Genomic DNA, 288,358 nt, shown 5'->3' with positions numbered 1-288,358 from the left:
GACTGGGAAACGCCCCACTGTGTTAGGCTGTGATGCGTCGAAGGGCGCTTGCGCAGAGTGTGTCCGCACAGTCGCCAACCCAGAAGCGGAGCCGAGCCAAGCCTCGCAGAACACTGACCATAAGAACGGCGGCAAGAAAAGCAGTCGATCCAGGGATGCTCCAGTTGGGTCAAAACAGCTCGGCTTCGATGCAGCAACTGCAACATCAGAGTACGAGGGTTAGACGTGTTTCCGAATGTTGCAGCCACTGCCAAATGACCGCCGACTGGGAAACGCCCCACTATATTAGGCTGCGATGCGTCGAAGGGCGCTTCCGCAGAGTGTATCCGCACAGTCACCAACCCAGAAGCAGAGCCGAGCCTCGCAGAAACATTGATCCTAAGAACGGCCGCAAGAAAAGCAATAGATCCAGTGATGCTTCAGTTGGGTCAAAACAGCTCGGTTTCGATGCAGCAACTGCAACAGCACAGTACGAGGGTTAGACGTGTTTCCGGATTCTGCCGGCACTGCCAAATGACCGCCGACTGGGAAACACCCGACTACATTAGGCTGCTATGCGTCGAAGGGCGCTTGCGCAAAGTGTGTCCGCACAGTCACCAACCCAGATGCAGAACCGAGCCGAGCCTCGCAGAAACACTGATCATAAAAAAATTGCCGACGATTACGTTAGTTCCTAATGCGAAATTTGAGCGCAGCAAATAAGCTGTTTCACCTTTTCGATAGATTGAGGCAAAGAAATCGAGCAACACACGTATGCGCTATCACAGAATTTTTTTTTCACACGTATTCCTTTAACAAAGACTCCACTAACAGTTCTTGACAGTCATGAAGGAAGCTTTGTGGTCGGAAAAATAGACTGATATATGTTCGACTTGGTACACCAATGCTTGATTCTCAAAGACGAGATCTATACAAGTGCCTCGCGAGGTTGTCACAGCCGTGGGACGCTTTACGAGCGAGAGGAACGGGATGTTCTCCCGCATAAGTGTTAGGAAATTGCTGTTTGTCTTTATGTCAAGCCGCCACCGATCTGGCTATCTGATTGCCACCGCACAGGGCGAACGGCAGCGGCAATTTCGGCTCGGGCGGTGCACATATACAGATCCGCCGCCACCGATCTGGCTCTCTGATTGCCACCGCACAGGGGTTGCATTGGAGGAGGAGCGAAGAAAGGAATTAAGTTCGAGCCGGCGCTTTGACAACCGGAGACTCGCAGGAAGAGGGGGGAGGGGGGCGGCGTGTACACCCAGCGGCAAACGATGGGGGCAGAAGCGCGCGCAGCAAGCGGACAACACGATAAAGGGAGGAGGGAAGAGATAGCAGCGACTGACTGATGCCGCTGACGCCGATAGAGAGTCAACCCCAGCTGCGGAGTTGGTTTCAGGGACAACGAATAACCGGCGCGTCGGCAACTGAAGAGCACCCTATCCGCCACACAAGAACAGGGGGGGGGGACCCTTTCCTCCTCTTTCTGCATGGCGGCGACGGTGTTCTATGCAGTCACGTTATCTTGACTCTCTAGCGGCGTCAGCGGCATCCAGCGGTATCAGTCGGTCGCTGCTAGCGCTGGGGGGATGAAAGGGGGCGGAGCTGGTTACGAGGCCGACGACGACGCCGATGCGAAACGCCGGAACGGACGCCAAAGAGCTGCGCTCTAAAACAGCCACAAGAAAAGCAGTCGACCCAGGGATGATCCAGTTAAGTCAAATCAGCTCGGCTTCGATGCAGCAACTGCAACAGCACAGTACGAGGGTTAGACGTGTTTCCGGATGCTGCTGCCACTGCCAAATGACCGCCGACTGGGAAACGCCCCACTATATTAGGCTGCGATGCGTCGAACGGCGCTTGCGCAGAGTGTGTCCGCACAGTCGCCAACCCAGAAGCAGAGCCGAGCCGTCGTATTTCCTCGCAGAAACAGTGATGATAATAACGGCCGCAAGAAAAGCAGTTGATCCATGGATGCCCTAGTTGGGTCAAAACAGCTCGGCTTCGATGTAGCAACTGCAACAGCGCAGTACGAGGGTTAGACGTGTTTCCGGATGCTGCCGCCACTGGCAAATCACCGCCGAATGGGAAACGCCCCACTATATTAGGCTGCGATGCGTCGAACGGCGCTTGCGCAGAGTGTGTCCGCACAGTCACCAACCCAGAAGCAGAACCGAGCCGAGCCTGGCAGAAACACTGATCATAAAAACAGCCGCAAGAAAAGCAGTCGACCCAGGGATGCTCCAGTTAAGTCAAATCAGCTCGGCTTCGATGCAGCAACTGCAACAGCACAGTACGAGGGTTAGACGTGTTTCCGGATGCTGCTGCCACTGCCAAATGACCGCCGACTGGGAAACGCCCCACTATATTAGGCTGCGATGCGTCGAAGGGCGCTTGTGCAGAGTGTGTCCGCACAGTCGCCAGCCCAGAAGCAGTGCCGAGCCTCGCAGAAACATTGACCATAAGAACCGCCGCAAGAAAAGCAGTCGATCCAGGGATGCTCCAGTTAAGTCAAATAAGCTCGGCTTCGATGCAAAAGCTGCAACAGCACAGTGCGAGGGTTAGACGTGTTTCCGGATGCTGCTGCCACTGCCAAATGACCGCCGACAGGGAAACGCCCCACTATATTAGGCTGCGATGCGTCGAACGGCGCGTGCGCAGCGTGTGTCCGCAGAGTCGCCAACCCAGAAGCAGAGCCGAGCTGTCGTATTTCCTCGCAGAAACAGTGATGATAATAACGGCCGCAAGAAAAGCAGTTGATCCAGGGATGTCCCAGTTGGGTAAAAACAGCTCGGCTTCGATGCAGCAACTGCAACAGCGCAGTACGAGGGTTAGACGTGTTTCCGGATGCTGCAGCCACTGACAAATGACCGCCGACAGGGAAATGCCCCACTATATTAGGCTGCGATGCGTCGAACGGCGCGTGCGCAGCGTGTGTCCGCAGAGTCGCCAACCCAGAAGCAGAGCCGAGCTGTCGTATTTCCTCGCAGAAACAGTGATGATAATACCGGCCGCATGAAAAGCAGTTGATCCAGGGGTGCCCCTGTTGGGTCAAAATAGCTCGGCTTTGATTCAGCAACTGTAACAGCGCAGTACAAGGGTTGGACGTGTTTCCGGATGCTGCAGCCACTGCCAAATGACCGCCGACTGGGAAACGCCCCACTATATTAGGCTGCGATGCGTCGAAGGGCGCTTGTGCAGAGTGTGTCCGCACAGTCGCCAGCCCAGAAGCAGTGCCGAGCCTCGCAGAAACATTGATCATAAGAACGGCCGCAAGAAAAGCAGTCGATCCAGGGATGCTCCAGTTGGGTCAAAACAGCTCGGTTTCGATGCAGCAACTGCAACAGCACAGTACGAGGGTTAGACGTGTTTCCGGATGCTGCCGCCACTGCCAAATGACCGCCGACTGGGAAACACCCCACTACATTGGCTGCTATGCGTCGAAGGGCGCTTGCGCAGAGTGTGTCCGCACAGTCACCAACCCAGAAGCAGAACCGAGCCGAGCCTCGCAGAAACACTGATCATAAAAACAGCCGCAAGAAAAGCAGTCGACCCAGGTATCATCCAGTTAAGTCAAATCAGCTCGGCTTCGATGCAGCAACTGCAACGGCACAGTACGAGGGTTAGACGTGTTTCCGGATGCTGCTGCCACTGCCAAATGACCGCCGACTGGGAAAAGCCCCACTATATTAGGCTGCGATGCGTCGAAGGGCGCTTGCGCAGAGTGTGTCCGCAAAGTCGCCAACCCAGAAGCAGTGCCGAGCCTCGCAGAAACATTGATCATAAGAACGGCCGCAAGAAAAGCAGTCGATCCAGGGATGCTACAGTTGGGTCAAAACAGCTCGGCGTCGATGCAGCATCTGCAACAGCACAGTACGATGGTTAGAGGTGTTTCCGGATGCTGCCACCACTGGCAAATGACCGCCGAATGGGAAACGCCCCACTATATTAGGCTGCGATGCGTCCAACGGCGCTTGCGCAGAGTGTGTCCGCACAGTCACCAACCCAGAAGCAGAACCGAGCCGAGCCTGGCAGAAACACTGATCATAAAAACAGCCGCAAGAAAAACAGTCGACCCAGGGATGCTCCAGTTAAGTCAAATCAACTCGGCTTCGATGCAGCAACTGCAACAGCGCAGTACGAGGGTTAGACGTGTTTCCGGATGCTGGAGCCACTGCCAAATGACCGCCGACTGGGAAGCGCCCACTATATTAAGCTGGGATGCGTCGAAGGCCGCTTGCGTAGGGTGTGTCCGCAGAGTCGCCAATCCAGAAGCAGAGCCGAGCTGTCGTATTTCCTCGCAGAAACAGTGATGTTAATAACGGCCGCATGAAAAGCAGTTGATCCAGGGGTGCCCCTGTTGGGTCAAAACAGCTCGGCTTCGATTCAGCAACTGTAACAGCGTACTACGAGGGTTAGACGTGTTTCCGGATGCTGCAGCCACAGCCAAATGACCGCGTACTGGGAAACGCTTTACTATATTAGCCTGGGATGCGTCGAACGGCGCTTGCGCAGCGTGTGTCCGCACAGTCGCCAACCCAGAAGCAGAGCCGAGCCTCGCAGAAACATTGATCCTAAGAACGGCCGCAAGAAAAGCAGTCGATCCAGGGATGCTCCTGTTGGGTCAAAACAGCTCGGCTTCGATGCAGCAACTGCAACAGCACAGTACGAGGGTTAGACGTGTTTCCGGATGCTGCCGCCACTGCCAAATGACCACCGACTGGGAAACACCCCACTATATTAGGCTGTATGCGTCGAAGGGCGCTTGCGCAGAGTGTGTCCGCACAGTCACCAACCCAGAAGTAGAGCCGAGCCGAGCCTCGCAGAAACACTGATCATAAAAACAGCCGCAAGAAAAGCAGTCGACCCAGGGATGCTCCAGTTAAGTGAAATCAGCTCGGCTTCGATGCAGCAACTGCAACAGCACAGTACGAGGGTTAGACGTGTTTCCGGATGCTGCAGCCACTTCCAAATGACCGCCGACTGGGAAACGCCCCACTATATTAAGCTGGGATGCGTCGAACGGCGCTTGCGTAGAGTGTGTCCGCACAGTCGCCAACCCAGAAGCAGAGCCGAGCGTCGCAGAAGCATTGATCATAAGAACGGCCGCAAGAAAAGTAGTCGATCCAGGGATGCTCCAGTTGGGTCAAAACAGCTCGGCTTCGATGCAGCAACTGCAACAGCACAGTACGAGGGTTAGACGTGTTTCCGAATGTTGCCGCCAGTGCCAAATGACCGCCGACTGGGAAACGCCCCACTATATTAGGCTGCGATGCGTCGAAGGGGGCTTGCGCAGAGTGTGTCCGCACAGTCGCCAACCCAGAAGCAGAGCCGAGCCGTCGTATTTCCTTGCAGAAACACTGATGATAATAACGGCCGCATAAAAAACAGTAGATCCAGGTATGCTCCAGTTGGTTCAAAGCAGCTCGGCTTCGATGAAGCAACTGCAACAGCACAGTACGAGGGTTAGACGTGTTTCCGGATGCTGCTGCGACTGCCAAATGACCGCCGACTGGGAAACGCCCCACTATATTAGGCTGCGATGCGTCGAACGGCGCTTGCGCCGAGTGTGAGCACAGTCGCCAACCCAGAAGCAGAGCCGAGCCGTCGTATTTCCTCGCAGAAACACTGATGATAATAACGGCCGCAAGAAAAGCAGTTGATCCATGGATGCCCCAGTTGGGTCAAAACAGCTCGGCTTCGATGCACTAACTGCAACAGCGCAGTACGAGGGTTAGACGTGTTTCCGCATGCTGCTGCCACGGCCAAATGACCGCCGACTGGGAAACGCCCCTCTATATTAAGCTGGGATGCGTCGAAGGGCGCTTGCGTAGAGTGTGTTCGCACAGTCGCCAACCCAGAAGCAGAGCCGAGCCTCGCAGAAACATTGATCATAAGAACGGCCGCAAGAAAAGCAGTCGATCCAGGGATGCTCCAGTTAGCTGAAAAGAGCTCGACTTCGATGCAGCAACTGCAACAGCACAGTACGAGGGTTAGACGTGTTTCTGGGTACTGCAGCCACTGCCAAATGACCGCCGACTGGGAAACGCCCCACTATATTAAGCTGGGATGCGTCGAAGGGCGCTTGCGTAGAGTGTGTCCGCACAGTCGCCAACCCAGAAGCAGAGCCGAGCCGTCGCATTTCCTCACAGAATGAAATGATGATAATACGGGCCGCAAGAAAAGCAGTTGATCGAGGGATGCTCCAGTTGGGTCAAAATAGCTCGGCTTCGATGCAGCAACTGCAACAGCACAGTGCGAGGGTTAGACGTGTTTCTGAATGCTGCTGCCACTGCCAAATGACCACCGACTGGGAAACGCCCCACTATATTAGGCTGCGATGCGTCGAACGGCGCTTGCGCAGAGTGTGTCCGTAAAGTCGCCAACCAAGAAGCAGAGCCGAGCCGTCGTATTTCCTCGCAGAAACACTGATGATAATAACGGCCGCAAGAAAAGCAGTTGATCCAGGTATTCTCCAGTTGGGTCAAAAAAGCTCGGCTTCGATGCAGCAACTGCAACAGCACAGTACGAGGGTTAGACGTGTTTCCGGATGCTGCTGCCACTGCCAAATGACCGCCGAATGGGAAACGCCCCACTATATTAGGCTGCGATGCGTCGAACGGTGCTTGCGCAGAGTGTGTCCGTAAAGTCGCCAACCAAGAAGCAGAGCCGAGCCGTCGTATTTCCTCGCAGAAACACTGATGATAATAACGGCCGCAAGAAAAGCAGTTGATCCAGGTATTCTCCAGTTGGGTCAAAAAAGCTCGGCTTCGATGCAGCAACTGCAACAGCACAGTACGAGGGTTAGACGTGTTTCCGGATGCTGCTGGCACTGCCAAATGACCGCCGACTGGGAAACGCCCCACTATATTAGGCTGCGATGCGTCGAACGGCGCTTGCGCAGAGTGTGTCCGTAAAGTCGCCAACCAAGAAGCAGAGCCGAGCCGTCGTATTTCCTCGCAGAAACAGTGATGATAATAACGGCCGCAAGAAAAGCAGTTGATCCAGGGATGCCCCAATTGGGTCAAAACAGCTCGGCTTCGATGCAGCAACTACAACAGAGTAGTACGAGGGTTGGACGTGTTTCGGAATGTTGCCGCCACTGCCAAATGACCGCCGACTGGGAAACGCCCCACTATATTAGGCTGCGATGCGTCGAAGGGCGCTTGCGCAGAGTGTGTCCGCACAGTCGTCAACCCAGAAGCAGTGCCGAGCCTCGCAGAAAAATTGATCATAAGAACGGCCGCAAGAAAAGCAGTCGATCCAGGGATGCTCCAGTTCGGTCAAAACAGCTCGGCTTCGATGCAGCAAGTGCAACAGCACAGTACGAGGGTTAGAGGTGTTTCCGGATGTTGCCGCCACTGGCAAATGACCGCAGAATGGGAAACGCCCCCCTATATTAGGCTGCGATGCGTCGAACGGCGCTTGCGCAGAGTGTGTCCACACAGTCACCAACCCAGAAGCAGAACGGAGCCGAGCCTCGCAGAAACACTGATCATAAAAACAGCCGCAAGAAAAGCAGTCGACCCAGGGATGCTCCAGTTAAGTCAAATCAGCTCGGCTTCGATGCAGCAACTGCAACAGCACAGTACGAGGGTTAGACGTGTTTCCGGATGCTGGTGCCACTGCCAAATGACCGCCGACTGGGAAACGCCCCACTATATTAAGCTTGGATGCTTTGAAGGGCGCTTGCGTAGAGTGTGTCCGCACAGTCGCCAACCCAGAAGCAGAGCCGAGCCTCGCAGAAACATTGATCATAAGAACGGCCGCAAGAAAAGCAGTCGATCCAGGGATGCTCCAGTTGGGTCAAAACAGCTCGGCTTCGATGCAGCAACTGCAACGTCAGAGTACGAGGGTTAGACGTGTTTCCGAATGTTGCCGCCACTGCCAAATGACCGCCGACTGGGAAACGCCCCACTATATTAGGCTGCGATGCGTCGAACGGCGCGTGCGCAGCGTGTGTCCGCAGAGTCGCCAACCCAGAAGCACAGCCGAGCTGTCGTATTTCCTCGCAGAAACAGTGATGATAATACCGGCCGCATGAAAAGCAGTTGATCCAGGGGTGCCCCTGTTGGGTCAAAACAGCTCGGCTTCGATTCAGCAACTGTAATAGCGCAGTACGAGGGTTGGACGTGTTTTTGGATGCTGCAGCCACTGCCAAATGACCGCCGACTGGGAAACGCCCCACTATATTAGCCTGCGATGCGTCGAAGGGCGCTTGTGCAGAGTGTGCCCGCACAGTCGCCAGCCCAGAAGCAGTGCCGAGCCTCGCAGAAACATTGATCATAAGAACGGCCGCAAGAAAAGCAGTCGATCCAGGGATGCTCCAGTTGGGTGAAAACAGCTCGGTTTCGATGCAGCAACTGCAACAGCACAGTACGAGGGTTAGACGTGTATCCGGATGCTGCCGCCACTGCCAAATGACCGCCGACTGGGAAGCGCCCCACTATATTAGGCTGCAATGCGTCGAACGGCGCTTGCGCAGAGTGTGTCCGCACAGTCGCCAACCCAGAAGCAGAGCCGAGCCGTCGTATTTCCTCGCAGAAACAGTGATGATAACGGCCGCAAGAAAAGCAGTTGATCCAGGGATGCCCCAGTTGGGTCAAAACAGCTCAGCTTCGATCCAGCATCTGCAACAGCACAGTACGAGGGTTAGAGGTGTTTCCGGATGCTGCCGCCACTGGCAAATGACCGCCGAATGGGAAACGCCCCACTATATTAGGCTGCGATGCGTCCAACGGCGCTTGCGCAGAGTGTGTCCGCACAGTCACCAACCCAGAAGCAGAACCGAGCCGAGCCTCGCAGAAACACTGATCATAAAAGCAGCCGCAAGAAAAGCAGTCGACCCAGGTATGATCCAGTTAAGTCAAATCAGCTCGGCTTCGATGCAGCAACTGCAACAGCACAGTACGAGGGTTAGACGTGTATCCGGATGCTGCCGCCACTGCCAAATGACCGCCGACTGGGAAACGCCCCACTATATTAGGCTGCAATGCGTCGAACGGCGCTTGCGCAGAGTGTGTCCGCACAGTCGCCAACCCAGAAGCAGAGCCGAGCCGTCGTATTTCCTCGCAGAAACAGTGATGATAACGGCCGCAAGAAAAGCAGTTGATCCAGGGATGCCCCAGTTGGGTCAAAACAGCTCGGCTTCGATGCAGCATCTGCAACAGCACAGTACGAGGGTTAGAGGTGTTTCCGGATGCTGCCGCCACTGGCAAATGACCGCCGAATGGGAAACGCCCCACTATATTAGGCTGCGATGCGTCCAACGGCGCTTGCGCAGAGTGTGTCCGCACAGTCACCAACCCAGAAGCAGAACCGAGCCGAGCCTCGCAGAAACACTGATCATAAAAGCAGCCGCAAGAAAAGCAGTCGACCCAGGTATGATCCAGTTAAGTCAAATCAGCTCGGCTTCGATGCAGCAACTGCAACAGCACAGTACGAGGGTTAGACGTGTTTCCGGATGCTGCTGCCACTGCCAAATGACCGCCGACTGGGAAACGCCCCACTATATTAGGCTGCAATGCGTCGAACGGCGCTTGCGCAGAGTGTGTCCGCACAGTCGCCAACCCAGAAGCAGAGCCGAGCCGTCGTATTTCCTCGCAGAAACAGTGATGATAACGGCCGCAAGAAAAGCAGTTGATCCAGGGATGCCCCAGCTGGGTCAAAACAGCTCGGCTTCGATGCAGCATCTGCAACAGCACAGTACGAGGGTTAGAGGTGTTTCCGGATGCTGCCACCACTGGCAAATGACCGCCGAATGGGAAACGCCCCACTATATTAGGCTGCGATGCGTCCAACGGCGCTTGCGCAGAGTGTGTCCGCACAGTCACCAACCCAGAAGCAGAACCGAGCCGAGCCTGGCAGAAACACTGATCATAAAAACAGCCGCAAGAAAAACAGTCGACCCAGGGATGCTCCAGTTAAGTCAAATCAACTCGGCTTCGATGCAGCAACTGCAACAGCGCAGTACGAGGGTTAGACGTGTTTCCGGATGCTGGAGCCACTGCCAAATGACCGCCGACTGGGAAGCGCCCACTATATTAAGCTGGGATGCGTCGAAGGCCGCTTGCGTAGGGTGTGTCCGCAGAGTCGCCAATCCAGAAGCAGAGCCGAGCTGTCGTATTTCCTCGCAGAAACAGTGATGATAATAACGGCCGCATGAAAAGCAGTTGATCCAGGGGTGCCCCTGTTGGGTCAAAACAGCTCGGCTTCGATTCAGCAACTGTAACAGCGTACTACGAGGGTTAGACGTGTTTCCGGATGCTGCAGCCACAGCCAAATGACCGCGTACTGGGAAACGCTTTACTATATTAGCCTGGGATGCGTCGAACGGCGCTTGCGCAGCGTGTGTCCGCACAGTCGACAACCCAGAAGCAGAGCCGAGCCTCGCAGAAACATTGATCCTAAGAACGGCCGCAAGAAAAGCAGTCGATCCAGGGATGCTCCTGTTGGGTCAAAACAGCTCGGCTTCGATGCAGCAACTGCAACAGCACAGTACGAGGGTTAGACGTGTTTCCGGATGCTGCCGCCACTGCCAAATGACCACCGACTGGGAAACACCCCACTATATTAGGCTGTATGCGTCGAAGGGCGCTTGCGCAGAGTGTGTCCGCACAGTCACCAACCCAGAAGTAGAGCCGAGCCGAGCCTCGCAGAAACACTGATCATAAAAACAGCCGCAAGAAAAGCAGTCGACCCAGGGATGCTCCAGTTAAGTGAAATCAGCTCGGCTTCGATGCAGCAACTGCAACAGCACAGTACGAGGGTTAGACGTGTTTCCGGATGCTGCAGCCACTTCCAAATGACCGCCGACTGGGAAACGCCCCAATATATTAAGCTGGGATGCGTCGAACGGCGCTTGCGTAGAGTGTGTCCGCACAGTCGCCAACCCAGAAGCAGAGCCGAGCGTCGCAGAAGCATTGATCATAAGAACGGCCGCAAGAAAAGTAGTCGATCCAGGGATGCTCCAGTTGGGTCAAAACAGCTCGGCTTCGATGCAGCAACTGCAACAGCACAGTACGAGGGTTAGGCGTGTTTCCGAATGTTGCCGCCAGTGCCAAATGACCGCCGACTGGGAAACGCCCCACTATATTAGGCTGCGATGCGTCGAAGGGCGCTTGCGCAGAGTGTGTCCGCACAGTCGCCAACCCAGAAGCAGAGCCGAGCCGTCGTATTTCCTTGCAGAAACACTGATGATAATAACGGCCGCATAAAAAACAGTAGATCCAGGTATGCTCCAGTTGGTTCAAAACAGCTCGGCTTCTATCAAGCTACTGCAACAGCACAGTACGAGGGTTAGACGTGTTTCCGGATGCTGCTGCGACTGCCAAATGACCGCCGACTGGGAAACGCCCCAATATATTAGGCTGCGATGCGTCGAACGGCGCTTGCGCCGAGTGTGAGCACAGTCGCCAACCCAGAAGCAGAGCCGAGCCGTCGTATTTCCTCGCAGAAACACTGATGATAATAACGGCCGCAAGAAAAGCAGTTGATCCATGGATGCCCCTGTTGGGTCAAAACAGCTCGGCTTCGATGCACTAACTGCAACAGCGCAGTACGAGGGTTAGACGTGTTTCCGCATGCTGCTGCCACGGCCAAATGACCGCCGACTGGGAAACGCCCCTCTATATTAAGCTGGGATGCGTCGAAGGGCGCTTGCGTAGAGTGTGTTCGCACAGTCGCCAACCCAGAAGCAGAGCCGAGCCTCGCAGAAACATTGATCATAAGAACGGCCGCAAGAAAAGCAGTCGATCCAGGGATGCTCCAGTTAGCTGAAAAGAGCTCGACTTCGATGCAGCAACTGCAACAGCACAGTACGAGGGTTAGACGTGTTTCTGGGTACTGCAGCCACTGCCAAATGACCGCCGACTGGGAAACGCCCCACTATATTAAGCTGGGATGCGTCGAAGGGCGCTTGCGTAGAGTGTGTTCGCACAGTCGCCAACCCAGAAGCAGAGCCGAGCCTCGCAGAAACATTGATCATAAGAACGGCCGCAAGAAAAGCAGTCGATCCAGGGATGCTCCAGTTAGCTGAAAAGAGCTCGACTTCGATGCAGCAACTGCAACAGCACAGTACGAGGGTTAGACGTGTTTCTGGGTACTGCAGCCACTGCCAAATGACCGCCGACTGGGAAACGCCCCACTATATTAGGCTGCGATGCGTCGAACGGCGCTTGCGCCGAGTGTGAGCACAGTCGCCAACCCAGAAGCAGAGCCGAGCCGTCGTATTTCCTCGCAGAAACACTGATGATAATAACGGCCGCAAGAAAAGCAGTTGATCCATGGATGCCCCTGTTGGGTCAAAACAGCTCGGCTTCGATGCACTAACTGCAACAGCACAGTGCGAGGGTTAGACGTGTTTCTGAATGCTGCTGCCACTGCCAAATGACCACCGACTGGGAAACGCCCCACTATATTAGGCTGCGATGCGTCGAACGGCGCTTGCGAAGAGTGTGTCCGTAAAGTCGCCAACCAAGAAGCAGAGCCGAGCCGTCGTATTTCCTCGCAGAAACACTGATGATAATAACGGCCGCAAGAAAAGCAGTTGATCCAGGTATTCTCCAGTTGGGTCAAAAAAGCTCGGCTTCGATGCAGCAACTGCAACAGCACAGTACGAGGGTTAGACGTGTTTCCGGATGCTGCTGCCACTGCCAAATGACCGCCGACTGGGAAACGCCCCACTATATTAGGCTGCGATGCGTCGAACGGCGCTTGCGCAGAGTGTGTCCGCACAGTCGCCAACCCAGAAGCAGAGCCGAGCCGTCGTATTTCCTCGCAGAAACAGTGATGATAATAACGGCCGCAAGAAAAGCAGTTGATCCAGGGATGCCCCAGTTGGGTCAAAACAGCTCGGCTTCGATGCAGCAACTACAACAGAGTAGTACGAGGGTTAGACGTGTTTCGGAATGTTGCCGCCACTGCCAAATGACCGCCGACTGGGAAACGCCCCACTATATTAGGCTGCGATGCGTCGAACGGCGCTTGCGCAGAGTGTGTCCACACAGTCACCAACCCAGAAGCAGAACGGAGCCGAGCCTCGCAGAAACACTGATCATAAAAACAGCCGCAAGAAAAGCAGTCGACCCAGGGATGCTCCAGTTAAGTCAAATCAGCTCGGCTTCGATGCAGCAACTGCAACAGCACAGTACGAGGGTTAGACGTGTTTCCGGATGCTGGTGCCACTGCCAAATGACCGCCGACTGGGAAACGCCCCACTATATTAAGCTTGGATGCTTTGAAGGGCGCTTGCGTAGAGTGTGTTCGCACAGTCGCCAACCCAGAAGCAGAGCCGAGCCTCGCAGAAACATTGATCATAAGAACGGCCGCAAGAAAAGCAGTCGATCCAGGGATGCTCCAGTTGGGTCAAAACAGCTCGGCTTCGATGCAGCAACTGCAACGTCAGAGTACGAGGGTTAGACGTGTTTCCGAATGTTGCCGCCACTGCCAAATGACCGCCGACTGGGAAACGCCCCACTATATTAGGCTGCGATGCGTCGAACGGCGCGTGCGCAGCGTGTGTCCGCAGAGTCGCCAACCCAGAAGCACAGCCGAGCTGTCGTATTTCCTCGCAGAAACAGTGATGATAATACCGGCCGCATGAAAAGCAGTTGATCCAGGGGTGCCCCTGTTGGGTCAAAAGAGCTCGGCTTCGATTCAGCAACTGTAACAGCGCAGTACGAGGGTTGGACGTGTTTTTGGATGCTGCAGCCACTGCCAAATGACCGCCGACTGGGAAACGCCCCACTATATTAGGCTGCGATGCGTCGAAGGGCGCTTGTGCAGAGTGTGTCCGCACAGTCGCCAGCCCAGAAGCAGTGCCGAGCCTCGCAGAAACATTGATCATAAGAACGGCCGCAAGAAAAGCAGTCGATCCAGGGATGCTCCAGTTGGGTGAAAACAGCTCGGTTTCGATGCAGCAACTGCAACAGCACAGTACGAGGGTTAGACGTGTTTCCGGATGCTGCCGCCACTGCCAAATGACCGCCGACTGGGAAACGCCCCACTATATTAGGCTGCAATGCGTCGAACGGCGCTTGCGCAGAGTGTGTCCGCACAGTCGCCAACCCAGAAGCAGAGCCGAGCCGTCGTATTTCCTCGCAGAAACAGTGATGATAACGGCCGCAAGAATAGCAGTTGATCCAGGGATGCCCCAGTTGGGTCAAAACAGCTCGGCTTCGATGCAGCATCTGCAACAGCACAGTACGAGGGTTAGAGGTGTTTCCGGATGCTGCCGCCACTGGCAAATGACCGCCGAATGGGAAACGCCCAGTGGCGTAGCTAGGTCGTCTGGCACCCGGGGCTCTTAGCTCTTCTGTCACCCCCCCCCCCCGGGTGTAGTCGAGGAAGGCGAGGATATCGACAATTTTCGGGTGTCTTCAGACGTATATGACCCCCCCCCCCTTACTGGCCCCGTGCACCCGGGGCCCACGGCCCCCCGGCCCCCCCTGTTGCTACGCCACTGGAAACGCCCCACTATATTAGGCTGCGATGCGTCCAACGGCGCTTGCGCAGAGCGTGTCCGCACAGTCACCAACCCAGAAGCAGAACCGAGCCGAGCCTCGCAGAAACACTGATCATAAAAGCAGCCGCAAGAAAAGCAGTCGACCCAGGTATGATCCAGTTAAGTCAAATCAGCTCGGCTTCGATGCAGCAACTGCAACAGCACAGTACGAGGGTTAGACGTGTTTCCGGATGCTGCTGCCACTGCCAAATGACCGCCGACTGGGAAACGCCCCACTATATTAGGCTGCAATGCGTCGAACGGCGCTTGCGCAGAGTGTGTCCGCACAGTCGCCAACCCAGAAGCAGAGCCGAGCCGTCGCATTTCCTCGCAGAAACAGTGATGATAACGGCCGCAAGAAAAGCAGTTGATCCAGGGATGCCCCAGTTGGGTCAAAACAGCTCGGCTTCGATGCAGCATCTGCAACAGCACAGTACGAGGGTTAGAGGTGTTTCCGGATGCTGCCGCCACTGGCAAATGACCGCCGAATGGGAAACGCCCCACTATATTAGGCTGCGATGCGTCCAACGGCGCTTGCGCAGAGTGTGTCCGCACAGTCACCAACCCAGAAGCAGAACCGAGCCGAGCCTGGCAGAAACACTGATCATAAAAACAGCCGCAAAAAAAGCAGTCGACCCAGGGATGCTCCAGTTAAGTCAAATCAACTCGGCTTCGATGCAGCAACTGCAACAGCTCAGTGCGAGGGTTAGACGTGTTTCCGGATGCTGGAGCCACTGCCAAATGACCGCCGACTGGGAAGCGCCCACTATATTAAGCTGGGATGCGTCGAAGGCCGCTTGCGTAGGGTATGTCCGCAGAGTCGCCAATCCAGAAGCAGAGCCGAGCTGTCGTATTTCCTCGCAGAAACAGTGATGATAATAACGGCCGCATGAAAAGCAGTTGATTCAGGGGTGCCCCTGTTGGGTCAAAACAGCTCGGCTTCGATTCAGCAACTGTAACAGCGTACTACGAGGGTTAGACGTGTTTCCGGATGCTGCAGCCACTGCCAAATGACCGCGTACTGGGAAACGCTTTACTATATTAGCCTGGGATGCGTCGAACGGCGCTTGCGCAGCGTGTGTCCGCACAGTCGCCAACCCAGAAGCAGAACCGAGCCTCGCAGAAACATTGATCCTAAGAACGGCCGCAAGAAAAGCAGTCGATCCAGGGATGCTCCTGTTGGGTCAAAACAGCTCGGCTTCGATGCAGCAACTGCAACAGCACAGTATGAGGGTTAGACGTGTTTCCGGATGCTGCCGTCACTGCCAAATGACCACCGACTGGGAAACACCCCACTATATTAGGCTGCTATGCGTCGAAGGGCGCTTGCGCAGAGTGTGTCCGCACAGTCACCAACCCAGAAGTAGAGCCGAGCCGAGCCTCGCAGAAACACTGATCATAAAAACAGCCGCAAGAAAAGCAGTCGACCCAGGGATGCTCCAGTTAAGTGAAATCAGCTCGGCTTCGATGCAGCAACTGCAACAGCAGAGTACGAGGGTTAGACGTGTTTCCGGATGCTGCAGCCACTTCCAAATGACCGCCGACTGGGAAACGCCCCATTATATTAAGCTGGGATGCGTCGAACGGCGCTTGCGTAGAGTGTGTCCGCACAGTCGCCAACCCAGAAGCAGAGCCGAGCGTCGCAGAAGCATTGATCATAAGAACGGCCGCAAGAAAAGTAGTCGATCCAGGGATGCTCCAGTTGGGTCAAAACAGCTCGGCTTCGAAGCAGCAACTGCAACAGCACAGTACGAGGGTTAGACGTGTTTCCGAATGTTGCCGCCAGTGCCAAATGACCGCCGACTGGGAAACGCCCCACTATATTAGGCTGCGATGCGTCGAAGGGCGCTTGCGCAGAGTGTGTCCACACAGTCGCCAACCCAGAAGCAGAGCCGAGCCGTCGTATTTCCTTGCAGAAACACTGATGATAATAACGGCCGCATAAAAAACAGTAGATCCAGGTATGCTCCAGTTGGTTCAAAACAGCTCGGCTTCGATGAAGCAACTGCAACAGCACAGTACGAAGGTTAGACGTGTTTCCGGATGCTGCTGCAACTGCCAAATGACCGCCGACTGGGAAACGCCCCACTATATTAGGCTGCGATGCGTCGAACGGCGCTTGCGCCGAGTGTGAGCACAGTCGCCAACCCAGAAGCAGAGCCGAGCCGTCGTATTTCCTCGCAGAAACACTGATGATAATAACGGCCGCAAGAAAAGCAGTTGATCCATGGATGCCCCAGTTGGGTCAAAACAGCTCGGCTTCGATGCACTAACTGCAACAGCGCAGTACGAGGGTTAGACGTGTTTCCGCATGCTGCTGCCACGGCCAAATGACCGCCGACTGGGAAACGCCCCACTATATTAAGCTGGGATGCGTCGAAGGGCGCTTGCGTAGAGTGTGTCCGCACAGTCGCCAACCCAGAAGCAGAGTCGAGCCGTCGCATTTCCTCACAGAATGAAATGATGATAATACGGGCCGCAAGAAAAGCAGTTGATCGAGGGATGCTCCAGTTGGGTCAAAACAGCTCGGCTTCGATGCAGCAACTGCAACAGCACAGTGCGAGGGTTAGACGTGTTTCTGAATGCTGCTGCCACTGCCAAATGACCACCGACTGGGAAACGCCCCACTATATTAGGCTGCGATGCGTCGAACGGCGCTTGCGCAGAGTGTGTCCGTAAAGTCGCCAACCAAGAAGCAGAGCGGAGCCGTCGTATTTCCTCGCAGAAACACTGATGATAATAACGGCCGCAAGAAAAGCAGTTGATCCAGGGATGCCCCAGTTGGGTCAAAACAGCTCGGCTTCGATGCAGCAAGTACAACAGAGTAGTACGAGGGTTAGACGTGTTTCGGAATGTTGCCGCCACTACCAAATGACCGCCGACTGGGAAACGCCCCACTATATTAGGCTGCGATGCGTCGAAGGGCGCTTGCGCAGAGTGTGTCCGCACAGTCGCCAACCCAGAAGCAGTGCCGAGCCTCGCAGAAAAATTGATCATAAGAACGGCCGCAAGAAAAGCAGTCGATCCAGGGATGCTCCAGTTGGGTCAAAACAGCTCGGCTTCGATGCAGCAAGTGCAACAGCACAGTACGAGGGTTAGACCGGATGTTGCCGCCACTGGCAAATGACCGCCGAATGGGAAACGCCCCACTATATTAGGCTGCGATGCGTCGAACGGCGCTTGCGCAGAGTGTGTCCACACAGTCACCAACCCAGAAGCAGAACGGAGCCGAGCCTCGCAGAAACGCTGATCATAAAAACAGCCGCAAGAAAAGCAGTCGACCCAGGGATGCTCCAGTTAAGTCAAATCAGCTCGGCTTCGATGCAGCAACTGCAACAGCACAGTACGAGGGTTAGACGTGTTTCCGGATGCTGGTGCCACTGCCAAATGACCGCCGACTGGGAAACGCCCCACTATATTAAGCTTGGATGCTTTGAAGGGCGCTTGCGTAGAGTGTGTCCGCACAGTCGCCAACCCAGAAGCAGAGCCAAGCCTCGCAGAAACATTGATCATAAGAACGGCCGCAAGAAAAGCAGTCGATCCAGGGATGCTCCAGTTGGGTCAAAACAGCTCGGCTTCGATGCAGCAACTGCAACATCAGAGTACGAGGGTTAGACGTGTTTCCGAATGTTGCCGCCACTGCCAAATGACCGCCGACTGGGAAACGCCCCACTATATTAGGCTGCGATGCGTCGAACGCCGCGTGCGCATCGTGTGTCCGCACAGTCGCCAACCCAGAAGCAGAGCCGAGCTGTCGTATTTCCTCGCAGAAACAGTGATGATAATAACGGCCGCATGAAAAGCAGTTGATCCAGGGGTGCCCCTGTTGGGTCAAAACAGCTCGGCTTCGATTCAGCAACTGTAACAGCGCAGTACGAGGGTTAGACGTGTTTCCGGATGCTGCAGCCACTGCCAAATGACCGCGTACTGAGAAACGCTTCACTATATTAGCCTGGGATGCGTCGAAAGGCGCTTGCGCAGCGTGTGTCCGCACAGTCGCCAACCCAGAAGCAGAGCCGAGCCGTCGTATTTCCTCGCAGAAATACTGATGATAATAACGGCCGCAAAAAAAGCAGTTGATCAAGGTATTTTCCAGTTGGGTCAAAACAGCTCGGCTTCGATGCAGCAACTACAACAGCACCATACGGGGGTTAGACGTGTTTCCGGATGCTGCCGCCACTGCCAAATTACCGCCGACTGGGAAACACCCCACTTTATTAGGCTGCTATGCGCCGAAGGGCGCTTGCGCAGAGTGTGTCCGCACAGTCACCAACCCAGAAGCAGAACGGAGCCGAGCCTCGCAGAAACACTGATCATAAAAACAGCCGCAAGAAAAGCAGTCGACCCAGGGATGCTCCAGTTAAGTCAAATCAGCTCGGCTTCGATGCAGCAACTGCAACAGCACAGTACGAGGGTTAGACGTGTTTCCGGATGCTGGAGCCACTGCCAAATGACCGCCGACTGGGAAACGCCCCACTGGGATGCGTCGAAGGGCGCTTGCGCAGAGTGTGTCCGCACAGCCGCCAACCCAGAAGCAGAGCCGAGCCTCGCAGAAACATTGATCATAAGAAAGGCCGCAAGAAAAGCAGTCGAACCAGGGATGCTCCAGTCGGGTCAAAACAGCTCGGCTTCGATGCAGCAACTGCAACAGCACAGTACGAGGGATAGACGTGTTTCCGGATGTTGCCGCCACTGCCAAATGACCGCCGAATGGGAAACGCCCTACTATATTAGGCTGCGATGCGTCGAAGGGCGCTTGCGCAGAGTGTGTCCGCACAATCGCCAACCCAGAAGCAGAGCCGAGCCGTCGTATTCCCGCGCAGAAACACTGATCATAACAACGGCCGCAAGAAAAGCAGTCGATACAGGGATGCTCCAGTTAAGTGAAATCAGCTCGGCTTCGATGCAGCAACTGCAACAGCAGAGTACGAGGGTTAGACGTGTTTCCGGATGCTGCAGCCACTTCCAAATGACCGCCGACTGGGAAACGCCCCACTATATTAAGCTGGGATGCGTCGAACGGCGCTTGCGTAGAGTGTGTCCGCACAGTCGCCAACCCAGAAGCAGAGCCGAGCGTCGCAGAAGCATTGATCATAAGAACGGCCGCAAGAAAAGTAGTCGATCCAGGGATGCTCCAGTTGGGTCAAAACAGCTCGGCTTCGAAGCAGCAACTGCAACAGCACAGTACGAGGGTTAGACGTGTTTCCGGATGCTGCTGCCACTGCCAAATGACCGCATACTGGGAAACGCCCCACAATATGAGGCTACGATGCGTCGAAGAGCGCTTGCGCAGAGAGTCTCCGCACAGTCGCCAACCCAGAAGCAGAGCCGAGCCGTCGTATTTCCTCACAGAAACACTGATGATAAGAACGACCGCAAGAAAAGCAGTTGATCCAGGGATGCTCCAGTTGGGTCAAAACAACTCGGCTTCGATGCAGCGACTGCAACAGCACAGTACGAGGGTTAGACGTGTTTCCGAATGTTGCCGCCAGTGCCAAATGACCGCCGACTGGGAAACGCCCCACTATATTAGGCTGCGATGCGTCGAAGGGCGCTTGCGCAGAGTGTGTCCGCACAGTCGCCAACCCAGAAGCAGAGACGAGCCGTCGCATTTCCTCACAGAATGAAATGATGATAATACCGGCCGCAAGAAAAGCAGTTGATCCAGGGATGCTCCAGTTCGGTCAAAACAGCTCGGCTTCGATGCAGCAACTGCCACAGCCGAGTAAGGGTGTTAGACATGTTTCCTGATGCTGCCGCCACTGCCAAATGACCGCCGACTGGGAAACGCCCCACTATATTATTATGCGATGCGTCGACCGGCGCTTGCGCAGAGAGTATCCGCACAGTTGCCAACCCATAAGCAGAGCCGACCCGTCGCATTTCCCCACAGAAACACTTATGATAAGAACGGCCGCAAGAAAAGCAGTTGATCCAGGGATGCTCCAGTTGGGTCAAAGCAGCTCGGCTTCGATGCAGCGACTGCAACAGCACAGTACGAGGGTTAGACGTGTTTCCGGATGCTGGAGCCACTGCCAAATGACCGCCGACTGGGAAACGCCCCACTGGGATGCGTCGAAGGGCGCTTGCGCAGAGTGTGTCCGCACAGCCGCCAACCCAGAAGCAGAGCCGAGCCTCGCAGAAACATTGATCATAAGAAAGGCCGCAAGAAAAGCAGTCGAACCAGGGATGCTCCAGTCGGGTCAAAACAGCTCGGCTTCGATGCAGCAACTGCAACAGCACAGTACGAGGGATAGACGTGTTTCCGGATGTTGCCGCCACTGCCAAATGACCGCCGAATGGGAAACGCCCTACTATATTAGGCTGCGATGCGTCGAAGGGCGCTTGCGCAGAGTGTGTCCGCACAATCGCCAACCCAGAAGCAGAGCCGAGCCGTCGTATTCCCGCGCAGAAACACTGATCATAACAACGGCCGCAAGAAAAGCAGTCGATACAGGGATGCTCCAGTTAAGTGAAATCAGCTCGGCTTCGATGCAGCAACTGCAACAGCAGAGTACGAGGGTTAGACGTGTTTCCGGATGCTGCAGCCACTTCCAAATGACCGCCGACTGGGAAACGCCCCACTATATTAAGCTGGGATGCGTCGAACGGCGCTTGCGTAGAGTGTGTCCGCACAGTCGCCAACCCAGAAGCAGAGCCGAGCGTCGCAGAAGCATTGATCATAAGAACGGCCGCAAGAAAAGTAGTCGATCCAGGGATGCTCCAGTTGGGTCAAAACAGCTCGGCTTCGAAGCAGCAACTGCAACAGCACAGTACGAGGGTTAGACGTGTTTCCGGATGCTGCTGCCACTGCCAAATGACCGCATACTGGGAAACGCCCCACAATATGAGGCTACGATGCGTCGAAGAGCGCTTGCGCAGAGAGTCTCCGCACAGTCGCCAACCCAGAAGCAGAGCCGAGCCGTCGTATTTCCTCACAGAAACACTGATGATAAGAACGACCGCAAGAAAAGCAGTTGATCCAGGGATGCTCCAGTTGGGTCAAAACAACTCGGCTTCGATGCAGCGACTGCAACAGCACAGTACGAGGGTTAGACGTGTTTCCGAATGTTGCCGCCAGTGCCAAATGACCGCCGACTGGGAAACGCCCCACTATATTAGGCTGCGATGCGTCGAAGGGCGCTTGCGCAGAGTGTGTCCGCACAGTCGCCAACCCAGAAGCAGAGACGAGCCGTCGCATTTCCTCACAGAATGAAATGATGATAATACCGGCCGCAAGAAAAGCAGTTGATCCAGGGATGCTCCAGTTCGGTCAAAACAGCTCGGCTTCGATGCAGCAACTGCCACAGCCGAGTAAGGGTGTTAGACATGTTTCCTGATGCTGCCGCCACTGCCAAATGACCGCCGACTGGGAAACGCCCCACTATATTATTATGCGATGCGTCGACCGGCGCTTGCGCAGAGAGTATCCGCACAGTTGCCAACCCATAAGCAGAGCCGACCCGTCGCATTTCCCCACAGAAACACTTATGATAAGAACGGCCGCAAGAAAAGCAGTTGATCCAGGGATGCTCCAGTTGGGTCAAAGCAGCTCGGCTTCGATGCAGCGACTGCAACAGCACAGTACGAGGGTTAGACGTGTTTCCGGATGCTGCCGTCACTGTCAAATGACCGCCCACTGGGAAGCGCCCCACTATATTAGGCTGCGATGCGTCGAAGGGCGCTTGCGCAGAGTGTGTCCGCACAGTCGCCAACCCGGAAGCGGAGCCGAGCCAAGCCTCGCAGAACACTGACCATAAGAACGGCCGCAAGAAAAGCAGTCGATCCAGGGATGCTCCAGTTGGGTCAAAACAGCTCGGCTTCGATGCAGCAACTGCAACAGCACAGTAAGAGGGTTAGACGTGTTTCCGGATGCTGGAGCCACTGCCAAATGACCGCCGACTGGGAAACGCCCCACTATATTAAGCTTGGATGCGTCGAAGGGCGCTTGCGTAGAGTGTGTCCGCACAGTCGCCTACCCAGAAGCAGAGCCGAGCCTCGCAGAAACATTGATCATAAGAACGGCCGCAAGAAAAGCAGTCGATCCAGGGATGCTCCAGTTGGGTCAAAACAGCTCGGCTTCGATGCAGCAACTGCAACATCAGAGTACGAGGGTTAGACGTGTTTCCGAATGTTGCCGCCACTGCCAAATGACCGCCGACTGGGAAACGCCCCACTATATTAGGCTGCGATGCGTCGAACGGCGCTTGCGCAGAGTGTGTCCGCACAGTCGCCAGCCCAGAAGCAGAGCCGAGACGTCGTGTTTCCTCGCAGAAACACTGATGATAATGACGGCCGCAAGAAAAGCAGTTGATCCAGGTATGCTCCAGTTGTGTCAAAACAGGTCGGCTTCGATGCAGCAACTGCAACAGCACAATACGAGGGTTAGACGTGTTTCCGGATGCTGCTGCCACTGCCAAATGACCGCCGACTGGGAAACGCCCCACAATATTAGGCTACGATGCGTCGAAGAGCGCTTGCGCAGAGAGTCTCCGCACAGTCGCCAACCCAGAAGCAGAGCCGAGCCGTCGTATTTCCTCACAGAAACACTGATGATAAGAACGACCGCAAGAAAAGCAGTTGATCCAGGGATGCTCCAGTTGGGTCAAAACAACTCGGCTTCGATGCAGCGACTGCAACAGCAGAGTACGAGGGTTAGATGTGTTTCCGGATGCTGCCGCCACTGCCAAATGACCGCCGACTGGGAAGCGCCCCACTATATTAGGCTGCGATGCGTCGAAGGGCGCTTGCGCAGAGTGTGTCGGCACAGTTGCGAACCCAGAAGCAGAGCCGAGCCGTCGCATTTCCTCACAGAAACACTGATGATAAGAACGGCCGCAAGATAAGCAGTTAATCCAGGGATGCTCCAGTTGGGTCAAAACAGCTCGGCTTCGATGCAGCAACTGCAACAGCACAGTACGAGGGTTAGACGTGTTTCCGGATGCTGCCGCCACTGCCAAATGACCGCCGACTGGGAAACGCCCGACTATATTAGGCTGCGATGCGTCGAAGGGCGCTTGCGCGAGAGTGTGTCCGCACAGTCGCCAACCCAGAAGCAGAGCCGAGCCGTCGTATTTCCTCGCAGAAACACTGATGATAATAACGGCCGCAAGAAAAGCAGTTTATCCAGGGATGCTCCAGTTGGGTCAAAACAGCTCGTCTTCGATGCAGCGATTGTAACAGCAGAGTACGAGGGTTAGACCCCACATGAAAATGGGCTCTGGATTTCCAGCTGGAAATGGTCTTTCCAGCCAGGTTTCCAACTGGAATTAGCCCTTCCAGCTGGAAATTTTCCAGAGTCAGCTGGAAATAGCTGGAAATTGAACTTTCCAGCTGGAAGTGGAATCCACATCAGCTGGTCTTCCAGCTGGAAGCTGCACTTCCAGCTGGAAGTTTTCCAGCTCCAGCTGGAAACAACTGGATACAGCATTTTTCAGCTAGAAACAGCGCTTCCAGCTGGAAACAACTGGGTAGAGCATTTCCCAGCTGGAAGTAGAATCTACCGACTGGAAAGTGGCAGGCGTAGAATAGCGGGATGCTTCCCACTTGCATTAAGACATTTTTTATATCTGCAACATGCCCATATTTAGTCCTAGGTGGTGTTTGTATCGGAACGAAGAGCTTTTACTCTTGCAGCGGCAAAAGTTTTGTTTTTCTTCTTTTGTGTTGTGACAGCAATTGTAATTAATTGCATGAACTGCATGGAAATGCTCATCACTCAGGGTACCTTTGATCGCGATCGGGCCTGATCGGGATCGATTGAAATCGAAAGTGCCCTGTGTGATCAAGTTGCCAAAAAAAACATATCACCAGGAAAACCGCCACTTTTATTGAACCTTACTTGTAGAAGACAAAAGCGACGCGCTCCTGATCGACACTGTTATCTCGTGTTTCCGGATGCTGCCGCCACTGCCAAGTGACAGCCGACTGGGAAGCGCCCCACTGTATTAGGCTGCGATGCGTCGAACGGCGTTTGCGCAGAGTGTGTCCGTAAAGTCGCCAACCAAGAAGCAGAGCGGAGCCGTCGTATTTCCTCGCAGAAACACTGATGATAATAACGGCCGCAAGAAAAGCAGTTGATCCAGGGATGCCCCAGTTGGGTCAAAACAGCTCGGCTTCGATGCAGCAAGTACAACAGAGTAGTACGAGGGTTAGACGTGTTTCGGAATGTTGCCGCCACTACCAAATGACCGCCGACTGGGAAACGCCCCACTATATTAGGCTGCGATGCGTCGAAGGGCGCTTGTGCAGAGTGTGTCCGCACAGTCGCCAGCCCAGAAGCAGTGCCGAGCCTCGCAGAAACATTGATCATAAGAACGGCCGCAAGAAAAGCAGTCGATCCAGGGATGCTCCAGTTGGGTGAAAACAGCTCGGTTTCGATGCAGCAACTGCAACAGCACAGTACGAGGGTTAGACGTGTTTCCGGATGCTGCCGCCACTGCCAAATGACCGCCGACTGGGAAACGCCCCACTATATTAGGCTGCGATGCGTCGAACGGCGCTTGCGCAGAGTGTGTCCGTAAAGTCGCCAACCAAGAAGCAGAGCGGAGCCGTCGTATTTCCTCGCAGAAACACTGATGATAATAACGGCCGCAAGAAAAGCAGTTGATCCAGGGATGCCCCAGTTGGGTCAAAACAGCTCGGCTTCGATGCAGCAAGTACAACAGAGTAGTACGAGGGTTAGACGTGTTTCGGAATGTTGCCGCCACTACCAAATGACCGCCGACTGGGAAACGCCCAGTGGCGTAGCTAGGTCGTCTGGCACCCGGGGCTCTTAGCTCTTCTGTCACCCCCCCCCCGGGTGTAGTCGAGGAAGGCGAGGATATCGACAATTTTCGGGTGTCTTCAGACGTATATGACCCCCCCCCCCTTACTGGCCCCGTGCACCCGGGGCCCACGGCCCCCCGGCCCCCCCTGTTGCTACGCCACTGGAAACGCCCCACTATATTAGGCTGCGATGCGTCCAACGGCGCTTGCGCAGAGCGTGTCCGCACAGTCACCAACCCAGAAGCAGAACCGAGCCGAGCCTCGCAGAAACACTGATCATAAAAGCAGCCGCAAGAAAAGCAGTCGACCCAGGTATGATCCAGTTAAGTCAAATCAGCTCGGCTTCGATGCAGCAACTGCAACAGCACAGTACGAGGGTTAGACGTGTTTCCGGATGCTGCTGCCACTGCCAAATGACCGCCGACTGGGAAACGCCCCACTATATTAGGCTGCAATGCGTCGAACGGCGCTTGCGCAGAGTGTGTCCGCACAGTCGCCAACCCAGAAGCAGAGCCGAGCCGTCGCATTTCCTCGCAGAAACAGTGATGATAACGGCCGCAAGAAAAGCAGTTGATCCAGGGATGCCCCAGTTGGGTCAAAACAGCTCGGCTTCGATGCAGCATCTGCAACAGCACAGTACGAGGGTTAGAGGTGTTTCCGGATGCTGCCGCCACTGGCAAATGACCGCCGAATGGGAAACGCCCCACTATATTAGGCTGCGATGCGTCCAACGGCGCTTGCGCAGAGTGTGTCCGCACAGTCACCAACCCAGAAGCAGAACCGAGCCGAGCCTGGCAGAAACACTGATCATAAAAACAGCCGCAAAAAAAGCAGTCGACCCAGGGATGCTCCAGTTAAGTCAAATCAACTCGGCTTCGATGCAGCAACTGCAACAGCTCAGTGCGAGGGTTAGACGTGTTTCCGGATGCTGGAGCCACTGCCAAATGACCGCCGACTGGGAAGCGCCCACTATATTAAGCTGGGATGCGTCGAAGGCCGCTTGCGTAGGGTATGTCCGCAGAGTCGCCAATCCAGAAGCAGAGCCGAGCTGTCGTATTTCCTCGCAGAAACAGTGATGATAATAACGGCCGCATGAAAAGCAGTTGATTCAGGGGTGCCCCTGTTGGGTCAAAACAGCTCGGCTTCGATTCAGCAACTGTAACAGCGTACTACGAGGGTTAGACGTGTTTCCGGATGCTGCAGCCACTGCCAAATGACCGCGTACTGGGAAACGCTTTACTATATTAGCCTGGGATGCGTCGAACGGCGCTTGCGCAGCGTGTGTCCGCACAGTCGCCAACCCAGAAGCAGAACCGAGCCTCGCAGAAACATTGATCCTAAGAACGGCCGCAAGAAAAGCAGTCGATCCAGGGATGCTCCTGTTGGGTCAAAACAGCTCGGCTTCGATGCAGCAACTGCAACAGCACAGTATGAGGGTTAGACGTGTTTCCGGATGCTGCCGTCACTGCCAAATGACCACCGACTGGGAAACACCCCACTATATTAGGCTGCTATGCGTCGAAGGGCGCTTGCGCAGAGTGTGTCCGCACAGTCACCAACCCAGAAGTAGAGCCGAGCCGAGCCTCGCAGAAACACTGATCATAAAAACAGCCGCAAGAAAAGCAGTCGACCCAGGGATGCTCCAGTTAAGTGAAATCAGCTCGGCTTCGATGCAGCAACTGCAACAGCAGAGTACGAGGGTTAGACGTGTTTCCGGATGCTGCAGCCACTTCCAAATGACCGCCGACTGGGAAACGCCCCATTATATTAAGCTGGGATGCGTCGAACGGCGCTTGCGTAGAGTGTGTCCGCACAGTCGCCAACCCAGAAGCAGAGCCGAGCGTCGCAGAAGCATTGATCATAAGAACGGCCGCAAGAAAAGTAGTCGATCCAGGGATGCTCCAGTTGGGTCAAAACAGCTCGGCTTCGAAGCAGCAACTGCAACAGCACAGTACGAGGGTTAGACGTGTTTCCGAATGTTGCCGCCAGTGCCAAATGACCGCCGACTGGGAAACGCCCCACTATATTAGGCTGCGATGCGTCGAAGGGCGCTTGCGCAGAGTGTGTCCGCACAGTCGCCAACCCAGAAGCAGAGCCGAGCCGTCGTATTTCCTTGCAGAAACACTGATGATAATAACGGCCGCATAAAAAACAGTAGATCCAGGTATGCTCCAGTTGGTTCAAAACAGCTCGGCTTCGATGAAGCAACTGCAACAGCACAGTACGAGGGTTAGACGTGTTTCCGGATGCTGCTGCAACTGCCAAATGACCGCCGACTGGGAAACGCCCCACTATATTAGGCTGCGATGCGTCGAACGGCGCTTGCGCCGAGTGTGAGCACAGTCGCCAACCCAGAAGCAGAGCCGAGCCGTCGTATTTCCTCGCAGAAACACTGATGATAATAACGGCCGCAAGAAAAGCAGTTGATCCATGGATGCCCCAGTTGGGTCAAAACAGCTCGGCTTCGATGCACTAACTGCAACAGCGCAGTACGAGGGTTAGACGTGTTTCCGCATGCTGCTGCCACGGCCAAATGACCGCCGACTGGGAAACGCCCCACTATATTAAGCTGGGATGCGTCGAAGGGCGCTTGCGTAGAGTGTGTCCGCACAGTCGCCAACCCAGAAGCAGAGTCGAGCCGTCGCATTTCCTCACAGAATGAAATGATGATAATACGGGCCGCAAGAAAAGCAGTTGATCGAGGGATGCTCCAGTTGGGTCAAAACAGCTCGGCTTCGATGCAGCAACTGCAACAGCACAGTGCGAGGGTTAGACGTGTTTCTGAATGCTGCTGCCACTGCCAAATGACCACCGACTGGGAAACGCCCCACTATATTAGGCTGCGATGCGTCGAACGGCGCTTGCGCAGAGTGTGTCCGTAAAGTCGCCAACCAAGAAGCAGAGCGGAGCCGTCGTATTTCCTCGCAGAAACACTGATGATAATAACGGCCGCAAGAAAAGCAGTTGATCCAGGGATGCCCCAGTTGGGTCAAAACAGCTCGGCTTCGATGCAGCAAGTACAACAGAGTAGTACGAGGGTTAGACGTGTTTCGGAATGTTGCCGCCACTACCAAATGACCGCCGACTGGGAAACGCCCCACTATATTAGGCTGCGATGCGTCGAAGGGCGCTTGCGCAGAGTGTGTCCGCACAGTCGCCAACCCAGAAGCAGTGCCGAGCCTCGCAGAAAAATTGATCATAAGAACGGCCGCAAGAAAAGCAGTCGATCCAGGGATGCTCCAGTTGGGTCAAAACAGCTCGGCTTCGATGCAGCAAGTGCAACAGCACAGTACGAGGGTTAGACCGGATGTTGCCGCCTCTGGCAAATGACCGCCGAATGGGAAACGCCCCACTATATTAGGCTGCGATGCGTCGAACGGCGCTTGCGCAGAGTGTGTCCACACAGTCACCAACCCAGAAGCAGAACGGAGCCGAGCCTCGCAGAAACGCTGATCATAAAAACAGCCGCAAGAAAAGCAGTCGACCCAGGGATGCTCCAGTTAAGTCAAATCAGCTCGGCTTCGATGCAGCAACTGCAACAGCACAGTACGAGGGTTAGACGTGTTTCCGGATGCTGGTGCCACTGCCAAATGACCGCCGACTGGGAAACGCCCCACTATATTAAGCTTGGATGCTTTGAAGGGCGCTTGCGTAGAGTGTGTCCGCACAGTCGCCAACCCAGAAGCAGAGCCAAGCCTCGCAGAAACATTGATCATAAGAACGGCCGCAAGAAAAGCAGTCGATCCAGGGATGCTCCAGTTGGGTCAAAACAGCTCGGCTTCGATGCAGCAACTGCAACATCAGAGTACGAGGGTTAGACGTGTTTCCGGATGTTGCCGCCACTGCCAAATGACCGCCGAATGGGAAACGCCCTACTATATTAGGCTGCGATGCGTCGAAGGGCGCTTGCGCAGAGTGTGTCCGCACAATCGCCAACCCAGAAGCAGAGCCGAGCCGTCGTATTCCCGCGCAGAAACACTGATCATAACAACGGCCGCAAGAAAAGCAGTCGATACAGGGATGCTCCAGTTAAGTGAAATCAGCTCGGCTTCGATGCAGCAACTGCAACAGCAGAGTACGAGGGTTAGACGTGTTTCCGGATGCTGCAGCCACTTCCAAATGACCGCCGACTGGGAAACGCCCCACTATATTAAGCTGGGATGCGTCGAACGGCGCTTGCGTAGAGTGTGTCCGCACAGTCGCCAACCCAGAAGCAGAGCCGAGCGTCGCAGAAGCATTGATCATAAGAACGGCCGCAAGAAAAGTAGTCGATCCAGGGATGCTCCAGTTGGGTCAAAACAGCTCGGCTTCGAAGCAGCAACTGCAACAGCACAGTACGAGGGTTAGACGTGTTTCCGGATGCTGCTGCCACTGCCAAATGACCGCATACTGGGAAACGCCCCACAATATGAGGCTACGATGCGTCGAAGAGCGCTTGCGCAGAGAGTCTCCGCACAGTCGCCAACCCAGAAGCAGAGCCGAGCCGTCGTATTTCCTCACAGAAACACTGATGATAAGAACGACCGCAAGAAAAGCAGTTGATCCAGGGATGCTCCAGTTGGGTCAAAACAACTCGGCTTCGATGCAGCGACTGCAACAGCACAGTACGAGGGTTAGACGTGTTTCCGAATGTTGCCGCCAGTGCCAAATGACCGCCGACTGGGAAACGCCCCACTATATTAGGCTGCGATGCGTCGAAGGGCGCTTGCGCAGAGTGTGTCCGCACAGTCGCCAACCCAGAAGCAGAGACGAGCCGTCGCATTTCCTCACAGAATGAAATGATGATAATACCGGCCGCAAGAAAAGCAGTTGATCCAGGGATGCTCCAGTTCGGTCAAAACAGCTCGGCTTCGATGCAGCAACTGCCACAGCCGAGTAAGGGTGTTAGACATGTTTCCTGATGCTGCCGCCACTGCCAAATGACCGCCGACTGGGAAACGCCCCACTATATTATTATGCGATGCGTCGACCGGCGCTTGCGCAGAGAGTATCCGCACAGTTGCCAACCCATAAGCAGAGCCGACCCGTCGCATTTCCCCACAGAAACACTTATGATAAGAACGGCCGCAAGAAAAGCAGTTGATCCAGGGATGCTCCAGTTGGGTCAAAGCAGCTCGGCTTCGATGCAGCGACTGCAACAGCACAGTACGAGGGTTAGACGTGTTTCCGGATGCTGCCGTCACTGTCAAATGACCGCCCACTGGGAAGCGCCCCACTATATTAGGCTGCGATGCGTCGAAGGGCGCTTGCGCAGAGTGTGTCCGCACAGTCGCCAACCCGGAAGCGGAGCCGAGCCAAGCCTCGCAGAACACTGACCATAAGAACGGCCGCAAGAAAAGCAGTCGATCCAGGGATGCTCCAGTTGGGTCAAAACAGCTCGGCTTCGATGCAGCAACTGCAACAGCACAGTACGAGGGTTAGACGTGTTTCCGGATGCTGGAGCCACTGCCAAATGACCGCCGACTGGGAAACGCCCCACTATATTAAGCTTGGATGCGTCGAAGGGCGCTTGCGTAGAGTGTGTCCGCACAGTCGCCTACCCAGAAGCAGAGCCGAGCCTCGCAGAAACATTGATCATAAGAACGGCCGCAAGAAAAGCAGTCGATCCAGGGATGCTCCAGTTGGGTCAAAACAGCTCGGCTTCGATGCAGCAACTGCAACATCAGAGTACGAGGGTTAGACGTGTTTCCGAATGTTGCCGCCACTGCCAAATGACCGCCGACTGGGAAACGCCCCACTATATTAGGCTGCGATGCGTCGAACGGCGCTTGCGCAGAGTGTGTCCGCACAGTCGCCAGCCCAGAAGCAGAGCCGAGACGTCGTGTTTCCTCGCAGAAACACTGATGATAATGACGGCCGCAAGAAAAGCAGTTGATCCAGGTATGCTCCAGTTGTGTCAAAACAGGTCGGCTTCGATGCAGCAACTGCAACAGCACAATACGAGGGTTAGACGTGTTTCCGGATGCTGCTGCCACTGCCAAATGACCGCCGACTGGGAAACGCCCCACAATATTAGGCTACGATGCGTCGAAGAGCGCTTGCGCAGAGAGTCTCCGCACAGTCGCCAACCCAGAAGCAGAGCCGAGCCGTCGTATTTCCTCACAGAAACACTGATGATAAGAACGACCGCAAGAAAAGCAGTTGATCCAGGGATGCTCCAGTTGGGTCAAAACAACTCGGCTTCGATGCAGCGACTGCAACAGCAGAGTACGAGGGTTAGATGTGTTTCCGGATGCTGCCGCCACTGCCAAATGACCGCCGACTGGGAAGCGCCCCACTATATTAGGCTGCGATGCGTCGAAGGGCGCTTGCGCAGAGTGTGTCGGCACAGTTGCGAACCCAGAAGCAGAGCCGAGCCGTCGCATTTCCTCACAGAAACACTGATGATAAGAACGGCCGCAAGATAAGCAGTTAATCCAGGGATGCTCCAGTTGGGTCAAAACAGCTCGGCTTCGATGCAGCAACTGCAACAGCACAGTACGAGGGTTAGACGTGTTTCCGGATGCTGCCGCCACTGCCAAATGACCGCCGACTGGGAAACGCCCGACTATATTAGGCTGCGATGCGTCGAAGGGCGCTTGCGCGAGAGTGTGTCCGCACAGTCGCCAACCCAGAAGCAGAGCCGAGCCGTCGTATTTCCTCGCAGAAACACTGATGATAATAACGGCCGCAAGAAAAGCAGTTTATCCAGGGATGCTCCAGTTGGGTCAAAACAGCTCGTCTTCGATGCAGCGATTGTAACAGCAGAGTACGAGGGTTAGACCCCACATGAAAATGGGCTCTGGATTTCCAGCTGGAAATGGTCTTTCCAGCCAGGTTTCCAACTGGAATTAGCCCTTCCAGCTGGAAATTTTCCAGAGTCAGCTGGAAATAGCTGGAAATTGAACTTTCCAGCTGGAAGTGGAATCCACATCAGCTGGTCTTCCAGCTGGAAGCTGCACTTCCAGCTGGAAGTTTTCCAGCTCCAGCTGGAAACAACTGGATACAGCATTTTTCAGCTAGAAACAGCGCTTCCAGCTGGAAACAACTGGGTAGAGCATTTCCCAGCTGGAAGTAGAATCTACCGACTGGAAAGTGGCAGGCGTAGAATAGCGGGATGCTTCCCACTTGCATTAAGACATTTTTTATATCTGCAACATGCCCATATTTAGTCCTAGGTGGTGTTTGTATCGGAACGAAGAGCTTTTACTCTTGCAGCGGCAAAAGTTTTGTTTTTCTTCTTTTGTGTTGTGACAGCAATTGTAATTAATTGCATGAACTGCATGGAAATGCTCATCACTCAGGGTACCTTTGATCGCGATCGGGCCTGATCGGGATCGATTGAAATCGAAAGTGCCCTGTGTGATCAAGTTGCCAAAAAAAACATATCACCAGGAAAACCGCCACTTTTATTGAACCTTACTTGTAGAAGACAAAAGCGACGCGCTCCTGATCGACACTGTTATCTCGTGTTTCCGGATGCTGCCGCCACTGCCAAGTGACAGCCGACTGGGAAGCGCCCCACTGTATTAGGCTGCGATGCGTCGAACGGCGTTTGCGCATAGAGTATCCGCACAGTCGCCAACCCAGAAGCAGAGCCGAGCCTCGCAGAAACGTTGATCCTAAGAACGGCCGCAAGAAAAGCAGTCGATCCAGGGATGCTCCAGTTGGGTCAAAACAGCTCGGCTTCGATGCAGCGATTGCAACAGCAGAGTACGAGGGTTAGACGTGTTTCCCGATGCTGCCGCAACTGCCAAATGACCGCCGACTGTGAAACGCCCCACTATATTAGGCTGCGATGCGTCGAACGGCGTTTGCGCAGAGAGTATCCGCACAGTCGCCAACCCAGAAGCCGAGCCGAGACGTCGTATTTCCTCGCAGAAACACTGATGATAATAACGGCCGCAAGAAAAGCATTTTATCCAGGGATGGTCCAGTTGGGTCAAAACAGCTCGGCTTCGATGCAGCGATTGCAACAGCAGAGTACGAGGGTTTGACGTGTTTCCGGATGCTGCCGCCACTGCCAAATGACCGCCGACTGGGAAACGCCCCACTATATTAGGCTGCGATGCGTCGAACGGCGCTTGCGTAGAGTGTGTCCGCACAGTCGCCAGCCCAGAAGCAGAGCCGAGCCGTCGTATTTCCTCACAGAAACACTGATGAGGCAGTGGCAAGCAGTTCCTGGCTAATTTCAACACGGGTCTGTTTCTAATCGGCAGTCAGCAAACGCAGCATGAATTTCGCACTGTCACAAGTATCTCAAGTTTGTCACTCAAAATTTAATGGTAAAATTGTCCGCTGATGCCCACTTTGTCAGAAACTTCTCGAACAGTTAAACGACAGTTTCCACGAATCATAGCACGAACTTTCTTGACATGGTCATCGTCTGTTAATGTGTAAGGTTGTACAGGCTTGGAATCGTCACCGATCGACATTCCGCCATGTTCAAAACACTTAAACCACTCATTGCACTACGTGCGACTCGCACAGTCCTCCTCGTTTGCTTGGCTAAGGAATTGAAATCTCTCTCTGAAAGGTTTTCAGAGTTTTGTAGCAAAATTTCGCACACAAATATTGTTCTTCAAGCTCTTTCATTGTCACTTTGGCACTAATCTGACGAACAGCTTGCGCGCATGCTCACTTCAGCGGCTGTAGCTCACCAACTAACAGTCAGAGCGATACCACAGAACACCTATACTGGCGATACATGGTAAATGGCAGCTTGTTGTCTAAACCTGCCGTTGTGTGCGCTCAGTAGTAAAGCCCCCTCAGTAGCCGCAGCATGCTCCCTCTGGCGGTGGGCGTGCTATTTCAAAAGTTCAGTTTCTTTTTGAACACACCTATAGTCACCTGCAATTTCTTTGTGATCATTGTGACCTTTTTCGATCTTACATTGCCCCCTATTTTACAGTACTTTACCGAGTAGACGAATTGGCGTGATTTGTTCTCTTTGGGTCCCAGACCTCACTGTGACCCTTCCAACTTCTGAAAAAATTCAAGTATTCGAGTTACTGTTCCATATTCAAGCGTCAAGTACTCCACTACGAAGCACATATTTACTGACGGCTCCTCCACGCAATGTAGCTCTTCCTGTGGTACTTTCGTTCCTTCCACAGGCCAGACATTTTCATTGTGTTTAGAGCGAGTAACGTCATCAACATTGTTTGAGCTCTGAGCTCTACACGATGAAACAGGCGCTAAAATACATACTACAGCAGCTTTAACAACAATGGACAATCTTAGACTTGAAAGCAGCATTGCAAAGCCTTGCTTGAAAAGCACTAAATCATGCAATCACATTTTGGTCCAGGACCATTGCATACCTACACCACTCGGAATCTAACGCCGGACATGTGATAGCATTTCAGTGGCTTCCAGGACATTGTGGTATAACAGGTAATGAAAAAGTGGATGAGGCAGCCCGCAAAGGACATGATCACATAAAATCTATAAAAGTGTCAGCTATGATGAAGCGCTATGTGCTCAATGAACGGCGTAGAAGATGGTCGTCACCTTCAGGCAATTGAAAGTTTTTGTTCAACATCGACCCAGAACTACAATCAAGGCTACCAAAATGTCTACCACAGCATTTGGACACACTCTATCACCAGCTTTGACTGAACGTTGCACACATGAGCAATCCTCCTTTTCGCATTGATCAGTCCACAATCCATGTGACAACTGCTACTCCATGGAATCTCTAGAGCACATCTTGCTTGAGTGCCCAGCTTACAGAGACGAGCAACGTCGATATAAAATGAACATGGAAAAGCTTGACCAAGGCCCCTTGACATTGACATCGATGCTGAGTCCCTGGCCTTGCCCATCAAAACAGCGCAAAGCCAGGCGTTCGTGTTGTCCACTTCTCTACTCTTGTGTCCTGTCTGCACGCCTCACTTCTATTTTGCATATTGAATCCTTACCAACTAGCTCAGCTTTCTGTCGTTCAAAGCCCTAATGTTTTTATGTATTGAGTCAATTGGTTTGTTGTCTAAACTGTGACTCGCACGTGGTCTTATCAAGGCTATGAGTTTATTTTATTTTGCATTTACCATCTACTTTAATCGCATCGGATACTTACTGCTGGTAACATCACAAGACCTGCATTTTTTTCTCCTTTTTCTTCTGCCCACTTTCTTCTAGCACCTTTCTCCTTCATTCTATTACCTGTAGAGTAGCATATAGAAGTAAATACTCTGGCTAAATACTCTACCTGCTTTTTGAACAAAGAGCTTTCTCACTCTCTCCGTCTCTTGAGTGTGAATTCATTCGAAAGGGGCTGCATTTTACAAACTTCTACTTTTTGTTAGTTTCATCTTGGTTTCACTGACTGAAATGCGCAGCGATTTCAAATTACTTCCTTTTTTAACTATATTGGAATACGCGAGAACAATCTTTAGGTCAATCCTTCTAGTTAGCGTCCGTGTGTGTCCAGAACGCACGCGTGCGCGTGTTAGCTGCAAATCCATGCTGCAAGTGCGTGCACAAGAACAAATAATCCGATTTATTATATTTTTTTTATTTATTAAAAAGCTCGAAGATGTTATGCTGCATTTTTATTACGGTTTCAGTTTCTGCCTTGATGATGATGATGGCGTTGCGAAGCGCCACCTACAGTGAAGAACAAAAAACATGGCGGTTGTTTACATTTACATTTGTTCAAAGAGGCGTTGTTCAAATATGATATGAGTAGTCTCGAGCTCATGCTACGCGGTAAATAGCAGATCGAATTTGATTTCTTTTATGCAAGCGGTTAAACACCTAAGGTGCACACGGCGCAGCGCAAATTATGTGCCTGACTCTCGTCTCCCTGTAGACGTGAGAAATGCTGCGTTCTGCGCTTTCGACCTCGCGATACGATCATTTGTAACCGTTCTTTTAGGACTGGTTGGTAAATAAATAGTATTCAAAAGCGTGTGTAATAGTCGAACTGTCCTGCGAACAATCGAGCCATCCGTTTTAGTGAGTCCTGTTCTTTCTTTACGACGATATATGTCTTCGAAGACGCGAACACCGGGAGAGTTGACAACGATTTAGCGAACGTGCCGTGAAAATTCATGCCTACTGATGCAAATGCCCTGCGATACAAGTTGAAGCGTTCGAGCTTCGCAGCGCGGCAGTGTTAGAGGTTTGCGCATTTGATTATGCAGTCATTCCATCGAGGCGAATGAGCAGACGTTTTTGTGCGTTGACTTAGTGCATGTCCCCAAACATAGTCTACATATACTCTTGTGCACTGGATTTCTAAATCAACGTAATACATTTGCTCTATTTTACAATAAATCTGGGTGTTTTTATGAATGACTGTTAGCTTTCTGTGACGATTTGCGGAGCTATTCTTAACACTTCAATTTTAATGTTTATTGTTACCGTAATCATAGAGCATTCAGCATTTTTCAGTATTTCTTTACCTCGTAGCTTGTAGTTCAACAAATTCTGGTGCGAACTAAACGTGTTTCGTAGCGATGTTGCCCTTACAAGAGTGTAATCACACTGGGAAAACTGTGCTTGACATCACAAATCTGCATATATGACATTAAACAGGACATTTTGTTCCTTAAAGGGACACTAAAGGTTACTATTAAGTCAACGTGGACTGTTGAAATACCATCACAGAAACCTCGAAACGCTTGTTTCGTGCCAAGGAGAGACTTACTTTAAGAGAAAATGCGTTCTGAAGCGTCCGCGTACCTCTAGCGCAGTTCAAGTCGCCCGCCCTCCGATCGAGGAGTACTGACATCATGGTCTCATAGTGACGTTGCGCCATCGGTGAGTAGAACGGCGTCCGCAGACGGCGCTACGGCTTTTCTGCGCAAAACGCGAACGCACGGCCAGAAACAGAGCCAAGACAGAGCCGACAGCAGAGCGAAAGCGGGAGTATGGTGGCTAGCGGAAGGAGAAACGAATTACGTCCCACATTACGTCCCACGGCACACGGAGAGTCCGTTTTCGTTAAACTATAGGCTGCGGCGAGCTTGCAGCGTGGTCGGCGTGGTCTATGAGAAGCGACGAGCCTTTTCGCACTCGCAACAGGGCATAAAAATGTGCGAATCGACGCAAAACTAGGCCTAGAAACGTGCTTCGCCACAGCCAGGGTAGGGTGGCTAGAAGGGGAGGTGTGAATACCGGCGGCGCAAACGTGACCCCACAGCGCACCGATGCCGCGGGGCGGCGCTGTTGACCAAGGCGGGGTAAAGCCCCTCAATTTTTCAAAAGTAGCGCCATTCTTAGATCTTTCCGCCACCCCGCTCACCCTGGCGCGTCCTCCCCACGCCTCCTGTCGCCCCAGCCTCCTCTGCTCCCCCATTGGCCAATCTGTGTCACGTGGAAGCAGGCGCCGCGCTTTAGTATATTTTTTCTTGCTACCGCGGAGCAGGCGCCGCGCTTTTGTATATTTTTTTCTTTCCAGCGCGCGCCGACCTCCATTGTTGGGCCTGCGCGACGAAAGTACGGCAGGCGCACTGACGGAATGCGTTAGCGTAATAGAATGTGTAGGGCCGAGAACTTAATTGCGATGCCATGCTGCTGCGCCTTCGGTTGCCGCAACAGACACAGCGAGGGCAAAAAGCTTTTTGCTTTGCCGTCCGGCGGGCGCAACGCAAAAAGAAGTGTGGATTCGCAGGATCGGGCGGGCTGACATCGAGGAAGTGGCAAAGAACGCACGGCTTGGTGAAGTAAGGGCCACGGCTACTCACAACCTCTTATTTTGAGCCTAGTTCACGCCTTCCGCTTCGAAAAAGTGTGTGTTCATGCTCTGCGTGGTTTTTAGCGCGGTGAATGACTTTTTTTTTTCGAATGTGCTCTCTTTGTTTCATGTAGTTTCGTCTTTTGGTGAAATGCACGCATCTGCAGCTGGCCTGTGACATTAGAGCGACTTTATTCAGGGTGCCTTTTGAGCTCCAGCACAATCTCTAGCACATTCTCGACGCTTTTGCAAGGCTCAATATGACTTAGGATGCAGTCTTTTAGCTTCGAATGTACGCCCGCCTGTATTGATTTGGTTTGTGGTGATTAACGTTTTTAACGTTCCGAAGCGACTAACGCTAGGGTGCAGGTCGTAGTGCATGGCTCCGGATAACTTTATCTAGCTCGCCTGGGGATGTTTAACGTGCACTTTGATCGTAGAGTCGTACGTGGGCCGGTAAATTCCTCGTTGGCGTTTCATAAGACTCGCGCGGGCGCGCTAGCGCTGCTTTAGAAGTTGGCACCTCGGCGCGATTGTATTTCTTCAATAAATTTTATGTACTAGTTGTAACACCTTGTCATTATTTCGTATTATTGACGGCGCCTCCTAGGCACCAAAGCGGGAACGGGAACACCAAAGCTAGAACCAGGGCTGGATGGGGCTCGCCGAAGCCTGTGCATGCCAAGGGGGTATAAGATCGCGGACAGCCAATTTTGTATGCGAACACTCCCTGCGACGCCTGCATTATTGTAATGCCACGTGCTCTTCAGAGGCCTCCGTTAGCCATTACATGTGCCCTCCTGGAGCAGAACTTGTAGAAAAAAAAAAAAGAAATCGTCACGATTACCAAAGCACCCCACAATGAAAAAAAACGGCCCTGCTGCCAGGCATTGCTGACCGCACACAGCCGGAATGGCTGTGTGCAGTCAGCAATCTCTCACGCGCCGGCCGAACAAAAGTATCCTGCAGGTACGTAAATGAACCTACGAAACCACGTACACATACTCTCACGCTGTCAACACCTGAAACTTTGGTAATTACGCGCGTGTTTGAGTACACCGCGTGCTTGCGTCGTGTTTCAGCAACACGAACTCTCAATGACGCGCGCTTTACGCCTTAAATACGCCTTGAATAATGGTCCTTTTCGCTATTTCTTCCGCATTTCCGACACGAAATTTTAAAGGCCAATTACCAACTGACGAAGAAAGATCTCGATTGAAAAAACTGCTCCGCAGGGCTCGAACGGACTTTTCTGCGGATTGCCTCCCGTAGAGTGTTAGCCGTCGTCTGCTACGGCAGGCCCACCACCGGCGGCGCCACCGTCGAGGCCGCGCCGAGCGGAGGAGGAGGGAAGTGAATGGCGCTACTTTGGGAGATTGAGGGGCTTTAAACATACTCCGGCGAAACATGTGACACGGTCTAACGTCAAACTGTGCTTCGCGAACAAGGTAGAACATTCAACAGTGGCCGCGCCGAGGAAATGTCCACGCTGTCCGCCAACTGCGAGCCGACTGTCCTTCGGTACACCGCTGGCGTCCGCCGGTCACAGCGGCAGCTCTGCAGACTCGGCGGCACGATTCCAGGCCAGGACTCCGGAAACGACGACGCAGTAGTCGGAACGAGCAAGCGTCGCCCGCGCCGACGCGCCCTGCTGGCGAGAGCCGCAGTAGCTGTCGGTGACCGCCGGCTCTTTTGTCCGCCGCCGTGGGTTGTGAGCTGGATACAGGAGGCCGCCGAAGTCGCTGCGCCGAACTGGCCACAGCATCACCATCGCCAGGGGTGACTCCATGCAATCGCGCTGCGTACACTCAACACACTCGGCAAACACTAAAGTAGTGCAAGGGAGAGGAATTATGCATGCGCATCGCCCACGTGGTACGATGTTCAACTCGGCCAGCAAAAGATCGGGCAGCTACTCAGATGCTAAGTTCACGTGAACGAAGCTCGCTTCCTTGAGTCGAACGAGTAATTTCAATTCGTGCGAGGCTAAATAGAATGAGGGAAGCAAATTGCAACACCTCAACGCCACGGTCCACCAGGTTGTGTCCCTCCACGTGCGACAGGCAGCTTCGTAAAGCCTTAGGCCTAAAGCGTCGCTACCCTGACAACAGGCATCCAAAAACAACACCCAAAATGAGCGCAAAACAGGCAGCCGCGAGGAGACGTCAGCTCTGTGAGGTGGTCCTACTCCGCTCGGTGCACACAACATCCGAATTGACGGCTCCCACCGTCCCAGACGGTGTCGGAGCGCCCGGTGCCAGGCCGCAATACCAGTCAGCCCGTAGTGGCACCCGTGGCCCGCGGCCACCCGGCTCCCAGAGCCGCGACTTCATCAGAGTCAGAGAGATAGAAGAAGCTATTTACATAAGAAATTCGGACCACCCACGAGGCTTCCGTACTCACAAGCTTCAGGCTTGCCACTGCTCCGCGGGCGCTATGCCTCGCTCTCCCAGGATGCAGACCACGTGGCTCTCGTACTGACGAATTTCATTAAAAAAAAAAACACTTGCGAAAAGGCTTAGCATGTTGACATGTTCAAGCACACTACAGCCACCATCACCTCGCTCAAGAAAGCACGCCGCCGACGCTAGCGATCAAAATTCACGCTAGGCCTACGCTTCGGTTCAAACAAAGGTCTCGAACGAAGCAAACTGTTAAATCGATCGTCCGATGTCCCAAGAGCCCCCGTTGGGCGCCAGATGTGGGGTTCTCCTCCGTGCTCTTGGGACAAAGGAACGACAACACAGTAGTGCAAACAATCACAAGGGCATTTATTGCACCTTTCATAGATCAATGCCTGCTAGCCGAGTTGCTATCCACAAAAAATGCCGATGGGCGCGCGACAAATCTAGAAGTCCGACTTACCGCGACCGCATAGCGAGCGAATATGTTCGCCCCATGCTGGATCCCAACGCCTGGTAGTTCGCGTGTACGGTCACGCCAACGGTGGCGCATTCCAAGGCGGCCACGCGAGACGGTCTCGCAGAAGCATGGGTCGGCGCACGCGCAGCACGGCACGACCGTCCCGCTTGCTTCCCGAACCCAAAGAGGGAGCGCCTTCCGCTCCCGCACCCAAGTAACCCCGCCGGTAGCAGCGCAACATTCGCGCCATCTCTCGCGCTGCGCTTCAACCACATCGACCGCCGCGGGCGCCGCGCAGGCCACGCGGCGAAGCGGGATTGCAGGAGATGGGGGAAAACAAGATATCTGGGGACGCGCGTGAGTCGCGCATCCCCACAGCATCAAACAAGCAGGTTGCACTAATTGGAGCAACTTTGATGGTATAACATGTTTGGGTCCATTGCACTGCTAAAAGCACTACAGCTCTCATGCTTTTTTTTTCTATGATAAACTTCTTTATAAAATGTAGAGTGTAGCACGTCGTGATTACAAAAACTCTTGTTAGTACCTTTCTAGTACATTTAATGTTTGGCAGCAAATGTAGGCAAATAAATGTTCAGACATTTGCTGCAGCGACTTTTCTTTTGCTCTGACACATTACTCTTTAAAAAAAAATTATGGGGTTTTACGAGCCAGAACCACCATCCGTTTATGAGGCACGCCGTAGAGGGGAACTCCGGAATAATTTGGACCACCTGGGGTTCTTTAACGTGCATCTAAATCTGATTACACGGGTGTTTTCGCATTCGCCTCCATCGAAATGCAGCCGCCGTACCCGGGATTCCATCCCGCGCACGTTGGCTTATTACGTGCGCTGGTACCGGACATCGTGGCAACGCCAGTTTATTTCAGTCACACACATTTTCAGGATGGTTAACTGTTTTAAGCCTGGCGACGTCTACGTAAAATCCTGTACACACTTTTTTTTTTTGTATTTGTGACAAGTTGCATGGAACTACATGCACACCAAATACTCGCGCACGCTCGAGCCATTACAGAAAATAGCACAGTGTCAAACAGGTTAGAGTAGGGGCGAAAGGACCACTTGTCAAACATTATGCCTTATGGCAAGTACAATCGAGCGAGGTTTCTTACCTTCATATGTGTCAAACGTCAATGTCTCCACTTCCACTTCGAAGTTATGCTCGTGATGCTGCCGCAAGTCGCGAAGCGTTGCAAAAATTTGGGGACACAAATCACATGCGAGGGTTCGTTTCTTACTGGGTATATTTGCCTCTTCCTGTACGAAATTCTGCAAAGCTGCTAGTGAAGGTTTCTTATGTGCTTTTTTAAATTACTGCGATTAGAAAAAGTCTTGTCGCAAAATTTGCAACAATGCATCACGACGTGCAAAGTAGGTAGACAAAGCGGTCCTAGGCATAGCGCTTTCACAGCTGTCCATCTCAGTGCTCAAGGCAAGAGTGACAGCGGCGCACGTGGGCGACAGCATGCGAAGCTCTAGGTACAGCGTACCCTAGGGAGGCATTGCCAAGGGCGGCTTTATTTTCCCTTTTTCTTGAAGCGGAGATTCCCTAGAAAATGGCGTTTCGAAGGCACTTTCAACCGACCAATGAAAACGAGGATCAGTCTCCTGTGGATACAGCCATAGAGTTTCCTACAAAACTCTATGGATACGGCCTCCAGAAAGGTGTCGCCATGCCCCACACACACGGTTCTTAACTGACCTTAGTTACCGTATCTATTCGAATCTAGGCCGATAGTTTTTTTTTCAAATAATCATATTCCAAACTCTAGGGTCGGCTTAGATTCGAGGATATTAAAAAAGGTGCCAGTTTTTCATTGAAACTGCTAAATATGGTGCATAGCTAGCGCCATCGAGAAAAGTCAGTATCGCAGCCGCTACTCGCCATGCCAGTAGCCACCGTACACGAGCGAGGTCGCCATTCTGACCCGTGTCGAAGTAAACAGGGCAGTGAGAAGTTGTGGTGGTTTTAAACGAGATGGGATCCACTTCAATTACAGGCTAGCACGAGAAGTGGGCTGGCGACTTGGGGGTCGCGCTGTTGCTTTTTTAGGGAGCCCACGGGCGCTCAGGAGGTCAGAGTAGGTAGTAATGAAGAAAGTCGCCTAGGGGAACATCAGAAGAGCATCGCCATCGATAACAGAAAAAGGAGGAAAGCAAGAACAAGAGCTCGCCATGCAATAAGCTACATAAACATGCAGGGCGGCAGAAGAAAGGAAAAGTGGGCAGAGATTGAGGAGCAGTTACATGGAGAACAAATAGGGGTGTATGCGGTTACAGAAACGCACCTTAGAGACTCAGAAGAGCCGCCAGTTATTGAGAATTATGTATGGGAAGGGTGCAACAGAACTAAGTCGGAAAGAAAGGGAGGGGAAGTCGGAATGCTCATCCATCAGGGAGCCAAATGAAAAAGATAAATTCACAATGTCAAGAGCATCTTTGGTTATCAGGTACAATGAGTGGGAAAGAAACTTGGCTGGGAGTTACGTATTTGTGGACCGGAAAAAATTGCACAGAGAAGAATAAAGAGTTAGCGGAATGCATAAGCGCTGATATTAAGGTTTTCGGGAATGGTGCTGAGATTGTCCTATTAGGTGACATGAATGCCCACATACAGGATTTAGATGGCTATACCGACAATAACAGGAAGTCAATGCTAGACCTTTGCGAGCGACATAACCTCATGATCGTGAATACAGGGCCTAAGTGTGAAGGACAGATCACGTGGGAAGTGGGAAACCGGCAATCGACCATTGATTACTGTCTGATGACAGAAGGAATTCATGATAAGTTGAGAGAAATGGTCATCGATGAGGAAGGGTTTAGCAGCATAGGGAGTGACCATAAAAGCACCATTTTGAAAATGGGATATGTAGTTGGGAAAGAGAGCAAGGAAAGCACAATGGCCAGTCCAAATTTGAACGCTGAACAAATAGCAAATATAGTCACTAGAGTTGAGGAAGAACTTGGCAAGTGACCAAGTAAGGAGTGGGAATATGGTGAGCTTTTAAGGGTAATAACGACAGAAATACGGAAAGAGAAACAACATGTTCGTTGGAATGGAAAAAAGAAACCGAAAAGCTGGTGGAGCAAGGAGATACGAAAAGCGATCGCCGAACGACAGAAAGCATCTCGAGAGCACAGGCAGGCAAAGAAGGTGCAGTTGCCACAGGATGAAGCAACCAGTAAATAGGAAATATACCGGGAGAGAAAGTCTATGGTTCAAATACTGGTGCAAGCAAAATTAAAAGGTGAAAGTGAACGTTGGTTGTCAGAAATATGTGAGAAAAAAAAGGCCGCACCTAGAATATTTTGGAATCACATAAAATTCACAGTAAAATGTTTTCGCGCGCACAATTGACAAGGACACAGTGAAGGGGGGACACACGAGCGCTTACTCACAACTATTTTATTTTCGGAAAGATATAGAACATATATACCCCAGCTATCAACGCTGAGCATGTGCTGAGCATGTCAGTAAATCTGTTTCTGTTTTACTGACATGCTCAGCACATGCTCAGCGTTGATAGCTGGGGTATATATGTTCTATATCTTTCCGAAAATAAAATAGTTGTGAGTAAGCGCTCGTGTGTCCCCCCTTCACTGTGTCCTTGTCAATTGTGCGCGCGAAAACATTTTACTATGAATTCGTACCAACTCGCCCAACTATCAGTTCTGCTGCAGTCACATAAAATTATTAGGCAGGAAGTCAACAACAATACAACAACATATCCTAGACGAAGTTGAAAACAGAAGCAGCAATAAATTGCATCCAAAGAGTAACAGCTGAATCTTTCCAAGGCAAGGACGAGGTTGTATTTGAAGAAAAAAAGATCATGAAAGAGACCCAAGTGGAAAAGGAGCTGGTGCTGACAAATTTAGACTGGAAGAAAGCGGAAGAGAAAATTCCTAAGCGCACAGCCACAGGGCTAGACGAGGTTCCCGTTAGGCTGATAAATGAACTGGGACCAAAAAGTAAGGAAGCTCTGGTGAACGCAGTGAAAAAAACATTAAAAGATAGACGAATACCAGACAGTTGGCGACAAAGTATAATGAATTTAATTTACAAAGGTAAGGGGGAGAAAGACAGAATTCACTCGTATAGACCGTTGACCATTACATCGGTAATATACAGGCTAGCAATGCAGGCAATCAAATTAAAGCTTCAAGCATGGGCAGAGAATAATGACATTTTGGGAGAGCTTCAGAATGGCTTTAGAATAGGTAGGTCTTTGGATGATAACTTGTTTGTTCTTACTCAGTGTATTGAAATATCAAAAGCCAAAAGCAGACCGTTGTATGTGGCCTTTTTGGACATTACAGGAGCCTACGACAACGTAGACCGCAACATTTTGTGGGATATTCTGGAAGGGACTGAGGAAGGGGTGCTCTTTATCCCCGCTGCTGTTTATGATGTACATGGTGAGGATGGAGAGGGCGCTAGAAGGAAGTCATATCGGGTTTAATCTCTCATACAAACAGGCAGGTACAGTAATAGAGCAGCAACTCCCAGGTTTATTCTATGCGGACGACATTGTGTTGCTCGCTAACAAGCAAAGTGATTTGCAACATCTGGCAAATATCTGTGGACAGGAAGACAACAATTTAGGTTTGAAATTTAGTGTTAGAAAATCAGGTGTTATGGTATTCAATGAAAACAGTGAACAGACAATGGAGATACAGGGCCAAGAAATACCTCGGGTAACAGAATATAAATACCTTGGTATATGGATAAACGAAGGCAATGGATGTATGGAAACACAGGAAAAAACCATAACAGTCAAGGGGAAGAGAAATGCAGCCATAATGAAGCACAGAGCGCTATGGGGATACAATAGGTACGAGGTCCTCCGAGGTATGTGGAAAGGGGTAATGGTTCTAGGATTTACTTTTGGAAATGCGGTTGTTTGCTTTAAATCAGGGGTACAATCAGGACTCGACGGGAACCAAAGGTCAGTGGGTCGTCTCGCATTGGGCGCTCACGGGAACACTACAGATGAAGCTGTGCAGGGTGATATGGGCTGGACTAGTTTTGAAGTGAGGGAAGCTCGCAGTAAAATTGAGAATGAAGAACGGTTGAGGAATATGGAAGAAAGTAAATGGGCTGGGAGAGTGTTCAGGTATCTGTACCAGAAAAACATTGATCCACAGTGGAGGTAAAGAACTAGGAAGCGTACCAGCAGGTATGCAGCCTGTAGGGTGGGCAACACAGCAACAAAGAAGGTCAAGCGGAAAGTCAGAGAGGCTGAATTATTCTCATGGGTCGCGGCAATGGAAAAAAAACCTGCCATGAGTAGCTACTTAAGAGGAAAAAACAACATCAGGAAAGGAACCATTTATGATAACTCAAAGGCAAGCTCATTACTTTTCGAAGTGAGATCGGGATGCCTTAGAACACGGACCTATAAAGCGAGTTATAAGAAGGAAGAAGAAGCATGCGCTTGCTGCGGTAAAGCTAGGGAAACGACGGAGCATACTTTATTAGCATGTGAAGACGTCTACCCAGCGGTCGATTTAGGCACCACTGGCCTCCTTCAAGCCCTTGGGTTCAGCGGGAGCAGTGGTAAAGCAAACAGGTCCGCAATAGACATTAGTAAGAAGCGATTGTAGGATTGGTGGAAGTAGGGAAACGACAAAAGACGGAGACGCACAAAAGCACAGTTCGCAATAGGGGATCAGAAAATTTGGATGTGGTATTCCATAGTGTTTTTTTTTTCTTTTTTCATTGGTTAACCTAGGTAGGATATTAGGCAGCATAGTAGCAAGAGCTTGGTGGCGCAACCCACCGCCCCGTTCCAAAGGGGACGCTCATAACATCCATCCATCCATCCAACGTCGCACTTCAATCTCCTAGAAGCTGCCAAGCGATTTCGAAGAAAAGCCGATAGCTTTTCAGCGCTACGTGCTGCGAAAGAGAGAAGCGGCAGGCATTACCTTGGGCAAATTGGCAACGTCGACCGTCGGCTGTGTATTTTGATATGCCAGTGGCGTACACCGTGAATGAAAAGGGTGCCAAGGAGGTGAAGGTGCACTCTGCGGGCTACGAGAAGCAGCATGCAACTGTGATGCTGTGCTGCACAGCTGATGGACATAAACTCCCTCCTTATATGACATTTAAAAGGAAGACACTGCCTACTCGAGAAACTTTCCCAAGAAATGTCATTGTGCGGGCAAATGAGAATGGGTGGATGACGGGTGTGATGGTGGAAGAGTGGGTTAAGATTGTGTGGCGACGGCGTCCAGGAGCCCTTTTGACAAAGAACTCGCTCCTTGTCGTCGACTCTTACCGTGGGCACTTGACTGACAACGTGAAGGCTGCACTCGCCCAAGCGAACACTGACCTCGCTGTCATACCGGCGGTATGACGGGCCAGTTGCAGCCACTTGATGTATGCATCAACAAACCTTTCAAGGATCGTCGGCGGAAATATTACACAAACTGGTTGGCTGACGAAGACCACATGCTAACGGCAACAGGCCGCATCAAACAACGTGCATCGCTATCACAGCTGGCAGGCTGGGTAGCTGCAGCCCAGTTACTTTGATCGTGCGCGCCTTTAAAAAGTGCAGCATATCTGATGCGCTTGACGGTACCAAAGATAGTAACACAGCGACAAGTCTAGCAGCGACGATGACGTTGAACTAAAGCCCCTCCATTCTCGCGCCACCACTGCACCTGGTCGGCGGAAACGTGTACGGAGGGGCTTTAGTTGAATGAGCTCTGCACGTTCAGATTCAATAAATGCTGTTTGCATTTTGTGAACGCTGTTCTCTCTTTTTTGTTCGGCCTACATTAGAGGTAATATATGTATATTTTTTTGTTGGCTTTGGACTTCAGGGGGTCGGCTTAGAATTGAGTAAATATGGTAATTATTTAAGTGGAATATGTATAAAAATATTATGAGGAAAGCCACACGACATCAAACCATATGTCCTTGGTTTTACCTAGCTGCGGTCAACCACTTTTTTTTTTAAGTCTCTGGTTCAAGTTACATGCAACACCCTGTACAACACCATAATGAAAGGTTAACTAATTTTAGAAAAAAATCTGCTTGCAATGGGTTGCCTCAGTGCTAAGATATGCTGGAAACAAGGATGTGTATGACAGAAACACTTGTGTGCATCTGCCCGATTGCGATGCAACGAACAGGCAGCTTTGCATGGAATTGACGACAACTCTGTCACTAAAAGACTGCAAGGCAGTGCAAGATCTAAGGCAGAGCCACTGAGGCATCAGTCAATAATTATAAACCACAGTTCAAAGTGTTGGTGCTCTCAGCAGCACTAAAACCGGCACACCCTTTGTTGTCAAGCTGGCCTTGCTGCTGAGCTTTTAGAGTTTCATGCGACAGCACTTAGCAAATGGCAGCGCATAATAAACACGCAATTCTGCCCGTTGCGGGAGCTAATACCTTAACTCTATTGTGAGAGAATGCCTAATGGTGCGTAGAGTACTACGTGCAAATCACCAGTGCAGAAAGAAACACTCACGTGCAGTGCTGAAGGACATGGAGGCTTCCCGTATGACGGTGACCAACGGAAGAAAATATGGGGTGGAATCTAAAGAATGCTTCCTATTAAAAGGCTGTTGCAAAACTTAATGGACGCCTGGTTTCGTCTCTCTTCTGTGTGTGCTCCACGTGCTAATAGAACATTTTTGCTAAAGAAAAAAGTCAGTTTTCCCTTTGCGCTGCCTCTTGCTATGTCATTGCTCTTAGACTTCATACGAAACATCACGCAGACAGCGGCAATTCACCTGGAGTGTCCATATAATTGCTATCACAAGAAAAGCTGTTTGCTCCTATGAAAGGAGCTAGAACCATCACCAATACCTGTGCTTTTCATGTTTCAGATTAGAATAAGTCCAAGTCCAAATATTTTCTTTTCGTACCAAAATAAATGTAAACGAATGTGCCTTTAATGTTGAAATAGAATTGTAATTATTGCTAGAACAAAACAAAAATGTGCATATAAGTACCTGGCTATGAGCCAATGTGGCAGAAATCGGCAGCAAGATATTTTAAGGTCAGTTCATAGTACATCTTGTTTGTCAGTGTACATGGCCTGTTGACAATGGTTACTAGAAAATATTTTAATCTCGTAAATAAAATTCTGTGAGGATACATGACCCTCAGACGCTGATGGGTGGGCAGAAGTTAACCATATTCACCACAGTCACTGCATTGCATACAGGTAGAGACAATATTAAAGAGCATCTGATATCTGTTCAAAGCCATTAAAAGTTCTTGCACTGTAACCTAGAAATTAGCACAGAGCACATCCTTCGACATGTGAGCTGCCTGGCAGAGCTGTTTGAGCTTTCACACATGCAGTTATTGTTGCTACAATGCAAACTGGTCGGTCGCTTCCATATGCCGCATTATTCCATGTATAACCCACCTCTGTATATAACTTGCACTCCATCAAAATTACAGAACCTCGGAAATTTACGCTGCCGAGGAGCCACACGTTAAGGTCAATTTGCACACTGCCCACACCCTGACATTGCTGTTAAGTTTTAAAAATGTTTAGTGTAGATTATACAGGCGAAAATAAGGTAGGTACTTCCCCCCCATACATGGCCTCTAAAGAAACATGAAGGCACACACCACCAAGCTTAGGTACTAGTCAATGTTTCGTTCTCTTTTCGTTTACACTTTCCAGTCGTCATCAATGGGTGGAGTAAGGGGCTGTAACAATTAGTGGCCACGCTTGGTCAGCGCAGGCTTCTCTTCTTGAAAGCGCACACATGTACACAGACAAGAGCTGTACATTTGTGATAAGAAGTTTACAGAAACAAATGCGCAACAACAACAAAATGTACACAACGATCGCAATGACAACGGTGCAGTTGATGGCCGAGAAGTCCATGAGATAATGCATCGAATCCCTTCATCACCTCCCACATGTACAACAACAGTACTTGCAAGTGTCCGTCCTTTGAGTGTGTAACCAAGTGGTGCGACACGAGGAACAGTGCATTATTCTCCACAAGGCTATGGTGACGTGTGCCCCGCTTGCAGGCTGACGCGAGTACCACAGTCATTAATAAGCACATGGAATCACCGGAAGCAATAGGAACTCTCTTTCCTTATGCTTAGCGCTACTGGATGGAGCACGTCTGTCTGCAAACGAGGCATGCATGTATACTGTTTGTCGCTCACTGCTTGGCAAGCAGCAAGGGAGGGCTGTGTATTGAGCTTACTAGTGGAGTCAGAGAATGAGATTATATGCTATATGAATTTGCTTCTCCAGGTCTGGTAAAATTCTGCAAGATGAAGCCAACAGCCAGGCACATTGCTATGTGTTTTCATAAATTAAACGTTGATAATCGAAATGGGCAAGCTTTCAGAGAGCTTCCTCATTGTCAAACATTTCTGCCATGATGACAACTACTGTAACTTGTGTCTGAAAACAAAACGCGCAGTTGATGCTACAGTCCAGTTAAAAGCAGACAGATTTCACACCATGGACACTGTCTAACCCAGCAAAAGTGTATGTGAACTTGATTTAAAGAACCAGATATAAAAGGGGTAAAGGAGCAAGCAAGCACTGCCTCAGAACTACCTTCACTGTTTGCCAAGAAACTGCCATGTGTAAACTGCACAGGGATATTCCGTATCACAACCACTTGTCATACATGTATCGAATGTTTGTAACGAGATGCCAGTCGGCAAGCTTGTCTTGCCACGGGGCCGTAAATTCCAGCCACGATGCCGCAGCCATTCCAAGTGCCAAAGCATTCGGTGGTCAATGTACAAGGAAGACAGGTTTCACTGGTCATCGTGGCATTTTCCAATCACATCGGTGCATAGTCGATCTGCACGTACAACTGTTTGACACCAGCCTGAAAAAACAAACAAAACGTTGAAAAAAAGAAAAGAAGAAAGAATAACATGTCTGCTTACTGCACAAGCACACATCAGCAACACCCTTTAATAGCTGGCAAAAAATATAAAAAAGTATTCAGGAAATGATTTTTTTTTTAATTGCTCATCTGGATAGCAATCTTTTCTTTTTTTTTGCAGATTCAAAATATACTGTATTTACTCGAATCTAACGTGCACATTTTTTCTGCTAATGGGTCCGAAAATTGCATGAGCACTAGAATTGAGTGCGATCCTAAATCCGCATTGCCATATCACCATCGGCATTTTAAAAATGACCGGTTCGTACGCTCGTCTGGCTCGTCTAGCCACGACATGTTAATTTGAGGGCTCGCCAGCCATTTATGCGCAGGCGCGAGTATGAGTGGGTGCGAGTGATAAAATCTGGAGGCTTTTTCTCCTCGAATATATGACTCTGCCTAGACACTACGGAGGAGGTTTCTTAGCGCGTGTTGTAGGCGTGCCGGCATTGCGGAGTGGGGTCAAGTTTGTTTACGCTCTGACACTGGCTGCTCGCGCGGTAAAATAGGTGAACCAGTGGGCACTGACGCCCGATCTGGCGACTGCCGTGTTGGAAGGAGTGTCTCGAACCTGTGGCGCTTGTGCTAAGTCAGTTGTGGTGGATCATAGCTTTCTCGCACCTTACGGCGATGTACCTTTTAAATAACATCACAGATGTTTCTGTGGGAGCAGTAGCGACCGTAGTAGAGCCCAGGCCGCATGTATTGAAAACTCTAGAAGGCAGAGTGCCGTAGCAACCATGGTTTATTGCAAGTGGCTGAAAGGCTGCCGGCGACGATGACTGACTCAGCGCTGCAGGTGCAAGAAAGTATGTCCAGCGTATACCTTCAGAGGCAAAGTTCTGACTGGTGTTGCAGAAGTCGCGGGGCGTGGTAGTGCTGAACTTAGCATTACAAGTTGGCGGCTGGACGTAATTATATTTATTTAATCATGTTTTTTACTAATTGTAACAACGTGTCATTATTTCGCATTATTGGCGGTGCTTCTAGGTCACCAAAGCGTCGATGGGGACACCAAACTAGAATCCGGACTGGTCCATGGGTTGGGGCTCGCAGAGGCCCCAATCCACTGGCCGTCCTGATTCCAGCTTTGATCCCCCCGTTACCCCTTGAGTGCCCTGGAGATCCTGTGCCGCCTGCTTTATTATAACCTGAGGTGCTCCCCTGAGGCCTCCGTTTGCCAGTTACATGTGCCTTCCTGGAGTAGTGCTTATGAAAAATCCAACCTATCGTCGCGACGCAAAAAGCGACCCGTGACTAATACAACACCAGTCAGAACCTTGCCCCTTCAGACACAGGGATCACCAAATGGGGTGTCCGTACCCGCTGCCTCACTGCCCAGGTAGCCAGCGGCGGAGCGTAAGCAAACTTGACCCCACTCCGCAATGCCGCCACGCCTAGGGACAAACGCCTACAAAACGCACTAAGTGGTACCCCCCCTTCGTAATGCCTAGGCAGAGTCATATATTCGAGGAGCAAAAGCCTCCAGATTTTCTCTCTCACGCCCGCTCTTACTCATGCCTGCGCATAAATGGCTGGCGATCCCGCAAATGAATGTCTCGTGATGACCACGGACTTGGTTGCTGACTGGATTGATAATGTTTGGTGGAAGAGACCTGGCGGCAGTTTGGGTCTGCGTGGGATGCTTGTGTTCGACTCATTCAGGTGCCACCTTGACCAGTACATCAAGGACAAGCTGGCTGCACGCAACACCGTCCTTGTTGTGATACCCAGTGGCATGACGTCACAGCTCCAGCCACTCAATGTTTGAACAAACCAGTGAAAGATAGAATTCGAGCGCTCTACACTGAATGGCTTGTCAGTGACTGTGAACGAAATTTTTTAAAAAGTTATATCGACATTTTCCTGGCCAGTATAAATATAACTCTGTTGGGAGTTTCAGATAAAGTAAAGAAAAATATGTGCCAATAGTATTTGTCTGATAAGTAATCAATAATATTAAATTTTTCAACACACTGCGGCAGCATGTACAGCTCATGCAGACACACGGGCATATAGAAAGGAACGCAGGCACGGTACACACCTGCGTGAATATGCTGTGCGTACAGCTGAGCAGGTAGCTGACGTCAGCACCCTTGGCAACTTCCAGCTTGAGCGTGCCAATATAGACGTCACTGCACAATGTCCAGAAGTGGGGCTCCTGCACACTGTACACACCTTCCAGTTGCATCACCTGCATCGCGCGCACCGAGTCGGTTACGGATAGGAAAGAGCAGCTGGTGCATAATACATAAATTACACATTAAAACAGAACACAGGCTCTTCATGCTGTTGGCCCCAAGGCAATCACACTGCCATGATTTTTTCATGAAATGAGTTTTGTAACCCTTGCAAACTGCTCCTGCACGATCATGGTGAAAGCAGTATCATACACGCTTCATAAGGAATAACATTATAGGCACTATATTTTTTAATATATTTCTTGTTATTCCTTCCTAATTTCATTTGTCAACTATTTTTGTTTCTTTCACATTGTATAAATATGATTGCCTTTCTTTCTTTTCTTCTAATAATTGTTTGAGCCATTTGCCTTGTAAGCATGTATTGTCCAAATGCCACACTCTTGAATGAGAGCAGCACTATAGAATATAAAAAAAATAAAATATTTCAAAGCTAAAGCATAGCACCTATAACACTCGTCTCGTTCAAGGCTCAGATATTCCACACTAGCATTTCGAAATTAAATTTGACCACATGGTTTTTCAGTGTACACCAAAGACATGATATGCAAGTGTTTTATTGCATGCCCCCAAAGAACAAAGCGTCTGTGGCTGAGAATCAAACCCACAACCTTGCACTGTGGGGATGCTCAACTCTCATACGTCCACTGATGTTGTTTTCCCCTCATGGCTCTCGCGTCTTTTTAATCCGGCTTGTCCCCGTAGCTAAGTGCTGGTGGCGGTCGGTGTGGTTATGGTATGTTACAAGATACAGCGCGAGTGTTGTGCTGCTAACGCCAACTAATGGCAGGGTTAGTCGGGAGCGGCAGGGAGTAGGCTCTTCGTCCTTGGCTTGGGGTCGGCGAGCGGCGTGGAACTTCGGCGCACATGCTGATCCGATTCGCGGGACTGTCTCAGGAAAGGCTTGGGAACAGCTAGGACACCGGAATGGACAAACCCGATCAATTGAACATGGCCCCATTCGCGTGACTGTACGCACAAACAATTAGGCATTGACGTATAGCATGCGGACGAACATATTTGCTTGTTATTCGGTTGCAGTGAGTCGGATTACCTTGATTTGTCACGTGCCCATCGGCATGTTCTGAGGATAGTAATTCAGCTAGCAGGCATTAGTGCACGAAAGGTGCAATAAGCGTCCTTGTGATTGTTTGCACTACTGTGTTGTTGTTCTGTTGTCTTAACGGCATATGTGAGACACCCCACATCCGGCTGCCCAACCTCTTGGAACATCCGACGATAGTTTGGACAATTTTGCTTGATTCGAGACAATCTTTGTTACGCTTGCTTTCTTGAGCGAGGTGATGGGTGCGGTAGCATGGTTCAACTTGCTAAACCATGCTAAACAAGTGTTTTTGAAGAACATTCATCAGTATGAGAGCCACGTGGTCTGCATCCTGGGAGAGCGAGGCCTAGTGCTTGCGGAGCATTGGAAAACCTGAAGTGAGTGAGGACGGAAGCCTTGTGGGTTTCTTATGTAAGTAGCTTGTTCTATCTCTTTGACTCTGGAAGTTGCGGCTCTGGGAGCTGGGTGGCCGCTGGCCATGGGTGCCGCTACGGGCTGTCTGGTATTTCGGCCTGGCACTGGGCGTTCCGACACCATCTCGGACGGCGGGCACCGTCAACTCGGATGCTTTCTGCAACAAGCAGGGTAGGACCACCTCACATAGCTGATGTCTTCTTGTGGCTGCCTGTTTCGCAGCCATTTAAGATGTTGTTTTTGGATGCCGGTTGTTGTCAAGGTAGTGGCGCATTAAGCTTAAGACTTTACGAAGCTGCCTGTCGCATGTGGAGGGACAAAACCTTGTGGACTGTGGCATTGAGGTGTCACATTTTGCTTCCCTCATCCTAGTTAGCCTCACATGAATTGAAATTACTCGTTCGACTCAAGAAATCGAGCTTTATTTACATGAACTTAGCATGTCAGTAGCCGTCTAATCCTTTGCTAGCCAAGTTAAACATTGTGCCTGCCACGTGGGCAAAGTGCATGCAGAATTGCTCTCTGTGTTGGTATGGCTGCAGCATGTTACAAGAGATGGCGGGAGTGCTGCACTGCTAACACCACCTAACGGCAGGGTTAGTAGGGCACGACAGGGAGTAGGCTTTTTTGTCCTTGGCTTGGGGTCGGCGAGTGATGCGGACCTCCCGTGCGTGCGCCGACCCGCTTCGCTGGACTGTCCTGGAAAAGGCTTGGGAGCACCTAGGACACCGGAATGGACGAACAACGATCATTCGAATACGTCATCGTTCGCGTGACCGTACAAGCAAACAATTTGCCGTTGATGTCTAGCATGCGGATGAACATATTTGCTCGCTATCCAGTTGCAGTGAGTCGGACTTCCTCGCTTTGTTGCATGCATCAGCATGTTCCGAGGATAATAATTTGGCTAACATGCATTAGTGCATGAAAGGTGCAATAAGTGTCCAGTGTGATTGTTTGCACTACTGTGTTCTCATTCCTTTGTCCAAAGGGCATTTACGAGACCCCCACAGTGCTGAGCAGCAGGAATGCCATAACCACTGAACCAGGGCAGTGGGTGACATATTCCAATTCTTTCGCATGAAACTTCCACGGGAGTGGTTTAGTATAAACAATAATGAAAACTACTAACTCTGTTCAATATGGTAGGTTCGATAGCGTGACCTTGCCTCTTGTTAATGCTTCGCAATCCATGACACTGCTTTATCAGGAAGTGTTCAAACATCCCGCTTGTCCCTGCTTATTAGTTGTTCTTGTCGTAGCTACCAGTTTGCAATAAGCACGGTATATTGCTATGGAACAGCTGCCACAGTGAGGCTGCACTGAGGAGGAAGAAGACGAATTCAACTGGAGACCGGCGCAGTGGAACACGTCAAGAATCGCTGAAAGACGGCCTAGGTGCGTGTCAAATGTGGGCGAATAAATGATGACGGTCGTCCAGATAGCACAAACAGGTGGACCACTTGAACCCCTGAAGCAAAGAGTCCACCATTCGTTCGAAGGTGGCGGGCACGTTACAGAGACCGAAAGGCATCACCTTGAACTGATAAAGGCCGTCAGGGGTAATAAATGCAGTCTTCTCTCGGTCCATGTCGTCGACGGATATCTGCCAGTAAGTCGATAGAAGAAAAATAGGTGGCACCGTACAAGCAGTCTAGAGCGCTTCCTTTTTTTGTGATTTTGTTCAGGTGGCGATAATCTACACAAAAACGCCACATTCCATCCTTCTTTTTGACAAGTACGACGAGAGAAGCCCAGGGACTACAGGAAGGCTCGATAATGTCCTTTGCAAGCATCTTTTTGACTTCCTGTTGGATAACAGCTCGTTCGGACGCAGAAACACGATATGGACGTCGGTGAATAGGGTTCGCATCGCCAGTGTTTATGCGATGGGTCACGATGGACGTTTGACCTAAGGGTTGATTGTCAAAGTAAAAAATGTTGTGATAGCCATCAAGAACACGGAAAAGGGCTTCAGCTTGAACAGGTGTAAGGTCAGAGGAAACCATCTCAATGTCGACGTCACTACCATGCGATGACGTCACGGTATGGGCTGAGCTGTGACGATCTTCCACTGTGAATGGCTTGATCTCATCATCCTGTAGAGCGCTGATTATAGCCAATGAAATCCCCTGAGGCAGAACTTGCGCGGTTAGCGCGAAATTGACAAGGGGAAGGCAGTTGCGGTTGCCAGTAATTGTCAGCACAGTAACACCATGTGTAAGTATAACTGCCGGAATTGGTGTGACCACGTAATTGCCGTCAGGTACAGTTGGTGGGAACAAGTCGACATGTGTCACAGATTGAGGGGGTAGGCGAATAAAATCCACGCAGCTCAAACGGCTTGGAGGCGGGTCCACAGGGTCGGCAAGAAGAGGCAAGTCAAGGCGAAGTGAGTCGGCCGAACAGTCAATGAGGGCCGAATGATTAGCAAGGAAATCCAGATCGAGAATGAGGTTGTGAGGGCAATGCTCGATGGCGGTGAAGAGTACGATGGTTTGTCTCTCAGCAATGGTGAGTCGGGCAGAGCACATGCCTACAATAGCGACTTGTCAACTCGGTTCGGGTCAGGCGTCAGAACTTTCTTGAGCCGACAGCGAAGAGCAGCACTCATAATGGACACATGAGCCTCGGTGTCAATCAACGCGCACACAGGGACATTGCCGACGAGAACGTCCAAAAGATTCTTGTTCGTGGGTAAGGTGAAGCGAGGATTTCATGCCAATGTCGTCTTTGCAGCTTCACCTCCAGAAGCTGCACTGTCTAGTTTTCCGGTCGGGGGTGCGGCGAGTAGGTCGGAGAAGGAGCACGGCGTGACGGGGGTGAACGAGATTGAAGAAGGGAGGGAGAAGGCGAGCGGGAGTAGCGGGGTCGTGTCAGAGGTGTCGCAGGGTCAGATGATGGAGCGGGCATAGAAGGGGCGAAGGAAAAGGACGCGCTAGAGGGGCGAGGGTGGTAATCAGGAGAATAGCGCATCGGAGAAGTCCAGCGGCTGCGGCAGTGGTGAGCGACATGTCCAATGCGTCGGCAATTAAAACAGATCGGTCTGTCGTCCACTGTTCGCCATTCGGAGGGGTTGCGCTGTCCGTAAGAGGAGTAAGAAGAGCGCGGTGGGGACGTGCAGGGAGAAAGAGCTTCCGAGCGTATGGAACGAATGGATTGCAGACCAACATTGGACAACTCTTGACGGACGACGGCCTGGCTCAAGGAGATTGTCACCGGAGAATGATCAGGTGACGAGAATGAAGGGGCCGCCGGTCGTGCCGCTTCGACCTCATGACGAATGATGCGGGTCAAGTTGTCACATGGCGACGGCTGGTGGAAAAGGTCGTCACAGGATGACGTAGCAGCTGTGTTGGGAAGTCGCATGATGTGCTGGGATACCCGGAGGCTTTTAGCATGCTCAAGACGGCGGCACTCCTTGAGGATCGCATCGATGCTGGCGACGTTCGTAAACACCAGTAAATTGAAGGCGTCGTCAGCAATGCCTTTGAGGACGTGATTAACCTTATCGTCCTCAGACATGGTCGGGTCAGCCTTGGCACAAAGCGCCAAGACATCGAGAATGTGTGACACGTAGGACTCGGTCGACGTCTGCACACGTGTGGCAAGGGCTTTCTTGGCATTGACTTGGTGACCGAACAGATTGCCAAAGAGGTCGCGGAGCTTCTCTTTGAAGAGATCCCAGCTCGAGATCTCCTCTTCGTGAGTCTGGAACCATGCAAGTGGAGCTCCGTCGAGGTAGAAAAGAACGTTCACAAGCATAATAGTCAGATCCCACCTGTGACTGGTGCTGACACGTTCGTATAAGCGGAGCCAGTCATCAACATCAGGACTGCCGACTCCGTTGAAAACACCAGGATCACGAGGGGGGAGACGGCAATGTAGGTCGGGGCTGCAGGCTGAGACGGTCGCGTAGATGAAGTGCCGCCGGCCGTTGCACTGTCGCCGTTGCGACCGCTGCGAAGCTCCATGACGGGTACAGGGAACGTCCACCTCCACCAAATTAATGTTACGTGTAGCTGGAGCCCAATACTATATACAATTTATTTACAGGGAAGCTACACGTAACAATATATATAAGTCACCCGAACCAAGACCCTATTGGCTCCTTTCTGCAGTTTGCTCAAAGGGGCCAATCGCGACAGAAATTCGATCCTGATCTGGCTCTATCATGATCAAAAATGCGCCACACGAAAACCATATTAGATATAAGCAGAGTTGTGCTAGTTCAGCTCTGCTTTTTTAGCTTTCATGGAATAGTCACTTTTATCGAATTACCACTTATATAGAATTTTTTTTGCCATCCCGTTCACTTCGTTATAATGAAGGTTTACTTCAAAATTCAAAATATAAGATATGCTTATCTGAACTTACCCAATAACTTGCACGTTAGGAACAGTATACTGAGGTGGTGAAAAGCGAGAACTTATGTACAGTGTAGATTGCTTATAACGTAAGTCGCAGGAGTTGTAAAAATCAGCACTATAAGTGGTACCACATTATTATAGTACCACCCACCTTTCAAACACAATTTATTACATATTTCACTCACACACACATGCAACACAATCGCAACGTAGCACAGAAACCAAGTTCTCCTGACAAGTGGGGCATCAGTGGAAGAATGCTGTTATTTTCGTCTGGAGATTTTTTTTTAACAGCGCTTCAAACAATTTCGTCCTCTACAAGGCTTAAGCACTGAAGCGCATTCTCACTCAAACTGTTCTTCGCACAGTACATCTTCACTTTGCTGAGGTATTCTAAAGTGTCCTTGCACGGGACATCTGGGTCTGGCGTCAGGTCAACATTGTTCTTGCAAACTCCGCGCACCGCTGCGACGATCGCATCATCTGTGCTTGATTCCACGCAGAGAAGAAGCTCCGACTCACTGGCATCGACATATTCTTGGAAGGCATGTCTGGCGGAAACAAACTTGCTTACAACGAGGCTGGACCACACGTCGTTGGTGTTGACCATCTCATCCGCAACATTGCACAGTTTTAGTTTAGCGTTTGCAACCGAACATAAAAGCATTACGTATATAAAGAAATAGCGTCATCTTCGTTGCACATGCTCGAAGCATTATTGGGTTTCTGCGGTTTACGTGTGCTCTGATAACGTACATTATTTGGCGAGTTTAATGTCCGTAACGTTTACGGACGCTAAGAAATAGCGTTGTCGAACATGGCGGCACCCATGGTTCCCACTTCAGCATGAATTCCTCTGATGGCTACGCTCTCACTCGCGTTGATCGCCAGTAACTGTTGAAATGAGGTTTCGCTTTCTCTAAGTTCACCTGAAAGGTTAATTATGAGTGCATAGCACGTCCATTTTCTGAGATTGTTCGGCGATTTTGGCACCCATACGCCTAATGAGACGCGTCCACATAGCAACAGCAGGATGGTTGCTAATGTTTTGTCTTGGCTTGGATACGTTTGGCACGAGGCACCAGACGGCGCCCTGTTTTATAATGTTTTCTTTACGTTTGTGTTTCCGTAAGGAAAACTAAAAGATTTGAAGGGACACGCAAGTAATGTCCCGCAAAGGTGCTTACGTTTAACGTACGTAAGGCGACAAACGTTATTCTAAAACTGTCTATTGTCCCTCAGCTCAAAGGCGTCAAGAGCCTCTACATTGTATATGTGTCTGTCCGTATACGTGGACAACATGGTTTCCAAATTTAAGCGAAGCAAGACTTCGATGGACTCGTCGCTGACATCACCGATTTCACCGCGCACCACTTTGCAGCTGATGCCATGCCGATCCTTGAATCGCTGGATCCAGTCATTAAGTTGGCTGAAGTCGTCGTGGCCTAAGAGAGCACCAAGGGACTTGGCTTTTTGTTGGAGCATGGGGCCACTCACTGGTATGCTCTGATCCGTAACTTCACGGAACCATCTGAAGAGCGCTGTGTCCATGTCTTCGTACTTCGACATGCTCTACCGTGACAGGGAAGACGAATCTTGGTGCAGTTGCTGCCACAATTTGTCCTCGTATATGGTCGACACAGTTGCGTTGGAAACGCTGTATTTGGCCGCCACCTTCTTCAGCCCACTTTCAATGTCTCTTATAACGCATTCCTTTGTCTCCAGCGATAAGACATGCCTCTTTCTCACACCGCTTGAAGACGCTGCCAACGCGATGGGGACAAAAGCCAGACAACACATGTGCACAGAGGACAACCATGACACGACGAGATCACGACGTGCACGGACCAAATGCAACAAAGAGACTGAAAAAAAAGGAGTGCGCTATCGCTTCTACCCCACACTTCGCGCAGCGAGCACCCTGATTGGACATTGCTATAGTGACGAAAACTCCAGCCTTCTTCTAAAGTCTCCCACCCTTCTCCTTCTTTTCGTTTCGCTTTTCGCTGCTGGTCTCCACGCGCGCACCCATGCTCCCCCTTCTCCGCGTTTGCACACCCGGCAACCGTGTGGCCTCGCAGGCCGTGCTCAATGCCTCCGAGAAAAGGCCGCGCTTCGTGCGCCGATTTCATGGTCGCACGCTTAAAAGAACTGCGCTATAACCGGTATTCTGCTTCGCACGCCTACGCAATAAATGATCCGGTTTGCTTCTTTTTCCCCACACAAATGTTGGAAGTCACTCATGCTGTGAAATGATCTGCAAACCCTAAAATCCCACGTCAGCCAGCCACAAAGCGCCTTACTGATGCTCCGCGTTTTTTTTTTTTTTTTTTCAGGATAGGGTAAGAAAGTGCTGTGGTGAACGCGGTTAAGTTAAGTTTCTCAAGTGACAGCACGGTTTTTCTTGCTTTGGGAAAGGACACTGACGTTGCTCGGTGCCATGAGCAACTACCGCATCTACAATTGCACCACAAGACAATACACAGGTGCTGCTTGTCGCGGCAGCAGCAGCGAGCGAATTGACCTTCATGAAGCACATCGCTTCATCACTAACTAAGCATCGAAAGCACAGTGCATACGAAGCTACCAGCACTTGGCACACTTTGTACACATCACAGATAGCTTTGAAGGTGACGCCCACGTGACCGTGCACTTTGTCCACATCTGTCCAGTTTGAACTTGGCTGAGCTTGAAGGTCAGATTTATGGAATTAGGCATTTTCTGGGGCTTGTACCTGGTGCAGTAGAGCTATTGCTCTAAAATGGATGTAGGTCGGATATGCATATGGGCTAAGTGGACATGCACCAGTGGCTTTCATGTGGCATGCACCAGTGAAAGTGGCTTTCAGCCTGCAGAACATCCAAGCCCATTTCCCCTTATGTGCAACCCTGCGAGCAGGAATGAAGTGCGTTCAGTGTGGACTGTGGGCCCGCGAATCTTCCGTGCTGGTGCCACGATAGTGTTTCTAAGAAGTGCGGATGTGTCGTGTGGTGGGTTTGATGAATTAAATCCAAAATTTAATGTAAGGATCTGTGCAAATTGGGGTCAGGGACACTCATTTTGGCCATTTCCGGAACCCTAAAATGCTGTTTGTGGAAACTCTATAAGACAAACATGGTGGCACAAGCATCTCCAATTTGGCATCTGTTATATCCTGTACATATTTTACTTGGTTTCAGTATCAGTGTTTAGGTGGGCAACACTGTGTCCCTGTGCTTGTACGTATTGGTGGAACGTTCATTAAAGTTGGTAAGTATTCAACATGCAGCCGGTGTGCTGCTAACGTCACTCCTCCACTACAATGGCGATGGGGATGTAGAACCACCAGTTCGTATGTAATTTACCAGACATCGCCAGCCACACTTACCTGATGTCTTTCGCCGGCATCGCTCCACCGGATCCGTTCCATCTGACACTGAGTTGGCCCATGCAGCCGTGATTGTGATGACACGACATGTTCGAGGCCTACCTGCTGGCATCCGGTGCTTCTGAGTTTTCCCCAGAGCGACGCAAGGCTCTTCTACTGGATACCTTGGGACCTGAAGGTCAACATATTTTCCACACCTTGTCTGTTTTGCAGGCAGCAGAGAAGACAGAGGAGGAGAAAAGGACGGCAGCTACGCCGGATGTGTACGACTCTGCGGTAGCGACACTGTCCAAGTATTTCAATCTGCAACCTGGTCGTTGAATGTCACCATTTTCACTGCCGATTTCAGTCCCTAGGCGAGTCTGTTCAACAATATGTGACCGTACTTCCAGAGCTCGCAAATATGTGCTTTTTTATATCGCAAGAAGAATCACTATGGGACCAGTCTGTTACCAGTGTGTCCTCGCATCATATTCGGGAATATCTTCTGTTGGAAGGGTCTTCACTTTCGTTCAACAAGGCAGATCTTGCAAGTCAAATCGAGCATGTAGCCGGGGAAATGAAGGAATTTTCCATTTGAGTGCAACCAGTATCTGCGTATACTTGCACACAAAGCTGTTCACAGCCACGTGCTTGCACTTTCGGTCAGCATGATAAGCCGAACAAGGCAGCTACACATGGGAACTGTCCCCACCTTGAGAGGGCTGTCCCTCGAATTTGCAGCAACAAACAAATTCTTCCCACTGCTTCGGATGTGGCTCTAACCGGCATCATGTTTCATGGTCATGCTGCCCAGCAAAAAGGAAAAAAATTTTTCTTTTGTGGCCGCATTCGGCATTTTCAAAATGTTTGTACCAGAGATGGTCACAAGCATCTGTCCACGAAGTTTAAGTTGATAGCTCATCGAAGGAGAAAACCGTCCAGGTTCTTGTGGTTCAATGGCCTCTACATCTGGAATTCACATTAACTTTCAAGTCAGGCAGGTCACTTTGCAATTGTTAGTCAATTCTAGCTCTTCCATTTCAATTCTGTCTGGGAAGGTGTTTGACCAGCATTTCCCTGGTATGTCGCTCCTTCCCGTTCCTCGAGTGACACTTCTGTATTGTAGTACGGCAGCTAGCTGGGCGAGTCGGTACAGTTACATTATTATTACTTATAGCGTGCACTAATAACAAGGATGAAGAAGAGTATTATTCCAAGAGACCAATTTTAGTTTGAGGTTGCTTCTTTTCTGAGGTCTCCAAAAATCGCAGTGCATCACTTTTGTTTTAGGTCATTGAACAGGGCACTTCTCTCATTGGCTTGGATGGTATTAAGGCACTGAAGCTGCGCATTGAGGGGTCCTGACTACGGCACGGTACAAACTGCCGAAATAGCTCTGGCATGTCCAGTCGAGCTGCCCACGCAGCTGCCACCAGCAGTTCAGCAGCAGTTTAGCTCGCCCTTCATAAATGAGCTGGGTCTTGCAAAAGGTTCAGTTCACAGAATTAAGACACATGAGAGTATTCAGCCAGTAGCATTAAAACTGCACCGCCTTCCTTCGATGTTACGACCACGCGTGTCTTCTGAGCTGCAGCACTTGGAAAGCTTAGACATCAGTGAACATATCAATGCATCAGAATGGGTGTGCCCTGTTGTCATAATTTAGAAGAAAGATGGAAGTATTAAGCTTTGTGTAGATATACGTGAACCTAACAAGGCGATTGTTCCAGACAACTTTCCACTGCCGCACACAAATGAGCTTCTTCATGCTTTGGTGGGGGCGATGCACTTTTCGAAACTTGGCTTGGCATCTGCTTATCACTAAGTTCTTCTGGATCCTGACAGTAGGGACATAATTGGATAAGCATCAGCAGCTGCAGCTTTCCAGGGAATGATGTCTCTAATACTTGGCAATTGTGCTGGTGTCCTCTTCTACATTGACAACATCATTCTTTTTGGTAAATCATCTGAGGAGCACCTAAAGAACGTGGAGACAGTATTACAGTGTATCAAAGACCCAGGTCTCAAGTTGAACAGTAAATGCGTGTTTGGGGTTCAGGAGCTTGAATTCTTGGGCCACAAGGTGGCACGAGAAGTGGCATACGTGGCGGTATTTTGCCACTATCAGGGAAAGTAGATGCAGAAGTGGAAACCCCAGTTCCCAACAATGTTGCTGAACTCCGTTCCTTTCTGCGTCTAGTAGAATACTATGCCAACAACTTTGTGCCACACTTAGCCGAGATGGTACAGCCAATGAAGGCTCTCCTTAGGAAAGACCAAGTGTTCACCTGGCCTCCTGAGGTGCACAATTGTTTCTGTCCGGTAAAGTCCTTATTATCCTCAAATCTTGTCTTGCACATGTTTGATCCTGTGCTTCCAATTATCATTTCCACTGATGCATCTGAATGTGGACTCGGAGCAGTCCTCCAGCAGCACGCCGGTCATACGCTACCTACTGTCGCTTTCGCATCACGCACGCTATCCCAGCCGGAACAAAGTATGTGGTAGGCAAAAGGGGAGCACTCGAATGCATTTGGGCATGCACACATTGGCATGCCTACCTTTGGGGAACGACCTTCATTCTCCGAACAGATCATCAGCCACTCGTTTCACTTCTGCCCTTGTGGGGCTCAGGCCGACGCCCACATCGCACGATGGCGCGTTTAGGTAATTTTACTGTGGAGTACCAGAAGGGTTCATCAAACAAACTAGCCGATGCTCTTTCATGGTTGCCCATCCATAATGCAGATACTGAGTTGATCTTTAGGAAGAAATTATTTGCATGGTCCAACCAACTTGCTTGACGAAAGAGCAGTTTGAACAAGCAGTTCTCGCTGATGCCACTCTTTGAAAGGTGAAGGCATACAAAAACGTGTCTTGGCCCTCACATAAGAGCTTGCCTGAAGGTCTTCAACCATATTTCAGAGTTTGAGGGGACTTGTTAGTGGTGGATGAATTTTTGTGTGTGGAGAGGCTTGTACTACCTTTATCCCTAGAGGCTCAGCTTGTTGAAACAGTGCATGAAACACACCAGGGCATTGGGCGCACAAATTCCAGGCTTAGGGAGAAGTCTTGGTGGCTTCGCATGGTCCGTCACGTGGAGGAAGCAGTCCACAAGTGTAGCATTTGTCAGGAAGCAGACAAATTGGCAAAGATGTTACCCACCCCTCTGCAACCTGTTGAGCTACCAGAGAGACTGTGGCAGGAACTTGCGATGGATATTGTTAGTCCCCTGGAGAGGGTGCCTCCAGATTGCAGGTTTGTCCTGACGCTCGTGGACTACTTCTCAAAGCGGCAAGAGGTGCAGTTCTGCAGGGAAGTTTCTACAAGAACTGTGAACGAGTTCCTGCTTAATATATTTGCAAGGAAAGGATATCCAGAGGAGATAGTCTGCGATAAAGAACCCCAGTTCACCTCAAAAGAATTTGTTGATTTTCTATAAGAACGAGGCGATCGATCTGTCACATTCATCTGCTTATTACCCACAGGCACATGGACAGATTGAACGGTTTAACCGCACGTTCAAGACATACTTCCAGATAGCACATCTGGAACAACATTCCTTGTGAACTTTTATATACGGGACTATCTTGCCTGCCTACCTGTGCACACCACACTCCACAACAGGAGTAGCCCCAGAGATACTGCTTCATGGCAGGCTGCCAAAAGCAAAACTCGACATCCTCGGCTTATCGCCTGAGTCATTCACAAAGGCACCCAACCAGGAACTGGCCAGGTTACGGAAGCATGTCAAGTGCAGCCAACAATACAGCAAAGCTTACACCGACAGGAGGCGAGCTGCAAAGCTGACAATGGTGGCAACAGGAGATATGGTGCAGGTGAAGAAACCATCAGTTTCATTCAAAGGTGACATTTCCTTCTCAAAACCTAGGGAAGTCATTGGGCAACGTGGTCCAGCATCCTTCGTCCTCGATGATGGCAGAACATGGAATGCAGCAAAGCTATGTAAGGTGCCTGCTAGCTGCATGGGTCACAAGTGCCTTCAGCAAGATGCCACATGGCATGACCCACCAAATCATGACGATCCTTTTGATGCATCACTCCTCGCTGCAAGCTGGCAGCCAACACCCGCCGAGGCAAGTATTCCCGCAGCGCAACCTGTGCATAGGGCAGGGTGCAATCCAACTTTGCCAACAAGGTCAGCCACAGAATGGGTTCCTACATCAGAAACTGTGCCACGCTCTCCCATGGGCAACACAGAAAGGGAACCACTTGTGTCGTGCCCCCGTTGCCATTGTATTCAGCTGCACTGAGGCCGACGGCCACCGGCCAGATATAGGGATGAGCTGTGAATGTGTACAGATCTTTTTCTTTTCTGCATACTCTGGTATTGGATTTCTTGATGTGTATATGTATTTCGGTGTGTATTTTTTATGTTCTTTTTGTTGTCATGTATAAACGAAGCACAATTTAGATACTAATGTACAAACACATTCACAAAAAAGGGGGGGGAGGTCAAGAATTTGCATCCTGTACATATTTTACATGGTTTCGGTTTCATTGTTTAGGTGGGCAACGCTGTGTCCCTGTTCTTGTATATATTTGTGGAACGTCTATTAAAGTTGGTCAGCATGAAATGTGCAGCTGGTGTGCTGGTCATGTCACTCCTCTACTGGAGCATCCAATGCCCGGAGCCACTCGGTATGAAGAGTGAGTGCCATGCACAATTTCTTGTGGAACGTGCTTATCGGACCGGAAGACCTCTTACATTCTCAAAGCAGAGTGGCATTTGCTCTTGCCAATAACAAACAGCCACAAGTAGTATGCTTCATTGCATGTCAATTAATTCTTTTTACTATCAGTGTGCTTCACCGCATTACACGGCTGTGTTGCGGCAAAGCTGACTAGACTAATTATGCTTGCATAATAAAACGCAAACAAAGCCCTTGCTCCACGAGCCATCTATATTTTGAGACACGCACCTCGGTCATTTTCCATCCACGGCAATCCTTCAGTTTCAATGCCTCGTTTGACAGTATATGCCAAAACAGTGCTGTTTCACCGCCATGAATATTTCTAATGACATGAGAAGTCATTCTGGCTCGTTAGCAGAAGCGCATTTACAGGGGCGCAGCATTCGATACATCAAATGCGGTGGTGAGCAGCAGTTCGATACACAATTCGTACTGTGCTACACTTTGGCATGGGATCTTTAAGGGAAGTTACAACTGTTCGATTTAGACAATAATTTGATGTGTCCAGGTTTGATATATCTGGGATCGACTGCCAAATATACAGGGTACAGTTCCAAGTATTGTACAGGGTACGTGTGCCTTATATGTATTAGTATTCAACACAGGGTACAATGCATACCCTGCATTGTATCTGTATGTATATTACAGGGTACAATACATTTGACGGCATACACCCCATTACCTTTGTTTCGAAGTGCCGGTATCACGAGTGCCAGCTACCCTGTTCCAGTTACAGTATGCATAACTACAACAAACTTGATTTTGGCCAGTGAAGCTACCCGTGGCACGCAATAGCAGCACACACTACCTAATGGCAGAGAAGCAGCTGGCAGTGCTAGTATGCATACCGGCCATGCAGTATGCCATACCACTTCAGCGACATGGATTCAGCCCTACACTGCCAAGTGTGGTACCCACCCTCTGGTAGCAAGTTGGCAGCACTGTGTCCAACTCCTTAGGTGTCCGTTGCATCAGCACATAGATGGAGTCCCGTATTAGAGGCAGCACACTGTGGAAGATGCATTTGATAAAGATCTTGTAGATTTCACATTAAAAAGACACAAAATGAAGTCAATGTGGGCCACAATATAGCATTCCAGAAACCTCACAGAACTTGTTTCGTGCCAAGGAAAGACTTACCGTATTTACTCGCATAATGATCACACTTGTTTGTCAAAAAAATTGACACAAATTCAGGAGTGCGATCATTACGTGAGTTAAATTTTCCACAAAAAGAAAACAATTTTTTTTTTCCATCCTGCATTTGCTGCAGGATGACAAGTCAACAAACAGGCGGCTGCCGCTGTAACAGTGCGGTACACCAAAATAAAAATGGTGGCCAGCGGATTTTTTTTCTTCTCATGAGTACATCATGTGCATTGAAACACTTTCTTCCGTATCAGTAACAGATAATATCGTTAATATTGGCAAGTCTGCGGCAATAACGTAGCCATGTCCACTTTGAGGAGACAGAAACAGAGATGGGCGCGTTTAGCTGCAAGTGACATAGAAACACATGGCGGGCATGCTGCGAAAACTGCGGCATTTGTCTTCACTACTATCCTAATACGGCCTGTTTCCGCTAAGGGTGGGCAAATAGCTGTGTTACAAGCGTCGTGTATGAATAGGGTACACTTCTAACGTATCAGTGTAAACGTGGCTACTATCGTTGCCGCTCGCAATTTGTTGCGCGTCCACGAGTGCAGATGAGAAGAATCAAAAGGCATCTTTTTTGTTGTTGTTGTTGACCACAACCATTATAAAGCCTACAAATAATAAAGCCAAGGCAAGCTTGCTTGTAGCTTTTCTTTTTTCATGGGACTGCGGAAAGTGATGAAAGGAATGAAATAGGGCATCTGCTTAAGAATGTTGGTCCATGCAGACTGCTTGATATGTCTTGAAGAGTCGTTCACGTTGCATTTGATAGATGGTAAGGGCGATCGTCATTAGCTAGACTTGGCACAAGACATATCGCTACGGCAAGTTCGGGCTGCAATGATTACACTGGAAAGGAAAGAAATCGAATTTTGATGACAAAATTCAGGGGTTCGATCATTACGTGAGTGTGATCATTATGCAAATACGGTAGTAAAAAAAAAATGGTGTCCGAAAGGTCCACATATTTTTCGTGCAATTCAAATCACCTGCCCCCAAGAGCAGAAACACTTACGTTGGATACACCATCACTGACTTTTACTGCCGTTGGTGAGTAAAACAGCACCCGAAAGACGGCACTACACTTTATTGTGTACAGTGTAGACCACTTATAACTTAAGTTGCGGAAGTTGTGAAAATCCGTGTAATAAGCAGTACCACATTATAACGAAAGCATGCTTTTTTAGGTTTTTGCCTACGCCAAACGGACCGCCCACCTTTCAAACACAATTTATCACATATTTCACTCACACACACATGCAACGTAATCGCAACGCAGCACAGAAACCAAGTTCTGCTGGCAAGTGCGGTATCAGCGGAAGAACGCTGTTATTTTCGTCTGGAGATATTTTTAACAGCACTTCGAATAATTTTGTCCTCTACAAGGCTTAAGCACTGAAGCGCTTTCTCACTCAAACTGTTCTTCGTGCAGTACGTATTTACTTTGCTGAGGTATTTCAAAGCGTCTTTGCACGGGACATCTGGGTATGGTGTCGGGTCGACATCGTCGTCCGACTCGTCTTCGGTTGCAAGCTCCACACTGCTGCGCACCGCTGTGACGATCGCATCATCCGAGCTCGCTTCCATGCAGACAGGAAGCTCTGACTCACCGGCATTGACATATTCTTGGGAGGTGTCTGTGGTGGAAACAAAGTTGCTTTCAACGAGGCCGGACCACACGTCATCAGTGTTGACCGTCTCATCGGCAACAATGTCGCTCAGCTCATCAGCGTCAAGAGCCTCTGCTCTGCATTGAGCATGAAGCCTGCTTTGTTGAAGCACTTGCTTATTGTAGTGGCTTTTACCTGCCACTACGAAGCAGAAACCATATTAATCGTACCCCTTAAATTCACTTTAAGAGGCTGCTGCTGCTGCATGCTCAGCAAAACTCTTTCGCAGATGCCTTTTTTGTAAAGTGGCTTTATGGTTGCGATGACATCCTGATCGAGTGGCTGACATTTTGCAGTCGTATTGGCAGGCAGAAACATTAATTTGACTGCAGTCAACTTTGGCTTGATGTTGTGGGCTGTGCAATTCTCGAGAACGAGCATGGCCTGTCGCTTCTCTGCCACCATGTCTTCATCAAACTTGCAAAGCCAGCTTGTGAACATGTCCTGCGTCATCCACGCCTTTTTGTTGGATTTGTATGTCACTGGCAGGCACTAGCTTTTTAAAGCAATGAGGCCTCGCTTATTTTCCGATGACAAACAGGTGGCGCTTGTCGCTTCCATCCATGTTTGTGCAGAACAACCCAGTTATGCGCCCTTTTGAGGCCTTGCGGCTAGAGCAGGCTTCGCTTCTCAGCGCAAGTGTGCCGTTGGGCAGAAGGTTATAAAATATGCCAGCTTCGTCGGCATTGTATACGTCTCTGTTCGTATACGTGAACAGCAAGGTTTCCAAATTTAAGCAAAGCCAGACTTCGATGAATCGTTGTTGACATTACTGCTTTCACCGCACACCACATTGCAGCTCAATTTCAGATCAAGCTACAGAACAGGTATTCGGCTTTAACTCAGGAAGAGGACCTCAGTGTTGAAGCAATAAACAACAATCTTGTGGGCATCATTACGGAGTGTGCAATGGAAGTCGGTGGTAACTCCGTTAGGCAGGATACCAGCAAACTATCGCAGGAGACTAAAGATCTGATCAAGAAACGACAATGTATGACAGCATCTAACCCTGCAGCTAGAATAGAACTGGCAGAACTTTCGAAGTTAATCAACAAGCATAAGACAGCTGACATAAGGAAGTTGAATATGGATAGAATTGAACATGCTCTCAGGAACGGAGGAAGCCTAAAAACAGTGAAGAAGAAACTAGGAATTGGCAAGAATCAGATGTATGCGTTAAGAGACAAAGCCGGCAATATCATTACTAATATGGATGTGATAGTTCTAGTGGCTGAGGTGTTCTATAGAGATTTATACAGTACAAGTGGCACCCACGACGATAATGGAAGAGAGAATAGTCTAGAGGAATTTGAAATCCCACAAGTGACGCCTGAAAAAGTAAAGAAAGCTTTGGGAGCTATGCTAAAGGGGAAGGCTACTGGGGAGGATCTGGTGACAGCAGATTTGTTGAAGGATGGTGGGCAGATTGTTCTAGAGAAACTGGCCACCCTGTATACGCAATGCCTCATGACCTCGAGCGTACCGGAATCTTGGAAGAACGCTAACATTATCCTAATCCATAAGAAAGGGGACGCCAAAGACTTGAAAAATCATAGACCGATCAGCTTACTGTCCGTTGCCTACAAACTATTTACTAAGGTTATCGCAAATAGAATCAGGAACACCCTAGACTTCTGTCAAGCAAAGGACCAGGCAGGATTCCGTAAAGGCTACTCAACAATAGATCATATTCACACTATCAATCAGGTGATAGAAAAATGTGCGGAATATAACCAACCTTTATATATAGCTTTCATTGATAACGAGAAAGTGTTTGATTCTGTCGAAACCTCAGCAGTCATGGAGGCATTACGGAATCAGGGTGTAGACAAGCCGTATGTAAAAATACTGAAAGATATATATCGCAGCTCCATAGCCACCGTAGTCCTCCATAAAGCAAGCAACAAAATCCCAATAAAGAAAGGCGTCAGGCAGGGACATACAATATCTCCGATGCTATTCACAGCGTGTCTACAGGAAGTATTCAGAGACCTGGATTGGGAAGAATTGGGGATAAAAGTTAATGGAGAATACCTTAGTAACTTGCGATTCGCTGATGATATTGCCTTGCTTAGTAACTCAGAGGACCAATTGCAATGCATGCTCACTGACCTGGAGAGGCAAAGCAGAAGAGTGGGTCTAAAAATTAATCTGCAGAAAACTAAAGTAATGCTTAACAGTCTCAGAAGAGAACAGCAATTTACAATAGGCAGCGAGGCACTGGAAGTCGTAAGGAAATACATCTACTTAGGGCAGGTAGTGACGGCGGATCTGGATCATGAGACGGAAATAATCAGAAGAATAAGAATGGGCTGGGGTGCGTTTGGCAGGCATTCTCAGATCATGAACAGCAGTTTGCCATTATCCCTCAAGACAAAAGTATATAACAGCTGTGTATTACCAGTACTCACCTACGGGGCAGAAACCTGGAGGCTTACAAAAAGGGTTCTACTCAAATTGAGGACGCAACGAGCTATGGAAAGAAGAATGATAAGTGTAACATTAAGGGATAAGAAAAGAGCAGATTGGGTGAGAGAACAAACGCGAGTAAATGACATCTTAGTTGAAATCAAGAAAAAGAAATGGGCATGGGCAGGACATGTAATGAGGAGGGAAGATAACCGATGGTCATTAAGGGTTACGGACTGGATCCCAAGGGAAGGGAAGCATAGCAGGGGGCGGCAGAAAGTTAGGTGGGCGGATGAGATTAAGAAATTTGCAGGCACAGCATGGCCACAATTAGTACATGACCGGGGTTGTTGGAGAAGTAAGGGAGAGGCCTTTGCCCTGCAGTGGGCGTAACCAGGCTGATGATGATGATGGTGACATTGCAGCTGGTGCCATGGCGATTCTTGAATCGCTGGATCCATCCATTAAGTGGGTTGAAGTTGTCGTGGCCTAAAAGAGCACCAAGGGACTTGGCTTTTAGTTGGAGCATGGGGCCACTCACTGGTATATTCTGAGCCCTAACTTCACGGAACCATCTGAAGAGCGCTGCGTCCACGTCTTCATACTTCGACGTACATATTCTCTTCTGTGACAGGGAAGATGAACCTTGCTGCAGTTGCTGCCGCGATTTGTCCTTGTTCCTGTATATGGTCGACAAGGTTGCGTCGGAAACGTCGTATTCGGTCGCCACCGACACCTTCTTGGACCCACTTTCTATGTCCCTTATAATGCATTCCTTCGTCTCTAGCGATAAGGCATGCCTCTTTCTCACACCGCTTAAAGATGCCGCCGATGCCATGGTGACAAAAGCCAGACAACACATGTGCACAGAGGACAACTATGACACGACGAGATCACAACGTGCACACATCAAATGCAACAAAGAGACTGAAAAAAAAGGAGTGCGCTATCGCTTCTATCCCGCACTTTGCAGTGAGCGCCCTGATTGAACGCTGCTATAGTGACGAAAAGACTCACCCTCCTTCCTCTAAAGTCTCCAGCCCTTCTCGTTTTCATTTCGCTTTTCGCCGTTGGTCTTCACGCGCGCGCCCATGCTCCCCCTTTTTCGCGTTTGCGCGCCCGGCAACCATGCGGCCTTGTGGCTGTGCTCAATGCCTCCGAGAAAAGGCTGTGCTCCGTGTGCCAATTTCATGGTCGCACACTTAAAGGAACCACGCTATAACCGTTATTCTGCTTCGCGCGCCTGCGCAATACACGATCCGCCTATACATTGAGTTCTATGCAAGATATATTGGTGGTAAAAAAAACCATGCTATAACCGGTCCCGCACTAAAAGCGATTACGGTACGAGTGGTTTGCACTGTAACACACAAGCGCGTGGCCATGGAGAAACCGAGCCAAGACAGAACATTTGTTTCGCCACTGCAGCTGCTTTTGGTCAAGCGTAATGGACAATTTGGGCATCCCGTGCAATTGCATGCACGTGGAATTCTCTGATACTTGCAGTTTGTGTGAGTTTCACGAGCCAGCAAAACCAGCGCAGCACTACGCAATAATTAACCTATTAACCTACTGAAATGCGAAAACAAACATTTCGACCGGCTGTGTCGTGGTCGAAGGTAACGTGAATGACTTCCTTTTTCTGAACATCCAGTAGAACTAGACAAGTACCATTTTCTTCCATCTTATAATGCAATGCAATGACCTTTTTGTTACAAGAGGTTGAATACTAGTGACAGAATTGCAATGACGAGTACCTATGTCACTGGGATAGTACTTGAATGTCCCGGGTGAGTTGCAAATTGTGTCCTGCATATTTACCTCAATTTCTTGATTACTAAAACTTTGTCTGGGATAATATTGATGCCTTAGATGTTCTCGAGTATTAATCTATCATTTTAGCTTTTCTTAATACTTGCCTTTAGTGTCCGTTTAAAGATCTTAAACTGTACATTGCCTGTACCATTAGAGATTCCCACAAAAATCTCTAGAGGGAACTCCGGCATTAGTGTCTATGGGGGCTGAAAGCATGGAAGCTCAGCCAGCATGGCCATATATTTGCATAAACATCGCTCTTCTGGCCTCAAACAGCTTTGCAACTTGATTGTGAAACAATTATTTTTAACGAAATATTGTGTCCTAATTGAAACAATTCACAATAATTGTGCGTGGGTGCAGAAATTTGCTGCCTTCATACATTTGGAAAAATAGGGTTTCTTAAATATTTTGAAAGATAAAGCATAATAACTAATGCCACAGGAACATCTAAAGCCACGTGCACAATCTTTAGACAAATCCACGAACCATTGTAGCTGACCGACTGCAGCACTACAGTGCTCTCTAGTCATCTTTGTACGAAACTCTATGCAAACAAAATGGGTGAATGGTGGAGTTTAGCATTTCATAACAAACCTGAGGCTATGAGACTCATTCTTGTGAAGTGCTCTTGATAGATTTCGACCACCTGGTGCTCCATAATATGTGCCCGATGTTTGGCACAGGAGCATTTTGTTACGCCCCCATCAAAATGTGGCACCTGCACTGGTGTAACAAACCCACAACCTTACCCACGAGCCACCGCAATGGACTAGTTGGCCAAACTCCAACTGACACTTCAGGTTCAACAAATGCAGCATGGCAGCAGAGTCCCACCTGACGCCGATGAGGGTGGCGATGAACATGGAACAGATGGGGTCAGCCACGAGCCAACCAAACTGGTTCATCAGGATAGCCGACACAATGACACCTACGCTCCCCAGTGTGTCAGCCAGGATGTGGAGGAACACGCCTGCACGCAGCAGAATCACGAGCGCATTCTGGCGTGCTTCAATAAAACTTTGGTTTGGGCTACTGGGTTATTTTCGAAAGTGTAGGCCAAGCAGTGCACAATATGCAGATTAAATAAACACAGACTCAGGAGATAAAACAGGACAGGCGCAGGCTTACAACTACTGCACATCAATGATGCAGAGCATCGTTCAAATCATTCGAGATATAGGTTGCAAGTGCAAGACTGGCTTGGCATTTCTGGTAGTAGATTTTTATATCTCTACTACCAGAAATGCCGAGCCAGTCCTTCACTGGGTGCGTGTGTGTGTGTATATATATATATATATATGCATGCACACAGTGAAGCAGACATGCATATGAAGTGATTTATTGATGTTTCGGCCAGGGTCTGGCGTTCATTGGAATACAATAAAAAAAAAGTATGGCGTAAGTGCAGTTCATATACATGTGCATATCAGCCGGAAGAAGATACGTTTACATGAAAAACGAGGAAAATGGGTAAACAAAATTTGTGTCAACTGTTCAAGAGAACAGCTCATACATGTATAAACAGATGGCGTTTGCGAACGCGTCATTTGAAGATACAAAGCAATGATACGCACAAAAATGAAGTTCGAAACGCAATGGTCAGGTGACAGTAGAATACATTACCAAGAAAAAACAAACAAATGAAGAAATCAAAATAAGACAGTACTATAGACGTGCTAGTAAAAAGAAAAAAATTGTGACATGCTAGTAAATAGAAGAGAAATGAGGGAAGATGTGACGGGCTATGAAGACAGGCAACTCAATTTTTTTTACACTTCCATTCAAACCAGATGCGACAGTATGAAACTTGTAGATAAAAAAGCATTCACGGGCTTCTCTATCATAATTTGACCGAAATCCAGATTCAAGCAATGTGATTTTCAGCTTATCAAATGAGTTCTTAGTAGCACATCAATATTTTTTTTTCTTTTTCTAATACGTCACAATTTTTTGTTTTTGTTTTTATTTCATTTTTTTGTTTTTGCTTGGTAACATAGCACCTATTTGGTACCGTTTTCTGCTGTCACTTGACAGTTTCCTTCCGAACTTCTTTTGTGTGTATCATTGCTTTATATCTTCAAATGATGTGTTTGCAAATGCCATCTGTTTATACATGTATCAGCTGTTCTTTAGAATGATTGGCGCGCATTCTGTTTGCCTATTTTCATTTTTCATGCAAACATACCTTCATCCGGTTGATATGCACATGTATATAAACTTCACTTATGCCATACATTGTATTCTGATGAAGGTTGGATTCCAGCCGAAATGTTAATAAATCGCTTCATACGCACGGACCCAGTACACTTCTTTCATATATGTATATACAGTGGAACCCCGATTATACGACTTCCTCGGGACCGCGAAAAAGCATCGTAAAATGTGGGTGTCATAAAATCCGAACATAAATTATGCCTATAAAAATACTACTTATTTCGTGCGACGAATTTACAAGAAACTTCAATCTAAACTACTAACATACTCTGCAGGGCTTGGAAAACCAAATTACCAAAAAAGTAAATGCGATAAGAATTAATGCTGCAGTACGAGTGCCAATCATGCTTTATTGAAACGAACCTTTACGGCACTGGTGTGAACTTTAAAAAGAGTCAATAAGTTTCTTTAGGACCTTGTTTAATTTGTGAACCAAAAGCTTTCGTTCGAGTTGGGCAATGTCCAAAAGGAGGTCCTCTGCGGCATCCAGCGGCTGCAGCCGGCTTGTGCAGTTGGGCGGAAAAAAAGAACATTTATGTTCCTCAGTCTGGACGTATCAGGTGGGTGGTACGGTGCATTGTCCACAAAAAGCAATATTTTCCTTGCCTTAGCACCCATTTTGTTATCTAGCTGCTGCAAAAAATTGCTGAAGAGCGAAGACATCATCCACACCTTTTTGTTGAAGTTGTAGCTGCACGGCAGCACCTTCAAGTTCTTAAACTGCCGTGGCTTTGCAAACTTTCCAACAACGAGCACGGGCAGCCTGTCGAAACCGTCCTCGTTAGCACAGTATAGTGCCGTCACATGCTCTTTACTACGCTTGCCACCATGACAGCTGTCACCCTTCAAAGCAAGGGTTTGCTCAGGCTGCATATGGTAAAAAATACCGCTCTCACCAGCGTTGAAAACATGGCAGGGCTTGTATGCAGCAATCATCTCCGGCAGCGACTCCATCCACTCGTTCACCGTCGAAACGTCCACGGAAGTGCTTTCTCCACAAGAGCGGCTGTACACCATCCTGTTTCGTTTTTTTAAAGTGATCCAGCCACCCGTTCGATGCCTGAAAGTCATCGATGCCCAGACGCAATGCCACAAGGTCTGCCTTTTCTTTCTTTTAGAATGGTGCTGTCAACATTGATTGCAGAGCTCCATGCTTGATGCAGCCCCTTGACGAGAACTTTTTCTAACTTCTCATGCTGTCCTTCTTTTGCCATTTTCCGCTTGAGCCCAAACTTGTTGGCATTCTGCAATATCACCACTTTGTTTGCCAAAATCGTCTTAAGCGAAGATTCAGGTATGTTAAGGTCCCGGGCAATGCTGGCTTTCGTGGCTCCATGCCACTTTTCCGCTTCCTCGATAATATTCAGCTTATGGCCAAGCTAAAGAACTGTCCGCTTTTGGGACATCGTGCGTCGCATTGCTCTACACAACTCAAGACCTCCGCTGAACGCTGGTTCGCTAGCATTACGACAAAGAACACGTGCGATAAACGTAGGCCTCTCCATGCTACCTTGTCGGCGATCTGCTGTTGGGAAACTGGAAGGAGAGAAACGCTTCCCCAACGCGACGGGAGGCGACGTCGCCGAGAAGAGAGGGAGAAAGTGATTTTGGAGAAGAAAAGGCGCTATTTCAGCACAGCGAGCGTCGCGGGCGGCTGCTGGTGGGGGAGAGAGAAACGAATGATGAGACGAGGCAAGGAAGAAAGCTGCGCTGGAGCGAACCAGTCGAACGGTGTCAAGCACTCCGCATGCGGAGAGACGGATCGAGGAAGGAGACCCATGGCACTTTTCTTTCGTCTGCCATTCCATCATGCCGCACTTTGCGAGGGTCGTCGTATAACGCGGGTCAGGCATAAAATTGCATTGGATAACCGAGGTATTTAATGCACTACTTTTATGGGGTTTTCGCCGGGACTGCACTAATCCGTCATAAAACCCAAGTCATCGCAAAACCGGGGGACGTATAACAGGGGTTCCACTGTATATATTTTATTTTTTTCTGGCGTCATCGAAGTGCCTCCTCATGTACGGGCAAATTCAGTGTTATATTTAAGCGAGTCTTCGCTGCTGCATGAGAAAGAAAAGTGTCACCTGGAATAGATGATTACGTTGATGAGCAAAGCAGCCTGCACATTACATTGGCGCATGTACTTGGTCATCTTTTCCCAGTGACCACGTTTCACTGGCTAACAAATGTTCAAAGCTATCGCTTGGTGCAAGACACACCTGCATGTATGTATCAGAACACTCTCGATTGTTATAGCCTATTGTATCTGTCGCCTATCTTGTCGCCAAGCCTTGTGCAATCAGATTGTGTGCACGACACAAATAGTGGTGTTTTCAAAACTTACACAAGCACCAGCGATTATGCTGGAAGGTTCATTGAGCCATGTATAAATAGTGGAAACGTCTGATCTGCAGATCATTTTTTTCAGATTGACAAGTGTGGTTGCCATTATCTTTGTGCTGAGTGTTACCTGTTCTGTCAGTCATAGGTTTGCCCAATAAACAGTTAGTTTCATGACTTGCATTGTGCCATTTAAGCTCTTCACCATCACAACAATGTGACAATATACCGTATTTACTCACATAATGATCACACTTTCTTGTCAGAAAAATTGACGCGAAATCAGAGGTGCGATCATTACGCGGGTTAAATTTCCCGCGAAAATAAAAAAAAATTTCGGCCCGCGTTTGCCGCGGGACACCAAAACAAGAATGGTGGCCGGCGGAGCAAGCCAAACGCACCGAATGTGATTTTTTTTTTTTCTCATGAGTACATTACGTGCATTGAAACAATTTCTTCCGTATCAGTAATGAATACTATCGTTAATATCGGCAAGTTTGCTGCAATAACGTAGCCATGTCCACTTTGAGGGGACAGAAACAAATGGGTGCACTTAGCTGCCAGTGACATAGAAACACCGGGCCGGCATGCTGTGGAAACTGCGGCATCTGTCTTCACTACTATGCTAACGCGGCACGTTTCCGCTAAGGGTGGGTGAATATCTTAGCTGTGTTACAAGCGTCAGCGTATTAATAGGGTACACTTTTAACGTATCAGTGTAAATGCGGCTACTATCGTTGCCTCTCACGATTTGTTGCGTGCCCACGAGTGCAGATGAGAAGAATCGAAAGGCGCCTTTTTTGTTGTTGTTGACGACAACCATTATAAAGCCTACACATAATAAAGGCAAGCTTGGTTGCAGCTTTTTTTAGTCGTGGAAGTGCGGAAAGTGATTAAAGTAATGAAACGAGGCATCTACTTAAGAATGTTTGGTGCATGCAGACCACTTCGTTTGTCTTGAAGAGTCGTTCGCGTAGCATTCGACAGATGGTAAGCGCGATCAATATTAGCTAGACTTGGCACACGACATATCGCTGCGGCAAGTTCGGGGTGCGATCATTACGCGAGTGCGATCATTATGCAAGTAAATACGGTATTTCTCATTTTAAGCAAGATCTGCAAATTAACACTGCGTTTTATTATGTAGCATAATGTAGCATAATATTTAGTGGAAAAGGAAGTAATTCACTGCACCCACATTAGCATGATCAATTTTCACAGGCCAATGCAAGACAGCACCTTATCCAAGGCAAACAGAGCAAAAATAGAAGTTTCCATTGCAAAAGGCATGGGGATGATTATAACACTCTGAAGCGCAGAGTAAAACTTAGATTCAATGCTATACTGAATACCATTTTACTTACTTTTAAGTACTGTTATCGAGGCTACACACATTGACAAAGTGAATTCACCAAATGCAATAATTGCTGGTGAGTGTGTCCTACGGCAAGTGCCACGAAACAGTTAATTTGTTATCAACTAACGGAGAAGTGCACTCGCTCAATGTGAAACTAAATTTGGGCATGCAACAGAGGCAATACAATTGCCACTGCTTCGTATTAGTGTAGATACGGTACCACCATACAATATGTTCCAGAAGTTTACCTTGCATGATTTGGCTCCTCGCAGCTGGCACTGCTTTGTCGCTGTCACAGTCAGCCTCGAGACCTGCAGGAAAGACTGAATTAGCCACATGCACTGAAACACACGAAACTTAAAGGAGAGAGACATCAGAAGCAAATAGTATTGTCACATGGTGCGGGAACGAGGCAACACCAAAGCAATTAACATGAATAGAGTAAAAAAAAAATCAGATTGGATGAACTTCAGCCCATAATGAAAGAAGACTAACTCAGCAGCCCCAATCGTGACAAGCACAGTAGCAAACAGTGAAACGGAACTGTAGTGGCTCTCGCTAGGCAGGTACCATAGTTATCCCCAATTCTAACATGCCCCCAAACTTATCGCATACCCAATTTCCGTAGGCTTAAATGTGAAAAGCCCCCAATTTATAAAAGAAAAGGATACCATGCCTCCAACATTCATTATCAGGAAAATCATGACGTACAGAATTTACCTTCACCGATGGGAACTTAAAATAAGTTCTTAATGTGCTTTCATAATGAAAGCGGCGGGTAGTCGCTAATCGCACTTCAATGTCCACAGATGCCATGCGCACAGGGGTGGTGGGTTTGGTGCTCTCGAGCAATCACTATAGGAGATCTCTCAAGATTTTATCACTTTTGCAAGATTTTCCCTGACTGAGCACTGGACTTGCCAAAGTAAGCTGCTGACAGCGTGCCCGGCACTGCGCGCACGCAGCAAGTTTGGCACAGCACCAGAAATTGGCCACATACGCCAATGCATCCAGTGTCAAGTTCAAAGTTCGAACACTTCCCACCAGGCCAACACTCACCACACATTAGCTTTAAGAGCAGCGCCACAACACACACCGTCCGAGACCTCAATGCTGCAGCACCACAGCACATCACACATTTCTTCATTCACTGCAGCGGGACTAATGACCTTAACCATGACACCGGTGACAACACAGTTGAGGCCATGAAAATGCTCATAAACGATTTGCACACCAACAGACCAAACGCAGAAATCACCTTGACAACAGTACTTCCCAGGATTGCAAACAAACACAGGCCAGTTATTCAACAGTCAGCGACACTCCTAGCTCACGCACTAGGGACACGTAAGCTCAATGATTTTCTTCTTGACATTGGAAACCAACACGAAAACGTCGATGTCACCCGCCATGCTGAAATACACCAGGACCCTGACATTCTGCTTGCCCGGGACGGACTTCACCCCAATTTTTTTGGCGTCAAGGTAATGGCTAACAACATCAAGTACAGGCTCAGGAACTCTTTTAAATCGATGCAACCTACAACACCAATAAATCCTGCATCCCAGTTAGCTTCAACACAGAAACACATGCCTCATATTTTCGACACCAGCTCGCACGCACGTTCCACCGAAGCTAGAACCCAAGAAGCATCTACACAGATGGTGGACGGGGAACCAACACCACCTTTACAACATCCGCGCATACGGAAGCCCACAACCACCCACGAAGCCTTCACGCAAACAGCTACATGCACTAACAAGCAAACCGATACGCAGACAGACACACATACAGACATCGGTGCAGGCCTCGACAAGAAAATTAAGCGTAAAAAGACACCAGCTGAAGATTTTTCGCCCCGGAGGTCTGCCCGAACCAAACAGAAATGACTACCACGCACTAGGGATACCACACGCAACAACAAATCTTGCCCTTCCCTCCAATCCCGCAAACTCGTCGCCAAACAAACAAATGACAGATTTCACCTAAAAACTTACACTAGCTGCATTAAACAGAGGAAAATCCCAAAAGGTCTCAGAATTAAGGTTAGATGCACCCTCGGTTCTCTACCCTCCAGGCTATTATTAAAGTGGAATGCTGTCCTAGAAAATGCATCGCTCTCCCTTATGGACATTCTCGAGGAACACTGCAAAGAACAACTTATGATAATCTCTGATCAACTCGACAGCACAAAGTTAACTGAAACGGAAAGAAGAGAACTTAAACAATTCGTCCAAACTAAGGAGGAAAAATTACTAGACAAATACCAGTGCAAGGATATTAAAACTGCAGATCCACCCAAAGAAACTAATGTAACCTCTGCAGCACGTAGCTCCACCGACAGTCCTACAGGCGAGCATCCAGAGCACTGCAGCAATGTAGTAGACATATCCCAGAGTCTAAGCCCCGAAGAAGTTGATCTCCTGAAACGTGGTCTAACGTTTTGTCCGACGAACAACGCCGTAAACGAATACGAACTCCACAAAGATATGACAGAGTTTTCACGACGCATGCGCATCAAGGAGTTCTTTTTCGGTAGACCAGATGTAGGAAAAGATGATAGAGACTCTCTTAGACCACCTAGCACGTGGACACCGGAAACCGAACAGTGCCCAGACCTCGATTTATACTTAAAACTGATATCAAAGGAAATTCTAGTGTCAACGCGGCATTGCCGGAAATGCAAAAATTTAACCCCCGCTCAACACCAAATCCTTAAAGAACTTGCGAAAAGGAATGATATTGTAATAAAACCAGCAGACAATGGCGGCAGTATCGTAATCTGGCCTATAGAAAAGTACAAGAATGAGGCCTCTAAACAACCGAGCAACCACACCCATTACAGACAACTCGACTCTAACCCAACTTCAGATTACAGCAATATTGTGATAAGCACAATAGCGGAGCTCCTGTCCAGGGAACTAATCACGCAATCTGAATATCGCTTCATGATGCCCAAGAACAAAACAGCAGGCCGCTTTTATGTTCTTCCTAAAATACATAAAGTTCCGGTCAAAGAAATATTTACAGCAGAAATCCCAGGTCGGCCTATTGTTAAAAATTTAATTATGGGGTTTTACGTGCCAAAACCACATTCTGATTATGAGGCATGCCGTAGTGGAGGGCTCCAGAAATTTCGACCACCTGCGGTTCTTTATCGTGCACCTAAATCTAAGTGCTGTACACGGGTGTTTTCGCATTTCGCCCCCATCGAAATGTGGCCGCCATGGCCGGGATTCGATCCCGCGACCTCGTGCTCAGCAGCCCAACACCATAGCCACTGATCAACCATGGCGGGTGTCGGCCTATTGTGTCTAATAACAACACACCTACTGAGTCACTATCTAAATTCTTAAATCACCACCTGTCAAACATACCCACCACCCTCCCATCTTTCGTTCAAGACACGCCGCACTTCCTTCGAATTATCAACGGCATCAACGCCAACCAAATCCTTTCCGACTGTGCTATTCTAGTCACTTTGGATGTTTCTGCTTTTTACACCAACATTCCCACGAGTGAAGGAATTGAAGCCGTTTCTAGATCCCTCGCAATCAATCCTCAAGCGCACGCTCCTGAAGTTTACTTATCGCTCCTTAGGTTAGTTCTCACGCTCAACAAGTCAGCCAACAGCATTCCCCCGTAATAAAAGCATGTTGTCGCCTTAGGTGCAAAACCTGCAGGCACCTTCAAAGTGATATTAAAATTAAAAGCACCGCAAATAGTTATACACATGAAGTCAAATCTAGCTTCACTTGCACAAGTTCGGATGTGATTTATATGCTTGAATGTCCCTTCTGTAAGAAACAATATATTGGTGAAACAGGACAATCAATGAACGTCAGATTAAATGGACATCGCGCGAACACAGCTAAAAAGCTTCCCAAAGCCGTTGCCGAGCATTTCAACCAACCAGGTCATAACTTTGATGAACTTAAACTCTACATCTTACAGTCAAATTTCCGTTCTGAACGAGAAAGAAAATACAGAGAATCATACCTTATTCATAAGTCCAAGACATTGCAACCAATAGGCATAAACGTTTCAAAGAGAGCTTTAGAATCTATTCGCTATGCTAAACTACAAGCTATAAGCAACAACACTTAGTTTGATTTCTGGGCGTATCTCCCCCCCCCCCCCTTTTTTTTCCAGCCGGCGTGTCAGACGCCCTTGACACGCCGACTAACATGCGTGCTTTGACAGACCGGAATGGGGGTGGGGGGGGGGGGGGTGCCCTGGCTTTGACCTTGTGCACAGAGTTCCTTTACTCTCAATTCGACACGCTGTGGTATACTGACATATACTGTGGTGAGGAAAGCGTACGTCGCCTTGAAGAAGACAAGTCCACTTGTCGAAACGTTGGCTCCTGCATTCACCTTGTTCATGTTTTGCTCATCATCTTGAATTTCCATCTCCCGCATTCCCCGTCTTTCCGCTGATTAAATAAGTAACATGTAGCACAAAAAAAGATAATGTCAAAAGTGCACGTGTAAATAAAAATTTTAATGGTGAAAACAAGCTGATAAGGTAGCAGTGGTAAAAAATTTGCTATGGGAACGCCATGTGCAAAAGTGTAGCTGTGCAGACAAGCAAACAACCAAAGAGAATAATTCACCACACATGATGATATAGGAAAATCAAGGGTTAACTGGTGATATGAGCAACAAGTGAGTACTGAGATTTCACTGGGCTAGCTTCTGCGACTATGCTATCGGGAAGGCTATTACATAGCTGTATGGCACATGGCAGCGCCAATGAGCTAAATGCGTCAGTATTACCGTAAATGCATGTGAAGCTTACGTTATTGCGTAGTCTATGTGAGGTATGCGGTGATGTTTCTATGCCTAAAAGATTTTGGCTAAACTGAGACATGTCTTTATGAAATAAGCACAAGAGGGCTATGTCACAGCGATTACTTAACTGTGGTCAAGAAAGAAATTTGCATTACGCTTGAGTGGTAATTATAATTTTAAAAAATGAAGCAAGCGGCTCTATTTTGAATAACTTGTAACATGGTATTTAAATAGCTTGTTAAGTACGTTCTTTATTTTGGGAAATCCTCGGCACACGCACACACACGCAGCCTGCATTCTGTCCCACCGCATAGCAGGCGGCTAGCTCTGCCGATTACTTCCCTCACTCAGTTTGTTGTCGCGCGCTTCCTGCATGCCGACCGCGCACACACGCCTTGCATGTTCTCCCTCCCTGCCACACATCGTTGCCTACCGTCCTGTGCCTGCTACTCTACACAGTTGCCTACCGTCTGTGCCTGCAACTCTACGCCACCTGGCGTCGGCCCGGTACCCTCACAAGCTTTAATGGGGGACTGGTTCGAAGAGGATAATTTGAGTTGTGGGCAAACAAACATTTGAAAAGCAAGCTTATGAATGAAAGAAGGCGAGTTTCGAAGGTTTCGACATAAATGCCCCAATGACCTTGTTGCTTTTGCACACACGTTAATAATATGGGTAGCCCAGGAGAGGTTTGGAGTGAGCGTGAGGCCTAGATGATACTTAAATGAAGAGACCTCAGATAATATGCTGCTTGTTATACTGTAGGAAAAGTTGGAATTTGAATGCTTTCTGTTAAAAGAAATTACTTTGCATTTAGCTGAGTTTATATTCATTAGCCATTTTTCACACCAATTGGTAATTAGGTTGAGGTCATCTTAAAGCGTCTGGTGGTCTGTAGAACTGGTAGTGGGTCGATATATAATGCAATCATCAGCAAATGCATGCATGCAGGATGATATGTTATTTTGCAGGTCGTTAATATATATAAGAAACAGCTGGGGACCAAGTACGCTCCCCTGTGGTACACCTGAGAAAACATTGGACAGGGACAAAGAGGAGTTGTTAACAACAGTGAATTGCTGCCTGTTAGAAAGAAAATTTCGAAGCCAAGATAGAGTCAGTGAATTCAGTTTTAATGCGGATAATTTTATAAAAAGGCAATAATGGGCTACACGGTCCAACTGCTTTTGAAAAATCAAGAAAGATGCAGTCAGTTTGTAAGTTTGAGTCCATCTAAAAGCGCAGATCTGTCGTTAATTCTAGTAGTCGCATCTCACATGACAAACCTTTCCGGAACCCATGCTGCTTTGTGAAAAAGAAAGTTATTAGATTCCAGGTGATGATAAACATGGAACGCAAAATGTGTTCCATCATTTTAGAACAAATGTACATTAGTGGTATGGGTAGATAGTTTTTCAACTAGGTTTCTACCACCATTTTTAAATATAGGTACTACTTTGGCAGTCTTCCAATAAGTAAGAATCTGACCAGTTGTTAGCGACTGTTGGAAAACATGAAATAGAATCTTGCTTGAAGCTGAAACTGTATGCTTTAGTATTTTGGAATTAATGTTGTTGATACCTGCTGAAGTGGATAGTTTGAGGTTATTAATTAGGTTCGCGATACCTTCAGTTGTCATGTCTGTGGGTGTCATATACTGGTCGTCCAGATCCGTAACCTCGGGCAGGTCATCTAAACCTTCCATCGTGAAAATGGACAAAAAGAAACTATTGAAAACTGAGGGACAGCCGTTTTCTGGAAGAGGAGCACGATTATCATTGTGCAAGGTGATGTGATCTTACAATAGAATAAGCGCCAAAATTGACGACACACAAGAAGGAATACGGACAGGACAAGGCGCTACTTGCAACTGTTTATTGAAATGACAAGAATGACAAGTGGCTGATTATATAGCCATGGGGAGAGGAGATGGAAAAAGAGGGACACTGAATAGGTGAATGTGCACGTGCGGGAACACTGAAGATATAGGGAATCACGCTTAATCTAAATATAAAACTTATCTAAAAACATGCTTTCATTCGTGTATATATTCAAAGACGGGGTACTGACACAGTTGTCCCCTCTTTTCTTAATCTCGTTGGCTTCCAATAATTCACGGGCAACAGAATCTTTACTTTTATACATGATTGTCGTATCATGAAGCCTCGCTTCACATACCCGTTCATCCTCATTTCCGCAGGCCTTGCAATGAAGCGGCAAGTTAGAACCATATCCATTTTTCAATGAAAGCTTATGCTCCCGCAGGCGTTCATTAATACATCGGCCAGTTTAGCCGATATACTCTTTTCCACACTTCAGTGGAATGTGGTATACTACCCCTTGTTCACACTTAACAAAAATTCCTGTGGTTTTTTCCGCGCCGCGAAAGCTTGCTACTTTGTGCCGCTTGATTGGTCCGGATGACTCTAAAGAAGTAGGGTGTTCTATTAAACATACGAACCCTTTTGTTAAGTGTGAACAAGGGGTAGTATACCACATTCCACTGAAGTGTGGAAAAGAGTATATAGGCCAAACTGGCCGATGTATTAATGAACGCCTGCGGGAGCATAAGCTTTCATTGAAAAATGGATATGCTTCTAACTTGCCGCTTCATTGCAAGGCCTGCGGAAATGAGGATGAACGGGTATGTGAAGCGAGGCTTCATGATACGACAATCATGTATAAAAGTAAAGATTCTGTTGCCCGTGAATTATTGGAAGCCAACGAGATTAAGAAAAGAGGGGACAACTGTGTCAGTACCCCGTCTTTGAATATATACACGAATGAAAGCATGTTTTTAGATAAGTTTTATATTTAGATTAAGCGTGATTCCTTATATCTTCAGTGTTCTCGCACGTGCGCATTCACCTATTCAGTGTCCCTCTTTTTCTATCTCCTCTCCCCATGGCTATATAATCAGCCACTTGTCATTTCAATAAACCGTTGCAAGTAGCGCCTTGTCCTGTCCGTATTCCTTCTTGTGTGTCGTCAATTTTGGCGCTTATTCTATTGTAAGTTATGCACCAACTAGCCCCACAACGTGTTTTACTGCAGTGATGTGATCATTCCGACTATAACGAGATAAAATTTGCCACAATTTTTTGGGTTTAGATTTGAGGAGCGAGGCAAGGTCTTAAGAAAAATACTTATCTTTTGCAGCAGAAAGAGCGTGACAGTATATTTCTGTGCAGTTATATTTTTCACAAGTTGACAGGTTGTGCAAATATTATATGGCTTTATATAAACGCTTTTTATTTTGCAGCTTACAAATACTTTTTGGTAAACCGTGGATTGTTTTTGTTTGCTGTTATTTTTATTAGAGGCATGTGTTGATAAACCAACATGCATACCTTGTCTCTGAACATTAACCAGTTAAAATAAATAGGCCCTTAAATAGGCCCTGTGTAGAACGAGAGAAAAAGTGTGCCGGTTACAGGAGGAATCATGTTCTCGGTTTATTTCAAGATACTTGCCCTTGTTATAATCGTGTATTGTCTTCGCTGTAACTCCTGGAAATTGTAATGGAACACTAATGGTTATTTGGAGTAAATTGTGATCACTAAAACCATCTAGATATGTAACCTCCCCTGCAGTCTCTAGGGCGTTCGTAAGAATTAGGTCTAACAGGTTAGTGCCTCAATCCGGGATAAATTATAGTCTATGGTTAGGTTGGGAACGAAACCTGTTGAGAAAGGGCATGATGAAGACAATTGTGGCCAATCAATTAGAGGAAGAATAAAGTCGCCAAGGAGGTAAGTGAATTTAATTGAATAAAGCTGTGTTGCTTTATCGATGCTAGGCTGGAGTTCATTAGTGAAGCGTTGACTGGAATCAGGAGTGTGGTAACAAATACCAATCAAGACCTTCACAGATTAGCTGAGACAAAGGGCCCATACAACTTCTAGATCAGAATTTGTGTTAGCCATGTGTGAAGTGACTGTTTTTTTAATTGCCAAAAGGAGACCGCCGCCTTCTTTATCAGTGCGGTCACAGCAATATACATTATAGCTGTCCGCTAAGGCAGCAATTTCATTGTCGGCAATATCAGGGTGCATCCAGGTTTCGGTAAGGGCAAGTATATAACAATCACAGCAGTCAAGATTGTGGCGACGAGCAACCACATAGACCGGTAAAGTCTCGGGCTCTCGCAGGAGAGGAAGAACCGACACTCCACCTCTTATCGTAGCATTCTTTTTAATAATCTCTTTCAGAACGCTAGCCCGTGCCGGAGCGTGCTAGCTGCTCGAGCTCCATGTAGACGCGAGCGTCTATGTCATCTCTTGTGTGACGCCGATGCTGCTGCAGCTACAGAGGGCTCCCCCTAGAGAGGAGGAAAGTTCACATGACACTGCATGTCTTGGCGTTGGTCTTGGGTGTCACGTGCGCAGGCGGCGGCGAAGGACGCAGCAGGGTCACATCGCATCCTGGTGGAGCTGATGGCGCGGGTGCTTCGATGTAGGCGGGTTTGAGACGTTCCAGGGCAATTCTGTCTGATCGGCCGTTGACATTCACAACAAACGTCGTCGGAGGACGCTCTAGAACACAATATGGCCCAGAGTAGTGTGGTTGCAAAGGCTTCCGCACGGCATAAATACGCATGAAAACGTGGGTAGCAGAGGTGAGTGCGGGAGAAACGTACGGGGACCTTGCTTCTTGTGAACGTGTAGAGAGAAAGAGAGAGAGAAAACATTTATTTGTCATCAGATTTGGCAACTTCCTCGCGGGGTGGAGCCCTTAGTTCAGGGCGTGTAGGCACGTTCACAAGCCTTCTTCAGCCAGGGGCGTACCTGGCTGAAGAAGGCTTGCAGTTCGGCAACATATTCGGCAGGTGATGGCATAGGCATTTTGGGGGTGGCGACAAAAATCGCACGGAAGGCGTAGGCGAGTGCCGTAAACTAGCTCAGCACAGGAGCAACCTAGGTCACTCTTGAGTGCGGCTCTGATGCCAAGTAAGACGAGGGGCAAATGCAGGACCCACTTCTCCGGTGATTCATGTGCCATAAGGGAGGCCTTGAGATGCTGGTAAAAACGTTCAACTAGTCCATTGGACTGCGGGTGGTAAGCAGTTGTGCGAAAACGTGTCGTTCCGAGTAGTTTGAGTAGCTCGTTGAGTGCTCAGTCAAACTGCCGACCGCGATCGGTGATTATTGTGGATGGGCAGCCGAACCTTGCGATCCACGTAGACACGAAAGCTGTTGCAACAGTTGGCACTGATATGTCAGATATAGGTGTAGCTTCTGGCCACCGTGTATAACGGTCGATGCATGTCAGTATGTAGCAGTAACCTTTCGAAGGTGGGAGGGGGCTGACGAGGTCCAGGTGTACAGTGGCAAAACAAGCATCCGGTGGAAGAAAAACATATTTAGCGCCAGCAAACAAGGACGGAAGGGAGACGCCCTTGTTTGCTGGTGCTAAATATGCTTTCAGTTCACCAACACGCCCAACAAATGGCAATGCTGGAAGAAAAGACTTGGCAGGTGGAATGGGGTGATGCTGGATCTTAGAGCGTTGACACGACAAACAGCAGCGAACCCAATCACGAACTTGCGCGTTTAGCCGAGGCCAAACGAAACGACTGGAAAGAAGCATCTGTGTCGCGCGTATGCCAGGGTGCGACAGGTTGTGGATGGTTTCGAATAGACGCCTTCGGAAGGATGGCAGAATGTATGGTCTAGGTTTGTCGGTAGAAGTGTCGCAGACGACGGACGTACCGTCTGGGGTCACAACAATGTCTTCCAATTTCAGGGACGTTGACGAATTCCGGAGTGTACGAAGTTCAGTGTCGTCACGCTGTTGACTGGCGAGTAAGTCGGCCTCGATGATGAAAGGTTCCGATGTCAACGTGGAAACGACATTGACACGACTCAGAATGTCGGCTGGAACGTTGTCGGTACCCTTGATGTGGCAGAACCTTGTTGTAAACTCGGAGATGAAGGAAAGGTGTCGAATCTCGCGGGGTGAGTAACAGTACGCCGAACGATTCATTGCGTGCACAAGGGGCTTGTGGTCAGTCAAGACAGTGAATGCACGGCCTTCGAGGAAATGGCGAAAATGTTTGATAGCCAGGTAAACAGCGAGTAATTCACGGCCGAACACGCTGTAGCGGGAATGCGCAGGCTTCAGTTTCTTGCAGAAAAAAAGCAAGTGGATGCTACGCATTGTCGATGAATTGCTGCAGAACGGCACCAACCGCGGTGTTTGAAGCGTCGGTCATGATGGCAGTGGGTGCGTCTGGCTTTGGGTGTCTGAGCAGCGTGGCGTCAGCGAGGGCAGACTTGACTCTTGTGAAAGCGTCGGTGGCCTCTTCAAGTCCACTGAAGCACTTGTTTGCGTTTGTTTACCAGGAGAGCGTCTAGCAGAGCCATAAGTCGTGCGCACTCGGGAATGAATCGGCGGTAGAAATTGACAAATCCGAGAAATTGGAGAAGCTTGGTGAGTGTGGTCGGTCGGGGAAGATTTTTGATGACGCGAATCTTGGACGGCAGTGGTCGAATGCCGTTAGCGTCAACGATATGACCGAGGAACTCGAGTTCGGGTTGACCGAATTCACTCTTGGCGGCATTGATGACAATTCCTTTACTGGCAAGGCGTGAAAACAACAAGCGCAAGTGGTGAAGATGTTCCTTTGCCGAAGAGCTTGCGACGAGAAGGTCGTCAATGTATGCAAAAACGAAAGGCAAACCTCGGACGGAATCGATGAAACGCTGAAAGGATTGGCCCACGTTCCGTAAACCGAAAGGCATGCAGAGAAATTCGAAAAGACCGAAGGGTGTGGTGATGGCAGTTTTGGGAATGTCTTCTTCAGCGACCGGTAGTTGATGGTAGGCGCGAACGAGATCGATCTTAGAAAAGACTGTTGCACCGTGCAACGCTACCGTGAAGTCCTGAATGTTCGGTAGAGGGTAGCAATCAGGAACTGTGACGTTGTTTAGTGCCCGGTAATCGCCACATGGGCGCCAGTCTCCCATCTTCTTAGGCACTATGTGAAGTGGTGATGCCCAGTTACTGGAGGAAGGGCGGATGATGCCAAGTTGCAGCATGTGTTCGAACTCCGCGCGAGCGATCTTGAGTTTCTCCAGGGACAAAATGCTGGGGTTGGAAATAGACCGGTGGGCCGGAGGTGATGATGTGATGGTGCACATCATGTTGTACCGGTTGCATCCAGTCCGGTAGGCGCGTCAAAGTGGGAAACTCGCGTAGGAGCACGGCGAAAGGTTCGTCCAACATGGCAGAAATAGGCGCTATGGGCGATGTGCCTGATGGGACGCCGGGAACGGATAGCTGGGTCACGGAGTCAATGAGATGGCGTTGTTGGATGTCCACAAGAAGTCCGTAGCTATGCAAGAAGTCTGCACCAATGACTGCACGACGGACGTCTGCAACCAGGAAAATCCAGCGGAACACTCGTCGAAGGTCAAGGTTTAGCATGATGGAGCGTGACGAGAAAACTGGAATCTTTGTGCCGTTGACGGCTTGCAAAAACAACACAGATGTCGCTTTTCAGTCGGAGTGCTGGGCGGCGAGAATGCTGACGTCAGCACCTGTGTCGACTAAGAATCGTCCCGTAACTCTCCGTCACGTAGAAAAGGCGACTTGTGTGTTGGGCCAGACCACTCGTCGCCGTTAGAGGTCGGCCAGCCTGTTTCCCTGCCAAGCACAGGGACGCCAACAGTGACGAGCGTCATTTCCAAAACGGCGGCGGTAGTAGCAAACGCCAGGCGTTATAGTTGAGGTTTCATTGTGGGTGCCCGTGCATCTTGATCTGCTGGAACTACGGCTGCGTGGGCGACGAGATGTGCGGCAATGTTCCGCTCCACAGATGATGCGTTCCAGGCGCTCATACAAGGAGTCGTGCGGAGATTGCACTGTGGAAGAGCAGGGAAGAGTTTGCAGAGCGGTTGTATTGTCACCTGGAGACGGTGATGTGGCTGCGATGGTTGGGTTGGCTACTTCCATGACTTTGTTGGCCAAAACGGCAAGTCCGGTAAGGTCCATAGTAGAGGCTGTCGCCAGGACCATCTGCATGTTAGCCGGGAGTCGTTGCAAAAACAATTCGCGCAACAGTGTGTCGTCGATGGATCTCGCATTGTTTCCGAGCAGCTGGCTCATTCGGCGAAGAAGTTGACTAGGGCGTCGGTCTCCGAGTTCTTCAGCGGACAGAAGCTGCTGCATACGAGAACATTGTGAAGCTGCTGTACGCTGCAGCAGTGCTGCCTTGAGATCGTCATAGGCGGCGGCAGACAATGGGGAGTTCAACAAATCTGCTACCTCGTCAATGGCGGCGGGCGAGAGCGCTGCGACGGCGTAATGGAACTTCGAGGCTTGAGAGCGGATGCCAGCGACTTGAAATTGCGCTTCGGCCTGAAGAAACCACGCCGAAGGATGCTGGTCCCAGTACTGTGGGAGGCGGACAGCGATGGCGGAACAGGAGGGCTCACCGCGTTCCTCGGAAGGGTTCTGGCCTTGAGCTCTCGTAGCGTCGGTCTGGTCCATGGTCGTCTCTACCACAGGAGCGTATGGCTGCATCACGTCCGGGTCACCAAACTGTGGCGACGAGCGACCACATAGACTGGTAAAGTCTCGGGCTCTCGCAGGAGAGGAAGAACCGACACTCCAACTCTTAGCGTAGCATTTCTTTTAATAATCTTTTTCGGAACGCTAGCCCGTGCCGGAGCGTGCCAGCCGCTCGAGCCCCGTGTAGACGCGAGCGTCTACGACATCTCTCGTGCGACGCCGATGCTGCTGCTGCTACAAGATAAGAGGCAAGATGATCACGCTTCGACATTACACTTTGAACATTTGTGAATGATAAAGAGAAGGACGGAGCAATGTGATAGGATTGTGGCGTCGTGGTATTTAGCTATCTGTTCTGTTCCACAAATGAGTCAAAGGTGACATCATATGTGTACGTTTTGTCACCAATGTGCAACCGACACACTATAGTTTAAAGGGTTTATTGTGTGCCTTTGCATACTCAATCAATATTTTTCATGACATCGGTTGCAAATACCACAAGGTTGAGCACTCGCTCATTGAACTCATCCCCGGAAAGCATCTCGAAATCAGCATCTTCGTTTCTAGCCTGCCAGCGACCATAAGCAAAGATTCACAAATATCATAAATAAGGCAGTCAGTAGGCCAAGACCCGTCCGCTCTTGGTGGCAGGAGACTTCAACGCTCCAGACCAAACGTGGGGCTACCCCCAGACCATCCACAAAGGGGTAGACTTAGGGCAGGTCACAACCAACCACAACCTCCTGCTTCTGATGGATTCAGCGTTTTCGACTAGGACTGGGAATTCATGTATGATTGATACTACTCCCGACTTGTGTTTTATCAGGGGCTTCAAATCAGCCACCTGAACTGATCTCAGCGAGAATCTTGGTAGTGATCATAACATTCTGGCCACAACTCTGGAGGTCGGACGTAAGACTCCCAGGGAATTCGTAGCCACTGACTAGGACTCCTTTCGAAAAATCTGAAAGGAGTGCTCCCAGTGTGAGCAGCAGGGCACGATAGCTAACTTGGGAACAACTGACGCAACAGATCAGGGAAGATACTAAGGCGACGAACAAGAAGTTGCAGACTGACCTCGAAGTCGAAAGGATGGATGGTTGGCTGGCACACCTTCTTGAATCACAGGAATTGCTAACCAATAGGTGTAAAAAACAAAAGCTCAATCAATGATTTAACAAAAAAAAGATTGCATAGGTTAACAAGGCCAGAGAAAAGCACTGTCAGTTACTAAGCAAGCAGCAGTGGGACGAGGTATGCAACTCCGTAGATGGACAAATGAGGGTGGGTGCTAAATGGTATCTCCTCAAGCACCTGCTAGACTAAACCAGTGCTACGTCCAACCAGAGGAAAGCGCTGGAGAAAATCGTGCATGAGGCCACTCGAAAAGAAGACGTGCTGAAAATCCTGGATAACCTGGCCTGCAGGTATCTCCTGCTGGGCACGGCTGTGCCGAATGACTGCCCGACGTACAGGCGTAGATTGTACCCTGAGCTGGACACTCCTTTCAACACCTACGAGGTTAGGGAGGCTTTACAATGTCTCAATGCCAGGTCTGTGCCGGGGCCTGACCATGTCACAAATAAGGCTCTCAGGAACTTAGAAGACGACTTCAAATGTTCCTGGACTCCAGAGACTAGCTCACAAAAGAAATCAACAAGGCCTCGCAGATGGGCGAAGTTCCTCGCGGCTGGAAAGAAGCCCTGGTAATACTAATCCCCAAGCCCAGCAAACCTCCAAACTTGTCCAATCTTAGACCAATTTCCCTCATGTCTTGTGTTGAAAAGGTAGCGAAGCATGCAATTCACATTAGCATAGCCAAGCGTGTCGAACAGAGCCGTCTACTGCCCTATAGCATGGTGGGCTTCAGACCTGGCCTCTCAACACAAGATGCAATAAAACTCATCAAGGCTCAGGTCATAGACAACTATACAAGGGACATGCGGGGCATTTTCGGGTTCGACATGGAGAATGCCTTTGATAACATATCGCACAGATGCATTCTTAATCCATCGGATCTCAACCTAGGCCAGGCCTCTCACGGCTACGTCACATCATTCCTGGAGGGTCGCAAAGCTACGTTAAAGGTCGGAGACCACAAATTGAAAGGGTACTCACTCGGGCCCAGAGGGACACCTCAGGGAGCCGTGATCTCACCTTTATTGTTCAATCTGGCTATCAGGCAACTGTCAGTATCCTTCCGGAGATTGAGAGAGTTCACCACACAATATACGCCGATGACATCACCATCTGGTTTATTGGAGGCAGCAAAGGGGAGGTAGAATCGAGCCTACAGGAGGCGGTTGACTAAACCGAAACTTTCCTCAGGGGCACGGGGCTAAGGTGCTTAATGAAAAAGTCGGAGATACTTCTCTACAGATTGATCAGGAAAGGTCCCAGACCCACGGGGTGGCAGCCCCTGGACAAGGTTTACATCAAGCTTCACACCAAGAGTGGTGCCAACATTCCTAGGGTAGACACTCTACGGGTACTCGGAATGTTCAGTGAGTCTAGCCGAGGCAACATTACCGTGCTCAGAAAAATCACAACCAAGATGGAGCGCATGACTGGCCTGATCAACAGAATCTCCAACAAGAGAGGAGGTCTGAACGAGGATAATCTTCTCAGACTCTTCCACACATTCCTCATGAGCCACATCGTCTACGTGGCTGCAATGCACAAGTGGTGCGCGTTTGAAAAGAACAAGTTGGATAGGCTAATCCGTAAGAGCATCAAGAAAGTGCTAGGAGTTCCGGTAAATGCCAGCACGGAATGCCTTCTCTAGCTGGGTGTACACGGTCGTCCACTCTTAGTCAGAATGCCGCTCCATGCTGCCGGCGCTCCGCGGGGCGCCTCTGTCGGGCGCCAGAGAAACTATTGCGCAGGTGCAGTGAGAGCCGCAGGCGGGGCTTCGTGCGTCGTCTGCTACAGTGCACCCTGTACTGCATTGAAGTGGGCTTCAAATTTGCACTGCCTCCGCAGAACGCCGATCGGAGAAACATTTCTGAATAAACAAAAGACTACTGAGAAGCCTATCAGCTGCTTTTATCCCGTTGCAGCAACCGTAGCAAAGTTTCCTACGTGCCTGGTGAAGTTGAAACACACAAATAAGCATACCGGGGAGAAAATACGTGCCGCGTAATATCCGAAGCTTTATACTACTGCTGCAGCACTACGATCCACCAATATTTTTAATTTTTGGCGTCTTGCTGAGTAGCTGGTAATAAGTGTTAGCAGACGACTGCTGTTGTCTGCTGAAATCTCAGCGCAACGAGAATTAATCGGAGCGGAATAGTAATAGTCGAGATGGAGCTACATTTTCAGTCTCCTATTTTACCTTCCCACAGATAGAGGTAGACGGCCAGGTAGACTCATCAGCGTTTTAAAACAATCCCTAAGGTTTACTAGGCCCTCAGTATTGTCAACATTCTCCACATACCCAATTCAAGATGTCCTGCTTCAATACACCAGCCACATACTTTGAACTTAGTGGGCACACAGTACGGCATATTTTCCTGCGGCCACTTGTGAACTGTAAAATTCGTTGGAGGCACATAGATGTTTATTAACTGCGGGAAGGCGAAAGCCGTTTGCGACTCATTCCACTGAGTTGAATTTGCCGCGCTTGAATTCATTTCGTGACAGATGAGAAGAGCAGCTGGCGCAAGCGTGGCAGGGGGATCATGTGACACCACGACCCGCTGCACCGTGATGTCACGTGATATCAAGGTCACGTGACCTAAAATGTAACGGACAGACGCTAGCAGGAACAATTAAACGCTATTGACTTAATAAATATCCTCTCAGCAACTACTTAAAGCCACGCAAAGCTGAAGACTGAGGTTCTGGTAAACCTTAGGGATTGTTTTCATACGCTGATGAGTCTACCTGGCCGTCTACCTCTATCTGTGGGAAGGTAAAATAGGAGACTGAAAATGTAGCTCCACCTCCACTATTACTATTCCGCTCCGATTAATTTTCGTTGCGCCGAGATTTCAGCAGACAACAGCAGTCGTCTGCTAACACTTATTACCAGCTACTCAGCAAGACACCAAAAATTAAAAATATTGACGGATCGTAGTGCTGCAGCAGTAGTATAAAGCTTCGAATATTACGCGGCGCGCATTTTCTCCCCGGTATGCTTATTTGTGTGTTTCAACTTCACCAGGCATGCAGGAAACTTTGCTACGGTTGCTGCAACGGGATAAAAGCAGCTGATAGGCTTCTCAGCAGTCTTTTGTTTATTCAGAAACGTTTCTCCGATCGGCGTTCTGCGGAGGCAGTGCAAATTTGAAGTCCACTTCAACGCAGTACAGGGCGCACTGTAGCAGATGATGCGCGAAGCCCCGCCTGCGGCTCTCACTGCACGTGCGCAATAGTTTCTCTGGCGCCCGACAGAGGCACCCCGCGGAGCGCCGGCAGCACGGAGCGGCATTCTAAGAGTGGACGACTGTGTACATAACACACTTGACAAAATCATAGAAGCTCAGGAAATGGCTCAAATATCACGTCTTTCCAGCACTCCGGGAGGAGGGGGATTCTCACAGTCTTGGGAGTCAGCCCCACTGTAGTGGAGGAACATAAATGTGCAATGTCAGATCACCTAAGGGACAACATCATTATTGCTCCTTTTCCCAAAAACGTACATCCGCTACACAACGCGGGCAAATGCAGAGCTCGGGCTGTGGCACTGCTCCAGAAGACCAGGAATCGCCTCACACGGTCAGCTTCATCGCAACGGTAGTCAATCACAAAGCACAGGTCACTTGTTCGGCCTCCATTAGAGGCTCCGCCCTAGGGCGGAGCAGGCAGTGATTGCTTTTAATCGAAAAGAGAACTCAAATCTTCACTGACTCAAGAGCGGCGGTCAGGGCATTCGCCTCTGGCCCTATCGCCAAAGAAGCACATAGAATCATCGACGGTAGAGTAATCCATCCACATACTATCACATGGTTCCCGGTACATCTCGACTCCCAGCTGGATTCCCTACCCAACTTCAACGACATCTTACACGTCCAAGTGCGTGCACTAACCCACCGCGTGGACACGAATGCGAGTCGAGGTCTTGTTGAACAGAGGCTTGTCGAGTTCCGAGAATTTTGTCCACCTTTAATGAGGTAACTAAGCACTAGTACCTTTGCAGGAGAATCTACTCCCCCCCCATGGTAAACTAAAGAGACCACAAGCTATCACACTGAGCATGCTTCAGACAGGATCGTATCCAAACTTGACTTCATATCACTCCATCAATCCACATGCCTTAAGTCCAAACTGCCCGAGCTGCGGACAGAGAAGTAATTTAGGACACATGCTCTGGGAATGCCCTTCGTTACAGAAAGGCCTGCATAGCTGTACCGCAGAGGTGTGGAGCTCTGCACTGCAGAGCTCCAAACTTTTCTGTCAAACGTGGGCTGTCCAGAGAGCCCACGATGCCGTGGTGAGGCTTGGCCTTCCCATCCAAATGTAGGAGCGGCCTGTGGCTTCATCACCTCTCCCTGAAAAGAGGGCATCGGAGCCTCTCACGACCATCAATAAAGCTCCTTGTCTGTCTGTCTGTCTGTCTGTCTGTCTGTCTGTCTGTCTGTCTTGTTGTGTAGTCAAAGAAAAGTCTGCCCAAATGTAGAAACCTGAGCCTTTTAGTTCTCGTGCAGAGGCCAAAATTTGTCCTTTGTCCTTACAATAAGTCAGCTTGGCAATGATGGGCCTTTGTTTTCTATCTGAGGACCTTCCCAGTCAGTGTACTCTGTCGAACTGCACACTCGCTGCAGCGATGCCGAGTTTCTCACAAGAGAAAGCAATTATTTTCTTTTCTGTTGTCGCCCAGTCTTCCTTAGCGTCATCTTCTATGCCAAAAAACAGGAGATTTAAATGACGCATTTGATTTTCGGTATCATTGCATCTAGATGCGATCTTTTCCATCTGCACAGAAAAGTTGCGCAATGAGTCGGATCCACTACTCGGATTACTCGGGGAAATTGATGCAGGTTTTGTCTCCAGCACAAGAATTTTCGCATTTAGCAATTTAATTCTATTATCAGTCTCCGACTGTTTGTCCGTGATTAACTTGAGATCGGCACGCAGAGTCGTGATTACTTCTTTAAGCTCACGCTCTGATTCAGAAGCAGTTGCACAATAACGATAGACAGGATTTAGATCTTCAACTAGGGTAGCCTGGCCTTCCTCAAGCTTGCGTATTCTTTCCATGCTGGCGGCCTATACTTGCTCTAGCCGACGTATCTAATGCGGTGGCAAAAGAATCTGCCTCAGCCTCAGTCATTGGACATGGGTTCAATTCAACGTGACCAGACATCACAAGCAACAGTTCCAATAAAGCAGAGCACATGATGCTTGAAAATGCTAATGAGCACTTAAGCACACAAACAAATTCCAAAATGACTGGTGGTGTATCCTATGAACATAAAAGTCCTGTTACCAAGGAATTATGTACTGAACGAGTAACAGTAGCACTCGTACCTCACCAGTGAGCCCTTGAATGCAAGAGCTGGGAGGCAGGTGCTTTACCAAAATGCTATCGCAGCAGCAGCCTCTAGTGAGAGGATATGCTATGTGGTACCTACGCCTGATAACATTCAATGTGCCAACATCTCGTAAAGACATTAAAACGCTCATTGTCAAATAGTGGTTCAATGCCGAAAAACACTGCAGGGTGGAGGGGAATGTGTTGCCTGTATGAGGAGGAACAGTACTTTTTTCGTTTAGCTTCTATTTGTCCACACTCCATCAAGATGTGATGGACTGCAAGCGTTCGCCACATTTATTGCAGACAGGAGGATCATCACCGGTTAATAGGTAGGAGTGAGTGCCATTAGTATGACCTATGCTAAGGCGGCAGAAAATAACCTCAGTCTGTTGTACAGTGAGACCTTGTTACTACGAACACCATATTAACATACTTTTCAGATTAACGAACCTTTCATAAATCCCCTGCTGAATTCCTACAGCTTCAATGTAAAAATATTTCAGTACTATGAACTTCAGAATATTGAACTTTTCAGAATAATGGTCGTTATTCAGCCTCTCTGTGATGTCAACAACACCTCAGTACTACGAACTAATATTCCAAAATCTGGGGATTCTTAGATTTGTGTGTATCCTTCACAGCAGTCAAAACAGTAGGCTAGCATACGACAAGGAGCAGAAGAGCAAATGTTGCAGCACATGAGTTCGAAAAACCTGAGATGGTACCCGAGAAAAAAAGAATGCGGTTAACCGGACGTGATGGTGCATCAGGTTTTGAGAGCACATGCTCTGCCCAGTAAATTGTTGCCTAGCAATGGAGATGCGTCTCTTCCTTCTTTCAGCTTTCTTTCTGCACATGCCCCTTTCTTTCGCGCTTCTATCTGCAGCCATACTACGTTCACGGTGAAATGTAATCTCCGTACTCGCAAAGATGCCACATGGTTCCACTATGCACTTTCCAGCCGGTGTCATCTACCCACGCTTGCACTTTGACATAGTTCAGGTGTCCATGGCAAGAAATGTGAAAAACAAACAAAAAGCAAGGACCACTGTGCTTTGGAGGCAACATGGAGTTACCTTTTTGTCAGTACTTTTCTCAGAGTCAGAGTCTGTTTTGCTTGCGTCACTCTTATTATACGGTACTTCAGTGGTGCATGGCAGTGGAATCTATGAAAAATAGCAACAGCGTGCCGAGAGCCAACAGCGACACTTTCGTGGATAGATCATATGGTGACAACTTATGAACTGATGGCTTCATGAGTGGAATGGTATTTTTGGGGCTCTCACTACTATAACGATCTTTCAGAATAATGAACAATTTACTGTGGTTCCCTGAAGTTTGTTATGTCGAAATTTCACTGTATCTTTGTTATTGGTGGCCAGTTTCCTACGTTTGGTTTATGGGGGGACACGGGTCTTAAAAGCCAAAAAATCGCAAGAAAATTGAGATTGCGGAAGTGTTATTTTCAAAATCTACAACTATTTATCTGCCAAGTTTCTCGTTTCTAGAATCAGTATTTTAAGCAAAATAATAATTTGTGCAATGAGTTCCGGCTGAATTCCAGCCAAAATGAACCCCAAAACGGCCCTTTCTTCCATCGCGCAGCTGCCGTTTCACGCTGCCTATCGCCGCCATTTCGGTCTCATTTGAAAGAGCCGCCTTCCTGCTTAAGTTTCCCGCCACCGCCACTCAGTTTTAACCATTGGATGGTGCAAAATAAATCAATAAAGAAAAGTAAATTATTTGTTTCCTATTGGCTGAACGAGCCCATGTGAGAAGCCCGCGTCACCCGACTGGCGGAGCTGGCTGGTGTCGTCTGCTAAGCGAGCCGGCCGTCGCGCTGAGATGCCATTTTGAAAAACTGCGTGCAGTTACTGAGAAACGCAACAATGCCCGGGTCAGCGAGAAAGTTTCATATGCTGAACAAATTTGGCAAAAAGCAGAAGAAATCGATGGTTGGTAATGTTAAAGGTCGCCGTACTTCTCCAAGGTGCGGCGAGGGCGATGTAGAGGCTACATCCAGTGGAAGTTGGCAAAAACGGCATGGGTCCAGTGTGTGCGCCAGCTCACGAAGCCGACAGCGGGCACGTTCGCCGTGACACGGTGATGCTGTAGCCTTCTGATGTGGAGCAGAACACAAGATTAGAACCGAGAAAAAACTCCTGGAACTCGCATCAATGGCAGCGACGAAGCGGAAATCGGATTGTTTTAACCACGACAGCGGTGTGGTCGACAGTGCGCTTGACGAAACGGCATTCATGATCATCAATTTGGATCTGCAACACCAGCTTTCGAGGTTTACAAATTGCACAGCATGTGATAGCGGCAACGTTGAATTCAAGAAAGATGAGTGAGAATACGGCCTCGCTGTGAAACTTATGCTCTCATGTTCCAACTGCGGAGACATTGCGTCCACGTGGGACTCGCCACGTGTGAGCGGTGGTCAGACGATGAAGCCGTTCGTTGTAAATATTTTGGCAGCGCGTGCTATGCAGTGCACTGGGAACCAGCAGACAGCACTTAATGCTATTTTTTCGGTGATAACCATTTCCAACCGCGGTCTCCACAACAAGACGTGGCAGAACTATGTGAAAAAAAAATTGACACCTGCAGCAAATTGTGCGGCCGAAGAAGTGATGAAGTGAGTCATTCCTTGGCCGACAGTGTTCAAGGGGCACTGAAGAGACAACATTTAAACAGCAGCAGGCAATTATACTACATTCCTGGTGGTTATTAGGAATGTACATGTGTAAGTATGTGCAAAACATTTGTTTAATTTTCATTAAATTTTGTGCTGTTTGTTTTTTGCATTTTTCTCAAAACACAAATTTTTGGCTCCATGCAATATTGAGGCCTCGATATCTCAACACCTAGAACAGTTAGAACTGAAATTATTCTTGTAGAATGAAGTCTAATGTGTACTCTATGAAAGATAGCAAGTGGATTTTTTACCTTTCATTTCAGAAATTACTTATTTTGCTACATTTTGTGCCACATGGGTGCCACATATTGTGGGCTTACATTCAATGGACTGTAAGGTATCTATTAATGGTCCCATCAAAAAAGGATTTGCTATACTTCAATCCTTACTCCGTATGCTATCTAACCATGCCTTACAAATAATTTCTTATTGTACCAATTATTTTTAATTGAGGCCACAAACAAAGGCAATTAAATGTTAATTACCTTAAGAACTAATTGAGCTACACCAAAACTAGGTACGTATTTCAAGTCGGTGCAAGAATATCAATAAGACTGACGAGTTTGATTAGTATATATGAGAAAATAAAGAAGATTATTCATGTAGCAATATCTCCCCTTAATAATGTGACGTAGGTCTTGCTGTGAGCCTTAATAAGAGTTACAAATTGAAAGTCGTGCAGGTGCACGCCCCTACATCCAGTCATGATGACCAGGAAGTCGAAAGCTTCTATGAAGACGGGGAATTGATGATGGGTAAAGTGAAAACAAAATACACTATACTGATGGGCGACTTCAATGCCAAGGTAGGCAAGAAGCAGGCTGTAGACAAGGCAGTGGGGGAATATGGCATAGGCTCTAGGAATAGCAGGGGAGAGTTATTAGTAGAGTTTGCGGAACAGAATAATATGTGGATAATGAATACCTTCTTCCGCAAGCGGAATAGCCGAAAGTGGACGTGGAGGAGCCCGAATGACGAGACTAGAAATGAAATAAACTTTATACTCTGCGCTAACCCTGGCATCATACAAGATGTGGACGTGCTCGGCAAGGTGCGCTGCAGTGACCATAGGATGGTAAGAACTCGAATTAGCCTAGACTTGAGGAGGGAACGGAAGAAACTGGTACATAAGAAGCCGATCAATGAGTTAGCTGTAAGAGGGAAAATAGAGGAATTCCAGATCAAGCTACAGAACAGATATTCGGCTTTAACTCAGGAAGAGGACCTTAGTGCTGAAGCAATGAACGACAATCTTGTGCGCATCATTAAGGAGTGTGCAATGGAAGTCGGTGGTAACTCCGTTAGACAGGATACCAGTAAGCTATCGCAGGGGACTAAAGATCTCATCAAGAAACGCCAATGTATGAAAGCCCCGAACCCTACAGCTAGAATAGAACTGGCAGAACTTTCGAAGTAAATCAACAAGCGTAAGACAGCTGACATAAGGAAGTATAATATGGACAGAATTGAACATGCTCTCAGGAAAGGAGGAAGCCTAAAAGCAGTGAAGAAGAAACTAGGAATTGGCAAGAATCAGATGTATGCGTTAAGAGACAAAGCCGGCAATATCATTACTAATATGGATGTGATAGTTCAAGTGGCTGAGGTGTTCTATAGAGATTTATACAGTACAAGTGGCACCCACGACGATAATGGAAGAGAGAATAGTCTAGAGGAATTTGAAATCCCACAAGTGACGCCTGAAAAAGTAAAGAAAGCTTTGGGAGCTATGCAAAAGGGGAAGGCTACTGGGGAGGATCTGGTGACAGCAGATTTGTTGAAGGATGGTGGGCAGATTGTTCTAAAAAACTGGCCACCCTGTATACGCAATGTCTCATGACCTTGAACGTACCGGAATCACGGAAGAACGCTAACATAATCCTAATCCATAAGAAAGGCGACGCCAAAGACTTGAAAAATTATAGACCGATCAGCTTACTGTCCTTTGCCTACAAAGTATTTACTAAGGTAATTGCAAACAGAATCAGGAACACCTTAGACTTCTGTCAACCAAAGGACCACGCAGGATTCCGCAAAGGCTACTCAACAGTAGACCATATTCACACTATCAATCAGGTGATAGAAAAATGTGCGGAATATAACCAACCCTTATACATATCTTTCATTGATTACAAGAAAGCGTTTCATTCAGTCGAAACCTCAGCAGTCATAGAGCCATTACGGAATCGGGGTGTAGACGAACCGTATGTAAAAATACTGAAAGATATCTATAGCAGCTCCACAGCCATCGTAGTCCTCCATAAGGAAAGCAACAAAATCCCAATAAAGAAAAGCGTCAGGCAGGGAGATACGATCTCTCCAATGCTATTCATAGCGTGTTTACAGGAGGTACTTCAGAGACCTGGATTGGGAAGAACTGGGGATAAGAGTTAATGGAGAATACCTTAGTAACTTGAGATTTGCTGATGATACTGCCTTGCTTAGTAACTCAGGGGATCAATTGCAAGTCATGCTCACTGACCTGGAGAGGCAAAGCAGAAGGGTGGGTCTAAAAATTAATCTGCAGAAAACTAAAGTAATGTTTAACAGTCTCAGAAGAGAACAGCAGTTTACGATAGGTAGCGAGGCACTAGACGTGGTAAGGGAATACATCTACTTAGGGAAGCTAGTGACCGCGGATCCAGATCATGAGACTGAAATAATCAGAAGAATAAGAATGGGCTGGGGTGCGTTTGGCAGGCATTCTCAGATGATGAACAGCAGGTTGCCATTATCCCTCAAGAGAAAAGTGTATAACAGCTGTGTCTTACCAGTACTCATGTACAGGGCAGAAACCTGGAGGCTTACAAAAAGGGTTCTACTTAAATTGAGGACGACGCAACAAGCTACCGAAAGAAGAATGATGGGTGTAACGCTAAGGGATAAGAAAAGAGCAGATTGGGTGAGGGAAGAAACATTACAAAACAAAAATATTAAGTTAATGACATCTTAGTTGAAATCAAGAAAAAGAAATGGGCATGGGCAGGATATGTAATGAGGAGGGAAGATAACCAATGGCCATTAAGGGTTACGGACTGGCTTCCAAGGGAAGGGAAGTGTAGCAGGGGGCGGCAGAAAATTAGGTGGGTGGATGAGATTAAGAAGTTTGCAGGGACGACATGGCCATAATTTGTACATGACCAGGGTAGTTGGAGAAGTATGGGAGAGGCCTTTGCCCTGCAGTGGGCTTAACCAGGCTGCTGCTGCTGCTGCTGATGATATTAAGTAGTTTAGTGTCCTGTGTAGAGCTCCCTATGGCCCTTTAGTTTCTTGCGTAGGATGGGCTATAAATCTATCACAGGTACAGCTGTGGAAGAATTACTTAGTTTTGTAGTTACTGTTGTGGCTATACCGTCGGCAAGCATATTACCCTTGATGCCTCTGTGGCCAGGTACCCAGTGCAATATAATTAGGTTATATTACGTTAAGTTAGATTAATGAGATGCATACAAAGCAGAGAGGATTAAATACAGTTCAGTAAAGACAGGGATTTTATCCTTTTGTAGACAAATTAAGGCTTTGACAAAGTTTAATGAATCTGTAGACATTATTCCCTTTTTAGTTTTACGTATTTCCTTGATGTGTCTTATAACTGACAATAGTATGTAGGCCTCCACTGTAAAGATGCTTGTTTCCGCATGCAAACAGCCAGATTCTGTGAAGTATGGGTCGACAGCAGGCTAAGAAATGCCGGCATGCAACTTTGAAGCAGCAGTGTAAATTTCTGGGCAAGAGTGGACTGAAGTTCTAGGAAGTGCATTCTTGTGTGTATTTCATGGGCCTTCTTTGTAAGTTCTACAAAAGACTTGTCACAATCTATCAGCTGCTACATTCACGGTGGTACTCGCATGAGTGGGGCCATTATTGATTTATTTCGGATACTTTCATAGCCTGAAGGAATTACAGAAAGGAGTGGTAAGTGAAAAAAAAAAAAACCACTAAGAAGGTTTTCAAGAAGTGAAACAGCCATTGCTTCGATGAGGTTCCTCACACACAGCGAAGAGGGTTTTCCCGCTGTTGGACGATTGTGGAAAGTGTAGCACAAGTCCTATCGTTTACGATCTTGCTACAAGGATGCTCACGGTTAGAGTGTGCATTCATGAAATACATGAAACTGGACGATCTTTGCAGATGGAGTGACCACTCATCGGATTCTACATAGAAGCTTTGTATGGGTCTAGCTCGGAAAGCTCTTGTGGCCAGGTGTATGCCTAAATAATGCCTAAATAAATAATGAAAAAGGATCAAGCATGTTTAGGGCACTCGGTGTAGCAGACTGATACATCACAGCCCCGTAGTCTAAATGCAATCGTAAGAATTTTGTAGAGAATCATTAAACATCTTCTGTCATTGCCCCAGTTGGTGTGGGAGAGAATTTTCAGTATTTTCATTGTTTTCAGGCACTTGGCCTTGAGGTATCGGATGTAGGGTATGAAACTTAGCTTTGAATCAAGTATGACACCCAGGAATTTGTGCTCTTTGTTCACAGGAATGTGTTATCCTTGCAGTTCGATAGTGGGGTCAAGGTGCAGCCCTCTCTTTCTTGGAAAAATTGACGCCGGAGCTCTTATGTGGATTGAGCTTAAACCCATTTTTGTCTGCCCATTTGGATACTTTCTTTAGCCCAAGCTGGACTTGCCTCTAGTAGACTGCAAGACTATCGGATTTAAAACCTATCTGTACGTCGTCTATGTAAACAGTATAAAGAATGGCTGCAGATAGTGAATAATGGAGCGTGTTCATCTTCACAATAAGAAGCGTACAGCTGAAGAGACCTCCCTGGGGTACCCCAGTTTCCTGCATAAATAAACAAGAGAGTTTGTTGCCTATTTTTACATGGAAAGTATGTTTCGAAAGGTAAGTCTTAAAAACACTGAGCAGGTTACCTTTGATACCCATTCGTGACAGGTCTCAGAGGATTCCATAGTGCCACATGGTGTCTAGGCCTTTTCCATGTCAAGAAAAATGGATAAGAAGAACTGTTTATGGACCAAAGCATCATGAATATTGGCCTCAACACGCACGAGATAGTCAGTTGTTGACCGGCCTTCTCTAAATCTGCACTAGTATGGATCAAGCATTTTGTTTGTTTCAAGGTAATGTAGAAGGCGATGACATCATTTTTTGAACAACTTGCAGAGGCAACTTGTCAGCGCATTGGACGCTAGCTCATTACTGAAGCTGGGCCTTTACAGTGTTTTAACGCAGCGATGACAATAGCTTCTTTCCATGAAGATGGCAGATGTCCAGCTGCCCTGAGAGTATTAAAGAGTGTGAGTAGTGTGATTTGTGTGTCTTTGTGAAGGTGTTTAATCATCTTGTACATAGCTATGTCGGGACCAGGAGGAGAATTGTGATTTGCGTTTAAAGAAAATTTTAGCTCAGCAATGCAAAAAGGCTGGTTAAAAGGTTTGTTTCCCACCTGCAGCAAAAGGTTCCCACCTGCGGCAAGTTGTTTTTTCATCCACTTTAATTTTCATTAATTTATCATTTCTTTATTTCATTTATTAAGCACAAGTAATTGTCCCCTATGTTGTCCTTGGTGTCAGTGTTTGTTGGCTTCTTATGATATGACTGATAAAAATTGGGACCCTCGGTTAACCCCCTCTTTTCTCATTTATTACATAATGAGGGTCTCGAATCCGGCAACATTGATGCCTTCAGGTAGCATGTGTGGGTTTATTGACCAGTTGCCTTCACCCAAAAAGATCACGCTCTCCTGATGCCTGCAGCAAAAAGGACATTCCATGTCCGCCGCCAAGGTCTGTGAGTGGTGGCACGGCTAACACTCCCACGGGTCTACTAGGACTCATAAATACCCAAGAAAGTGGATGGGGAAACAGCGCCGCGGTAGCTCAATTGGTAGAGCATCGCACGCGAAACGTGAAGGTTGTCGGTTCGGTTCCCACCTAAGGCAAGTTTTTTCATCCACTTTAATTTCCATTAATTTATCATTTCTTTATTTCATTTATTAAGCACAAGTAATTTCTCCTATGTTGTCCTTGGTGTCAGTGTTTGTTGGCTTCTTATGGTGTATCAGGCTTAGCGTCACAGGGAACTGGCCAGTTCCAAAGAGATGTTTTGTTACACTCCATTCTAAATAGGGAAAGATGGCTGTAGAGCCAACTGCTAAACCTATTGAAAAGTACGAATTACGCAGACACTGTAATACGTGGGCTCTCTTTTATCAATGATGCATACACCATGGATACAAGAAAGTTTTATATTAACTGGCCTCTCGTGTCACAATGGCTCATGTCACAAGGGTAGTCTCCCCAAAAAGTGTGATGAGCATTAAAATCTCCAGTGATAATGCATGGTTTCGGGAGCTGGTGAATGAGGCTATAAAAATCTGTTTTGCTGAGCTGATAGTTGGGCAATATGTAAATACAACAAATGGTTACCAACTTGTTGAACAGAATTGCTCGCACAGACACGGCCTCGAAAGGCATCTGAAGGGCTATATGTTAGCAAGCGACAGATCTGTTGACAATAATTGCTACCCCACCAAACGAGGCAACAGCTTCCTTGAATTAAATATTTTCCTTGACTTTCAAGGTAACTACTTCTTTCTCTTTTTTCCACATTTCACAGGGTCAGGAATACGCCAGGTGGTCGCCTTCGCAGTTCACACAGTGGGGTGTGCCAGAATAGTTATTGGAGAAGTGATTTTTATCCTTCGAGTTTGCACAGGTGACCTGACCTGGGCTGGTTTTAGTATAGCCTGTCTCTAGGGCCTCTGGTAGAATACTAGAGGAAAATGTATCTATCAGATGCTTTGTTGGAATTTCGTTGTTATCTAGCCTGATTTTTATGCTTCTTGCTCAATGTCATTTTGCTTTTGCCAGCCTTCCAATAGTTCTGCTTTGGTTAGTTCTAACAAGTCTGCATCTGAGACCACTGACTTATAATTAGGGACTGGGCTCCGATAAAGTACTCATATACAAGACAGACATGGTAGGCAGAACAAGGGCACCACAGCAACATTAGAAACAGCTCTGAAAGGCTCCCAGTATGCTTATTAAGCGTCTAGGAGCTTATGAGCACCTGTGACAGCAGACGGTGCCTGTATAATTAAGGAATGCATACTGTATGTCCCACAGCAGTGACCCCGTTCCAGTCTTAGTATGCTTCACCACATAACAAGGCTGTATTGTGGCAAAGCTGACCAGTCAAGTTCGAATTATTCGGTTAAGGAGAATTTTTATATTGAAATAATGGCAGTTTGGGCCCATAAAATGCATGGGCGCCGGCCGGGACCTTTGGTCAAGTCGGATTAACCGAAAATTCAAATTAACCAGACATGAATTAATGGAAATATACTGTAGTACAGTCTACGCTCGTAACAATGGACCCACGTACAACGGACTTTTGGATGTAACGGACCATATTTCAGCCTTAGTCTGTTGTACCTATTTTACTAATGCAACGAAGTTCCCTTTTAATGGGCTGCACTACAACGGACTATCAGCTACAGCAGACGAAATGAGTGGAAATTTTTTTCAACATCGGGCATATAAAACATTCTTTTGCCCTGTCGACACGGGCTGACAAGTGACCTGCGAGGGTCAGCTGACGATCGCGGCTCAATATCGTGTGCTCAAGGTAGACAGGCGGGGCGGAAACACGCCGTCTTCTTTGTGAGAGAGAGGGGTTCTACTCCGGTGGCTGCTGCTTACGGCACGGGTGCTGTATCTTGAAGGCGATCTGCGATGTGGACAAGGTACGCCCAGTGCTGGTAGCTTCGTATGCACTGTGCTTTCAACATTTAGTTCGTGTTGAAACGAGAGACAGCACAAAGGTCAATTTGTTTGCTGCTGCTCTCGCACTTATCTTGCTTAATTTGCTATCGCAACCGATACTTCCCCTTTCGAGCGAAACTGCGACTTTTTCTTTCTTTCTTTTTTTAATTTGTAAGTTCATTCGCTAACTCTTTGCAATAAAGTTGTTAGACATCGCGAAGAAAGTTTAGGTTTTGAATATTATGGACTGCGGATAAAACGAGCTCTATTTGCCGGATTATCAGGGTCTGCTGTAACAAGAGTCGACTGTATTTCTGACAATGATTGACACAGAATACCACTCACGATCGTAGTCCAGCAAAAAAGGAATCCACAGCAACCTTCATGAAAATGTGCTGGTGTCATGATGGTGTCGACCTTGTGCCTGGCAGCCCTTGTGTGTTGGCATGGTGGCTGTTGCCAATGCCACGAATGCAGTTTTGGTTTCGTATCTGATTGTAACACGCATGCAATCTTTAAACCCATTTTCTTCGAAAGAGAGCATGCATTAGATTACAGTAAATACGGTATTTATGCACAACATAGAAGCTTCTGATGACGAGCATATAGTACAGTGGATGTTTGTGAACGAGCTGGAAGCTATCAGCTGAAGATGATAAATGGGTCTTTATGTCACAAAGGCCAAGGCTGGTCAAAGAACACCAAGCTGAGCTGAAGACACACTCAGGTTGGGCAATAACAGCAAGACTTCAACTAGTTGCATTGATGTGTTCAGGCAGTGCAGGAACTCACACCTTGGAACATATAATAATAAATCGCTGCATCAGTAGTGATAATAAAACAAGGTAAAGTAAATGTATCATGCTGCAATAGCAAATTAAACTAAAGTCATAGATTATAATTCCGAAAATCTCCAAGCATCTGTGGTACCCACAAAGATGCCTAAGGCACTGAAAGAAAGAATCACTCTGTGGGCATTCTCAACTTTACCACTTTTTGCTGCATTGACTGAAGTATATTTGAGTTCTTGTACAGAATAAATTTATCCTGTTTTCCTGGCATTCTTTGGTTGTGCAGTCCACAAACACAAACCACTTCAAACTGGCTTAAACCATTAATTTCTTACTTCACAGTTGCCCCAGACCTGAGCCAATTCCTCCGAAAGCCCCAAAAATGTTTTAAAATATTGTTCGGCAACTTGGCAACATACACCATCTGCACATACATGGTTTACTGCAAAGTACCAACCACGTGAGTGATTCAAGCTGATTCAAGCGGACAGTCGGTCGGTCGGTCAATCGATTGATGGATCGACAGATTGATTTGATTAATTGATCAACTGACTAACTGATTGAGGAAGGCTAATGTGGCCGAGCCACAAAACGGTGATGAAGACACTGTAATAAAGAACTCTGGATAAGTTTTGAAAATGTGTGAGCACCCTTTCATGCTGCATCCTTCACGAGCATCTTTCCATTCTAGAAGGTGTCTGCTGCCACTGAGAATTAAAAACTGTAAACTCATGTGAGCAGCAGGATGACAAAGGCACTGACTGAGCTTCTTCCGTGGTGGGATGTTGTGCGAGGTCACTAGATGGAGCACTCCCGCAAATAGAAATTATGGGGAGGTGTCAAGAGGAAGAATGAGCGAGTCATTCTGGAAGGAGTTCTAGTAAACCTGGCTGACATGCATTTTCTTTCAACTGTGCATCCTCTTAAAGACTTTCCCATGCCTGTCAACCTGAGAACTTTATAAAATTAGTAAAAATCCCATGAATACAATAGCATGCATTTCCTTTAAAATTTATCTCAAGTTTACAGTTTTTGCTAGATATCTATGCACTTTGTATTAAAAATTGTTCAATTGAAGCACCAGCAAATTTAAAACAGCACGTATTCACAAGCAATACATTGTCTTTAGATCGCATTGACTTTTCAACAACTTTGCTGTTGCCTATTTCGCCTGCTTTTCCCAATAAACATACTCAAAGGAAGCACAGTTAAACCTCGATGTAATTATTTCAGTAAAATTGGCAATTAGGTTCGTCACATCACAGTTTTCTTAAATTGAAATATGAGATTTTATGCAAATAAGTAGCCACCAAAGGATCTTTTTTACAGGGAAGGGGCTGCAATATTTTCCAAATTATTGGCCAATCAGAAAAAGCTAATTTGAATGAGAAAATAAATTAGTTTTGATGAATTTGGGAGTCTTGAGAGAATTCAAGAGAATTTGAATTTGACAAAGTATATTTTTACGCCCTGTTGACGATATCTTCACATCGGCGATGTGAAGCGAAGCCAGCCACGCTTTCGCGTCTACTCCACCCCCACAGCTGACAGTGTCACCCACAGTAGGACAATGCTATCAGGAAAAGCGCCTACAGCGGGTAGTGAATCCTTCGTCTGCCTCTCACTTCAACACGTCTGCAAAACTCGAGGTTATGTAACCTCCAGTACTAAAGGCGCGAGAAAGCAGCGCACATGATGCCATGCCATCTCAGCATGGCTGCTCTTTACACATGTGGAAGACTGCTTTAACAAAGGGCACACAGGCTGTATGTGTGCTCAGTCATGCTGACAGTCATTCGAATCCACGGCGCACTAGAAAAGGGTATGCGCAGCAAACAGGAACTGCTTCCCTTGCCCTCACTGCGTGTGATTCATTGCATCAGTTTGCTCCCCTCCCCCCTTTCGTCTTGCCTGCAAGAGAAGACAGCACTTATCAAGTCACAATCTTCCCTGGCTCACTCTAGCATGCTTTCACTCCCACTCAGAGCATACAACGCACGGGGTGTGATAGGATCTTATCGCGCTTGAACTTTATATAGAACGTAATGCTGCCCCGCTTTGACAGTTGCTCTTACCTGTGTGGCGGGCGATTTGTGAGGTGTGTTGGCAAACAGCTGTTTGTAATTCAACTATTTGACTATCTGTGTCGACGGAGGTTTTCCATTTATTGTCTCAGTATTCCATCGTGATGGCAGTAAACGTTTATTATATTGAGGTTCAGAATACATGGCATTCTAAGTACAGAATGTTATAAAAAATGAAATGCTTCGTTCTAGTGATAATTTTGTTCTATTGAAGTTTGTTACATTAGTGTTAACTGTAATCTTCGTGTATGTATGGCGCCTTGCTCAGTCACAAGAGGGCACAACAGGTACCATGACAATTTTTTTATCGCATGCATTTTCTTGCCTGCTACATCTTTCGAAAGCTTTAAAATATTAGCAAAGATAATTTCTTCTTCTTTGTAAAACTTATTGTAACATTCATAATATAATCGTAGAATGAGCCCTAATCAGTAAACTTTATAAAAAATTTGAGAGTTAGTAGGTATGCATTCCAGTTTTGACTGCACTGGGCCAGAGGGCCGACTCTTTTTCTTTAATTAAGGTACACTTACTCAATACATGTCTTCCAGTTGGCACGCATTGTATAAGCATAAGAAGGCAAATAAAATGAAATCATGGCTATGATGATGTGTGGTGTTTTATGGCGCAAGGGTAAGGTATGGCCAAAGAGCGCCATGACAAAGGTAATGTTAACAGTACATTGTGAATGGTGTAGACAATGAATTAGACAATGAATTTCTCATGGTATATGAGACATGGCTGTAAAAAGGCCTAAAATCGGTTGCCGGGAATGGCGTGAAATATATCGTTGCTAAAATAATGACACTGACTAAGTAGTGCTGTGGGCTATGGTAATGGGGTTTTGTTAAAAGTATGACGCAATAAAACATAACATTGACACTTTAGCTTCAAGAAAGCCTTTGAGTACAGGGGCTGTTATACGTGCGCTAAAAATTCCCTGGCCAAATGATTTCAAGAGTGTCTGTTTCAGCTAAATACTCTAAGACTAGCTTCGGATTAAAAAGCGGTTCATTGCTAAGAAAAAATTTCGGGTGAAGAGGAATATTTTCGTGATATGCAGAAATGAAATACCTTTTCCTCTGTGCTTCTATTGCAGGGCATTGAATAGGAACGTGCAGGGCTGTGAGATTTTGGCAGCACTTACTACAAGTCGGAGGATACACCCCAGTCAAGAGGCAAGAGTGAGTGCCGTAAGTGTGTCCTATTCTTAATCGGCAAAGGAGCACTTCATGATATCGCGATGTTCTCTCCGATACCCAATATCCTAGTTTGGGTTGTATCAAGTGCAGTTTATTTGGTATCTGAGCATTCCACTGTTGCTGCCAGTGGATTTTCAGCTTGTGACACAAGTATGCTTTAAGATCTGTGGCTGGGATGGGTATGTTTATGTCCGTGTCACTAAAAGCTACTGAAGTAGCTTTCTCGTCAGCAGCTTCGTTGCCTTTTATACCACAGTGGCCAGGTACCCAGCATAGGATGATCATTTGTTTAGCACTATAAGCTGAGCATAGCAATGTATACAGTTCATTTAAGACAGTGTTTTTATGTTTACGTACATTTAGGGCTCGGACTACACTCAATGAGTCTGTAAACACAATAGCCCTAGTCAGATTCATTTGCTTGATGTGCTTGACTGCAGAGAGTATTGCATATGCTTCCACTGTAAAAATACATTTATGTGGATTCAGTGTACCAGATATTAAAAATGCTGGTCCTAGTGCTGCGTAAGCAACACCAGAAGGAAACTTAGAGGCATCTGTGTAAAATTCAGCACAAGAATACTTCTCCTGAAGCTCAAGAAAATGTGAACGTATGTGTGCTTCAGGTGCTCGTTTTTATATTTGTGTAGACGAGACGTCACATTCGATAGTCTGCCACTCCCAAGGCGGTAGAGGCCGCGTAGTTGCCATTATGACATTCTCTAAAATTGATGCGCCCGTTTCTTCGGACAATGCTTCCAACCGAAGAGACAGAGGAGGTCTAGTGCCTGGGTGGTTACGGAAAAGCCTAGCCGTAGACAGGTCGTAAATAACTGAATGGCATGGATGATGAAAATCTGATTTCACTTTGAGGGCATAAGAGAGACTTAAATATGTTCTTTGAAGATGTAGGGACCATTTGTTAGATTCAGCACACAGGCTTTCTACAGGGCTAGTCCTGAACGCACCAGTAGCAAGACGGATACCCAAGTGGTGGACGGAATCGAGCATCTTCAAAGCACTAGGTGTGGCAGAGTTATACACAATGGCTCCATAGTCAAGGCGTGACCGTATAAGACTTTTTTATAAGCTCAAGAGGCACCTTCTGTCACTTCCCCAAGATGTGCGGGACAAACACTTCAGTAGATTCATTGTCTTCAAGCATTTTATTTTCAAATATTTTAAGTGTGGGATAAAAGTTAGTTTGGAGTCTAAAATGAGGCCTAGAAATTTATGTTCATGACTAACAGATAGCCGTTCTCTATTAAGATCAATAACGGGCTCCGGTATTGCACCTCTCTTATTCAAGAAGAGAATGCACATACTTTTTTCAGGGTTTAGTTTAAAGCCGTTCTCGTCTGCCCACTTAGACAACTTATTCAGGCCAAGCTGCAGTTGACGCTCGCAGATACTAAGATTAACCTATTTGGATATCATCCACGTATACGGAATAAAACATTGTATGTGGTATGATAGTATGGAGCAAATTCATTTTTACAAGGAATAAAGTACAGCTCAGCACTCCACCTTGTGGCACACCAGTCTCCTGAGTAAATAGACGATATAGGACATTACCAATCCGAACATTAAATGTGCGGTTGCACAGATAACTTTGAATCACATTTAGCAAGTTGCCTCGGACGCCCCTTGTAGCTAGATCACGAAGGATTTCGAAACGCCAAGTGGTATCATATGCTTTTTCCATATCTAAAAATACTGATAAGAAAAACTGTTTGTGCACAAAGGCATCCTGGATATTTGTCTCGATGCGGACAAGTTGTTCTGTTGTGGATCTATGTTCCCTGAAGCCGCACTGCAAGGGATCTAGTATCTTGTTACTTTCAAGAAAATGCACCAGGCGCCGGTTAGTAATTTTCACAAAAAGCTTACATAGTCAGCTTGTTAGAGCTATAGGCCTATCGCTGCTGGCCAAAGACGGGTCCTTGCCCTCTTGCAGAATAGGGATTATGAATGCTTGCTTCCAGGCTGACGGGATGTAGCTGGCAGAGAATATGGCGTTAAAAAGAGAGAGGAGTGTTTTGTGTGCTTCGGGATGTAGGTGTTCAATCATCTCGTAAAGTATTCAATCGGTTCCAGGGGCCGATTTATTACAATTATGTATTGCAGCCTGAAATTCCGCCATATTAAAAGGACGGTTGTAGGATTAATCACTGCTCCCTTACTACTTTCCGAAAACGGGGCAGTGCTCAACACAAAAGATAGCACTGAGCTATTTGACAAATGCTTCTCTGCAGTTTTTACTAACGAACTGCCACTTGATAACACTCACATACTTGAACAACCATCTATTCGATTCCCTTTTTCATCCATCATAATAACGGAACATGGTGTTTCTCGTGCCATTGACAGGCTTCCTCATAAAACGAGCCCAGGTCCTGACGGTATAAGCGCTAAACTTCTAAAATTAACCTCGCACTACTCTTCAGTTTTGTTATCTCTAATATTTCAGCAATCACTCGATACAGGGTGCTTACCGGAAGATTGGAAAACAGCATTAGTGATACCGGTATTTAAATCAGGTAATACAGCAGACCCTAATAATTACAGACCTATATCACTGACATCTATCTGCTGCAAATTACTGGAACACATCCTATACTCTCACATTATAGCCTATCTTAACGATAATAACCTGCTCCTCAATAACCAACATGGCTTTCGCCAAAATCGCTCATGTCAGACGCAACTTTATGAACTCGTAACAGATATTCACATTTCTCTGCACAGATTGATTAGTACAGACGCCATTTTTATTGACTTTTCTAAAGCTTTCGACCGAGTACCTCATAATCGACTAAAACTGAAAGTTAGAAACCTACAGCTTAACTACAACACGACGCGATGGATTGAGGAGTTCCTAACGAACCGATTTCAAGTAATCAGTCTCGACAACTGCTTTTCTAACCGCACTCACGTCACTTCGGGAGTTCCTCAAGGATCCGTCCTTGGGCCACTGCTATTTTTAATATACATAAATGACATCGCAACTAATATTACCTCACATATACGTCTCTTCGCAGATGACTGCGTCTTATATAATGAAATAAGCTGCCCTGCCGACATCTCTGTGTTGCAGTCTGATTTAACAAAACTAACTGGCTGGTGTGACACATGGCAGATGGAAATTAACATAGCCAAAACTAAACACGTAAAATTTGCTTCGATACCTCAACCTACCTCTGGCCAATATGCAATACGCGGTATTACTGTTGACTCAGTATCTTCAATCAAGTACTTGGGTGTCCTGTTTACCTCCAATTTAAGCTGGAATGCTCACATTGAACACATCACCACAAAAGCATGCAAAAAACTTGGTTACCTGAAACGTCACTTACACCTTGCTAACACAGATACCAGACTTCGAGCATACAGTACTCTTATCAGGCCTTCTTTAGAATATGCGTCAATAATTTGGCACCCCCATCAGTCTAATCTCACGAACCTACTCGAATCAGTTCAAAATAAAGCTGCGCGGTTCATCTTAACTTCATACTCGCGATATCAAAGTGTGTCCGCCTTAAAGAAATTACTTAATCTCCCTTCACTTGGCATGCGCAGGAAATTATCACGGTTGACCTTCTTCCATAGCCTTTACCACAGCAACACTGCATTCGCTCGAGCCCATATCCTTCCCGCTCCCCACATCTCTACCCGCACAGACCATGTTCATAAAGTAAAACCTATATTTGCCAGGACTAACGCTTATCAAAATTCGCCTCTCGTTTTATCTATTGCTGAATGGAACTCGCTACCTGCAAACATTGTCTCGCTTACGGAATCATCATCATTTCATGCAGCACTACTAACCTGTTTAGAGTGTGTCAACCTGTCAGAACCCACATTTTCTTGAATATTTACTTAAACAGCGTTTTAAAGTGCTTGGCATTGTGTAAAATTCACTCCGTTTCATCTGCTATGTATCTGTGTCGGCTGTTTACCTAAACGTTTATTTGATTTGAGTACCCATCGTGTTCCGATGGGTACTGATTGTTTGCATCACATTCTAGGTTCTTATGCGTGTTTCACACTACTAAACATTGTATAAATTTCGTTACCCTTTTCTTTCTTTCTTTCTTTTTTTTGTTTGCTTCTGCTAGATGTTTTTTATGGTTCCTAATGCCTTCATATATTTACATTGTACAGATTTCACTCATGCTTGAACTTTTTCGTCCCCCCCTATGTAATGCCCTAATGGGCCCTTAGGGTACTCAAATAAATAAATAAATAAATAAAAATTGCTCTTGCCATTTCGACCCAGAGGCAGTCACTCAGCTTGTTTCTGGTATCTAAGGAATGAATCAGAGTGATGCAATGAGCTAGAAATGTTTTCAAAATGTGCCCCTAGAGAGTCAGCTTGGTCCTTAAGAGTATTTCCTTGCGTGTTTACTAATGGTAGAGGATGAGTTTGCCGACCCTTGATTTTATGCACTTTGTTCCAGGCTTTTCGTTCGTCAGTATAAGAGTTAATGCTAGAAATATATTTTTGCCAGCTTTCCCTTTTGCCACGGCGCTGCATTCTTCTACCCTCAGACTTTATTTTCTTGAAAATGATCAAATTCTCTGTAGTTGGAGAGTCTCGAAGATTGTTCCAAGCATTATTTTGATTTCCACGCGCTTTCTTGCAGTCGTCGTTCCACCATGGAACACGACGCTTACAGGGCGATCCATTTGTTATGGGGATACATATTGACGCCGCGTCAAATATAAACGCCGCGAAATATGCCACTGCATCTTCGATAGAAAGATTACAGAGGTCATTCCAAGTCAAGTGTGTCAGATCCCTGTAGCGTCCAATCGGCACAATCGACTTTCCACCGGGAGACATGTGGAGAGCACTCATCACCTTTTGTTAGTTTTATGACAATGGGGAAATGGTCACTCCCGTACGGATTCTTAATCACGTTCCACTCCAGATGCAGCAAGAGTGGACTCGATGCGATGCTTAAATCGATAGATGAAAATGTTTTGTTTGCAACACTGTAAAATGTAGGATCGTTCCCATTTAGCAAGCAAGCATCTGCAGTGACGAGGAAGTTTTCAACTAAGTGTCCTCTGGCATCACAACGACGGCTTCCCCAAAGGGTGTTGTGTGCATTAAAATCTCCAACGACAATGTAAGGTTCGGGCAGTTGACAGATAAAGGTATGGAATTCTGTTTTTGAAAGTTGGTAGTTCGGGGGGGGATATATACAGAGGTAATTATGATCACCTTATTAAACAGTACCGTGCGGACTGCAACTGCCTCTAGAGTTGTTTTAAGCTGCAGTTGCCGGCAAGCAACACCCTTATCTACAATTATTGCTAGACTGCCAGACGAGGCAATAGCGTCGTTGCAGTCTTTTCGATAAACGGCATACTGCCAGAGAAAGTTCGTGCGTGAAGGATTAAGATGCGTTTCTTGAACACACAGCACCTTTGGATTGTACTTATTTAAGAGTTCTTTAATGTCGTCTAGGTTGTGGAGTAAACCCCTGACATTCCATTGCATTACCTGTGTGTTCATAATGTATGTGTTTTGTGCTGTGTGTCTAAGAAATATAGATTAGATTAGTTCAGGAGACCTTTCCAGGCCCCCATGATACGAAATCTCTCTTTTTTCCCGATGTGCTCGAGGGAGCTGCGCCGTTCCTTGGGCGTCTGAGACGCCAGATTTGTGCTTGTATCCATCACCTCGTCTGAGGCAGTGGATACTGCCCATGCGGCGGGCACTTTCGCTGGAATGTTGGGCCGATCTGCTCGGGCAGTGGCCCTGGGTCCAACAGGCGCGAGGGTCTGCTGGTCCTCCTTTGCGAAGGCCGTTACAGCGCTGGCTGTTCCAGCTGGGGGGCTGATGGCGTGACCGCCGTCACACTCCGTGCGACTTGGGCGGCCGCCGAACGATGTAGCGCTACCCCCCGGCGCGCCACATCGGTGTAGGATAGACTAGCCTGATTGATGGAGAAGCGTTTGCGCGCCTCTTGGAAGAAAAGGTTCAGTTCGACTTTGATTTCGATTATTTGTTTTTCTTTTTTCCAGGATGGGCAAGAACAGGAGTACGCGGGGCGATCGCCTTCACAGTTAGCGCAACGGATGGTGGAAGTGCAAGTGTCGGACAAGGGCTCGTTTGATGCACATTTTGCACAAGTAGTGCGCCCTCGGCAGCTTTGCGAACCGTGTCCGAACCGCTGACACTTGAAGCATTGGCGTGGGTTAGGAATGTATGGCCTTACACGGAGTTTGCAGTATCCTGTTTCTATTGAGTCTGGTAAGTTGCTAGTTCCAAAAGTGATGATTATGTGCCTAGTTGGTATTTCTTTGTCATCTCGCCTTATTTTTATCCTTTGTACCTTGACGACATTCTGTTCTTGCCATCCTTCTAGTAATTCACTTTTGCTAAGTTCAAGAAGGTCATCTTCCGAGATGACACTGCGCACTGTGTTCATCGACTTGTGTGGCCCTACAGAAACGGGAATGTCCCCAAAGGCTACAAGTTTTGAGAGTCATATTGTGGCTTGTCGCAAACTTCGAGTAGAAGATTGCCACTTCCCATCTTCGTTACATTATAACCTGGGCCTATTGCTTCAGTGATAGATTTGGCTACAAGAAATGGTGATATCATTCGGACTGTCTTCGTTTCGTGCTGACTGTGGACAACGTGGTATTTAGGAAAGGACACTTTCGGTTGCATAAAAATGTTGAAATTGTTCACTGGTGCGCCCCCTCTTCAGGGAGCGATCAGGTAATGGGGGAAAAGCTTCTGCCATAAAAAATTGGAAAATTCGGCGGCAATGGTGGCCACCTACCACCAAGCCCAACAAGGGGACGCTACATGATTGGAAGCCTGCATATGCCAGCCATGCATTGCCACTATAACCTAATATAAAATACCCAAGGTTGGAAAATTACTCCAGGTTAATCCTTGCCGCCCGGAATACGGAAGTGAGGAGAAGTGAAGAGAAGATAGGAAAGATGAAAAAGACGAGAGAGAAAGACGAAGATCAGAGAGGAGGACAGGAAAAGGCAACTTCCGATTTCCCCCAGGTGGGTCAGTCAGGAGGTGTCGTCTATGTGAAGCAGAGGCCGAAGAGGTGTGTTGCCTCCGCCGGGGGGCCTTAAAGGTCCGAACACCTGGCATCGTCTCAACCCTCAGAATCCCCCTTTCCCCAGACACGGCTAAGCCGAGCACGGCTACACGCGGGAAGGGCCAACCCTCGTGTGCTCAGGTATGTGGTGTCGCAACACACCAAACGCCTGCTTATGCAGACGCCCCTGCGGGGTACAAAAAGGGAGGTTATGTCTCAATTAACGCACCAAACGCCTGCTGACGACATTTCGGGGTGAAATCATGGATGGCTAAATGTGCAATCACATCATTTTAAAGGGCCCCTCACCAGGTCTGGCCATTTTGAGCTGGCAAGCGCAGAGCATACAATGCACACCAACGATCGTGTCTGCTAGGTGTTACATTGCTATGCGCTGCGGAAAGGCCTGAAATTTCAATCCGAACGCCATTTCCCTGTTTCCCTCTTCACTCGCGGCAAATCCGCCCGGAGAGGAACGGTGACATAGCCGGGCTCCTGCGCCTACGTAATCCTGTCCGCAGTGTGACGTCGCTCATGGTGACATGTGACTTCGAGAATTATTCAAGATAACATCTGTTACCTGTGCGATCTGTCACTTGAATTGACGAATTGAAGTTTAGAGAAACAATAAAACACACAAACAGAATGTCTGCGTGTTTTTTGTTTTACTTCGCACTGAAGCAAGAGAGATGTACTTCTGCTTCGTCTGCTTGTTCCCACGGTCGTGCGGTCACGTGCGCAGGTACCGGAACTATGCCATTTTCTACCGCGTTCCTGCGTGTGATCACGCTCTGCAATCTGCTTGTTCTTCCTCAGTATTCATGTAGCACTGAATTATACTGCTAGTCATGTTTCTTTGTGCACAGCACGCAAAATCGTGTGCTGCGCGCACGAGACAATAGCTCGCGCGCGGCGCTGTCTGCGGAAATGAGTAGCGCAGGAAAAAAAAAAAAAAAAAAGAAGCAAGGAGAAAAAAAAAATGGAGGTGGGGCCTGTGATGTATGCGTCATGCGATCCTCGAGGTCTGATATGAGAGAATGCAGGGGAGGGATTTCGCTTACAAAGACTAGACGGGGCGAGTGGAGAGAGTGTCTTGCTATGCAGTGGAGCTTGCCTTCTGAAATCATGGGTTTGCAACACTGAAATATTACTATCTCGGCTATTAATGAGCCAATTTGAAAAATTTTTGAAGCAGAACGCTCCCTAGAGGTCACATAACAACTTCCAGCATATAACCAAATTTTGCTATGGGGCCTGGTGAGGGGCCCTTCAAAAATCAGCAAGACTAGCAGAACAGCAAAAGACATGCCCTCAAAATACTATGCCATAGTTCAGTTATACAAAAAAAATACAACCACAACGTCCTCATTTGAGCATGATATTATCTCAACTGTTCAGCTTTTAATTCAGTTTGAACTTGGTAAAGACACATTACATAGCAAGTTCAAGAAGGTCAAGCTTTTGCTGACTGCATATGCGGAGGCAATTTGCGAGCCAGAGACGCACCATAGACACCCTGTTCTGGATACAACCTGTAATGCTTAAGAGTGTATATTTCTTGAGCTGTATTGGTTGAGTGAGGCATATCAGCGTCAGCAAGTCAACTAAATGTGCACTGCATTAATTAGTTTATGATGTACATGTCACCATGTCCATGCCACTACTGGATGTTGTGAACTCACCAAATCCGTGTGAATGCCCATGCCCATTTCCATGTGAGTGAGCATCACCATGCGCATGGCTGTGGCTGTGTTCATGGCTGTGGCTGTGGCTATGGCTGGGCCCATGGCTGTGGGAATGCCCATGACCCTCACCTGCAATAAAGAGGTAAATTATTTAAAATACAAAAATCACCCAATTGCAGGCATTTGTACAGACTTTCCGCTTGTTTTCTGTAAACACCTGAACAGAAAAGAATCTTTCTTGCCAGGATATCTAAGAATATGACCACCTGAAAGCATGCTATCTCACCAGTTGAAGCTTTAGAGGAAGGCAACACAATTAATTGTACAACTATGCAGTGACAAATAGCATTACCGCCCTTGTAACGGTTCTCAACATTGTTCACTCCACGCAAGAGACACACTAAATATATCAAATGGAAGTTTCAACAAATTTGACAGAGCAGAATGGTAAGCACAAAACATGTCTCCAAGTACAGTTATCACAAACTCAGCAAAAACAACTAAAAGACATGACTAAATTTTTGTAGATAAACTACGACAACAATTTCCTGAACAACTTTTTTTGAAGAGTGGCAAAGGAAACCTTAAAATCTTAAAAGCATTTAATTTATGCTAACGCACAGCCCTATGATGAAGACATTGCCATCCAGGGCTTGTATACACAAAACGTGCCTCACACAAAAACATCTCCACATTAGAGAGTTTTAGTTTGCCCATAAATACCCTCTATGAAACACTGGTTTATCAGGGCTGTGGACGGCAGCATTGACGCTCATAGTGACACCTTGTGATGCTATGTCCAACACGTTTGAAACACTTTTGTGTTATGCTAGTGTTCTCATCAAATAAAATGTCATAGAGACTGAATGTCAGCAGTTAGGTTACTGCCTGGGCTTTACAACAGCAGTTGAGCAAAACATGGCAAGTCACAGCAATAATAGCTCTGTTCCTCTCTGGTTAAAGACTGCGCCACGAGTTGGCACCACCCACATGGTGGATAGCATACATGTATCTCGTAACTCGGTATTTCACAAGGAGCAATGGATTTACACGCAAGGTAAACCTCTCCATTGTCTGGCATTTGGGTGTCTATCACTTATAACGGGGATCGACGTGCTGAAGAGACAGTCATGAGGGATCTTTACAAGACACATTGCAATTTGCCAACACATAGTAATTTCACCAACTCTAAACTAATCTAATTTTCGCTTCGACCCTCGCCACCTTTTTGCAGAAAGTTGTTTGTGGTGCAGGTCAGACAGTAGTCAACAAGTAAAAGCATGTCGTATACACACACGACGCACTCACCCCCATGGGAATGCCCATGCTGGAATGCAAAGATGCCGACCAGGTTGACCAGGAAACCCAGCACCGAAACAATGAAGAGGCGTTCATGTTTCACCTCTGGTGGTTCTATGGCTCTCTGGAAAAAACAGAGCACCATTTCGCTCAACCAAACTTCTCTGCAAACATTCAGTATCACCCTTTTGGTGGATCATCTGCTGTCTAGCAGCCTGTGGCATGAGCCTGTAGCAGCACGACTATCACCTCCAAAGAAGGTGAAGAAGAATATGGACTCACGTGCAGGTAGCATGAGAATAGAACACACAAGCGCTTTCAGCTATTCTACGACACGAGCGGACGTGGTGTCGGCTGCTCGTGTCGGCTGCGGACGATGGCTGGCCGGCTTAAATAAACCGTGGCTATGGCGGCTACCTCTTCGTGGCGCTTCCCAGAAGCCTAAGTCAAGAACTGCAAACATCTATGGGAGAGACATCTATTAGTGACCCGGACATGATAAGCCCAGCTATGCCAGCATCAACCTACAAGTTGGTGACCCGGATGACCGAGCCCAGCGATGCTGGCATCAGCGCACTGACCCTACCAAGGCGAGTGTTGTGGCTTCACGCAGTCCAACAGACGGCCCGCGGCTGTAGGGTGTCCGGCAATCTTACATTGACATGCGGGACCTCTGGTTCATTCAGCTGGACACCACTTCCTTCTCAACAAGGTTCCAGGCTCCAACTCCTACGACGACTTGTCGGTAGTTGTCCTAGCTCACTATGTCACTTCGAGCGCTCGGGCATAACCACTCTCACCATTTGAACCAGCCATTATTCCGCATCTGTTCTACATCGCTTGCAGCCATCCGTGTTCATTGTCAGCATGTGCCAACTTAAGCATCAAACCTCTACTTTGTCCATGAGCATCCTCCCCAGCTCAGAGGCAGCTGCGCAACGACTATTTCCAAGGAATTCACGCTTTTGGCCATTTTACGGCCCGTCACTCTCCTTCCTTGGACGTTCCCACAAGCTGTCTGCTTTTTGTTCAGGGGCACCTCACTCATCACCGATTCAGAGGCTCTCCCACCAGCTCCACTAGGTGCAAATTTCACTCTTGCAGGCACGACAATGACACAAGCACAGCTTTCCTGATGCCTTCAGCGACCACAGCGCTACCGGCATTTGAGATTTCACCACAAACAGCAGCAGGCTCACACCTTCCATGGGTGCGTGGCCTACTGAAGTTTTACAGGAACAGTTCTGCCATCTGGTTCCTTCAGCTCGAGCATCACTTCTAAGTCTACATTGTGAGTGACTAACACTTGCGTTATCTCCACGCAAGTTCTGGGCTGCCAGACGGTCTACTTTTGGATCTCCGACTTCTACAGGTCCGGGCATTTACGAGCACCTGTGGCAGGTCATGATTTCGCACTACTGTATCACTGTGGCTGCACCTTTCCCACAACCTACGCTGCCGGTGCTGCCTGGTACCTTTCTCTTGGATTGCGTGAATCCGACACTACCAACGATGACACCATCTGCACCCTTTACCTGGACTTTACCACTGGACTTTATTTCAATTGTGCTTCGGATTAGGAGGGGAGCCCAGTAGCAGCATGACTATTGCCTCGAAAGCAGGCAAAGAAGAAGATGGGCTCACGTGCAGGTAGCGCAAGAATAGAACACGCTAGCGTGCTTGACCTGAGCGGGCGTGGTGTCGGCTGCACCATGGATGACAGGCCTAAATGAACTGTGGCTACGGTGGCTACCTTTTTGCGCTGCTTCCCACGCTGCTTTGGAAATATCACCGGTCGGCAGCTGGCTGCTAGAAAAGAGCTTGCTACTCGAGTCCAATCTTCTACTGAATCGTATGTCTTGTACATACAAGACGTGCTCACTCTTTGCTGGAAAGTTGATGAGAAAATGGCCGAGGCTGACAAAGTCGGCCACATACTCAAAGCCATCGTGGACGATGTGTTCAACTTGTTGGTCTTCAACAATGTGTCCACCATCAACGTCATTGTCAAGGAATGCTGCCGCTTTGAGCTTGCGAAAAGCCACCGCGACATTCCACAGTTGTCTCAGCTCTTTAACACGGCTGCGACGTTGTCTTGCGTCGACCTTACCACTTCATCACCTTTAAATGAGCACGTCACACGTGTTGTTCGCCGCGAGCTCGAGGCTACAACTCCTGCACCATTCTATCAATGCCCCCTTGACCCCACCATTGACCAACCAGCCCCAGCGATTTCTCTTATTCAGGTAGCCGTGCGGCAGGAATTTGCAAACCTAGGTTTTCCTGCTGCCTGCTCCGTCACCCGACCTGACATGCGACTGGTGCCGACTGCTACGCCTCACGGCAATCTGTATTCCCCTTCCAGATACCGTAACCCTACCGAGTGGAGAACTCCGAACGACAAGCCCATTTGCTTCCACTGCCTCTGCATTGGCCACGTCGCTCGCCACTGCTGCACCTCCTGGATGTCACCGTATTCAAGCTCCTCTTCCACGTCTCCTCACCCATATGCTGACCCGCGCCGTTACTTGCCTCGCCGTATGCCTCCCACCTCTGATGTATCCGTCGATGTCAGTCATCCTGCTTGCTCGCCGTCACCTCAGCGCTGTCAGTCCCCACCGTCCTAGCCACGCCACCATTCGTCGCCGACCAATTATGGACCTTCCCGGATGGAAAACAGGGCCATGCAGCTCTTACAGGTAGTGCTACATCACGTTAGTCCTGTCCAAATCCTCCGGTGATGCTCCTCACTGACACGAACCTAATTGAAGTAGACGTACATGGTGTTCCTATGGTGGCATTAATTGATACTGGAGCTTAAGTGTCCATAATGAGCACTAACCTATGTCGTTGCCTCAAAAAAGTTCTTACGCCTGCCATCACTCAAGCCGTATGTGTCGCCATTGGCGCCACTATTGCCGTCAGGAGTATGTGCACTACTCGCATAGAAATTGCTGGCCGCCATGTTCCAGTCCTGTTCACCGTGCTGACCAGCTGCCCCCATGACCTAATCTTTGGGCTCGACTTTCTCACAATGCATTCTGCCCTCATCGACTGTGCTTCCTCTTCTTACAGACGTTCGCCCCGGACAACCAAACACCCTCTGCTCTACAGTGTTTGTTTGCTTACCTCCAAAAGCCCTAACCTTCGTCGAATTGGCCTCAACGGCAACCGTGCCTGATGGTGACTATGTCATCGCACCCATTCGTGATGTCTTCCTGGCGTGCAACATATCTGTGCCGCACTGCATCGTAACCCTTGCCGCTAATCGGATGTGTCTCCCTGTTATCAATTTTGGCTTGACGAAGCAAGTGTTACCTGAAGGCATAGCGGTGGCCACGCTCTGGTCAGTGACAGCCGACCATGTCACTGCTTTTGCAGCCGACGCGTCTCCAGATCCTCCTGATTACCCGCAACATGCCTTGAACCTCGACAGCCCATTACATCCCATGGTCGCTTCGGACCTCGGACCTGACCAAGCAGCCGCCCTATGTCACCTTTTGCTTTCCTACCACGACATATTTGACACTGACAATCGACCCCTTGGTCAGACGTCACTTGTTAAGCATCGGATAAACACTGGTGATGCTGTTCCCATCCACCGCCGACCGTATCGCGTGTCCATGGCAGAGCGGCAAGTTAGTATTGAGTAGGAAGTAACCAAGATGCTCGCCAGAGGCAGTGTTGAGCCCTCGTCGAGTCCTTGGGCATCGCCGGTCGTGCTTAGTAAAAAAGAAAGATGGCACGTGTTGTTCCTGTGTTGATTAACACCACCTAAACCAAATTACTAAAAAGGATGTTTACCCTTTACCACGAATCGACAACGCTCTTGACTGTTTTCATGGTGCCAAATACTTTTCGTCCATCGACCTTCGATCTGGTTATTGGCTGATTTACCAAGAAAAGACCACTTTCGTCACTCCAGATGGCCTCTACCAATTAAGGTTACTGTATGCCGTTCAGTTTATGCGATGCCCCTGCCACGTTCGAATTGATGATAGACTCTCTGCTTCAAGGTTTCAAATGGTCAACTTGCCTTTGTTACCTCGACGAAATCCTTGCGTTCTCTCCTACATTTGAGATGCACCTTGAGCATGTCGCAGCTATTCTTGACGTCTTCCACAAGGCTGGGCTCCAATTAAGCTCATCGAAGTGCCACTTTGGGGGCCAATAGATTACAGTGCTAGGCCATCTCGTCGATGCTTCCGGAGAACAGCCCGACCCGGAGAAGGTTCGAGCAGTAACGGCATTTCCTGTACCTCGATCTGTCAGATGTCCAGAGTTTTGGGGAGCTCTGTTCTTATTTTCAATGGTTCGTGAAAGATTTCGCAGCAATTGCTCGACCACTCACTGAACATCTGAAGAAAGACGTACCTTTTACGTAGGGTTCCCCTCAGGCTGCCGCATTTTCACGCCTTATCACGATTCTCACCAATTCACTGGTCTTGGCCCACTTTGACCCGTCCGCACCTTCAGAGGTCTGAACCGATGCCTATGGTTATGGGACCGGTGCCGTCTTATTGCTACGCCAACACAGACACGACAGCATATGTCTTGCTCTTGTCTGGGCCGTTTCAAAGTCCCGCTCATATTTACACGGCAAGCCCTTCTCAGTAATCACAGACCATCATGCGCTCTGTTGGCTTTCATTGCTCAAAGATCCTACTGGCCGGCTCGGTCGTTGGGCCCTCCGACTACAAGAATACCCCTACACAGTGACTTACAAGACGGCACGCTAACACCAGGACGCAGATTGCCTCTCTTGCCATCCAGTCGAAGACGCAACCTCTACGTCTGAGACTGACACCGACGCCTGTGTTCTCTGTTTTTCCACTGCTCCATGTCGCCGACGAGCAGCGCCGTGACCCGTCCTTGCGTATCATCATTGACCGCCTGGAATTGGCACTTGCTGACAGTTCCCTTCGCTTATTCACACTTCAAGATGGCGTACTCTACCGCCACAACGTTCACCCCGATGGCCCAGCATTACTCCTTGTGATCCTTAAACACCTTCGCTCGGCTGTTCTCCACGAACTTCATGACTTCCCTACTGCTGGTCACCTGGGTGTGTCACGTACCTACGACCAGATCCGCCGATGCTTCTTTTGACCAGGGCTTGCTCGCTCCGTTCGAAGATATGTAGCTGCGTGTGAGAAATGCCAGCGACGTAAGACACCATCGACACCCCCTGCTGGGTACCTTCAACCACTCGACATTCCCGCAGAACCATTCTTTTGGGTTGGTTTGGACTTACTTGGCCCTTTTACTCTTTGTACCTCTGGGAACAGGTGGGTCGCTGTGGCCACGGATTACGCCACGCGCTACGCCATCACCCGAGCGCTTCCTACAAGATGCGCCACAGATGTCGCCAATTTTCTTCTGATTTTATTGATTTTATTACATGGAGCTCCGCAACAACTTCTCACAGACAGTGGCCGGACATTCCTATCAAAAGATATCGCGGACATCCTGCACTCCTGTGCCACGAGGCACAAGCTTTCCACATCATACCATCTGCAAATAAATGACTTCCCGGAGCGTCTCAATTGCACTCTCACAGACATGCTCGCGAAATATGTCTCTTCAGACCACATTGACTGGGATGTCGCTCTAGTCACATTTGCTTATAATTCCTCGCACCACGACACAGCCGGTTATTTCCAATTTTTCCTTCTGTTCAGCCGAGAACCAGCACTGTCCCTCGACACAACTCTCCCTGTTCACGCAGCACCGACCAGTGAATCTGCACTTGACGCCATTGCCCGCTGTGCCCACGCAAGGAAAATTGCCCATGACCGCCTTCTGAAATCCGAAGAGAGTCAAAGGAGTTTGTACAACTGGTGACACCTAGACATGCCCTTCCCGCCTGGTTCTTTGGTGCTTCTATGGCCTTTGTCGCGTCAGGTCAGCCTGTCAGAAAAAGTGCTCTCTCATTACACAGGACCATACTGAATGCTTTGTGCTGCGACTCCCGCCACCTACGAGATCGCCCTTGACACCCCATCGGCTTCCCAGTCCAGTGATATTGTGCACGTTACATGACTGAAACAGTATCACCGTCCCAGTCACGACATTTAGATGCTCCGGGACGTCGCTTCAGCCGCCAGGGGATTATGCTACACATGTGTAGTATTTGATTGTTTGAACGAGGCGCATGGGCGCCATCACTCGAGAAAAGAGGAGGAAGAACGCTCTCTGGCTCTCGCGCTGTCAGCTGAACTGGCCAGTGCTGCATTATCCATATCTTGTTTATAATCTCCAGTTTTAATCCCTCGTTCTGGTAACAATATTTTTACCCGTAGCAATAAAAATTGAAAACAAGAGAGGACCAGGAAGAAAGACAAATGCACTTTGTCTTAATGAAGCTCCAGTCTCTCATGTTAATGTGTTAACCTTGTAATGATGCCCAACATGATTAACAGCGGTAGAACAAGGAATATCACTGAAGCTGATGGTTCAAGAAGAAACTTGTTTTCCTAGGAGCAGCAACTGACAAAGACAAGTCGAAATGTTAGCTCCAGCGAAATTCCTTGTTCTACTACTGTTAATAATTCAAGCCGCCACCTTCCTGTGAACCAGTCTCCTGTTTGCAATGCTCACTGCATCATATATGCTACGCTGTTTGATACCTTAAAATTTTGATTTAAGCATAGTCTATAGTAGTAGGGTTCTTGATATGTGGGATTGAATTTTCAATTGTGGATAGTTCATCAGCAAATGAACTAGTTAATTAGTTACTATACAAATTAAATATTAACACAATTACACTGATCCTGTCTGTGAAAATTTATGATCCATGGTCAGAAATAAATGTAAACAAGTTTATCCAATTTTCCTTTTTGTAGAACTGTGTTTAAGGATTATGAATTTAACAGCGCCACAGAAAACAAGATGTAAAATGTGAAGTGCCCAGGACAGGTTCTGAGCATCGACTAATCTTACTACAATGTACATGCATTGATACGCTCACATATGTGTCAACAGTTTCAGAACACATCACTTCTGATCACACATGTACACCATGTACACACCACATGCATCCTCTTACTCAAGTAATCGCAGAATATTTTGGTGGGGATCTTCGTAGAAGGGGCTCATTGGGTGCAGAAGAAATGAAGGACTGCCCCCTATGAGATCAGTTTTAGTGCAATAATACTGCTTAAGGCATCGAACACAGAACCCAGCTTCGCAGTAGCAGTGACGCTAAGTTAAAAGACATAAGCTTGCACAATGATTCTTTATCCCCATCATTAGAGTTTGGAACCAGCTACAAACATGCACTAAAGAAACATTTAGACCACTCCTGCACAGACAGCTGAAGTACATATGCAGGCTGTCATAGGTAGCTAGTTTAGCGGTGTGGCTAAATTAAATTAAATTACATTCTGGAGTTGCCAAAACCAAGATTTCATTATGAGGCACACCAAAGTGCGGGACTCCAGAATAATTTTGATCACCTGTGGTTCTTTAACGTGTACCCAATGAATGGAAAACATATGGAAACGTGAGGATTTGTAGAGGTCCACAAATCAGGATTTGTGAAGACCTGCAAAAAACACTGTTGCCAGAAGGCACAAAAGCTTGACACTATTCATTCCACACTGCAAAAATGAAGAACACAGAGAGAACACAAGCCTCCACAGGGAGTGTACAGCACTAAGTTCACTGGCGTAATCATTGATGGCCAATGAAAGCAGTCTCACCTCAACGGCCTCAGAGAAGATGAAGAATGCGATAAAGAGGAGGAAAAGGCCATTGACAAATCCTGCAAGAACTTCTGCCCGCACATACCTGCAGAAAAGAAGAAACAAACAGGCCCACGGCTGTCTCACAAGGACGGGTAAACCACAAGGCAGCCACGGGCAAGGGTAAAGGTTGAAGGCACACTGCCATTAAAGCAGTAAAATGCTCACTACTGAGCAGTGTTGAATTGTGAAAGGAAGACAAGTATAGTGGTGGCCCAGCCAGTTTAGGATTTGGAACAATTTTTGTAGCAGAAAAAATGTCATTGTGGAACAGTTTAGGAGAAGCCACACCCGCATTTTGGAGCAGCTTCGGAGCAGGAAAATTGGTGTTTTTGAAACACGAAGTAGTACAGCTGTAATCTGTAGCCATTTGGCGAAGCTTGTTATTACTGTGCAATCGTTAACAATTTGAGGGTCGATTTTTTTCACCATCTGTGACCGCCCAGGGTTGATCTTTTTTTATTGCAGATTCCAATTGTTCTTAGGGACTTATTTCGAAAAAAGCTTACCGTAATTTTTTAGGGTGACCGTAAAGTGAGAAGAAATATTTTGCATTGGTATATATGTACTCTTCATTCATGAATAACAACAATAAAAAGAAAATAAACTTATAAGAATTAAAAATTTGATGCATTGTTATACAGATAGTTTAAGGCTTTGAAAATGCGCACACGAGAATATGTCACAAGAATCAAATGTTCCTGCTCTTACACTAACGTACATCCATAGCGTAATCGAACTGCGTAGATGCGCACACTCAAGAAAACTGTGTGGTTGTGCGCCCGTCAAAAAAGCAAAATGTGACAAACTTCCACTAATCTTATCGCCAACCAGAAGCAATTAGTTGTCGCGAGTCTCCAAAAAAGAAAGCAATGGAAATGCATGCCCGACGGTATCCTTCCTATGCGCACCCCTGTGAGCATTAACCGAGTGGGAAACAAGTGGTCGCCCTTTGAGCAATTAGTAACGAGGTAGCCATCAGTTTTGCAAGCGCAAGAAACCGAAACCGCCCGCGGAACAAAACCCAAACTGCCACCCGCCCGCGCGTGCACGCCAATGCGCGAGCAGTAGTATACAGACGCGTGGGAGCAAACTAGCTCAAAAAGAAAACATGCAACGATAACTGAGAGAGGGAGGCGCGTGAAAAAATTCCTTCTTTTTCCACATAGTAGCAACACATGACAGAAAAGAAAAATTTGAAAATTGGCGCGCTTTTTAAACGTACAGATGGCACCGTAAATATATGGCATCGACCACTTTGGGCTTGTTCACGGCGCCGTATATTTACGTCATTGACCCTGAAAGAGTTAAGTGCTGCTCAACAGTGAATCAAGACACAAATCCAACAGCAATTAGTTAAGCTTGCCTTTCCAGGGATGGTATACAATGCACGCTATGACGCAAACATTTTTATTTGGGTAGAAAAAAGAAATTGCAGACAATAAAATAAAATTTTGTAGATTAATGAGAACAAAGATATGCACAAAAAGCTCCAAATAGCTCTAAAGGCCTGCCAGTACCCCTATTAGGCGTATCGGTACTTGTATTGTGATAGGAGATGGTGGGTGCCTGCATGTATAATTAAGGGAAGCATACTGTGTCCACTGACAACTGCCCCTCCCCACTTTGTGTATGCTTCACCGTGTAACACTACTGTATAAAGCTGAAACTGACTTTCGGAAACTGACATTATGTAACATGCCTTACTTTCTGAGCTTCGAAGCCATTGGCGAGGATTACAAAGGCGGGGTCGGCGCCATTGCTAAAAGTGACGAATTTTTTCAATGAAAAATACCGCACTAAACAGCAACATTGGTAGGTAATGTCGAAGTAGCTAGGCCTTGCGTTGCCGTGATGGTGGCTACGGCTGCCAGTGGATCTGCGTGCGAGAGTGGAGGGTTCGAGGCGGCGAGATAGTCAATATGGCCGTGGTGGTGGCTTCGATTAATGCTGCTTTGGAACTGCAGTCATGGCAAAAAGTTAGGAAAATCAGGTGGCTAAGGTTTTTTGCGTCTGAAATTTCTGACGTCCTTTTACATTGACCCTATTGGGTACGTGGCGGTGCTGCGAATGCATCTGAATTTTTGGGCATGTCCGAAAAATCAGCTGTCCAGGAAATCAGCCGACTGTATTTGAATGTTCACAAATCGATTTTTATAGTGGAGTAGTTGCACAACCTTACTGAAAACATAGCACTGCCGTGTAAACACGAAAATACCAAACTTTTGTGCAGTTGCCGCAAATTACACTCTAGTGGGTGCAGCCAGGAGTAGGCAAGTCGAATTGTAGCAAAATGGCGGAGATGGCACAGTTGGACCATCACTGCGAGGACAACCAGGACAGACACAGAATGGCACTTTTCATGTCTGTCCCGATCGTCCATGTCTTTATTGTGCACTTCAATGGTACTCATTATGAAATACCAACTACTATATGGGAGAGTGAAGACTTCCTTGCTACACAAAGACCCTGAAAAAAAAACATAAACAAAAAGCAAATAGAGGGTCTGGAAAATATGGGGCACCTAAGCAATTATTATGATGTGTAAATGCAAGAGCATTACTTGTCACTGAGTGTGTTCCTGAGTTTGGCGTTGTGGCAAAATGTTGCTCAGTTTACTGCTGCTATGTTATTTTTCCAAGTGTAATGTTGCTGCTTATGAGGCTGCAACAATGCAATATCACAAACTGGCCATATTGTGATCTCTCAGCTGAGTTCTATTTGCAGAGTTCTCAATATAGTGTTTCACACACCATTGCATTCAGTGCTCTTTCTCTATGACAGCACTTTTCTGAGTGGCACCATGGTGTTGAAATATTTCTTCACCAGATTCGTAGGAGAACTGCACCTCATACTCTGGGGGGATGACGTAGTTGTTGCCTGACAGGTGCCAGAAGCGAGTTGCATCTTATTCGTCATTGTCGTCCATGGGCTCCAGTGACGGCATCTGCAGCTCCAAGTTGATTGACAGTAGCATGGTGTTGCAATCAGAGTAGTATGTCAATCTGCCCTACTTTGTGCACTGTGCATGGCATGTTCTCGAACGCCAAGTTGATTCCGGAGCCTCGCGAAGTGGTGATTGCATCTATTGGAGAGACGAGTCTGAAGTTGAGATTGGTGTGCATCACACCGATGAACGTTGGTGTTGTCCTGATTGAAGTCTCCTACGACGAGCATGGACATGCTGCAGCGTAGAGCTGAAGGCAGATTCCTCTACATGGTGCACAATCCAGTGAATCACCCACCAGGCAGAGCCCAACCACATGCACAGCCTAGAAGATATTGAAATGGGCAGAGATATAAGGTTAAATGGGACCGTGTTTACTATTCAGAAGATATGGCCCGTACAACAAGTATGGCAGAGTGTTAGGCTAGTCCCACTACGACGTCTCTTTCATCTTGTTGGTGATCATATTCTTTGTCGCTCTCGTGACACCGTGACATAAACGCCAGTGGTGAAAGCGCCGATCCAGCGCCTGTTAGACGGTGGGCGCATGACGTGGCTTGAGACGGCCCACGTGGACGACATCAGACAACGTGGACGAAGGGGAAGCATCGGCTGGAGCTATTCCATAAGTGACATCACTGAGTTGTCGGATGACGTGGTAAGGGCCAGAGTACTGGGAGAGCAGTTTTTCCAATAGGCCCACATGCCATGAAGGATTACAAAGGAGGACGAGGTCAGCGGCAGAGAACTGGACATCATGATGACAGTTGTCATAAAGAGACTTCTGTCTTGCCTGCGACTCGGAAAGGTGCCAGTAGGCAATCTGGCGTGCTATTTTAGCAGGGAAGAAGTTTGGGCGTGTTGGTGGGATACATACAGACTGGGATACATAGCGCAAAAAATTTTTTTGCAAACCTGGCAAAAAATCTGGCATGCCTTGGCAGCTGTTGCTATGGCATCACGAGCATACTCAGACAGGCACTCGAGCAGTTGGCAGGAGCGTGTCGAAAGGCAATGTTGGGTGACGTCCAATGAGGAGATAGAAAGGGGAGTAGAAACGGTGTCGTGACGTGATGAGTTGTATGCGAACGTCACAAATGGGAGGGCTGCATCCCAGTCATGATTGTCGGAGGAGACATACATAGAGAGCATATCTGTAAGCATTTGGTTCAGGAGTTCAGTGAGGCCGTTCATTTGAGGGTAGTATGCTCATTAACTTGTATTTCGTAGCGCAAGAGGAAAGTAGATAACCCTAGATAAAAAGTAGCGGCCCCTTTCTGTGAGAAGCTGACAAGGAGATTCATGGTGTAAGATGACATCTTGGAGCAGAAAGTCTGCGACGCCAGTAGCGCAACTGGCCTATATGGCTTGTGGTGGCACAGCGGCTTGAATTATCAGTAGCAATGGCACTCCACTCATTTCCAGCTCCAGAGGTAGGGAAAGGGCCTAAGATATTGAGGCCAATGCAATAGAATGGTTCGGTGGGCATATCAATTGGCTGGAGGATTCCTGCAGGAAGCAAAGCAGGAATCTTACAATGCTGGCATGGTTTGCAAGCAGAGACATAACATCGCGTGGTATGGTAGAGTCAAGGCCAGAAAAGTCGTTGCTGAACAAGGTCGTACGTCCTGGAAACACCCAGGTGGTCAGCAGTACGACCACCATGGAGTTGTGCGAGTTCAATTGTCCGGAGACGAGAGGGAACGACTATCAGCAGTTCATGTCCTTCTGGTCGTATATTGCAGCGGTATAAGATGTCGTCCAGAATGAGGAACATGCGAAGTGAAGGGTTTGACAGGTCAGAACAAAGGCGGCTGGTGAGGTCCCGCAAGCATGCATCACGTTCTTGCTTCTTGCCAATGTGGTTGAAGGCTGAGGGCATGAATATTCCAGCAGGCGCATCACTAGAGTCTGGAGCTACGATGGGGTGCCAAGATAAGCAATCGGCATCCTGGGGACTTGTACACCACTGTGTAGGTGAATTCTTGAAAACGTAGTGCTCAGCGACCTAGAAGACCCGTTGGATCTTTAATGTTGAGAGCCAACACTCTCTGTAAATTCCAGGTGTACTTATAGGACTGACCTTTCACTGTGGTAAAAGTGAAAGATCGGCCGTATAAGTATGGCCGGAATTTACTCACTGCCCATACGAGTGCAAGGCACTCGCACTCTGTAACGGAGTAATTGCATTCAGTATGTGAAAGAAGGCTACTTGCATACGCAATAACTCTGTCATTCTCACACTGATACTAAGCTAAAACAGCACCAATTCCATTGTTACTAGCATCTGTACAGACCTCTGTTGGGGCAGATGGGTCGAAGTGAGCGAGAATTTGCCGAGTAGTGAACAGGGTGATAAAACGTTTGAAGGGCGCAGCTTGGTCAGGGCCCTTCTTGACCAAGCCCTTCTTGAGAAGGTCAGTCAGAGGTCGAGAAATGTATGCAACATTTCTGACAAATCAACGGAAATAGCAGCACAAGCCTACAAAGCTGCGGACGTCATTGGCCCAAGTTGGTACAGGAAAATCGAGAACAGCACAAACTTTTTCGGGATCAGGGTGGACGCCAGATGAGTCAACGAGATGACCGAGGTGAGAATAGTGAGAATAGTGATTTGGTGGTGACTAAAGTGACACTTAGAAGAACTAAATTGTAGCCCAGCAGCCCAAAAGACTGAGAGAATAGACAAAAGGCATTCAAGATATCTCATAAAGGTCGGCGAGAACACGATGGCGTCATCAAGGTAACAAAGGCATACGAGGTGTGACACAAAAAAACGAGACTGGTCCAATAACTTATTGTACTTACTAAATAAATTCTATGTGACATTATCACCTTCTAAGTAGTCCCCCTCAGCATTCACACACTTCTGCATTTGGTGCTGCCATTGCAGGAAACAGTTCTGGAATGTTTTGGAAGGCCCTTCAGGAGATTCTCCATTTTTGCCTGAACCTCTTCAAATGAGGTAAAATGGCTTCCCTTTAAGCAAGATTTAACTTTAGGAAGTAAACCAAAGTCGCATATAGCCAAATCAGGTGAATAAGGAGGATGCCCCATCACAGTAATGTTTTTGCTGGTCAGAAACTGCTTGACAGATAGGGCCGTGTGAGCGGGTGCATTGTCCTGGTGCAACAGCCCTCCATCACTCCACAACTGTGACCTTTTTTTCCTAATTTTTTCACGAAGTATTTTTAGTACTTCGATGTAGTAGTGTTAATTAACAGTCTGACCACTGGGAACCCACTCAATCATTACAATTCCATTAATGTCGAAGAAGACAATTAACATTGGCTTGAATTTTGATTTTGACATGCAAGCTTTTTTGGGTCTTGGGGATCCCGGAGACTCCCACTGCATTGACTGGTGCTTACTTTCTGGGTCATAGGTAAAAATACATGTCTCATCACATGTTACAACAGATTCCAACAAATTTGGCTCGTTTGCAATGCGTTCTAACATGTCCACATACACATCTTTACGGCACTGTTTTTGGTCAATGGACAGAACTTTCGAAACAACCTTCGCACAAATCTTTCTCATGTGTAATTCATCCGTTAAAATGCGTCGAACAGCTTCCTTATCCAAGTGAACCAACTCCGCCACTGCACAAACACTTAACCTTCGGTCACCACTGATCACATCACGAACTTTGGCAATGTTTTGGTCTCTAATCACTGACCTTGGGCGCCCAGCACCATTCATCATCTTCCACACTATCCCTTCCCCCGGAAAACCACCTATGCCATTCAAACACACGTGCACGAGACAAAGTTACATCTCCCTAAGCTTCAGTTATTATTTGAAATGCTTCTGTGGCTGATTTCTTAAGTTTCACAAGAAACTCGATGTTGATTCGCTGTTCGGTTTTTACATCGGACATTTTTCCGGCAGAATGCAGCTGCACATGTTCACTCTATGACGCAGCACTACCAACTGGCGTGATCGGTTCTGTTGAAACTGGACGCATGAATAGAAGAGGTGTGTGGGATTACGTCAGCAAAACAGTTGTTGCCAACTCAACTCTTTTTTCAAGGTACACACTTACGTTTCTTTTGTGTCACATCTCGTATAGACCACTTAAGGCTGTGCAAGAGCGTGTCCATCATACGCACGAAGGTGGCTGGAGCGTCGCACAAGCTGAATGGCATGACTCAAAACTGATAAAGGCCATCTGGTGCAACAAATGCAGTCTTCCTACAGTCCGTATCTTCGATGGCAATCTGCCAGTAACCGAAGCCTAGGTCTATTGTTGAAAAATATGTTGCACGGTGTAGGCAATTTAATGCGTCATCTATCAGTGGCAGTGGGTAGACATCTTTTTTTGTTATCTTGTTTAGATGTCAACAATCTATACAGAATCTACATGTGTTGTTCTTTTTTTACCAAGACAACAGGAGAAGCGCACGGGCTTGATGATGGTTCAGTAATGCCCTTGGTAAGCATCTTATCAACCTTTTATTGTATTACTCGGGGCTCTGCTTGTGACATGTGATAGGGCCATCTGTGAAAAGGCGGTGCATTACCGGCATTGCCAGTATGTTTGCGATGCTGCACGTAGGAAGTTTGTCCCAAAGGCCGGCCGGCAATCTCAAAATGTCGAACCACAAGGCAAGCAGATGTAGAAGATCACCAGCTTGTGTGGGTGAAAGGTCTTGGACTGTCACCTTGGTAATGTCATCGTGCGCTGGTGGAGACATTGTGAAATGAGCATTGCAGGCGGCAGAGGAGTTGATGAAAGACGGATGAGGCGAGAGGGAAGAAAGTTCGTACTTGTGCGACAGCGACAGTGTGGCGAGAGAGGTGCCATTGAGTAGTAGCTGTGGGCAGAATCTGAAGTTCAGGAGGGGATGATCAGTTTTGTTAGCCAATATGCTCACAACAGTGTGAGGAAACGACACATCGTGCGAAAGTAAGACACTAACATGGGGAGTGACGACATAGTCACCATCCGCTACACAGGGGCTGGGCACAGCAGTGATACAGATACCGTATTTATTAGAATCTAGGCAGATAGTTTTTTTTCAAATAATCATATTCCTAACTCTAGGGTCGGCTTAGGTTCGAGGATTTTAAAAAACACACTCATTTTTCACTGAAACTGCTAAATATGGTGCATAGCTAGCGCCATCTAGAAAAGTCAGTATCACAGCCGCTACTACTAGCCATGCCAGTAGCCAACCGTAAACAAGCGAGGTCGCCATTTTGACCTGTGTCGTGTCAGCCGTATCAGTGTGCGGTGTGGTGTTACTGCGATGGCACCAAGCAGGAGATGCCACTACAGTGCCGCTTTCAAGCGAAAAGTTGTGATAGCCGCAGAGGCATTGTCGAACCTTCAAGCCGGGTGGGACTTCGGCGTAGACGAGAAAAACATGCGTCGTTGGATGGGACAATGACAACAGCTTTTTGCATGCGCCGCAGTGAGGATGGCATTTAGCAGACCAAAGAAAGGCCGTCACCATGAAGTGGAGAGTTTTGGCCGACTTTGTTCGGATGCAGAGAGCAGCTGCCCTTCCAGTGACAACAGAAGTGCTCCAAATGAAAGCTAGGGAACTTTCGAGGGAGCAAGGCCTAACGCCAAAGGATTTCAAAGCCAGACGGGGCTGGCTTCAGAAATTCATGAAGTGGTTCAGCTTCAGCCTCCGATGTCGTACTTCAATCACCCAGAAGCTGCCAAGCGATTTCAAAGAAAAGCTGATAGCTTTTCAGCGCTACGTGCTGCGAAAGAGAGAAGCGGCAGGCTACAACCTTGGGCAAATCAGCAATGCCGACCAGACGGCTGTGTATTTTGACATGCCAGTGGTGTACACCGTGAATGAAAAGGGTGCCGAGGTGAAGGTGCGCTCTGCGGGCTATGAAAAGGAGCGCGAAACTGTGATGCTGTGCTGCACAGCAGATGGACATAAACTCCCTCCTTATATGATATTTAAAAGGAAGACACTGCCTGCTCGAGAAACTTTCCCAAGAAATATCATTGTGTGGGCAAATGAGACCAGGTGGATGACGGGTGCAATGGTGGAAGAGTGGGTTAAGATTGTGTTCCTTGTCCTGAACTCGTTCCTTGTCGTCGACTCTTACTGCGGGCACTTGATCGACAACATGAAGGCTGCGCTCGCCCAATCGAACACGGACCTCACTGTTATACCGGGTGGCATGACGGGCCAGTTGCAGCCACTTGATGTCTGCATCAACGAACCTTTCAAGGATCGCCTGCGGAAATATTACACAGACTGGTTGACTGACGAAGACCACATGCTAACGGCAACAAGCCGCATCAAACGTGCATCTCTATCGCAGCTGGCGGGCTGGGTAGCTGCAGCGTAGGACGACATCCCAGGTACTTTGATCGTGCGCGCCTTTAAAAAGTGCAGCATATCTAATGCGCTTGACGGTACCGAAGATAGTCCACTGTTTGAAGGTGCCAGTGACAAGGAACACAGCGACGAGTCTAGCAGCGACGACGACGGTGAATGAGCTCTGCACGTTCAGATTCAATAAATGCTGTTGGCATTTTGTGAATGCTGTCCTCGCTTTATTTGTTCGGCCTACATTTGAGGTAATATATCTTTTTTTTGTTGGCTTCGGACTTTAGGGGGTCGGCTCAGAATCGGGGTCAGCCTAGATTCAATTAAACATGGTAAGTGTCTGGTGTGGTAGAAAAACAAAATCGGCACAACAGAGCTAAATCTGCACTCTGTTGGGAAGGCTGGTGACATCAGGCAAAACAGGTTAGACTGCACCAGTCAAGAAGTCAATTTAGCTGAGTGAGCAGATAAGAAATCAAGTCCAAGGCTCACATTGTGCGGGCAATGGTGAAGTACAGGGAACAAAACAGATGTGTGGAGACCGCCGACACTGACACGAGTGGCACACATTCCCAGTACAGCGCGAGTTTCCCCATCAGCGACTCGTACTACGCGGGACTTGGCAGGTGTGAGTACTTTCTTGAGCCACTTCCGTAGATCAGTGCTCATGACTGAGATGTGTGTGCTGGTATCGATTAGGGTGGTTACAGGTAAGGCATCAACTCCTATGGCGATTAGCTTCTGGTCTTGTCAGTATTCATCAATGTCATCTGTTGCAATGGTGGCGTAATGCAACGGCAGCGCAGTGGTTAGCGCTCGGCTACGGAGCGGTAGCAGTGGCGGTGGGGCAGAGTATTGAATCCTCACCGTAGCCACTTTTCTTAAAGCGAAGCTTTCTTTGCCTCTTCCTTCAACTTTCCCACTGCTGATGCTGTCTGGCACACCGCACTGGGGGGTGGTTCAGGGCATCTGCATACATGTCAGCAGTGCAGCAGAGAGTAAAGGTGATGCGAGAAACTTGCTTGGACCCTTGCACCACGTCAAATGTGCACAATGCCCTCTGGAGCTCCTTGGGCGTCACCGCAACAGCCTCTTCACAGCTCTAATTATCTGTGACCCCTGCGAAAGCATTGCTGAAATTACAGCGCTTACCTTCCTACTAACGTGCAAGTGCAGAGAAAAGCAAAATAGAATGGTAGAGAGGATGGGGAAAGGAGGGACTCACCGCTCGTGTTGGACTAAAAGTTGAAGAAACCAAACATGCGGTGTCAACATCACTGCTAATTATCGTCAATCAACGCAAACAACACAGAAAGCTTCGCTTACATCAATTCCCACAGGTTTTTACTTAAGGGGGGACACGAGTCTTAGAGACCAGGAAAAAATGGGTTTCTTGAAAGTGGTATTTTCATAATATACAAACACTGCCGCATGTTCTGACCAAGTTTCCTGTGTCATGGATCAATATTTTAGATGCAATATCAATTTATGTAACTGCTGCGAGCTATATTTTCACAGGAAGAAGCATAAAAAGGGGGCTTTTTTCATGCCATGCCGCTGCTGAACGATGTATGCTGTCGTGGCCATCTTGGTCGCGTTGGAAAGAACTACTTCTCTTCTTCAATTTCCTGCCACATTTTCATTTGTCCCCCTATTCGCTATTTAGAAATACCGCACCGAAAAAAAGTCCCAGCGTGCAACCCCATTTGCCCAGCCAGTCATCATCATCAGCAGCAGCATGGTTACACCCACTGCAGGGCAAAAGCCTCCCCCATACTTCACCAACAACCCCGGTCATGTACTAATTGTGGCCATATCGTCCCTGCAAACTTCTTAATCTCATCCGCCCACCTAACTTACTGCCGCCCCCTGCTACGCTTCCCTTCCCTCAGGATCCAGTCTATAACCCTTAATGACCATCGGTTATCTTCCTTCCTCATTACATGTCCTGCCCATGCCCATTTCTTTCTTGTAGGTTAGCTTTCACAATTAAAGGGGCATGTCGTCGTCATCAGCCACAAATGACAAGCACAAAGGTTAGAGCGATCACGTTTAGAGATACAATCAAATCTTGATTTAAACTAAGATGTCATTAACTCGCGTTTGTTCCCTCACCCAATCTGCTCTTTTCTTATCCCTTAACGTTACACCCATCATTCTTCTTTGCATAGCTCGTTGTGTCGTCCTCAATTTAAGAAGAACCCTTTTCGTAAGCCTTCAGGTTTCTGCCCCGTAGGTGAATACTGGTAAGACACAGCTATTATACACTTTTCTCTTGAGGGATAATGGCAACCTGCTGTTCATGATCTGAGAATGCCTGCCAAATGCACCCCAGCCCATTCTTATTCTTCTGATTAGTTCCGTCTCATGATCCGGATCCGCCGTCACTACCTGCCCTAAGTACTAGATGTATTCCCTTACGACATCCAGTGCCTCGCTGCCTATTGTAAATTGCTGCTCTCTTCCGAAACTGTTAAGCATTACTTTAGTTTTCTGCAGATTAATTTTTAGACCCACTCTTCTGCTTTGCCTCTCCAGGTCAGGGAATCAGGGGACCTCTAACTCAGGGGACCAATTGCATGTATTGCAATTGGTCCTCCGAGTTAGTAAGCAAGGCAATATCATCAGCGAATCGTAAGTTAGTAAGGTATTCTCCATTAACTCTTATCCCCAGTTCTTCCCAAACCAAGTCTCTGAATAACTCCTGTAAACATGCTGTGAATAGCATTAGAGAGATCGTATATCCCTGCCTGATGCCTTTCTTTATTGGGATTTTGTTGCTTTCTTTATGGAGGACTACGGTGGCTGTGGAGCCGCTATAGATATCTTTCAGTATTTTTAAACATGGCTCGCCTACACCCTGATTCCGTAATGCCTCCATGACTGCTGAGGTTTCGACAGAATCAAACGCTTTCTCGTAATCAATGAAAGCTATATATAAGGTTTGGTTATATTCCGCACATTTCTCTATCACCTGATTGATAGTGTGAATATGGTCTATTGTTGAGTAGTCTTTATGGAATCCTGCCTGGTCCTTTGGTTGACAGAAGTCTAAGGTGTTCCTGATTCTATTTGCGATTACCTTAGTAAATAGTTTGTAGGCAACTGACAGTAAGCTGATCGGTCTATAATTTTTTCAAGTCTTTGGCGTCCCCTTTCTTATGGATTAGGATTATGTTGGCGTTCCTCCAAGATTTCGGTACGCTCGAGGTCATGAGGCATTGCGTATACAGGGTGGCCAGTTTTTCTTGAACAATCTGCCCACCATCCTTCAACAAATCTGCTGTCACCAGATCCTCCCCAGTAGCCTTCCCCTTTTGCATAGCTCCCAAAGCTTTCTTTACTTTTTCAGGCGTCACTTGTGGGATTTCAAATTCCTCTAGACTATTCTCTCTTCCATTATCGTCGTGGGTGCCACTTGTACTGTATAAATCTCTATAGAACACCTCAGCCACTTGAACTATCACATCCATATTAGTAATGATATTGCCGGCTTTGTCTCTTAACGCATACATCTGATTCTTGCCAATTCCTAGTTTCTTCTTCACTGCTTTTAGGCTTCCTCCGTTCCTGAGAGCATGTTCAATTCTATCTATATTATACTTCCTTATGTCAGCTGTCTTACGCTTGTTCATTAACTTCGAAAGTTCTGCCAGTTCTATTCTAGCTGTAGGGTTAGGGGCTTTCATACATTGGCGTTTCTTGATCAGATCTTTCATCTCCTGCGATAGCTCACTGGTATCCTGTCTAACGGAGTTACCACCGACTTCTATTGCACACTCCTTAATGATGCCCACAAGATTGTCGTTCATTGCTTCAACACTAAGGTCCTCTTCCTGAGTTAAAGCCGAATATCTGTTCTGTAGCTTGATCTGGAATTCCTCTATTTTCCCTCTTACAGCTAACTCGTTGATCGGCTTCTTATGTACCAGTTTCTTCCGCTCCCTCCTCAGGTCTAGGCTAATTCGAGATCATACCATCCTATGGTCACTGCAGCGCACCTTGCCAAGCACGTCCATATCTTGTATGATACCAGGGTTAGCGCAGAGTATAAAGTCTATTTCATTATTCTGTTCCGTAAACTCTACTAATAACTCTCCCCTGCTATCCCTAGTGCCTATGCCATATTTCCCCACTGACTTGTCTCCAGCCTGCTTCTTGCCGACCTTGGCATTGAAGTCGCCCATCAGTATAGTGTATTTTGTTTTCACTCTACCCATCGCCGATTCCACGTCTTCATAGAAGCTTTCAACTTCCTGGTCATCACGACTGGATATAGGGGCATAGACCTGTACAACCTTCATTTTGTACCTCTTATTAAGTTTCGCAACAAGACCTGCCACCCTCTCGTTAATGCTATAGAATTCCTGTATGTTACCAGCTATATTCTTATTAATCAGGAATCCGACTCCTAGTTCTCGTCTCTCCGCTAAGCCCTGATAGCACAGGACGTGCCCGCTTTTTAGCACTGCATATGCTTCTTTTGGCCTCCTAACTTCACTGAGCCCTATTATATCCCATTTACTGCCCTCTAATTCCTCCAATAGCACTGCTACACTCGCCTCACTAGATAACATTCTAGCATTAAACGTTGCCATGTTCATATTCCAATGGCGGCCTGTCCAGAGCCAGGGATTCTTAGCACCCTCTGCTGCATCACAGGTCTGACCGCCGCCATGGCCAGTTGCTTTGTAGCTGCTGGGGACTGAGGGCCGGGGTTTGATTGTTGTGTTCATATAGGAGGTTGTGGCCAAGTACTGCACCAGAATGGCCAATCCTGCTCTGGTGAGGGAATGCGTAACCGGTTCTGGTCACCGGGATCAGGCCACACTCCAGGCCTGTTTATGCAATTTTATCAACACGCGGCTTTTTTTTTTGAGCCCAGTCAATGCACGTGACTAAATAAAGTCCTGCGATTGGCTTAGGCAGCTGGCGTCATCTGCTATGGCGCACAGACGTGCTTGAAAAGCGAACCACAATGCCATTTTGAAAGTCGCTAGCGTAGCGTGTAGTGATGTCGGAATGTCAGAAGTTTGTAACTTGAAACAAGTTTGGCAAAAAAAGAAAGCGAGCATGCTACAACTTTGAAAAGTGCTCCAACCCTGCCGAAAAACACAGCGACGACCAGCCACTGGCAGTTTCAAGTGATGCCTGCAATGTGGGATGCAACGGACCTGGCGAGTGCGAGCTAGGCCAAATTGCTCCAACGGCAGAAGCAAGCAGAGGAAAACTTCCAACTGGTGGGAATTTCAGCAACGAAGCGGAAATTAGACATGAGTATGTGCATCAACGACAGTGCAGACGGGCCAGCAGAGATGTTGTCATGCTTTTATGTTATCAGTGTGGAAGCGATAAGCGCTTTGGTCTAAAGTGCAGTCTCTGCGGTGGCTTCGTGACTTTTGACTCAGAGGAGCGAGAATACGGCCTTGCCGTCAAGCTTCTCGTCATTTGTGAAAACTGCGGCGATGTTGTTTCTGAGTGGAGCTCGCCGTGCATGAAAAACACCAACACAGTCAACACCTTTGTAGTGAACATTCTCGCCGCTCGTGCAATGATTAGCACTGGAAATCGACAAACAGCGATGAACGACGTTGTCGCTGCAATTAATATCTCGCACCGTGGCCTTCATAACAAAATGTGGCAAGGCTATCTCATGCAGAAGCTGGCGCCGGCGTTGTCGTCTGCTGCCCAAAAGCTGATGGGCGCGTGTGTGCTATCAGTGAAGTGATTGCATGGTGACTTGAACTTGCAAACTGCAGGAATATAGCGGTATCCTACGATGGCTCGTGGATGACGTGCGGCCCGAAACTTGGCGACCCGGACTACCAAGATTGGAAGGCAAGCCATATGTGCCAAAAAAATACAGAAAAAAAAAGCAGGGGAGATGGAAGTTGAAGCGGTGCTTATATTGTTCCAGAGGTCACTTCAGCTGCACAAGCTGAGGCACACCACAGTCCTCTCAGATGGTGATAGTCGCACATTTCTTGCTCTCAGACAAGCCAAAGTGTATGGTTTTGTGCCAGTCAGGAAGGAAGATTGCGTAAATCACGTCTAAAAAAGGATGGCGACTTCTTTGTGCACTATCGTTGCCAAACACAAGTGCTCTGCTTCTGAAACACTTGGTGGCAAAGGAAAATTTACAGGTGACCTGATCACCAAACTCAGTGCCTACTATGGATGGGAATCCAACAAAGGGGATGTGAAGGCTATGCAGAAGGCTATGATGGCAACATACCACCACATCATGACAAACGACAAGGTTTCAAACCACAGTCTTTGCCCATCTTGTGCAGACTCTTGGTGCCATCAGAATGCTGCGCAAGCAAAAATGAGCCCATCTCAAAGCATCGATATAATTTGCCTGTCCATGTTTGTCAAGCCCTTCTACCAGAGTATGAGTGCCTCTCAGAAGACTGCTTCAAAGGTGCCAGCGCAGCATGACCCAAAACAATATTGAATGCTTGCATTCCATGATTTGGGCATTGGCCCCTAAGGAACAGCATGCCTCACTTTTTGCTGTTGTGGCTGAGGCAGTAATGAAATTTAATTCGGGGGATGAGAGAGACTCATCTGCCATACTCCAGGAGCTTCATTTGAACCCAGGGCTCCCGAACAGCATGAGAATGAACGAGAAAGATAACCGGCGAGCAGCAGCATTACCCTGCAAGTGTGCATATGCAGAAAATCTGCGACAAGCCTTCAAAAAATGCAATTTGGGTAGCTGTAGGCAGACAGATTACATCCCTGGTGGCTACTGACCATTTAGATATGTGGATATATCAATACTTTCTGTTATATTTTAATAAAGATCAGTGTGTCTACCAAGTTGACATTTCCAAATTCACTGATTTTTCCAGGTTTTCCCTGAGCACCCTTGCAAAATTCCCTGAATGAGCTAGAAAGTCGTTTTATGTCAAGACAGGCTGACACCATGTTGCCCGATGTTGTCACTCTCTTGTAAGCATGTTGAAACAAAAAAATGACTTAATCCAATTTGAATAATGAGGAGTAACATCTATATTATTTAAAAAGAAAGCAGAAGGAAGGTGTTAGTAAAATGCACAGCGAAAGAAATGGTCAAACCCATTGCAAATTGAGTCGAACATCTTGAAATACGAATGAAAAGGAGATGCATACATAAGTAAATATTTTTGAATATGAGCTATTTCTATCAACTGATAGCAAGCTCATCGGTATGAGGCCTGAACTTTGTCACAACTAAGATTCTCTCTCAGCAGCTGGGAAGTCAACCTCAACTGTCCTGACATACTCTCAGCCAGTACACAACATCTCAGTGTTGGGCTTCACTGCTTTAAAGAGTTTATTTTGGTTTGGGTGAGGGACACCTGCATCTCGGCATCAGCCAACACTGTTTTTTGAGCTCAACCTCCTTCAAAGAGGCGGCGGCACGCTTCCATTCCCATTAATTCTTTAGTGCGTCGGTCCTTTCTGCTCTCATCCTACTTCTGCCACGCTTTCACCCCATGGATCATTTGAAGCATCCTCTTGGTCAGTTGTACAGTGAACGTCCCATTTTTCGGACTCCCTAGGGGCTGCAAAAACATCCAAAAAATCTGGCATTCCGAAAAAATAATTAAATGCCTGTCTTTAACTGGCCTTAAGGGCTAAAATTGCCACAGGCACGTCCGAAAAAGCTCTTGAAAAGGTATGGTAGGGTAAATGGTACATGTTAGTTTTAATGTATTATTTTAGAAGCACCTGCAGATATTCGCATCAAACTTCGTGTGCTTACAAAAGTTGCTCTTGGGTACAAGATGAGACACTTTGTTTGATTCTAGATAGTTTTCCTTTGCTGTGGCCCACTCCCAAAATTTCACGTGTTTTTGATTATTTGATGTACCTTTTCTCTGCAAGAATGCAGAGGAATGTGATGATATTACAGTGTTATTCTAGATACCAGTAGGTTATATCTGAACTAAAGAGATATCATATCCACTTTGGAGTTCGCACCCCAAAAAAATAATATCTCTGCTTGTGCAAAGCCAAAAGGGGGGTTTCTTGCAGTGTAAATTTTTCCAGTGTTGTCATTCATATTATCAGAGATTTCTTTCGTTCAGAATATTTATGACTGGTTTTAGTACATGTGTACAATGTTTCACTGGAATGGGATGAATACTTTCTGAGAAAAGGTGCATTGAAGTTGAAAAAATAATAAAAAATGCAATTTGAGAAAAATGAAGTCTTCTGTTCAAATACTGCTTGTGGATGCTCAAAATGCCCCAGGAGAACACATTTCACAGCTGACTTTCTTGCAGGTGTCTCCAAAACCCTTCTTAGTATTCCTTTTTACCATTCATCCTTCCTTGCTCTCAGCAGAGTCATAGAATTCTGCCCTGTCAACACGCTCTTTGTCCGTCCTGTCGAGGGCAATATTAAAAAACAGACCTGGAACAATTCCAAGGGCCTCCGGAACAGCTTTTTGTGCAGAATTACCGTCATTGTAGTAGGCTACAGCATTGTTAGTTGCTGTCTTCAATGTGTAAGCACTGACAAAGTTTTCTTAGGGCAGCGGTGTCATATGAGTTGGTTGAGTGACTCGTTGGTGTTCTGTGTTCGTCCATGAATACATTGGCTCAGAAGACCGATTACCGTTGAAAGTCCTCATTCTGCTCCATTTGCTGGATGACACTGCCATCTTCTGGACAAGTAATATGTTTGAAACTCAAAACAGAGGTGACCACGACCACGTAAGCAAAAGCAAGAGTTTGACATAATAGTTATTTTCTACAAAGGGCTATTGCGTCAAACTCTTGGTTCGAGTTGTTAACAAATTCGACTTCGCCCTGCCGTCTGTTAGCTGCCTGGTTAGCTCGGATGGTAGAGTGGCTGCCCCAGAAAGACGGTGGTCCCGGGTTCGAGCCCTGGACCAGGAAGAAATTTTCATCAACTGCGATGCTTTTCATTCGAGGAACGCGTAAGGGATTCCTTTGCAGCAGTTACTACAACTGGGTGGATGTCTCATTTTCTTTTAATTATTCTATTATATTTTAGTACAAATCATTTACTTACCACACGCACGCACGCACACGCACACACACACACACAAACAAACAAAAATATAACCACGCCATAACGAAGAAAACTGCGAACGACAACGATAAACAAACCAGACTGTCTGCCATTCTTAAACGCCAGGACGCGCGGCACACTTCGGCGCGACACTTGAACCGCTTTGGGCGGACGCTCGAGGTCGCGCTTCCGCAAGTTTGTTCCTCATAGTGCAGTTGATTTTTCTGTGCCAAAATTGCAAATTCGATTTTTTGGGGGGTTTACCCTACCATACTCCCTTAAGACCTGCCAGTACACTTATTAGGCATATCGGTGCTCGTACTGTGACAGGAGGTGGGGGTGCACGCGTGTACAATTAAGGAATACATACTGTGTCCCGTGACAATTGCCCCTTCCCACGCTTGTTATGCTTCACCGCCTAACACTGCTGTACTCAGGCGAAGCTAACTATCAAACACTGGCATTATGCTACGCGCTGTGCTCTGCGAACTTCGAAGCCAATCGCGAGGATTACAAAGGCGGAGTCGGTGCCATTGCTGACAGTGGCGAATTCTTTCTATGAAAAATACGGCACCACACGGCAAAAAGCTTACTAGCGAACGTAGAAGCAGCTAGGCCTAACGTTGCGGCGGTGGTGGCTACGGCTACCAGCGGACCTGCGTGCGAGAGTGCCGGTTCCGGGCGGCGAGATAATCAAATTGGCGGCGGTGGTAGCTTTGATTAATGCCATTTCAGACCTGCAGTCAGGGAAATATACATTGACTATATGGAGTACGTGGTGGTGCCGCAAAGCCGTGCGAATTATCGAGCACGTCCGAAAAATAGGGCGTCTGGAAAATCGGTCGTTAACTACTCTGGCAATACATCGTGCCGATGACACGGCGTCAATGACGCTTCTTTGCGATTCCTCTGTTATTTGAACCAGCATTAACACTGCTTTCGTTCCCTTTCTATAAAGTTACAGCTAATTTTCCCTGATAGAAGCACAAATTCCCTGAGTTTTCCCTGAGTATTTCCAGACTAGTCAAATTCTCTGAGAATTCCCGGTTTTCACGGTTTTCCAGGTTGGTAGACACCCTGACCTTTGCAAAATTCCCTGAATGAGCCAGAACTTTGTTTTATGTGAAGACAGGCTGACACCATGTTGCCCGATGCTGTCGCTCTCTAGTAAGCATGTTGAAACAAAAAAAAATGTCTTAATCCAGTTTGAATAGTAAGGAGTAATACCCATTCGAAATTGAGTTGAGCATACATAGGTAAATATGTTTGAATATGAGCTATTTCTATCAACTGATAGCAAGCTCATCGATATGAGGCCCAAACTTTGTCACAACTAAGATTCTCTCTCAGCAGCTGGAAAGTCAATTTCAACTGTCCTGACATACTCTCAGCCCATACACAACATCTCAGTGTTGGGTTTCGCTACTTTAAAGAGTTTATTTTGGTTTGGATGAGGGACACCTGCATTTCGGCATCAGCCAACACTTTCTTTTTGAGCTCCAGCTCCTTCAAAGAGGTGGCGGCACGCTTCCTTTCTCGTTAATTCCTCAGTGTGCCGGTCCTTTCTGTTCTTATCCTCCTTCTGCCATGCTTTCGATTCATGGATCATTTGAACCATCTTCTTGGTCAGTTGTACAGTCAACGTCCGATTTTTCGGACTCCCTAGGTGCTGCAAAAACTTCCGAAAAAAAAAACGCGCAGTCCGAAAAAAATGACTGCATGTCTTTAACTGCCTTTAAGGGCTAAAATTGCCACAGGCGCGTCCGAAAAAGCTCTTAAGGCCTGCCAGTACACTTAGTAGGCATATCGGTGCTCAGGAAATCTGTGACTGTGACAGGAAATCAGGGTGCACGCGTGCATAATTAAGGAATACATACTGTGTCCCGTGACAATTGCCCCTACCAACCCTTGCTAAGCTTCACCGCGTAACATTGCTGTATTGAGGGGAAGCTAACTTTCGAAGACTGGCATAACGCAACGCGCTGTGCTCTGCTAGCTTCGAAGCCAATCGCGAGGATTACAAAGGCGGAGTCGGTGCCATTGCTGACCAGCGGCGAATTCTTTCAATAAAAAACACGGCACCGCACGGCAAGAAGCTTAATTGGCGTCTTGCGCTGGAGATTGAGGTATAGTAGCGGCGCCTGGTGGCAGCGAGAAACGTTATCTGGGTAGTACCAGCTTGGGTAGTATTTTAGCCTTGGCTGTGGCGAAGCACTTCTAGCTCGAGTTTTGCGTCGATTCGCAGTTTTTTCTGCCCTGTTGCGAGCGCGAAAAGGCTTGTCACTTCTCACAGACTACGCTGCGAGCTGGCCGCAGCCTACAGTTTAACGAAAACGGACTCTCCGTGTGCCGTGGGACGTAATGCTGGGAGCAGAAGGAATCGGCGATGCCGATCCGGAGAGACCTAGCTCAGCCTCGAAAAAGCGTTACCATCATTACTGCTGCGTCGTGGGCTGCCATGAACAAGAAGACCTGAATCCCAACATCAGATTCTACTGTTTTCCTTCAAGGCCTCACAAAGTGGAGCGCCGGGCGCGCTGGAGACTACAAATTCCTGGAAGCTGCAGTTTGTCGCGCTGGGTAAGCGAAACTTCATGCCATGCTGACTGCTTCGCCTGTCTTGAAGTTTGCTTGATTATCTGCGTTCTAAAATTCGGTCTTTTGCACCTACAGTCCCGACGGCAGACCGAGATAGCAGCAGGCATGGCTGGTGATTCATGATTCGAGACCCGGCCACAGCGCCAATTAACAATCCGACCGGGGCGAAGTGGTGAAGTGACCAGGTGTGTGCAAATGACCACAAATGGTCGGCATGACTCGGTGACAATTCACTACCCCACTAGGAGCAGCACAGGTTAGAGTTAAATGTGCTCAGCCTTGACCTCAAGTCAGCACGTTGAGGCAGCGCAGCAAGGTAGAATTGATTGCAGCACATCGATGTTCGAGCGCTGTCATTAAAAGCTACATCAAGTGAGCAGTGCACGAGCTCACGCTGTAATGCGATTCACACATACGTTACTGCGAGCTCATACGCATTGCATCAGTTATTTATCAGTTGTTAAACAGATGGCCGCTTATTTCTTGAACGGCATACACGTATTCGGCATTGCATAATTTCTTGCCTTTATGCAGCGTGCCACCCCTGAAAAAATCTTCAGCGCTCGATATTCGCTGAAAGCCATGGTACAACACAACCGAAAGTGACGGGTCCATATTGTAAACATGCTTTTCGAAGCAGATAAACGAGCTTGGTACTACCCAGTTCAGGACAGAGGGCGCTTTTTAGCACCATTTTAGTTTATTACTGTCTCCACCATTGATCCACCAGTGATCACCATTGATTACTGTCTGATGACAGAAGGAATTCATAAGTTGAGAGAAATGGTCATTGATGAGGAAGGGTATAGCAGCATAAACGACCATAAGTGACCATAAACGCATCGTTTTGAAAATGGAATCCAAAGTTGGGAATGAGAGCAAGGAGTGCAAAATGGCCAGTCCAAACTTGAACGCTGAACAAATAACAAGTATAGTCACTAGAATCGAGGAAGAACTTGGCAAATGGCCTAGTAAAGAGTGGGAATACAGTGAGCTTCTAAGTGTAATAATGACAGAAATAGGGAAAGAGAAACAACATGTTCGTTGGAAAGGACAGAAGAAACCGAAAAGCTGGTGGAACAGGGTGATACGAGAAGCGATCGCCGAACGACAGAGAGCATCCCGAGAGCACAGGCAGGTAAAGAAGGTGCAGTTACCGCAGGAAGAAGTAACTAGTAAATGGGAAATATACCGGGAGAAAAAGTCTATGGTTCAAATACTGGTGCAAGCAAAATTAAAAGGTGAAAGTGAACGTTGGTTGTCAGAAATACGTGAGAAAAAGAAGGCCGCACATAGAATATTTTCGAACCACATAAAATTATTAGGCAGGAAGTCAACAACAATACAACATATCCTAGACGAAGATGAAAACAGACTGGAAGGAGAAGCGGCAATAAATTACATCCGAAAAGCAACAGCCGAATCTTTCCAACGCAATGACGAGGTTATACTTGATGAAAAAAAGCATGAAAGAGACCCAAGGGGAAAAGCAGCTGGTGCTGACAAATTTAAACTGGAAGAAAGCGGAAGAGAAAATTCCTAAGCGCACAGCCACAGGGCTAGACGAGGTTCCCGTTAGGCTGATAAGTGAACTAGGACCAAAAAGTAAGGAAGCTCTGGTGAAAGCAGTGGAAAAAAACTTTAAAAGATAGACAAATACCAGACAGTTGGCGACAAAGAATGAATTTAATTTATAAAGGTAAGGGGGAGAAAGATATAATTCACTCGTATTTGTCCCTTACATCAGTAATCTACAGGCTAGCAATGCAGGCAATCAAATTAAAGCTGCAAGCGTGGGCAGAGAATAATGGCATTTTGGGAGAACTTCAGAATGGCTTCCGAATAGGTAGGCATTTAGATGTTAACTCATTTGTTCTTACTCAGTGTATTGAAATATCAAAAGTAGAAAGCAGACCGTTATATGTGGACTTTTTAGACATTACAGGTGCCTATGAGAACGTAGACTGCTACATTTTGTGGGATATTCTGAAAGGGGAAAGCTTAGGTGACGATTGTCTGCAGCTTTTGAGAGAGATTTACCTAGAAAATACCGTTTGCGTTGAATGGGAAGGGATGAGGAGCAAGGAGAAAGTTCATATCAACAAGGGACTGAGGCAGGGGTGCCCTTTATCCCCGCTGCTGTTTATGATGTACATGGTGAGGATCGAGAGGGCGCTAGAAGGAAGTAATATCGGATTTAATCTCTCATACAAACAGGCGGGTACAGAAAAAGAGCAGCAGCTCCCAGGTTTACTTTATGCGGATGACATTGTGTTGCTAGCTAACAAGCAAAGTGATTTGCAACGTCTGGCTAATATCTGTCGACAGGAAGGCAACAATTTAGGTTTCAAATTTAGTGTTAGAAAATCAGGTGTCATGGTATTCAATGAAAACAGTGAACAGACAGTGGAGATACAGGGCCAGGAAATACCTCAGGTAACACAATATAAATACCCTGGTATATGGATAAACGAGGGCAATAGATATATGGAAACACAGGAAAAAAAATAACAGCGAAGGGGAAGAGAAATGCAGCCATAATGAAGCACAAAGCGCTATGGGGATACAATAGGTACGAGGTCCTCCGAGGTATGTGGCACGGTGTAATGGTTCCAGGACTTGCTTTTGGAAATGTGGTTGTTTGCTATAAATCAGGGGTACAATCAGAACTCGACGGGAACCAAAGGCCAGTGGGTCGCCTCGCATTGGGCACTCACAGGAAGACTACAAATGAAGGTGTGCAGGGTGATATGGGCTGGACTAGTTTTGAAGTGAGGGAAGCTCGCAGTAAAATTGATTATGAAGGATGACTGAGGAATATGGAAGAAAGTAAATGGGCTGGAAGAGTGCTGAGGTATCTGTACAGGAAAAACATTGATTCACAGTGGAGGAAAAGAACTAGGAAACTTACTAGCAAGTATGCGGCCTGTAGGGTGGGCAACACAACAGCAAGGAACGTCAAGCGGAAAGTCAGAAATGCTCAAATAATCTCATGGGTGGCGGCAATGCGAAAGAAACTGGCCTCGAATAACTACTTAAGAGGAAAGAACAAAATCAGGCAAAAAACAATTTATGATAACTCAAAGGGAAGCTCATTCCTTTTTGAAGCGAGATTGGGATGCCTTCGAACACACATTTACAAAGCGAGATATAAGAAAGAAGAAGAAGCATGTGCTTGCTGCAGTAAATCTAGAGAAACAATGGAGCATGTTTTATTACAACGTGAAGACATCTGCCGAGCGATCAATTTAGGCACCACTGGCCTCCTTGAAGTCCTTGGGTTCAGCAGGGGAAAGTAAACATGTCCGCAATAGAGAATAGAAAGAGGCGATTGGAAGATTGGTGGAAGAAAAGTAGGGAAACGACAGAAAACAGAGATGTAAAAAAGCAAAGCTCTCAATAGGTAGTCAGAAAATTTGGTTGGGGGAGTTCATTTTGGTTTTTATCTCTATTTCTTTTTTAACCTAAGTAGGACATTAAGCACTATAATAGCAAGAGCTTGGTGGCGCAACCCACTGCCCCGTCCCAAAGGGGACACTCATAACATCCATCCATCCATCTATTCGCAGCGCCCCCTGGGCAATGCAGGAGCCCCATAGAGAACGTAGAAGCAGCTAGGTCTAACATTGCCATGGTGGTGGCTACGGCTGCCAGCGGATCCACGTGCGAGTGCCGTTTCAAGGCAGCGAAATAATCAAAACGGCCGCGGTGGTGGCTTTGATTAATGCCATTTCAGACCTGCAGTCAGGGCAATGTACATTGACTATATGGAGTACGCGGTGGTGCCACAAAGCCGTATGAATTATCCGGCATGTCCGAAAAATCGGGCGTCAGGAAAATCGGACATTAACTACTCCGGTAATACGTTGTGCCGATGACACGGCATTAATGATGGTTGGTAGACACCCTGAAAAATGAGCATGTCAGTTTATTTTTTTGCGTTTTCTCAAAACATGAATTTTTTAATATTTGCATCCTTCCGGGAGCGATTTCACAGTAATCGGGGAACCTAGAATTGTAACTTTTGTTGCAGTGCTGAGCTACATGAAACATGAATAATGCACACAATGGTAGGACCAGATTTTTGTATCTCAGTTTTAATATTTTTTTATTGTCCACACATTAAACAGCCACTTTGAACCCATTTTGAACAGAAAGCTTTTATGTGCTGTATAATTGTTAGTAATTGTTATACCAAAACACCATTCGAAGCTTATGGTTCCTAGTATCCAGCTATGTGCATAAAGCAAGATTTTGATTAGCAGTTTTTGCTTCATTGTTCCCAGAAACAATGCTAATTAATTTTAGTTATCTTTAGAACTAGTAATTGGGATATTTTAAGAACAATTGCATATTTGGAATCAGCATAAGGAACTGAACAAGACTGTGCAGTTTCATTAAATTTGGTAAAAGGGTTCTTAATGAAAGTCAGAATACCTCCTTCCCCCTTTAAATGAATATGGCGTAATTTGTGTGCTGTCTACCACGGCTCTTTCTGCCCCGGCCTTTTTTATATGATCTTTGTTTTTGGTATAGCTGTCTACTAATTTGCTATCATAATCGATGCTTCGCCTTTCACAATTACCTGTGACTTTTTTATTTATCGCAACTTTAGTCCATTAGGAGTAAAGCCTTGTTTTTTCAAAATGAGAGAAAGTTGTATTTCAGTATGAAAGAATGACGTGCGCGGTACTGTAAAGGACCTTTCTTTCTTTAGGTCATGGCAAACGGGTGCGCGTTACAATCGAGGGCAGCATTTTTTTTTTTTTTTCTTGTCATGAGAAACGGGTGCGCGTTACAATCGAGGGCAGCATTTTTTTTTTTTCTTGTCACGAGAAACGGGTGCGCGTTACAACCGAGGGCGCGTAGAATCTAGTAAATACGGTACAGTATTTTGCATATCAGTTATTGTCAGCAGAAGGAAGGTTTGAGAAGGAATGTAGTGCAAACAGACGACCAGTAGGGTTATAGAACAAATGCCCCTTCCATTGCACGTGCTCCTTGGGGATTTCCTCTGCAGGGTGATCGGTATGCAAATACGGCCACTGGAAACACTCACCCATAGGAAAACCTTTCATTTGCACGCCACTTTGTGATGACTGAAGCTGCCAGGCCTGCGAGCAATGCCGTGCAATCAAAGAACATGTGGAATGAATCTGAGATCAGGCCCAGGCTGAAAAAAAAAGAGAAAACAACACGGTGTGTATCACTACACAATCATCAAGCACCAGCGTAACAAAGGCATCAATGTGTACACAGAAACGTGGCTTCTTACTGACTACCAAGTGCATTCAGATGGCACGGTCACATTCCGATGCATTCTGTACGAGCTGCCTTTGCCTTGTGGTCAGTTCTGCATCGGCTCGACCAGGGCTTTGAAGGGGCACAGCGACACAAATCATGCATATCGCTTTTGTTCTACGTTTGCTTACTATACAACCTGACAATGCTTCAGCAACAGTCAAAACACAAAGATTAGAGTAACTTATATTTTAATTTGCTCCAGGAATCAGTTTCTGTGCCAACCATTGTGTCCTGCACCAATGATTTTCAGCAGCCGATGTGAGGCAGAGGACACTTGACACATACGCTCGTGCTGTTCATTTCCATTGGACGGACATGAAGATCATACTGTACATGTTCATACTGTAATTGCAGAGGCAAACTGCAGCTGTGGTGAAGATCGGCAGGCTGGGAAGCCCCGGTCTTCGTTACAGGAATCAGGAAATTTGCAAATGTCAAATTGGTAGGCACCCTGCTGCTGCTACAGATCAAGGAGTTCGTCCGTGAAGAGGTGGCTTGTCAGCTTTCTCCGATTCTACTTACACTCGCCCAGTCGAGTTCTCCATTGGCGCCCACTCTCCAATCTGTCATCAAAGAGCAGGTAGCCGACCACATTTCGCCTTCTCTCCAGCAGGCTCTGACTGCCGCTCCCCTGACGTACGCCGGAGTCGCTATGAGGCCTGCACCACAGACCTACGATCCCCTTTGCCCGCCTTTGCGCCCGCCTGTATCCCCTCCAGTCTGGCCACTGGTGTAGTATGCACGACCTCAAGACCATTGGCGCCCTGAAGACAATCGTCCAATTTGTTTTCATTGTGGCCGTGCTGGACACGTGGCACGTCACTGTCGCCTCCTCACACCGAACGTCCCCAACAATGTGCGTCTATATGTGCTACGTTTAAAACAATGCCGCAACTATTCAGACACCTCTGAATCTCCTCCTGTCATCAAGACTGCATTCTCCGCTCGCCATTTACCTTCTCCTCGCCGCCGCTCCCTTTCCCCCATGCACCGTCGGAGGAGCCCTCTGCAGCAGAAAAACTGAAAATCGCAGTTCAGGAGGCGAGAACTGCGGTGTCAGTGAAATGCATTAGGCCTCACACTTCCCCGAAAAATGTTGTTGAAGTCGTAATACAAGGAATGTTGACTCTAGCACTTGTTGACACCGGCGCCGCACTTTTAGCGATAGATGCCTGTATTTGTCATAACACAGGAAAAGTGACAACGCCTCTTTCTGGACTGTCCCTTCGGACTTCCAACGTGCAGCATGTCGAGCCATCTGGCACCCGCACTGCTCATGTCATCATTCAGGAGGTCCTTTATATCATATAATTCATCGTGTTGCCATCATGTTCACACAACGTCATATTAGGCGGGGCTTTCTCTCTACACATCATGCAATCATTGACTGCGCCCGCACCGAAATCAAGCTGTTTCAGTTTTCGACCGACATTATCACTGACCACAACGACCCTTGTTGCAAAATCGCCGTTTCAGAAGACACTGTTATACCTGCCTGGTCTTTTGCTCTTGTCAATATGTTTTGTGACTGTAGATGACGGCACAGTACTCTTCACTCCGTATGAACTTTTAGTTCACCGTCGTTCACTACTACTGCCGTTCGCTGTCCTCGAGTTTAAAACTGCCGCCTCTCTCACGTGCGTGTCAAACCCATTGGCTGAACCAATTACTTTACGCTGCTGTGAAAGCCTTGACAGAGCAGAGCTGCTGGCCTCATCTTCAATATTTGACACGGTGGACGACCCCACTTATCTTGCCACTCTCGAGGCATCGTCTCCTCAGTCGCTGCCGCGTTCTTTTACACCAGCTGTTGCCAGTGACCTTACGACAACGCAGCACTACGAACTTCTTTACTTGCTTCAAGGCTTCTCTTCCTCTTTTGACTGCCAAGCAACATCACTCGGCCGCACAACGAGTGTTTCGCACACTATCAACACTGGGAGCCATGCACCCATTCGACAGCGTCCCTACCAAGTATTCGCGACGGAAAGACGCGTTATCAATGACCAGGTGAATGATATACTCAAACGCGGTGTCATCCAGCCTTCTAGTAGTCCCTGGGCATCACTAGTCACCCTAGCTAAAAAAAAAAATAAAAGATGGCACCATACGATTTTGCGTTGATTATCGAAGGCTTAACAAGATTACCTGAAAGGATGTATACCCGTTGCCATGTATCGACGATACACTTGACTGTTTGCAAGGAGTGGAGTTTTTTTCCTCCTTATATCTCCACTCTGGCTACTGAAAGGTGCCCATGGCCAACGCAGACTGTTCTAAAACTGTGTTTGTAACACCAGACAGCTTGTATGAATTCACTGTAAAGCCGTTCAGTCTGTGCAACATGCCCCCCACCTTTGAACACATGATGGATAGCATCCTACACGGCCTGAAGTAGCCTACTTGTCTCCGCTACCTCGACGATGTCGTCGTCTTTGTCCCTGATTTCCCGAACAATCTTCGCCGTTTACATCAGTTTTGACCTGTCTCTGGAATGTTGATCTCGAGCTTAACTTAAAGAAGTGCCTATTTGCAGCTAGACAACTGACTATATTAGGCCACATTGTCTCCAAAGAAGGCATTCTTCCTGATCCTGCTAAACTTTGCACCGTATCCGAATTCCCGAAGCCCACTAACTTGAAAGCACTATGCAGCTTCATTGACCTATGTTCCTATTTTCGATGTTTCGTTCGTAATTTCGCTACTGTGATCACACCACTAAACCAACTTCTTTAAGGCAACAATGAACTTTCTACTTGGTCGGAAGCATCTCATGATGCCTTTACGACTTTTCGTCGCCTACTCACGTTTCTGCCAATCTTGCACCATTTTGACCCAAGTGCACCTACAGAAATTCACACTGATGCCATCGGTGTCAGCCTTGGCACCGTGCTTGCACAACGTAAGAACACTAATGCTGAATACGTGGTTGCTTATGCCAGTTGTGCCTTCACAAAACCTGAGGCAAATTACTCAGTAACAGAAAAAGAGTGCCTGACTATCATATGGGCTTATCAAAAATTTCGCCCACATCTCTACGGTCGGCCCTTTGAAGTGGTGACTGATCATCACGCTCTTTGCTGGTTGTCTAACCTCAAAGACCTGTTGGGCCGCCTCGCTCAGTGGGCCTGCCGAATCCAGGAATACGATATCTGTGTTGTATATCGCTCTGAATTCACACACTCTGACACCAATGTCCTCTCGTGCTTCCAGTTACTTCAGACAGCAGTACTTCTACCTACAGACATGATATCTCACCACTTGACATCCTGGACATTGCCTCGGAGCAATGAAAAGACCCACGGATCGTCATGATATTCAACTTTTTGTCAAATCCTCCGGCAGCTTTGGCACCTCAAATGCTACACCGACAGGCGTAGCATTTCACCATCCGAGACGAACTTTTATACCACTATAACTGCCACAATGACGGCTGCACATGGCTTTTAGTAGTGCCCCGCCACCTTCGACAAGATTTATGCTATGCTTTTCACTCTGACCTGCAGTGTGGTCACAGCGGAGTGTGAAAAAACTACACACGGCTTTGCCTACAATATTATTGGCGAAGGATGTACAACTTCGTCCACAAATACGTACGCTCCTGCATTGCCTGCCAACGATGCAAATGTGTCCCGCATCTCTCCAGTCACTTCCCTGCCCAGCTCAGCCATTTTGTCGTGTCGGCATTAATTTATACAGGCCTCTTCCATCTACTGGCGCTGGCAACCAATGAGTTGTTGTCGTCATAAATCATTTGACACGATATGCTGAAACTGCCGCCTTGCCTACCACATCAGCAAAAGAAGTTACCTCGTTCATTCTAAACAACTTTGTTCTCCGCCATGGCACGCCTCGTGAAGTGCTGAGCGATAGGGGTCTTTCACATTCCCCTCAGACGTCCTGCAGACACTCCTATCTGAATGCCAAATTATTCATCGCACTACTACTGTTACTACAGAACAATTCAACAGAACTCTTGGTGGCATGCTATTAATGTATGTTGCATTTGACTACTCTAACTTAGATCTTGCACTTCCGTTCGTCACATATGGATATAACACTGCCTCTCAAGCCACTACCGGATTCTCAACATTCTTTCTGCTTTACGGCTGCCATTCCTCCAGCACGATCTCCAGAACCATATCCAGCAGGATATGGTTCTCCTGTACTAGCCGAACCCTGATGAATGCTCATCTGTTTCTACGGTCGCTCACTACACCGTTTCCACGGTCGCTCAGTACACCGAGAAATGCCGACAACTGGCCCCTTCTTTGACGTCTGCTCAACAGCGCCGCCAAAAAGAGCATCATGACCTCAGCCCACCCCTTCCCCATAGACTCATTCGTGTGGCTTTGGGTCCTGCCTGTTGCTGCTACTGGCCTTTCGTCCAAGCTCCTCCCGAAGTACCACGGGCCCTATCGCGTGGTTGTGCAACCATCACCAGTTAATTATGTGGTCGAACTCGTATCGCCATCTCCTGATCTGCATTGTTGGGGGCGAGAGACTGTGCGCATTGACCAGGTGAAGGCGTATTACGATTCGCTCACCTCTTGCTAAGTCACCAGGATGGCTACTCTTCAATTCCGGGGGTCATTGTGACGAAGAAGACTGGCAGGCTGAAAAGCTCCGTTGCCCCAATCGCGTGGCTCATACCCAATTTGCTCTCTGGCTGTGCTCGACCTGCTGGTGCTGCGTTTGTCACTGCTGCGCCGAATAAACCCCCTTTACAGAACAAAATTTTACTTTGGCTAAATTGAAAAATAATAAGTTGTAGCGTATACTACTAAAGCAAGCTTCATAAAGCCACAGGGCTTGCAATCGTTTAATTTTCCTAATAGCATCCTTTAAACACCACATAAGCAGACACTTGAACCTCGTTCATCGCAGATATGATGTGAGTTCTAGCACATTGCCTCCCGAGATTTGTCAGCCTGCCACAGAAAGCCGCGGGCCTATCTCGGAGGCGGCACAGAAGATTCGTGCATTTTGAGTCGTGCATCACTTCTGACAAGTGATAGTGGCGGCTCATTTTCTTTCTTTTAATGCCACTATTAAAAACATTTACATTTGAGAGGATTTTAAGATGCATTCACTTAACATTTTAAATGCAAGAATTTGCACAGAAGGTACTCTATCGCTGCATTCACATGGATATGGTAGCAGCAGGCCCTGCACACTCTCAAGTTACAGTGATCACCACAGAGGGCAAAAGGTCAACTGCAGCACGTTCCGGAGTGAAGCGTGCAAATTAAGCTGCTGTAATTTGGTCGCATACTATAATTTGTATTTTTTTCTGCTAGGGCACTCAACACGGCTAAATATTTGATCCATAAATGTACATATTATAACCAACAAACATGGTTAACATATTATTGCGACAGCAATTATATGGACACTTCAGGTGCATTTCTGCTGTCGGCGTCGCCATGAGGTTCTATATGAGTGAAAGCCTCTATATGAGTGAAAGCCTGTGAGGGTGAGTCAGCGAACGCAGTTCAATCTAGTGTGTTCTAGCGAGGAACGTGACCCCGATGCGTGCACTCTCCTGTCGCGCGCAAGCCAAGGGGTTCAAGTGAGGAAGGAGGGGCATTCTTCTCGGGCGGCTGCTAGGGTGCCTCGATGTCTTTTTCGCCCACTGCTTTGTATGGAGTGGAGACAACCGCAACGTCTACTACAGTGCTGGCCCCGCGAATCATGGACACCATAGTAGAGGCCTTTGGTGGATGCCATAGGGATGCGTCGCTAGCGCTCGTGTGTCTTGAAAGCGATTTGCGACGGAGAAAAGTGCACGCTCGCACGGGCCTCATCTTCAAAGCGATCTGCAATGTTTGCAGAGTGTGTGTAGCGCCGGTGGCTTCGTAGGCACTGTGCTTTCGACGTTTCGTTTGCATTGAAGCGAGAGATGCATGAAGGTCAATTTGCTTGCTGCTGCCGCGATTCCTCACTCCACAATTTTGACAGTGAGTTTCCACGCTCATCGAGCGAGAGGTGTTCACGTTTACCTGTGCACGCATGACACCGGGCTGGTTAATTTGGTTAAAACTCGTTGGTGGGCTAGTTGGTTTGAATCCATGATAGAATGTGTAAGCACGACTGAACAAGGGCGTAGAAAGAAGCAGACACACAAAGACAGTACTGTCTCTGTGGGTCTGTTCCTTTCTATGCCTTCTTTGAGTCACGCTTACACATTCTGTCATTGTTAATTTAGTTAGTAAGCGAATGTTTACAAGTTTATGCGGCCGATAAAACTACTATCCTTACTTCATACAGCTATCTACTAATTTGCTGTCACAATCGGTGCTTCACCTTTGGGGGAGAACTACAAATCTTTTTGTTAAAAAATATGTGGTCAATTGTTTTTATTGGACTTGAATGAATGTGTGATGTTTAGTGGCGCAAGGGCCAGGTATGGCCAAAGAGCGCCATGCCAGTGTTAATGAGTTTGCAGTAGATAGATGAGTCTGTGAAGTTGCTGCAACGTGGCTGCAAACGGGCCTAAAAAGTTGCTGTAAATTGCGTAAAATCAATGTGCAATAAGATTATGGCAATGCCTGGTGATGTGTACTATGAGCATTAAAATGCACTGCGAAAAAATCATGCAATATAAAAAAAATATATCAGACGCTAAAATTGGCTAGAGCACTACTGCCTCACCAGAGCCCTTGAAACCCAAGGGCCTAGAGGCGTGTGCTATACAAAACAACTATCACAGGAGCATCCTCTGGAAAGAGGATGCGCTACGAATTTAATGGGCTTATAACATGTAGCACAACATCATTCAAGAAAGCAAGGACTGCTTTGGTCTTAAAAAGTGGTTCTTCACCAAGAAACATAGCTGGATGAAGAGGGACACAATAGCGGTACGCAAGAGAAAAATGTTTCTTCCTGTCTCTTTCAGCTTCCCGACACTCCAGGAAGACGTGGAGTACGGTCAGCCTGTCACCACATCTACCACAGGTTGGAGGCTCATTACCAGTCAAGTGAAAGTTATGAGTGCCAAATGTGTGTCCTATTCTGAGTCTAGTGAATAACAAATCTGTTCTTCATGTTTTTGCTGTTGGGAGCCAGAACACTAATTTCGGCTTAATCACGTGAAGCTTATTGCTCGTTTCAGCATCCCACAAGCATTGCCAGTGGCTTCGCAGTTTGTTTCGCAGATAAGGTTTCGTGTCTGTGGCAGGAACAGCAGCAGTACGAATACCCTGCGATACTACTGATTTGGCAATCTCGTCGGCAAGCACATTACCCTCGATTCCTCTATGGCCAGGAGCCCAGCACATTACTACATGTCAATGTGATAAATAGATGTTGCATAAGAGTGAGCAGAGTTCATTGAAGACAGGATTTGTATGCTTTTGTAAAGAAATGAGTGGTTCTACAAGACTTAACGAGTCTGTAAATATGATTGCTGTCAAGGTTTAGTTTATATGTCTTACTGCAGACAGTACTGCATAGGCTTCTGCAGTGAAGATACTTCTTAGGGGGTTCAACACGTCAGATTCAGAAAAAGTGGGACCAACAGCAGCGTAACATACGCCAGCATGTGATTTTGACGCGTCTGTGAAGAAATCATAGCAGGAGTACAGTATTTCGATTGAAGTTCACAGAAATGCATAGCGATTTCGAGCTCAGGAGTATGCTTTATGACCTCTACAAAGAATACATCACAGCCTATCACCTGCCACTCACAGGATGGTAATGGCTTAGCTGAAGGCATTAGGCGATGCTTGGGAATTGGGACATCCATTTCTTCGCTAAGTTCTCTCACACATAATGAGAAAGGTAGTCTAATAGAGGGTCTATTACGAAAAAGTGTTGCACATGTCAAGTCGTTGACGGTTGTGGAACACAGATGTTCTTGATTAGAGTGCACTTTGAGAAAATAGGTGAAGCTGATGTATGTTCTCTGAAAATGGAGTGACCACTCATCTGACTAGGTATACTACGTATAGGCTTTCGACAGGGCTTGTTCTAAATGCACCAGTGGCCAGATGGATACCCAGATGGTGGACGAGATCTATCATCTTTAGAGCGCTCGGGGTGGCAGAGTGATATACCTCGACACCATAGACCAATCGTGATCAAATTAAGCTCTTGTAAATATTCAATAAACGCTTTCTGTCGCTACCCCATGTTGTCTGGGATAGGATTTTAAGTAAGTTCATTGTTTTTAGACATTTTGCATTAAGACATTTTATGTGTGGAATGAAAGTAAGCCTGGAGTCAAGTATAACACTTAGAAATTTGCGCTCTTTATTCACAGGTATTTGTTGCCCATATATTTCAACAGTGGGATCTGCAGCAAGCCCTTTCTTCCTGGTGAAAAGAACACAAGAACTTCTGTTAGGATTCACTTGGAACCCGTTTTTGTCTGCCCACTTAGATTCTTTGTTCGAACACTGTTGCACTTGTCTCTAATAGACTGTTATGTTGCAGGATTTGAAACCTGCTTGTATGTCGTCATAGGAGGTCTTACCTCCTATACTGTGTCTTACCAGTACTCACCTACGGGGCAGAAACCTGGAGGCTTACGAAAAGGGTTCTGCTCAAATTGAGGACGACACAACGAGCTATGGAAAGAAGAATGATAGGTGTAACGTTAAGGGATAAGAAAAGAGCTGATTGGGTGAGGGAACAAACGGGAGTTAATGACATCTTAGTTGAAATCAAGAAAAAGAAATGGGCATGGGCAGGACATGTAATGAGGAGGGAAGATAACCGATGGTCATTAAGGGTTACGGACTGGATCCCAAGGGAAGGGAAGCGTAGCAGGGGGCGGCAGAAAGTTAGGTGGGCGGATGAGATCAAGAAGTTTGCAGGGACGGCATGGCCACAATTAGTACATGACCGGGGTTGTTGGAGAAGTATGGGAGAGGCCTTTGCCCTGCAGTGGGCGTAACCAGGCTGATGATGATGATGATTATGTATGTCGTCTATGTAGATGGAATAAAAAATAGATAGTGGTAATGATGTACGAAGTGCGCTCATTTTAATGACAAAGAGCATGCAACTCAGTACACCTCCCTGGGGTACCCCAGTTTCCTGTATGAATGCACGCAACAGTGCATTACCTATTTTCACCCGGAATGTACAGTTGTGTAGGTAGGTTTCTATAATCTTTAACATAGTACCGCGGATGCCCAGCGTCAATAGGTTGCGCAGGATTTCGTAATGCCAAGTTGTATCGTACGCCTTTTCCATATAGAGAAACATGGATGAGAAGGATTGTTTATGTATGAAAGCGTTGCAAATGTTTGTTTCGATGCGCACGAGATGGTCGATTGTACTGTCCTACTCTAAAACCACACTGATAAGGATCGAGAATTTTGTTTGATTCAAGGAAGTGTAAAAGTTGACAGTTTATCATTTTTTCAAAAAGTTTGCATATACAACTTGTGAGGGCAATGGGGCAGTAACTTTTAACTAATGTGGGGTCTTTGCCTTGTTTCAGAATCGAAATAAGGGCTTCTTTCCATGTGGTAGGGAGGTACCTTGCAGCACTTATAGCGTTAAAAAATGCGAGTAGAGTTATTTGAATATCCCTGAGGAGGTGTTTAATCATGCCGTACACGATCCTGTCAGGTCCAGGTGCAGAGCTCCGACATGCAGTCTGCAACTCTGCACTGGGGAAGAGGGAAAGGGAGTGAAAGTACTGGGATAGGTGATGATGATAAGAGAAGTGGTGAGTGCTTATGTATATGATGCAGTTGCCTTGCTAGAGTCGCTCGTTGAGTCTGGTGTTCTGCAGAAACTTCAACACTTTAGTTGCACGCATTGAAGTTGCAGTGTCAGGCCATGAGCCGAGGATAGCTTCCTCCGACAGTGGTTGTCTGCCAATGCTGGCTAAGAAACTTTCCAACGTCCTTCGCTCCAGCATATATGCTGGGCAGTCTCACAGTATGTGTATCAGTGTTTCAGGCATCTGGCAGTGTTCACAATCAGGGCTGTTCGACTGGCCGATGAGATGCGCATAGCAACGGGTGAAAGCAACGCTTAGCCGAATCCTGTGAAGCAATGACGTTTTGATCCGCGTAACCTTAGGGGGCAAACAGTATTTACGTCTGGGTCGATCATATATAGACGTCTGTGGATGTTGTCATCGTGGGCTCTGTATGCCTTTGTAAGGTCCTGCATGAGTGCCTTGATAATGGAGCTGGTATCAGGTCACAAGTAGGCAATCCATACCATATCAGAAGAAGAGAAGGCCCATCTTGCCTCACTGTCAGTGAGTTCATTGCCAATCACACCACACTGACTAGGCAGCCATTGAAAAGTGATCACAGGGCCACTTGTCTCAGCACTGTGATGAAGTTTGGCGATTTCCAGCACAAGCAGATAATACGGTCCTTTCCTTAAAAAGAATTTTAGCACCTGTAACGCTGATTTGGCATCGCAGAATAGCATCCATTTATGAGATGTCTGCATTTTCATAAAACGGACAGCCTCCTGTATTCCCACAAGTTCCGCAGCCGTAGATGTTGATTTGTGGTCTCATTGAAATCGCCAAGTAATTCCAAGTTGTGGGATGACAAATGCTGTTGTGACAGATGGTGTGACCGAACTGTCGGTATATACTTATACAGTACCACTATATTGAGATGATGGTTCGGAGGCATATAAATGGAACATACAGTGACCAATTTATTAAAAAGGATGGCCTGAACTGACAATGCATCAAGGGGCATCTGAAGGGTGACATGTCGGCAAGCTGCAAACTTGTCGGCTACTATGGTTACACCACCGGAGGTGTTAACCTCTTCCTGGTCTTTTCAGAAGATGCTGTAATTACGAGGAAAATTTGTGTTCGTGGGTTTCAGATGTGTACCTTGAACACACAGCAACTTTGGATTGTATATGCATAGTAGTTCTATAATGTCGTCAAGGTTATGAATGAGTCCTCTAACATTCCATTGTAGCATTTGTGTCTCCATTATGACAAAAGTGTTTTGTGCTGTGTGTGAGACTAAGATTAGCTCACGGGCCTTTTCCAGGTGCCTTGATGCGAGCTTTGTCCTTTTTTGAGCGATCGCGAGAATCTCGCCACTCCTTAGGCGCTGTTGGCACGGTCTGGCTGGTGGTTGTGTCCATCGCCTCTTGCGAGGCACTGGACATGCGCTCTTGCGAGCACTGCATTTGACATGAAGGCCTTGTCTCGAAAGAAGAGACCTTTGAGTCCATCAGCCTGGGGGTCGATGGTCCCTTCTGCTGGGGAAGCAGAACAGCGCTGGCTGCAGCCACCAGGGAGGAGGGATGGTGTCAGTCACTGCCACCTCACTGCTTGTGGGTCGGACAGCCGCCGGGGGTCATTGTGGCGCTGCCCCCTGACGCACCACCTCGGCAAAGCTGTTTTTGGGCAGGTATGAAACCAGCCTGCATGCCTTCTTGAATGATATATTCTCTTTTACTTTGATTGTTACTATTCCTTTTCTTCCTTCCTAGATGGTCAGGATAGCGAGTACGTGGCGTGCTCCCCATCACAGTTCACACAGTGGAGAGAGCTTTGACATGATTCAGAGAGGTGTTCGTTAGCACTGCATTTCGCACAAGTCTGATGGCCTCAGCAGTTCTGTGAACTGTGGCCAAATCACTGGCACTTAAAGCATTGTAGAGGATTTGGGATGTATGGTCTAACTCGAATTATCACATATCCTGTCTCAATAGTGTCGGGCAGGTTGCTTGAGCCAAATGTAAGTACCAGGCGCTTGGTATTGCTTTCTTTTCCATCACGCCTCATTTTAATTCTTTTAACATTGATCACGTTCTGATCATTCCAACCCTCTAGAAGTTCGGCTTCAGACAATTCTAATAGATCAGCATCGAAGACAACGCCGCGGGCAGTATTCATGGTACGGTGTGGGGTCACTGTTACTGCAACACCCCCAAAAGATACAAAATTGGGCAGTTCTTTATGTTGTTTCTGATCGTGGAGCTCTAGAAGTAGATCACCGCTTGCCATTTTAGATGCTTTGTAACCGGGACCAAAAACGTTCGTTAGAGATTTTGAGACGACGAAGGGTGGAGATCATTCTCACCGTCTTTCTCAGGTTTATTAGAGTATATTACATGAAGGCGGGGAAAGTTCTGTGTTCGATTGCCAAAAAACTTAAAGACATTGTAATGAAGAACACCTGGACGTAAGCAGCAGGATTGGCAGCAGCATCGCGTGCCGCAGATGCTCGAGCTTAGAGACTGTGCTTGGTGGGGCACTTTACCCGTCATTGGTCCGTCATGTAATAAACCTCCTTTATAATTGGTGGATGTGCTGGGTCCCTTTCACCTCTACCATCCTGGAACTCCACACTCGGACACTACCTTCTGCCATGCCAGACGCTGACCAGCAGATGCTTCCGTTGCCGCCTGTTCTCTGCGGTAGCTCTATTCGCCAGCGGAATCCTACCATCTTCAGCAGAACGGACGACAACGACGTTGAAGATTGGCTTGCATCCTACCAGCGGATGAGCGCTTGTAGGATGCACTCAATCACCGTACTCGATCAAGTTAACCAAGGTTCTTTTCTATCTCGCGGCGGTGGCCAACCTCTGGTTCAAGAACCATGAGGCGGATTTCCGAACGTGGTCTACGTTCAAGGCAGCTTTTACAGAGGTATGTAACCGTCCCGCCGTCTGCAAACTCTGAGACGAGCAACGTTTGTGCACACGCGTACAGGATATGAGTGAAACATTGACCAGTTACATAGAGGATGGTGTCAATCTATGTAAATGCGTCAATGCCACCATGTTGGAAGCCGACCGGATTAAGTACATCATGAAAGGAATTCTGAAATGAAAGAAAGGAGTGAGTCTTGGAAGAGAACAGCAGTTTACGATAGGTAGCGAGGCACTGGAAGTGGTAAGGGAATACATCTACTTAGGGCAGGTAGTGACCGCGGATCTGTATCATGAGACTGAAATAATAAGAATAAGAATGGGTTGGGGTGCGTTTGGCAGGCATTCTCAGATCATGAACAGCAGGTTGCCATTATCCCTCAAGAGAAAAGTGTACAACAGCTGTGTCTTACAAATACTCACAAACGGGGCAGAAACCTGGAGGCTCACGAAAAGGGTTCTACTTAAATTGAGGATGACGCAATAAGTATGGAAAGAAGAATGATGGGTGTAACGTTAAGGGATAAGAAGAGAGCAGATTGGGTGAGGGAACAAACGTGAGTTAATGACATCTTAGTTGAAATCAAGAAAAAGAAATGGGCATGGGCAGGGCATGTAATGAAGAGGGAAGATAACCGGTGGTCATTAAGGGTTACGGATTGGATTCCAAGAGAATGGAAACGTAGCAGGGGGCGGCAGAAAGTTAGGTGGACGGATGAGATTAAGAAGTTCGCAGGGACAACATCGACATAATTAGCACATGACCAGGCTAGTTGGAGAGGTATCGGAGAGGCCTTTGCCCTGCAGTGGGCGTAGCCAGGCTGATGATGATGAGATCTGGTGATTTCCAAAGCAATCAGAAGCGCCTTTATGACCAGCGACACCGCAACAAATGTTTTGCTCTGGGTGCCCTCGTGCTACGTTGGTACTCCTCCCGACGTATGGACATTTCTGAAAATCTCTTTCCTCGGTATATGGGCCCATACCGCGTCCTTCTACAAGTGACTGGCATCACGTATGAGGCTGTATCTGCCAGTCCCACTACCTCTTCTGTTCCGTTGTCCAGCGACACCATACACATTTCGAGACTCAAGCGTTATCACCCTTCCTCTGCTGTAGGTCTTTAGTGGCATCGGGCTGGTGCTTCTGCTGCTGGGGGTCATGCTACGTGCTACTAGAAGACAATGTTGACCCCTGGATTTAGTGGGACCTACCCATAAGTGGCCACTGTTGATCTGATGATGATGACATGGTTTGCTGGATGTTGGCTGCCTTCCATGTTAACCAGTGCTTGCTACCCTTGTAAATACACCCTGTAAATAGTGTTACTACTGTGCTTTGACATAACAATATTACAAACACAGCTGGTTCATGTAAGGTTATATGTCAAATCACATATTATTTGTGCACCTTTGTTCTTCAGGTATGAGACATACTATGCTTTGGTCACAAGTGCATGTGATGGACTATGGCTGTTTGTTGCAGAAACATGTCACTAAGTTCACTAGGTAGTAAATAGGTTCAGATCTATGACACCTTCCATGTAATAATTGCAGCATATTTTGCGACATAAAAGTATGACACAATGTAACATCAAACTATGCAATGTATATCTACATATCTTTTTTTCATATTTAGTGGACTATTTCTTGGTTGCAAATGCAAGCAGTGAGAGAAGTCTCTCTAGCCTTCATAACATTGCCTGCTTTATAGTATGAAATAAAAATAAAGTATAGAATTATGCACCTTGCTGCCACTTCCCAATTGTACTCATTTCACAAAAGCAACATGGTGGCATCTGCACTTCATCACTTATTTTACGTAACACAAGCTTTGCACACAGCACTGAGCTCACAGCCATTCTGTCCACTCACATGAGAGGTAGTGCAGGCTTTATACAGGACATGCTGCACTCATTCTGCACAAGCACAGATCTTTAGCACTGAACTACTGTGACCCATGAAGTGAATTGAATGGACACGATGGACTCAAGTGTGGGGACGCTTGACTCTAAAGGCGTGCCCTGCTGTTGTTCTTCCCACATGGCTCTCGCGTTTCCTGTAGTTGGGCTACTCCGTATAGCTAAGTGTTGCCGGCAGTTGGTGTAGTTGTAGAATAGAAGGAGAGATGGCGCTGTTAACGCCCCCTTAACAGCGGGGTTACTTGGGCGCAAAAGGTAGTAGCCTACTCCTCTTTGGCTTGGGGTCGGCAGTGTGCAGATGTCTTGCATGCTGGCTAGCACACTTTGCAGAACCATCCGAGAAAGACTTCGAAGCGGGGCACCGGGGTGGATGATCGTTTGAACGCGCCACCATTCGTGTGACTGTACACATGAACAATTAGACATTGGTGTCCTGCATGAGGCAAACATATTTGCTCAATATCATGTTAGGGTCAGTTGGAATTACTCGAACCATTGGTGCTTATCGGCATGTTCTATTGGTAGTAATTTTGCGAGGTGGCATTGATGTATGAAAAGTGCAATAAATGCCCTCGTGATTGTTTACATTACACTGCGTCATTTTACCTTTGTCCCAGAGTTGCCAGATGCCACCAAGCAAACAAGCAAATACCGTATTTTCGCGATTCTAAGCACCCACCTCCCCCGCCCCCCTATATTTTAGCGAGAAAGTTAGCAAAAAAGTTTGCATGCGAATCTAAGCACCCCCCTATTTGTTAGGAAGAGCGCATAGTCAAGGCCCCCAAATGCGCTTGCTCACTGTGGAATCATTGCTCGGCGGACCTGCAGGCACGCGGTCGATGCTTCTGTTGGACACGTTTCGCGGCCATCTGACCCCGGAGGCAAAGACAAAGCTTCGGAACATCAATAGCGACGTGTTTGGGGTTCCGGGTGGCATGACGCCAGTGCTGCAAACCCTGGACGTTTCAGTCAACAAGCCCCTCAAAGCCAATCTCCAACAGGAGTACGAAGAGTGGGTGCAAAACCCTGACCGGAAGAAGACGCCGACGGGAAGGTTACAGAAAGCGCCCCCATTAACCATCGCAAAGTGGATTTCAGACAAGTGGAAGAGGGTCCAACTGGACGTTGTGGTCAAATCATTTAAGAAGTGCTCGATCACAAACAACTTCGACGATATGCTGTGGGATACTGAGAGCAGCGGTTCAAGCAGTGCTACGAACCCGGGTGGCAGTGATAGTGACTGAGCATCCAACACAAGCGGTGGGTTAACTGTCTGCACCGATTTTTCTTTTGAATGTTTGCAAAATAAAATGTTATTTCTTGCACCCATCTCGTCGTGATGTCGCAGTGAAAAGAGGGAGGGGGGGTGATTCTAGATTTTTCGAATCTAAGCACTCCCCCTCACTTTGGGCATCGCGATTGTGAAAAAAAGGGAGTGCTTAGAATCGAGTAAATACGATAATCATCTAAAGCCCCTAAAAAACGGCACAACTTTTGCAAGGAAGCCAAAAGGAAGCGGAAGTTAAATTTTCTCATTCTTGAAGATAGGTCGCAGCGGTGGCGTAGAGGTAGAACACCCGCCTCGCGTGCAAGAGGTCCGTGGTTCGAATCCCAGTGCCGGCAATTTTCCACCGGATTTAAAAAAAAAAAAATCCGCGTGTTGATAAAAATTGCACAAACAGGCCTGGAGTGTGGCCTGATCCCGGTGACCAGAACCGGTAACGCACTCCCTCACCAGAGCAGGATTGGCCACCCTGGTGCAGTACTTGGCCACAACCTCCCATGAACACAACAATCAAACCCCGGCCCTCAGTCCCCAGCAGCTGCGAAGCAACTGACCACGGCGGCGGTCAGACCTGCGACGCAGCAGAGGGTGCTAAGAATCACTAGCTCCGGACAGGCCGCCATTGGAATATGAACCTGGCAACATTTAACGCTAGAACGTTATCTAGCGAGGCGAGTCTAGCAGTGCTATTGGAGGAATTAGAGGGCAGTAAATGGGATATAATAGGGCTCAGTGAAGTTAGGAGGCCAAAAGAAGCATATACAGTGCTAAATAGCGGGCACGTCCTGTGCTATCAGGGCTTAGCGGAGAGACGAGAACTAGGAGTCGGATTCCCGATTAATAAGAATATAGCTGGTAACATACAGGAATTCTATAGCATTAACGAGAGGGTGGCAGGTCTTTTTGCGAAACTTAATAAGAGGTACAAAATGAAGGTTGTACAGGTCTATGCCCCTATATCCAGTCGTGATGACCAGGAAGTTGAAAGCTTCTATGAAGACGTGGAATCGGCAATGGGTAGAGTGAAAACAAAATACACTATACTGATGGGCGACTTCAATGCCAAGGTCGGCAAGAAGCAGGCTGGAGACAAGTCAGTGGGGAAATATGGCATAGGCACTAGGGATAGCAGGGGAGAGTTATTAGTAGAGTTTGCGGAACAGAATAATATGAGGATAATGAATACCTTCTTCCGCAAGCGGGGTAGCCGAAAGTGGACGTGGAGGAGCCCGAACGGCGAGACTAGAAATGAAATAGACTTCATACTCTGCGCTAACCCTGGCATCATACAAGATGTGGACGTGCTCGGCAAGGTGCGCTGCAGTGACCACAGGATGGTAAGAACTCGAATTAGCCTAGACCTGAGGAGGGAACGGAAGAAACTGGTACATAAGAAGCCGATCAATGAGTTAGCGGTAAGAGGGAAAATAGAGGAATTCCAGATCAAGCTACAGAACAGGTATTCAGCTTTAACTCAGGAAGAGGACCTTAGTGTTGAAGCAATAAACGACAATCTTGTGGGCATCATTAAGGAGTGTGCAATGGAAGTCGGTGGTAACTCCGTTAGGCAGGATACCAGCAAACTATCGCAGGAGACGAAAGATCTGATCAAGAAACGCCAATGTATGAAAGCATCTAACCCTACAGCTAGAATAGAACTTGCAGAACTTTCGAAGTTAATAAACAAGCGTAAGACAGCTGACATAAGGAAGTATAATATGGATAGAATTGAACATGCTCTCAGGAACGGAGGAAGCCTAAAAACAGTGAAGAAGAAACTAGGAATTGGCAAGAATGAGATGTATGCGCTAAGAGACAAAGCCGGCAATATCATTACTAATATGGATGAGATAATTCAAGTGGCTGAGAAGTTCTATAGAGATTTATACAGTACCAGTGGCACCCATGACGACAATGGAAGAGAAAATAGTCTAGAGGAATTCGAAATCCCACAGGTAACGCCGGAAGAAGTAAAGAAAGCCTTGGGAGATATGCAAAGGGGGAAGGCAGCTGGGGAGGATCAGGTAACAGCAGATTTGTTGAAGGATGGTGGACAGATTGTTCTAGGGAAACTGGCCACCCTGTATACGCAATGCCTCATGACCTCGAGCGTACCGGAATCTTGGAAGAACGCTAACATAATCCTAATCCATAAGAAAGGGGACGCCAAAGACTTGAAAAATTATAGACCGATCAGCTTACTGTCCGTTGCCTACAAAGTATTTACTAAGGTAATTGCAAATAGAATCAGGAACACCTTAGACTTCTGTCAACCAAAGGACCAGGCAGGATTCCGTAAAGGCTACTCAACAATAGACCATATTCACACTATCAATCAAGTGATAGAGAAATGTGCAGAATATAACCAACCCTTATATATAGCTTTCATTGATTACGAGAAAGCGTTTGATTCAGTCGAAACTTCAGCAGTCATGGAGGCATTACGGAATCAGGGTGTAGATGAGCCATATGTAAAAATACTGGAAGATATCTATAGCGGCTCCACAGCCACCGTAGTCCTCCATAAAGCAAGCAACAAAATCCCAATAAAGAAAGGCGTCAGGCAGGGAGATACGATATCTCCAATGCTATTCACAGCGTGTTTACAGGAGGTATTCAGAGACCTGGATTGGGAAGAATTGGGGATAAAAGTTAATGGAGAATACCTTAGTAACTTGCGATTCGCTGATGATATTGCCTTGCTTAGTAACTCGGGGGACCAATTGCAATGCATGCTCACTGACCTGGAGAGGCAAAGCAGAAGAGTGGGTCTAAAAATTAATCTGCAGAAAACTAAAGTAATGCTTACCAGTCTCTGGAGAGAACAGCAATTTACAATAGGCAGCGAGGCACTGGAAGTCGTAAGGGAATACATCTACTTAGGGCAGGTAGTGACGGCGGATCCGGATCATGAGACGGAAATAATCAGAAGAATAAGAATGGGCTGGGGTGCATTTGGCAGGCATTCCCAAACCATGAACAGCAGGTTGCCATTATCCCTCAAGAGAAAAGTATATAATAGCTGTGTCTTACCAGCACTCACCTACGGGGCAGAAACCTGGAGGCTTACTAAAAGGGTTCTACTCAAATTGAGGACGACACAACAAGCTATGGAAAGAAGAATGATAGGTGTAACGTTAAGGGATAAGAAAAGAGCAGATTGGGTGAGGGAACAAACGCGAGTTAATGACATCTTAGTTGAAATCAAGAAAAAGAAATGGGCAGGGGCAGGACATGTAATGAGCAGGGAAGATAACCGATGGTCATTAAGGGTTACGGACTGGATCCCAAGGGAAGGGAAGCGTAGCAGGGGGCGGCAGAAAGTTAGGTTGGCGGATGGGATTAAGAAGTTTGCAGGAACGGCAAGGCCACAATTAGTACATGACCGGGGTTGTTGGAGAAGTATGCGAGAGGCCTTTGCCCTGCAGTGGGCGTAACCAGGCTGATGATGATGATGATGATTCTTGAAGATAGTTTAATTATAGCATCAAAAAGTCGGACAAATACGAAGGGAAGGTGAACAAATAACTTTAATCATTTTGTACCACAAAAATATCTGCAAGAATGAATAAAAGCACTCATTTACTTTTTGCCCTTGTCCCCAGGGTAGTCTGCACCCTGTTCATTACATGTTTGCCGGTACATGAATAATGTTACTTGTTGATTCCCTCAACGTATGTTTGATTTCATGGCTCAACTACATACAGTCATTATTGCATGTGTCCGACTCGTCAAGAAAATCCTCTGCATCCGCTTCTGAACTATACATGTTTTTAGAGTTGAAGAGCTGCATCATTGTTACTGTCGGTTTAAAGTCCGGCAGCAAACACCTAGAAACTTTAGGCCATAATGTACGTGCAGGATGCTGCTCAACATAGGATTCTTGATTCTGTTTTGGTGGTGCGACTTCATGAGGTTCAAGTGCGAGAACATGCGCTCGACATCGGGGTTGCTAAGGGGCGTGGCCAACAATGACAGAGCAAACTTTTTTCTTTGAAACAGCTTTCACCGTATGCATCCATAAAATGTAGCACTTCTACCCAGAAAGGAGTGCCGTCCTTGTTGTTTACATTTTTCCAGGGAAAGAGTACAATGTAGTATCCCCCTCCTGGCAACTGATACCAGCACTGGTGCTTAGAAATAAGCATTATAGCTTATTTAAGGCACAAAAGGTTTCAATGTTCCGAACCAACACATGGGCCACAAGAGATGCTGTGCTGAGCATTACGTTAATTTTGACTACCTGGGGTTCTTTAATGAAGAGCTAGGCACGGCATGCGAGTGTTTTATGCATTTTGCCTCAGTCAGAATGTTGCCACTGCCACACAAAATAAAACTCAGGACCAAGTTCAGCAGCAAAGCATCATAGCTACTGAACACACCAAGGTAAAACCATCTTCTATAATATTCAGTATATTCAGTAAGTAGCAGACTGGTCATTAGCTATCGGTGAGGAAAGAGATAGACTCACCTGTTGGTCCATACTCCGTACAAGAGTTCGACAAATGCAAAGGACAAGTTGAGAATGAGGAACAAAAAGAGATTCCGTGATGCAGTGTCCGAGAAGATTAACCTGCAAAGAGAACCGTACAATGAGAAAATATGTGACAGGCAGGGAGGCCTGTCTGTTCCAGATTGAAACGGCTAGACTCGAAGTGAACCCCACAAAGCCCAAACACAGTTTTAGGCCAACTTCATCGCCTTATTTCTGGACATGGAGATTACATTAAACTCAATTAGTACAGTAATTTATGCTTTAATTGGTTTGCCAAGCAATTGGCAACTGAAACTTTGCTCCAGCTTGTTAAAAAATGCTACTCCTATGCTAAAATCAGCCCTATGAGGTATGAAACTCTCCCTATTAAAAGTTTGGCACTGTGGCGTTAAAGGCCAACTGCAATGCAATGTCAGTTTGGCCAAACTGGTAAAAGTTTAGTAGTATATATAGTAATAAAGCAATCTTGGCAAAAATACAGAGCTGGTAATTGTACAACTCTGTTATCAACAGCTTTAAACAGCATTTGTAGCATTTGCTACAAACGGGTGGATGTCTGATTTTTCTTTATTGATTGCTTCTCTCCACCTTGCGGGTTTCCGCAGAACTATTATGTCAGCCCTTTATTAGACGATGCGTGCATCCAGCGTGCATCCAGCGGTTAGCAGATGTGACGCAAGATCCAATCTGAAATTTTGAGCAAGTCATCCAGTCTGGGAGTTCACACTGAGAACTCCTGCTCCTTCTCAACACTGCATCACAGATAACTTCCGACAAGCAGTGATGGCGATTTTTTTTTTTTTTTTCAGTGTCAAAAGCATATTCTTCAGTAGGCTTTTTGCGACACATTCACTGTATTTGAACTGTAATACTGTGCACAGACACTGCTGTACATCAATACTGCCTGAAAGCAGGCTTTTTTACAACTCTAAAATTTGGTTGCTGCTAGTTTTTAAAGAGACAATAAAGAAGAATATTAGGTTAACCTGCATTGACAAATTATACTTATGTGAATACAAAAAAGAAAAAAAAATTAATCTGACCATGAATGGAACTTTGGCAAGCCATAAAAGGCAGCAACAACAACAAAATAAGTTTTGCAGCAGTTCCTGTGCGAGTTTCTGGTGCTGTCATGAGATGTGGAGTGTGTCTGCTCTGGAATATGTAATAGCTTGTCCATAAGCACTGATTACACAGTATTCTTAAGGAATCAAAGGCTCAGCCTAGTGAGTTTTGACAATCTTTTTTGGGCAAGAGTGACCCAATCATGCGAGAGTACTTTTGAGCACCGTGATATCACGCCAACGTAAGGTTCATTCGATTCAACCAAGTTTCCCTGCACCTACTAACAGTGCACTGCACCCTTGAGCCTTGCAGTGAGTGGGTGCAGCACAGCTTGCCACAACAGGCACCGCCTGCACCTTTTCTGGATCGAACACACCTATAGAGGCACAGCTGTTTGGGCACACAATCAAAAAAGGGAAAAAAAAGCTGTTTTTCATCTTTTCCACTGGCAACCAACCTCTCTCCGTCAAATATGCGTAAATTGAGCATTGAAAAAAATGCTTGACATGACAAAACTAACCTTGTGTCACTCTTTCGTGTCCCTTTAACCTACCGACACCTTTTGTAGATTACTTGCACGTTGCCTTTGGCGCTTTTCAAAATTAACTCGGAAGCGACTACATAAAATACTTGTTCCAGACAAGGTCAGGTGCATGCAGAACTGTATGGAAGTGGTTTGATCCTACTCTGACCTTCAACTTTTGACAACATGCCCACTAGTTTGATCCAGACCGACATCAGAGATGACAAAAAATCATGTGTGAAGTATGTTTCAAATACTGCAACATGACACGAAAAAGCACCATGTCTTTTTATCTGTGTCCTCATCTTGTGCTGTGCTCATTTTGCCATGAATTACCATAACATGCCCAAGCCTCTACCCGTGACACTAAAATTCAGGTTGCAGCATCAACATGGGAACAGCACGCACACTGTTGCACCTTCACCTCTGTTTTATGTGCACAAAAACAGTTTTTGCGACTACATGAGGAGAGTGCTAACTTGTCCACATACATAGATATATTGTTTTATTCATTTTTTAAGCGTTGAAAGTTTAAAGAAAAAGTGGCTTTTCACATCCATAACATACAGACTTGGACAGACTTGAAAAGCTATCACACCTTTCAGCTGTCTTGGGGTCTCGCGAGGTTAAATGCACACTGCAACAAAATTTTAGGCCATGCAAAAAAGCCAAATTTTAAATGAGAGATACAGAGGAGATTTCGTGCAAAATATTGCATATGAAAGATGATCAGAAGCCTTATGGAAAGCTGACAAAAATAGCTGTTTTCAATACTAAAACTAAAAAAAGAAAGGCCATCATTATTGCGCACCTGAAGTGACGCATGATCTAGAATACGCAGCTTCTTAGCATAACCTTTGAGATTATGCGGCCCCCGTGGCTGGCTGTGGCACGCTGACAATTCTCAGAAGTGACATGCTGAGACTTATATGTGGTCACCACTGGGTTGTTGTGAGGTCAGCACCTCTCAAGTTCCATGAGGTCAATCTCACCACTGCCTATCACTGTCGTGAAGTCGGGGGCCCGTGCGGCCAACAAAGTTTCCATGGATGGTGCCATGCCAGGAGAAAAGCTTCCGAGCGATGTTTAAGAGAATAAAGAAAAAGGAATATATTCAAAAAAAGTACATGATTAGGATTTACAAAACGGCTCCAACCATCGGATCACACTATGGTAGCGTCTTAGCATGTCCGAGTCTCACACTGCTCTCGAGCATCTTCCTCCTCCTCCTTTCCCGTCCATCTGGATCTGCTTTTTATGCCTGCGTCGTCATTGTTCATGGTTTTCACCAATCCAGCGTCAGGGAAACGATGGGGTCATGTGACCGATGGCGTCGGTCGGTTGCCCTTTTCCTCTGAAGAAAGCTTGGCTGGAAACATGCGTACTTCACTTGGCACAAACAGGGAAAGATGGGAAACGTCCGATGACTCCGATTCCAGCGTGGTCGTGCCAATTTTTGCGGTCTGCTTAGGTGCTCTAAGAACGCCTCTAATAAGAAGACAGTATCAGTCTTGCAGCTTTGCCAAGATTGCTTCATTAGTATACACTACTTCAACAGCATATACTACTCATTTATAACCAATTCAGCCAGAGTGAAATTTTATTGCAGTTGGTTCTTTAGAGGGACGCTAAAGATGATCACTAAATCATTACATTAGACTACATTACACTGGTAATGCACTCTTTCAAATCTCAGTCTTTGTTAATTTTATGGTGAGTGGCAGAATGCTATAAAAAAAAAATAAAGACCAAACTTAAATTTATTTTAATTGAAAGCCAATGCCCCATTGCCAGTACATCAGTGTTACGTTATGGATTCCAAAGTGTTTTCTCGTACATGGGCGAAGTAGGAGTCCTTGAAACGAACCAAGTTCAATCTATGGCTTTTTTAGAATGCAACCTAGTCCACCTTTACATATACAATGTTAACTAGGCCCGAACACAAAGTGTCGAAATCCGTGTCATATGGCAAGCTGGTGCGTAAACTTCAAGGTGATGCCACCACCTGTCAACTGTCTTTTTCATTTTCTCCGCCTTGTCAAGTGTTGTTTCAAGGCAAGAGTGGCTTTTTCAGTATTGTAGAAGGGTGGTACACTAATACAAAGTGACTTGTTTTACTGTTTGGTGTGCCCCCCCCTTACGACACCCTCCTGTGACTCAAGCCTCTTCAATCAAGAAAGCATAAAAAAAGCTTTATCACGCAAATAACTGTACCTACTGGCAAGCCAAATGAAAAAATCATTTTATCGTTTGCTTAAACCTTGCATGCAAACAGCTATGTTCATCAATAAATATTTCAGTTTAACCAGCTTTAGACAAACAAAAACAGCTGTTTCTGGGTAGTATCTGAACGGGCGCAGAGTTACCATGCTTCTTTGCAAGTGGGGTTGTGTCAGTGCCTCATGGCACACACTGCTGAGTAAAGATTGCAAAAAAAAAAAAAAATGTTTTAAGAAGTTTGGAAATGGGCGCAAGCATTTTGCTTTCAGACGGTGCTTAAGACCCTTGCTTTGACAATTCTAACCACTTTTATGCCCGTGCATAAATGGAAGAACTGGGCGCTCTCACTAATTCTAAGCATAATAGTAAACTGGGCACGTCGGCATTTCATGTTTAACTTAATGCCACTGCTGACTCTGTGTTTGATAGCTAGAACTTAAATATTTCGGCAGTATTACCAGTCTGGTTGGAACAATTCATTAGGAATTTAAAAGTGACTCCAACCAAAAAGGAGGAGCTGGATTGGGTCCAAAACGTTGGGTCTAATAAATCCACTTCTTGCTTGAAGAACCAACTGCATGTGCAAACAGCAATTTAACAGGGTGCAGGTAGGGTTGCCAACCCTTGAGCGTCTGAATAATTAGCAGCTGGTGACAACCGGCCTTGTCAGTGCCATAAGCAGCCAGTCTGTAAGTTCAGAAATGTGGCACAAACTACTTCTGCCCAATAATGTCGCAATTTACGACAAGATGCAGTAGTTTCCTTGCCAGCAAGGCTACCAGTACAGACAGAGGTGCTGCGAATGGTTAGGGCTTGCAACAGAGCTAGAACAACAACAAAAACACAACCATCTATATGTTTATGGCAATAAAAAAGGAAACAAAAAAGAACAATGTGCAACCAAGCCAACAGGCATTATAAAAAATTAATCTGGTTTATTTAAGAAGGATGCAGGATTGGGCTTGTTGGTAAAACATGCTTTAAAGTTTGAATAACAGTGCAAAAATAGCAGAGATAGCACACCAACCGTGCGGGTGCGCTAATGTGTGGCTATACAACTTGCTATGCTTTCTGAAAAGAAAATAAACTGCTGGAAGTTAGCACTCTGTTCTCTCTTCTGTCCCCTCTGCTATTCTTGTGCTGCTATTCAAACTGGTTTATTTATTCGGTAGAAAAAAAGAAAACATAGAAAGTTGGGCCATTTGGCTGTCCCAACTGGGCCGAGTCGGAAATCGGGTCATTAACTCAAAGTCAGAATTGTCCCGCTAATTTCAGGACCGTTGGCACAAAAATTGGGATCCAATGTTATGAGACTTTCCATAGGCTTTCTGTGGGAGAAAGAATGACACTGATTATGCGTCAGCCATCAGTTTCTTATTTGTAGATATTGAACTTGCACCTTTGGATCTCCGATAGTTTAAGCACAGTACGTACTTTGCTGATTACTCATTTTCTTCATGTTTTGGGAAATTGTGCGCAATAGCAATGCAATGGCACATGACCTATATAAAGTTCTGTCCATTAATAAATTTTGTCACATTGAAAGGAGGCATTGTCATTCTGTATGTGTCTTTCATTCTGCTTTAGTTTTGACGCTGCTCCCTTAAATTGAATAAGTTGTTTGACCGAGCACTGATAGCATGCAAACAGCTGTGTTCATCAATTAATATTTCAGTTTAACCAGCTTTAGACAGACAAAAAAGAAAGCTACGTTTCTGGGTGATTTCTTAAACGGGCGCAAAATTACAATGGGCCCTCTACTGCAGCAAAAAAGAAAAGAACGCGGAACTGCGTGGACTTAAGCAGACTTAAGCATTTGCACATTTGTACAAACATGCGCTTTTTCTTTTTACCATCATGTGTGTGTCAGGATACTCCTACTCCTTAGCATCTTTGCATTTTCACGTGCTGCAATCGAAAACCACCGCGATTGCGAGCCTCGCTTTGCAGCACATCATTCGCAAGGAGTCGCCGGGTCGGGCGGCGTACTTTGAGCACAATCTCGCGAGAGAACATCCCCGGAGTTCATCGCGACGATAAGCGCGACGTTCCTTCGTGGTAGAATCTCAAGAATGATTAACTGTTGGTCTAGTTCGTCTAGCACACCTGAGAAGGGGAACTAACTAGCGCAACAAAGGACACATACATGGGAAGAGGAGATGGTGACAAGCGCTACCTTAATAGTGGGAAGGGTTCTTTTACCCTTCCCGCTATCAAACATTCGTAAGGTAGCGCTTGCCTTCGTCTTCCGTTCACGTGTGTGCGTCGTTTGTTGCGCTAATTCCCCTCATCAACTAATCCCAAGACCGCAAGGTCACTCGCGTGACTGCAGCGATTCAGTTTCACTCCATCGGCCAAGGCAAGCCGGGAAGATGCAGGATCACGTTGCCATCTGACACCGGTTCAACCGGTGCGCTCTTCGAAACAAGTAGGAAGCAGTAGAGCACTGTGGACGACCGCCGTGGCGCGTGGTGGTTTCTGAGATGCCGGCGTGTCTCATCTGCGATGCCGAAGGCAAAGCGACACGGCGACCCGACCATATGCCTGCAACGTGCTACAGCACGCCCAGGAGCAAAAGCCACGTCGCCACCGAACACACACAGACCTGAACCATCCCTGCAGCCGTTCCGTGAAACGTAGGCCCCGTCGCGCTCTGAACTCCTTGTCGTCGGCATGTAGAGGCAACATCGGTTCTGTCCGCTGGGCCTTTCGAGGGTCGCCGTCGCTGCCTGGTAGTAGTACCTTTTCTCGGAGGGCCGAATTCCGTTTGCTGCCTCAGTGGTGGCTGAATGGGCGATCACAGGACATAGCGTCAAGCTACGGCGGCGGCCGTCTTTCGCTCCAGCTGAGATAGGCGCGCCACGCAGCTGACGTCGTGGGGACAGTTTCGCTTCTGATGTTTCTGCACTGCCATAAGTAATGCGTGAATATCATTACTGACTCGCATAAATAAGTTACTTGTATTTGTGAATTTTCTCACGTAATTTTGCAAGAGCTTGTAGAACAATAAAAGTAACGTATGTAAAAAAATATATTTCAAATTCATGCGATCAGCATCAATAAAACAATTTTATATGTTTCTGTTTATAACTTTACACTTAGTTTTAATTTTATTTTAGTAATGTTGTTTTGTTTAAGACAGATAGCTCATGCGAAACAACTGCGCGCAAAAGAATTCAGCACGTTGATGATTGACATAGTCGTCGATGCTGACGCCGCAGTTTCTCACTATCTTTTACGGCGGTAGCGTCGCCTATATGCTCAGGCTCTTGGTCCTTTAAGATTAAAATTACATTCAGCGCCTTTTAATGTTTTTGAAGCGCCCGAACTTTGTGGTGACGCCGGCGCTGTCGCAGACTCGGGGATGCGTTACTGCGCCTGCAGATTTCTGCACCGTGCGGTGGCCGTGAACCGGCCCAGCGCCAGCGCTGCCTCGCTATCATCTGACACGCTCCTCGGCGGAGGCGTAGTGACCAGGCGGTGGTGTGACCGGCTGCTGCGGTCGCAGGCCGAAACATGTAAGCGCGGTGGCGAGCGTGCGATGAAGCAGATCTGGAGAGTGGCCCTGCGCAGAAACTACTCGAGCAGCCATGCCAGTTTGCCGTCGTTGTCGCCGGCTGTGAGGCATCGCGGCGGGACCGCCCGGACCGGTAATCTGCTGCTGCTGTTGGCCCCGATCCGGTCGGCGGCCTACTATCCCGCTTGCCGCCGCGGCGGCGCCGTGGTCCCGAGCCGCCTGGTTGTCGCGCCGGCAGCTGCCATGCATTTCTCGACGAGCAGCACGGCCGCTGCGCAGTTCGGCAGCGCCGAGGAGCCCGTGTTCCGGCCCCGGCGTGCGCTGGTGCTCACCAAGTTCTCGCGCTACGAGTTCGAGAAGCGGCGGCACGCGCACCTGACCGAGGAGCAGCTGGTACAAGATGTGAGTGTTCTCTGCCCTTATGGCGCGGCCCTGATAAATGGACGCTGCTGCAGGACGAACCACTGGGGCTGAGCCTGGCGACACGCTTCGCGTAGGCGCAGCAGCGGTGGTGTTGTACGACGAACTCCCTGAAATAATTGACCGCAGCCTCACGCGATCTAGCATAGTTTTGCCGTATCGAAGGCCACGCTCCGCTGTCGGAGACAAAACCCCGGAGGGCCCGTGGCGTTTGACGTTGAATGACGCTAGGTTGTCTGGAAATTTGTACACATTCGACGCGAGGTCCCCGCTTTCATTTCAATCTGCGCACACACACACACACACACACACACACACACACACACACGCACGCACGCACATATATATATATATATATATATATATATATATATATATATATATATATATATATATATATATATATATATATGTGTGTACCCATCAAGTGTGTTTTTAATACAGCGAGTTGACGTAAAAGTCCGGGATGTAGCACAAATACGCCAACTCCAAAACTATGCAACACATTCATCTTGTGTTTAAGCAGAGAAAAGCAGATATTATGACAAGAAACGCGTGATAACTTTCTGCCTACTGCACCTAACCATGGTATTTAAAAAAAAATGTTTTTCATATTCATAACGTACCAGTAGTAATAAGAATGAACTTGAAAAGTGATTGCCACTGAGCTGTTTCCAGGTATGCATGAGGGGTATGCAAAGGTATGAGGAGGATATGAAGACATCTGGATTACCAAAAATTATGAAGATCCCACGCATTATGGGAATCGATATAAGCGAAGTTTTCCGTGCTCGATGCTTTGATTGACAATACTTAGCGGAGATGTTGACGGCTAAAGCCTAATTTCAACGTTTAGTGTAACACGAGAATGGTGAGTTGATGTTAAAAGTTATCTTGTGTGCACCACTGCTGTTTGCATAGTACACAGAACACACAGGGAGAGGTGTTTGCTTGAAGCATTGTTGTGCGCCATATTTCATAACCTCTGAGAGGGTTGAGCATTGTCGTTACCTCACATGGCACTTTGCATCGTGGCAGAAGTATTAAGCTTGGATTATGAGGCTGTATACGGTGGGGTGAAAACGAGTTTCTCTCCTGTTGGCTTTCCTCTCTGACTCACTCCTGCCATGTATACACATTCTCTGAACGACCCCATGGGGTGTGCCGGACAGCAGCAGCAGTGGGAAAGTCGAAGGAAGAGGCAGAGAAAGCTTCGCTTTAAAAAGAATTATGCCAGGCCTTAGCACTGCTAACTCTTTTAAGTGTACAATAGCATACGTGGATTGTAATGATTGTGACATCTCGACAGCCGTGCATGCGTGTGTCATGGGCGACCTTGCACTCAATTAATCAGTGGGACCTCATATCTAGCTCGCAATTTTGTACACACTGTGAAAGCGCTCGTGAACACTCGACACGTCTTGCTTTTTATTTTACAATACCTCCAAAATGGGTGAAATCTATCTATAATGCTATAAGGATATACGGGACTGAACCTCTTCCAACACAGCAGCCGCTTGTCATCAGGCCACAATCGCACGCATGCCTCTCGTGTGCCATGCGAAAGTCGCTTTCTGAAATGTCTAACATTTGCGTCACGTGCCTGCTGCATGCATTCTCCCCTTGTTGCAAGCGAGCACTTTTAGACTGTGCTAGACGGCACTGCCATTGGGATGGCGGCCCGCATTTTTCGCCTGGCCTACAAAATTTGTGAGGTCCACCTGTAATGCCATCACATTAAACAACGGGGGTAGAAAAAAAATGTCACCTTTACAGGCAGCAGAGGCTTGGCAAGCTTGAAAAGAATTGAAAACAAAAGACAGCTGGTGCACCACCTTGCAGTTCTCACACTTGCAGTGGAGTCATAGATTTTGACAGCACCTGCTTGGGACTAGATGATAGTTTAACGTTAGCAATAATGGCACTGCTTTCTCCAAGAAACAATAACTCAACTTAGCAAGCTTTGACAGCTTGCATGGCACAAAGGCACCTTAAACACGAAAAAATAGATAGCGATTCATGACATTGCACTGATATACCAGTGTTGTGGCTTGGATGCAATGCTCATAAAGGAAAAACCTGTGATTTCATTTTTTCTGCAATGTTTTCATGACAAATAAGTGCACCTTTTAAAAATGATGTTCCAACTGTACCTTATCTGGTGCCACTTTTTAGTAGTGTTTTTTTTTTTTTTTTTACAGTGACTGCATGCCTAAAGTTTACAGAAAATGCGTAAAAGAGAGAGGGTATCAAGGGGATGGGTGCTTGTTAGGTCAAATAGCTTAAATAAAGTAAGTTCTGTTAATTTAGTCTGATGTGGTCGTTATTCTCAGTGTTTAAAGGACAGCCTTCCCAGTGCACTATTGTGCAACGGTTTACCAACAACGTAACTGACATTCTGTAGTTATCTCCCCACTTTTCTGCGCTGAAACCATGTAGTAAGCGTTTAGAATTTAGGCAAATGTTACTGGCCTAATGTGTGAGGCATTTTGTGTTTGCTGTCTTGCTGCATTAACTAATGCAAGCATGAGCTTGACTTATTGAACATGCAGTGCTTTCTTAGTATTATGATTTATTTAATTTGATTGAGCTCTTTGCAAGCAAGAGAATATGGTTGATGAGAGCTGCGAGGGACCAGTCTTCTTTTTTTTAAAGCGAAGCTTTCTTTGCCTCTTCGACTTTCCCATTGCTGCTGCTGCTGCTGTCTGGCACACCATGTCGGGGGGTGAATCAGAGCGTGTGTTCAGAGGAAAGGCGACGCGAGAAGCTCGGTTGCACCTTTGCACCGCTTCCAATGTGCACAATGCCTTCTGGAGCTCCCTCGGTGTCGGTACGTTAGACTCTTGCACGGAGCAAGAAACATTTAGGAGTGGAAACTCCGCTGTTTGCGGCGACCAGAAAAAGTCACATGCCCGCGGAGCCGTTATCGTGCTGGCGGCCTGGAAAGAAATTACCGCTGTTGAGAGCGCGCCGAAGCTGCCTGCCCGCGCGCTGCATTTTTTTTTTTTTTCTCGCTGCGGCTTCTACGACGCGCCGCATGGCGCCGCCACTGTATACGGTCCCGTCAGCGCATACAACAATTGTGACCTTATCTGGTCGCCCGCGCTCGCTCGCGCTGACGGGAGTTTCACCTCCTAAATGTCTTACTCTGTGGACTCTTGGCAGCTGTAATTACCGGTGACTCCCACAAGAGCATTGCAGAAATTGCAGCGCTTATCTTTCTACTGAAGTGCAAGCCCAGAGGGAAGCTTAATATAATGGTAAATAGGTGGGGAAAAGGAAGCACAGAATGGATGGAATGGAGGTACGGTACAGTATGTTGCTGCTATTTCTGAAAAATAAACACCACGCAAATACGTCAAGCAGACAAATTATGCAGGGTATGCAGAAGCAGACCCACATTAATTAAAGGGCAGCGCAGGGTCCAGGCGGCACTACGGAAGCAGTTGACCATCAAATCAACACTTCTGTGCCCGCCGCGATAGCTTTGCGGCTATGGCATTGCTAGAGCTCGCGGATTTGTCCTGACTGCGGCAGCCGCATTTCGATGGGGGCGAAATGGAAAACACATGTGCACTTAGATTTTCGAACACATTAAAGAGCATCACGGTGTCAAAATAAATCGGGAGACCACTACTACACCGCGCCTCATAATCGGATTGTGGTTTGGCACCTACAGCCCCATAATTGAAGCTTAAAACTTCTGCCACAATGCAGTGTGCCATGTGAGGTAATGACAATGCTCAACCCTTTCAGGGGTCATGAAGTATGGTGCACAACAATAATTCAAGCAAACGCCTCCTCCTGTGTGTTCTGTGTACTACGCGGACAAACGGCAGTGGTGTACGGAAGGCAACGTTGTAACATCAACTCGCCACTCTCGTGTTGGACTAAACATTTAAGAAATTAAACATTCACCATCAAATCAACGCTAATTCTTGTCAGTCAAAGCAAACAGCACAGAAAGCTTCGCTTACATCGATTCCCACAGTGCAAGGAATCCGCATATTTACATTTTTGAAACCAGAGATGACAAAATGCAGTTTACAGAGGCTTACAAGCATCACTGTGTTTTTATGTATCAACACTGCCTTCATGTATCCTTCAATGTGAATTGTTAGCAAGATAACAGTTTTCCTTGAAAGAATCACTGAAAAGGTCACCATGATCTAAAGACAATGCTTGTTTTAAAACAAATTAGACTGCAACAAAACATACACGCACACACCTGCACACAGAATCATTCCAAAAATCACCGCCCCTTCCAGTCCGTGAAGATGGTTGAACAGCGAAGCTGTGTTGATTACGCCGAGTGTTACACCATGCAAGGCAAACTTTGCAAGCAGTCTATATTGGAAATCTTCTGTTTCACCATTCTTACACCTCATTTTCACTTTTGCGGTAGGCAGCTTCTTCCTGGAAAGCAGGGTGTCGAACCAGAATTTTTTGGGTTCAGTTCGGGTTTGGGTAGAAGCCTTTCAGGTACGGTTCACGAGCACCATTCCGTTCTTGTTCAAATGGGTTCAAACGGGTTCAGAGAAAAAAAAAGTGTTCTTTTTGTTTTACCCTTTTAGTGCTGTGCTTTCGTTTCTCTGTCATGTCAGTATAAAAACAGATTCATAATGTAGATTTCTTTTTGTAAATGTTGTGACTTGGCCAACTTAACTGTACAGTCTTGTGCGAAATGTTTTCCTTGGGAGGCCGACTACAACACTAACTGAAGCGAAATAAAAGGTACGCAGGGACACTTAAGGTGGCTTACGTGTCTGAATGTGAAATCATTACTGTTTATGGCAGCAAGTTTATTTTTATCCATATGTTTTAGTTCATATAATTAAATTTTATCCTTGGCTCATAAACCTGCAGTTTCGTACCCCGCAGTTGTTTTCTTGAGGAAAACAACAATGGCTCTATGCAGCCGCCGCAGTGCTGCCTTGTGCTCCACTCCCGTCGCTGGCCAGTGAAGGGCTGCATCTCGTCTCCAAATAACGCATCCTTGCCGCAATCTTCTGGCAGGCAGGCCTGTAGCCTCCTGGCCAGTGGGCAATGCCCCTGTGCCGCCGAGGCCTCCCCCGCCCCCTTCTTCTGGCCGGCCGGTGACGGGCCATTCTTCAAATCATGCATCCTCGCCTGAACCTTCTGGCTGGCAGGCAGGCAGCCTCTTTTGTGGACAGGCAATGTCTCTGGGCAGCAGAGAGCCTGCCTCTCCGCCATCTTTTTTCGGTACCATCAAATGTCGTCACACACACACACACAGAGATGCACGCACACTCATATTTTCGCTCAATGAGGCAAGTGATGCTTTCGCATTTAATATGGGAAACAATGGCGATAGCAACTTGCTAATAACACTTCAGCGACAGGTGACAGCGATTGGGTTCTAGTAAAGATAGCAGATTAGTGAAGTCACAAGCAGTGGTAGTCCAAGGCTGCAGAACAATAAAAGGAAGAGAATGTATCGAAGAAAGCTATCGGATTTCCTTCGCATCAACCCAACTGATTGCCCCCTCATTTTTTTTTTCTTTCAGTTTAGTTGCTTCTTACAGTCTTACTCAATATAGATTCTTGTTTTGAAAACCCTTAGATGAATACAAAATATGCATTAGCCAATTATTTAATAATTTTAGTGTGAGATGTCAATCTTACACTAGAAACAACACAACAGCACAATACATGCATAAAGAAAGACGTTGCATTTAGGTTGTCGCCACCTAAAAACTTTCCAGATTTTTTATGCGCAGCTCATTTCTGATTGGTCGAGAGGATTAGCGCTGCAAAATTTGCAAATGCCAAGGACCCCAAAAATATTGAGGTTGGTCCGACCCACTAATCCACCTTCTCCGGCCCAATAATTCCTCTAATCCAAATTAATCAACACACCAAACCCACAAATTCACTATAGCTTACTCACTCATCTCACTAATTCATCCCAGTCTCCCCCCTAATCTGCATTAATTGAGTTTAATTCATGTGCCCCTTAACTTCAAGGTTAAGCAGATTCAAGATGATATGGAAATGCTGTCGCATCTACTTTAAAAGTGCAGTTAAAAAGGCCCTAAAGTTTTTTTTTTAAAGTCTCATGCTCTTATAGAGCAGTAAACGAAGGACAGAATGTCACTGCACAAGAAGTGCTGGGGACGTAGAGGACTGCGAGTCTTTGTGTCTCATTGCTGTTTGTATACAATGGCTCATTCAACCAGAATAAGTGTAAGATATGAATTTATTGTTCAAGTCGGTTCTCTCCAATGTGGCACCGCCACCTTCCATGAAAAGTGGAGAAGGATCCACTTAACACTGTTTAAAAGGCTACAACACGCTCTCCGCGGGCCGCGAGTCAATTTCTCTGCATTGTTGTGGAGGAGGAGAAGGAAATAACTTTATTGAGTCCTGAAAAACGCCTCCTGGAGGCTTTTGTGGCACACGCCAGCATATTTATTCGAGCCACGTGAGGACGGGCGACGCTGCCGCATTATCTCTCAGAGCATCTCCCGTTTTTCTCAACAGTTGTTCGAGCAAATAAAGTTTTCTCTTTACCAGATTGCTCTGCTCGAAATCTCCGTTGCCGAAACCGTTTCAGAATGTTTCCTTCAATTCGTTCCGGTTCGGGTTCAGTTCCAAAATGGCAGAAAAAATGCGGGTTCGGTTCCATTTCTGATTCAACACCCCATTCAGGAGTATGGACTATTCATGGTCTTCCCATAGTTGTAGCTGAAATGGAATGTGCGGAACCACTAATCCAAAGCTCCGTATATTGGGCGCAAGGCCTACCACTGGAGATGCAGGTGCTGCAATCGTTTTGATGATTGGTTGGATTGGTTTGATGATTGACATCTTCGGGTTTCTTAATAAGGTTAAACAGACGTTCGGCTGCAACGTAGAGTGTGATGTCAGTGACGTTATGCCCACAGTCTGCCGTTGTCACTTGCGTTCTGTGTCTCGAGTTTGCGAGGTGGCGGGGATAGCAGCATCCGCCCGCCATTGCCGCTTGCGATTCTTAAAAATTAAATTGCTTCAAAATTAAATCTGTCCATCAAAGAAGACAATGAATGGCTTAAACCCGCTTAAGCAATGACTCATACCCCCGTAAACGAGGCCTCCCCATTACGACAGAAGAGAAGTGAAATTCTATGCTGGAATGACGAGCGGCAACAGAGCCAGCTGTGGAAGATGACAACGAACACGGGAGCAGTGGCATGAGCGCGTTCGCGTGGTAGCACCAAGGGACACCAATGAGCCGGCTGTGTAAGATAATGACGACGCTCGAACCATTGCTGACGATGATAGTTTTAGCGAAGTCTGACGCTGGCACACGGTCCACGTAAACAGCTTTGTTTTAAAAGACCACCCAACCTTTTTTTGTGCCCTCACGTGTTTTGCCATAATGAGCTACAAACTAGCCCTACCGCAAGTTCTTGTAAAATCAGTGTGTTGCCTGTCAGTAATTGGTGCGCGAAGTTTGTTCCTGCTGGTGTGCTGTTTCTAATGGTAACTCCTTTTTAATGATGTCCCGTGTGCAGGGCAAGCTTTTAAGAAAAGTATGTGCTATCCCTTCTCGTGGGACTATACAAATTTTGAAGTTTGCAAGTTGGCAGGTATGAAAAAGTTGAAGGGGCATTCTTGTCCCCCCCTTCTCTCTCTACCAGGTGAAAGTCTTTGCTCATCCTGCATAGTTCTTTTCATTTTCTTCTTCTTTTGAAAACAAGGTGTTCTTTGGCAACTTCAGATCAGTTTGGGGTTGTGGGATCTGGGTATCTGGCTGCCACTTTCGGACCCATTTCATCTAGACGAGGCTATTTGAGGACTTCTAGTGCAAGTAGGATGACAAAAAAGGCATCAAAATGGAGCTTGGAATGAAAAAGATGAGCCAATTAGTGAAGAGCCATGTGCAGAGTAGTGATGGTGCATAATTAGTGCAGAAAGGCCAAAATTAAGCCCAGATATACTCGTTGAAACTGCATGTCTAAAAGCAGAACTGTAAGTGTGGCTTTACTCAGCAAAAAATATGGGCTGATCTCGGAGATACTGCACTGTACCACATGGTGCACTAATCCGCCTCAGAAGACCTTGTCATTCTTCAACGTCAACTGCTGTTGACTGGCCTTTCTTTCTCCCATTTGTGCTCACCCTCCTCGTATAACAATAATATAGCATCAGGCTTGACAGTCTTCCTTTTTCTTTGTCTCGCGTTGGCTTGTGCTATTGCTCCTGCACCGCTCGTCACGGTTTGCGGGACAGGGGAACGGATGTGGTTGGGTTGTCCACCCTGTCTGTGCTCTACAAGTTTAGTCTGTTGTCCTCTCTCTTTCTTTCTTGCCCTCCTCCTCCTGCTGTCACCATCTTCGGCAAAGCTGGAGTCCCGGGGCTCGGACTACAACAGCCTTGTCCACCACCACAAGATCCACACCAAGAACAGGGAGCTCGTGGTCAACACTCTCAGGCAAGTCCCCGTCTGCTCGTGTCTCTGCACAGCACAGCACTGCCAGTTGTGCCTACATCCTAAAAGGCAGACACTGAAGCATGCTAGACTGTCGCGCAACCCTTACAGAGACCTTGAAACACTTGTATTATGCCAGGACATTACTCAGTTGCAGTTTGAGCTGTGAACATTGTGTTTTGAAGCAAAGCTTTCCCTGCAAACCTTTGCCGAAAGTGGCAGCTGTCTTGCTGTGTAGCCCACACAGAGCGTACGGGTGTCTCATGGTGGGATCGAACCTTGCTCTTGGCACAAGAGTTTGACGCCGTAGCCATTAAGACACAATCGTGTGCATCGCTTCCATGTGTCAGGTAGTAGCACTTCACGTGGTGGGTGCGTGCTTCATGCAATGCGCAGCGCACGAGTGCACGCTCGGTGCAGGCTGGACGCAGGAATGAAATGGGTGTCATAGCCAAACTTACCCCACTGTACTTTGCGTCATACTTCTCTCTTCGCCGTGCTTCCCGGAACAAACCATCACCTTTATCCTCATAACATCACTGCGTCTTGCAGTGTAAATTCGCTGTTTGCATTTCAGCGTAGCTTGCAAATGGTGTAGGGCATAAACACAAACATTGCACGACATTACACATTGCATAGGATGACAGTAAAGGCACTTCTATGCATCGAATGTAATTTTATAACATTTAATCACTTCACGAAGGCTCTGCTTCACTTAGATTCCAACATGTGCATCGGTTCTGCTAAGTTGTTTTTTAATGTTGTGATAACCAAGTTCCTGCAAAAAAATAATTGTATGTATATATATATAAACTTGTTCTAAAAGGTCACTGTGATATGATTTTTCTTAATGCAAATAGTCTTATTGCAGCCTATTCACCCTAATGAGAGTATTCCTATGTTTTGTGTATATCTAAAATAGAGGAAATAACCAGACTGCTTTCATTGCACAGGATACATTGGGCTAGTTGGTTGGTACATGTTGAAGCCATTGTAGAGCAGATCATACACAAAGGCTACAAGACCAGAGCCAGTGGCATAGCAACGGGGAGGGGGGGGGGGGGGCTATCTTCTGTGGAGTGGGTCGGGCCCCCTACCGAGAGAGCCCCCTATCTTCTGTGGAGCTATGTCGGAGAATCTGGAAACCTGGCTCAAAACCTTAGAAAAGAGTCTCGACCTTCAACAACTGGACCTCTGCGGATGAGCTACGACATGTGTACTTCTCCTTGGAAGATGCCATGAGGACTTGGTTCGAGAACCGGGAGTCCACCCTTACAACATGGGACCTGTTCCGCAGTAACTTCCCGAGGACGGTCACGAGCACTGTCCGAAAAGAAAGGGTCGAAGTTCTGCTGGAAACCCGAGAGAGACTACCCAATGAGACCATCGCCATCTTCACGGAAGAGATGACCCGTCTTTTGCGGCACGCCGACGCAGAAATGTCAGAAGAGAAAAAAGTGCATTTCTTGATGCGAGGCGTAAAGCAATAACTTTTCACCGGACTGATCTGAAACCCACTGAATACCATAGTTGAGTTCCTGACAGAGGCAATGATAATTGAGAAAACTCTAGGAATGCGGACTAGGCAATATAACCGCAAAGTGCTCACGCCATAATGCGCCATCCAAGCACTGGGCTCCGGTGATCTCCAAGAGACCATCAGGGCCATTGTGCGTGAAGAACTGCGCAAGATGTTTCCTTTGTCACAACCTCAGGTGTCCTCAGTCACTGACATTGTCAAGGACGAACTTCTACAGTCACTGGACGTTACTGAAGTGCAGCCCGAATCGTCGCTTCCCGTACTGAAAGCAGTGACCTACGTCAGCGTCGCCCGTCGTCAAGATCCCCCTCTGCGACCGCGCCAGGGCATTGTAACACTGAAATTCTGTCGTCTACCGCTGCCGCCGCCAGCACGTCCACCTGTCGCCCAGCGCAGCTACGTGAGGAAGACGGACAGTTGGCGCGTTCCCGACCATCACCCACTCGTATCTCTGTGGGGAAGCCAGACATATCTACCGCCGATGCCCATACCGCAAAATGGGACAATGAGGGTTCACTGTCAACGCTTCGCGCCCGCAGCAAGGTGAACACCCTCGCGATATCGCCGACTACCTCGCTGCTACTCAGTGGAGCTCTCAACGACCAAACCGTTCGCCATCACCAGGCCGCTACCTGTCGCAGCAGCACCGTCCATACACTGGCCCAGCCCGGGGCTGCTTTGTGAGCCCATATCCAGAAAACTAAAAGCCGCAACCGATGGAGGTGCGGTTACTGTTCGTGGAACTGACGAGTATCCTCTGCCGCCGCCGAGGATGCCACACCATAACAACACACCGCCGTCCCAATGAAGTCTAGATGCAAAGAATACGCCGACGAAAGACGACCTGACGGTGCCACGTACTAGCCACAGGTCAATGCGACGCCAAGACCTAACTGTAACACAAGACAAAGAACCACCAACCTCGACATGCTTCTCGGCGGCCACGCAGTCACCGCCTTAGTGGACACAGGCTGATTACTCCGTCATGAGTGGACACATTGCCACCCAGTTAAAAAAAGTTCAAACTTCAAGGGAAGGCCCTCAAATTCAGACCGCTGGAGGACACCTCATTACAACGACTGGAATCTGTACGGCAAGAATTACCGTTCATGACTGGACTTACCCTGCCACTTCGTTATCCTCCAGCAATGTTCACGCGACATCATTTTCGGCATGGACTTCCTAAACCAACATGGCACAGTCATCGACCTGAAGTCGAAGTCGATAACCCTGTCGGAAGATCAAGCTATACCGCCAGAGAGCTCTCGTAGTCACCTTTATGTGAGAGTGCTCGAAAGTCAAATCAGCATCCCACCCCACTCCAGCATTGTCATTTCCGTCGGCACTGAAACACCTGCCGACGTAGAAGGCGTCATCGAGGGTGACCAACGCCTACTGCTAGACCATGAAATTTGCGTTGCAAGAGGGATTGCTCGACTGCACGGAGGAAAAACGAAAGTGTTGCTGACAAACTTCAGCCAGGAGTTCAAGCACGTCAACAAGGGCACGACGATCGCATACATCGAGGAAATTCGGGAAACCAGCAATGCGTTTGTCCTCTCGGATTCTGCCGCATCTACCCCGACGACCATAGTTCCCAAACCAGACTTTGACGTAAATCCAGATCTCCCCATGAGTAAGCAGCAACAACTCAGAAGTCTTCTCCAGCGGTTCAAAGAGTGTTCTTCGATGTCATCGAGGATTTAACAAACACCAGTCGCAAAGCATCGCATAACTGAAGAGTGCGCTCGACCACTCCGCCAGAGCCCTTACCGAGTTTCGATGCGAAAACGAGATGCTATTAGGCAACAAGTCGACGAAATGCTGTGCGACGACATCATCCAGCCGTCAAAAAGCCCATGGGCATCTCCTGTAGTCTTGGTGAAGAAAAAGGACAGAACCCTATGTTTCTGCATCGTTTATCGTCGTCCTAACAAGATCATGAAGAAGGATGTATACCCTCTTCCATGGATAGATGATGCATTGAATCGGCTCTGCAATGCTAAATACTTCTCATCGATGGGCCTCAAGTCTGGCTACTGGCAAATAGAAGTCGACGAGAGAGATCGCGAAATACCGCCTTCGTCACGCCAGACGGCCTTTATGAGTTCAAGGTCATGCCATTCGGACTGTGCTCGGCGCCTGCAATGTTACAGCACATCGTGGACATGGTGTTAGCAGGATTGAAGTGGCACACGTGTATTGTTTACTTTAATGACGTCATTGTCTTCGCCGGAAATTTCAACGATCACCTTAGGCGGCTTGCGACAGTATTAGAGGCCATCAAATCATCAGGGCTCACTCTAAGCCAGAAAAGTGCTGCATCGCTTACGATGAACTTCTGTTCCTAGGTCACGTCATCAGCAAATCTGGACCCGCAGAAGACAGCTGCCATCGCAAAGTTCCATCGTAGCCCATTGACAAGAAGGCAGCGCGTAGATTCCTTGGCATGTGGGCCTACTATAGGCGCTTCATCAAGGACGTTTTATGCATCGCGGAGCCACTAACACATCTAACCGAATGCGATGTTGAGTTCAAGTGGGAAACGCTGCAGGCCGACGCATTTCAAGAACTCAAATGACGCATGCAGTCGCTGCCCGTACTTGCACACTTTGACGAGTATGCCGATATTGAAATCCACACTGACGCCAGTAGCCTAGGCCTCGGTGCCGTTCTAATCCAAAGGAAAGACGGACTTGAACGGGTGATATCTTATGCTAGCTAGTCACTGTAAAAAGTGGAAGGCAATTATTCTACGACTGAAAAGGAATGCCTCACCATCATTTGGGCTACAACAAAATTCCGCTACCTATATGGCAGGCCATTCAAAGTCGTCAGTGACCATCACGTGTTGTGTTGGCTAGCTAACTTAAAAGACCCTTCAAGGCGGCTGGCGCGGTGGAGCCTCGGACTGCAAGGATATGACGTCACGGTAATCTACAAATCCCGATGAAAACGCTCTGACGCCGACTGGCTATCACACGCCCCCATTGATCCCCCGCCGCAAAACGAAGAGGACGAGGACGCCTTCCTTGGAATAATAAGCACGGAAGACTTCACTAAACAGCAACGAGCAGACCCGGAGCTAAAAGCTCTCATCGAGTATTTGGAATGGAACACCGACATTCTCCCTGGGGCATTTAAGCGCGGATTGTCTTCGTTCACATTACAAAACAACCTACTCGTGAAGAAGAACTTCTCACCAGTCCGCGCCAACTGCCTTCTTGTTGTTCGATCAGTGCTGCGTTCAGAAGTACCGCACGCCCAAAATGAAGATCCAACCGCTGGGCACCTCGGATTCTCCCGGACGCTGTCGAGGATACAGGAAAGGTATTACTGGCAGCGTCTGACCGCCGACGTCGCACATTCCATCAAGATATGCCGAGACTGTCAGCGGTGCAAAACACCACCGCCGCCGGATTACTACAGCTGATCAAGCATCCTTGCCGACCTTTTCAGCAGATCGGGATGGACTTGTTTGGACCGTTTCCGACGTCGGCGTCCGAAAATAAGTGGATCGTCGTGGCGACGAACTATCTCACCCGCTTCGCTGAAACTAAAGCTCTACCGAAAGGTAGCGTAGCCGAAGTGGCGCGCCGAGAACATTCTGCTGCGACATGGTGCCCCAGAAGCCCTCATCACCGATGGAGGAACAGCGTTTACAGCAGAGCTCACCCAAGCCATTCTGCAGTACAGCCAGACAAGCCACAGGAGGACAACTGCCTACCACCCGTAGACGGATGGTCTTACTGAGCGCCTGAACAAGACCCTCGCCAACATGCTAGCAATGTACGTCGACGTCGAGCACAAGACGTGGGACGCGGTCCTGCCATACGTAACCTTTGCTTACTACACGGTGGTGCAAGAAACAACACAGATCACGCTATTCAAGCTGGTTTACGGCAGGAACCCGACAACGACTCTCGGTGCCATGCTGCCGCACATTACCGACAAAGAGAATCTTGACGTTGCTACCTATCTCCAGCGCGCCGAAGAAGCCCGACAGCTTGCCCGCCTAAAGATCAAGAACCAGCAGCGTACCGACAGGCGACACTACAACCTCTGATGATGCTATGTCGAGTACCAGCCCGGTGACCGTGTTTTGGGTTTGAACCTCAATACGCCGACGAGGACTCAGTGAGAAACTATTGCGACTTTATTTCGAACCCTACAAGATCATCCGACGTACTTGTGAAGTGGACTATGAGGTCGTGCCAGACAGCATTTCACATTCACAGTGGTGCCATGCACGATCTGAAGTGGTCCACGTGGTGCGTCTTAAAGCCTTTTATGCACGCTGACGAACTTCCTTATTTTGTTGTTTCTTTGCTACAAGTGTTTTTATTACTTTCGTTTGCTTGCAGCATCCGGTCGATGCTTTTTTAAGAGGGGGTATTGACACGTGTACTTGTTTATCGGGCGGACAGGTTTCACCACCTAACAAATGTTATCACACAGCGCAGGATGCACCTGCATGCATCGGAAGTTTCTGGAATATTATCGAGGGTTCCATCCGCTTTCTGCCACTGAACCTTGTGTAAGCAGATTACATGTATACGCGACGCGAATGGTGTAGAACTTGGTGGAAGACACGTGGGTCCTACCAATTACTCTGGAACATTTAACGACTGATGTATAAAACGCGCTTGGCCCGCTGATCAGATTTTGACGATCGCCGACTGTGTTCGCCGTTGTCGCCATTCTTTAAGTGTAGCCTGTTTTTGTGGGCACAGGTTTGCCCAATAAAAGTTAGTCTCGTCTTCCACAGTATTGCTACTGTGTTCTTTATACGTCACTACCACGTGACAGTATTGCTCAGCACAAGACGCACCTAGTGTGTCTGAAGATATTTTAATGGTGTCGCAGATTCTGTAGCGAAAAAATCTTGTTTAAAGAGAGTGCGCTGCATGAATAGTGGTGTGAATTCTGAAATGCAAGTGCGACCAATTGTTCTGGAATATGGTGTGATAGGTGTATAAATAAACAATGCACTTGACCTGTATGTCATATTCCTACGACCAACGATTGTGCTCACTGCTATTGTGATTAGGGGTTTAGCCCTAAACAAGACAGGAGAATGAGTAAATACAAGGACAAGCCCTTACTGCCAACTGAAATTTGTTGCTTGAAACTGGGTTTATACACTGACAAAAAAGTGACAGAAATGTGACAGCAGAGGTGCTCCGCAACTACATGACGGCTTACGTTTGCAAGCGCCTTGTGACCATTTTTGAGAGGTTTGTGCCGCCAAGGGTAAGGTTGTCTGGCTCTCCCCACTCACGGGAAGAGTTCAGTGCACAGCTGCGCTGAAGGTGTCTGCTCTTGCTTATGTGGCACACATGGGAGCGTGGGAAATATGAACCTTCATAATTCCCACATGCTTGATTTGTTATTGCATCAATGTTACGATGCATTCTGCATTAGTGATTTTACAATTGGGCATACAGGTTAGGTTGTGCAAACTGCAAACTTCACGCATCGGCCACGTTTATGAATTTATCCTAGAATGGCTGATGACATGAGTGCAATGTCTCCAGTGGTCCATGATGTGAAGTATATCATCTGTTGGCAATCCATCTAGAAGAAATTGTGCTTACTGCAGCATAATTAGAAAAGCTTTTTCAACCCAAGATTCTGGCAATGTAGAAGACAGGACAACAGAAATTAGTGAAATGGCACAGGTGCCCAACTCCTAATCGACCAGCCCAGCACTGCACCTTAATTTTATAGATCACGCAGCCATCATTTCAGTGTCAGAGCCTCTTCATTTGGGGCTATGTATGCAAGAATACATGGCTTGAATGAAAGCTTCAATCCATAAATAATGTATAATAAAAGATAAATGGAGCACTCAATAGGTGCATTGAGAAATCGTCATGTTCCAGTTATAACACAAAAAATGATAAAAAAAGAAGTATTAAGTAATGGCAGTGTAGGAAGCGTGCCTTGAATGTTCATTCATGCTTGTGTGTGTGTGCATTTCCTTTTCACCCAAGCCTGCACCGCTGCACTGCCATCATCGTACATGTCGCCAATTGCGGCATGGTGCTAGTGTGATTGACATATCCTTCATCTCAATCCGTGGCACTTGTGGCAAGTGCTGATAATGGGAAGGGGGGACAGACGTTCAGTGCGTGCAAGGTAGTGATTGGGTTTGTTTACCTTGGCTTGTCAGTCAATGCTGTTGGCTCATTCTGCACTGCAGCTTACGAAAGTGCTATGTTGATGTAATTATATGCGGGTGTTTTTGTTGGTACAAGCAGGTCTGATTTTCATGCTCGTTTAGAAATGTGCAGGAATACCCTATAATTTGCCTAAAGGTAGAAAGACTGGTGCTGCTAAATGGGCTAGTTGCTTGCTATATCTGTTATTTGTGTTACCAGCACAATATAAACAAGACACCTAGTGACACAAAGGACACACCAGTGTTTGTGTCAGTGTGTTCTTTTTGTGTTCTGTTCATACTGCATTGCTAACTTTGATCAAGAATGTCCTTTGAGGTCACTGGTACCATTTGAGGTTGCCACTGAAAGTGTCGTCTGGTGATTGCGAATTGCAAGGAAGTTAGCATTGTACTCAGTGCATGGGTGTAATAGTGAAGCTATTTTACATCTGGACAAAACTACATGCAGAATGATTACTCATATTGACATGTTTCTTTTTGTTACACTTTCTTGCTGTCAAGAACATGTGCGCTGACGTCGCACCTTTTGTTTTAGAGGCTAAAGTAGGAGTAGAGAAAATATTAAATGAACACTCAGTGCAATGTCCCACCACAAAGCTTCGCTTTCTTTTTTTCTTGTACGTTTTAGAGGTGGGCCGTTGTGAACACCAACTGTTTGTGATCGCAGGGAGAATGGCATTGAGACACGCCTCGTGGACCGGTTTGAATACACAGACAGCAACATCGACTGGGCAGACGTCATCTTCACGACAGGTGGCGATGGCACGTTCCTCATGGCGGCCAGCAAGATCCACACACGTGACAAACCCATCATAGGCATCAACAGTGATCCTTCTAGGTTAGTAGCGGATGCATAGAATTCCTTACCATATTACCTCGAGTGAAAATTGGTGCTGCGACATGCATGTTGTATGCATGGCAATGCTAGGAGTTAGTGGCTTCGGATTGGCATCGTTCTTGGAGAGCCAGGACACCTAGAGGCGTGCCTGACTGGCACTGTTCCATCTGCAAGAATGGTTCATCCTCTGCTCAACCAGCACATAAAAAGCTGTTTCAACTTTAATATAACACAAAAACACATTATGTTCAATCATGAGGGCTTGTGCTTCGATGTACAATTACAGCCAACAAATGATTTTTCAGACTCCCTAGGGACTACTAAAATGTCCAAAAAACAAATGCATGCCTTTAACTGCCTTCAAGAGCTCAAATCACCAGAGCCACATCTGAAATAATTTTAACCCTTTCAATGTCACTGACATACCGGTATGTTTCCACGTTTCTATCTCGCCACGTCACCTCTGAACTAACCTGACACTAATAGAGTTAAAAGCTTGCCAGTGCACTGATTATGTACAATCTATGCTCATAACAACGGACCCGTGTACAAAGACTTCCGGATATAACAGACCACATTTCAGCCTTGGTTTGTTGTACCTGTTTTATTGATGCAGCGAAGTCTGTTTTTAAAACAGACCGTGCTGCACTGGACTATCGGCTACAGCGGACGAAATTAGTGGCAATTTTTGTCAAAATCGGGCCTACAAAATAGACTTTTGGGCAGCTGACTTGCGAGGGTCATCCGACGATCATGGCTCTATATCTTGTGCGCGCATGAGGGAGGGAGGGAGGAAGGAAAGCGGGGCAAAAGCACGGCGTGTCTCGCATGCAAGGCACGATGAGGAAGCGAGGGAAAGGAAGGGTTCTACTCCAGGGGCTGCTGTGAACAGCGCGGGGGCTTACCTTGAAAGTGATCTGCGACGTGGACAAAATGCACACCCGCACAAGCACCGTATCTTGAAAGCGATCTGCGACGTGGACAAAATGCGCGCTCGCGTGTGCACCGTATCTTGAAAGCAATCTGCAATGTGCATAAAGTGTGCGCCCATGCGGGCGCCGTACCTTGGAAGTGATCTGCGATGTGGACAAAATGCACGCCCGCGTAGGCGCCGCATCCTGAAAGTGATCTGCGATTTAGACAAAGTGCGCCCAGTGCTGGTAGCTTCGTATGCACTATGCTTTCGACGTTTTGTTCGCGTTGAAGCGAGAGAGCACGAAAGTCGATTCACTTGTTCACTTGCTGCTGCTGCCATGCTCATCTTGCTTAATTTGCTATCATAATCGATGCTTTACCTTTTGTGCGAAACTGCGACTTTTTTGTTTCTTTATTATTTATTTATTTATTTATTTATTTATTTATTACTTTGAATGTTCGCCACTCACTGTTTGCAGTAAAGTTGTTGGACATTGTGACGAAAGTTTCGGCTTTGAAGTGTCTCGAATATTGGACTTCAAATAAAATGAACGTTTTTTGTTGGACTATCAGGTCCGTTGTAATGAGAGTCGACTGTATCTCAGTAATTGTGTTGCGACAGGAAACGGCCGGTGCGCGTGGGTGTGCCCCCGCTGCATAATCGTGCTGCTGCAGAAAATTTACATCAACAGCAAAGTAGAATGCACTTGGCTACTGTAATATTAGCTCTGTGTTTGTCTGGTTGAGCTCTGCACCACCAGATGGCTGCACCATGCAGACCATTCGTGTTTGCAGCTCCACTCATCTAGTAAAATGGCCAGTCCACTTGCATTTACCGGATTACCAGACACGCTAAAACTCTCTAATGTTGCGTAAAAGGAAGTTTATGATATCATTCGTGCAACTCTGTGACAGGGCTTGGGAATTTGTGTAGTGCATTGCTTAATCTGTAGCCACAGCTATCCATTTGTTTCCCAAGGTGTGTATGAGAGAAGGGACGGGAACGTCTTGTCCAATGTGAAAGAATGGTTCTGTGGGCATGTTCATTGACTGAAAGTGACCAGCAGGCAGCAGCAGGGCGTTTTGCAACGTAGGCATGATTCGCAAGTGGCTACATAATGGCGGACAGAGCGTGCAAGGCCTGTCCAAAAGAAACTGCAACAGACATGCTTATAAGTGTGAGATATGTGGAGATGTCCAACAGCGAGTGAATCATGAAGTTTGGCGAGGCCACTCTGGCATAAGTTTCTAGGAAGGATAAGAAGGTCTGGTCTGTCATTTAGGTTATTGCAGTGGTGTAGGATACTTTCCTGAAGCACAAATTTGCAGGCGGATGCGTCATTAAGCGATGATTCCAGGCAATTGATAATTTCTCACAAAAAAGGGTTTGCCACAACAATGGGTTCTGTTCTTCACCAATGTGAATCAAGTCTGATGCAGAAGAAAAACAACAACATACCGGGGCAAGCAATCTGCATCCTGGTGGAGGCGACATCCTTGTAGTCTTTTCAAACATGATAGACCTGCTTTTGGTCAATGAGCAGTGCTCAGTTTCGTAGCAATATCATCATCATCATCATAAGTATCATCAGCCTATTTTGTGTCCACTGCAGGACAAAGGCCTCTCCCTGTGTTCTCCAATTACCCCCTGTCCTGCGCCAACCGATTCCGACTAGCAATATAGCCATGCATACTACCCATATAAATGTGTTGATGACTGGCTCTGTTCTCTATAGAATTACGCAATGAAACAACAAACGATACCTAAATATCCTCACTGCAGCAAATATATTACTTCAAGCACATACCATATTTACTCGTGTAATGAACACTGTCATTCACCAGCACTAACATTGTCATATATATTTCTTTAGAGTACATCGTTTTGCACCTCTCGTTCAGAAGCTATGGGAGGAGGCCACGAGAGAAGGCTGAGGACCGCCCGGGGTCGGAGGGCATCTGGAGACGGTTGGCTTTGTGAGCCGTGCAAGCGGCTGTTCTTCGAAGGCGGCTTCGCGGTCCCCTTTTACGGAATTGGGGCTTGGCCATGGTGTCAGGTTACCAGAGCGAAGCAGGCAGAGCGCACGGTGAAAAGAGTTGTGCGCTCTGTTGTGTGTTCTGGTCGCATTTCAAATTGTGTGTGCTTTTCTCCAATTTTGTTCGTTCCCCTGTTAAATTCATTGTTCCCTTATTGTCCTTGATCAGTCCTGTATATGATTAAATGCTTTATCCCCCTTCAACGAGTTGCTTCGTGATTGCCAGTGCACTGATACCCAAGCGCCTTCCTCGGGCTGACCATCATCATAATCATCGTCATCAGCCTGGTTACACCCACTGCAGGACAAAGGCCTCTCCCATACTTCTCCAACTAGCCCGGTCATGTACTAATTGTGGCCATGTTGTCCCTGAGAACTTCTTAATCTCATTTGCCCACCTAACGTTCTGCCGCCCCTGCTGCGCTTCCCTTCCCTTGGAATCCAGTCCGTAACCCTTAATGACCATCGGTTGCCTTCCCTCCTCATTACGTGTCCTGCCCATGCCTATTTCTTTTTTTGATTTCAACTAAGATGTCATTAACTAGCGTTTGTTCCCTCACTCAATCTGCTCTTTTCTTATCCCTTAATGTTACGCCTATCATTCTTCTTTCCATAGCTTCTTGCGTCGTCCTCAATTTAAGTAGAACCCTTTTCGTACGCCTCCAGGTTTCTGCCCCGTACGTGAGTACTGGTAAGAGACAGCTGGTTATACACTATTCTCTTGATGGATAGTGGCAACTTGCTGTTCACGATCTGAGAATGCCTGCCAAACGCACCCCAGCTCATTCTTATTCTTCTGATTATTTCAGTCTCATAATCCGAATCCCCAGTCCCTACCTGTCCTAAGTAGATTTATTCCCTTACTGCTTCCAGTGCCTCGCTACCTGTCATAAACTGCTGTTCTCTTCCGAGACTGTTAAACATTACTTTAGTTTTCTGCAGATTAATTTTTAGACCCACCCATCTGTTTGCCTGTCCAGGTCAATGAGCATGCATTGCAATTGGTCCCCTGAGTTACTAAGCAAGGCAATATCATCAGCAAATCGCAAGTTACGAAGGTGTTCTCCATTAACTCTTATCCCCAATTCTTCCCTATCCAGGTCTCTGAATACTTCCTGTAAACACGCTGTGAATAGCATTAGAGAGATTGTATCTCCCTGCCTGACGCCTTTCTTTATTGGGATTTTGTTGCTTTCTTTATGGAGGGCTACGGTGGCTGTGGAGCCACTATAGATATCTTTCAGTACTTTTACATACGGCTCGTCTACACCTTGATTCCGTAATACCTCCATGACTGCTGAGGTTTCGACTGAATAAAACGCTTTCTCGTAATCAATGAAAGCTATGTATAAGGGTTGGTTATATTCCGCACATTTCTCTATCACCTGATTGATAGTGTTAATATGGTCTATTGTTGAGTAGTCTTTACGGAATCCTGCCTGGTCCTTTGGTTGACAGAAGTCTAAGGTGTTCCTGATTCTATTTGCGATTACCTTAGTAAATAGTTTGTAGGCAACTGACAGTAAGCTGATCGGTCTATAATTTTTCAAGTCTTTGGCGTCCCCTTTCTTATGGATTAGGATTATGTTGGCGTTCTTCCAAGATTTCGGTACGCTCGAGGTCATGAGGCATTGCGTATACAGGGTGGCCAGTTTTTCTTGAACAATCTGCCCACCATCCTTCAACAAATCTGCTGTTACCTGATCCTCCCCAGCTGCCTTCCCCTTTTGCATATCTCCTAAGGCTTTCTTTACTTCTTCCAGCGTTACTTGTGGGATTTCGAATTCCTCTAGACTATTCTCTCTTCCATTATCGTCGTGGGTGCCACTGGTACTGTATAAATCTCTATAGAACTCCTCAGCCACTTGAACTATCTCATCGATATTAGTAACGATATTGCCAGCTTTGTCTCTTAACGCATGCATCCGATTCTTGCCTATTCCTAGTTTCTTCTTCACTGCTTTTAGGCTTCCTCCGTTCGTGAGAGCATCTTCAATTCTATCCATATTATACTTCCTTATGTCAGCTGTCTTACGCTTGTTGATTAACTTAGAAAGTTCTGCCAGTTCCATTCTAGCTGTAGGGTTAGAGGCTTTGATACATTGGCATTTCTTGATCAGATCTTTCGTCTCCTGCGATAGCTTACTGGCATCCTGTATAACGGATTTACCACAGACTTCTATTGCACTCTCCTTAATGATGCCCATAAGATTGTCGTTCATATCTTCAGCACTGAGGTCCTCTTCCTGAGTTAAGGCCAAATGCGTGTTCTGTAGCTTGATCTGAAATTCCTCTATTTTTCCTCTTACCGCTAATTCATTGATCGGCTTCTTATGTACAAGTTTCTTCCATTCCCTCCTCAAGTCTAGGCTAATTCTAGTTCTTACCATTCTATGGTCACTGCAGCGCACCTTGCCGAGCACGTCCGTGTTATGTTGTTTGGGTTTGTTGCGTAGGGTTTCAAAGATGCGACGGCACGAAGCCGCGAGTGACAGACTCCATTTCTTGAGAACAACAACTCTGGCGGCCACGACTGGCCTAGCCTTTATTAAAAAATGTCGGAATTGTAGGGGGCGCCAGGAGATACATAACACGCCCCTTTTTGAGTGACGATTACAACAATAAAACACGCAGTTCATGACGTTCAGTTCTGAAATCTGGCCGGTGGCCGTATGGCTCTTCCAGCCCTTGTCACGTATGTCGAAGCATGTCTTGCTTCTTCAGAATAGTTGTGAGGCGTAGCATCGTTGGCACTTGTTGGCCCCGATTCATCCAGGGTGTAGTCTTCTGCTGTACGAGTGGCTTCACGGACCACCTGAGTGCATGGCCTCAGGTGCACACGGTTATGCACATAAATTGCTCCACTTGTAGTTTGCACTGTGTAGCGCCTTGGTTGAGGACCAACCTGTGTGACGACTGCTTTTTTCCAGTCATTCTTGTGCCTCACCCATACAGGTTGATGTTTCTTCAGAGGTGCAAGTATGCGAATGTGGTTGTCTCCATATCTGTGCTGTGCACTCTGTCTGCGTTTGAGGAGCTTCAGATGTGCATCTGTGGGGTAGTGTGGTTTCAGATTATGGGGCAAGGTCGGTATGAACATTCTCAATTTCCTGCCCATTAGCAACTCTGCTGGGGAAGATGCTCCAATGGTTGGGGTGGCACGGTAGTTGAGGAGAACCAAAGACAGATCTTTGCCATCGCTGTGCAACTTGATCAGCATGAACTTGACAGTCTGTATTGTTCTCTCAACCTGCCCATTGGACCTCGGGTAGTGGGGTGATGACGATTCATGAGCAATATCCCATTCTTGCAGGAATGCTCTGAATGCCTGCGAGCCAAACGATGGTCCCTGATCAGAGGTAAGCGAGATAAGCACATTGGGGAGTCCAAACCGTGAAAAGATGTCTTCCAGGACCAAAATAACTGAAGTTGACGTAGTGGTTTCCATACGTTTCACTTCAACGTACTTTGAAAAGTAGCCAACAACAAGGATATATGTATTGCCTTGACAGTGAAAGAAATCAACGGCCAACTTTTCCAATGGTCGTGCTGGCAGATCTCTGTCAAGCAATGGTTGCTGAGGGTTTGCCTTCTGGGTGGATTGGCAGGTGTCGCAGCTTGAGACAAGGGTGGCAGTGTCCTTGTTGAGTGTAGGCCAATAAACACTCTGGCTTGCTAGTCCTTTACAAGCCACTATATCACGATGTGCCTGATGGAGTTTCTCAAGAACATCAGCCTGGAGAACTGCTGGAATGACAAGCCGTTGACCACAGCAAATGAAGCCGTCTGTGATATGCAGTTCACTTCTTATGTGAAAGTACAGTCTTGCCATAGGATGAACATCACTAGGGCGATCAGGCCATCCTTGTTGAATGTACTTGGTTAGTTGTTGCAATACTGGATCCCGACTTGTTGCTTCCTGGATCTGGTTGAGCTTGGTGGGCGACGCTTGAACCAGACTGGACACCAGCAGTCCTGGATCACTGTCTGCAGTTTCCATCTTGGATTCGGGGTTTGGGGATCTTGACAAGGCATCAGCCACAGTTAGCTGTTTCCCCGGTACATACACTAGTTTAGTGCTATAGTACTGTAGCCGGAGCAAAAGTCTTTGCAGTCTTGGTGACATTTTTTGTTAGATCCTTTGTCTGCAGTCCAACAAGAGGTTTGTGGTCTGTTTCCACTGTTACAGAGCGTCCAAAAGTGTAATAGTGGAACCGCTCGCATGCGAACACCACAGCTAGAAGTTCTTTCTCTATTTGAGCATGACGTTGTTGGGGAGGTGTAAGGGCTGCAGAAGCATATGCGATTGGTCTGCCTTCCTGCAAGAGAACCGATCCCAGGCCATATGAGCTGGCATCTGTTGAAATTGTGATCGGCTTGGATGGGTCAAAATAATGCAACACAGGCGCTGTTGTGAGCTTCTGTTTGATGAGCTTGAAAGTCTCTGTGCGCTGGCTTGTCCAGAGCCACGCTACATCTGCCTTGGGAAGCTCACGCAGAGGACTGGTAGTTGCCGAAAAATTAGGGATGAACTTCGTGAGATATGTCACCATTCCCAAGAATCTTTGCAGTTCTGACTTGTTTGATGGAAGTGACATGGCTTCAATTGATCTGACCTTGTCACAGTCTGGGGATAGCCCATCTGAGGAGAGCTGGTGACCCAGATATTTTATGGCTGAAAGTCCTAACTTCAGTTTTGATTTGTTAAGCTTCAGGTTGTTTTGTCTAGCTATGGTCAGAACAGTTCTGAGATGGGCTTTGTGTTCTTCTGGAGTCCTTGAGGCAACCAGTATGTCATCAAAATATGGCTTCACAATGGCATGCCCTTCAAATACCTTGTCCATGGCCTGCTGGAACAGCTCAGGGGCTGTCGCAAGCCCAAATGGTACTCGAAGAAAACGGTAACGGCCCCATGGTGTTGCGAATGTGCAAAGCCGTGAACTTGGTTGATCCAAAGTCAGTTGCCAGAAAGCACTCTTCGCATCAAGGACAGAGAAGACTATTGAGCCATTCAGGCTTGCAAAAAGCTCTTCTGGTACTGGTATGCGGTAGTGTTGCCTTTTTATTGCTGCATTGAGGTTCCGTGGATCCAGGCACAAACGAACAGTTCCGTCTTTTTTGGTTATCACCACTATGGGATGGACCCATTCACTATGTTCTGACTCTCGCATGATTACGCCATTCCTCTCCATGCGCTTCAGCTCTGCTTTGACCTTATCCTCGAGTGCACTAGGTACTCTACGAGGAGCACAAACTATCGGCACTGCACCTCCACGCAGCTGGATGCTATAACGTCCCGGAAGCTGGCCGATTCCTTCAAATATGTCAGGGAAATCATTCAGTACTTTCTGAAACTGTTCTTGCAACACTGTGTCAGTGGACCTTGTCGTTGCTTGAAGGGTCTTCACACGGGAAAGCAAGTGCAGAGTTGTGCATGCAGCGGCCCCTAGTATCGGCTTGAGGGGCTTCTTCACCAGAAGAAATCTCAGACGGCACTCCCTGTTGTTTACCGCACAAGACAGTTCACATTCACTGTCTATTGGAAGCTGGTGGCCACTGTACGTAGTCACTTTAGCTGTGGTTGGTTTGGTTGCTGGTCTGCACGGCCACTGCTTGAACATATGTTCTGGAATTATGTTGACGTCCGACCGGTGTCTAACTTGAATGTCACCTCGTGTCCATTAACACTGACACTTTCACTCCAGTCTGTTGCGTCGACATTGACACTGCACGTAGTCAAACGGTCCAAGTATAATTCCTCCTGCGAGTCTTGTTGTGGATGTTCATGAAGCAGTCCGACTCGCGGTCGATGCGCTGCTGTCTGCCGACGTGGCTGCTTGCACAGGTGCCCAAAATGTTCAAGTTTGTCGCAGTTGTAACAGTTTTTGCCAAAAGCTGGGCACTGATGTGGGGGGTGCGAGGTTCCGCAGCGAGAACATTTACGATTAGACCTTTTGGACGAGCGATGAGGCTGCTGAAGTTTGTTGATACCTAGCGGACGACCAGTTGTCTTCGTGGGTTTCCGATTATACGTGTAAACGGCATTCACTTCTGGCTGCTGATCACTGGTTACGATCTATTGCACATGTTTTTTTGATATTTCCGCTGCCTTGCACGCTGAGACGATTTTTTCCAGAGTGAGGTCGCGCTCCCGAAAGAGCCGTTCGCGGAGAGCTCCATCGTGCATTCCAACCACCACGCGGTCGCCGATGAGTCTGTCGCACTTGTCACCTAAGTCGCATTTCTGCGCCTGTCGTCGAAGGTCAGTAACAAAATCGTCAATTGACTGACCTGGCTTTTGTACCATCGAGTTGAACACCGCCGCTGCTTGTATGACGTTCTTGTACGGGCGATATAGCTCGTCAAACTTGTCAAGTATGTATTTCACTGGGTCTGCGTCTTCGTTTCCGGCGGCAGGGTCTGGAGGGAACGTCTGTGCGACGCAACGAGCATGCGGGCCAAGTACATGAAGCAACAATGCCTTCCGCGCTGATTTAGGCTTAGTGTTGTACTCACAAGCCAGTTCATATATGGTGAATGCTTCCAGCCATTCTTCCCATGCGGTCTGAGGAGTGTCACCAGGTTCGAAGTGAGCTGGGGGCTGGATGAAAACGTTGGCCATTTTGTTGATTTCAGGCGTTGCGGGGACGATCTGCTTACACTTCTGACACCATGTTATGTTGTTTGGGTTTGTTGCGTAGTGTTTCAAAGATGTGACAGCACGAAGCCGCGAGTGACAGACTCCATTTCTTGAGAACAACAACTCTGGCGGCCACAACTGGCCTAGCCTTTATTAAAAAATGTCGGAATTGTAGGGGGCGCCAGGAGATACATAACAGTCCACATCTTGTATGATGCCAGGGTCAGGTCAGAGTATAAAGTCTATTTCATTTCTAGTCTTGCCATTCGGGCTCCTCCACATCCACTTTCGGCAGTCCCGCTTGCGAAAGAAGGTAATCATTATCCGCATATTATTCTGTTCTGCAAACTGCACTAATAACTCTCCCCTGATATTCCTAGAGCCTATGCCATATTCCCCCACTGACTTGTCTCCAGCCTGCCTCTTGCGTACCCTGGCATTGAAGTCGCCCATCAGTATAGTGTATATTGTTTTGACTTTACCCATCGCCGATTCCATGTCTTCATAAAAGCTTTCGACTTCCTCCTGGTCATCATGACTGGATGTGGGGTGTAGACCTGTACGACCTTCAATTTGTACCTGTTATTAAGTTTAACAACAAGACCTGCCACCCTCTCGTTATTGCTATAGAATTCCTGTATGTTACCAGCTATATTCTTATTAATCAGGAATCCGACTCCTAGTTCTCATCTCTCAGCTAAGCCCTGATAGCACAGGACGTGCCCGCTATTTAGCACTGTATATGCTTCTTTTGGCCTCCTAACTTCACTGAGCCCTATTATATCCCATTTACTGCCCTCTAATTCCTCCAATAGCACTGCTAGACTCTCCTCACTAGATAACGTTCTAGCGTTAAACGTTGCCAGATTCAGATTCCAATGGCGGCCTGTCCGGGCTGACCAATCTGAATAAATAAATGTTGTACAAAACCTCTTGCTTGTAGGCTGGGGCAAAGCATAATCTGCACCCCAGTGTTTCGTCGCCTTCAACGAGTTTCTTCGTGATTGCCGGCACACCAATACCCGAGCGCCTTGCTCAGGCTGACCAACCCTGAATAAGTAAATGTACGCAGTTTACGTATTTTACACGGACGTAATAGAGCACGTGCGCAGGATGCACAGCCGGGTGCAGCGCACAGGAGAGTCTAAGTGAAGAAGGGGTGGCCGGCACTTGATCGGCATAGTGGTCATAGTCGAGCTTAGTCTCAAACTCGCATGTCTGTGGGTCGCTTTTCTGCCTACCTTGGATTTCGGTGTGTGTAATGGGCCTTAAGTCTTCATACACCTGCTGCAGGACATAATTATCTGCTCACAACACGAAACTGCTGATCAGACACCAATAAACTTTGACATGCCGATGAGCAGGACGGTCGAGAAAAGAGACCCACACAGTGTGCTTATCAAAACAGGTGTGTGCTTCAACGTGATGCTTGCGATAACGGCAGACAGCTGGAAGTGGTTCGTTACAGCGCAATACAAGACAAGGACACAAGAAGTTATCAAAATGACGACACGGCGCGGTGAAGCCATGCATTTGTGAAGCCATGCAGACGTGCAGTAGTTGTGCGGGTGGCTCCAGCCTTCCGTTGGACATTCAAGGAGGTTGTGCAAAATTCTCAAGTCCGAGTGGCGGCGACAGGTTAGAACTCTTAAGGACTAACTTCGAATTGCATGTGCAAATCCTCTGGAGAGTTCCCCACCTTCACGCCAACATGGGCAGTGGTGCAACATTGCTGATTCTGCCAGTGAATTCCTCTGGTGCGCTGTTGACCTACGCTCCTGGTGAAAAAAAAAAGGACAACAGGTTCAGGGCCATGTGCTTAACCTGAGCGCGATGGCTATACCAGAAGAACATAAACGCGTTTTGAGTCTCGGCCCGAAGTACGGCATCAAACCTCACCTGAACCCCTTTAAGAAGGTGGCCACAGCAAGGTCGGTCTCGAGGTGTGTTTCGGAGTGTGTAGGTGCCATTGCTAGGACGGGAGGAGGGAGGGGTGGCAAGGACGTGCTTAGGCCCTTTTGTAACTTTCTGTGTGAAAAGAATTTACATGTGGTAGTAGCACACAAAGAAGGGCAGTTAGTTGTCATGGATTCTGATGTGTATTCACAACACAGCGCCGTGTTGTCGTTTTTATACCTTCTTGTGTCCTTGTCTTGTATTGCGCTGTAACAAACCATTATGAATCCCAACCAACTGGCCCAACTTGCCATTTTGATGCAGCTGGAAGTGGCTGTGAGGACAAACTGGGGCGTGATTGGAGATCGCTATTCGGAGATTGCTGTTCGAAGCGTGCATTCAGTTTCGCCACATGCGATTGGCCTAGGCTTTACCGACTTCGTGCAGCTGACACGTTGGTTCTTTATTCTATGGTGGAAATATGATCTGGATGAAGCGGCCAGCGACCTGAACGGCAGGTCTGGTGGTTCCGATGTGGGGTGAAGTTACGGTTTGCAAATAGTATACATGTATATTTACTGCAAAAATTATGTATGTTCTAAATCATTACTGTCTTAATTTTCAATTTTTGCTGTTTCAAAAATGTCTCCATGAAATTTACCCCGCACAATAAACGCACCCCCAATGTTGCTTTGGTATATTGGGAAATAAGTGCATTCGTTACATATATATATTTATACGTTAATTCCTTTCCTAAAGTGAAGCTTCATGTGCCGTTCCCCAGGTTTGGCACATCTGTGTGGTCAGTCACCTTGGAGGCTGAGCTGTTCCCAGAGACTGTGTAAGAAAACTGGGATGAGCCAAGAAACAGTGCAATCCTTGGCCACGTGGCTAGCGGGAGGGGGGGTTCTCCGTGTCTTATCAGTTTTCCGACTAGATGTGCAATAGCAATACTGCAAAACATGTTGCAGAAGGTGAACAGTGTTACAGCATTTAATTAAGTTTCCCCAAAGCTTTGCTTCATGTAGATCCAAACATGTGCCTTGGAAGTGCAAATGATTTCTTTTGCAGGTCTGTCGGGTACCTGTGTCTCCCAGGCCACTACACAGAGAACTTCCCGCTCGCACTGAAACGGCTACTGACGGGAAAATTTCAGTGAGGACACTGTCGCTCTCATTTTCAACATTTCTAAAAATTTTTATCATAGTTGCTTCGAATAAATTGTCTCATTGCTTTGTTGCACCTTGCAATCCTCCAGATAAAGTGCATAATCTTGGCCGGTAAGCTGATTTTTTCTGTTTTTTTTTTTTTTTTTTTTTCAGTGTAAGTATGCATGCATGCATCAGTGCTGCTGCTGAGGGTGGCCTTGCTTGTTTCAGAACGCTCAGTCTTGTACTGTAAATGCTGAGGAACTGCACATGTGCACCAGTGCACGTGGGTGTCCAAGTGCGAGAAATTGCACATTGCTGTCGGACAAAACCTCGTTTAGTTGGAACACAAAAGCATGCTGCTTCGTTTAATTCAATGCCCCATCGCACATGAAAAGCACAAAAATTAGCAGATGGCGTTACTGCTTCCCAAGGCTTCAAGCTCTTTTATTTTTTTTAGTGGACGACACTCCTTTCACTTGCGGAGCAATCTGTTCCTGCTTGTTTCGGTTTAAGTCGTTCTTCAAGAGCAAGAAAGAAAAAGACATCACAAAGAACTTCAAGCAGTAAACACGCGAAAAAATTGAATTCTTTCAATTTGTCGTTTGTAAATTCAACCTTTTGGATATTCGATCAAATCTTATGTTCCCTCAAGGTTTGAGTGAACGAGCTGTCATTTCCTGGTGCGTTATTTGTAGGCAACGCTCATCCACATTGAAAGGGCTAATGCAAGAGCATTGATTGGGTGCGTCTGCTCCAGTGTCTGAGGCTGTGATTCCTTCACAGATGGATGTGGCGGCAGCGGCTGCGCGTGACCCTCAAAGGGGAGCACGCATTTGACCCACCAGTTGAGCTCCATGACCAGCAGCTGCAGTACCCAGAGTACCGCTTCCTCGACTGCTGGCAGGAGCAGCACCGCAAGCCCACCACCGACGATGGCGGCCTGCAGCACTCCTCGGCGGGCGACGTCGTGCATGTGCTCCCCGTACGATCCCTCAACGAGGTGTTTGTTGGCGAATCGCTCTCGTCACGGTGAGTCAGGGAGTACAGTAAAACCTGGATACAGAAAACTTGGATTTGTCAAAATTATTGTCTATATTGAATGGCTGTAAAATGCCCTTCAAAATCCCATGCGTGAGTATAGCTATGTACACTTGAGGCTGGACACGGGTCTTAAAAACTGAAAATCGTGAAAAAAATAGATTTTTGGGAACTACTTGTTTTGGCATCTGTAATGCCTAATCTACACTGTATCGATTCACCATAAAGCGCACCCCAAGTGTCTGAAAAAGAATTAGTTTGTCAGTGCAGACGGCGAGAAACGACTTAAAAATCGCGCAGAAACACCTCAGTTCATGGAGCTACTTCTTGTTTTTCCCACCACTGAGCGCCGTCATCTCGGTATCATTCGAAAGCTCAAAGTTCAGCCTTTCAGTTCCCCACATCCTCACCGACAATGACCACATAGACAAAGTACAAACGTAAAACAATGCGGGGCTGGTCTGACGAAGCTCGTGATGCATGCGGCCCTTCTATTGGCTTAGCGCGTCAGCGCGCTGAGAGGTGCCTTCTGATTGGCTGTTGCTATGGCAACTAAGCCTAGCAGACGAGCTCATCTGCTAGGCCTGGCAGTGGATCACTTCGACAACCGCTGATACGCCGTTTCTTTGTTGATTGTTATTGCGAACGTAGGCGGCAAATCGACCTGCCTGAAAAAAAAAAAAGTTTGAAACTAAACATGCGTCCACGAAAAGCAAAGCGCAAGCCCTCTCTACTTCCTACGGCAAGAAAGAGGAGACAGTTATCCCAAGGTTCAGACGAGCCAACAAGGTCGCGCTGGAGATAAGTCACTGCATCGTCCAATTTCATACTGCATCGGCAATAATGAAGCAGCGAAGCTTGCCATTTGCCTCCTCCTCGCGCCCTGCGCGGCCTCTCATTGGTTGCCTCCTCCCTCTGCATCCTCCTCCTTCGCCGTCGTTTCTCTCCTTCTTTGGGGGAGAGCACCTTCCTAGCACCACCACCTATGGGGCAGAAACCTGGAGGCTTACGAAAAGGGTTCTACTTAAATTGAGGATGACGCAACAAGCTATGGAAAGAATGATAGGTGTAACGTTAAGGGGATAGGAAGAGAGCAGATTGGGTGGGGAACAAACCCGAGTTAATGACATCTTAGTTGAAATCAAGAAAAAGAAATTGGCATGTGCAGGGCATGTAATGAAGAAGGAAGATAACCAATGGTCATTAAGGGTGACGGACTGGATTCCAAGAGAGAAGGGAAGCTTAGCAGAGGGCGGCAGAAAGTTAGGTGGGCAAATGAGATTAAGAAGTTTGCAGGGACAACATGGCCACAATTAGCACATGATCGGGGTAGTTAAAGAAGTATGCCCTGCAGTGGGCATAGCCAAGCCGATGATGACCTTCCTAGATCTGCCCATCTTATCGGTGGATCGGACATTGATGCCGCCAGCGTACGCCGCGTCTCTCAACTAGGAGTTGTCGACAGCTAGGCGCAGCCAATCCCCCACTGCGTGCCTCCTCACCCAAACACCCAGCTCCCAGCTGTTGCCTCTTTCTGTCTGCCTAGTCTTTCCTCCTCTCCATTTCCCTTCGCATAGCTGTGACGAGTTTTGAACGGTCACTGGGCACTGCTGAAACTCAGCTCCACTGTTAAAATGCGGAACAAACACTGTGAAGTGAGGGAGGTTTACCATGGTTTCGTGGCATTCTGTGATTTCGTGACTTCCAAGATTCATATGGGGAAAGAGAAGTAAACTTTTGTGCATTTGACATGGTCTTGGAAAAAGAAATTGGTAAATTCCCACTTTTTACCATCTCACTACTGTCCTAGACGTGCTAGACGTGGATAAGCTTCAGACTGGCATATTTTATATTTCAAGTTATCTATTTATTGAACTATTTTGCAATCTCCTTCAAGTTCTATATGTCTGGGATTGACTGTATTGAGGTTTACATTACTCACAGGCTCGCAGAGGACCATTGAGTTGGGGGAAAGGGAGAGGGGACATACAGTAAATAACAAGAAATGACAGGAGAGGTGCAGGAACAATCAGTGAAGAACAAGTTCGACAGTGCAAAGAAAAAAAATAAGACTTACTGATGCAGAGAAATAGACAGAATGGAATGAGCACTGTTAGGTTGGCGAAACCTTTAACTCTTTCTCTACCATGGGGAAAATGGGTGTTTCTTATAGGTTATGCGAGATTTTCATTCTTTTCTGAAGGAACTACATCACTCAATATTTTATGTAATACATAAACAAAAAGCAGAATGAATGCACTTTTTACGCATAAAAGCTTTATTAACGAGATATATGTCAGAAAAATTATATAAATTGCCAGTATCAAGATTGTGGGATAAAATTGAACAAAGTTTGTAAAGACACGCTCATATCTAGTAAAAGATATGTAACAGAAATAGATATACAAGATGAATTGGCGTTTAATAGAGGGACTATCTTCAAAACAATCAAAATTTTTCATTGAAAAGATATTCCATTACAAAAATCTCAGTGCAAGCACTACAGCTGGGCGTGCCGGGCTGCGGCCGCCGATGTTCTGGGCTGGTTTGCGTCGTCGTTGCTCTCAAAAGTCGAGCAAAAAGGCAGCATCCTCAGACTCGCTTCTGCTTGATCCGTTGATAAAATGAGCCGCAGACACAGTGGAACTGTGAGAGCTGTGATCTTTCGAAGCGCGCGCGCCGCTCTCAGAGGTGGCCATTTTTGCTGTCTACTTTGACGATCGTAAAACTTAGGAGTGCGTTCAAACATTCCTGCCTAGAAAACAGGCAGGAATTTTGCTTAGAACTATGCTAAGCAGAATTTTGCTTTTGTTTTCCAAGCAGTTTGCTTAGAGACCAAACTGCTTAGAAAACAAAAAAGAAAAAAGAAATAGTTCACCTTCTTCATGTCCAGTAGCACAGTGTCCGTGAGCGGCATGGAAGGTCTCGAAAGCGGCATTTCAAACCATTGATAGCGGGCTGACGAGGACCAATGGGTGCAGTAGGGAAAGAGTTAATAAGTACAGTAAAACCTCATTAAACCGTACCCACTTAAACAGTAGTTTCGTTTTAAAAGTAGTAAAGTCAAATCCCCGACTCAGTGACCATTGAACATAATGTGTTTTGTGTCCGCGTAAACTGTACCAGCTTATTGTGTACGTATCGGTTAACACATAGGGTTTCTACTTTTTCTACTATCACATTTAAGGGGGACCCTTGCATTGGCGGTAAACGAAGCAAGGACAGAATAACAGTTTTGCTGGCTGCCAACATGACTGGCACGGAGCGGTTACCGCTATTGATAATCAGCAAAGCAGAAAAGCCGAGATACTTCAAAAGCATAAAGAAACTTCCCGTAGACTATTGCTCGAATCAAAAGGCATGGATGACCTCAGCAATATTTCAGGCCTGGCTACGCGAACTGGACCGCTGCGTTTGTGCAAAATCGCAAAAAGCGCTAATTGTTCTAGATAACTGTAGTGCGCACAATAATGTTTTGGGGCTGACAAACATACAGCTGCTTTTTTTTTGCTGCCTAACACAACGGCCTCCCTGCAGCCTCTTGACAGCCAAGCAAAGAAAAATTATGATGTAACTCTGCTCAGTGCAGTGCACATGGTGGCGCATGTGTGGAGCAACACACCGCCCGCAGTAATTGCAAACTGCTTCCGACACAGCGGTTTTGTCTGTGACGGTGATTCTTTGGAAGCTGGGGACGCGGATGTTAACCAAAACGCCGAGGAAGATGACAGTCGCTTTCACAGACTTCTGCCTCCGGACGTCCCACTGGACGAATACATTCACATCGATAGTGACGTTGCTGTTGCCTGTCGCCTCAACAACAACGAAATACTGGATGTACTAGGTGACGAAGAGGCCGACTATGATAGTGAAAGTGCGCCCGCCATGGATGCGTGTGAAGTGCCGCGCCGCACTGCTAAAGAGGCCGATGACGACCTTAAAGTTTTGGAGGACATCTTTGTCGTTTCTCCGGACAGTCTGCACGGACTGCACCACCTACAAGAACTCCGAAAAATTGTGCTTTCCACACAAATTTCTCGCGCGCCACAAGCAACAATAACCAGTATGTTGATGTATGTTGATGTATGTTGTATGTTGATGTATGTATGTAAAGGTATGTTGATGTTTCAGGCATTTCTTGAGTTATTATTGTCGAAGCCTCATTAATTCAACATACAGGTAATTCAGACATGTTCTCCGGTCCCATGAAATCCAAATTAACAGGGTTTTACTGCAACACTTTTGTCGCTCGAAGTGAATAAATACTGCATGTTTTTTTTCCTTTCATCGCACTCTCTCTGAGTTCCATTTTTGACAGGTAAGTGGGCATTCTCATGCTATTTCGGTTAAGCAATACAGTCGAACCCGGCTATATCGAACTCGCAAAAAAACGCCTATCAGTTCGATATAGAGCATAATTCGATATAAGCCTGCTAAATAATTGGATGTCATAAAAGCACATACCATTTATAAAATCACTTTATTGATTAAACTAGCTTAGTTACGCACGAAATAGTCCTGCATTTTCTTCTGCTTTGGCAATGTCGCTGCCTGCGACACGCACTTTTCCACATTAAGGAGTCGGAGCAGCTGAGGTCGCAACTTTCCGCATTCGCGCAGAAGCACTGGACTAGTGCAAGCACACCAATCACTTCGGAGGATGTGGGCCAAGGACTGTCGTTGCTTTCCTCATTGTGCCCACTTTCACTTGTGCTCGGTACGATGTTGGCAATGTAGTCTTCGTTTTCGGGCTTTCCCGTGGTCGCGACATCAAACATTTCATACAGTAGAACCTAATTGATACGGTCCGTTTATGTATAGTTTTCTGGCACCGACATTTGCGATCGTGAACACAACAAATGACCCACTAGAGGTAGGATTTTTTTCACCAATTCACATGTTCCCGGAAAACACAATCCTTGACACAACCGTTCAGTGCATTATCAAAGTGCAATCTTATGTTGCGTTGCAGAAGTCGCATATAAAGATGTATTTACAATATATACAAGAGAGACAATGATGCATAAACAAGATGGCTGTCGAGACAATTCCACCTCTACACATCAAATCATCTTCTTTTGACTGACGTAGCTCTTGGTTGCACTATAGCATATATATATACAGTCAAACCTGACTATATCGAACCCTTTTACATCGAATTATTCTATATATCGAACAATTTCTGAACACGGTATAGTTACGAGTATATATATAGCAAACATTATGCTTACATCAAACAAAAATAGTAGCGACTCCCGATATATCGAATGTCGGTTGGCAGAAAGTGCCCCCGGAAGTTGGCTTTTCCTCACGGTGACGGAAAAACCCGGCGGCGCGGCTCCAACCAACCGCTCTCCTTAACGTGACCATGCTGCCTCGGACGAGCCAACGACACCCCCCTGCTAAAGATGATCCTGGCCTGCCTGCAGCGCTTGCTCAGACAGCCAATCAGAGGCTCTTGTGCCCTCATTGTGCAAGACGCCGAAAGATGCCGAAAGTGCGAGTTGTCTTGCTGCTTTTCTGGTTCATTGTGTGTGTGCTATGTGGGCCTTCTGCCACAGTGTTGCCGTGATGAAGCGGCAGAATTCGCCTTTCGTCGTAAAGCTCGAAATCATAAATCGGGTCGAATGCGGTGAGAAGTCAGATATCCCCTCAGTGTACAAGATTCCGAGGAGCACTCTCGTCATGATCATGAAGAATAAGGGGGAGATTAGGGCTAAAGCGGCCAAACTTGCGACCTGCTGCCCGTGGCGCCCAACGCACGCACGGCTGTGTACGAGTGGTTCATCCGAAATTGCTTCAGCCGTGCTGACTTCCGCATGCTCAGTGATGACTGTAAATTCTTATGAATGCGACGAAGCCGTTGCCGGTGTTGCTGAAGTTTGGAGCGAGCTGTCAGAATTTCTGGAAGCTGTTGACGAATCAATGGTGGACAAGTTTGCGAGCGCAAATGATGGTGTCGCGATCATGGGAGAGCCCGAAAACGAAGACTACATTGCCGACATCGTACCGAGCACAAGTGAAAGTGGGCACAATGAGGAAAGCAACGACAATCCTTGTCCCACATCCTCCGAAGTGATTGATGTGCTTGCACTAGTCCGGTGCTTCTACATGAATGCGGAAAGTTGCGGTCTCAGCTGCTCCAACTCCTTAGACAATGTGGAAAAATGCTTGCATTGCAGGCAGCGAAATTTTCCTAGCAGAAGAAAATATAGGACTATTTCGCGCAAAGCTAAGCTAGTTTCATTAATAAGGTAATTTTATAAATGGTGTGTGCTTTTATGACATCCAATTATTTAGCAGGCTTATATCGAATTATGCTCTATATCGAACTGATAGGCATTTTTTTGCGAATTCGATATAGCCGGGTTCGACTGTAGCCTGTAAATATCATAAAAGATATTTATTCAGGTTCGTAGCGACAGCCAGTTCTAGGATGCACCGAGCACAGTCCCCTATCTCGAGCCTCTGCTGCACACTTGATGCTGCCAATGCTGCTGACTGTGCTCACGTTTGTTATCTTCCTTACAATGGCCCCACGGAAATAAAGGGGCCATCCTAGCGACTTAGTTTTCTGGAAGGACGGCAGAATGGTGATATGGCTTGAGGCGCTGAACGTGCACGACTTCGCGGTTACGTCGCATGTCGGATGGTGGTGCTAGCGGCTCAACCAGGTAATTAATGGGTGATGTTCTCTCGAGAATGCGATATGGCCCGTCGTACTTCGGAAGGAGTTTTGAAGCGAGTGTGCAGTGTGGCACTAACAACCAGACGAGGGCACCCGGGAGAAAAGTGGGAGTCGGGTTCTGGGCTTCGTGAACGGCTTTTTGACGGTTCTAGACGTCCGAGGTGAATCGGTGGGCCAGCTGGTGTCATTCTTCGGCGTGTTTGGTGGCTTCCAAGATCGACAGGCGTTTGGGTGGGTCCGGCCTGTAGGGCAGAATGGTGTTGATTGTGTGTGAAGGATGACGGCCGTAAAGAAGGTAAAAGGGTGAGAATCGGTAGTAGCCCGAGACGCAGTGTTGTAGACTTAGGTGATAAATGGAAGAACTAGGTCCCAATTAGAATGATCAGGTGAGACATACATGGCAAGCATGTCACCAAGAGTTCGATTAAAGCGTTCTGTGGTACTGTTAGTCGTGGGTAATAAGCAGTGCATTTACAATGAACAATAGCGCATTCAGCAAGCAGTTGTTTGGTGACTTCAGATAAGAAGGCGCAGCCTCTGTCGCTTAAAAGTTCACGTAGACCTCCATGGCAAAGGAGAAAACGGCAAAGTATAAAATTGGTGACCTGCTGCGCTTTAGCATTTTGTAGAGCAGCAGTCTCCGCATAACGTGTTAAGTGGTCTACCACAAAGATTATCCACCTGTTGCCAGTAGGAGTCAATGGAAGTGGCCCGTAGAGATCTATGCCCACACATTCAAAGGGTCGGGGTGGGCATCGTAAAGGCTGGAGTTCACCGGCGGAGTTGTGCAGTGGCGCTTTGCGGCGTTGGCACTCATGACAAGAGCGGACGAAGTTTCAAATTGTACATTCCCCGCCAGTAGTAGCGGTGTCAAAGTCTTTCGTAGGTCTTGAAGACTCCCGCGTGACGACACTGAGGGTCGACGTAGAACGAGGAGCAGAGCTCTGATCGCAAGATTCTCGGAATGACAAGTAACCAGGTGGGCGTCCCTTGGGGCATAGTTGCGTCTATACAGTAGCTGGTCTCGAATCGCAAAATGAGGAACTTGGCGGCGAAGCATATGTGACGCTGGAACCGTATCCGAGAGAAGGTCGAGCAGAGATGCAGTCCAGGGATCATCACGCTGTGCAGCAGCGATATTGTCAAAGTCCAGAGAGGACAATGTGCACGTGCAGGAGGAGTCGTGACTGTCCTTGTGGGGGGAAGTGGCGATCAGGATAACACGCCAGCGTCGGAGTGCTTTCGCCCGGAATGGTAAACCACGCAGATGTCGTATTCTTGAATTCGCAGTGCCCAGCGGGCAAGGCGGCCCGCTGTCCAGAGCATGATCGATGCGTGGTAATGGGTAGACGTCCTTCAGCGTGATCTTGTTCAACCGTCGAAAATCAACACAGAAATGGATGGAACTGTCTTTCTTTGTGACAAGAACCACGGGGAGGCCCATGGGCTCTGTGAAGGTTGAATGATGCCTCGACGGAGCATGTCATCGACCTGGTCTGCAATGACGTGACGTTCCGTAGCGGACACGTGATATGGTGTTTGTCGCAGCGGTGAGTGAGAGCCAGTGTCGATGGAATGCTGGACTGTCGGTGCATAGTCAAGAGATCTTTGCGCAACGTCGAAAGAACGGCGGAAGTGCTGAAGGATTGCGAGAAGTTGAGATCGCTGCGAATGCGTCAGATCTTCGGCAATGAATGGGCTGAACACACCAGTCCATGTTGAATTGGGTACAGAGAGGGCACTCAGTTCAGACGGCAGTAGAAGGCACTTTGTTGAGGACGGAGACAATCCGTGTTGAATCAACTCACTCGACGTAACCAAGGCAATCGCGGCAGAGCAGTGATAGCGGCGATGAAAGATGGTTGTAAATGGACATCGTGCTGACACCAGCGGCAAGGTCAAGTGCTGCAAAGGGCAAAGGAAGCGCTTTTCGGGTAACAAAGTGATGACAGGGCATGAAGAACACCGTCCCATCGAGTATAGTACTATAGAAGACTGGTACGAATGCTGAAGAGCACGGGGGAATACAGGTGTCTTCTTTCACGACAATTTTAGTAGCAGGACGAGCATCAATTGGTGTGAGGTCACCAAGTTGGAAAAGTTCATTCTCAGCCCAAGCGCAATTGATGATGGCATTGTGGCATGAGAGAAAATCCCATCCTAGAATAATGGCGTGGGAGCACGAAAGAACTATGAACTCAATCGTCTACAAAACGTCCTGTATGGTCATACGGGTAGTACAAGCAGTGGTAGGGTGAATGAGTTGAGCACTCGCCGTTCGAAGCGGCAATCCAGACAGAGACGTCGTGGCTTTACGAAGCGAGCGGCAAAACCTGGCATCCATAACTGAAATAGTGGCACCGATATCGAGGATGGCAACTGTAGCGTCATTTTTGATTAACACATCCATGACATTGGCAGGTAAAGGCGGAGGACTTCGGCATGTTGACACTTGCGCAGTTCTTGCCTCGGGAACTGCGTCGTCTATTTCCCTCTTTGTTAGAGACGGGTCGTCGACGCATGGGGGGAAAAGCGATCGGCGATGTGGGGTGGGTGACTGGAGGCGTTTGAAGCGAGGACGGCGATCAGTCTGGGAGCGAACTGGTGATAGGTCGAAGGGTCCGTAAGGCGCATTTGGATCAGGCGGCACGTAGGGCGCTCGTCGCTCGTCATCGAACACATGCGATCAGCGGCAGCAGAACTTTGTGACATGACCGGGATACCTACATGCAAAGCACCTAGGGCGATTTTCCGGCATACGCCATGGGTTAGCGATGGCAGTGGTGGCTCAGGGGATGGGACGGGGAGGGGAGTGCACAGGCTGCTGGACACCCTGCAAGGGGCCATTGCAGCAACCGTAGCATAAGTGTAGCCACGGCATCCTGCTGGTGAACAGCCGGCAGCGCTTCCATGACCTTTTCATGGATCACATTACGGAGATGAGACAGCAAAGTGCTGGCAGACTTCTGAGTGACGGACACCAGAGATAGCTGTCGTACGACTTCTTCGCGGACGAAATCAAAGATTTTGGTTATCAGGGAGGCTTGTTCGGTGTTGGTGGTCAGGCTGCAGAGTGACGCAGCATTTGGTGTGGGATGTCGCCTTGTCAGAGCTCGCTGCTTGCGTAATTCATCATTGCTCTTGCACAAGCTGATAATGTCGCCAACAGTGGATGGGTCCTTGGCCAGAAGCATCTGGAATGCGTCATCATCAATTCCCTTCATGACGTGCTTGATCTTTTCCGCTTTCGTCATGGCTGCGTTCACACGCCTGCACAAATCCAGAACGTTTTCTATATAGCTGGTGAATGTCTCACCCATGTCCTGTGTCATCATCATCATCATCATCATCAGCCTGGTTACGCCCACTGCAGGGCAAAGGCCTCTCCCATACTTCTCCAACAACCCCGGTCATGTACTAATTGTGGCCATGCCGTCCCTGCAAACTTCTTAATCTCATCCGCCCACCTAACTTTCTGCCGCCCCCTGCTACGCTTCCCTTCCCTTGGGATCCAGTCCGTAACCCTTAATGACTATCGGTTATCTTCCCTCCTCATTACATGTCCTGCCCATGCCCATTTCTTTTTCTTGATTTCAACTAAGATGTCATTAACTCGCGTTTGTTCCCTCACCCAATCTGCTCTTTTCTTATCCCTTAACGTTACACCTATCATTCTTCTTTCCATAGCTCGTTGTGTCGTCCTCAATTTGAGTAGAACCCTTCTAGTTAGCCTCCAGGTTTCTGCCCTGTAGGTGAGTACTGGTAAGACACAGCTATTATATACTTTTCTCTTGAGGGATAATGGCAACCTGCTGTTCATGATTTGGGAATGCCTGCCAAACGCACCCCAGCCCATTCTTATTCTTCTGATTATTTCCGTCTCATGATCCGGATCCGCCGTCACTACCTGCCCTAAGTAGATGTATTCCCTTACGACTTCCAGTGCCTCGCTGCCTATTGTAAATTGCTGTTCTCTCCCGAGACTGCTAAGCATTACTTTAGTTTTCTGCAGATTAATTTTTAGACCCACTCTTCTGCTTTGCCTCTCCAGGTCAGTGAGCATGCATTGCAATTGGTCCCCTGAGTTACTAAGCAAGGCAATATCATCAGCGAATCGCAAGTTACTAAGGTATTCTCCATTAACGTTTATCCCCAATTCTTCCCAATCCAGGTCTCTGAATACCTCCTGTAAACACGCTGTGAATAGCATTGGAGATACCGTATCTCCCGAGCAGCATTTGCGTGTACGCAAATGCTGCTCGGCTCAGAGTTTCCTGACGGCGGGTCAGTCAAATACTTCTGTAATCGACGTCTTGATTGCTGACCACGTTTGGATATCCCTCTCATGATTTCTGAACCAGAGACTGGCCACAGCCGCTAGGTAGAATGATACGTAAGCCAGCTTGTCCGAGTCATTCCATTTGTTGTGAACGCTCACCCGTTCATAGGACAACAGCCACTCTTCAACGTAGTTGTCGTCGGTTCCTCTGAAAATGGGAGGCTCCCGCTGGCGAACGGTGCCAGCGCAAGGGATGGGTGGCAATGGAAGTCTGCTGGTCGGCGTCCGGCATGGCAGAGGGTAGCGTCCGAGAACGGAGTTCCAGGATGCTAGAGTGGAATGTTACCCTGCACGGCTCCACCACTTATAAAGGATATTTATTGAGGTTTGTAACGACAGCCGGTTCTAGGATGCATCGAGCACAGTCTCCTAGCTCGAGCCACTGCTGCGCGCTTGATGATACCGATGCTGCTGACTCTGCGCTCACGCTATCTTCCTTACAATATATATATATATAGCCTGTAAAGGCGCTATCTTGGAACTAACTATAAGGGAGGTGAACTCGCACCAAAGTGAGGCTTCAGCTAGGAGACATGCACAATGTCTGACGGGACACGCAAGTCCAGTGGAGCTATCTCATAGTTCACATCGCCAAGCTGATGCAATATCGTGTAAGGCACTGTGTAGTGCGGCAACGTGGCGCCCATACGCCACGATGACAATGGAGACGGGAGGAAATCGAACGTCGTGATGCTGGCCCTCGTACTGGGTCATCTGCGCGGCCTGAGGCTCAGTGAGCCGGGAGCCGGCAATCTGGCATGCCGTGTAAACCCGGGCGAAGACGTCTTTCAGTGGGAGTGCTCATCGAGGAATGAAGCAGTGTGTCAAGGGGCATAGAATGGTGGCGTCCGAACAGAAGGTAAAAGGCTGAAAAGCCAATGGTCGTGACGGGACGAATTATAGGCGAAGGTCATGAAGGGTAAGGTGCCGTCCCAACTACTGTGGTCATCAGAAATGTGTGTAGACAGCATTTCTGTCAACGTGCGATTGAGCTGTTCCATCATTCCATTTGTCTGTGGGTGGTAGGCAGTGGAAAGCTTGTGCCTGGCAGAACAGGAGCGAAGTAAGCCCTCAACTACTTGGTACGAGAAGGTGCGTTCGCGATCACTGAGGAGCTGCCGGGGTGCGCCGTGTTGGAAGATGATGTTATGTAAAAGGAAATCTGCCACTGCCACCTCAGTTACACAGTTTTACGCTGCGACAACGACCCACTTATTGCCAGATCTCGACGTTGGCAAAGGGATGAGAAGATCGAGACCTATGCGAAAGAATGGCTCTGAGGGCACATCGATGGGATGAGGGCATCCAGTGGGCAGCACAGCAGGTTTTTTGCGGTGCCGTACGCCGTCGCAAGTACCGTATTTACCCGCGTATAACCCGCCCCTGCGTATAACCCGCACCCCTAACTTTGAACTCGGCGGAAAAAAAAAAAAAAAAACTCGCGTATAACCCGCACGTCTACCTGAAAAAAAAAAATGAGCGCTAGAAAGATGAAACTCACACTCAGTGATCATTTCGTTTTCAGAACATTTATTCAAACGACCGCCACCACGTCACTGGTTATCCGATTCTTAATCGTCGCCGCTCTCACTACTGCCATCCGAGGCTTCATCGCCACTCTCAAAGACGTAGTCGTCCTCGGAACCATCCAGACTATTACTGATCGCACATTTTTTAAAGCTTTTGCGCACCAAATCGGCCGGTATCGCTTTCCACGCATCCACGATCCACTGGCACAGCAATGGAATGTCAGGCCTTCGCACGCGTCCCGTCGGTGTGAGGGCGTAAATGCCGTCGGCCATCCACTGGGCATACAGCCGCTTCACGTGTGCCTTGAACGGCTTGTTCAGGCACACGTCGAGTGGCTGTAGCATGGACGTCATGCCGCCAGGTATTATGACGAGGTCGGTGCTGGTCTCGGCAAGGCGAGCCTTCACCGCATCAGTGCAGTGGCCTCTGAAGGAATCTAGTACGAGCATCGACCGGCGTGCCAGCAAGGCACCTGGTCTTCGCTCCCAGATTACTCGAAGCCAGTCACCGACTAGGCCACTGTTCATCCACGAATTTTCTTCCGCACGCACAACGATTCCTGGGGGCAGTGGAATGCTAGGTAGCGTCTTGCGTTTGAAAATCACATACGGGCGCAGTTTCGTGCCGTCAGCCAAAGCGCATAGCATGACTGTGCAGCGCAGCTTGGCATTTCCGCCGGTCAGCACGCTGACTGATTTGGAGCCCTTTTTTTCCATGGTCGTGTCCATCGGCATCTCAAAGTACACAGGTGTTTGATCAGCATTTCCCACCTGAGACAGCAAATAGCTGTGCTCCTTCCGAAGTGCGATCACATATCGTTGAAAGTTCAACAACTTTTCCTCGTAGGCTTCAGGAAGCCGCTGGCACATGGTTGTTCGCCGCCGCATAGAAAATCCATGTCTTCGCATGAAGCGCTGAAGCCATCCACGGCTTGCACGAAACTCACGTGGAATGTTCAATTCCCGGGCCAACTTCAGGGCTTCCATTTGCGCCATCTCAGTCGAAACAGCGTGGCCACGACTTCTCTGCTCCTCAATGAACTTCGCAAGCTGCGTCTCGAGGTGGGGGTACGCGCCAGTCTTCGGACCCCGAAACGCTCGCCTGTTCCGGTTCGTTGCTTCGAGACTCTCTTTTTTCTTCCTCCAGTCGCGAATGCACGACTCGTCGACGTCATGCTGTCTTGCAGCAGCTCTGTTGCCGATTTCTTCGGCAGCGGCTATAATCTTTAGCTTCTCTTTCGCTGTGAAACACTGCCGTCGAGTCGCACTCATGATGCCAAAACAAAGCAGGCAAACAGTGCAAACTGGGGTAAGTACACTAAACAGCGCCTAACGCGAGGCTCAACAATGCTGGCCTTTCGTTGGCCCTTCATCGGCTTGACAAGCGTCGATGACGATGGGGATGGCGGACTACACGGGGAGACCGCCGCACATTGCGGTGAAGCCGACCCCCCCCCCCCCCCCTCCCAAGGAAAAAATTCGCAGATAACCCGCACCCCCACTTTTTAAACGCGTTTTTTCACATTTTGGTGCGGGTTATACGCGAATAAATACGGTACATGAAACAGAGTTGGCCTGCAGTAGGGGCGTCATGCAACTGCTCAAGAACTAATGTCCACAGACGGCGTGGTACAATGGGCTAAATTTCTGGTCCTGCAGGACGTAAGCTGCGACAGTAGAGAATGTCGTCGCAGAGCAGGCACATGCGCAGCGTAGGCTCCGAATGTCCGGAATTGAGACAATTGATGAGAATACGTAAGCAGCGATCACGACATTGTTCAATGCCAATTTCGTGCAGACCAGAAATGGCCAGGATATAAAAGTTGGTGTCACGCACATCATATTCACGGCGGTCGACAGGATGATGGCAGAGGCAGTCGGCGTCCTTGTGCAAACGGCCTGACCTGTATAAAACAGCAAATGAATATTCTTGGAGCCATAGTGTCCATCTACCCAATTGTCCAGTGGGGCCTTTAAGTGAGAAGAGCCAGCACAAGACGTGATGATCGGTAGCCATGGAAAATGTGCGGCCGTACAAGTATGGGCGGAATTTGGCAACTTCCCAAACTAAGGCCAGGCACTCCCATTCGGTAATGGAAGAATTCCGCTCGGCACGTTACAGGAAGCGGTTGGCGTATGCAATTATGCACCCTGCATTATGCTGCCATTGAACAAGTAGAGCCCCATTTCCATGGTCACTGGCATTTTTGTGAAGTTCAGTGGCGGCGGATGGATCATAATGAGCCAGCAATGGGGGAGCCGTGAGCAAGCGTACGAGGCTGGAGAAGGCTTTGGTTTGAGCAAGGCCCCATGTGAAAGGAACATTCTTCTTAAGCAAGTATTTACGTCTTTTTATAAAGACGTGAATATGAGCATACCCCAACAAAGTTTCTTACCGTCTGTGGCGGAAGAGGCAACAGGAAAGTTCTGGACAGCGCGAATATTGTCAGGGTCGGGTTGGACGCCAGCAGCACTGACAAGATGGCCTAGAATGGTAATTTGACGACACCACGGTGTAAGAATAGGCTAGGTGTGCGAACGGCGGCCGCTAAACATGGAGCGGCAGTGCCCAACACTGGTGCATGTTTTGTTCACTCTCCGACAGATGGCGCGACAATGTAAGGGTTCTACGTTGGTTATGTTAGCGCCGCTTGCTCCTATCTCAACGCGGCTCGGCATTTCTTTTTCTGGTGTCAGGCGTGCACATGTGAGTGTGATGGGCAAGAAATGTTTTGTTCCTCGCTGCAGAACGGGTTACAAAGGCTGTACGGAGAAACTGTCTCTCTTTTCTCCACCGAAAGACGAAGAACGCTTGAATCTTTGATGTCGAGCTATCCCAAAGAAGGATTGAGTCCTTCAGCCAAATGATCACGTCTGCGAAAAGCACTTCGAGCCTCATCTTGTGTCCAAGACCTAGACAGCGCACTACAAAGGACACGTCTTGGTGAGTGCTCCGCGAAAGGCATTACTGGCGAGCAATGCTGTTCCCACAAGATTTCCCGACTGCCCGGCTTACATATCGAAAACGGTGAAAACAAAGAAGCGCCCGGCAGAAAGACAACCGTGGTCGCAGTCGAAAAGGCAATGCGCTTCATCAAAAGATTGTAACGAGCAAGAAGCCTCGTGTAGTAGTGACAGTGGTGGCGTTAATGGAAGCTCATTTCAAGCGTTGTCGAGTGCACCGGAGCACGACATGGATGCGTTTGAAGAGCAAACATGTGATTATATGCCTCAATCTGTTGGTCCTAGCTCATCCCTGGAATCTGCATACGCTCCGTTTGCAAGCTTGTTCGGCGATTTACCACGGTCGTTTCTTCCGTCAAACTCATGGGGATACCACCTGCTTGACTTTGGAGAAGTAAAAAGCATCGTCTTCTCCCAGCTGGAGGGCACCAAAATGCCTGTAAGTCGTTTACTGTGAGATGCAGGCCTATCGCCAGTGAGCACCGCATCTTCGTTGGTAACCACTAAAATTGTTGAAATTCATGAAGATATGCTGACAAACATAACCGCGATGGGCAGGTCAGTTTCAATGGCAGATGTGCACTATGAAGGTGCTTTAACAACTATGGATGACGTTAAGGCTTTCTTAGAGCTTGTTGATAAGACAAAACTGTGCAGTGGTGGACCGAGCACACTGGAGTACCCGCACGCTGAAACAAAATGCGCATATCTTGACAACAACCAGAGATGGCGGCACAAGAGATGCTCTATTGTTCTTGACCCTAGTGACTCGAACTTATTAGTATGTCACAAATGTTCTGGCCTTTCAAACGTTCTACGAATGCACCAGAAAAGAACAGAAGAAAGAAAGCGCGGGCTTAGGCCTTCAGGTACGCCTCCGTTGACTTCATACCGGAGCAAGGACAAAGTTGCAGCACTGCGTCGGGCAAATTATGCCCTGAAAAGGTCAAAAAATCGTCTGCTCAACCACTTTTAAAAAATGTCGGCGGAGCTTGCAGAAGAAACATGCAAAAAAAATGTCAGAAGGAGAACTGGGTGAGAAACTGCGCAGAATAGATCTCCCTAGTGCTCAGCTGACCGTGGTAAAGGAGTGCGTAGCAGCGGCAAGGTTGACGAACAAAAAAAGCAGACTGTACACAGAGGATTGGCTTCTGATGTGCTTGCTGTTGCACATATGCAGCCCATCTGCATACTCGTTCCTGCGAGATAATGAGATGCTCCCCCTTCCTTGTGTTACGATGGTGCGCAAGTACCTGAGCATGATAAGAGTCAGGTGTGGCTTTGACAAGAGGTTTTTCACAGCCTTTAAGAAGAAGATGGCCACTAAAGACTATTTTCAATGGCACAGGATACTTGTTTTCAACGAAGTGCGTGTCCGAAAGGAAATTCGAGTTCATTCGAAGACGATGACATACAGTGGCTTCACTGATTATGGAGACTCTTCAGAGGCCCCCCGACGACCTTGCTGACCACGGGCTTGTATTTACTTTTCGGTCATTTGGTGACAAGTACTCTCGGCCGATAGCAGCATTTGCAAGCAAGGGCCCCACAAAGGGAGCTGTACCCTCTCAGCTCGTTTTAAAAGCAATATTTTTGCTTGAAGATGCGGGAGCCTTAGTCGACGCGGTTGTCTGTGATGGCGCAAGTACAAACCGTGCGATGTGGAAGAAGTGCGGCGTCACTGGAGCATTGCAACATACCCGGAACTGCTTCATCCACCCCGTTGATGAAAAATGCAACGTCTATGTGTTTTGTGACGCACCCCATCTTATGAAATGCGTTCGGAACCGTTTGCTTTCACAGAAAGTGTTGTGCGTAAATGGCGATCGCGTTCACTGGGCACATTTTGACAGGCTGTTTATGGAGGATTCTAAACAGCCGGAAAATTTGCGTGTTTGCCCCATATGGTAAAAAACTTTAATTCGTCAACAGAAAATGATTTATGAGATTAGATGTGGGATGTCATGATGGCTTCGTGAGGTGGCCGTCAGACCGTGTCTTACGGCGACTTCTAAAGCCCAGGTCACGGCCTGCAGTTGAACCGCGGGTTCCGAGCTGGTCACCGCAGCCTCCCACTGCTCTTGGTTGGATAGCTGCCATTCAGCTCTAGGTTTGAGCTCAGGGCATCCGTGCAAGATCTGTGCTAAATCGGCTTTGTCGGCCTCGCATAGCGTACATTCGGGGGAGTGTATCCCTGGGTAGACTATGGATAGTTTGTACGGGTTGGGGAAGGTGTGCGTTTGGAGTTGCCTCCACGTCGCCTGCTGGTTTTTGGTTAAGGAATTGTCAGGGGGTGGGTATTCGAGTCTTCCGTTTTTATAGTATTGCGTAATTTCGTGGTAGGTTATCATGCGCTCTTTTGCTCCTCGCAGGATCGGTTGGCTCACTGCCCGGTTGACGAGTCCTCGGGCGAAATTGTGAGCCGCTTCGTTCCCGGGATGGGACGAGTGCACAGGGATCCAGATGCGTGTTTGCCCGAAATTAACTCTGTCCCACATCAACCCTTCAACGACCGAAAAAATGCGGGTGAAGTTGGCCACTCAGTTGTTCAGCTTGAGTGTAGCGAAAGGCTTGGAATTCTACTCGAAGAGAGGCACAGAGGGGCTCGAAAATGTCAAGGCAACAGTAGAATTCACACTAAGGTTTAATGATCATTTTGATGCTCTTAACTGAAACCATCCAAAGGAAAGCATCACTGTTGGCAGCCGAGATTTGAGGGACCTGGCCTCATCGTTGCATTAGTTAAATAAATGGGAAAAAGAAGTCGTATCAGGAAAAATCTCAAGAGCAAGTTTCCTAACCGAGAAAACCGCTGAGGGCCTTCGTGTGACTATTTTGTTTGCACTGGAACTATCAAGATACCTGCTAAACGAGTGCAGTTTCAAATATGTTTTAACAATAAAACTTAACCAAGACGTGTTGGAACGCTTCTTTGGGATTATCCGACAGGCTGGTGGCCAAAATGACCACCCATCTATGCCCACATTTCTGCAGCTTTACAACATGTTATCAGCTTACAGTTTGATTAAACCCCCTAAATTCGGAAACTGTCAAGTTGAAAATGAATCTCGGCAAGGTGCACCTTGCCGAGATTCATTTTGCAAGTACTTGAAAAGCACAATGTGTACAAAATGCCGTGAAGGGTTATTGGAAGAAAGTGAACTTCATCATCAGCCGGAAAGCAGCCTTGTTCTGTGTAAAACCAGGGGAGGTCTTTTGCACCCAAAGCAAAGTCTTTTTCAGTTGCTTCATGCAAGGTAGATGGAATTCCACAAGCATGCAGCTCTCAGAAATGCCTATGAATTAACATTGGACAACATGCTTGATAAGTACAAGTTTCACTTCTCCTGTACGATCATAGAGAAGTTATGGCTGGCGTGCTACACAGTTATGTAGCCATGAGGATGAGGCAGTTCTGCAAACGAGAAATCTGAGGCAAAAAAAAAAGTCGCAGGATCTGCGAAAGCTGTCGAAGCTTCAGTAGGTGAAAACTCTACATTTAATTTGCTGAATTAAATGATGGGCGAAATGTGTGCCAGTGTTTGGTTTGTTTATGAAACATTAACGCTTGTACGAATAATTCAGTTTATGGCATGTTCTCTGTACATGTCAAATAAATGTCAATCTGCAAAAAACTTTACTGCTTTTGCGTCCCTGGTTTTTAGATGACAGTCGTCCATATGATTGACTCACGCGGAAAAAATGCCGTCAAACCAAGGCTAGGCCATCCTGCACATTAACATCACAACAACTTCTACCAGAACATTCAACTTCGGTTATTAAAAAATGCGGCCTTCGAATAGCCACATTGAAAGTTGTTTTGCAGCGCATTACAATTTAACTGCGAGCTTATATAGGTTACAGTACACGTAAAACTAGTTTTCGTGCGGAGGTTTTGGCATTTCATCATGGTAAGTTTGGTGGGTGGGTCATGTATCGTAGCCACTAATATTTGACAAAGTTCGCTGCAGCGTCAAGGAGCCTGATCAGTATTGCCGGCTACCATTGCGCTGGACTGATTGTGCCATGCTCCTATACCGGCATGGATGAGTATGTGCGCTACGTAGCTCCCGGAGCACGCTTAATCTCGTGAACCGTATGCTTCGTTCATCGCAAACAAGTTTCCGTCTCAAGCTCGAATAACATACGCATCTAGTTTAACGTAAGAAGCGAATTCGGATGTTTTATTGACGCTTTTCACATCCGCAATGACTCTCGTCCTGCTTCTCTGGTTCGAAACCAAGGCCCTTGTGTCTGTGGCCATCTGCTAAGGGCGAAGCAATACATGCACAACTTTTTTCCGCCGGGACGGCCTTCGTTCAGCCACCTAGCCTATTCTTACACCGTGGACGACACCCAAAGTTGCAGTTGGATGAGTTAAATTGCAGGCCGGCGCATTGGAAAGCACCAAGAATAGCAAATAGACGCGCAAGACGACTCGTGAAAGTTGAAGAGACTAAGACGTCATCTAGATAACACAGATATGTGGACTATTTATAGCCACGAAGTAAGGAGTCCACCATTCTTTTGAAGGTTGTCAGGGCATTACAAAGGCTGAATGGCGTAACCTTGAGTTAATGGAAGCCGTCAGGTCTTACAAAGGCAGTTTTCTCACGGTCCTTGTCATTTACCGAGATTTGTCAATAGCCTGATTGGAGGTATATCGATGAAAAGTACTTGGCACTGTGAAAGCAGTCCAAGGCGCCATCGATATGCGGCCGTGAAAGTTGGTGAAGAGACAAAGACATCATCTAGATAACACAAACATGTGAACCATTTATAGCCACGAAGTAAGGGGTCCATCGTTCTTTTGAACGTTGTCGGGGCATTACAAAGGCCAAATGGCATAACCTTGAATTAATAGGGCCGTCAGGTCTTGCAAAGGCAGTTTTCTCACAGTCCATGTCGTGTACCGAGATTTGTCAATAGCCGAATCGGAGGTATATCGATGAAAAGTACTTGGCACTGTGAAAGCAATCTAAGGTGTCATCGATATGTGGCACGGTGTAGACATCCTTGCGTGTGATTTTGTTGAGGTGTCTGTAATCCACCCAAAAGTGCCAACTGCTGTCCTTCTTTTTGACAAGAACAACAGGGGACACCCATGCACTGTACGATGGCTTGATAATGCCGTTAGTCAACATGTTATCGACTTCTCATTGTATCACTTGTCGTTGCGCATCTGAGACATGGTATGGCTAGCGGCGTATCGGATTGGCACCTCAGATTTAAGGGGGGAGGCTACCCTGGAGACCGGACTTTTTTATTTTTTAAGATATCCAGATGAAACTTTCAGGGTACGTTCACACCGCCGAACTATGAGGAACTGCAAAGTTTCATAAAGATATGTTTATTACTTCCAGAGTTATTGAGGTCTAACTAGGTGATTCATGTCTATGCCTGAGGAAGAGCCTGGAGAAATGCCAGGTCATCTTAGGAAGCTGAAATTCACTGTGATGATCCCTTGATGGATTTCCCAGGGGGCTAAAGAGCCCTTTTCTTTAATTTCCCCTCCAAAAAATTTTAAGACAACTTTGAATTTGATGTAGCCAGTAATGACCACATTCATCAAAAATTAATTGCTTATAAATTAGCTTAAACAGATTTCAAAAAAAGAAGCCTGTTACCCCCCAGCAACGTCATTCAGGAACAGAATAAAAAAAAACGGCATACAAATCTGAAGGGCGGTTCTTGAGATATCTCCCTCCCCAGCACCACTACTACCGAAAAAACCGTTCCGAGAAAACAGGCCTTAAAGTTGAACACGTGTTTTTTTTATATAAAAAAGCTCCTGCGGAGCTTCTAATTAGCTCTTGCGGCTCCAGGCACACTCAGTGTGTCGGATTTTCGACTGGCGACAGCCGACAGCACAGTTCCACCGCTGAAAAGCGTCTACGCAGTCGGCACTCGTTGCGGTAGATCGGAAGTTCGATGCTCGTACAAGACGCATATCGCGCTCCCGTGCACCAAACATCTGCACTGCCTTGGACTTTGCCAGCATCGTGTGCAGCGAAGAACTAGCGAAAAAAAAAATAAGCTGAGAAAATAATCTAAAAAGCGCAAGGCGATGAGCAGCTCGCAAGCTCATGTTTAAGCGGACGGAGCAAGGAGCAACAACAACGCGAGCGCGGCGGGCACGGCATCAAAGGGAGCAGGCACGCTTTAGCCCGCTGGATTTGAACGCGCTGCTCCGGGCAATCAACGCTCCGCATCACATCGCGGGAAAACGCCAATAGCGCCTCAACCGCGCCGACGATGCCATTTTGCAAGGCGGCAAAATAGAGACAAAGAATTCACGGTCAAAACGACACCAAGATGGCGTGGGCAGGCCGCATGAGCCGGGGATAGCGCGCGTGCGTGAAGTTTGACTTCATTTCGGCATTTGCACGTGTTTTGTGGGCCGCGGTGGTCTCAAAAGTAGCGTTTTTTTCGTACTTTACGGTTGAATTAGGTGTTGATTATTACAGAGCTGGTAGTTTATGAGACATACAACCCAAAAATATGGTTTTTCAAAAATCGACTTTTTCGCGATTTTTCGGTTTTCAAGGGCCACGTCCTCCCTTAAGTACGATGGGTGAGCAATGATGTCTGGGCTAAAGGGTGGCCGTCAAGGTAAAAAAAATTTCGCAGTTTATTTCAAACTAACTAGGTAGTCAGCAGCTTGTGTCGGAAGAAGACCAGGTGCAATCATCTTGCTAAGTTCGTCTGTGAGAGCCGCTGAATTGAAGGTTCCTGCAGAGGGCAACAGAATTTTGGCATCAAGAGCCAATATCTCTGTCGTTCACAGGCGAGATGTCGCCCAAAGACATGCCTCTTGGAAGAGTTTGAGTCGAGCAATTAAAATTAAGGAGAGGGAGCAGTGAACATGGTATTGGTAAAGGCCAAATTTTTTTCAAGCAATATGTCAGCGGTGGGACATAGTACATAGACGTCGTCAGGAACAGATGGAAACGACAGTAGAGTGACATACATTGTGGCTTGAGGCACCAGCCGGATGTTTTCGGGAGAGCATAACTGTGGTTGTGTGACTGGTGGACTGTAGCAGCCGTGAAGCAGATCAGGCTGAATGACACTAGACACGCAGTGAAAGAGAGCTGAATAGGACGATAAAAAGTATAAGCCAAGTATAACGTTGTAAGGGCATTGTTCCAAAATGGCAAACAAAACAGTGTTTAGGCACCCCGTAAAGCCAATGCGAACGATGCACATACCTAGCATAGTAGGTTTTCTTCCGTTGGCGACACAGAGGGCGCGTGTGATGCTGCAGGTGGGAGCTTTGCTCAGGTGTCGGTGCAATTGGGCACTCATCACAGACACGTGCACACCAGTGTCAATGAGTGCTTGGACACTGACACCATCAACTAAAACGTCCATAAAGTTCTGTTTGGTCGGCAAAGTGATCAGAGGGTTTTGCGGTCGAGTCTTCAATGCAACGTCACCTCCGGGAGCTGCATCGCTTAGTTTTCCAGAGACAAGCATCGAGGCTGAATCAGGGACGGTGGGCGACAAGAATGCGGTGATAGGGACGATGGCCGACGAGCTGGTGGCGAACAGGACTGGTGACATCGGAATGACGACGAATGACTGTTCCAAGGAGCACGAGCGTCATTGTTTAGCTGTTGCGGTGCCAACGGAGGCTAATAATGACGCTCGCTCTGTGCAGGGCGATAATAACTGGTGAAAAGCAGTTGCAGAGGGAAGGAGACAGCATGGTTGTTACAGTGGCGAGCAACGTGACCAATGCGTCGGCAGGCAAGACAGATTGGCCAATCGTCTGTGGTTCGCCACTTGGCTAGATTTCGGTAGTGTGCAGGATACTGCGGACAAGTCAATGCATCTGGAGCATGAGGCAGCTGTGAAGCGGCAGCGGCACATACAGAATGAAATACAAAATTAGCGAGTTCTTCGCGGACTATTACCTGTACAAATGGAGCTGTAGGCAAGTTGTCTGGCTCACTGGGGTGAGAAGAAAGGGCTGCAGGAGTCATGGCTTCGAGTTCTCACCACACTATCCGCATCAGGTCATCTGATGATGATGGTCACTGCACTCCTAGCCTGTCATCACAAGAGGATGTCGCAGCTGCGTTTGGCAGATGTGCGAACAGCGTTGCGGTGCGGAAGCTCTTGGCCTGCACAAAGCGTTGACACTCTTTTATGATGTCCTGTACTGTTCCACAATTTTTGCACGTGAGCAGGTTGAAAGCATCATCAGCGATCCCCTTCAGTACATGCCCAACCTTGTCTGACTCGGACATATCTCTGTCAGCCTTACGGCACAGAGCCAGAACGTCCTGGATGGAAGAGACGTATGGTTCTGTGGACGTCTGGGCACAGGTCGCTTGTTCTTAACGGCACTCTTCCGCGTGGCGGGATGGTCGAAGAACTCCCTCAGCTTCTGTTTGCACGTGTCCTAGTCGTTAAGCTCCTCCTTGTGTTTGTCATAACACACCTTCGTCATGCATTGTAGGTAGAAGATGAAGTAAACCAACATAATCATCGGATCCCATTTGTTGTGAGCACTTACATGCTGATACGTGGCGATCCAGTCTTGCACGTCAACGTGGTCGGTGCCACAGAACACTCCTGGATCTCATGGCTGTAGGCATTGGTGTGGGCCGCGCCATGTCGGGTCCTGTTTCATCCATCATGTTGTCCAGCCAAAGTTGATGACCACTGTGCAGCTCCGTTATTGTTTCTCGTGGGCTCCCAGCACCTCCACCAATTTACTGTGCAGAAGTCGCATATAAAGATGTATTCACAATATTTACAAGAGAGACAATGATGCATAAACAAGATGGCTGTTAAGACCGATCCCACCGCTACGCGTCAAATCATCTTCTCACTGGCACCACTCTTGGTTGCACCATAATCCTATTTAAATAAAAAAAAAAGCACGACGCCATAGCCAGCAGCCGCCCTCTGTAGCAGCTTCTCCGCAATACTTGCCTGCCCATCTCATGTGAAAATGCCAGCGCGCACTCTGTTTCCTATTCCAGTGCAAGCAGATCTCTCGACTTGTTGCATGCCGCATTCACAGCTATTGCTGCCAATTTATTTCGATAAGCACCTTCACCTATCTCTTTCACAGTGCGTGGGGCAAAGTGATGTTAGAAGCATACTGCATGCTTTAAACAGTCGATAACCCAAATGTGCCGCCGTTTTCTCCTACAGGTGGCACAAAGTGAGGGTCATGTTTCACTCTCGCACCACTGTATTGCCAACCAGCTCGATTTCATCTTAGTTTCCCAAGGCTGTCTACACAATGGGAATGGATCCCTCCTGTTGGCCCACGTCAGAATCTTGTCTCGTGCTGCCATGCATTGCGCAACTCTGCATTACATAGATGTCAACAACAGTTTGTTAAATTATTTTGTGACTTTGGATTGTACGTTTTCCAGGTTGGAACATCTTTTCTCATGTTATATATCTTTCTTTCTTTTTTCAGAATAGTATGAACGAGGTTCACTTTGTTTTATTGAGGTTTTACTGTACACTCAATATGGCAAGCACAAGCTTGTGTGTTGACATTGTTTCTGGTGCCACTACATGCCCGAAGCTTATAGCAATGAGGTAGCTCTATTGAAGCCGGTCTGTGAAGTCTGTGTCTTTTTTGTTTTGCTTGCAGAGTGTCCTACTACGAGCTCTCAGTGGATGGTTCACCGCGGACGAAGCTCAAGAGCTCGGGCCTGACCATCTGCTCCGGCACAGGGTCCACCTCGTGGTCCTTCAACATCAACAAGGTCACACCGCAGTGCATACAGAGGATCCTTGACATTGGTGCGTCACCAAAGCTGAGTGGGCTGTACAGCCAGCTGCCATGGCAGCTAGGGCAATAACATTTGCCTAACACAGTGGACTTCTGTTAATTCTGCTCCGGTTAATTCATTTTTTTCTTGACCCACACAGTAGGCCAGTGGCTATGGTGTTGTGCAACTAAAACTCGAGGCTGCTGGTTCCATCCTAACCGTGGTGGCTGCATGTCAATGCCAGCAAAATGCAAAAACGCTGGTGTGCTTTAGATTCTGAATAATATCAATCTCTCGGGAGGGCACAAGAATTCATATCGCCCGAAATTCGCACCACCCAAAAACGTTCAGGAAAATCTGGAAATGAAAGTATTGAAATGCAAGCACACTTGAAAATTCTTTATTTGGGACCTAAGAAGTTTTGGCTTTGTTCTCGTTCTATCTTTTTTTTTTTCAAGGTCTGAAAAAAAAAGAAAAGAAGAAAGCATGAAAACGGTCGCTGATATCATCCGCAGCCATACCGTGCCTGGTCGTGTAGCCCGACGATTCCGCATCGGTGTAGCAAAGCCTAACCCCTTTATTAAATTCAAGTCTTGATCCAACTTTGTTGGAATTTTCAGCCTCTCTTTGAAGGAAAGGGCTTGCCACTTCCAAAAAAACATCTTTGTTGAGTCCAGCTTGTCGCAAACATGTCCGCAAATTTGTTACAGTGGAATCTTGTTACAATGAACTTTGCGGGACCGCCAAATTTAATTTGTTAAATTCAATTATTGTAGTACTGAAAAACCAATATTTTCATGTCAATAATGTAACACAACAACGAAAATTACATACCTTTGCAGCAGATGCACGTGTTCGTATGTAAATAATAAATGAGAATGCTGGGCACAGTTTAATTACAATTTATTGGTTGAAGAAGTCTGTAATCTTCTGGTAAGTAGAAAGCAGCGTTGCAGAACGAACGTTTCCACGTCCTCGACCTTCTTTTGAACGTCATCGGGGCCATCTTTACAGCGCCCGAGGAATGATCGCGTTTTTTCTAGAAAAACTAAAACATACGAGCTGGAAACAGTCTCTTCCTCTTTGTGTGTTGATCCAGTGTCAGCATCGTTGCCATTACTGCAATCTTCTTGCTCACGCACTTTATTCACGATGTCTTCATTGGTGAGCTCCACGGATCTAGCCACCGCGGTGTCAACAGGGAGCTTCTCGGTAAGCTCATTTCAATTTTGGGTTGAGCTCCTCTGTGTCCTTGCAGTCTTGTGGGATAGGTGAAGCATTTATATGGCCTGCCTTTCGCCAGCAGTTGCTGATCGTACTTGCCTTCACGTGCCACCACGACCCTGTAAGCATTTCTGCAGCTTGACGGATGTTTACCTGTGTAGGCAGCTTCAGTCAAATATTGATCAGGAGGCGCTGCACAAGACACTTATGAAATTTGGCCTTCACACATCTGGTGATGCCCTGGTCCAAAGGTTGGAGCAAAGAAGTACAATTTGGGAGCATAAATTCAAGTTGCACATTGTTAAATCGCACGTTCACGATATGCGCCGAGCAATTGTCAACGATGAGGAGAATTTTTCTGTCTCTCTTCTTGTGTCGTCAAGCTGCTGCAGCCACTGAGTGAACAATTCTCGCGTCATCCACGCTTTTTTGCTGGCTCGGTAGTCGCAAAGCAACGTTTTCAAGCAGCGCGGCCAACAACTAGCGGCTTGAGTTTTTCCGTGCCCGTGGAGTTACAGCAAAACGGAACCAATACGTAGAGACGTGATTTCTTCCCGCCCTTGCACCTGTCACCTTTGAAGTTCATTACTTTATCAGGCAACAACTGATAAAAGAACGCCTTTTCATCGCCATTGAAAACGTCGTCTGGAGAGAAAGACTCGATCTGTCTAAAGTGAAAACGTCGTCTGGAGAGAAAGACTCGATGATCTGTCTAAAGCGCTCGTTCCGCCAGGCAGCCGCACTCTTGGCATCTACTTCCTTTACTTCGCCACAAGCAACCTGCCACGTAATGCCATTCCTTTGCAGAACTGGTAAAGCCATCCAGCACTTGCATCGAAACCGAAGATGTCCAAGGTGGCTGCATACTGTAGCGCCTTCTCTTGAACAATCGGGCCTGACAAGGGCACATCATTTTATCTGGCATCCTTATGGGGGGACACAGATCTTAAAAATCAAAAGAATCGCGAAAAAAATCGACATTGTGAAAGTGTTATTTTCGAAATCTAGAACTATATTTCTACCTATCTGCCAAGTTTCTTGTTTCTAGAATAAGTATTTTAGGTGAAATACTAATTTGCGCAATGAGTTCCGGCTGAATTGCAGCCAAAATGAACCTCAAAATGGCCCTTTCTTCCCATCGCGCAGCTGCCGTTTCACACTGCCTATCGCCGCCATCTCAGTTTCGTTTGAAAGAGCCACCTTCCTGCTTAAGTTTCCCGCCACCGGTGCTCAGTTTCGACCATTGGATGGTGCAAAATAAATCAATAAAGAAAAGCACGTTATTTGTTTCCTATTGGCTGATCGAGCCCACGTGAGAAGACCGCTCCACCCGATTGGCTGAGCTGGCTGGTGTCATCTGCTAAGCGAGCTGGCCGTCGCGCTGAGACGCTATTTGAAAAACTGCATGCAGCGACTGAGAAACGCAAGAATGCCCGGGTCAGCGAGAAAATTTCATATGCTGAACAAATTCGGCAAAAAGCGAAAGAAATTGATGGTTGGTAATGTTAAAGGTCGCCGCACTTCTCCAAGATGCGGCAAGGGCGATGTAGAGGCTACATCGAGTGGAAGTTGGCGACAACGGCGTGAGTCCAGCGTGTGCGCCAGCTCACGAAGCCGACAGTGGGCGCGTCCGCCGTGACACGGTGATGCTGTAGCCTTCTGATGTGGAGCAGAACACAGGATTAGAACCGAGAAAAAACTCCTGGAACTCACGTCAATGGCAGCGACGAAGCGGAAATCGGATTGTTTTAACCACGACAGCGGTGTGGTCGACAGTGCGCTTGACGACACGGCATTCACGATCATCAATTTGGATCTGGAACACCAGCTTTCGAGGTTTACAAATTGCACAGCGTGTGATAACGGCAACGTTGAGTTCAAGAAAGATGAGTGAGAATACGGCCTCGCTGTGAAACTTATGCTCATGTTCCAACTGCGGAGACATCGCGTCCGCGTGGAACTCGCCGCGTGTGAGCGACGATCAGATGGTGAACCCGTTCGTTGTAAATATTTGGCAGCGCATGCTATGCAGTGCACTGGGAAACAACAGACAGCACTTAACGATATTTTTCCGGTGATGAACATTTCCAACCGCGGTCTCCACAACAAGACGTGGCAGAACTACGTGAAAAAAAAAAGAAATGACCCCTGCAGCAATTTGTGCGGCCGAAGAAGTGGTGAAGAAGTGAGTCATTCCTTGGCCGACACTGTTGAAAGGGCACTGAAGAGAGGACGTTTAAACAGCAGCAGGCAATTAGACTACATTCCTGGTGGTTATTAGGAATCTACATGTGTAAATATGTGCAAAACATTTGTTAATTATCATTAAATTTCGCACTGTTTGTTTTTTGCATTTTTCTCAAAACACAAATTTTTGGCTCCATGCTATCTGAACACCTAGAGCAGTTAGAACCGAAATTTTTTTTGCAGAATGAAGTCTAATGTGGTACTCTATGAAAGATAGCAAGCAGTTTTCTTTAGAACTGAAATTCTTTTTGCAGGATGAAGTCTAATGTGGGTACTCTATGAAAGATAGCAAGCAGTTTTTTACCTTTCATTTCAGAAATTAATTATTTTGCTACATTTTGTGCCACATGGTCGCCACATTCTGTGGGCTTACATTCAATGGGCTGTAAGGTATGTATTGATGGTCCCATTAAAAAAGTGTTTGCTATACTTCAATCCTTACTCCGTATGCTATCTAACCACGCCTTACAAATAATTTTTTATTGTGCCATTTATTTTTAATTGAGGCTGCAAACAAATGTAATGAAATGTTAATTACTTTAAGAACTAATTAAGCTACACCAAAACTAAGTACGTATTTCAAATCGGTGCAAAAACATCAGTAAGACATAAGAGTTTAATTAGTATATATGGGAAAATAAATGATTATTTATATAGCGGTTTCACCCCTTAAACCACGTGAGGACGGCGTTGTCGACATTCTGGTAGTTGCCAAGCCGCAAGCGTTTTCATGAGGGAGCCAGCTGTGACTCTCGATGCAATTTCATGATCTTTTCCCGATCCTTGAGCATCGTTGCCATTGTTGATGGGGGAATATCATGCTCCCTGCACAGGTCAACTTGCTTTCTTCCAGCATTCAGCTGCGTCAAAAAGTTCACTTTTTCTTGGAACGAAAACTGGCGTTGCTTCTTAACGCTGGGGCCAGGAGAACTCATTGTCAGAAAAGCGAACGCACAACACAATCACAGCACCGATCGCTATCGACGTGGTGACGCTAGGCCTACGGCGTAGTAGGAGAGTCCAAACATGACCGTACGCAACACTCGCGCTGATGCTGATGCTGCTGGGGCTGTACCCGTTGAAAAGGGTTCCCCAGCGCATGGCTGCTGCTGCTGCGGATGATGATGACAGGTGTAAGCCTCGGGGATTCGGTACCGAAACTTCAACGAAATTTCGTAATAACGAAACATCTTGGTGATCACAGGATTACTTATGTATGTTATTCTGAAATATTCGGTAATCTGAAATTCATAGTGCTGAAAGTTTTTCACATTGAAAACATAGGCATTTTGGTGGGGTCTAAAAAAAAAATCGTAAACCTGAAGAAATCGTTAATGTGGTGTTCGTAGCAACGAGATTTTACTGTACTTGCACGCCAGCGAGTTGCTAAACCACCACATCATGTCAGAGAACACTGTCCATGCTGCTACTGAAGCATCGTGAAAGGGGATGGGGAAAGAGAGAACATGCCCATGTATGCACACACACTCAAAGCAAAAGGTATTTTTATTTTATGTGTGGTGGCTTAGTGGATATGGTATTGCGTTACCAAGCTAAAGGGCGTAAGTTCACTTCCGGCTGCAGCAGCCATATTTAAATGGGGTGGAATGTAAAAAATGCTCACGCACTTACATTTTGGTGAATGTTAAAGTGGTCCTGAACCACTCCTCGGGCTTGGTGAAAAAATGCAGTCCACGGATAGTGTACGCTGCTGTTAACATCTCAGCCAAATTTCGCAGTCATGCGAGTCGTGTGGAGCTCGAAAGCGGAGTGGGATGTCACTTTTTTCTCAAACACTGTCCTTTCAACAATAGCATGCTATATTTTGTCATATAGGAGGTTCCCATACGCAGCTGCTACTGGCAGATAGCTGACATTAATCAAGAAGGGGGCTTTGATCAGTGCGCTTGTTCCTACTCTTACTGTGTATATTGATTGATGCAGTTTTTAAGCAGGCTGAAGTAAGCGAAAATATGCTTTCAAATTTCAGTAAGAATCGCATACAGTAAAACATCGTTATAACGAAGTTGAAGGGGGGGTCGTAATTACTTCGTTATAACCATTAGTTTGTTATAGCCACTATCCATTTCTATCCACAATTAGCAAGCAAGAGAGGATGTACTCATCACCGAATCTCACAGCAGCCCGTCACGCAAAAAAAGAAAATGGCCGTTGCATGGAAAAAAACACGCGAAAAAAAAGACAGCAAGGAATGGCTCCTTTATTCACGCCAGACGGCTCATCACTGATCAATCAGCAGCACACCAGCTGGTGGCTCACTTCACAAAAAAAAGTCCTTGATAGATTTTTGCCGCGTCTTCTTCAGGGGAATGATGGCTTTTTCAGCTGCAGCAGCTATTTCGAGTCCATCATCGCCGTCATCGTGAGTGCCAAAGAAGCGTCGCAGCAGGTCTGCCACATCCAGCGCTTGTGCGGGCGTCGGTACGTCGGGTTTGCCAATATTAGGCTTCGGGCTGTCATCGATGCTTTCATCGCTGTCGTCATTAGGCACCCCCATCACCGCGCGCACAATTTCCACCTCCGTTAGCTCTGCTGTCGTGATCGTGTCGGCATCGGCACTGACGTACGTCCAGAAAGTGTCGCAGTTGGTCACAACGCCAACGTCAAAGAGAGCGTCCCACAACGCTAGGGCTTGGTCACCCACGGCATCCTCGTTCGTAGCAGCAACCGCCGATGGTGACAAATGAAGCATGTTGGAAGCAGTTGGCAATCATGCTTGCCGGTGCAGCCATCCAAGCAGCCTGTAGCATCTCGCTTGCCATGTACAAGTCGATTGTGGACTCGCGCTTCATGCTCATATTGAGCAGAATCTGGTCGATGGCATGTTTGCAGTAGCCCAACTTAAAGTTCATGATAACTCCTTGGTCGAGGGGTTGCACAGCTGCAGTGCAGTTTGCCAGCAAGAAAGATAGCTCGATATTTTTTAGCACAGCGGCAGTGTGGTGGGCTCTACAGTTGTCCAGTACGAAGCATGTCTTCCGGTTCAGCTTGCCCAGCCACTCGTCCCACTCCCGCAGCCATTGTGCGAAAATTTCTCTCGTCATCCCAGCCTTACGGTTGGACACATAACTCACTTGGACCTTTCGTTCGCCTTTGAAGCATCTTGGTGACGCACTTATGCTGACCACGATTGCCGGCACCTTTTCCGACCCATCCATGTTGGCACAAAGCAACATGGTTACGCGGACCTTGCTCTGCTTACCGGCCTGGCAGCGTTCACCGTTGAAGGCCAAGGTTCTTTGCGGCAGCATCTGGTAGAACAGGGCTGTCTCATCCGCATTGGACAAATCCTTGACACTGTGTTTTTCTAGCAGCTGTCCAACGTTTGTCTCCACCCACGCCACTGCAGCTTCACGGTCGACAGACTGCGCTTCCCCGCTGACAGCCCTGCCGACGATGTTGTGATGCTCCGTGAAATGCTGCAGCCAGCTGACAATCGCCATAAAACCTTCATGCCCCATGATGCATGTGAAGTTCCTCGCTTTGCTCTGCAACAGTGCCCCACTCTTGCGTCCAAAAACCACTTGAAGACCGCCTTCTCTACAACTTGGAAAGCGGGGGCTCGCAACTTCTTTCTGTCGCCTTTTGCGCCACGTGCGATAGCACTGGTGACAGCTTCTTTGCTGCTCAAAATCGTCGACAGCATGCTCAACGCTATGCCAAAATCTTCTGCCACTTTTTTTTCTTCACGCCGGACTGTACTATAGCCACCTTCTGCTCGATTGATATTGTTTTGCACTGCAAGTAAAGTCGAATACATGATGATAGAGATCATCCCTAGCCCAACTAACCGCGAAAGTATATTCATCTTGAATGTCTACAGTAGTCCCAAAGCACCAAGACAACGCTTCAAAGCCCTAATCACCAAGGCCCCTCAACTAGCGTGCGACTCCCCTTTGATCATAGCTGGTGACTTCAACGCGCCGTTCCACACCTGGGGCTACTCATATAACACTAACAAAGGGGAGGAACTCTGGCGTGAGGCTACAAACCTAAACTTGATGCTAGTCACGGACCCAGCATTCCCCACCAGATGCGGAACATCGTCGAGCCGTGACACAACACCGGATCTCACCTTTGTCAGGAGCAATGCAGCGGTCAAGTGGACGAACCTTGGGGTAGACTTTGGTAGCGACCATTATATCTTGGTCACGCACCTCCAAGTCGAGCAGAAGAGACAGCGCATGTTCCAGTACACAGATTGGGACAAATTTCGCAAAATTAGGGAAGAGCGAACGGAGAGTGAGGACAAGCCTAGCCTCGAACAATGGGCTGTCCAGGTTAGACAAGACATCAAAACTACCACCAAAGAGGTTTGTACCGATCTCCCAGTGGAAAAGATGGACAGCCGTCTGGCTCACCTGCTGGAGGCCAAGCAGTCCCTTCTCGCCAGGTGGAAAGGACAACGGCTCAACCGCAGACTAAGAAAAAAGATATCGGAAATCAACAGAACTATAGAGGACCACTGCAGAGTCCTCTCTAAACAACAATGGGATGAGGTGTGTAACTCGATCGACGGGCAGATGCGAAACGGGGGCACCTGGAACCTCCTAAAGCATCTCCTCGACGAGACGAACACTAAAACCAACCAACGCAACACACTGGCGCGCGCTCTACACAAAGCCAAGCGAGAATATTCGAGCAATGAAATTTTATCCAAACTAGTGAAGAAGTACCTATCAGTCGCATCGAGCCCTGCACCACCTTCCCCTGACTACGAAGGCTCCGAGAACCCTGAGCTCGACGCAGAATTCGGGATTGAGGAGATCAGGCAGGCGCTCCATGCCCTCAGCGGCAGATCGGCTCCGGGTCCGGACAAGATCACAAACAAAGCTCTACGAAACCTGGACGAGAAGTCCATCGAATACCTAACGGACATCATTAACCAAGCATGGAGCAGCGGTAAAGTCCCGGAAATGTGGAAATCGGCCAACACCATTCTCATCCCCAAGCCTGGCAAGCCGCCCAGCTTCGATAACCTCCGGCCAATTTCGCTCACATCGTGCGTGGGGAAGGTTGCTGAGCACGCAATCCTAAACAGGCTTTCACGCTACCTGGAGGACCACGACATTTACCCACACAACATGATCGGCTTCAGGGTCGGTCTCTCGACGCATGACGCGATGAAGCTCATCAAGCATCACATTATTGACTGTAATACGCGGGACACGAGAGCCATACTAGGTTTAGATCGGGAAAAGGCCTTCGATAACGTTCTTCACTCGTTCGTTTTAAACACAATCTCGAGCCTTAACCTGGGGAAGCACTTTCATTCCTACACGAGATCTTTCTTATCAAACAGAGAAGCCACCCTTAAGATCGGGGACCTGACTTCAGACATGATCAAGCTGGGGTCTAAGGGGACGCCACAAGGGGCATTCATATCCCCAACCCTCTTCAACCTCGTCATGATTGGACTTTCCAGGACACTCTCTGCTATCGACGGTATCAGTCATACCGTATACGCGGACGACGTTACCATCTGGTGTACGGGAGGTATTGACAGACAGGTAGAGACGGCCCTGCAAGAGGCGATTGATGCTACCGAGAGATACCTTGAGTCCACGGGCCTTCGGTGCTCACCGCACAAGTCGGAACTGCTACTTTATCGACCCAAGCGCAGAGGCCCGAAACCAAAGGGGTGGAAACCACTTGCCGAATGCGACATAAAACTGCGCACAAACGACGGAGGCTATATTCCGAGGGTGGATGCTATCCGGATTCTCGGCATGATGGTAGAGTCGAATGGTTCAAACAACCAGACAGTGCTGCGACTCACTAAGAAGACGGACAATGCCATCAGACTAATCAGAAGAGTGGCCAACCGGCAGCAAGGCCTCGGAGAAGATAACCTCGTGAGGTAGGTACATGCGTTCGTAATGTGTCATTTTACTTACGTCGCGGCTATGCACAACTGGCAAAGATCGGAGCAGGATAAGCTCAACGCATTAATCAGGAAGGCAATCAAGAGAGCTCTCGGCATCCCCATATAAACTCACACGGAACGCTTACTTCAACTTGGCATGCATAACACGCTAGAGGAAATAGCGGAAGCACAAGAGAGGGCCCAGTTCGTCAGACTATCTACCACACAAGCTGGAAGACACATCTTACAGGAGCTGGGCGTTCCTCCCAGAGTAATGAAAACAAACTTCTGTAGCATTCCTCGAGAGCAGCGGGACCGCATCATTGTCGCCCCGATCCCACGAAACATCCATCCAGAGCACAACGTGTGAAGACGTCGGGCGCGCGCGAAGGCTCTCCTGGAAAAGGCTCGTGAACGGGCTTCGGAGAACAGTTTCGTAGACGCAGCGCGCTACGCTGACAGACAGGCCTTCGCTGTAGTTAGCATAGATCATGAAAGGCAAATAACGAACGCAATCTCGATTCGGACGACGTCTTCTGAGATCGCAGAGCAGGCTGCAATAGTGATGGCCTTATTGGACGACAAGAGGACATCAATCTACAGTGACTCCATATCAGCTGTTAGGGCATTTGCCAAAGGAACCATATCCGAGCTGGCCCTAGGGATACTAGGAAGCAAGGAGATCAAGCCACACACACATTGATCTGGTTTCCAGCCCACATGGAACAGATCGAGGGTGCCCCACCCAACCTCAATGAGTTGGCACACGGAATTGCGCGAGGGATCATCAATCGCGTAGCTACCGGGCAGCGTGACGCTGGGAGTACTGACAATCAGGACTGTCCTTCCTCGTACACCGAAATTACTAAGCACTTTTACTTGGCTCGGAGGATCTACCCCCTCCCACATTGCAAACTCAATAGACCTCAGGCTTTGACACTAAGGCTTCTACAGACGGGGGCTTACCCAAACCCCCTACTTCTTCACAAGGTGTATCCCGAAATTCAGACAACAAATGCATGTGCACTATGCAATGACTTAGCGAATTTACCTGACATGCTCTGGCGATGTCCCGCGTTACGCGGCGATGAAAACAACACTGCTTCACGTTGGGATGCGGTCCTACACAGTCCCAACCTCGAAGAACAGTTATGGACTGTCCAACGGGCCCGCGACACGGCGGAGAGGCTTGGCCTCTCTGTCCCGACGTGGGAGCGGCCCGCTGCGCGCTAGTGCGCGTCCTAAAGGACCCTAATAAAGTTTTTCAACCATCCATCCATCCATCCATCCGTTTGCCGTTGTCCATCTCCTTTCTGGCGGTGGGAACTCGCATGAATGAACCAATAGAAACACTAATATTGTTTATGCGCACGGAGGCAACTACAAGCAACAACAAAACTGCAGTCGGCGCCATCCAGCGGGAGAGCGGGCAGGGTCCACTAGTTCCACAGGAAAGGGGAGGCCAGGAGACACGCTCGGGAGAATCGCTCGGGAGACGCAAATGTGGCGCGCTATAAGACGCTGACCTGACGGGTACCCTTGCTTCCCTCGTCCATACCCAACCCCCGACACAATCAGGCCTCCCTAACTCCACTCCACCCCCCGAGACGGAATCTCCCAGCTCACCTCCCACAAAAAAAAAACAGCAAACCACACAGGAAATACCATACCCTCAGTTGACAGACATAGATGCCAAACTCGCAGCGCTTGAGGCTAAATTCAATCGTAAACTACAAGAACTCGAAACACGCCTCGAGACTAAACTCACTCACCTCGTAGAAACCCTCACGGAGAAATTAGAGAAACGCATGGATGTTATGCTTAACCAGATGCTTGAAAACATAGAACACCGCTTCACACAAATGCGCCTTTCCATACCCTCGCAACCCACCCTTCAGCCTACACAATTCACCCCTCTTAACCAACACATTCCAATGGACACGCAACTAACCCCCCCCCCTCTCCGCCCCCCCACGCTCCAGTATGGCGGTGCGGGAAAATAATAACCTACAAATTCTAACTTGGAATTGCCGTGGCTTCCGCGTCAAGCGTGCACCTCTGCAGTTTTTACTTCCTACACTTACTGCTCAGCCCCAAATACTTTACTCCAAGATGCTGCACATTGCGCAACACTTCCCAGCTACACCTCGGTACATTCGGACGTCACAGACAAACCCAGGGTGTCCACACACATACACTGTAGCATCACTCACAGGGTACACCATATCGCTTCAGATACGCCCTGTGTGATTACTGAAATCATACACCATAAAGACACGTTACCATCCATATTTATTGTCAACATTTATCACCTCCCATCACGCCCGATGGCGTCTCTAGAGACCCTACTTCGATCGGTCCACCGGCTGGCAGGAAAGCACCCCCTGTTAGTCGGCAAAGACTTCAACAGTCAACATACAGACTGGAGATACAAAACAACAACACACCGAGGTCGCAGGCTCTGACTGCTCCTCCAGTACCTCCACCTCACCGTACACAACAGCTTCCTGACTCCCACTCGTATCGGCAATAGTGTCTGTATGGACACCAGCCCGGACCTGGTGCTGACCCACTCTCTCCGAGGCGTCACCTGGACCAGAACACAACACACACTAGGCAGTGATCATTACATAATACAGGTCACTGTCCCATAAAAACAACCCAGTCACACTTACATGACACACTGGGACTCTCTCCGCACCACTCGGGCGGCCCGCTCTGATACCCCTATTTCCGATATCGACACCTGGGTGAAATCACTCCAGGATGACGTCCAACGCAACACAAAAATCATCGAAACCCCTACAGAAACCCCTACTTTAGACACCCGAATTGCCCACCTCCGGGAGGCCTATCACAGCCTCCTAGAATGGTGGAAGAAGAATAAGCTAAACAGGACACTTAAAAAGCGGCTGGCCGCGCTGCAAACCCAAATCCAACAACATTCTGAGGAGCTCTGCAGGTCCAACTGGGGCCAGATATGCGACGGCATTGCTGGGAACCTGTCCACCAAGCGGGCCTGGCAACTCCTCCACCACCTTATAGATCCAACGCAGACAAAAACAGCAACACAACACCATGTAACAAGACTCATCCACGTACACATAGACAACTCTGACAGCCTTATAGACACACTTCAAAAAACCTGCACCTCCCCAGGCACACCGACTCGCTTGCCTCCCTATACAGGGCAGCCCAACCCCACACTCGGCACGGACATAACGGAGACGGAAGTCAGAGCGGCCCTCCTGACTCTCCGTACCAGCTTCGTAATCTGGATGATCAATCCATCACACAGATTACGGACTACTTCAAGCAATTTTGGAGGGAGGGCACCCTCCCCCAGTCCTGGCGTCATGCGAAGGTCATTTTCATACCCAAACCCAATAAACCACTTACACTCCAAAACCTTTGCCCGATCTCGCTAACCTCATGCCTCGGAAAGCTTTTCGAGCATGTAGTATTATTGAGACTCACACAACACATGGCGAAAAACGACCTTTACCCTCATAGCATGGTGGGCTTCCGCCCCCATTTGTCTGCGCAGGATGCCATGCTGCAACTTGCGCACGACATTTTCAACCCTCTTATCCCGGGTCACACAAAGGCAGTCTTGGCTTTGGACCTCTCCAAAGCCCTTGACCGCGTAGAACACCAAGCGATCATGACTGCCCTCTCGCCACTGAATGTAGGTGCACATACGTACACCTACATTCAAGCATTCCTGACCGACCGCACGGCTGAAATACATTTTGGTCCACTCACTTCCCTCTCTTTTACTTTACGGAGTGTTGGCACCCCGCAAGGGTCCGTTCTGTCCCTCTTTCTATTTAATATTACCTTAATCTCCCTGGCCCGACAATTAGCAATCATACCCCATCTCAAACACACCCTCTATGCCGACATCACGCTGTGGACTACCCACAGCAGTGACGGCGACATAGAGGACACTCTCCAGTCTGCAGCCACCCTGACCCAAAATTATGCTGCCAGTATTGGTCTTTCTTGCTCCCCATAAAAATCCGAACTACTACTACTCATCAGACCTCATAATCGCTGCTCCCCATGCTCCCCCATCACGATTGAGCTGGACGGACGCCCAGTGCCGGAGGTTGAAACCCTCTGCATACTGGGACTCCATATCCAGAGTGATGGTAAAAACACCACCACTCTGAAAAAACTCAAGCGGATTGCAGGTGCGATTTCACACCTCATTCACCGGGTTTCAGCGCACCACAGAGGCATGAAGGAGCGCGACCTATGTCTCCTCACATGCCTTCGTCCTCAGCCGTGTGCTTTACGCAACCCCATATTTACACTTATCCCAACATGATACTAGTGCCCTAGATGCCTTAATACGCAAGGCGTACAAAGTAGCACTAAAACTACCCCTTAACACACCCACAGACCGACTACTCGGCCTGGGCCTCCACAACACTATCGGGGAACTTGTAGAAGCCCACCGACAGGCGCAATACATTCGCCTGACACAGACAACCACTGGGCGGCACATCCCGGACTCCCTCGGGATCCGAATACCGGCCAACGACCCTACACTACTTGCCACCCCACGCCACATCCACCGGGAGTTGCTTATTTAGCCGCTCCCGAGGAACATGCACCCACATCACGAGGAGCGCCGCCGAGCTCGAGCTAAGGCACTCCATCGCTATTACGGCCCCGAACCGGACACCATATGGGTAGATGCCGCATGCATGGGAGAGCAAGCGGTTGCTGCCGTGGTGGACTCCTCCCTCTCCCCACTCATCACGCTACCCCTCCCCCCACACACTTCCCCAGAAGCTGCAGAGGAAGCTGAGATTGCCATTGCCATCACCCATACGGAAGCCTTTTACATAATAACAGATTCAAAAACAGCTATATTAAATTTTACACCAGGCAGAGTCCATGTTCCTGCTTTTTACATACTGGACTCGCCCGTTGCGCCTCCACTCCGCCATGTGGAGCTGATATGGGTGCCTGCGCACGCCGAGAATCCCGGAAATGAGGTTGCCAACCTTTTAGCCCGAGGTTCTATTAACCGGGCTCAGGTGGCCTCCGATCCGGGATTCACGAAGGAGCGCATGCACTCTTTCAGCGATCTGACGCAGGCTTATCGAGCCGCACGTCAGATCTACCCCCCACCTCACCCATCCTTAGACAACAGACATGTGACACTTTGGAGGCGACTCCAGACCCACACACTCCCCTCCCCTGTCACCCTATCCCATTACCATCCCTCTTTCCTCACCCCCGCCTGCACCCTCTGTCCAAAACCGTTCGCATCCGCCATCCACATCCTTTTGCTTTGCCCGGCGGACCCTCCCCCGCGGGGCCTGGAGCACCTGACATCGTGGGAGGACTGGGAGACCGTGCTCCGCCCAGAGGACCCGGCAACGCAGACCATCGCGACCAGCCGGGCTACCAGTGTTATGGACCTACGGAACATAAACACTTGAGTGGAGTACGTACGGTCGTGCGGGGGTCCAGGGGCCTGCGTGCCCCGAACACCTTTGTTTGATTAAAGTTTTTAACAACAACAACGGGTACCAAAATGGTCAAGAAATGCTTGTTGTGGGAAAAAAAATTGATTACGATTACGTTACTTCCTAATGTGAAATTTGAGCGCAGCTCTTCAGCTGTTTCGGCTTTTCTATATACTGAGGCAAATAATTCAAGCAAGACATGTATGTACAGTTACAACTTTTTATTCTTCACTTCTTCAAGAAACATTCCACTCCTAGTTCTTGATTGTCATGAATGTAGCTTTGTGGTCAGAGAAATAGATGGATATATGGATATATATATATAAATAGATGGTGATTGGCAGCGATACCGAGAACAATAAAATAAATGTAAAGCTGAAATTGAAGCATCTAAAGACAAGTTTTTTAACGGTGACATTGTCAGCATGTTAATGAACAATCCGAAAAAGTTTTGGAAAGTAATCAACCCTAAACACTCCTCTCAATCCACTATACCAATCGTTAATAATGGTGTGCTACTCTCACCATCTGAAGCTGCAACTGAATTAAACTCGTTTTTCAGCTCTGTATTCACAAACGAAAATCCAATTCCACCTGAGCTTACGTTTCCTTCAATTAACTCATCTATGAATGATCTCATAATTACACCAAAGGGAATAGAATCGACCATCGATCGACTTTCAAATAACTCAGCGCCAGGTCCAGACGGCATCTGCACAAAGATGCTTAAAATGACTAAACCTATAATATCTCCCGTATTAGCCACCCTTTTCAAGCAATCAATAGATACAGCAATTGTACCAGATGACTGGAAGGTCGGTCGAATCACTCCCAGTTACAAATCAGGTGACCGATCAGTGCCCTCAAACTATAGACCTATATCTTTGACTAGTATTCCATGTAAATTACTTGAGCATATCATATCTTCCGCAGTTATGAAATATTTATCTGAACATAACTTTTTTTCTAACAATCAGCATGGATTTCAGCAAGGACGCTCTTGTGAAACACAGCTTTTTGAACTTATAACTGATCTTCATCAAGCTGTTCACGATTACATAAAAATCGATGCCATATTTATTGACTTCAAGAAAGCATTCGATAAAGTTCCCCATTCTCGCTTAAAGATGGAACTTAGCCAGCTTAACATACATGGTAAAATTGTTAATTGGATCTCAAGTTTTTTAACCAATCGCTACCAATTTGTTTCCGTAAATGATCACTTTTCCACTTTAGCACAAGTTAAATCTAGCGTTCCTCAGGGATCCGTACTTGGCCCAATCTTATTCTTAATTTACATTAATGACATCAGTAATAACCTGACCTCAACAGTTCGGTTGTTTGCAGATGACTGCGTTCTTTACAGACAAGTTATCACCTCTGAAGACACTAATATTTTACAGGCCGACCTAAACAAAATTTCACTTTGGTGTGAGCAATGGCAAATGGAAATTAATGTTTCTAAAACAAAAACAATGACATTTACCAGAGCCAGTAACATTCACTTAAGTTCATATTTAATTAACAGCATATGCATAGAGAATGTGTGTACATTAAAATATTTGGGAGTCCATTTAACTTCTAACCTTACATGGAATGATCACATTGATGAAATAATTTCGAAAGCAAATAAAACACTTGGATTGATTAGGCGAAATTTGTATTTAGCAAATCAGTCAACTAAATTATTAGCTTACACAGCTCTAGTTCGCTCAAAGATTGAATACGCTTCCATAATATGGAATTCAAATCAGACTTACCTAATAAACAAGCTGGAATCTTTACAAAATAAAGCAGCACATTTCATCACTAAAACATACTCTAGAACATCCAGCATCACGGCTATCAAAGAGTCCCTCCAATTACCGTCTCTACAATACAATACAATTACCGACTGTTAGCACTGCTTTCCCACTTCCACAGATTGTATCATACCCCGTCATCCTTTACAGCATCCCATATCAAACCCCCACAAAAAATTTTCCCCCGCCTCGACCATCTCTTTAAAGTGTGTCCCATGTTTGCGCGTACAAATCTCCTGCGACAATCACCGCTCTTTCTTGCTATTCATCACTGGGACAAGCTGCCAAAAGAAATTGCTTCTATACGTGATGACTCATTTGTAAGTAATTTGAAGCGCAGTTTTACGCATGTTGGGTAAAAGCAGAATTTTATGCCTTTGACGCATTGTAAGTGTATCTACATGCTTTGTATTTCCTTTTTTTTTCTTTTTATATTTTCTTGTTGTATTCGGTGATCTTTACCACGGTGTTCTATATTGCCTTTCCCCCCCTAATTGTGTTTGAAATATCCTGTTGTTAACCCCCCCCCCCCCCCTCTATGTAATGCTTATAAGGGCCTTTAGGGTATCTGAATAAAAAAAAAATATATATGCTAGACTTGCTGCACCTGGTTCAGCGTAGCGCACCTATGGATTCTGGCGGCGACGGTGCTGGGCCTTTGCTCGGGCAGCTCGTTTAGCAGCAGCGGCAGATGAAGGACTTCCACCTGTTGCTTCGCTCATGGCTCAGAACGAACTGGCTTAGATTAAACTACTTGTCTAGGCGGACGGATTATATTATAATATTAACTGTCTGTGAGCCTCGGACAATCCGTCTGGATCAGAACATTTCACACCAGCCGCCGCAAATGGAGCGTAGCTTGGCGCTGCTGCCTCGCTTAGCGGGATGCTGCAGGAAGCAGCGCGTATGCACATGGGAACGTTGCGCGCCGAAGAGGTGGCAGCGACTGACTGATGCTGCTGACGCTGCTAGTGAGTCAACTGAAGGTGGCTTTGTGTTTCGACTTGGGAAAGGCACACCATGATCCGCTGATACCGAGCCGGCACTTCAGCTGCCAGAGAACGCCGCGCGCTCTCCGGTAGCTGCTACAAAGGAGAGGAGGGGGGAAAGGGTACACGCAGTGCCAAACGGCGGTGGCTAGGCGTTATGGTTTGGGCAGCAGCACATCGTCGAGATCAGCCGCCACCGAGACGGCGCTCTGATTGCGGCCGCACATGTGTGGCATTGGAGAAGGAATGAAGAGAGCAAGGCTCGCGCCGTGCGCGAGAGATAGCGCCAGGAGTGCGCACAGCTAGAGCTGTGCGCTGGCCCCAGCTATGGAGCTGGTTATACCAAGGCACGACAGTGCCACGAAACACAGGAACAGGCGCCAAAGAGCTGCGCTGTAAAGGAAGGCTCGTTATACCCACTGTGAGGAAATTTTAGCTTCGTTAAAACGAGGTTTTCAATAGATGTGCATCTATTGGAATTTCAAGGGGTATCATGATTGATAAATACATTGTTTAGCACAATACAACGGACACAAGAAAGGCGACAGGACAAGGCACCTTGTCCTGACGCCTTTCTTGTGTCCATTGTATTGCGCTAAACAAAGCATTCGTGGATCCGCGCCAACTAGCCTGCCAACGCATTGTGCTGAATCACGATTGCTTTGTTATATCCATTAGTTCATTATATCCCGTTTCATTATAATGAGGTTTTACTGTGCTTCCTGAAGAAGCCGATTACCGTCTGGTCATGCTTGGCTGCGACTGCCCGTGTAGGAATTAAGCTTTGGCCACCTTGCTTAGCGGTGTCATAGCCGTTGGGGCTCGCTAATTTTGAATAGTTTTGAATGCTCAGCTAGCCTCAAACCATGCAAAATTTAAGATCAGCCCACATGCACGCTGGCTCCTGGCTGCTCCTTCACAGTGCAAGGCATTGAAGAAGGAGCGGGAGCACCACAAAGGGGATCATAGGCGACCTTTGATTGCCGATAACTCGGCTTCTGCTGGATGCAGTGAAGTACTTTTTGCAGCCAGGTATTTCTGAAATTCTCTATTTCAAGTTCAAATGCATTTCTCAACTTGGATAAAAAGCAGTTTAGAGCCCTTTTTATGAACCCCAGGCGGCCGCATTAATCCAGAGTTCCTCACCACCACATCCTTCATAATCAGATTGTGGTTTTGGCGTGTAATACTATAATTTTTTCCCGTTAATTCTTCTGGTAAACTCAATCCCAATCGAAGGTCTCAGTCAGCATCCATACATTTCAATGGGCAAAGACTGGCTATTTCTCTCCCGATGTTGGCCCTTGTAAGATTATTTGTACACGGCTGGTCAGTGTGCATGTGCCTGGCCTTGTGACCGCAGTGGCCCCAAGGCAGTCTGCCTCGGTGGCACACTGGATGCATCTCTCCCACTGAATGTGCTCTTTGTTGGCCTGCCCTCAGCAGAGCTTCAAGCGAAATCAGCAGCTCACAGTGAAATTTCCTGTTACATAACACGCATATTTTTTTTTAATGCGAAAGCATCATATGCCTTGCGCAAAAATCTGGTGGCGGCGACGGCATGATCAAGCGATGAGACCAAAAATGGCCTATGGTGCTATGAGTAAAAACACGTCGGAAATACTCAGCAATACATCAAATTTGTCAGAGAGGTTCCTGTAAACATAGGAAATTATTGGCTTTGAAAAGAAGATTTGGTACATTTTGATCGGGGTGGAAATCGAACCTGGGCCTCTGGGGTGGCAAGACGACCATGCTTACTCAACACCATGGCGGCTCCACGGTTTTGGAAAGGTGTGCCTAGTGCGTGTGTCATTTTACATGTGACGGCGCAGCCAATGGGGAGAAAGTAGTGCCAGGTCTTGGGTCCGTAAAATGAGCACGCTGCCTCCTGCACATCACTTGCTTTTCGGATTTCATCGGTGGTGTGTCTACTGCGATGGACTCTTGACGCCACGTCATGAGTGTATAAAATGAGCCGGTCTGTGTCCAGCATATGCACAAACACACACATCAGATCAGCAGAAAGAGCTTTAATGCGGGTTGAAAACATCAATCGAAAACATCTTACCAAGGGGTATGTGGTAGTAGTGCTTTCGCATTTCCACATATATGCAGTCATGTCTCTGCCGAATCTTCTGTTGTTTTCTTTTTTTTTTTCAAGAAAATGGGTTCAAGAATTGCCCACTTGTACAGTTGGGTAAGAAACCAAAGCAGCATTTGCGGCATTGGCAGAACTTTAGAGTTACATGAGTGTCATTGAAATTGCCACCACAAGTTGGCAACAAAAAGAGTTTTCGTGTCTGTTGGCAACATTGTTGACAATGATGATGCGTTGCTTTCATTACAAATATAATAGAACCTTGTTGATACAATCCCATTTTCTACTGCAGTAGAATCTCTGTGTACGATAACGTCTGATACGAAGTTTCCAAAAGCCCTGGCCTACATCCATTAGTTTACAGTGTACTAAATTTTGAACGAACTGCTTTTCACACCACAACGGTTTATACAAACAATCGAGCCACCACGTGATACCCAGCAAAGCCAGCGAGGAGGCTTCACCGCTGGTAGCACCAGCAGGCACTGGCTGTTGTCAGGCTGAGAGAGCAGCCAGGCCAATGCGCCAGTCGCGTTCCTGCTGTCATGGCATCCTACATCACTCTGCCTAGACTCCGCTATCACTGCACCATTTTGACATGGTTTTGAGTTCCATCTTGAAGGTTCTGGCTGTCAGATGCATCAGTGATTTTTTTTCCTCAAGTATACAGTAATCCACAAACAGTTTAAACATAGAAGTTAAGAACTAGAACGATCATTAATATATATAAGGAAAAGTAATGAACACAGCACTGATCCCTGGGGGACACCAGAAGTCACAGCAGAAGAAGATGAATGATCATTAACGGTAGCATACAGTCGAAACCACTTATAACAGTATTCAAGTGCCACAAAAATTCCATTGTTATAACCGATAATTATAACTCTGTTGCATGAAAAAATCAAAAAAGGGCGGCGGTAGAGCTGATGTGAGAAAACTATAATGGCAGGGAGGCCAGAGCCCCTTCCCACCACCTTTCTCCATCCAGGTGTCGATTGTGTTCACTCATTTAATGCTTCCTGGGCGCTCCAATCGTGTGTAACAAGCCGCAGCTCTCGGTGTTAAAAGAATGGCACTGCTATAACAACTGCAAAGAGGGGTCATGGGCGGCAAGCGATATGCGAGCTCTGCCGAGGCATCGCATTGGTGGCCCCAAAAGGGGCCTTTTAAAATTGTTAGAAGGCTGTTGCAGCAGCCTGTCAGGTTGAGAAATTGAGAAGAAACGCTGAGGAGAGATCGTCACAGGCATCTTGCCACATACTTCTCACTGGTTTTCACGAGAAAAGCCTATGTCCATCAGACTTGCATGCTTTATGTGAAGCTTGCCGACATCCTTCTTCAATGCATCCAGGCGCTCGACGTAGTGCAGCAGAAGGTTCCTGGAGGAACTGAATCATCTGCCAGGCCTCCTGTAAGGACAATGTTTGGGCAGCCTGCCCTACCACATCATCGCTGCCATTGCTATCTGATGCAAGCATGTTCGTGACGATCGCCTCATCGGTTAGAAGCACTTAGTTTCCAAATCTATAGCCGTGCGCTTTCTTTTCACTGGCAGTGTCGTGTGTTGCCAGTGAAACAATTTCTATGCAACCAACAAAGAGAAACATGAGCGAACTGCGCTGAATGGGGAGCCGGAGGAGCCAATGAGCAACATGCGAGCAACATGTGAGCGGTGCTGTTGGCGCAGTCCATTCTTGTTTCGGAGGGTGGGGCGGCGCATTGCTATGGGCGGAGCCCGTTTGTGTTTGGAGGAGTGGAAGGGTGACGGGAGAGAGATGCACAGAGAAGGCTGGGAATTGAGCGTGCGGTGGCTCTTGGAGCAGCTGGCCATCATGCAGCGGCTCGAATTTCCCATTTTATTTTTGTATTTTCAAGGATTCCGCATTTCACTACCTTTCGGCTCGGACACCCAGCAGCCAGACTTCATTGTTATAAGCAATAATGTGGCATTGGAACATTCTTGCAAGCTGGTTATTTCACCATGCGAAACATGCAAAAGTTGACGGTGCAGCAGCTTCTCATTGCTATAACAAATATATTGTTAAAACCAGTCTCAATATAAGTGGGTTCCAGTTTATTGAGTTGATTAAAGAAAAAAGTCCTTTATCTGTTTAAATATGAGTGTGGAATACTATGCTGAATAAGTTCCAAAGTGAGTAAGTGATATCAGACAGTGTCAAAGGCCTTAATGCAATCAAGTACGATAGTCAGTTTCAATTCTAAGGTCAGAATTAGAAAACGGGTGATTAGTAAACAATAGAAGCTGCATTTCACAAGAAAACATTTTCCGAAAGCTGTGCTGTTAACTGCTAAAGAAACTTTTGAATTCAAGAAAGTCAGCGAGATGCAAAATATTATGTGCTCTAACATTTTACAGGAGATGCAGGTCAAGGAAATCAGTCGGTAGTTGATTGCAGAACAAACATCACAGGATTTATATATGGGAACCATCTTCCTCACCTTCCACTCATTAGGTAGGGCAGAAACATGTAGTGATTGGCAAAATCTTTCGGCAAGGATTACAGATGAATACAATTAAACCTGGATACAGTGAAACCTCGTTAAACTGTAGTTGGCTGGAGATCGGAAAAAGTATGCACTAAACAGTAGTACTGCTTAACCGAAATAGCACGAGATCACCCACTTACCTGTCAAAAAATGGAACTCGGAGAGAGTGCAATGAAAGGGGAAAAACGCAAGGTATTTATTCATTCGCGCGACAAGTGTTATTTTTGTTTCATGCCGCGGAGGCCCCGCAGCGACGACAGCAGCCTCAAACTTACTGAAGCTGTGAGCCAGCTTTTCAGCCAGCCCCCTCTTCTCGGCAAACACTCTCATGCAGATTCTTCATTGGCATTACATATTTCTCCGTGCATGCACGTGGTAGCGCTGCGGAAATCATGGGGTGGCTTTTTGATTGAAGGGTGCTGTTCTCGTTGTGATGATTGCATTCATGAGGCTGACGTAACGCTCAGCTCTAGTCAACACTTCAGCAACAACAGAGGCAACGATGGTGAAAAGACGAACCTCATAGCCAACATCTCTTTGCAGTCGCAGCAGCGCCGCCGAGCACCTTCTTCGCATTCCAAATGCCACACACCGTAGTCAACGGCAGATCCCTGTTGCGTGCTAGCGCCGACTTCTTCGTGTCGCATTCGATAGCACGAACAATGTCTAATTTTTCTTCTATGCTGAGCACCGCCCGATGTCTTTTTTATTCGAGCTTCGGCATGACGCCAGTCCTTTGTTGCACAATGCCACAATGTTCTTAGGCATGGTGCCAAAATGATGTTGATGTGGCTTCACGCGCAAACGTGCAGGGAGCTTGGAGGCCGTTATTCCGATCACCAAGGCACTGTTGTGTTTGCGCAACGAAAAGCGGAAACACTACGTGTTAACCGATACTTACGCAATAAGGTTTATGCGTATACAAAACACATTATGTTCAATGGCCGCTGAATCGAGGATTTGACTTTACTACTTTTTAAACTATACTGTTTAAGCGGGTACGGTTTGATGAGGATTTACTGTATAACGAAATTGACAAATGCTCAAAAATGTTCTTTACAAGGAGGTTTTTTTGTTATATGCAATTTCAGCATGAAATTCCAAAAAAGAAATGCAAACATTAAACAAAGGGGTACTAGAGGTACTCAACCAAAACACATTTATTTAGTTGCAAGAAACTGTGTTGTTTTGCTCTGTTGCTTGTTTGTAAGGGATGGCAACACTGAATGCTCATAAGACATCAAGAAACACAATGCTGCACCATCATAATCTAGCGAGCCCACGACGTGGTGCAAAACGTTCGTGACATCCAGCACTTCCTTCACGGAAGGCAAAGCACATGATGAATCGACCTGCGAAGATCCGTCGTCGTCACTGTAATATTGGACTCTTTCCACCAGCACTTCATCCGAGATCTCTTCAGTAGTGACAGTGCAGTTGCCCGCATAAAAAAAATCCCAAAGCTACATGTGGTCCAGGGTTGCTCCATTTGCACACAGTGAAACCCAAGCTTCAGTGAGATCCGGTGAGCCTGCAAGCTTTTCCTCTTCACTGTCGGTTTCCGCAGCCTGAACCAGTTTCCAGGCCTGAACTAGCTAGCTGGGATGCCAAATTTGGCAGCTACATCCTTCTTTTTTGCCTCCAGAAACAGCGTCCAAGATGGCTATTTTGTCTTCAAGAGTCAATATTTTGCGTTTCTTCGTCGAGGCACTCATCCTTGGAATGGTACACTGAAGCGACTGGATGTGCGGACACAGGAGCCAACTTGCACGCGTGCATGGCGTCAGAAACGAAGGGAGAGATAAAGAGAGACCACGAGACACGAAAAGCTGCAGTCCTTTTCTTAGTAGTGTCACTTGGTGTCAGGTTAACGAAGTGAAGTGCAGAGCTTCTTCTGCACGCCACCAAGAATTATCAAGAGGCTTTAGCCACCGGCAACCCACAAGCGGTAGCAACGTTGCTCAGCACAAGCGGCGGGATGTTTGAAGGGAGGAGGCAATAAGGACACGGCTGTGGCGCGAAGAATCGCGTCGCTGGCCGGCTTAACGGATGCAGGGGTTGCCTCAATGCATGCGCAGGCATGCGTGGACAAGCGCCGTCGCTCCCTAGTCTCTACGCTGGCAGCACTCTGTAGAAGCATCTCTATCGCTAAGGCATGTTTTCATTTCCAGGGGGGCCTCAGGCCCCCCTGGAAATGAACACTCTTTGAACCCCATATATATATATATATTTCTTGCACTTGAAGAAAATTCATGTGACCTCGAAGATTGGGCGCTGAAGTGACGACATTATTTAAGTACATATATACAAGACCTCACAGTAGGAGACAGTATAATTTCACAGCCTGAGTCCTCTCTGTGGTGTAATCTTCCTTCATGTAATTGTCACATACTTGGCTATCATTAATACTGCTTCGCCTTTCCAGTGAAACTGCAGCCTCTCTCTCTCTCTTCTTTTTCAGTCAGTCGAAGTATAAGCGCTGCTATTGATTCTGATTTTGAGTGAAACCGGCTTGGCCTCATTTCAGTTATTGAGTGAATTATATTGTTCCCCAACTATCACGCACCAAGACATAAAAAAAAGAGCAGTTGCCTTACTTGAAGAAAACCTAGTGCATATTGTTTCCAGTAACAGTGCAGTAGCTGCCAGTAATTCTTTCGTTACTGAGAATTAGTTTGGTAAATTCAAGTAATTATTTAACTCGAGAAGTACGGTCCTAATTTTCAAAGTGTCAATGAGGCACTTGTAGGCACTGTAAATGACATCTAACAGCGATGTATTCAGCAACGAACTAATTGCCTACAGTGTTTTTCCAACTAGCAAAGAAACCTTGCGAAAAATGAAAAATGCAAATTAACTGTGCTCTCACCCGCATCATAAAGCAGCGCCGTGAAATAAGCATGAGGGTTTGAGGCCATAAGTGCTAGAACATTTGTGCGCCTAGGACTCAGAGATGGAGCCCTCCGCTGCTGTTTCTTGAACATCAAATCAAACATTTCTATTTTTCCAAAGCATGGTTACAACAAGGATATGCAGAAGAGGGTCCCAAGGTCAGAAGACTGTACCGGGACTCTCTGTACATGATTATTGGATACAAATTACGAAATTAGCAGAGAAATATAGAATTAACCAAGCCAAGAGAAGAAATGCTAGAAACAAAAATAAAACGGCTTGTCTCACGTTTTCATAATTTCTGATGATAGTCTGTGTTTGGTCTACCGCCACACTTCCGTAACTGATATATATATTCGCGGCCTTCCTCTTGTAGTCGGTTCTAGGTCCCAAGGCAAGGATCATTTTTACCTTCTGCTCATTATAGAAAGACAGTGCGACTGGGGCGAAACAAAACGCACCTTTAAACATTGTCACTGACGTCAATTCCCTTTTGTGGTACTAGTTTCTGTGGCAAAAAAACAATAATCGTGCACTTTATCTACGCAAAGACAACAGCCATCGCAGCTTGTTTCCAACTAACGCCAAACGCGATGTGTTACTTTGACTGGGGTGCGGCAGATAAGGCCCTAGCTCGATCACGATGTTTTTCTTTATTTCCTTTATTTCGTTCTGGATAACTGAGAGGGAGCCTGTTCGAGGTCGCTGCTTTATGGTCCAAGTGGAAGCACAGTGACGTGGTATTCTCCATATTTCATGGGGATTATTTATCACTCGGAAAAAAATTAGTACGCAATTAGTACTTCACTTAAAATACCGCAGTTAGATGTCCCTTGGCTGTGCCTTCAAATGCCTCATTGACACATTGGTAATTAGGGTAGTAGGTCTCGAGTTGTATTATTAATCACAATTACCTAATTAAATCTCAGTAACGAAAACATTACTGGCAGCTACTCTGCTGTACTGTAAACAATAAGCACTAGGTTTTGTTCGAGTAACGCATTGCTCTTCTTTTAAATCTTGGTGCATGAAAGGACACCCTGCATATATTTATGATCTTTGCATGGAAGTGACGAATTTTGCATCCCTAATAAATGTAATTTATTACAAATGTTCTTCGTTTCTAGAGTTGTTAGCATTGCTTACTGGAAAGAAAAGCAATACAGTGGAACCTTGGTTATACGTCCCCCAGTTTTGCGACGACCCGGGTCTTACGACGGATTAGCGCCGTCCCGGCAAAGTCCCAATAGAAGCAATGCATTGAAAACCCCGGTTATCCAACGCAATTTTGCCCCTGACCCGCGTTATACGATGACTCTCGCGAAGCACGGGATGGAACGGTGGACAAAAGAAAAGTGCCGTGGGTCTCTCTCCTCGCTCCAACTCTGCACATGCGGAGCGCTTGACACCGCTCGACCGGTTCACCCCGGTGCAGCTTTCTGCCCTGCCTCATCTCATCGTTCCTTTCTCTCTCCCCCACCAGCAGCCACCCGCGACGCTCGCTGTGCTGAAATAGCGCCTTTCCTTCTCCACAATCACTTTCTCCCTCTCTTCTCGGTGGCGTTGCCTCTCGTCACGTTGGGGAAGCGCTTCTCTCCTTCCACTTTCACAGCAGCAGATCGCCAACAAGGTAGCGTGGAGAGGCCTAGGTTTATTGCATGTGTTCTTCGTCATAATCTTAGCTACAGCAGAGGTTTTGAGTTGTGTGGAGAAACGTGACGCACGATGTCCCGAAAGCAGACAGTTCTGTTGCTCGGCAATAAGCTGAATATTATCAAGGAAGCGGAAGAGAGGCATGGAGCCGCAAAAGCCAGCATTGCCTCGGACCTTAAGATACCCGAATCTTCGCTTAAGACGATCCTGGCAAACAAAGGGGTGATATAGCATAATGCCAACAAGTTCGGGCTCAAGCGGTAAGTGGCAAAAGAAGGACAGCATGAGAAGTTAGAAAAAGTTCTTGTCAAGTGGCTGCATCAAGCACTGAGCTCTGCGACCAATGTTGACGGCGTCATTCTAAAAGAAAAGGTGTCGAACAGGTGGCTGGATCGCTTTAAGAAACGAAACAAGATTGTGTACAGCCGCTCCTGCAGAGAAAGCACTTCCATGGACGTTTCGACCGTAAACGAGTGGATGGAGTCGCTGCCAGAGATGATTGCTGCATACAAGCCCTGCGACGTTTTCAACGCCGATGAGAGCAGTATTTTTTACCATATGTAGCTCGAGCAAACCCTTTTGTTTAAGGGTGTCAGCTGTCATGGTGGCAAGCGTAGTAAAGAGCGTGTGACGGCACTATTCTGTGCTAACGAGGACGGTTCCGAGAGGCTGTCCGTGCTCGTTGTTGGAAAGTTTGCAAAGCCACGGTGCTTTAAGAACTTGAAGGCACTGCCGTTGCAGCTACAATTTCAACAAAAAGGTGTGGATGATGTCTTCGCTCTTACGCAATTTTTTGCAGCAGCTGGTTAACAAAATGGGTGCTAAGGCAAGGAAAATATTGCTTTCCGGGACAACGCACCGTGCCACCCACCCGATACGTCCAGCCTGAGGAACATAAATGTCGGTTTTTTTTTTTTCCACCCAACTGCACAAGCTGGCTGCAACCGCTGGATACCGGCACCATTCAGTGTGTCAAGCAAGGGTACCAGAAGCGGTTCATGCAGCGTCGGCTGGCGGCTATGGAGCGCAGCGAGTCGGGAAGAAAGATCACTGGGCTCGACGCCATGCATTTTATTGCCAATTCGTGTAATGCAATGTCGCGAAGCACAATCACTAACTGATTCAAACACTGTGGCTTTAAGCGAGAGACTGCCTCCTCTGCTGGGGACGCAACAACCTTGATGCCGCTTGAGGCCGATGCAGGCTTCATCTATGACGATTTCGAGGGTTTAAACCTCACTACGACCTTAGCCGAGAACATGGAGGCCGTCGACAACGTTATAATCTGCGGCGAGGGGGCGCTGGATGACGCCATCGAGGAAGCTTTGCCTAGTTCCAATATCGCTGCGACATCGGATGAGGACAATGATGACGCCATATATGCTGTGCCTGTGCCTACCACGTTCACCGAGGTGCTACGGCACATAGACAGCATCCGGAACTTCATCTCTTCACGCAAGGCCGCAGAGGACCTCCTTTTGAACATTGCCCAACTCGAGCGAAAGCTCTTGGTTCACGGATCAAATAAGGTTCGAAAGAAACTTTCCGACTTTTTTTAAAGTTTGCGCCGGCTGTTGGGAATTGCGGCCGTGGGCAGTGGAGTGCTGTAAAGGTTCGTTTCGGCATCATGATGATCTTTCGACATCAAACATTCACTAAATTGCCAAACTACATTTGTATATGTTTTCCGGCTGCTAGACACCACGTAATGGCCACAGCTGCTGCATTTCGATGTGGGCAAAATGTGAAAACTCCTGTGTGCTTAGATTTAGGGGCACGTTAAAGAACCCCAGGTGGTCCAAATTTCCGGAGTACCTTGGTTTTCCAGTTTTGGCACGCAAATCCCATAATTTAATTTTGAAAAGTACTCAGGGAAAATTTAAAGGCACTCAGGGAAAACCTGGAAAACTCAGGGAATTTGGAAATGTCAACTTGATAGACACCCTGGTTTGACAGCGCGTGTGGCATAGTACCATTGGAAGCATACTGCATTCTTTTAATAGTAAATAACCTAAACATGCCGCTATTCTCTGAGGTGGGGTCAGTCTGAGGGTGCATTGCTTGCAGAAATTGAAGCAACCTACAGTCACCGCATTGGTTGAACGAGCTATGTGCCACCCTTGTGCATTGCTTGCACAGCCGTGAATGGTGCAGGCAAAAGGACAGATCACTCATTCATTGCAGCTGCAACACTTGTGTTGGTGTGTTCAACTGCTGCGACGATGGCGTCGAGGAAGCAAAAGTACTTACTCCCTCAAGGAAAAGCTGAACATGCTCACTCATCCAACACCTTGGCTTGGCATGCGCAACGTCTTAGTGGTCACGTGATCTTCTGTGGGTGTGAGGCCAGTCGATAAGCCATGACGCGTACACTCTCTTCATGCAATAAATGTTCGAGGTGATATGAACAAGCACATGTGCCATTTATTGGAAGCCACTTGCGGGTGGGGTAAGCATGTTGGATGTCTAATGCTTACCCAGTGCATATCCATTGTTGGATGTCAAGGAATGTTCTGAATTTTGAAGACTCGGCAACATTGAAGTTCGCTTTGAGACAAGCACGCATGCTTTTCGCTCTCGGCACATGACACCATCAAGTGTACTCTGTTCATGTGTCTTTAGACATGTTACACCACGCTTTAGCAAGTAAGTGGATGTTTACTGCAATTCACACTGGCCATAACACTACGAGCCTTCTTCGTTCCATCATCATCAGCAGCAGCAGCCTGGTTGCGCTCACTGCAGGGCAAAGGCCTCTCCCACACTTCTCCAACTACCCCTGTTATGTACTAATTGTGGCCACGTCATCCCTGCAAACTTCTTAATCTCATCTGCCCACCTAACTTTCTGCCACCCCCTGCTACGCTTCCCTTCACTTGGAATCCAGTCCATAACCCTTAATGACCATCGGTTATCTTCCCTCCTCATTGCATGTCCTGCCCATGCCCATTTCTTTTTCTTGATTTCAACTGAGATGTCATTAACTCGCGTTTGTTCCCTCATCCAATCTGCTCTTTTCTTATCCCTTAACATTACACCCATCATTCTTCTTTCCATAGCTCGTTGCGTCGGCCTCAATTTAAGTAGAACCCTTTCCGTAAGCCTCCAGATTTCTACCCCATACGTGAGTACTGGTAAGACACAGCTGGTTATACACTTTTCTCTTGAGGTATAATGGCAACCTGCTGTTCATGATTTGAGAATGCCTGTCAAATGCACCCCAGCCCATTCTTATTCTTCTGATTATTTCAGTCCCATGATCCGGATCTGCGGTCACTACCTGTCCTAAGTAGATGCATTCCCTTACCACTTCCAGTGCCTCGCTACCTATCGTAAACTGCTGTTCTTTTCCTAGACTGTTAAACATTAGTTTTCTGCAGATTAATTTTTAGACCCACCCTTCTGCATTGCCTCTCCAAATCAGTGAGCGCGTATTGCAATTGGTCCCCTGAGAATACTAAGCAAGGCAATATCATCAGCGAATCGCAATTTACTAAGGTATTCTCTATTAACTCTTATCCGCAATTCTTCCCAATCCAGGTCTCTGAATACCTCCTGTAAACATGCTGTGAATAGCATTGGAGAGATCGTATCTCCCTGCCTGATGCCTTTCTTTATTTGGATTTTGTTGCTTTCTTTATGAAGGACTACGGTGGCTGTGGAACAGCTATAGATATATTTCAGTAGTTTTACATACGGCTCGTCTACACCCTGATTCCGTAATGCCTCCATGACTTCTGAGGTTTCGACTGACTAAAACGCTTTCTTGTAATCAATGAAAGCTATATATAAGGGTTGGTGGTTGTATTCCACACATTTCTCTATCACCTGATTGATAGTGTGAATATGGTCTATTGTTGAGTAGCCTTTACGGAATCCTGCCTGGTCCGTTGCTTGACAGAAGTCTAAGGTGTTCCTGATTCTATTTCCGATTACCTTAGTAAATACTTTGTAGGCAATGGACAGTAAGCTGATTGGTCTATAATCTTTCAAGTCTTTGGCGTCCCCTTTCTTATGGATTAGGATTATGTTAGCATTCTTCCAAGATTCCGGTACGCTCAATGTCATGAGGCATTGCATATACAGGGTGGCCAGCTTCTCTAGAACAATCTGCCCACCATCCTTCAACAAATCTGCTGTTACCTGATCCTCCCCAGCTGCCTTCCCCCTTTGCATATCTCCCAAGACTTTCTTTACTTCTTCCGGCGTTACCTGTGGGATTTCAAATTCCTCTAGACTATTTTCTCTTCCATTATCTTCGTGGGTACCACTGGTACTGTATAAATCTCTATAGAACTCCTCAGCCACTTGAACTATCTCATCCGTATTAGTAATGATAATGCCGGCTTTGTCTCTTCTGACGCATACATCTGACTCTTGTCAATTCCTAGTTTCTTCACTGCTTTTAGGCTTCCTCCATTCCTGAGAGCATGTTCAATTCTATCCATATTACCTTATGTCAGCTGTCTTACGCTGTGGTGTTCTCCTCATGCCTGCTAGCCGAGTTGCTATCCACAAAACATGCCGGTGGGCACGCGACAAATCTAGAAGTCCGACTCACCGCGACCGGATATAGCGAGCGTATATGTTCGCCCCATGCTGGATCCCAACGCCTGGTCATTCGTGTGTACGGTCACGCGAGCGGTGGCGCATTTGAAGGCAGGCCACACGAGGCGGTCTCGAAGAAGCATGGATCGGCGCCCGCGCGGGACGTCCGCGCCGTTTGACGATCTCGAACCCAAAAAGAGCAAGCGCCTTGTCTTTCGGAGCCCAAGTAACCCCGCCTGTCGGCGGCATTAGCAGAGCAACGCTCGCGCCCTCTCTCGTACGGCGCGTCAACCACTCCGACCGCCACGGGCACCAGGCCACGTGGCGAAGCTGGATTACAGGAGACGCGCTGTGCGAGAAAACATATCAAGGGACGCATGAGAGTCGCGCATCCCCACAACGCTTGTTGATTAACTTCGAAAGTTCTGCCAGTTCTATTCTAGCTGTAGGGTTAGAGGCTTTCATACATTGGGGTTTCTTGATCAGATCTTTCCTCTCCTGCGATAGCTTACTGGCATCCTGTCTAACGGAGTTACCGCCGACTTCTATGGCACACTCCTTAATGATGCCCATAATATTGTCATTCATATCTTCAACACTAAGGTCCTCCTCCTGAGTTAAAGCTGAATACCTGTTCTGTAGCTCAATCAGGAATTCCCCTATTTTCCCTCTTACCGCTAACTCATTCACCAGCTTCTTATGTACCAGTTTCTTCCGTTCCCTCCTCAAGTCTAGGCTAATTCGAGCTCTTGCCATCCTGTGGTCACTGCAGCGCACCTTGCCGAGCACGTCCACATCTTGTATGATGCCAGGGTTAGCGCAGAGTTTAAGGTCTATTTCATTTCTAGTCTCGCCACTCGGGCTCCTCAACGTCCACTTTCGGCTATCCCGCTTGCAGAAGAAGGTATTCATTATCCGCATATTATTCTGTTCTGCAAACTCTAATAATAACTCTCCCCTGCTATTCCTAGAGCCTATGCCATATTCCCCTACTGACTTGTCTCCAGCCTGCTTCTTGCCTACCCTGGCATTGAAGTCGCCCATCATTACAGTGTATTTTGTTTTGACTTTACCCATCGCCGATTCCACGTCTTCATAGAAGCTTTCGACTTCCTTGCCATCATGAGTGGATGTAGGGGATGTAGACCTGTACGACCTTCAATTTGTACCTCTTATTAAGTTTCACAACAAGACCTGCCACCCTCTCGTTAATGCTATAGAATTCCTGTATGTTACCAGCTACTATACACTTATTGATCAGGAATCCGACTCCTAGTTCTCGTCTCTCCGCTAAGCCCCGGTAGTACAGGACGTGCCCGCTTTTTAGCACTGTATATGCTTTTTTCGTCCTCCTAACTTCACTGAGCCCTGTTATATTGCATTTACTGCCCTCTAATTCCTCCAATAGCACTGCTAGACTCGCCTCATTAGATAACGTTCTAGCATTAAACGTTGCCAGGTTCAGATTGCAATGGCGGCTTGTCGGGAACCAGGGATTCTTATCACCCTCTACTGCGTCGGAGGTTTGACCGCTGCCGTGGTCAGTTGCTTCACACCTACTAGGGACTGAGGGCCGGGGTTTGATTGTTGTATTCATATAGGAGGTTGTGGCCAAGTGCAGCACCAGGGTGGCCAATCCTGCTCTGGTGAGGGTGTGCATTACCGGTTCTGGTCACCGGGATCAGGCTGCACTCCAGGCCTGTTTATGCAATTTTATCAACACGCGGATTTTTTTCTTTTAATCTCTTTTTTTAATCCTGTGGAAAATTGCACCGCGCCGGGATTCGAACCACAGTCCTCTTGCACGTGAGGCAGATGCTCTACCTCTAAGCCACCGTTGACCATTCGTTTAATAATAGTCAAATACCATCATTGCTATCTATCAATGCTTTGCCTTTTGGCTGAAACTGTGAAATCCTTTTAGTCACTTCTGCTCATAAGTTTTTCTAGATAGTATGTTTTTCTTGTGCTTTTTTGCACAATGTATGAACGATGTTCTACTGTATTCGCTCAAAAGAGAAGTTATTCTATTGATGGCATCAAGGCTGTGTCACATGTTTTTTGCTCGTTAGTCTTGCATGATGAACTGGCTAAGGGGATAACTCAGATGTGGGTTACCATCCTGATTGAAATGGCTGCAGAGTTGCTAAAAGAATGCGAACACAGTGGACCGCACCAAGGACTTGTAGCCCATCGTGATAAAGCACTATCTGAGAGGGATGATGGTAAACCTTAGTAAATCTAATTAAATTTCCACTCTGTAACGTAATGTTTGTAAGCTTTATCATTTTTCTGATTGCCAGAATTTTGAAGCATGCTGCATTTTTCCTTGTTAAAATTGGGTGCACATTAGGTTTAGATGCGCATTAGATTAGGGCATGCGTTGAAATGCAGCAGTGCATATGGGCATTTTTTCTGCTTCTTTTCTACCTGCTGATTATTCTAATCAATCCCATTGGCTCCACCAAGATAGAATTAACACTTTAACCCCCAATCCTTAGTTGTACTCGCCATGGGAGGTTTTACCAATATCGCTGCTATCTCCCAGGTGGTTTTCTTATGGGGATAGACTACATGGCTAGTTGGACATCAGCAGCATGAAAATTTTCAACTGCAAGTTTGCTTATTGCCTGAAAGGTGCTAAGTAGCTTCTTAATTGATCACTTCTTAATTGATCACACATAGTAGCAAAATTGTAGCAGAGGATTAGCTAAGCTGACATGGGTCTGCTGCGCGGGAACTTTCGAGATACAGTAGACTTCCTTTAATGTGACTTGTGTTAATTCTGTCTCGACCAAAGGCCCCAGCCGTTGCACCCTTAAAAAAAAAAAAAAGCAATAACGCTTGTGTACCAAGCTGTGGGTGGATGCTAAAGAAACCAAGGTGGTCAGAATCCACCCAGAGTTTACAAATACATCAGCTACCATGTGTTTTTTCGGGAAAATCCTCATGTACTAATCAGTTAGAGCTCACCCCTCCTCTTCTCTGTTGGACACTAATCAGAATGAGACACTGTGTATGACGAGTATACAATAGGTGGTGTTCAGAACCACCCTTCAGTGAGAGCTCCCTCGAAGAAACAGAAGTCAATCTCAAAGAATTAATTGTTTGGCTAGTTGGCTTTACATTGCTGACAAGCAAAATTAGCGCAGACAAAAAGACTAGCGCTACCAGTGCCTGCCTTTGTCTTTTCTTTCCGTGCAAGTTGTCATTTTGTTTGCAGCAATTTTCTTCGTTGGCAATCTCGAATGCCATGCTTTTGTAAACTGCAAGTGCCAGAAGTGATTGCTGGAGCTGGAAACACATCATATTCACCATGTTTTGGATGTTACCTATATTAGTTGAACGAGGCAACACATCTTTTTTATGTTTAAGCTGCCACCACTTGTTTTTCGTGTTAGTGACACAGCACTTTCTACTGTGCAGTAACCGCAGAGACTGGTGTGGATCTGCCAACACGGGACCCCAAGCTCATCGAGCGTGTCACGACAAATTTCAACAACTCACTTATCTTCGACCCCTCCAAGTGCCGCATGGCCTACACCATACGGGATCCTGTTGTTTTTGGTGAGCAGAGTGTGTCCAACCGTTATTGTATTTTGTATGTGGAACGGTCGTGGCTGTAATTTACCTGTTACGTGCACATTGCAACATGTAGCACTTCATGATGTTCAGTAATGCCAAATGAAAAAGAAAAATTTGTTAGGTTGAAGGAAGGTTGGTGCTGTGGAGATGATAATGTCTGCCACTGATACGACACAGCTAGTACTCGCATTCTTTTTAAGGAAAAAAATTGGCCTTTTTGGTCCATTGTTGCTGCAAGCAATGCTCACTGCCAGTTTATTACTAATTACCCTTATTTTTACTCTATGTGCTATGGCTGCCAAATGCTACTCGAGTGCACAATATCATGCTCTGGAGTCGGGTATACGTGTCCCAGTGTGCAACACAACATTCAATTTAGCAAAACTTGTTGCTGAACTAGTTGGTTCATGACATAAAAACAGAGGTTACGGCGCTAAGCAGATGAGAATGAAGTGACACAAAAAGCTGGTTGGTTCAAAACTTAAACAAGGGTTATGGCGCTAGGCAGACGAGGATGAAGTGGGACACGAACGACGTATACGGGTGCCTGTATATGTCGTTTGTGTCTCACTTCGTCCTCGTCTGCTTAGCACCGTAACCTTTGTTTTTGAAACAACATTCAGCACATGGATTTTATTGGGGACATTGCATTATTTTGCTTGGTTAATGACTGTGGTAACTAATAATAATACTTCAGCCCCAAACAGATGTGTCATGTGACATGCACTGTACTGGTTCACTATGTGTGGCATTCTAGTGCTGGGCATGGGGTCACAGATTTGATTCTCTGTCGCCCCAGCCACATATCAGTGGGGACAGAATAGGAAATAAGAATGACGGCATCCCGGCATCATCATACACAGTTTAGGTGGCAAAATTTTGATAGAGCAACAGGAAAGCATGACCAATCATTACAGAGGCCTTCCCCGCTGCATCGAATAGAGCAATATTTGTCTTCAGTATTCATGGAAGCATTGTCTCGCGTCTAACATGACTTATTTTCCATGCTCAAAGAATGTTGCAGGGCCCCTTTAAAGAACCCCACGTTGTCAAACTTAATCCGGAGTCGCATACCGTATTACACGATTGTAAGTCAACCTCTTCTTTAAAATTTGAGCATCTGAAGTAGGGGGGTCGACTTACAATCGAAACCAAAACCTAGCATCGCAAGAAAGAAAAAAAAGCGAGACCAACAGGATATCAGGGAAGCTATAATGTAGTTCCAATTTTATGTTTGCTCTGCAGCCCCACCCGTGGCTTTCTGCTATCCCACGCATTTGTTCGCTTTTCGAAAAGGTTTTTCAACATTTTTGAGAATTTTACAGCGCACACAGCACTCGTGTGGGGGTGTCGATAGTTCATGGAAGTGCCACTGTTCCATTTGCGGCGGCACCCCCAGAACGGCAGCGCTTGCGGGGAGTATCGATAGTTCATGGAAGAGAATACACCGCTCGCATGTTTCTAAAAGACGTGTTTTTTGCCGCAATTGAACACACACAAAAGGAAGACGCATAAAGACAACACAGGCGCACCAAGCACCAACTAGGCCAACAAGCAGTTCTGTTGCAACACATCGCGTGTTTCTCTTTCCCTGTAGCTCTTTAGTTTCATGCGTTCGATTTGACTGCCAGCCACGTGCTAATTTCGTTCTTCTTCAGTCATCATGAGTGCTCCGAGTCCACTAAACATTCGGTGCTCGTTCACAGTGGCGTTGACGTGGGCTGCCATCCTCTACACTGAAGAAACAAATAACTGCGCAGCGAGCCGCAAGTTTGAGGTTTCTTGATGTGTGGTGTGAGAGTGGCGATGGCAGCGAAACAATATTTTTACCTGTGACGGTAAGCGAAAAGGTTTCCACGGGCCGAAGTCGGGACGCTTTCTGGAGCTAAAGGCCAAGCTTGCGGCGTACGTCGCTGAAATGCGTGATCGGTCCCTGCCAGTGACGTGCGACATAGTCATGAGACAAGCCTGTATCTTCGCCTTTTAAGGACCTTCTCCGCCATGAGTACGAGTGGCTCGCGGCAAAAGTCCGCGAACTTACGCCAACCAGACATGTCAGAAGAGCCTCCCTGATGGCTCTGTGTGGTTGGGTGCTTTCGGCGTGGACTTGTGTATATATGCAAATGCGGAATTTCGCTGGACGGCGACGTGCTTCGGGACCGTAGCAGCAATGACGACGGCAGCACTAGTGAGGAGGAGTAGTCCAGTGACCATGCCAGCTTCTAATAAATTTTCATTATGGAATGCACCTGCGGGCATGCTCTTATTTTTTTTTTCTGTCACACGCGATATGGGGTGTGGTGGTCGACTTACATTCGTGTAAATACGGTACTACGCGTGAATCATTCATATCGTGGTTTGGCACATAAGAACACCAGAATGTTGTCAAAATGCAAAATTGTCAATGGGATTAGGTTGAAGTGCACAAAAACAACATCAAAATTCATTTGTAGTCCTCCGTGGTCACAGTATTTGAAACATTGATACCATATGATCAAGGCCAGACGTTACTAAATCACGACAGCCAACTTACTGTTCTCGTTGAAAAGAAAAGTTTACAGTAATTTCATTCTATGAGCGCTAACATATGAAACAAACTTGGAGGCAAACAAAACAGATTGAGAAGAAGATTAAGAGCCACACAACGAATGATGAAATGAAAATTAAGCGTAACATTAAAAAGCACTGAAGACAATGAATGGTGTGGATTAGACTGTAAATAGGGGCAGCCATTATTCTAGTTGACATTAAGGGGAATTAAATGGAGCTGGGCAGGCCATGGAATATGTAGGGCAGATAACTGACAGTCTATTAGTTACAGAATGGGTGCCGAAAGAAGGAAAGCACAGTTGAGGATGGCACAGAACTAGGTGGTCTGATGAAATTAGGAAATTTACAGGCATAAACTAAAAGAAGCTAAATCTTTCTAGTGTCGCACAATCTCTATACCTTATTGTTGTTTTCCCAGGAACTGACTTCAACAGCAAACCCCGTGGCTTTGCCAAGAGGTGAGTGGTGTGAAGCTTGTCTTTACACATCCTAGAAATTTCTTATAGAAACTGTACTAACAAAAAACTTTGTATTTTGCAGGATTGAAGTGAAGTCGAGGATGTTTGACGCTTGTCTTGTCATTGACGGTGGCTTGTCCTTTGTCTTCAATGATGGTGCAACAGCAGTGTTTGAGATTTTCGACGAGGACGCTTTGCGGACGGTGCAATTTGCCGACTGAATCTTCCCGGCTTTCTTTTTTCTTTTAACTGCGGAGACTGTGTTCTTAACACGCAACTTTTGCCAGTTGCAGCTCAGTTTCGGGGAGAGTGGCGAGCCTTGTTTGCCGTTTCCAAGCTTGGGTGTATTTCCTTTATTGCAGAATGCTGCACTTGGAGCCACATGTGCTCAAGCTGCGTTATTTTTTTTTTCCTTTCGTTTGGTGCGCCATTTGTGACAAGTGCCTTTAGATAACACAGAACAAATATATATATATGTATGTGTGTGTGTATACATATAGTACATTTGCTAAATATATCTTGTCATTGTCTTGAGCATTGCGAGAGGATTATTCTTACTGTCAAAAGTATCGTTCTATTGCCCAGCCTCGTTTTTGTTCCGAACGAGTTTTGTGTGAGCTAAATGAATTTCTCGTCTGCTGCTTTTGTGAGGTGGGGTCTCTGCTTCCTTTAAACTTTTTTTACCTCTTCATTTGGTCTTTGCAAACCTATTGTGCATTGCAGAGAAGCACAGGGGAGTGTATATGGTTGCATATCGGAGCTCTGTTTTCTAGACATTCATGCCCAGTGCTCCTTGCCTTCCTGAAGTTGAGGTGCAACTGGAAAACTTGCATTCTCTCCTCTTGTCTGTGCCTATGTATATACAGATATTAATTTCTTTTAACAATGCTTGGGACTTGTACACTTGCTCTATCTCTCTTCTCTTTCTTTCAGCGCATTCTTTTTCCTTTTTTTTTTTGTCAATGTCTGTCGGATCTCATGCCGGCCTAAAGTCATTAGTGAAATAAATATATTTTTATACGCGCATTTTCTTTAATAGTCTTGGGGACACCCGACCGACTAATAAGAATGTGCACCTCAGCTCACCTCACTGGTCGCAGTAGTCTTGGAAGCAACGCAGCCATGTTCACCAAGCCGGCTCCGATATGCCTTGGCGCTGCTCACACTGCCATTGCTGCATGCATTCACTGCAGCTGCAGTCTGGTTCAAGCTCGAGGGAACTATGGAAGACAAGAACATTTGCAACTGGCGTGAAATCAAATGCAAACAATTCTGAAACTACTCAACTCCATTGTTTCGTTTCCAGGTTTACCTGCATTTGTAGCAGTGATTTAATTCATACTCCAGAATGTGTAGTTCGGAATACTCCATGCTTAAACTGGCTACAGAATGATTACACTCCAAACGTATATTTAATAATGCGTAACAGATGCTCTAATCGGCTATTTATGCTCAAGTTATGGTCATAGCGCACCCCAAAAACATTCATTACATTTGCAAAGAACATGTGGTCTCATACGGCGGGTTGTACACTTAACATAAGGACAAGAGGGAAGAAGTGGCTGACACGAGTGCAGACTTTGAAAGGCATTGTAACTACTGCAAAACATCTCTTACAAGCGCCACCTAAAAAAAAAGCACTTTGAGCAGACTAGCCAGCTTAAATAGCATCATTGAGAAATTTCTCAAAGAGAATCGACTAGGTAAAAAAAGGTCTTGAACTTACCGGCTTAGGTACATGTGGCAAAGACTTCTGCACTCACAGCTGAATTGGAACTGGAAAAAAAAAAGAAACTGGGTGAGGTTAGTGGTATCTTACGAAACCCGTGCGGCGGTGTAGTAGCACTTGCGTGTCTCATGCGCTGTTTGCACGAGAAAGGTGTCCCTCTCCCAAGCCTGCTGGTGTGTTCCTGCCTGGCTGCCACAAATGTTGACTGTGCAAAGCAAGCTAAGCCATCTTGGAATGTGAGGGTTCCCACAAACCGTGATCACAGAACTTTCGTGACACTACTTGTAAAAACTGTATTAATCTGGGAGGTTAAAGAGCATGAGGCATAGCTGTAGTGCCTGGCACCGAGACGACGATAATACAAAGAACTTGAAGAGACCAACTTGAAAGATTTGAAAAGAACGACTGGAAGTTGAGCAAGGTGGTAGAAATTCACGCCAATGAAAGCCAGGTGTTCTGATGCACAAGTGAAAATAAAAAGGACAGCACAATAACAAGGGCAGCACAAACACAACTATCAACTTAAAAGTTGCACAACGGAGGAAAGGAAAGAAGGCACAGAATTTATCTGTGCGCTCAAGGGAGGACAAAACCAACCTGGCAATCATGGACACTTGCAAAGGATAACTGTCCACACATGAAAATTCTTGTTTGTGAAAGAAAAAAATAATAATGAAGGGATGACTTGCACACATGCCTAAATCATAATGCACGCTTCTTCGTTCTTATGTTCAAACAGAAGTCTACTGTCACGTGGTGGTGACGTTGAAGAACACAGTAGCAAATACTGTGAAAGACAAAACTAACTTTTATTGGGCGAACCTGTGCCCACAAAAACAGGCTGCACTTATAGCACAACGATAGCGGCAAACACAGTCGGCGATCGTCGAAAATCTGGTCAGCGGGTCAAGCGCGTCCGCTTTTATACAGCAGTCGTCGAATGTTCCAGACTAATCGTTCAGACCCGCGTGCCTTCCACAAAGTTCTACACCATTCGCGTCACGCGATGAAATCCGATACAGAACGTTCGGCGACAACAGACAGCCGGATAGAAGCATCGATAACTTTCTAGAAACTTCGGATACATGCAGGCGCGTCCCGCACTGTGCAATTACATTTGTTAGGTGGCGAAACCTGGTCGCCCGATAAAGATACGTACACGTGTCAATACCCCCCTATTAAAAAGCATCGTCCCGATGCTACAAATATAAGAGAGCGAAACACAAAAGGACACTTATTAAACATAAGTAACAAAACAACGAAAAGAAACAAAGTCCAAAGGTCAGTTACGCGAAGTCCCAAAGTTCATTAACGCTGGTAGTACGGCTTGAGTCGCACAACGTGGACAATTTCAGGTCGTGAGCGGCGCCGCTGTGACAGCGAAATGCCGTCTGGCACGACCTCATAGTCCAGTGCGCCAATACGTCAGATGATCTTGTACGGTCCGAAATAGCGACGCAACAGCTTCTCGCTCAGTTCTCGTCGGCGTATAGGGGTCCAAACCCAAACACGGTCACTGGGCTGGTACTTGACGAAGCGTCGTCGGAGGTTGTCGGCTGTCAGTATGCTGCTGGTTCTTGATCCGTAGGCGGGCGAGTTGTCAGGCTTCTTCGGCGCGCTGGAGGAAGGTCGCGACGTCAAGATTATCTTCGTCGGTGACATGCGGCACCATGGCGTCGAGCGTCATCGTCGAGTTCCTGTTGTAAACCAGCTTAAACGGCGTGATCTGTGTTGTTTCTTGCACCGCCGTGTTGTAAGCAAACGTTACGTACGGCAGGACCGCGTCCCCCGTCTTGTGCTCGGCGTCGATGTACATTGCTAGCATATCAGCGACAGTCTTGTTCAGGCGTTCCGTGAGACCATTCGTCTACGGGTGATAGGCAGTTGTCCTCCTGTGGCTTGTACGGCTGTACTGCAGAATGGCTTGGGTGAGCTCTGCTGTAAATGCTGTTCCTCTGTCGGTGATGAGGACTTCTGGGGCACCATGTCACAGCAGAATGTTCTCGACGAAAAATTTCGCCACTTCGGCTGCGCTGCCTTTCGGTAGAGCTTTAGTTTCAGCAAAGCGGGTGAGATAGTCTGTCGCCACGACGATCCACTTATTTCCGGATGTTGACGCCGGAAACGGTCCCAACAAATCCATCCCGATCTGCTGAAATGGTCGGCAAGGAGGTTTGATAGGCTGTAGTAATCCTGCTGGCCTTGACGGTGGTGTCTTGCGTCACTGACAGTCTCGGCATGTCTTGACGTAACGGGCGACGTCGGCGGTCAGACGCGGCCAGTAATACCTTTCCTGTATGCTCGACAGCGTCCGGGAGAATCCGAGGTGCCCAGCGGTTGAATCGTCGTGTAGGGCGTGCAGCATTTCTGGACGCAGCGCTGACGGTACAAAAAGAAGGTAGCTGGCGCGGACTGGTGAGTTCTTCTTCACGAGCAGGTTGTTTTGTAGCGTGAACGAAGACAACCCGCGCTTAAATGCCCTAGGGACAACGTCGGTGTTCCCTTCCAAATACTCGACGAGGCCTTTTAGCTCCGGGTCTGCTCGTTGCTGTTTAGTGAAGTCTTCCGCGCTTATTATCCCAAGGAAGGCGTCGTCGTCCTCGTCGTCTTGCGGCGGGGGATCAATGGGAAGGAAGGAAGGAAGGAAAAAGTGGAGAAGGAAGGCAGGGAGGTTAACCAGTTTTGCCTAACCGGTTTGCTACCCTACACATGGGAGCGGGATGGGGATCAATGGGGGCGCGCGATAAGCAGTCGGCATCGGAGTGTTTTCTTCCGGACTTGTATATTACCGTGACGCCATATTCTTGTAGTCTGAGGCTCCACCGCGCCAGCCGTCCTGACGGGTCCTTTAAGTTAGCTAGCCAACACAATTCGTGATGGTCACTGACGACTTTGAATGGCCTGCCATACAGGTAAGGGCGGAATTTAGCTGTAGCCCAAATGATGGCGAGGCATTCCTTTTCAGTCGTAGAATAGTTGCTTTCCGCTTTTGACAGCGACCGGCTAGCATACGATACCACCCTTTCAAGTCCTCCTTTCCTCTGGACTAGGACGGCACCGAGGCCTAGGCTACTGGCGTCAGTGTGGATTTCGGTGTCGGCGTCCTCGTCGAAGTGTGCAAGTACCGGCGGCGACTACATGCGTCGTTTGAGTTCTTGTAATGCCTTGGCCTGCGGCGTTTCCCACTTGAACGCGACATGACATTAGGTTAGATGTTTTAGCGGATCCGCGATGCGTGAAAAGTCATTGACAAATCGCCTGTAGTAGGCACACATGCCAAGAAATCTACGCACTGCCTTCTTGTCGATGGGCTGCGGGAACTTTGCGATGGCAGCTGTCTTCTGCAGGTCGGGGCGGACTCCAGAATTGCTGATGACGTGGCCTAGGAACAGAAGCTCATCGTAAGCGAAGCGGCACTTTTCTGGCTTCAGAGTGAGCCCTGATGACTTGATGGCCTGTAGTACTGTTGCAAGCCGCCTAAGTTGATTGTCGAAATTTCCGGCGAAGACAACGACGTCATCCAAGTAAACGAGACAGGTCTGCCACTTCAATCCTGCTAAAACCGTGTCCATCACGCGCTGGAACGTTGCAGGCGCCGAGCACAGTCCAAATGGCATAACCTTGAACTCGTACAGGCCGTCTGGGGTGATGAAGGCGGTCATTTCGCGATTTCTTTCGTCGACTTATATTTGCCAATAGCCAGACTTGAGGTCCATCGACGAGAAGTATTTAGCGTTGCAGAGCCGATCCAATGCGTCGTCTATCCGTGGGAGGGGGTATATGTCCTTCGTGATCTTGTTCAGACGACGATAATCGACGCAGAAACGTAGGGTTCCGTCCTTTTTCTTCACTTAAACAACTGGAGACGTCCACGGGTTTTTCGACGGCTGGATGATGTCGCGTAGCATTTCGTCAACTTGTCTTACAGCTTCGATTTCTCGCGTCGAAACTCGGTAAGGGCTCTGGCGGAGTGGTCGAGTGCACTGTTCGGTTATTATGCGATGCTTTGCAACTGGTGTTTGTAAAGCCGTGCAATACATAGCAAGAAAGCCGGCAAGCTGGCAGTGCGCGCGGTGTCCCTCAAGGCAGATGAGGATACGGATGAGAATGGAGAGGGAATCGAGTCAACCGGCACACACTGTGATGTCGATACTAGGCTACAGAAAATGGAGGCTTCCCACGAAGACCTTGTCAAACAGGTGGAATAGCTCAAAAAATGAGCTAAATAGGAGCGTGATGCACGGAAGGTAGTTGAAAAAAGACTTGAAGCAGTCGAGGAAAAGCTGAACAGGGCCGCCATTATGAACGAGAGTGTGCGTGACAATGGAACGGAGTTCCCCGACGTGACAGAAGAGGGAGGGCTAGCAAAGTACGTGGAATGCGTGCAACGAAGTGAAGGGTTAGCTAGAAAGAGCGGCACCTACCTGAGGGCCACCATGTGGAAAAAGCAGGAGCACAGGGGACAATGCCCCTTGTCGAGTCCGAATCACGCGGAAAAGGACAAAGGGAAGCAGGGAGAGGCAGGTGAGAGTGAAAGGGTGATTATCGCAGGCAACTCAAACCTGGCTAGGTGCTCAGAAGCAATTGTGGAGAGGATGAAAGGCGATAAAATAGTGACGTTAGGGACATTTCCAGGGCGGATACTGGGTTATATCATGGAGCGAACAAAAGAAAAGCTCGCGGAAAATGCCTTCGTGCGCAACCTTTCCATAGCAACAGGTGGGATAAAGGACGTCCTAAACAGGAAAAGGACAAGACTAGCCCAGCGCTTGGCGAAGGGGGTGGACGACTTGCGCGAGCTGTCCCCTCAGGTGCAAATTGTAGTGTGCACGGTGCCAGAGGTACCTGCACGTGACAGTCATATCCAAAGAGCCGTAGTGGCAGCTAATGAGGCGATATGGAAAATGAGCCGAGAGAAAGGCTTTGAGGGTGCCGAAGTAAATTGGGAATGAGAAGGTGTGGCGGTTTTCAAGGAGACGGGATCCACTTCAATTACAAGCTTCCACGAGAAGTGGGCTGGCGACTTGGTGGTCGCGCTGTTGCTTTTTAGGGGGCCCGCGGGCGCTCAGGAGGCCAGAGTAGGTAGTAATGAAGAAGGTCCTCTAGGGGAACCTCAGAACAGCATTACCGTCAATAACAGAAAAAGAAGGAAAGCAAGAAAGAGAGCTGGCCATGCCATTGACTACATAAACATGCAGGGCGACAGAAAGGAAATGTGGGCAGAGATTGCGGAGCAGTTAATTAGATAACAAATAGGGGTGCATGAGGAGGGAAGATAAGCGATGGTCATTAAGATTTACAGAATGGATTCCAAGGGAAGGGAAACGTAGCAGAGGGCGGCAGAAAGTTAGGTGGGCGGATGAGATTAAGAAGTTTGCAGGGACAACATGGCCGCAATTAGTACATGACCGGGGTATTTGGAGAAGTATGGGAGAGGCCTTTGCCCTGCAGTGGGCGTAACCAGGCTGGTGATGATGATGAGGGGTGTATGCGGGTTCTGAAACGCACCATAGAGACTCGGAAGAGCCGCCAGTGACTGAGAATTATGTTCGGGAAAGGTGCAACAGAACTAAGTCGGAAAGAAAGGGAGGGGGAGTCGGAATGCTCATCCACCAGGGAGCCAAATGGAGAAGAGTAAATTCAAAATGTCAAGAGCATCTTTGGTTATCCAGTACAATGAGTGGGAAAAAAACTTGGCTAGGCGTTATGTATTTGTGGACCGGCAATAATTGCGCAGAGGAGAATAGAGAGTTTGTGGAATGCATCAACGCTGATTTTAAGGGCTTCGGGAATGGTGCTGAACTTATCCAATTAGGTGACTGTTGTAGCTTCGACGGGGCGGCCGGACGAAAGGGTTACGGCATGAGGCCTAAACGGCCGGGGCGCGCAGCGCCGCAAGAAAAGAGCCGGACTGCTCCAGTCGGGGACCAGACAAAGAATGAATGTTTTACAGGAGGCACTTACAGCGTTTGGCGCTGAGTGGCGCCCTGATGTAAAGACCCAAAACCGAAACCAGAAGTTACGGATACCACAGTGACATGAATGCCCACATACAGGATTTAGATGGATATACCGACAACAACGGGAAGTCAATGCTAGACCTTGGTGAGCAACATAACCTCGTTATCGTGAATACAGGGCCTAAGTGTGAAGGGAAAATCACGTGGGAAATGGGAAACCGGCAATCAACCATTGATTGCTGTCTGATGACAGAAGGAGTTCATGACCGGCAATCAACCATTGATTGCTGTCTGATGACCGAAGGAGTTCATGATAAGCTTATCATGAACTCATGATAAGCTTATCATGAACTCCTTCTGTCATCAGACAGCAATCAATGGTTGATTGCCGGTTTCCCGTTTCCCACGTGATTTTCCCTTCACACTTAGGCCCTGTATTCACGATAACGAGGTTATGTTGCTAGCTGAGAGAAATGGTCATTGATGAGGAAGGGTATAGCAGCAGAGGGAGTGACCATAAGCGCATCATTTTGAAATGGGATATGTAGTTGGGAAAGAGAGCAAGGAGTGCGAAATGGCCAATCCAAATTTGAACACTGAACAAATAACTAATATAGTCACTAGAGTCGAGGAAGAACTTGGCAAATGGCCAAATAA

At 47.4% G+C, this 288,358-nt stretch overlaps 3 protein-coding genes across 4 annotated transcripts; 1 reads left to right on the top strand and 2 right to left on the bottom strand.

The window, feature by feature from the left end:
* Positions 1–48,698: 48,698 nt before the first annotated feature.
* On the bottom strand, positions 48,699–185,068 carry ZnT86D (solute carrier family 30 member 7). Its single transcript, XM_075673351.1, has 11 exons — positions 184,813–185,068; positions 178,376–178,477; positions 157,849–157,962; positions 131,871–131,958; positions 124,177–124,291; positions 122,866–122,997; positions 80,042–80,104; positions 74,711–74,846; positions 67,743–67,833; positions 52,754–52,903; positions 48,699–50,649 (listed from the first exon to the last, which is right to left on the bottom strand). The coding sequence occupies exons 1-11, from the start codon at positions 184,893–184,895 to the stop codon at positions 50,602–50,604; spliced, it is 1,122 nt and encodes a 373-aa protein (XP_075529466.1). The 5' UTR covers positions 184,896–185,068; the 3' UTR covers positions 48,699–50,601.
* Positions 92,112–93,212, bottom strand: LOC142560928 (uncharacterized). Its single transcript, XM_075673352.1, has one exon. The coding sequence runs from the start codon at positions 93,110–93,112 to the stop codon at positions 92,210–92,212; it is 903 nt and encodes a 300-aa protein (XP_075529467.1). The 5' UTR covers positions 93,113–93,212; the 3' UTR covers positions 92,112–92,209.
* Positions 185,069–185,452: 384 nt separating the features above from the next.
* On the top strand, positions 185,453–281,038 carry Nadk2 (NAD kinase 2, mitochondrial). 2 transcript variants are annotated; one of them, XM_075673350.1, is made up of 9 exons: positions 185,453–186,127; positions 194,497–194,581; positions 202,970–203,140; positions 215,699–215,782; positions 216,562–216,807; positions 241,962–242,113; positions 276,846–276,986; positions 279,973–280,012; positions 280,095–281,038. In XM_075673350.1, the coding sequence occupies exons 1-9, from the start codon at positions 185,572–185,574 to the stop codon at positions 280,231–280,233; spliced, it is 1,614 nt and encodes a 537-aa protein (XP_075529465.1). In that variant the 5' UTR covers positions 185,453–185,571; the 3' UTR covers positions 280,234–281,038. The 2 variants fall into 2 exon arrangements, with proteins under 2 accessions (XP_075529465.1, XP_075529463.1); XM_075673348.1 differs by having other exon boundaries at positions 185,454–186,126; positions 194,493–194,581.
* Positions 281,039–288,358: the final 7,320 nt, after the last annotated feature.

The sequence above is a fragment of the Dermacentor variabilis genome, chromosome 10, assembly GCF_050947875.1.
Source record: "Dermacentor variabilis isolate Ectoservices chromosome 10, ASM5094787v1, whole genome shotgun sequence".
In the NCBI taxonomy this organism is placed as follows: Eukaryota; Metazoa; Arthropoda; class Arachnida; order Ixodida; family Ixodidae; genus Dermacentor; species Dermacentor variabilis.
Note: the sequence above shows the minus strand (reverse complement) of the source record. Positions and strands in the feature narration are given on the sequence as shown.

Excerpts from the sequence above, each read along its gene's own strand:
- LOC142560928 (XM_075673352.1), bottom strand. The coding sequence starts at position 93,112 with ATGCAGCCATACGCTCCTGTGGTAGAGACGACCATGGACCAGACCGAC.
- Nadk2 (XM_075673348.1), top strand. The coding sequence starts at position 185,572 with ATGCGTTACTGCGCCTGCAGATTTCTGCACCGTGCGGTGGCCGTGAAC. Across the intron at positions 203,141-215,698 it reads ATCAACAGTGATCCTTCTAG|GTCTGTCGGGTACCTGTGTC; the intron begins GTTAGTAGCGGA and ends TTTCTTTTGCAG. Across the intron at positions 242,114-276,845 it reads ACAGAGGATCCTTGACATTG|TAACCGCAGAGACTGGTGTG; the intron begins GTGCGTCACCAA and ends TCTACTGTGCAG.
- ZnT86D (XM_075673351.1), bottom strand. The coding sequence starts at position 184,895 with ATGTTGCCTCTACATGCCGACGACAAGGAGTTCAGAGCGCGACGGGGC. Across the intron at positions 131,959-157,848 it reads AATGAAAGGTTTTCCTATGG|GTATGTGCGGGCAGAAGTTC; the intron begins GTGAGTGTTTCC and ends TCTTTTCTGCAG. Across the intron at positions 80,105-122,865 it reads TGGGCATTCACACGGATTTG|GTCTCGAGGCTGACTGTGAC; the intron begins GTGAGTTCACAA and ends TCTTTCCTGCAG.